Below are 227500 nucleotides of genomic sequence, written 5' to 3'. Positions count from 1 at the left end.
GAGGGGCGCGAGAGAGAGAGGGGCTGCGAGAGAGAGAGGGGCAGCGAGAGAGAGAGAGAGAGAGAGAGAGAGAGAGGGGCTGCGAGAGAGAGAGAGAGAGGAGCTGCGAGAGAGAGAGAGAGAGAGAGAGAGAGAGAGGGGCTGCGAGAGAGAGAGAGAGGGGCTGCGAGAGAGGGGCTGCGAGAGAGAGAGAGGGGCAGCTAGAGAGAGAGAGAGAGGGGCTGCGAGAGAGAGAGAGAGGGGCTGCGAGAGAGAGAGAGGGGGGCTGCAAGAAAGAGAGGGGCTGCAAGTGAGAGAGGGGCAGCGAGAGAGAGAGGGGCTGCGAGAGAGAGAGGGCAGCGAGAGAGAGAGGGGCAGCGAAGAGAGAGAGGGGCAGCGAGAGAGAGAGGGGCAGCGAGAGAGAGAGGGGCAGCGAGAGAGAGAGGGGCAGCGAGAGAGAAAGGGGCAGCGAGAGAGAGAGGGGCAGCGAGAGAGAGAGGGGCAGCGAGAGAGGGGCAGCGAGAGAGAGAGGGGCAGCGAGAGAGAGAGGGGCAGCGAGAGAGAGAGGGGCAGCGAGAGAGAGAGGGGCAGCGAGAGAGAGAGGGGCAGCGAGAGAGAGAGGGGCAGCGAGAGAGAGGGCAGCGAGAGAGGGCAGCGAGAGAGAGAGGGGCAGCGAGAGAGGGGCAGCGAGAGAGAGAGGGGCAGCGAGAGAGAGAGGGGCACGAGAGAGAGAGGGGCAGCGAGAGAGAGAGGGGCAGCGAGAGAGAGAGGGGCAGCGAGAGAGAGAGGGGCAGCGAGAGAGAGAGGGGCAGCGAGAGAGAGAGGGGCAGCGAGAGAGAGAGGGGCAGCGAGAGAGAGAGGGGCAGCGAGAGAGAGAGGGGCAGCGAGAGAGAGAGGGGCAGCGAGAGAGAGAGGGGCAGCGAGAGAGAGAGGGGCAGCGAGAGAGAGAGGGGCAGCGAGAGAGAGAGGGGCAGCGAGAGAGAGAGGGGCAGCGAGAGAGAGAGGGGCAGCGAGAGAGAGAGGGGCAGCGAGAGAGAGAGGGGCAGCGAGAGAGAGAGGGGCAGCGAGAGAGAGAGGGGCAGCGAGAGAGAGAGGGGCAGCGAGAGAGAGAGGGGCAGCGAGAGAGAGAGGGGCAGCGAGAGAGAGAGGGGCAGCGAGAGAGAGAGGGGCAGCGAGAGAGAGAGGGGCAGCGAGAGAGAGAGGGGCAGCGAGAGAGGGGCTGAGAGAGAGAGAGAGAGAGAGAGAGGGAGAGAGAGAGAGAGAGAGAGAGAGAGAGAGAGAGAGAGAGGAAGAGGGGGGCTGCGAGAGAGAGGGGCTGCGAGAGAGAGAGAGAGAGAGAGGGGCTGCGAGAGAGAGAGAGTGGGGCTGCGAGAGAGAGAGAGAGGGGCAGCGAGAGAGAGAGAGGGGCAGCGAGAGAGAGAGAGGGGTTGCGAGAGAGGGGCTGCGAGAGAGAGAGAGAGAGGGGCTGCGAGAGAGAGAGCGGCTGCGAGAGAGAGAGGGGCTGCGAGAGAGAGAGAGAGGGGCTGCGAGAGAGAGAGAGGGGCTGCGAGAGAGAGAGAGAGAGAGGGGCTGCGAGAGAGAGAGAGAGAGAGAGAGAGAGAGAGAGAGGGACTGCGAGAGAGGGGCTGCGAGAGAGAGAGAGAGGGGCTGCGAGAGAGAGAGGGGCTGCGAGAGAGAGAGAGAGGGGCTGCGAGAGAGAGAGAGAGGGGCTGCGAGAGAGAGAGGGGCTGCGAGAGAGAGAGAGGAGCTGCGAGAGAGAGAGAGGGGCAGCGAGAGAGAGAGAGGCTGCGAGAGAGAGATAGGGGCAGCGAGAGAGGGGCTGCGAGAGAGAGAGAGAGGGGCAGCGAGAGAGAGAGAGAGGAGCTGCGAGAGAGAGAGAGAGAGAGAGAGGGGCTGCGAGAGAGAGAGAGAGGGGCTGCGAGAGAGAGAGGGGCTGCGAGAGAGAGAGGGGCTGCAAGAGAGAGAGAGGGGCAGCGAGAGAGAGAGAGAGAGAGAGAGAGAGAGAGAGGGGCTGCGAGAGAGAGAGTGGCTGCGAGAGAGAGAGGGGGGCTGCAAGAGAGAGAGAGGGGCTGCAAGTGAGAGAGAGAGGGGCTGCAAGTGAGAGAGAGAGGGGCAGCGAGAGAGAGAGAGAGGGGCTGCGTGAGAGAGAGAGAGAGAGAGAGAGAGTGGGGCTGCGAGAGAGAGAGAGAAAGAGGGGGGCTGCGAGAGAGAGAGGGGCTGCGAGAGAGAGAGAGAGAGAGAGAGGGGCTGCGAGAGAGAGAGAGAGAGAGACAGAGAGAGAGAGAGAGAGGCTGCGAGAGAGAGAGAGAGAGAGAGTGGCTGCGAGAGAGAGGAAAGAGAGAGACAGAGAGAGAGAGAGAGAGTTGCTGCGCGAGAGAGAGAAAGAGAGAGACAGAGAGAGAGGGGCAGCGCGAGAGAGAGAGAGAGAGGGGCTGCGCGAGAGAGAGAGAGAGAGGGGCTGCGAGAGAGAGAGGAGGGGAGAGAGAGGGGCTGCGAGAGAGGGAGAGGCTGAGAGAGAGAGAGACGGGGTGGGTGCTTGTGCCTTAACCTCAGTGCCAGGCCCTGCCTCACACTACCCAGCAGTGGCTCCAGGCCGCCTCCCGACGTGGGGGAGGCGGTTGCGGGAAAAGGCAATGCAGCTGCCTGCAGGGTCAGTGTGTGCCCGCCTGCCTCTCACTGCTGCAGTTCCCTCCCTGCTCCACTAAAGCCTGTACCTGAGTGGGCTGCACCTGGACTTTGAGCGCACTCCACTTCACCGAGTGACTGGGGTTGAACACAGCCTTCACCAGCACTCGCTCCCCAACCAGGGGCATCCGTCCCTTCACCACACTGCAATACAAACACACGCACAGATCAGAACTCGCTTCCACATGCTGCTTAACCTGCTCATCGCTGCCAGCGCAGGTCACAACCCTCCCTGTGATTAGGGCGGCTGGGCATGGGCCAGAAATCACAGGGGGTGTGGGAATGGGGGGGGGGGGGGGGGGGCCACGGGCACAGGGGAGGGTGGCCCCGCGGGCACAGGGGGTGTGGTAATGGGGGGGCGCGGGCACAGGGGGTGTGGTAATGGGGGCCCCCGCGGGCACAGGGGGTGTGGGCACACTGGCTCCTTACCACAGTGGCTATTCTTCGTGTGAGCTTGTATGTACATTAAGGCCAGCTATTTGATTACTGTGTGCCTCATTGGACACTCATTTGATCATGAGCAGGGTCGCCGGGTAAATGTTCTCCTCGTTGACCCAGAGGCATTGTGGCACAGACCGGTGATCAAACTCACAGCAACTGTGGTCTGTGGCTCAGATCCCAACAGGGCAGGAATAATGGGAATTATTAAAGGGGCCCTGCGCCTTGCCTGCGCCATTAAAGGGGCTCTGCGCCTTGCCTGCGCCATTAAAGGGGCCCTGCGCCTTGCCTGCGCCATTAAAGGGGCCCTGCATTACTACACTCTCTGCTGGCTCGTGCACCACTTACTTCAGATGGAACAATACTTCCTCATCAATGAACCCAAAGTAGTCGTGGAGGCTTGTGACCACACCAGTAAACACCCGCTGCTTCTGCGACTGGCCCGCCTGCTGGTGGCCCTGCCAATAGCAACAGAACCGGCATCATTTAAAGGGACAGCAAATCTCCAGCAGCGCCCCTTAAAGGGACAGGTACACTAGAGCCTTTCCTGTCCAAGCATCCTACCCGGTTCTGAAAAGTGCTGCGACACAATTTCGTGCTCACCCTCCAGTGGAAACCGGCCAGCTGTGTGTCGGGCAGATATTGGACTGCAAGGGCATCGCAACTGAGTCTGATCCTGTCCACCCTGCCAGCCGGCACATGTACATTCCAGCTTTATAATGAACCAGGGACACCACAGAGGCATATACACCCACTAAAATTGCATGGTAGAAACCCTAATTATGCTGGCAATTGTCTACATGGTTGGTAAGCACATAGAATCTTACAGCACAGAAAGAATCCATTCAGCCCATCGAGTCTGTGCCGGCTCCTTCGAAAAGCAATCCAGTTAATCCCATCCCCTGCTCTTCCCCTGCAATCTTTGCTCTAAGTATTTATGCAATTCCCTTTTGAAGGCTACTATTGAATCTGTTTCCCCCACCCCTTCTAAATCTTAACCACTCATTGCGTACAAAAGGTTTTCCTCATGCTGCCAACACTCCTTCCTTACTCTATCAAAACTCTTCTGATTTTGAACACCTCAATCAAATCTCCTCTTAGCCTTCTCTGGTCCAAGGAGAACAATCCCCAGCTTCTCCAGTATTTCCAAACCCTCATCCCTGGAATTATTCTCGGAAATCTCTTCTGTATCCTCGCCAAAGCCTTCATGTCCTTCCTAAAGTGCGGTGCCCAGAATTAGACACAATACTCCAGCTGGGGCCGAACTCGTGTTTTCTAAAGGTTTAGCATAACTTCCCAGCTTTTGTAGTCTGTGCCTCTATTTAGAAAGCCCAGGATGCCGTATGCCTCATTAACTGCTTTGTTAAGCTGTCCTGCCACCTTGGAAGGTTTGTGCACAAGCACTTCCAGGTCTCTCTTCTTGCACCCACTTTAAAATTGTACCGTTCAGTGTGTGTGTGGTCTCTCCTCATTCTTCCTACCCAAATGTATCACCTCACACTGCTCTGCGTTGAATTTCATCTGCCACGCCTGCCCATTCCACCAGCCTGACGTCTATTCCTATCTTTCTGTTTACTACACATCCAGATGTGTAAGGAGGCGATATTTGTGATGGAGAGCATATGGGATCAGAAGCTCAGATATCATAATCTAGCCTGCCTAGTTATTACACTTCGATACAATGACAATTAACTTTGAAAAGAGCTAAAGAGTTATATATGCTTTGTGATTTAAGAATTAGAAGTCGGCCTTTCGGCCTGCTGTGCCATTCAATGGGATTGCTGCCTGATCTTCTAACTGAGCTCCACCTTTATCACACCATTTCCATATCCTCGGTTCCCTTATGATCCAAACATCAGGTATTTACAGGGGTTCGATTGCGCTCTGCCCTCAGCTCGTGCTCGAATGTGACGGCAGCACTTGGCACATTGCTGCCCAAGACACGCAGCCTCAGGAGGGGGAAAACACACAACAGGCCAGCCAGCATCTGCCCAGAGAACAGGCAAGCTGCAGGCACCTTTCATCAAAACGGAAGGCTTAAAGATAGAAAGGCATTTTAGTGAGGCAGGGAGTTAAAAACAAAGGAGGGAAGACAAACAGTAGACATAGCACTGAGAGTAGGATGCAGCAAATGACCGGCAACTACTGAATAGAAAACAGTTAAACGTTAGAAAATATCGGACAATGCAGTGATCAGGTTGCACATAGTCAGAGTGCAATTATACCGGAGCTGGGAGGGCTCGATGCTGAGACTGGGGGCTTGAAATGGGAGAGTTCTACTCCCCAAAACTAGCACCTCGATCAACACACAGATCGACAGGGAACGGCAGTACGGCTGAAGATGAAGATCCGATCTCCTACATCCACCTGGAGATGCCTCCATTTCACCACAAAGGCTCTCGCTACATTTCATTGGTTCCGATGTACACGGGCGGTGCTTTAAGCAGGGGTAACTCAGCAGGATTGCAATTCCACCACCCGATAACCTGCACACGTTCTGGAGCAGGCCCGCGATGCGCAATGTGAATCCAATCCAGAAATACACAGCACTCACCATTCCCCTTCCCCCCCACCCCCCCACACCACGTGATGCCACTCACCATTCCCCCCCCCACACCCACCGAGTGACGGCACTCACCAGTCCCCCCCCCCCACACCCACCGAGTGACGGCACTCACCATTCCCCCCCTCCACTGAGTGACAGCATTTACCATTAACCGCCCCCCCCCCTCCGCCCCCCACACCCACCAAGTGACGGCACTCACCATTAACCACTCCCCCCTCCAAACAGCGAGTGACGGCACTCACCATTAACCTCCACCCCCCCACACACACCGTCTGAGGCACTCACCATGAACCACTCCCCCCTCCAAATAGCGAGTGACGGCACTCACCATTGCCCCCCGCCCACTGAGTGACGGAGCACACCCTTACCCCACTCCCCAGAGTGACGGCTCAATCACCCCAAGTGCCCACTCAGAGAGTAGCTCGGCCGGTGTGTGGTGCGGTTACCTGTAGCAAGGCCTGCTGTATGGATGGTGGCCCGGGTCCCAGCAGCGACTGTTGCTGGCCATGAGCACCTAGGGGAAGAACGCAGACATCAGAACCAGTCAGCATCAGACACCAAGTTTATACACCCACCCATGGGGGAAGAGAGAAAGAGAGTGGGTGGAGGGGGGGGGGGGGGGGGGGTACCTTCAAGCCCATCCTCCTCTCCAGAAAGCACGTGATGCCATCACTTAAGAACATCCGCCAGACAATACCAAGTCAGAGCTTCTCTTTAGATAACCCGCCGCCAGTGTTTGTGTTGTTATTGAATGCCTCAGTGCATGCCAGAAGCCCCTAACGTAACTGGAGGTGACAATACTTGCCAACTGTCCCACCGCACTGTTGTACGGGCACAGCAACACTCGGTTTGCCAGTGAGAATGTGGCAAGAGGTGGGGTGCATTGGACGAGGAATTAAGAGATGGGGTGCTGAGTGTGTGACCAGGAACACATAGGCCCAGGGAGAGCAGACGACTGAGAAGGGAACGGGAGACGAGGAGCCAAGGCCGGAATGGACATGCAGTGAGTGGAGCACTGGGAATGTTTAGAGGTGATGAAGCAAGTACTAGTGTGCACCCTTTGTGTGATTTCTGCTGTTGTGTCCAATACCCACAGTTCAAACAATACCAGTCTCACTCAGTACGCACCTGCCTTGCCGGCAGCCTGAAACTGATTGCCCCACATTGCTCCTTCGGTACTGCTCACCAACCAAGCACAGGATGTCGTCACTCAGAAGGCCGCGTCTGACTCAGCTAAAACTAACCTGAAAAACAGAAGAGATTAAGAGACAGTTCACACACTGGAACCTGGATTGCACTGAGAGCTCGCTCCATAATCACCATCTCCCCAGTCTAAAGCACAGCAGCGATCCACCCAACGGGGCGCCTCCAGTCTGACAACACTGCTGCCTTCGTCTAGCAAGACGACTTAAACAGAACCCTCAAACATTGTCCTATTGTTTATTAAAGACCCATCACGCTCCAATTCTGTTCCTTCCCCTACTGAAGGTAAAGGTCCCTTGACCGGATTCATTCTAGAGCCCAGTCACAGCCGTGCCCCACACTGCTCAGCACTTCCTGATGGTGTGTGCAGCACTGACCAGTGCCAGCACCGTCATTGAGGAGATCGGCCAACTCAGTCATTGTGCCCTTCGCGGTGACAGGGGCCACGGTCTGATCACAACCCCGTCAGGGACACGAGGGTGACAATCCTAGCTTCGGACACAGTGTTAGATAAAACACAGGATAAAATAGGATAGATTGTATCAGTCAGAGAAAATAGGATACATTGTATCACAGGGAGATAAAATAGGATAGATTGTACCAGAGAAAGGGAAAATAGGATAGACTGCGTCAGAGAAAATGAAAATAGGATAGATTGTATCAGCGAGAAAATAGGATTGTCAGCAAAAATAGGATAGATTGTATCAGTGAAAAATTAGGATAAATTATCAGTGAGAAAATAGGTTGGTTTGTATCAGAGAGAAAATAAAATGGATTGTATGAGAGAAAATAGGATAGATTGTATGAGAGAAAATAGGATAGATTGTAAGAGAGAAAATAGGATAGATTGTATCAGAGAGAAAATAAAATGGACAGTATGAGAGAAAATAGGATAGATTGTATCAGAGAGAAAATAAAATAGACTGTATGAGAGAAAATAGGATAGATTGTAAGAGAGAAAATAGGATAGATTGTATCAGAGAGAAAATAAAATGGACTGTATGAGAGAAAATAGGATAGATTGTATCGGCAGAAAATAGGATAGATTGGAAGAGAGAGAAAATAGGATGGATTGTATGAGAGCGCGATAAAATGGGATAGATTGTATCGGAGAGAAAATAGGATAGATTGTATGAGAATGAAAAAATAGAATCGACTGTCAGACAGAGAAGATAGGATTAGATTGTATCAGGGAGAAAATAAGATGGATTGAAACAAAGAGAAAATAGTCTAGAATGCATCGGAGAGAGAGAAAATGGGATAGATTGTTTCGGAGAGACAATAGGATAGATAGATTCAGAGAGAACATAGGATAGATTGTAGCAGAGAGAAAATAGCATTGAGTGTATCAGGGAGAAAATAGGATCGATTGCATCAGAGGGAAAATAGGACAGACTGTCAGACAGAGAAAATAGGATAGATTATAAGACAGAGAAAATAGGATAGACTATATCCGAGAAAATAGAATTGTCAAAGAAAATAGGATAGATTGTATCAGAGAAAATAGGATAGATCGTGTCAGAGGGAAAATAGGATAGATCGTGTCAGAGGGAAAATAGGATAGATTGTATCGGAGGGAAAATAGGATGCATTGTAACAGAGAAAATAGGATAGATAATATCAGAGAAAATAGGATAGATTGCATCAGAGAAAATATAGGATAGATTGTATCGCAGAGAAAATAGGATAGATTGTAACAAGAGAAAATAGGATAGATTGTAACAGAGAATATAGGATAGATTGTAACAGAGGGAATAGGATAGATTGTATCAGAGAGGGAGAAAATAACAGATTGCATCAGAAAATAAGATAGATTGTAGCAGAGAGAGAGAAAATGGGATAGATTGTATCAGGGAGAAAATAGGATGGATTGTATCAAAAAGGATGGATTGTAAGAGAGAAAATACGATAGATTGCATCAGCAAAAATGGCATAGATTGTATCAGAATGAAAATAGGATCGATTGCATCAGAATGATAAAATACAATAGACTGTCAGAGAAAATAGGATAGATTATAAGACAGAGAAAATAGGAGATTGTATCAGAGAAAATAGGATGGATCGTATAAGAGAACATAGGATAGCTGTTTCAGAGAAAATAGGATGGATTGCATCAGTGAGAGAAAATAGGATAGATTGCATCAGAGAAAATAGGATAGATTGTATCAGAATGAAAAAATAGAATAGATTGTCAGAGAGAGAACTTAGGATAGATTGTATCAGAGCGAAAATAGGATGGATTGTATCAGAGCGAAAATAGGATGGATTGTATCAGAGAAAATAGGAGTTTGCATCAGGGAAAATAGGGTAGGTTGTATCAGAGAAAATTAGATGTATCAGCAAGAAAAAATGATCGATTGTATCAGAGAGAAAACAGGATAGATTGTATCAGAGAAAACAGGATAGATTGTATCAGAGAAAACAGGATAGATTGTATCAGAGAAAACAGGATAGATTGTATCAGAGAAAACAGGATAGATTGTATCAGAGAAAACAGGATAGATTGCACCAGAAAGAAAATAGATAAGATTGTATCAGAGAGAACATAGGATAGATTGAAATGGAGAGAAAATTGGATAGATTGTAACAGAGAGAAAAAATATAATAGATTATCAGACAGTGAAAATAGGATAGATTGTATCAGAGAGAAAATAGGAGATATAGTATTGGAGAGAAAATAGGATAGAGAGTATCAGAGAAATTAGGATGGATTGTATCAGAGAAATTAGGATAAATTATATCAGAGAAAATAGGATGGATTGCAACAGAAACAAAATAGGATATTGTATCAGAGAAAATAGGATGGATTGTATCAGAGACAAAATAGGATAGATTGTATCAGAGAGAATATAGGATAGATTGTAACAGAGAAAATAGGAGTTTGCATCAGGGAAAATATGGTAGAGTGTATTCGAGAAAATTAGATTGTATCAGCAAGAAAAAAGGATCGATTGTATGAGAGAGAAAATAGGATAAATTGTATCCGAGAATATAGGTTAGATTGTAACAGAGAGATGGGACAGATTGTATCAGATAGAAAATAGGATAGATTGTATTAGAGAGAAAATAGGATAGATTGTATTAGCGAGAAAATAAGATAGATTGTATCAGAGAAAATAGGATAGATTGTATCAGAGAAAATAGGATAGATTGCATCAGTGAGAACATAGGATAGATTGTAACAGAGAAGATACGATAGATTGTATTCGAATGAAAATAGGATAGATTGCATCAGAGAAAACGGGATAGATTGTAACAGAGAAAACAGGATAGATTGTATCAGAGAAAACAGGATAGATTGCATCAGAGAAAACAGGATAGATTGCATCAGAGAAAACAGGAGAGATTGCATCAGAGAAAACAGGAGAGATTGCATCAGAGAAAACAGGAGAGATTGCATCAGAGAAAACAGGAGAGATTGTATAAGAGTGAAAAAAGGATAGATTGCACCAGAAAGAAAATAGATTGTAACAGAGAGAACATAGGATAGATTGTATCAGAGAAAATAGGATAGACTATAATCAGAGAAAATAGGATAGATTGTATGAGAGCGCGAGAAAATGGGATAGATTGAATCGGAGAGAAAATAGGATGGATTGTATCAGAGAAATAGGATAAATTGTAGCAAAGATAGGATAGATTGTATGGGAGAGAAAATAGGATAGATTGTATCAGAGAAAATAGGATAGACTGTATCAGAGAAAATAGGATGGACCGTATCAGAGAAAATAGGATGGATTGTACGAGAGGGAAAATAGGATAGATTGTATCAGAGGGAAAATAGGATAGATTGTATCAGAGAAAATAGGATAGATTGTATCAGAGAAAATAGGACAGATTGTATCAAAGAAAATAGGATAGATTGTATCAGTGAGAACATAGGATAGATTGTAACAGAGAAGATACGATAGATTGTATTAGAATGAAAATAGGATAGATTGCATCAGAGAAAAGTTGATAGATTGTATCAGAGAAAACAGAATAGATTGCATCAGAGAAAACAGGATAGATTGTCAGAGAAAACAGGACAGATTGTATCAGAGAAAACAGGATAGATTTATCAGAGTGAAAAAAGGATAGATTGCACCAGAAAGAAAATAGATTGTAACAGATAGAACATAGGATAGATTGTATCAGAGAAAATAGGATAGATTGTCAGACAGTGAAAATAGGATAGATTGTATCAGATAAAATAGGATAGACTATAATCAGAGAAAATAGAATAGATTGTATGAGAGAGAAAATGGGATCGATTGAATCGGAGAGAAAATAGGATGGATTGTATCAGAGAAATAGGATAAATTGTAGCAGAGAAGATAGGATAGATTGTATGGGAGAGAAAATAGGATAGATTGTGTCGGCAGAACATAGGATAGATTGTATCAGAGAAAATAGGATAGATTGTATCAGAGAAAATAGGATAGATTGTATCAGAGAAAATAGGATGGATCGTACAAGAGAACATAGGATAGCTGTTTCAGAGAAAATAGCATGGATTGTACGAGAGGGAAAATAGGATAGATTGTATCAGAGGGAAAATAGGATAGATTGTATCAGAGGGAAAATAGGATAGATTGTATCAGAGGGAAAATAGGATAGATTGTATCAGAGGGAAAATAGGATGGATTTTAACAGAGAACAAAGGATGGATTGTATCAGAGAAAATACGATGGATTGTAAGAGAGAGAAAATAGGATAGATTGTAAAAGAGAGAGAAAATAGGATAGATTCTAAAAGAGAGAAAATAGGATTGATTGTAAGAGAGAGAGAGAGAGAGAAAAAATAGGATAGATTGTAAGACAGAGAAAATAGCACAGATTGTATCAGGGAAAATAGGATAGATTGTGTCAACGAACATAGGAAAGACTGAATCGGAGAGAAAATAGGGTGGATTGTTTCGGCAGAAAATAGGATAGATTGTATCGGAGAAAATATGATTGTCAGAGAAAATTGTATCAGAATGAAAAAATAGAATAGATTGTCAAGAAAAATAGGATAGATTGTATCAGAGAGGGAGAAAATAACAAATTGTATCAGAGATAAAATAGGATGGTTGTATTGGAATGAATGGGATAGATTGTATCAGAGAAAATAGGATAGACTATATCAAAGAAAATAGGATTGTCAGAGAAAATAGGATAGATTGTATCGGAGAGAAAATAGGATGGATTGTGTCAAAATGAAAAAATAAAATAGATTTTATTAGAGGGAAAATAGGATGCACTGTAACAGAGAAATAGGATAAATTGTAGCAGAGAAGATAGGATAGATTGTATCGGAGAGCGAGAAAATAAGAGATTGTGTCAGCAAATAAGATAGATTGTATCAGAGAAGATAGGATAGATTGTATCGGCAGAAAATAGGATAGATTGTATCAGAGAGAAAATATGATAGATTGTGTCAGAGAAAATAGGATAGATTGTATCAGAGAGAAAATAGGATGGATTTTAACAGAGAAAATAGGATGGATTTTAACAGCGAAAATAGGATGGATTGTATCAGAGAACATAGGATAGATTGTATGAGAGAGCGAGAAAATGGGATAGATTGTATCGCAGAGAAAATAAGATAGATTGTAACCGAGAGAGAAAATAGGATAGATTGTATCAGAATGAAAATAGGATCGATTGTATCAGAATGAAAATAGGATCGATTGTATCAGAGAACATAGGATAGATTGTATCAGAGAAAATAGATTATATCAAAGAAAATAAGATAGATTGTATTAGAAGGGATGGATTGTAAGAGAAAATAGGATAGATTGCAGAGAGAAAAGAGGAGATATAATATCAGAGAGAAAAGAGGATAGATTGTATCAGAGAAAAGAGGATAGATTGTATCAGAGAACATAGGATGGATTGAAACAAGAGAAAATAGTATATAGATTGCATCAGCAAAAATTGCATAGATTGTATCAGAATGAAAATAGGATCCATTACATCAGAATGATAAAATAGAATAGACTGTCAGACAGAGAAAATCGGATAGATTGTATCAGAGAGAGAGAAAATGGGAAAGATGGTTTCGGAGAGAAAATAGAATAGATTGTATCAGAGACAAATTAGGATGGATTGTATCAGCGAAAACATAGGATATTGTATCAGAGAAAATAGGTTAGATTGTATGAGAGAAAATAGGATAGATTGCATCAGCGAGAACATAGGATAGATTGTATGAGAGAGAAAATAGGATCGATTGTATGAGAGAGAACGTAGGATCGATTGTATCAGAGAGAACGTAGGATAGATTGTATCAGAGAAAATAGGATAGATTGTATCAGAGAAAATAGGATAGATTGTATCAGAGAAAATAGGATAGATTGTATCAGAGAAAATAGGATAGATTGTATCAGAGAAAATAGGATAGATTGTATCAGAGAGAAAATAGGATAGATTGTATCAGAGAGAAAATAGGATAGATTGTATCAGAGAAAATGGGAAAGATGGTTTCGGAGAGAAAATAGGATAGATTGTATCAGAGACAAATTAGGATAGATTGTATCAGAGAGAAAATAGGATAGATTGTATCAGAGAGAAAATAGGATAGATTGTATCAGAGAGAAAATAGGATAGATTGTATCAGAGAGAAAATAGGATAGATTGTATCAGAAAAAATAGGAGAATGTATCAAAGAAAATAGGATAGATTGTAATAGAGAAAATAGGATGGATTGTATCAGAGAAAATAGAAGTTCGTATCAGGGAAAATAAGATAGGTTGTATCAGAGAAAATTAGATTGTATCAGCAAGAAAAAAGGATCGATTGTATCAGAGAGAATAGGATAAATTGTATCCAAGAATATAGGATCGATTGTAAAAGAGATGGGACAGATTGTATCAGAGAGAAAATAGGATGGATCGTATCAGAGAACATAGGATAGATCGTATCAGAGAACATAGGATAGATCGTATCAGAGAACATAGGCTAGGTCGTATCAGAGAACATAGGATAGATCGTATCAGAGAACATAAGATAGATCGTATCAGAGAACATAGGATAGATCGTATCAGAGAACATAGGATAGTTCGTATCAGAGACAAATTAAGATGGATTGTATCAGAGAGAAAATAGGATATTGCATGAGAGAGAAAATAGGATAGATTGTATCAGAGAGAAAATAGGATAGATTGTATGAGAGAGAGAAAATGGGATAGATTGTTTCGGAGAGAAAATAGGATAGATTGTATCAGAGAGAGAGAAAATGGGATAGATTGTTTTGGAGAGAAAATAGGATAGATTGCATCAGAAAAAATAGGAGATTGTATCAAAGAAAATAGGATAGATTGTAATAGAGAAAATAGGATGGATTGTATCAGAGAAAGTAGGATAGATTGTAACAGAGAAAATAGAAGTTCGTAACAGAGAAAATAGAAGTTCGTATCAGGGAAAATAGGATAGGTTGTAAAAGAGAAAATTAGATTGTATTAGCAAGAAAAAAGGATCGATTGTATCAGAGAGAATAGGATAAATTGTATCCGAGAATATAGGATAGATTGTAAAAGAGATAGGATAGATCGTATCAGAGAACATAGGATAGATCGTATCAGAGAACATAGGATAGATCGTATCAGAGAACATAGGATAGATCGTATGAGAACATAGGATAGATCGTATCAGAGAACATAGGATAGATCGTATCAGAGAACATAGGATAGATCGTATCAGAGAACATAGGATAGATCGTATCAGAGAACATAGGATAGATCGTATCAGAGAACATAGGATAGATCGTATCAGAGAACATAGGATAGATCGTATCAGAGAACATAGGATAGATTGTATCAGAGACAAATTAGGATAGATTGTATCAGAGAGAGAGAAAATGGGATAGATTGTTACTGAGAGAAAATAGGATAGATTGCATCAGAAAAAATAGGAGATTGTATCAAAGAAAATAGGATAGATTGTAATAGAGAAAATAGGATGGATTGTATCAGAGAAAGTAGGATAGATTGTAACAGAGAAAATAGAAGTTCGTAACAGAGAAAATAGAAGTTCGTATCAGGGAAAATAGGATAGGTTGTATCAGAGAAAATTAGATTGTATCAGCAAGAAAAAAGGATCGATTGTATCAGAGAGAATAGGATAAATTGTATCCGAGAATATAGGATAGATTGTAAAAGAGATGGGACAGATTGTATCAGAGAAAATAAAATAGATTGTATCAGAGAGAAAATAGGATGGATCGTATCAGAGAGAAAATACGATGGATCGTATCAGAGAACATAGGATAGATCGTATCAGAGAACATAGGATAGATCGTATCAGAGAACATAGGATAGATCGTATCAGAGAACATAGGATAGATCGTATCAGAGAACATAGGATAGATCGTATCAGAGAACATAGGATAGATCGTATCAGAGAACATAGGATAGATCGTATCAGAGAACATAGGATAGATCGTATCAGAGAACATAGGATAGATCGTATCAGAGAACATAGGATAGATCGTATCAGAGACAAATTAGGATGGATTGTATCAGAGAGAAAATAGGATAGATTGTATCAGAGAGAAAATAGGATAGATTGTATCAGAGAGAGAGAAAATGGGATAGATTGTTTCGGAGAGAAAATAGGATAGATTGTATGAGAGAGAGAAAATGGGATAGATTGTTTCTGAGAGAAAATAGGATAGATTGCATCAGAAAAAATAGGAGATTGTATCAAAGAAAATAGGATAGATTGTAATATAGAAAATAGGATGGATTGTATCAGAGAAAGTAGGATAGATTGTAACAGAGAAAATAGAAGTTCGTATCAGGGAAAATAGGATAGGTTGTATCAGAGAAAATTAGATTGTATCAGAGAGAAAAAAGGATCGATTGTATCAAGAGAGAATAGGATAAATTGTATCCGAGGATATAGGATAGATTGTAAAAGAGATGGGACAGATTGTATCAGAGAACATAGGATAGATCTTTTTAAGAGAACATAGGATAGATCGTATCAGAGAACATAGGATAGATCGCATCAGAGAACATAGGATAGATCGTATCAAAGAACATAGGATAGATTGTATCAGAGAAAATAGGAGATTATATCAAAGAAAATAAGATAGATTGTATTAGAAGGGATGGATTGTAAGAGAAAATACGATAGATTGCATCAGAGAGAAAATAGCATAGATTGCAGAGAGAAAAGAGGAGATATAGTATCAGAGAGAAAAGAGGATAGATCGTATGAGAGAAAATAGGATAAATTGTAGCAGAGAAGATAGGATTGATTGTAAGAGAGAGAGAAAATAGGATAGATTGTATTCGAGAGAATTTAGGATAGATTGTGAGAGAGAAAATAGAATAGATTGCACCAGAGAAAATAAGATGGATTGTATCAGAATGAAAAAATAGAATAGATTGTCAAACAGAGAAAATAGGATAAATTGCTTCCGAGAAATTAGGGCAAATTATATCAGATGGAAAATGGGAGATTGTTCCAGAGAGATTGGATAATTTGGGAGCGATTTGTGAGGCGATCTTTGGCGGTGAAGGCCGAGGCCTGGGGCTCAGGGCCCTGATGCGGCGCTTCCCGCGCTCTGTCCCGGGGCCGCGCGGTGGGAGGCCGAGGCTGAGGGAGAGAGGCCCGAAGAGTAGGCCCGATCCGGGCCCCACGCTCCCCGGACCCCATCCCCGCTCCCCGGCCTCCCGCACACAGCTGCGGCCTCGCTGTGCACCCGGGCCCAGACCCCCGACTGTTTTCCGCCTTTTCCCCGGTTTCCCGCTCTCGCTCCCGCTCACCTCCTGGAGCCGATCCGCCGCCCGCTGGAGGACTCCGCCAAGACCAAGAAGTGAGCGCCGCGCCAAGCGGAACCCTGCGCTGCAGCGCCGCCTGTGGGCCGGAGGATCCATAGCAGCCTGGTCCTCCCGCAGCACCGCCACCCCGCGGCACCTGGCCGCACTGCAGCCTGTACAGGAGGGCAGCAGGGCTGGGGGAGATCGCAATGGACTGGTCAGATGGGCAGAACAGGGGCAAATGGAATTCAATCTGGAGAAGTGTGAGCTCATGCATTTGGGGAGGGCTAATAAGGCAAAGGTAATACATTAAATGGTCATCACAGGCGGTCCCTCGAACGAGGATGACTTGCTTCCACCAGAGTTCACAGATGTTTTAATGAAGGACCCGATGTTCTAGTCCTGAACTCCAGTTGAGGGGATGGAAGATGCCTGTGCGTGGATTTTTTTAACGTGTGGTGACCGTTACACATCAGTCACCACATGGGCTTGACAGAGCTAGGCCTTTATTAAATAGTAGAGATGTGTAGATGAACAAAGGGACCTTGGAGTGCAGGTCCACAGATCTCTGAAGGTAGCAGGGCAAATAGATAAGGTGGTTAAGAAGGCATACGGAATACTTGCCTTTATTAGTTGAGGCATAGATTACAAGAGCAAGGAGGTTATGCTCGAACTGTATAAAACACTGGTTAGGCCGCAGCTAGAGTACTGCATTACAGGAAATATGTGATTGCACTAGAGAGGGTACAGAGGAGATTTACGAGGATGTTGCCTGGACTGGAGAATTTTAGTTATTAGGAAAGATTGGATAGGCTGGATTTGTTTTCTTTGAAACAGGAGGCTTATTGAGGTGTATAAAATGATGAAGGGTCCGGATAGAACATAGAAACATAAGAAATAGGAGCAGGATTAGGCCATTTGGCCCCTCGAGCTGATCTGATCCTGACTCCACTTCCCTACCCACTCCCCATAACCCTTCATTCCCTTATCATTCAAAAATCTGTCTATCTCCACCTTAAATATATTCAATGAACAAGCCTCCGCAGCTCTCTGGGGTAGAGAATTCAAAAAATTCACGACCCTCTGAGAGAAGAAATTCCTCCTCATTTCTGTTTTAAATGGGCGACCCCTTATTCTGAAACCATGCTCCCTAGTTCTAGATTCCCCACAAGGGGAAACATCCTCTCTGCACCTACCCTGTCAAGCCTCCTCAGAATCTTATACGTTTCAATAAGATCACCTCTCAGTCTTCTAAACTCCAATGAGTATAAGCCCAACCTACTCAGCCTTTCTTCATATGACAATCCGTTCATCTCAGGAATAGGAAGGGCCTATTGTGCTTGGTAGAGGGGTCAACAACCAGGGGGAATAGGTTTAAAGTAGTTTGTAGAGGGGTGATGGGGAAATATTGTTTCACCCTGAGGATGGTGGGGGTCTGGAACTCACTGCCTGAAAGGGTGGTAGAGGCAGGAACCATCATCATATTTAAAAAGGACTTGGATGTGCACCTGAAGTGCCGTAACCTACAGGGCTACGGACCGAGAGCTGGAAGGTGGGATTAGGCTGGGTAGCACTTTTAAGATTGGCACAGACTCGATGGGCCGAATGGCCTCCTTCTATGATGTAATTTTTCTATGATTCTATGAAGGGGGGGGATAGGGGAGGGAGAGAGAGAGCGGGAGAGAGTGGGATGGGGGAAGGAGGGGGGGCTGCAGGAGGGACAGAGAGGTACTGGGGAGTGGGGGGGCGCTTGGGGAGAGAGGGACAGAGGGGAGTGAGAGAGAGGGGCTGGTCCAGCCATGGGGAGGGGGGAAGGGGTGTGCATTGGAGTGAGGGGAGTGGGTTGGGGAGAGTGGGCTGGGGGGAGGGGAGAGGGTTGGGGGGAGGGGAGAGGGTTGGGGGAGGGGAGTGGGTTTCTCTGGGACTGTTGGGGAGCGACTCTCGCTTTCATTACTTCTTCCCAAACCTTTCAAATCATTTCTCAACAACTTCTGGAATTAAAAGTTTAAATTACAGCAGAACCAGTGACACTGTGCTCCCTGTCCCTCCCTTCCCTCCCTCTCCCTCCCTTTCCTTCCTCCCCTCCCTCTGCCTCTCCCTCCCTCCCTCTCCCTCCCTCCCTCCGCCTCTCCCTCCCTCCACCACCTCTCCTTCTCTCCCCCTCTCCCTCCTTCCTCATGCACTTGCTTAACAATCTGTTACATCTCTAACTTTTTCCAGTGCTGACGAAGTGTCACAGTCCTGAATCGTTAACTCTGTTTCTCTCTCCACCGATGCTGCCTGACCTGCTGAGTATTTCCAGCATTTTCTGCTTTAATTTCAGATTTGCAGCATCCACAGTATTTTGCTTGCATCGGTCAGGCTGGATCTGACCTATTGCACCTCAGTGACATTCAGTGTTCCTCGAAGCACTGCGCTCGCCTCTCCCCAAGATCCACGCTGTGCGGTGCGCACTGCCACAGGCACACTCTCGATCGTTCTCCTCAGCAGCACCCACACACTCAGCACCCACACACTCAGCACCCAGCACCAGAGCTGGCCTGGTCCTCAGTGCCATTTCATCCTCAGGGACACGTGAACAATAAGAGGCCATCCAGCCCCTCGAGCCTGTTTGTGGCCATTGAATTTGATCATGGCTGATCTGTATCTTAACTCCATCTACCCGCCTTGGTTCTGTGACCCAATCCTCACCTAGCAAAAATCGACCAATCTACGATTTGAAATTCTCAATTGACCCCCAGCCTCAACAGCTTTTTGGGGGAGAGAGTTCCAGATTCCCACGGCCCTTTGTGTGAAGAAGTGCTCCCTGACATTACCCCCGAATGGCCGGGCTCTAATGTTAAGGTTTCTGCCCCGCAATGTCTCCTGAAGTTGCGCAGACACTCAGCGCACAGCCGGTGCACGTGCAGAATATCGAATGGCCTGCGCTTCTTGTTCTGGGCTCCCTCCTCGAGAGCAAATAGTTTCTCTCTGTCTACCCTCTCGACTTCTTTAATTATCTTTAACACCTTGATTAGATCTCCCATTTATCATCAGTACTGGAGATAACACAAGCCCAGTCTGGGCAACCTGTCCTCACAATTGAAGCTTTTAGCCCAGTATCATTGCGGAGAATCTGCGCTGTTCCCCCTCCCAGGCCGATACCCCCCACCCCCGACCCCGGCTCTCCCCCCCCCGACCCCGGCTCACCCCACCCCCGACCCCGGCTCACCCCCCCCGACCCCGGCTCACCCCCCCCGACCCCGGCTCAACCCCCCCCCCCGACCCCGGCTCACCCCCCCCCCCCCGACCCCGGCTCACCCGCCCCCCAACCCCGGCTCACCCCCCCCGACCCCGGCTCACCCCCCCGACCTCGGCTCACCGCTCCCCCCGACCCCGGCTCACCCCCTGACCCCGGCTCACCCCCTGACCCTGGCACACCACCCCCCCTTGAATCTGGCTCATCCCCCCTCCGACCCCGTCTCACCCCCCCCCCGACCCCGGCTCACCACCCTCCCTTGACTCTGGCTCATCCCCCCCCCCGACCTCGGCTCACTCCCCTCCCCTGACCCTGGTCCCCCCCTCGACCCCGGCTCACCCCTGACCCCGACCCCGGCTCACCCCCCGACCCCGGCTCACCCCCTGACCCCGGCTCACAGCCCACCCCCCGACCCCGTCTCACCCCCTGACCCCGGCTCACCCCCTGACCCCGGCTCACTTTCCCGAGGGGCGGGGTCCGGATCTGCTCACAGGGCTGCAGATGGCTGACTGCCCAGAGCTGTGTACAGTTGGAGGGTAATGTCGGCCCCTTTGTATGCCGGCCCTCGCAAGATAAAGGCAACATTCCATCAGCCTTTACCTGTCCACTATCGTTAATGGTTTCGGTACTTGCATCCCTAAATCTCTCGCCTCCTCCAAAGTTCCCAGATTCTCACCATTTAGAAAATACTCTGATCTATCTTTCTTGGGTCCAAAGTGCAGAACCGCACACTTCCCCACATTAAACTGCACCTGCCACACTTTTGCCCACTCATATCAATGTCTCTGTGCCACCTACTGTTGTCCTATCAAACTGGCCATTGGAGACGCTGTTCCACCAGAACCTGCGTAGTGAATGTTTACAGACTAGTCATCCTAGAAACATAGAAACTAGGTGCAGGAGTAGGCCATTCGACCCTTCGAGCCTGCACCACCATTCAATAAGATCATGGCTGATCATTCCCTCAGTACCCCTTTACTGCTTTCTCTCCATACCCCTTGATCCCTTTAGCCGTAAGGGCCATATCTAACTCCCTCTTGAATATATCCAATGAACTGGCATCAACAACTCTCTGCGGTAGGAAATTCCACAGGTTAACAACTCTCTGAGTGAAGAAGTTTCTCCTCATCTCAGTCCTAAGTGAACGTCACAGCCCAGCCTGATCCATTCCTCACGCAATGTCGGGAGACGACAGTGATCAGGAGCAGGAACCGCGCCCCAGAATTACTCTCCCGACCTTGACACCGCATGGGATCGGAAGCTGGGATCTTCCTGGCCAGATTCCCAGCTGGTCCCAAACAATGGTGGCGATAGTGTTCAAGGCCACGGGTCAGGCAGCCTGGCAGCCACCAGGAGGCGCTGTGTTTATAGGAAATGACAGCTGGCATTGACCCAACATTTAAATCTCAAACCCTCACCCGACCTCCGCCCCCTGAACCCAACCCTGGCTCACCCTCCTCCACCCCACCCCCACCAGCTCACCCACACCCAGTTCCCCTCCTCCCCCCTGGCTCTCACCTTCCCCCCCCCTCCCCCAGCTCACCCTCACCCCCGACCCCGGCACCCCCCCGCCCCGGCTCACCCACCCCCTCCCCCACGGCTCTCACCTTCCCCCCCCACCCCCTCCCCCAGCTCACCCTCCCCCCCCCCACCCCGGCTCACCCACCCCCTCCCCCACGGCTCTCACCTTCCCCCCCACCCCCTCCCCCAGCTCACCCTCCTCCCCCTCCCCCGGCTCCCCACCCCGCCCCCCCCACCCACCCACGGTTTACCCTCCCACTGTCCCCGACCTCGAGCAGTTTATCGATGACGGAGCATTTTGCAGTGTGTATAAAGTGAGCACCTTTATTGATGAAGCCCATGAATTGAGTACAGAGACAGTCCGACCAATGTCACAATCTGAGCCCATCCCTTAAATATCTGAGCCACAGCCCGCCCGCCACAGACTCTCCCGGCCCTGGCCGCCGCTCCAGCCGGAGTCTCGGGGTTGGGTCGACTGTGTCTGGGGTTGCTCTCCTGGCTCGGGTTGGTGGGGAGACATTCTCCTTCCCCACCTGGAGCGTCCCAGAACTGTGTCCCGTGGATCTCCAAGGCCAGGCAGCCGTGCCTGAGGCTCCGTTAATTCAGCTGGAAAAAAAAAGAGGCTGTTTATTTCCATTCCTGCACGGGCCAGCATGCTGAGATTTATAACCGACCCCCGCCATTCCCCCCCCCACCGTTACACACAGGTCCACAGCTCATGTCCCTGAGGATCGAGGGGTCCGTCCAGGCCCCAAGCATCAGCCCCACCCACATTCTGCCTCAGCCCCGCCTACATTCTGCCTCGGCCCCGCCCACATTCTGCCTCAGCCCCGCCCACATTCTGCCTCGGTCCCGCCTACATTCTGCCTCAGCCCCGTCCACATGCTGCCCCCCCTGCCCCGATGCAAATAGTGGGTGCTCACTGCAGGCTGGGGGTCTAGGCCGAAGCCTGAGGCACAGCTGCAGCCTGAGCGGGTAAAGGATGTTGAGGGCCATGTGATGTGATGAGATTCCTGCCCTTTCTCAGCCCTGACTCATAAGAACATAAGAAATAGGAGCAGGAGTAGGCCATACAGCCCCTCGAGCCTGCTCCACCATTCAATATCGTGGCTGATCCAATCGTGACCTCAACTCCACTTCCCTGCCCGCTCCCCTTAACCCCTTATTCCCTTATTGTTTAAGAAACTGTCTCTCTCTGTCTTAAATGTATTCAATGTTCTGGCTTCCACAGCTCTCTGAGGCAGAGAATTCCACCGGTTTACAACCCTCAGAGAAGAAATTCCTCCTCATCTCAGTTTTAAATGGGCGGCCCCTTATTCTAAGATCGTGCCCCCTAGTTCTAGTCTCCCCCATCAGTGGATACATCCTCTCTGCATCCACCTTGTCAAGCCCCCTCATAATCTTATACGTTTCGATAAGATCACCTCTCATTCTTCTGAATTTCAATGAGTAGAGGCCCAACCTACTCAACCTTTCCTCATAAGTCAACCCCCTCATCCCCAGAATCAACCGAGTGAACCTTCTCTGAACTGCCTCCAAAGCAAGTGTATCCTTTCGTAAATATGGAAACCAAAACTGCACGCAGTATTCCAGGTATGGCCTCATCAATGCCCTGTATAACTGTAGCAAGACTTCTCTGCTTTTATACTCCATTCCCTTTGCAATAAAGATCAAGATACCATTGGCCTTCCTGATCACTTGCTGTACCTGCATACTAACCTTTTGTGTTTCATGCACAAGTATCCCCAGGTCCCCCAGGATTCGTGTCAGGTTCCCATGGACACGCAGTCCCTAACCCAGGGCTCCTGTTGACCATTTGCTTTCTGACGATCTCTGTCTGGGTTTGAAAGTTACCTGTGATTCTGATGAATGGAGACTTTTAACTTGTCCACAAAACTCTGTCCTCTCCCCGACTTCACCCTGAGCCGAGTGACTAGTTGCTTCACCCTGTCCCAGTGAGGCCGATGGTCCTGAAACAGTAATTGGCATTAGGAGAAAGAATTTCTTAACTCAACACAATTTGGCGGCTGGAGTTAACGATGCCGATATGGAGACGAGCGGAAATGATCGAAACCGAGGGATGGGTTTGTTGAATCCAATCGATTTCCCTTTCAGAAATCCCAGTGTGCAGATAAAGAGAGAGTGATGAATATTGTCCACATGTGTATTCAAGAGGCATTTGATTAGGTGCGACACGAGGCACATGGTATTAACAGGAATCCCCGGGGGACCCAGGGCTCAGGCCCAGAAGGCAGAGTAAGGTAAATGGGATTGATGGGATATGGGGATGGCGATATGTCCGAGGGATCTGTGTTGGACAGTGGCACAAGGAACAATATTGAGGTTTGTGATACCAAATTAAGGGGCATGGTAAACTGTGGAGGGCTGCTGGAGAGGCTACATCGAGCAGATAGGTGGCAGATGCAATTCAGTACAGAGGGAGGTGAAGTAGCGCATCTTGGGAAATGCATAGTCAAAGGAACGTGCTCCAAATGGTGAGATTCTAACAGAGAGACAGGGAGGGAGAGAGGGAGGGAGGGAGGGAGCAAGGGAGGGAGAGAGAGAGGGAGGGAGAGAGAGGGAGAGACAGGGAGGGAGAGAGAGGGAGAGAGAGAGAGGGAGAGAGAGACAGGGAGGGAGAGAGGGCTGGAGAGAGAGAAGGAGAGACGGCGGGAGAGAGAGAGGGAGAGAGAGAGACAGGGAGGGAGAGAGAGAGTGAGAGAGAGAGAGAGAGACAGGGAGGGAGAGAGAGAGAGACAGGGAGGGAAAGAGAGAGAGACAGGGAGGGAGAGAGAGGGAGAGAGAGAGGGAGAGAGAGAGGGAGAGAGAGAGAGAGAGAGAGACAGGGAGGGAGAGAGAGAGGGAGAGAGGGAGGGAGAGAGAGAAAGAGAGGGAGAGAGAGAGACAGGGAGGGAGAGAGGAAGAGAAAGAGGGAGAGAGAGAGAGAGAGAGAGACAGGGAGGGAGAGAGAGAGAGAGGGAGAGTCAGGGAGAGAGAGAGGGAGGGCGAGAGAGAGGGAGGGAGAGAGGGAGGGAGAGAGGAAGAGAGCGAAGGAGGGAGAGAGACAGGGAGAAAGAGAGACAAGAAGAGAGGGAGGGAGGGAGGAAGAGAGAGGGAAGGAGAGAGGGAAGGAGGGAGGGAGGAAGAGAGAGCGAGGGAGAGAGAGGGAGAGATACAGGGAGCGAGAGGGAGGGAGGGAGAGAGAGGGAGGGAGAGAGGGAGAGAGAGAGGGAAGGAGGGAGGGAGAGCGAGGGTTAGACAGCTGGATATCTTTAAAGGTGGGAGGGATGTAGAAAAGGCCTAAAAGGGCGAATGGGATTCTGGGTTTTATACACGGATTGAATCATCATAGGCAGTCCCTCGAAACGAGGATGACTTGCTTCCACGCCAAAAAAGGATGAGTTCACAGGTGTTTCAATGAAGGACCCGAAATACATCCTGAAGGGTGGAAGGTGCCTGTGAGTGAATTTTTTTAACATGTGGTGTCCGTTGCACACCAGCCATCACACGGGCTTGACAGAGCTTGACCTTGGTCCAGACGACTGGAGACCAGCTCTGTTGCATGGACCTAGTGTGCACACATATTGCAGTGTGGGCTGGCCCATGCTGCCAAGGACTGAATATAAAAACAAGGAAGTGACGGTGAATCGGGCCCAGGCCTTGCTTAGGCCCCCAGTTGGAGTATTGCAGCCGTTCTGGGCACCCCGTTATAGAGAGGGTGTTGGAGCCAGGGGAAGGGGGCAGTGAAGACTGACAGGAAGGGGAGGCGAGAGGTACGAAGCACAAAGGAACAAAGGAGGATTTCTCTTGGAGCAGAGCAAGTTACGGGCTTCAAAATGAGGAACGATTGAGAGAGGGGAAATAGGGAAGGACTGTTCCCTCCGGTTAGTGGATCAGCGACGATGGTCATTGTCATGTATTCAACCAGCATTGTAACCCATGTATAATCTGACCTAAGTTGTACACTGTGAGAACAATGACCACTAGGTGGGAGACACTCCTAACCTGGACCTTCAGGTACAAAAGGGGAAGCTCCACCCACCTTCATCACTTGAGTGTTATGGAATAAAGGACAGGTCACAGACTGACCTTCTCTCAAGCATGGGCCTCGTATGCATTTATACTGTATAGTAAGGACGTATCAATGGCGACGAGAAACTGGGATTTAAACCACGCGAGCATGGCCACTAGCAGAACAGACGAGAGGTACTGTGTTAAGGAATGGTTGGGACAGAGATTCAACATTGTTAAAGCAGCACACAGTTCTCCAGGTAGACAAGGGCAATCGGGCATGCCCCAACATGTCGTCGAACCCAGAGGGGGAGTTCGACAGAGACAATGGCAAGCTGAACGGCGATTCATGCCATTGCAAGGGACAATGCGGCCAGTAATGGGGCCATCAACACCTGTTAATGGCGCACTCAAGGACAATAACAGGGGCAGTCAGGGACGATTGACTGGCAAGGGACCTTGTTTCCAGTAACAGCTCATGTTGGAGGCGTGGAGGCACACACTCAGCCGGAGTTTGCAGAGATGAGAAAAATACCTGCAGAAATTGCAGAAATGAACGCTGGGAGAAATCGCTGGAAGCTGAAGTTCAGCGAGTTCATGTGGAGCACGTATACAGTTCATACACCAGGACGCCACCGATAATGATGAAAGTGCTCCTCAATGGCATCCCAGTATCAATGGAGTTAGACACGGGGGCCAGCCAGTCCCTGATGGGTATCAAACAGTTCGAAAAGTTGTGGACGTCCAAGTCCAGGAGGCCAAAATTATCGCCGATTGACGCACAGCTACGGACTTACACAAAGCAGATCATTCCGGTGCTAGGCAGCGCCACGGTAGTCGTGACCCACAAAGATTTGGAGAACAGGTTGCCACTCTGGATTGTCCCAGGAGACGGTCCCGCACTACTGGGGAGGAGTTGGCTTGCTTTCATGAACTGGAAATGGGGCGATGTCAATGCAATTTCCTCTGTGGAGTGAGTATCATGCTCACAGATCCTGGACAAATTTAACTCACTATTTCAACCCGGCATCAGCACTTTCATGGAGGCCAAGGTAGTGATTCACATAAACCCGGACGCCAGGCCAGTACACCACAAGGCCAGAGTGGTGCCGTACGTGATGCGGGAAAAGATAGAAGGCGAATTGGACCGCCTGCTGAGGGAAGGCATCATCTCGCCAGTCGAATTCAGTGACTGGGCGAGCCCGATTGTGCCGGTGCTCAAGGCGGATGGGTCGGTCAGGATATGTGGTGATTACAAGGCCACCATCAATCGGGTGTCACTCCAAGACCAATACCCGTTACCGAGAGCGGAGGACCTCTTTGCGACGCTATCCGGTGGCAAACCTTTTTCAAAATTGGACCTGACCTCAGCTTACATGACCCAGGAGCTGGCGAGTGAGTCGAAGAAGCTGACCACCATCACGACACACAAGGGGTTGTTTGAGTATAACAGATGTCCGTTCTGGATTCACTCAGCCGCCGCGATCTTCAAACGAAATATGGAAAGCCTCCTCAAGTCGATTCCAGGGACGGTGGTTTTTCAGGACGACATCCTCATCACGGGTTATGATACTGAAGAACACCTCCACAATCTGGAGGAGGTGCTACGCAGACTGGACCGGGTAGGTCTGCGACTGAAAAAGGCGAAGTGCGTCTTCCTAGCTCCAGAGGTAGAATTCCTGGGGATGAGGGTAGCAGCAGACGGGATCAGCCCTACTGCGTCCAAGACGGAAGCGATCCAGAGAGCACCCAGACCCCGTAACACGACGGAGCTGCGTTCGTTCCTGGGGCTCCTGAACATCCTCTGCCATGGTAGAAAGTCTACGGGCAATGTTCGCCGCCCACAGTCTACCGGACGTCTTGGTCAGCGACAATGGCCCATGCTTCACAAGCACTGAATTCCAGGACTTCATGGCAGGCAATGGAATTAACCATGTCAGAACGGCACCGTTCAAGCCGGCCTCAAACGGCCAGGCAGAACGAGCAGTGCAGATAATCAAACAGGGGATGCTCAGAATCCAAGGAGGTTCCCAACAAAGATGCTTATCATGCTTCCTGTTGGCCTATAGATCCCGACCACACTCGCTCACAGGGGTTCCACCCGCAGAGCTGCGAATGAAAAGGACGCTCAAAACCCGGTTATCCCTTATACACCCCACTATGAAAGAAATTGCCGAGAGCAAGTGCCAGCCACAATATGACTACCATGACAGGAATGCGAGGGTGCGATGTATTGATGTAAATGATCCTGTTTTTGTCCTCAACTACACTGTAGGGCCCAAATGGCTCGCAGGCACTGTGATTGCCAAAGAGGGAAATAGGATTCTGGTAGTTAAACTTACCAATGGACAAATCTGCCGCAAACACGTGGATCAAACAAAAAGGAGGTTCAGCAACCCCATAGAAGAAGCAGAGGAAGAACATGACGTAGAGTTCACTCCACCACAGGTGACCGAACACCGGAACCAAAGGGAGGAGAGCCCAGCCACTGTGGGCAGTCCGGACAGGCCTGAGGCACCGCAAACAGCAAACACTCAGGCCAGCCCCAACTCAGGCGCTCTACAAGAGAGCGTAAACCACCAGAGAGACTCAACCTGTGATCCCAATAAGACTTTGGGGGGGAGGTGATGTCATGTATTCAACCAGCATTGTAACCCATGTATAATCTGACGTAAGTTGTACACCGTGAGAACACTGACCACTAGGTGGGAGACACTCCTAACCTGGGCCTTCAGGTATAAAAGGGGAAGCTCCACCCACCTTCATCACTTGAGTGCTAAGGAATAAAGGACAGGTCACAGACTGACCTTTTCTCAAGCATGGGCCTCGTGTGCATTTATACTGTGTAGTAAGGACCTATCAGTCATGACTGAGGATTGTCACTGTGGAATGAAGGAGTGTTTTCACACAGAGGGGTATCAGAGCAGGGACTGAGTCATCACAAGGGACTGCTGAGGCAGAGAATGGAACAGCAGTTAAATATTTGAAAAGTGAGTATGTAAAAAGTTCCAGGGACAGAGGACGAGAGGAGACAGGGCAGGTGAAGAGCAAACACCTGCACATGGCAGAGGGATCACGTTACCTTTGTCATTGTTGCAGTATCGGGCTGACCCGTTTGTCTGTGAATCCTGGCAGCCAAACGCCCCTCATTCCTAGACAGACTGGAGTCACTTTCACCGCTGTGCAGCACGGTGTCTCCTGTGAAAGAACGATGGCGACAGTGAGTGATCGCGACAAATTCAGCATCCGTACTCCGAGATCTCTGAGCCTCACTCCTGTGGCAACTCCACTTCTCACACCCTCCCTGACAAGATGCAAGGTCACTCACAAACTCTCCCTCACCTCAGTCACCTGAGAGGACAGACAGAGCCTCGGTTTAATGTCCCCTCCGAGACTCTGATAATGACTTCACGAGGCAATGTGTTGTGCTTGAACTGTCGTGACCTTAGTCTATTTAATGTAACTCCAGAGTGAGGATCACACCTGGTGGCCTGCCTTTTATACTAGGCCAGGCACACCTGTACAGGTAACCTACGAGTCTCCCACTGCAGTGTCCTCTGGTGGCACACCTTAGTGACCATACAGCTGGTGTACAAGTTTCCCATAATAGTGCCCTCTGGTGGTACATCATATGTAACATTTCTGGATACATGACATCACTCTCCCCCCAGTCCTTAGTGCAAGTCGCCTTCATGCATTGACTGTGCTCTGGGCTGAGCTCTGTCTGGTTGACCCTTGGAGAGTCGTTTCCATCTTGGGTGAGTAGGTGGTGTTTCGTTGGCAGTGGAGGTGCTGGTGGCTTCTGTTTGTGAGCCCATGACCACTCCACTCCCCCCCCCCCCGGTGGCACATTACATTCATATACATTTGTGGTAATGTGGTGAGGTAAGTATATTTGACTGGTGAGGTATATACTTAGACTCAGTGCTGGGATCAGCACCGGTGTGTGAGGACAAACTAGTGCCAGAACTGCTGGATGGTGTCCCGGTAATCTGGTGCTGGCGCGGTGCCCGGTGCTGGCAGTGGGAACCCGGTTGGCTCAAGTTGCCTGCTCTCGGGGCCTTTGTCGTTGCTCCTAGCGTGGGGCAGGTTCACAGATGCCTGTGACCTCCCTGTCCTCTCCTTGTGCCCCGGGGTCACTGCTGCTCCCTGAGGGGCAGTCATCTAGCAGTGCACAAGGAACTGCTGACTCACTTGCCTGGGCGGTATTTGGTTGGGATCCTGGCTGATCCCAGTCCCATTTGGGAGGACCTTTGTGGGTGACCCTTTGTTCCTGGGTGGTGATAGGGTCTGGGGGCTGCGCCTTAGCGTGGTTTGCTCTTTCAGGCTCGTGGCGGTTGGTGCCATCGGGTACCTGAGAGGTGGAGCCGATCAGGGGCAGGGTATCGATACCGGTGCCATTGCCCTCCTGAGATCGCTTGCCCTGCAGCTCGTGTGGCCACGCTCCGTGGTGCATCACTCTGGTCCCAGGGACACAGGCTACAGCATCGGGTAGCTCGCTGGACGTGTGTGCTTCCAATGGGTGTTTGCCCGCTGCATTATCAGAATACAGTTGAAATCCTATATCGCACAATGTTTCATTACTCATTGTAGATAAACAGTACCTCCGATCGCAATTGCATGAATTTTCTTTGCTTATTACGTATATAAAACTCTGATAATCAATTACAACCTTTACATTTGACTCACAGTTGTTATTACATTGAGTGAGAATGTGGAACTGTCCCTTGGGTTGCTGGCCTCCTATAAGAGAGCCTTGCTGTCTTTACCCCAATCCTCTTCTCCGTTTGGTACCACGTGTTGCTCCATCAGCGCTGCCCCTCGTGGTCTGACCGCCGCATCTTTTTCTTCAGCGCTTCACCTCGTGGTTCGGGCGCCATCTTTCCTTCGCCCACGATGTCGACTGCGGTGATCCTCTTCTCCCCGGGTTCTGCCTCCGAAGCTGGGAAGTCGCCTCTGGATCCGATTTTCTTCCACCTCCGTCCTGCCACTGAAGCCTGGAAGGTGTGTTTGGGTCATCTCAACTGGATCATCTCCACGCAGTCGTGCTGAGCGGTCTGTGCCTCGGGTGCTGTGCTGGTCTGCTCTCTGGTGCCGGGTCCACCCTCAGGTGGGGGTTTGCTTTGCCTCTGAGCGCGGAGGACGTCGATCGTTGGAGGGGTGAAGTCTTCCCAGCTCCAATGGATCTTCTCCAACTACCTTCTCCCGAGTAGCGTTGGTCCATCCCCTGCAACAATCCACAGAGGTAATTTGTTCACCGTGCCATCATGGAGTACCTTTACATTCCCACTACCAACGACTGGGATGATTTCATCAGTGCAGGTGCGCAGCTTTGCCTGAACCGGGACCAACTCGGGTTATTGTCCCATAGCCTCTCAAAGGCTTCTTGATTCATCACTGACTGGCTCGTCCCCGTGTCCACTTCCATAAAGACTGAAACGCCATTTATCTCGACTTCCATCCTCAACGGAGAACATTTGGTGGTGCAGGTAAACATACTATATACCTCATCGTGGGGCTTAACTGCCTCTCTGACTATCGCTTCGTAATCCGCGCTGGATTCATGGCCATCTGCAGACTCTTCATCAACACAGTGAGTCATATTTCTTTTACGCACTCGCTGGAGGTGGCCCTTTGTGCTGCAGCCTTTACACACAGTCCTTAAAATGCCACTGGTGAGCCGAGAGGTTCCCTCTGCACCGCCAGCATGGTGCTAACCGATTAGTCCCCCTCGGCGGACTCTGGGTTAAGGGACTCGGGGGCCTGTTCTCTCTCCCCTGAGGAGATTCACGTTCTACAGTCCAGCCTCTAAAAGGCGCCACTCTGTGCACAGTACCTGCTGGGTGTGAGTCCTGAGCATGAGGCATCCGCCTAGAACCGCAGGTCGAGGTCATGAATGCCTGGCTCACAGAGATGGCCTTCTGCAGTGTGACTGTGGTATCCACCGACAGTAGCTTATGAAGCAGGCCCTTATGGCCGATTCCAATGACAAAAATATCCCGCAGCACTTCGGTGAGGTGGTCGCCGAAATCACACAGTGCTGCCAGCCTCCTGAGGTCTGCAGCTGAGATTTCCTGGCCTTCGGGCCGTTGGTGGCTATAAAACCGGTGTCTGGCTGTGAGGATGCTCTCTTTGGGCTTGAGTTGTTCTTGGATCAGCGTTACAAGCTCCTCGTACGTCTTGGTCGTTGTCTTTGCTGGTGCCAACAAGTCCCTGAAGAGGCCATAGACAGTGGGCCCACAACTGGTTAGCAGGATAGCTCTGCGCTGATCAGCCAGTGAGGCCAGATTGTCACCTGCCACATTGTTTGCTGTGAGGAAATGGTCGCGTCTCTCCACAAAGGCATCCCAATCATCACCATCAGTGAACTGCTGCAATGAGCCAAGGTTAACCATTTTCACGTGAAAGTTCGTAATCTCGTCGCCAATTGCTTTGTCTTTAGATACTCTGATAATAACTCCACGAGGCAATGTGTTGCACTTGAACTGTTGTGACCTTAATCCATTTAATGTAATTCTAGAGTGACGATCACACATGGTGGCCTGCCTTTTATACAAGGCCTGGCACACGTGTATAGGTAACCTACAAGTTTCCCACTGCAGTGCCCTCTGGTGGCACATCATATCTAATAGTACTGGCAGTAACATGTCTCGATACATGACACCGACAGTGTGGCGCTTCCTCAGTACTGCCCCTCCAACAGTGCAGCACTCCCTCAGTACTGCCCCTCCGACAGTGCGGTGCTCCCTCAGTACTGCCCCTCCGATTGTGCAGCGCTCCCTCAGCACTGCCCCTCCGACAGTGCGGCGCTCCCTCAGTACTGCCCCTCCCACAGTGCAGCACTCTCTCAGAACTGCCCTTCCAACAGTGCAGCACTCTCTCAATGCTGCCCCTTGGACAGTGCGGCACCCCCTCAGTACTGCCCCTCCGACAGTGCGTCGCTGCCTCAGTACTGCCCCTCCGACAGTGCGGCACTCCCTCAATACTGCCCCTTGGACACTGCAGCACTCCCTCAGTACTGCCCCTCCGACAGTGCGGCGCTCCCTCAGTACTGCCCCTCCAACAGCGCGGCACTCCCTCAGTACTGTCCCTCCGACAATGCGGCGCTCCCTCATTACTGCCCCTCCAACAGCGCAGCGCTCCCTCAGTACTGTCTCTCCGACAGTGCGGCGCTCCCTCAGTACTGCCCCTCCGACAGTGCGCCGCTCCCTCAGTACTGCCCCTCCAACAGCGCGGCGCTCCCTCAGTACTGCCCCTCTGACAGTGCGGCGCTCCCTCAGTACTGCCCCTCCGACAGTGCGGCACTCCCTCAGTACTGTCCCTCCGACAGTGCGGTGCTCCCTCAGTACTGCCCCTCCGACAGCGCGGCGCTCCCTCAGTACTGCCCCTCTGACAGTGCGGCGCTCCCTTAGTACAGCCCCTCCGACAGTGCGGCGCTCCCTCAATACTGCCCCTCCGACAGTGCGGCGCTCCCTCAGTACTGCCCCTCCGACAGTGCGGCACTCCCTCAGTACTGTGCTTGGAGTGTCAGCCTGGATTATGGGCTCCAGTCCCTGGAGTGGGACTTGAACCCACCACCTCCTGACTCAGAGGTGAGAGTGCTGCCCCTGAGCCTCGACTGACACCTGAGAACCTCTTTCTAGCCTAAGCCCGCCACTCCCCTCCCCCAATTCTTGCGGCCTTTGACCCCGTCATTCCCTGTACCAGAGAATACACATCAATGTCTCTAATTAAAAACTCAAAATCCATTTATCTTAAGAGATCATATCTGATGCTATAACATTGCCAAAGGCCGATACGTTAAATAATATTCCCACGTTGCACATCTCACCTTTCACCTCTTCTGCCTCAGACCATTCCATCGTTGCTTCACCAAAGATGCTGGAATCTGATGCCCATCGCTTCTGGAAGGAGTAGTGGGCCCGGGGCAGGGAGGGCTGGGGTGGGTGGCAGGGCTGTTGTTGGGCAGGGGTTGTGGGATTGTGTAGCGAGTCTTTGTGCCCGTGCTCATGGGGCTGCCCAGATTCCAGGAGGCGTGCTGCCGATCCACAGGAACAGGCTCGGTGATGTGCCTCCTGCGGCAGAGAGAGAGAATCCGCAATCAATGGGGTCGGCCTGCCCCACTCACACACTGAGCAGCACCAGGCAACAGGGCCACCTTCTTCTGTTTAATGGCTGCTGCAGGGGAGACTGGGGGATGTAAGTGTTAGTAAAACAGCCAGCAGGTTGTAGAATTACACTTCAATAGTGACAACACGTTTGGAGGATGGTGAAAGGCAAGTCGCTAATGTTAAATGGGAGTCAGAGACTCAGAGACATGCCGCGACCATTTTATCAACAGATTTTTGTGGAGTAAAGTTATTAAGCGTTGCAGAACCAAGGCACGTAAATGGAGTTAAGGTACAGATTAGTCACGATCTAATTGAATGGTGGAACAGGCTCGAGGGGCTGAATGGACTTCTGTTCCTGTGTAACAGGCTTGAGGGGCTGAATGGCCTCCACCTGTTCCTGTGTAACAGGCTCCAGGGGCTGAATGGGCCTCCTCCTGTTCCTGTATAACAGGCTCGAGGGGCTGAATGGCCTCCTGTTCCTGTGTAACAGGCTCGAGGGGCTGAATGGCCTCCTCTTCCTGTGTAACAGGCTCGAGGTGCTGAATGGCCTCCTGTTCCTGTGTAACAGGCTCGAGGGGCTGAATGGCCTCCTCCTGTTTCTGTGTAACAGGCTCGAGGGGCTGAATGGCCTCCTGTTCCTGTGTAACAGGCTCGAGGGGCTGAATGGCCTCCTCTTCCTGTGTAACAGGCTCGAGGTGCTGAATGGCCTCCTGTTCCTGTGTAACAGGCTCGAGGGGCTGAATGGCCTCCTCCTGTTTCTGTGTAACAGGCTCGAGGGGCTGAATGGCCTCCTGTTCCTGTGTAACAGGCTCGAGGGGCAGAATGGCCTCCTCCTGTTCCTGTGTAACAGGCTCGAGGGGCTGAATGGCCTCCTCTTCCTGTGTAACAGGCTCGAGGGGCTGAATGGGCCTCCTCCTGTTCCTGTGTAACAGCCTCGAGGGGTTGGATGGCCTCCTCCTGTTCCTGTGTAACAGGCTCGAGGGGCTGGATGGCCTCTTATTGTTCACGTGTCCCTGGTGTTGGGTGCTGAGTGTGTGGGTGTTGCTGAGGAGAACAATCGAGAGTGTGCCTGTGGCAGTGCGCACCGCACAGCGTGGATCTCGGGGAGAGGCGAGCGCAGTGCTTCGAGGAACACTGAATGTCACTGAGGTGCAATAGGTCAGATCCAGCCTGACCAGCTGCCTAGGCCCAAGTCCAGCCTGATCGAGAACAGGGAGCTCAAGTAGGTCCAGCTCCCTCTCCCCGCACCCTCCCGGCTCACTTGGAAACAGTCCGATCCCGGGACCCCACGGCTAGTCGATGACCCCATGGATGGTGCCCTCATTGTTGGTCACCTGGGGAGGTATCGTAGGCTAAACTCTTCCCTCTCTCCCTACCTGTTGCCTTTCCTTTTGCCTCAGCCGCTCCTCCATCTCCATCTTGTCTTGTTTCAGCAGAACGTTGCATTCCTGCAGATTAGCAATCCTGTCCAACAGGCGACACACCTGCTGCAGGTACCGGAGCCCCGGAGCACCCGATCGCGAGTCCGCCCATCTTTCCTGAGACAAACACAAGGACAAAGCAATGCAGAAAGTCAGGAGGAGTTTACAGGCAGGCTCTGTTGGTGCAACATGATGAGGGGCGGCGTGGATATCTCTCGGTCAGTCTATCGGGCCAGAACAACCTGTAGCTTCAGACCAGCCGATAGTCTCACGCCCCAAACAACAAATCCAATTTAGACACCCCGCTACAGAAACCAGCCGTCTAAAGCATCCCACACCGAGGCTGGGCCACCCAGGGGCAAGCAGAGGGATCTGGGGATGAGTGGGGGGTTGGGGCAAACCAAGGATAAATTGGTACTGGTACACACACTCTCACACACAGGTACACACACTCACACACAGGTACACACACTCACACATGGGTACACACACACTCACACACAGGTACACACACTCATACACGGGTACACACACACACACAGGTACACACACTCACACGCGGGTACACACACTCACACACAGGTACACATACACTCACACGGGTACACACACTCACACATGGGTACACACACTCACACAGGTACACACACTCACATGGGTACACACACTCACACACAGGTACACACACTCACACAGGTTCACACACGGGTACACACACTCACACAGGTACACACACTCACACATGGGTACACACTCACACATGGGTACACACACACATGGGTACACACACTCTCACACACAGGTACACACACTCACACACGGGTACACACACTCACACATGGGTACACACACTCTCACACTGCTACACACACTCACACATGGGTACACACACTCACTCACACAGGTACACACACTCACACATGGGTACACACACTCACATATGGGTACACACACTCTCACACACAGGTACACACACTCACACATGGGTACACACACTTACACACACGGGTACACACACACTCACACATGGGTACACACATTCTCACACACGGGTACACACACTCACACACAGGTACACACACTCTCACACACGGGTACACACACTCACACACAGGTACACACACTCTCACACACGGGTACACACACACACAGGTACACACACTCACACACGGGTACACACACTCACACACAGGTACACACACTCTCACACACGGGTACACACACTCACACACAGGTACACACACTCTCACACACGGGTAAACACACTCACACACAGGTACACACACTCTTACACACGGGTACACACACTCACACACAGGTACACGCACTCTCACACACGGGTACACACACACACAAGTACACACACTCTCACACACGGGTACACACACTCACACACAGGTACACACACTCTCACACACGGGTACACACACTCACACACAGGTACACACACTCACACACGGGTACACACACTCACACACAGGTACACACACTCTTACACACGGGTACACACACTCACACACGGGTACACACACTCACACATGGGTACACACACTCACACACAGGTACACACACTCTCACACAGGTACACACACTCTCACACATGGGTACACACACTCACACACGGGTACACACACTCACACAGGTACATACACTCTCACACAGGTACACACACTCTCACACACGGGTACACACACTCACACACAGGTACACACACTCACACATGGATACACACATTCACACACAGGTACACACACTCACACACAGGTACACACACTCTCACACACGGGTACACACACTCACACACAGGTACACACACTCTCACACACGGGTACACACACTCACACACAGGTACACACACTCACACACAGGTATACACACTCTCACACACAGGTACACACACACTCACACACCTGTACACACACTCTCACACACCTGTACACCCACTCTCACACACCTGTACACACTCTCAAACATGGGTACACACACGCTCACACACGGGTACATAGACTCTCACGCATGGGTACGCGCACTCTCACACACAGATACACACACTCTCACACACGGGTAAACACACTCTCACACACGGGTACACACACTCTCACACACGGGTACACACACTCTCACACGAGCACCCTCACACATGGGTACACACACTCTCACAAGGGTACACACAGTCTCACACATGGGTACGCACTGACACACAGGTACACACTGACACACACACACTCTCACACACGGGTACACACACTCTCACACAGAGGTACACACTGACACACATACTCTCACACACTGGTACACACAGTCTCACACACAGGTACTCACTGACACACACACACTCTCACACACGGGTACATACACTCTCACACACAGGTACACACTGACACACACACACTCTCACACATGGGTACATACACTCTCACACACAGGTACACACACTCTCACACACTGGTACACACACTCTCACACACTAGTACAAAGTCTCACACACGGGTACGCACTGACACACACGTACTCTCACACACGGGTACATACACTCTCACACAAGAGTACATACACTCTCACACACTGGTACACACAATCTCACATATGGGTACACACACACACACACACTCTCACACACGGGTATGCACTGATACACACACATGAATCCTGCACATACAAACCCAGGCCATGACAGTAGCTGGGGTTAGAGGGTGAAGAGACTGTAATCACTAAGGGTTAAGTAGAGTGATGCGGGAGTCACGCAGACACAAGGTGCTATTCCAAATTCCTGAGATGCCTCCTGGTTGAGGTAATGTCTCTGGAATCAGATCCGTGCCAGGGAGCCCGCCCCAGTCGGGATCAGATAACATTCAGGAATATTCCATTCCGGAGTGCTAGGACATGGGGCATTGCCCCATCCAACGGGGCAGGTCGGTTGGGCATCTGAGAGGGTCAGCCAGCTCCCAGAGTTAGGGGAACAGTCTGTAGCGAAGCTTGACTCCCCGGGGGCTGAGGGGGGGGGCGTGACTCCCGAGGGGCTGGGGGCTGAGGGGGGCGTGACTCCCGAGGGGCTGGGGGGGCTGAGGGGAGCATGGCTCCCGGGGGGCTGGGGGCTGAGGGGGGGGGTGTGACTCCTGGGGGGCTGAGGGCTGATGGGGGGACTCTTGAGATCGGAGGAGGGGGTGATTTAGGGATTGGGGACTGAGGGGGGTCCGATCTATTTTCGAGCTTTTCACATTGTTTGACCATCTCCTTCCTGATTTTGATCCTCTCCCAATTTTGCTTTCCTGTTCTCTCGCAGTGTCAGTAATGCTCAGTGGGCAGCAGCCTCCCCTCTGAGTTTGAAGGCCGTGGGTTCCAGAGACCTTTGCACCTGATCCAGGCCACACTCCCAGTGCAGTACTGAGGGAGCACCGCACTTTCGGAGGGACAGTACTGAGGGAGCACCGCACTGTCAGAGGGGCAGTACTGAGGGAGCACTGCACTGTCAGAGGGGCAGTACTGAGGGAGCGCCGCGCTGTCGGAAGGGCAGTACTGAGGGAGTGCCACACTGTCGGAGGGGCAGTACTGAGGGAGCACCACACTGTCGGAGGGGCAGTACTGAGGGAGCGCCACACTGTCGGAGGGCAGTACTGAGGGAGTGCCGCACTGTTGGAGGGGCAGTACTGAGGGAGCGCCGCACTGTCCGAGAGGCATTACTAAGGGAGAGCTGCACTGTCGGAGGGGCAGTACTGAGGGAGCGCCGCACTGTTGGAGGGCAGTACTGAGGGAGTGCCGCACTGTTGGAGGGCAGTACTGAGGGAGTGCCACACTGTCCGAGGGGCAGTACTGAGGGAGTGCCACACTGTCGGAGGGCAGTACTGAGGGAGTGCCGCACTGTCGGAGGGCAGTACTGAGGGAGTGCCACACTGTCCGAGGGGCAGTACTGAGGGAGTGCCGCACTGTTGGAGGGACAGTACTGAGGGAGCGCGCACTGTTGGAGGGGCAGTACTGAGGGAGCGCCGCACTGTCCGAGAGGCATTACTAAGGGAGAGCTGCACTGTCAGAGGTGCCGTCTTTTTAAATGAGAGGTTAAAACAAGGCTCCTTCTGCCCTTTCTCATGGGACTATTTTCAAGAAGAGATGGGGCGTCCCGTTCTTGTGTCCGGTGTCCTGGCCAATATTTATCCTTCAACCAACACTGGTTGTGGCTGCATTGGCGACATTGCAGCAATGGCTGCACTGTGGGGTTTGGGACAAGCTGAGGTGGTGAAGGCACCGTGGGAATTGAAGATATTTCAGACAATCTGAGAACGGTTACAGCACGGGAGGCCATTCAGCCCATCAAGCCCGTGCCGGCTCTCTGCCGGCCCCCCTCCCCTGCCCTTTCCCCGGAGCCCTGCAAATATCTTTCCATCAGTAACTCCCCTTTGAAAACAGTGATTGAGTCTGCCTCCACCACCACCTCGGGCAGCGCATTCCAGATCCTAACCACTCGCTGCGTAAAAACGTTTTCCCTCGTGTCGCCTTTGGTTCTTCTGCCAATCACATTAAATCTGTGTCCATGGTTACCGACCCTTCCCCCAATGGGAACAGTTTCTCTCTATCTACTCTGTCCAGACCCCTCATGATTTTGAACACCTCGATCAAATCTCCTCTCAACCTTCTCTGCTCCAAGGGGAACATAGAAACATAGAAACATAGAAAATAGGTGCAGGAGCAGGCCATTCAGCCCTTCTAGCCTGCACCGCCATTCAACGAGTTCATGGCTGAACATGAAACTTCAGTACCCACTTCCTGCTTTCACGCCATACCCCTTGATTCCCTGAGTAGTAAGGACTTCATCTAACTCCCTTTTGAATATATTTAGTGAATTGGCCTCAACTACTTCCTGTGGTAGAGAATTCCACAGGTTCACCACTCTCTGGGTGAAGAAGTTTCTCCTTATCTCGGTCCTAAATGGCTTACCCCTTATCCTTAGACTGTGACCCCTGGTTCTGGACTTCCCCAACATTGGGAACATTCTTCCTGCATCCAACCTGTCCAAACCCGTCAGAATTTTAAACGTTTCTATGAGGTCCCCTCTCACTCTTCTGAACTCCAGTGAATACAAGCCCAGTTGATTCAGTCTTTCTTGATAGGTCAGTCCCACCATCCCGGGAATCAGTCTGGTGAATCTTCGCTGCACTCCCTCAACAGCAAGTATGTCCTTCCTCAAGTTAGGAGACCAAAACTGTACACAATACTCCAGGTGTGGCCTCACCAAGGCCCTGTACAACTGTAGCAACACCTCCCTGCCCCTGTACTCAAATCCCCTCGCTATGAAGGCCAACATGCCATTTGCTTTCTTAACCGCCTGCTGTACCTGCATGCCAACCTTCAATGACTGATGTACCATGACACCCAGGTCTCGTTGCACCTTCCCTTTTCCTAATCTGTCACCATTCAGATAATAGTCTGTCTCTCTGTTTTTACCACCAAAGTGGATAACCTCACATTTATCCACATTATACTTCATCTGCCACGCATTTGCCCACTCACCTAACCTATCCAAGTCACTCTGTAGCCTCATAGCATCCTCCTCGCAGCTCACACTGCCACCCAACTTAGTGTTATCCGCAAATTTGGAGATACTACATTTAATCCCCTCGTCTAAATCATTAATGTACAATGTAAACAGCTGGGGCCCCAGCACAGAACCCTGCGGTACCCCACTAGTCACTGCCTGCCATTCCGAAAAGTACCCATTTACTCCTACTCTTTGCTTCCTGTCTGACAACCCCAGCTTCTCCAGTCTCTCCCCGTCACTGACGCCCCTCATCCCTGGAACCATTCTCGTCAATCTCTCTGCTCCCTCTCTAAGGCCTTCACATCCTGCCTAAAGTGTGGTGCCCAGAATTGGACACAATACTGCAGTTAAGGCCGAACCAGTGTTTTATACCGGTTCATCATAATTGTACTCTATGCCTCTATTTACGAAGCCAGGATGCTGTAAGCTTTTTTAACCACTTTCTCAACCTGCCTCGCCAGCTTCAACGATTTGTGCCCATATTCCCCCGACTCTCTCTGTTCATGTTCCCACTTCAGGATTGTACCCGTCAGTTTATATTTCCCCTCCTCATTTTTTCTACCAAAATGTATCACTTCCCACTTTTCTGCATTAAATTCCATCTGCCCTGTGCCCGCCCATGCCCCCAGCCTATCTGTGCAATCCCTCTCCTCCTCACTGTATCATGCCGGAAGAAAGGTAATCCCTGTCCAGGTTCTGATCAAAAGGAATTTAAAGTGCGGGAGAATTAGAACTGATAGAAAACACGGATCGGAGCCAAGAAAGTGAATTTCCTTCTCGCCCATTCTGCGGATTCTCGTCTCTGTGAACAGCACACTTGCTGACATATATCAAGAAAGGCTTGCGACAGGAATCGAACTTCGATTGGTTTTCAAACTGCTTCTGACTGTGACTGGGTTTAAACATCAGCCGTTCACTAAAACCATTCAGAAATATTTCTCTCCGTTCCTCCCTCATATTTCTGAGCAGAGTTTATCTCCTTTCTGTGGTGAACCTTACTCTAAATGTCACTAGGTCGCGGTTCCTCATCCATGGCTTTGTGACCTCCTGACTCGACGATTCCATCGCTCCCCAGACCGGCCTCCCATCCTCCACCCTCCCTAAACTTGAACTCGCCCAAAACTCTGCTGCCCCGTGTCCTAACTTGCACTGCGTCCCACTCACCCATCACTCCCTGTGCCCCGTGTCCTAACTCGCACCGAGTCCCGCTCACCCATCACCCCCTGTGCTCACTGCCCCGTGTCCTAACTCGCACCGATTCCCGCTCACCCATCACCCCCTGTGCCCCGTGTCCTAACTCGCGCCCAGTCCCGCTCACCCATCACCCCCTGTGCTCACTGACCCATGTCCTAACTTGCACCGAGTCCCGCTCACCCATCACCCTCCTGTGCTCACTGCCCCGTGTCCTAACTCGCACCGAGTCCCGCGCACCCATCACCCCCTGTGCTCACTGCCCCGTGTCCTAATTCGCACCGAGTCCCGCTCACCCATCACCCCCTGTGCCCCGTGTCCTAACTCGCACCGAGTCCCACTCACCCATCACCCCCTGTGCTCACTGCCCCATGTCCTAACTCGCACCGAGTCCCGCTCACCCATCACCCCCTGTGCCCGTGTCCTAACTCACACCGAGTCCCGCTCACCCATCACCCCCTGTGCCCCGTGTCCTAACTCGCACCGAGTCCCGCTCACCCATCACCCCCTGTGCTCGCTGCCCCGTGTCCTAACTCGCACCGAGTCCCACTCACCCATCACCCCCTGTGCTCACTGCCCCATGTCCTAACTCACACCGAGTCCCGCTCACCCATCACCCCCTGTGGCCCGTGTCCTAACTCGCACCGAGTCCCACTCACCCATCACCCCCTGTGCCCCGTGTCCTAACTCGCACTAAGTCCCACTCACCCATCACCCCCTGTGCTCACTGCCCCATGTCCTAACTCACACCGAGTCCCGCTCACCCATCACCCCCTGTGCTGACTGCCCCGTGTCCTAACTCGCACCAAGTCCCGCTCACCCATCACCCACTGTGCTCACTGCCCCACACTGGCTGCCGATCCGTCAACACCTCGATTTGAAACATGGTCTCTCCCGCCACGGTGCTTACCTCTGGGTGCTGATTGGTGCTGTTGGGGATGGGGACCCTCCTCAATGGGCACTGAGACCCTCGCCATGCCCCCTCACCACAGCTGCCCAGCACAGGCTGGGACCGAGCAAGGGGCTTCAGTGATACCAGTGACCTTTGGAGATGCAGTCCGTCCGCCGATTGTGGCCCACTCTCCCAGGCGCACATCGCCCCTCCCGGTTTCCGTGACAACGTCCTCTGGAGGGCCTGCTCCAGCTTCTGGTGCACCGGCTCCAGGAGGGGGAAGGGTCCTTCCGCGACCCCCAGCTCGGGGCCTTGGCCCACCTGCTGCTCCGACCGGTGCCGTGACAACGGGGTTGCCACGGAGACCTGCGGGATCTGCCACAGGTTGGCGGTGCAGGGGTACCCAGGGAGACCTGGCTCTGAGCCCGGGTTCAAAGGGCAGCTTGCCATCTCCACTCCGGAATCTTCTGACTCGGACTTGCTGACCATCCACTGCTTGCTGGCACTCAAAGCCTCACCCCTCGATATCGGCAGGCCACTTTGCACCGATCCACTCCGCGACTTCATCTTGCTGAAAATTGTCGAGCTGCTGCTGTCTCGGTGAGAGGGAGGGAAGTGGGCGATTGACGCATGTTTAGTGCAAGGTTCAGTCAGAAGCTGCTGTAACCTTGAGAATGTGGACGCCCAAGGCACCCGAGACAATTCCTTAAAGCCAGGGACTGGGAAGCTATCATTTACTGAACCTCACACACCCACATGAGCTTACACAACTCCCCTCCCAAACATCAATCCCTCCCTCAGACTGGAGGTTGTACAAGAATTTCCGGTTCTGCCACTGCTTCATCAAGCCAAAGAGATTCGAGATAAACTGGACAAGGGGAAGGGGGGGTGGAATGATTGAAAGGAGCTGAGAGTGTAAGCGGGAGAGGGAGGAGAGCAGGGGGGAAGAGAGAGTGAGTGAGAGAGGGAGAGAGAGAGATCAGGCGGGGGGGTGATAGAGGGGGAGAAATACTGAAGGGTGGGGACAAGGCAGAGGCGTGAGGGTTGAGAAGAGCAGAAGTGATCGAGGGCCTGGGAAGAGCGTGCAAGAGACAGAGCAAGGAGAGGCTGGATGAAAAAGAGGGACAGAAAGAGAAAAACACAGTGAGGGAGAGAAATGGAGAGACAGAGGGAAATAGAAACAGGTAAGAAATGACAAAGGGAGAGACAGATGAGAAAAGGAGACAGAACAAAAGAAAGAGAAAGGGGCAGAGGAAGATGGATAAGGAAAAGGGAACAGCCAGAGAGAGAGAGAGGCAGTGAGAAAATAAAAAAAGACACAAATGATGATTGATGGAAATGTGAAATAAGGCCAACATGTTGGGAATGCAGTGTCCCCATCAGCGACAGACTCATGCTTGACATGATCTGATGAAGATTCTATTCCACATGACAACAGTGACTACACCTCAAGTTGGACTTCATTGGCTCGAAAGCACTTTGGGTCATCCAGTGGTCGTGAAAGGTGCAAATCTGCCTTTCTTATACCCGAGATAAGCCTGTATATCCCGTGGAGGGATAGAGTAACAGAGAGAGACAGAGTAACGGCGAGCTAGAGTAACGGAGAGCTAGTGTAACGTAGAGATAGTGTAATGGAGAGCGACAGAGTAACAGAGAGCTAGGGTAACGGAGAGATAGTGTAATGGAGTGCGACAGAGTAACGGAGAGTGACACAGTAACGGAGAGATAGAGTAACGGAGAGCGACAGAGTAACGGAGAGCTAGAGTAACGGAGAGCTAGTGTAATGGAGAGATAGTGTAATGGAGAGTGACAGAGTAACGGAGAGTGAAAGAGTAACGGAGAGATAGAGTAACGGAGAGATAGTGTAATGGAGTGCGACAGAGTAACGGAGAGTGACAGAGTAACGGAGAGATAGAGTAACGGAGAGCGACAGAGTAACGGAGAGCTAGAGTAACGGAGAGCTAGTGTAATGGAGAGATAGTGTAATGGAGAGCGACAGAGTAACGGAGAGTGACAGAGTAATGGAGAGATAGAGTAACGGAGAGATAGGGTAACGGAGAAAGAGGGTAACGGAAAGCTAGAGTAACAGAGAGCGACAGAGTAACAGCGAGCTAGGGTAACGGAGAGATAGGGTAACGGAGAGATAGAGTAACGGAGAGCGACTGAGTAACGGAGAGATAGAGTAACGGAGAGATAGAGTAACGGAGAGCAACAGAGTAACGGAGAGATAGGGTAACGGAGAGATAGGGTAACGGAGAGATAGAGTGACGGAGAGGGACAGATTAACGGAGAGCGACAGAGTAATGGAGAGCTAGAGTAACGGAGAGATAGTGCAAAGGAGATATAGTGCAACGGAGAGATAGAGTAACGGAGAGATAAAGTAACGGAGAGCGACAGAGTAACGGAGAGATAGGGTAACGGAGAGATAGAGTGACGGAGAAGGACAGAGTGACGGAGAGGGACAGAGTGTAACTCGTGCTGTCACCCCTCCGGACTGTTGCCCACTTCACCCACCGATGAGCCAGTTATGACCCCACACACGGAGCAGGAAGCAACGTTTGGGATTACTCAGCCACAAAGAGCGAGGCGTGGAATGTGAAACAGCCTCGGAATGTCGAGGGAGCTGAATCATGCTTGGCGCCACAGAGACACACTCATCACTGAGACATTCAGTTCATTCACACCGTCGCATGGGTCCGATCGGATGATCATTAGGCAATCTCTGGTTGTTACTCCCAGCCGACTCTCGCCACACATGCTGACTGACCTGCCCAGACTGTAGGGCGGATGTAAGGGGTGCATAACCCTCGCCTCCCTCACACCAATGCTCCCAATCCTCCTGGAATTACCCTCGGGTGTAGCGAGGGGGGCTTCTAAAGAAGGGACGGTGTAACGGAGAGAGAGAGAGAATGGATACTAATATTTTCCTCAATCGCGAATGGTCGCTCAATAAACTCCACCAAGCTTCATCCACATCATTCTCACTCTCTCTCGCTCTGTCTCACTCACTCACTCTGTCTCACTCACTCACTGTCTCATTCACTCTCTCTGTCTCACTCACTCACTCTGTCTCACTCACTCACTATGTCACTTTGTCTCTGTCTCTCTGTGTCTGTCTCTCTGTCTCACATGCACTCTGTCTCACTCAGTCTCACTCACTCTGTCTCACTCACTTTCTGTCTCACTCACTCACTATGTCACTCTGTCTCTGTCACTCTCTCTGTCTCACTCACTCTCTGTCTCTCTCTGTCTCACTCTCGGTCTCTGTCTCACTCACCCTCTGTCTGTCTCGGTCCCACTCACTCTCTGTCTCTCTGTGTCTGTCTCTCTGTCTCACACTCACTCTGTCTCATTCACTCTCTTGGTCTCTCTCTGTCTCACTCACTCAGTCTCTCACTCACTCTTGGTCTCACTCTGTCTCACTCACTCACTCTCTGTCTCACTCACTCTCTCTCTCTCTGTCTCACTCATTCTCTCTGTCTCACTCACTCAGTCTCTCACTCACTCTGTCTCTCTCACTCACTCACTCTGTCTCATTCACTCTCTGTCTGTCTCACTCTCTCTCACTCAGACTCACTCTGGGTCTCACTCACTTTCTGTCTCACTCACTCTCTCACTCACTCACTATCTCACTCTGTCTCTGTCACTCTCTCCGTCTCACTCACTCTCGGTCTCTCTCTGTCTCACTCACTCACTCTCAGTCTCACTCACTCACTCTCTCCGTCTCACTCACTCACTGTGTCTGTCTCACTCACTGTGTCTGTCTCTGTCTCATTCACTCTCAGTCTCACTCACTTTCTGTCAGTCTCACTCACTCGGTCTCATTCACTTTCTGTCTCACTCAATGTCTGTCTCACTCACTATCTCACTCTCTATCTCACTCACTCTCAGTCTCTCTCTGTCTCACTCTCAGTCTCTGTCTCACTCACTTTCTGTCTCATTCACTCACTGTCTCACTCTCTGTCTCGGTCTCTCTCTGTCTCACTCACTCACTGTGTCTCTCACTCACTCTCGGTCTCACTCACTCTCGGTCTCACTCATTCACTCACTCTCTCTCACATTCACTCTCTCTGTCTCTACTCAGCAAGTTCTGCAACAAACACCCTTATGTTAGTCCCTGAAGTGCGAGGACTCCTGCAGCCTGTCGAACTTGAATAGGGGTGCAGCAGGGATGGGGGGAGGGGGGCGTGGACAGTAGGCCTCAGCACCTCTGGATCAGGGAGTTTGAGGCGAACCCTTTGCCCCTGAGCTGTGAGGGGCCTCAGGGAACAAGCAGAGGCCTCCCTTGCACCCTCCGAGATCTCTACATTCCTTCAATTCTAGCCTCTTGCCCATCCCTCATTATAATCGCTCCAACATTGGTGGCCTGGGCCCCAAGCTCTGAAACTCCCTCCCTAAACCTCTCTGCCTCTCTATCCTCCTTTAAGACGCTCCTTAAAACCGACCTCTTTGACCAAGCTTATGGTCACCTGCCCAAATGGCTCGGTGATAATTGTAATCTGCTAATGCTCTGGTAAAGCGCCCCGGGATGTGGTTGATGTTAAAATGCCCACGTTCTGTCCCACAGACTCTGCAACTCATTCCTCGCATTCCTTCACAAACTAAAATCACCCGTCGGTCCTCGGGGTTCACTAATGGTGGGGATAGGGGTCAGGGCAAAGGCCAACGCACTTAGAAAATGAGAATGAGGCCAATGCAGGTGTCAGATAGAAATCGAATTAGCAAAACGGGCACAAACTGTACATTAACTGTGAAACGTAAGAAACGTTATCCAATGAGAGGTAGTGTTGCTCCAGGTACGATGAAGCACCCCAGCTGCCCCGGTGCTCACCGGACACGGAAGCCTCGAGCGATCGTGGCCGCGGGAGAGGCAGGCAGTCGGGCTGAACGAGCCCCTTGACCGTCTGGCCAGGCCCAGGAGCAGTCCCACAAGGAGGCCCTCTGACCTGCCCGCTCCCCCCCACACCGGGAGCGTGGGACTGAAGTGCAACCAGAGATTGATAGTGGGAGAGGGTTATAGGGGGCAGGGATAGATCAACAACATTTTATCCCATCTCAAACACCCCAAAGTGTCTGAAGTGGAGGGACTTCCGTAGCCCAGGAGAGGGTGCACGAACTGCAGGGAGGGGTATATGGTTCACCCCGACCAGGGGCCAGGCCGGGACCACGCACTTTAAAACCCAGCAGCGCCCTGCAGTCCCGAGCCTTGCCAGCAGAGGGTGATAGGGCCAGGGCACAGCACCATCTGCTGGCAGGGCCAGCGCACTGCAAGGGACAAAGACGGGCCGAAGGATCCAGCCGGATGGGGAAGGTGCTGATCACAATGAGATATTTGGGGCAATTATGGCCCCCGTCCCAAGTTTGGGCTGCGATCAGGGAACAGTAATGAGGATGAGTAAATGAGGAAATCTTGCTACAATTGTACAGGGATTGGTGAGACCACACCTGGAGTACTGCGCACAGTTTTGGTCTCCGTATCTAAGGATATACTTGCCTTGGAGGCGATGCAACAAAGATTCACCAGACTGATTCCTGGGGTGAGAGGGTTGTCCTATGAGGAGAGATTGTGGAGAATGGGCCAATACTCTCTGGAGTTTAGAAAAATGAGAGGTGATCTCATTGAAACTTATAAAGTTCTTACAGGGCTTGACAGGGTAGATGCAGGGAGAATGTTTCCCCCGGGCTGGGGAGTCGAGAACCAGGGGTCACAGTCTCAGGATAAGGGGTCGGCCATTTAGGACTGAGGTGAGGAGAAATTTCTTCACTCAGAGGGGGGTGAATCTTTGGAATTCTCTGCCCCAGAGGGCTGTGGAGGCTCAGTCTTTGAGTATATTCAAGACAGAGATCGATAGATTTTTGGACTCTCGGGGAATTGAGGGATATGGGGATCGGGCAGGAAATTGGACTGGAGGTTAAAGTTCAGCTGTGATCTTATTGAATGGCGGAGCAGGCTTGAAGGGCCAAATGGCCGACTCCTGCTCCTAAACCTTATGTTGTAACCCTTGCCTGCCCAGGCTGTAGCTCTCAGTGTTGCCCAACCCACAGCCAGGAAGCCAAGGTCGACAATCTTTCCTCATCCATATCTGATGGGTTTATTTGACAGAATGAAACAGACATGGGGTCTGTGGGCTGCTCATCCCATACACTGCGAGCCCCTCAGTCAGCATCTTGGCCTCTGGGATGGCCATCAGACAAGCTGCCAGCAGTAGCTTGGTGGGTAACACTTGCCTAATCCAGAAGGCCGTGAACTCAAGTCCCACCCCAGAAGCTGGAGCACAAAATCCAGGCCGACCCTGATATTGGCTCTAATGAACAAAATGTTGAATTATTGTGGGTGGAGATTAGAGATAGTAAGGGGAAAAAGTCACTGGTCGGCGTAGTTTGTAGGCCCCCAAATAATAACTTCACGGTGGGGTGGGTAATAATCAAGGGAATAATAGAGGCATGTGAAAAAGGAACGGCAGTAGTCGTGGGGGATTTTAACCTACATATCGATTGGTCAAATCAAATCGCACAGGGTAGCCTGGAGGAGGAATTCATAGAATGCATACAGGATTGTTTCTTAGAACAGTATGTAACAGAACCGACAAGGGAGCAAGCCATCTTAGATCTGGTCCTGTGTAATGAGACAGGAAAAATAAACGATCTCCTAGTAAAAGATCCTCTCGGAATGAGTGATCACAATATGGTTGAATTTGTAATACAGATTGAGGATGAGGAAGTTGTGTCAGAAACGAGCGTACTATGCTTAAACAAAGGGGACGATAGTGGGATGAGGGCAGAGTTGGCTAAAGTAGACTGGAAACAAGGACTAACCGGTGGCACAATTGAGGACTTTTAAGGAGCTTTCATAGTGCGCAACAAAAATATATTCCAGTGAAAAAGAAGGGCGGCAAGAGAAGGGATAACCAGCTGTGGATAACCAAAGAAATAATGGAAAGCATCAAATTAAAAACCAATGCATATAAGGTGGCCAAGGTTAGTGGGAAACTAGAGGATTGGGAAAATTTTAAGCAATAGCAAAGAATGACTAAAAAAGCAATAAAGAAAGGGAAGATAGATTACGAAGGTAAACTTGCGCCAAACATAACAGATAGTAAAAGCTTTTACAGATATATAAAAGGGAAAAGAGTGACTAAAGTAAATGTTGGTCCCTTAGAAGATGAAAAGGGGGATTTAATAATGGGAAATGTGGAAATGGCTGAGACCTTAAACAATTATTTTGCTTCCGTCTTCACAGTGGAAGACACAAAAACCATGCCAAAATTTGCAGGCCACAGGAATGTGGGAAGGGAGGACCTTGAGACAATCACTATCACTAGGGGGGGGTAGTGCTGGACAGGCTAATGGGACTCAAGGTAAACAAGTTCCCTGGTCCTGATGAAATGCATCCCAGGGTATTAAAAGAGATGGCGGAAGTTATAGCAGATGCATTCGTTATAATCGACCAAAAGTCTCTGGACTCTGGGGAGGTACCAGCGGATTGGAAAGCAGCTAATGTAACGCCTCTGTTTAAAAAAGGGGGCAGGCAAAAGGCAGGTAACTATAGGCCGGTTAGTTTAACATCTGTAGTGGGGAAAATGCTTGAAACTATCATTAAGGAAGAAATAGTGGGACATCTAGATAGGAATAGTGCAATCAAGCAGACGCAGCATGGATTCATGAAAGGGAAATCATGTTTAACTAACTTACTAGAATTCTTTGAGAATATAACGAGCATGGTGGATAGAGGTGTACCGATGGATGTGGTGTATTTAGATTTCCAAAAGGCATTCGATAAGGTGCCACACAAAAGGTTACTGCAGAAGATAAAGGTACGCGGAGTCAGAGGAAATATATTAGCATGGATAGAGAATTGGCTGGCGAACAGAAAGCAGAGAGTCGGGATAAATGGGTCCTTTTCCGGTTGGAAATCAGTGGTTAATGGTGTGCCACAAGGATCAGTGCTGGGACCACAACTGTTTACAATATACATATATGACCTGGAAGAGGGGACAGAGTGTAGTGCAACAAAATTTGCAGATGACACTAAGATTAGTGGGAAAGCGGGTTGTGTAGAGGACTCAGAGACTGCAAGGAGATTTGGATAGGTTAAGGGAATGGGCTAAGGTTTGGCAGATGGAATACAATGTCGGAAAGTGTGCGGTCATCCACCTTGGGGAAAAAAAAAAAACAGTAAAAGGGAATATTATTTGAATGGGGAGAAATTACAACCTGCTGCAGTGCAGAGGGACCTGGGGGTCCTTGTGCATGAAACCCAAAAAGTTAGTTTGCAGGTGCAGCAGGTAATCAGGAAGGCGAATGGAATGTTGGCCTTCATTGCGAGAGGGATGGAGTACAAAAGCAGGGAGGTCTTGCTGCAACTGTAGAAGGTATTGGTAAGGCCGTACCTGGAGTTCTGCGTGCAGTTTTGGTCACCTTACTTAAGGAAGGATATACTAGCTTTGGAAGGGGTACACAGACGATTTACTAGGCTGATTCCAGAAATGAGGGGGTTACCTTATGATGATAGATTGAGTAGACTGGGTCTTTACTCGGAGTTCAGAAGGATGAGGGGTGATCTTATAGAAACATTTAAAATCATGAAAGAGATAGACAAGATAGAGGCAGAGAGGTTGTTTCCATTGGTCAGGAAGACTAGAACTAGGGGGCACAGCCTCAAAATACGGAGGAGCCAATTTAAAACCGAGTTGAGAAGGAATTTCTTCTCCCGGAGGGTTGTGAATCTGTGGAATTCTCTGCCCAAGGAAGCAGTTGAGGCTAGCTCATTGAATGTTTTCAAATCACAGATAGATAGATTTTTAACCAATAAGGGAATTAAGGGTTACGGGGAGCGGGCGGGTAAGTGGAGCTGAGTCCACGACCAGATCAGCCATGATCTTATTGAATGGCGGAGCAGGCTCGAGGGGCTAGATGGCCTACTCCTGTTCCTAATTCTTATGTTCTTATGACCCTCCCAATACAGGACAGAGGGAGCGCTGCACTGGCGGAGGGGCCGTTTTTCAGGTTAGATAGTGAACAGAGGCCCCAGCTGCTCTCAGGGGGACGTAAAAGATCCCACGGCCACTATTTCGAAGGCGAGCAGGGAAGTTTTGCACAGTGTCTGGGGCCAATATATGGCTGCCGCGTTTCCTACATTACAATACTGACTACACTCCAAAAGTACCTGATTGGCTGTGTTGCACTTTGGGACGGCCCAAGGTGGCGATAGGCGCTACGCAAATGCAAGTCATTCTTTCTAATAAATACTGGCAACGCCCACATCCCAAGAATAATTTTTTTTAAATAAGCTGTTAAAAATAGTGAATATAAAGTGCCCCCAATAATCCAAGCAACACCCAGGCCTCGCCTGTCGCTAGGCCGAGAGATCATGGAATAATCCACAAACTGCCATCATTCCTTTATTAAATCATCTGATATGTTACAAGGGGTTTTCTGTGGTAGTCGGAGGTTCTCGGACCCCAGCGCCGGGGGTAACCGGGGTGGAGGGGGTAACCGGGTCACGAGCTGCCCTCGGCTGCCTGGAACCGCTGCAGTGCGTGCTTCTCGCAGAACATCTGGTCCCGCACCCAGAAGTGACCTCTCATCCCGAGGTTAAGGCCGCAGTCAGCGCAGGCGTAACATTCACGGTGCCGGAAACATCCTTCCCGAATCTTCACCGCATCCACCCTGAGCCAGGAGACAAAACACGGGAGTCAGAGGCTGCCGCAACACCCGGGGGGGGGGGGGGCACTGCCCCAACGCAGGGGCTCGGCTCCCGTAACATGGAGGGGCGCGAGAGAGGCTGCCCCAACGCGAGGGGCTCCCGTAACACGAGGAACCGCCGCTCTCCCCTCCCCCCACCCCTCCCCTCCACTCCCTCCCCACTACATGTGGCTCCCCTCCACCACCGATGGTGGGCTTAGTTTGGGATTGGTCCTTTGCTGAGGTGTTATATAAATAAATACAAGTCTGGATTGGGTATGGTGGGTCCCTGGGGTGGTGACACTGTCCAACACCCTCCCCCTCCCCCTCTCAGCCCGATACTGACCGCTGGTCTGGCTATAAAAGACGAGAATCTGTAAAGGGGACCAATTGTTTGAAAGCTCGGTATGAACCACAACTCAAGCCTCAGATACCGAGATAGCATTGACCCCTGAAAAGGGTTAATGTCCGCCCCGCGCCCCTCTCCCGCCACAAGGTACTTACACAATGTTGCAGCCGCACTTCTCGCACACGTGGTACTTGGGGACCCTGGGGAGGGGGGCCGAGGGGGAGAATCTCCCAGGGAACTGAGCCGCAGCCACTGGGAAAAGAGACCAGAGTCAGTCAGGATCCGCCCCCGCCCGATAGCCCCTCCCCCAGCCTCTCCCCCAGCCGTACCTCCCCCTGCCATAGCCCCTCCCCCAGCTGTACCTCCCCCTCCCCCAGCTGTACCTTCCCATAGCCCTTCCCCCAGCCGTACCTCCCCCTCCCATAGCCCCTCCCCCAGCTGTACCACCCCCTCCCCCAGCTGACCTCCCCCTCCCGACAGCCCCTCCCCCAGCCGTACCTCCCCCTCCCCCAGCCGTACCTCCCCCTGCCATAGCCCCTCCCCCAGCTGTACCTCCCCCTCCCATAGCCCCTCTGCCAACCCTTCCCCCACCTCCAACAGCCCCTCCCACTCCCCTGACCCCGCCCCCCGTTAGCCCATCCCCGCCCGCACCTCCTTCCCCCCGCCCCCCACACCTTCCCTGCCAGCCCCTCTCTCTTCCCCCCCTCAGGCCAGCCCCTCTTTCTCCTCCAGTTAGCCCTCATCCCCCACCCCGCCCTCCAGGCGCCTCTCCCATTAGCCCCTCCAACAGCAACCCAGACCCCGCCTCCTCACCATCCTGGCCGGTGTCCAGCGCCGCCTGCAGGAGGCGGAAGCGGGTGGATTGTCGCGGCGGCTCCCTTGCGGCCCGGTTCTCCTGGATCATCTTGTACACCTCGGAGTCCTTGTCCACACGGTTCAGGGGTCGTCGCTCGGGGGCTCTGGAGACACAGAGAGCGGGTCACTACACCGAGGGGGGGGGGGGCGGGAGGGCAGGTACAGCTCCCAGAGTCAGCAGGAAATAATTGTTACTAAAAGGTGGATCAGTCCCTTCAGCCTGTATTTATGTCGCACCTTTCACCTGCTAAACCGTCCTTCGGCACTTCACAGGAGGGAATATCAAAAAAACCGGACACGGATTTACATGGAGGGATTCGGACAGAGGGCTGAAAGCTTGGTCAGAGGTGGGTTGTAAGGAGGTCCAGGGAGGGAGTTCCAGAGCTTGGGGTCTCAGCAGCTGAAGGCACGACCATCGATGGAGGAGCGATTGGGGGGGGGGGGGGGGGGGGGGGGGGGGGCAATCATACACCGAAGGCGGGGGGGGGGGTGGGGGGTGGGGGAAGAGCACACAGAAGCTACCCATTGCTGTCATTTGGCCATCACATAAGGAATAGGAGCAGGAGTCAGCCATTTGGCCCCTCGAGCCTGCTCCGCCATTCAATCTGATCACGGCTGATCCGAACATGGACTTAGGTCCACTTCCCCACCCGCTCCCCATAACCCTTTACTCCCAATTTTTCTCCATTTAAATTATAATTTGCTTTTCTATTTTTCTGCCAAAGTGGATAACCTCACACTTTCCCGTTTTATACTCCATTTGCCAAATTTTTGCCCACCCAAGCTATGTCCCTTTGCAGATTTTTTGTGTCCTCACAATTTGCTTTCCCGTCCATTTGTATCATCAGCAAACTTGGCTACATTACACTCGGTCCCTTCATCCAAGTCATTAATACAGATTGGCTCCTTGCCCCCTGACCACCTCATTGCTGTTTGTGGGAGCTTGCTGTGCGCAGGTTGACTGCCATGTTTCCTACATTACGACAGTGACTACACTTCAAACAGTACTTCATTGGCTGTGAAGCACCTTGGGACATGCAGAGGTGAAAGGCGCTATGTAAATGCGAGTCTCTAGCGACAGTGTGACGGCTCCATCACCGGCACCTACCCTTGGCTCAGCGCCGCCGAGCTGGGGGAGCAGGACCCTTCGCCGGCACCCTTCACCTCCCAGGGGCTGGAATCGGCCGAGCGGACCACCCGTGGGTCAGGGCGGGAGCTGGAGACAGGCGACAAGCTCCTGCGGCCTCCAACCCCGGCCTCGAGTCCCTGAAAAACAACACAGGCGGGGGTCAGAGAACGTCGCCCACATACTGTTCCCCACCCAACCCCCCCCTCCGCACCCAACCCCCCCCACCTTCGCTCAACGATTCCCCCCGGAACTCACTGGACCAGCCCTCCGCACCCAACGCCCTGCCCCCCTCGCTCACACACTGATCTACCCAACACACTAATACCCCCACCCCACACTCCCTCAACCCCTCCCTCCCCCCACACACTCCACCTCCAAACAGCGGAAGAAGAGAATGGAAGGCCATTCGGCCCCTCACTTGGACACTGCAAGGACGGAAATCCTTCCACAACTTTGTCATCGCGGCGCTCCCCACCATTCACTGGTCCTGTCCCCCTCCGAAAGAAGGTCCCAGCATTGGGAGATGCTTCATAGAAACATAGTAAATAGGTGCAGGAGTAGGCCATTCAGCTCTTCGAGCCTGCACCACCATTCAATAAAATCACGGCTGATCATTCCCTCAGTACCCCTTTCCCGATTTCTCGCCATATCCCTCAATCCCTTTAGCCTTAAGGGCCATATCCAACTCCATCTTGAATATATCCAATGAACTGGCATCAACAACTCTCTGCGGTAGGGAATTCCACAGGTTAACAACTCTCTGAGCGAAGAAGTTTCTCCTCATCTCGGTCCTAAATGGACTACCCCTTATCCTAAGACTGTGTCCCCTGATTCTGGACTTCCCCAACATCGGGAACATTCTTCTCGCATCTAACTTGTCCAGTCCCGTCATGTCAGAATCTTATACGTTTCTATGAGATCCCCTCTCATCCTACTAAACTCCAGTGTATGAAGGCCCAGTTGATCCAGTCTCTCCTCATATGACAGTCCAGCCATCCCTGGAATCAGTCTGGTGAACTTTCGCTGCACTCCCTCAACAGCAAGAATCTCCTTCCTCAGATTAAGAGTCCAAAACTGAACACAATATTCCAGGTGAGACCTCACCAAGTCCCTGTACAACTGCAGTAAGCCCTCCCTGCTCCTATACTCAAATCCCCTAGCTATGAAGGCCAACATACCATTTGCCTTCTTCACCGCCTGCTGTACCTGCATGTTAACTTTCAATAACTGATGAACCATCACAACCAGGTCTTGTTGCACCTCCCTTTTTCCTAATCTGCCGCCATTCAGATAATATTCTGCCTTCGTGTTTTTGCCCCCAAAGTGGATAACCTCACATTTATCCACATTATACTGCATCTGCCATGCATTTGCTCACTCACCTAACCTGTCCAAGTCACCCTGCAGCCTCTTAGCGTCCTCCTCACAGCTCACACCGCCACCCAGTTTAGTGTTATCTGCAAACTTGGATATATTACATTCAATTCCTTCATCCAAATCATTAATGTATATTGTAAAGAGCTGGGGTCCCAGCACTGAGCCCTGCGGCACTCCACTAGTCACCGCTTCCCATTCCGAAAAAGACCCGTTTATCCCGACTCTCTGCTTCCTGTCTGCCAATCAGTTCTCTATCCACGGCAGTACATTACCCCCAATAGAATGTGCTTTGATTTTGCACACCAATCTCTTATGTGGGACTTTGTCAAAGGCCTTTTGAAAGTCCAAATACGCCACATCCACTGGTTCTCCCTTGTCCACTCTACTAGTTACATCATCAAAAAATTCCAGTAGATTCCTCAAGCATGATTTCCCATTCATAAATCCATGCTGACTTGGATCGATCCTGTCACTGCTTTCCAAATGCACTGCCATTTCATCCTTAATAATTGATGCCAACATTTTCCCCACTACTGATGTCAGGCTAACCGGTCTATAATTACACGTTTTCTCTCTCCCTCCTTTTTAAAAAAGTGGTGTTACATTAGCTACCCTCCAGTCCATAGGAACTGATCCACAGTTGATAGACTGTTGGAAAATGATCACCAATGCATCCACTATTTCTAGGGCCACTTCCTTAAGTACTCTGGGATGCAATCAGGCCCCGGGGATTTATCGGCCTTCAATCCCATCAATTTCCCCAACACAATTTCCTGCCTAATAAGGATATCCTTCAGTTCCTCCTTCTCTCTAGACCCTCGGTCCCCCAGTACATCTGGAAGGTTATTTGTGTCTTCCTTCGTGAAGACAGAACCAAAGTATTTGTTCACTTGGTCTGCCATTTCTTTGTTCCCCATTATAAATTCACCTGAGTCCGACTGCAAGGGACCTACGTTTGTCTTCACTAATCTTTTTCTCTTCACATATCTATTGAAGCTTTTGTAGTCAGTTTTTATGTTCCCGGCAAGCTTCCTCTCGTACTCTATTTTCCCCCTCCTAATCAAACACTTTGTCCTCCTCTGCTGAATTTTAAATTTCTCCCAGTCCTCAGGTTTGCTGCTTTTTTGGGACAATTTATATGCCTCTTCCTTGGATTTAACACTATCCTTAGTTTCCCTTGTTAGCCACGGTTGAGCCACCTGCCCTGTTTTATTTTTACTCCAGACAGGGATGTACAATTGTTGAAGTTCATCCATGTGATCTATAAACATTTGCCATTGTCCTTTAAGTATCCTTTGCCAGTCTATTCTAGCCAATTCACGCCTCATGCCTTCGAAGTTACCTTTCCTTAAATTCAGGACCTTAGTTTCGGAATTAACTGTGTCACTCTCCATCTTAATAAAGATATTATGGTCACTCTTCCCCAAGGGGCCTCGCACAACAAGATTGCTAATTAGTCCTTTCTCATTACACATCACCCAGTCTAGGATGGCCAGCTCTCTAGTTGGTTCCTCGACATATTGGTCTAGAAAACCATCCCGAATACACTCCAGGAAACCGTCCTCCACCGCATTGCTACCAGTCTGGTTAGCCCAATCTATATGTAGATTAAAGTCGCCCATGATAACTTCCCGTTGCTTGAACACGCGGACAGGTGTGATGGAACTGACCAAGGCTGGGCAAAATGCCGGTGGGCAGCCCGCGGCCCGTCTGTGTGTGGAGGGGTGGGGCACTTTACTCCTCCCAAGGGTTATGGCCCAGTAACCCAGAACTGTACTCCACCCCCCACCCCAGGTGTTTCACTAACTGGAAGGAATGTGAACATTTTGCAGAAATCCGTCGGACCTGAAAAACCTCCCAGCACGGCGTGTCAGCACCGGCAATCACACCACCCCTACCTCCCCCCACACCGACTGCCGTCCCGCCCCCCCCCCCACAGCCGCCCGCCCCCCCCCCACACACCGACTGCCACCCCGCCCCCCCCCACACACCGACTGCCGCCCTGCCCCACCCCCCCACACACCGACTGCCGCCCTGCCCCACCCCCCCACACAGACTGTCGCCAGCCCTGCCCCACACACCGACTGCCACCCCGCCCCCCCCCCCACACCGACTGCCGCCCGCCCCCCCCCCACACACCGACTGCCACCCCGCCCCCCCCCCCCCCACACACCGACTGCCGCCCTGCCCCACCCCCCCACACAGACTGTCGCCAGCCCTGCCCCACACACCGACTGCCACCCGCCCCCCCCACACACACCGACTGCCGCCCGCCCCCCCCCCCACACACCGACTGCCACCCCGCACCCCCCCCCACACACCGACTGCCACCCGCACCCCCCCCCCACACACCGACTGTCGCCAGCCCTGCCCCACACACCGACTGCCACCCGCCCCCCCCACACACACCGACTGCCACCCGCCGCCCCCCGCCACACACCGACTGCCACCGACCCCCCCCCACACACCGACTGTCGCCCGCCGCCCCCCCCACACCGACTGCCACCCGCCCCTCCCCACACACCGACTGCCACCCGCCCCCCCCCCCCGACACCGACTGCCGCCCCGCCCCCCCCCCACACACCGACTGCCGCCCCCCCCACACACACCGACTGCCGCCCCGCCCCCCCACACACACCGACTGCCGCCCCGCCCCCCCCACACACCGACTGCCGCCCCGCCCCCCCACACACCGACTGCCGCCCCGCCCCCCCCACACACCGACTGCCGCCCCGCCCCCCCCACACACCGACTGCCGCCCCGCCCCCCCCACACACCGACTGCCGCCCCGCCCCCCCCACACACCGACTGCCGCCCCGCCCCCCCCACACACCGACTGCCGCCCCGCCCCCCCCACACACCGACTGCCGCCCCGCCCCCCCCACACACCGACTGCCGCCCCGCCCCCCCCACACACACCGACTGCCGCCCCGCCCCCCCCACACACACCGACTGCCGCCCCGCCCCCCACACACCGACTGCCACCCGCCCCCCCCCCCGACACCGACTGCCGCCCCCCCCACACACACCGACTGCCGCCCCGCCCCCCCCACACACACCGACTGCCGCCCCGCCCCCCCCACACACACCGACTGCCGCCCCGCCCCCCCCACACACACAGACTGCCGCCCCGCCCCCCCCACACACCGACTGCCACCCGCCCCCCCACACACACCAACTGCCGCCCCCAGCGGCTTCACCCTCCTTCCAAACCCTCCGCCCTCTCCAATCACGGAAGGGAAGGGGAGGAGGATTTTGAAGGCTTCTGTCTACAATCGTTTCCCATCATATCTCAAACAGTGCAGGACGTTCGCTGGAGATGATAAGCGTTCTGAGATTTCGCAGAAACGCGGCAACTTGCGCACAGCAAGATCCCACAACAGCAACATGATCAATCAGCAGATCATCTATTTCAGTGATGCTCGTGGAGGGAAAGATATTGGCCCCAGGAAAAAGTGGCCGTGGGATCATTTACATCCATCTGAGGGGGCAGGCGGGGCCTCGGTTTAACGTCTCATCCGAAAGCCAGCACCTCTGACAGTGCAGCACGCCCTCAGTACTGCCCCTCCGACAGTGCGGCGCTCCCTCAGTACTGCCCCTCCGACAGTGCGGCGCTCCCTCAGTACCGCCCCTCCGACAGTGCGGCGCTCCCTCAGTACCACCCCTCCGACAGTGCGGCGCTCCCTCAGTACCGCCCCTCCGACAGTGCGGCGCTCCCTCAGTACCGCCCCTCCGACAGTGCGGCGCTCCCTCAGTACTGCACTGGGAGGATCAGCTCGAGTCTCTGGAGCGGGACTCGAACCCACGACCTCCTGACTCACTGAGGCGAGAGCGCCGCCCACACTGTGGGGGTGTGTGTGGGGGGGCGGGAGTGTGAGGAGGAACAGAAGTTCCCCGGTGTCCTGGGCCAACATTTGTACCACAGGCGATGTCACCACACACAGGTCAGCCCTCCCAGCTGCTCGGAGGAGCTTGCTGTGCCGGAAGGGGTGTCAGTCAGTGACAGCAAAGTAACGGACTGCAGGTGCGATGGAACATTGGACCCAGGCGCAAAATAAATCCAATCCTCGTTTAACACCCCCAGGATCCCAAGTTATTGGTTGCCAAGGTATCAGCCCCTCCCATTTTCTCCAAGATGGAAATCATATCTCCCTCAGATTGCTCACTGACCGCCGTCTGGTCCGATCTCCTGGCGACTGACTACAGCTCCAGTCTGTACTGACCCCTCCCCAGCACCCATCCCGAACCCCCCACCCAGCCCCCCTCCCGAACCCCCCCCTCAACCCAGCATCCCTCCCAAACCCCCCCCCAACCCAGCATCCCTCCCAAACCCCCCCACCACACCAACATCCCCTCCCAAACCCCCTCCACCCAGCACCCCCCCCAACCCAGCACCCCCTTCCCCCCCAACACAGCACCCACCCAGCACCCCCCCCCGCAAACCAGCATTTCCCCCACCCCATCCCCAACCCCGATAAATATTGGTCCCATGACACTGGGGAGAATGGCCCTGCTCTTCTTCCAATAGTAGCCGTGGGATCTTTATGTCCACCTGAGAGCAGACAGGGCCTCAGTTTAACGTCTCATCCCAAGGATGTCCCCTCTGACAATGCGACCAACATTACAATGGATTATCTGGTCATTATCTCATTTGTGGAACTACAGTGACTGACCTTAAAGTAACTCAGTGGCTGTGAAGTGCTTTGGGAGGTCGGGAGGTTGGGAGGAAGGTGCGATAGAGGCACCTTGTTTCTTGCTCCCATTCACACCGCGCGCCCCTCCCTCCCTCCCCCCACGCTCAATGTCGCCCCTCAGGGCCACTCACCTTCACCACCACATCACTTGGTTCCCACCTTTCCTTGTTCTCTTCCCTCGGGCTCCACACTGGGGACACAGACCTGGATACAGCCAATGAGAGTTAACGTTACTGAAACTGGCGGCCAATAGTTGCCATGGTGAGCCCGATTGGGCGGGTGCCACCTGTTTATGGTCCTTGCCGAGGTTCCCTTTCCCAGCTGCAACCAAATCCCTGCTCCGGCCCCGTGGGGAAGGTCACACCGAAGGCAATGCGTAAAGCAGCATCTTCAAAACCAGTATTGACAGACACACAGACACACAGACACACAGGGAATTGCTCATCAGGTCCAGGTCGTTTGGTCGGTCAGTCATGCGATAAACATCAATGAAGGATTTTTGTTACTTTAAAACTGCTATTTTCCCAAACCAAGTCAAGGGAGAATAAATGACATCAGTTTCTGCTTCTGCATAATTTTACCTTTGGATAAAATCGGATTAATAGCCTTTCCCTGCTGGTCCTGTCTCTGGTGTGATCCTAGTGTCGATAATGGAGTGGGTTTGGTTTAGAGAGAGTCTGGGCTTGCCTTTTGGGACCAAATCTGAAGTTGCTTTCAACATTAGGAAGGAGATACCACGGAGCAATCCGTCCAGAACAAGCTCCCCGATTGGCCACGGCAAGGCAGAGGTTAACTTCGGTGTCCTCGACTTGGAGCTCCAAAACTCAATTATTTAGTTTGTTGTCGGAACTCTGACTAACATTACCAGCCGTTAAAGTAGCACTTCCAGGGAAGTGGAAAAATACATTTCTAGTTAAAAAATTAGACTTTACCAGGTCAAAACGGCAGAATTTCCAGAAATCCTGGTCCAAAACTCAGAGGGGGACACAGAGAGAGGGGGGGACACACAGAGAGCAAGCGATTCAGTGTTTGTCTCAGTACCTCCCCTGCCGCCCCCCCCCCCACGTAAAGGCCCTCAAACCATTGAGTGGGGTCACACTAAAAGCCAGTTTCCTGCCACCATCTCCCAGACGGAGTCGCGACACACGGCGGCCATTTATTAGGAGTCACTGAACCTGAGCGAAGGTTTACTCACTTCCTGCCTGTGCTCGGGGAGACGGACTTGGGTTGAGCGGTGGGTGAGAGTGGTCGGAGGGGAGTCAGGCGGAGGGACCCTGGGCTGCTGTTTGTACCCGGGGAGTCCCAGGACCTGTCCATAACATTCTGGTTCTCGTCCCTGTCCGTGTGAAGCACCGTCTGAAACAGAGAAGAGGCAGAAAATGATAAATCAGTCACAATATGCTGTCCCAAAACAGGGCTGTCCCTGGTGAACCATGACCCACAAAGTGACCCATGTGTCCTGGGAAGGTGATGGCCCATCTAACGTGTCCAGCCCATTTACAGCAAGTGGCCAAACAGGAAAGGTCAGGGGTCAATCCCGGGTCAGTACTGTTAGCAATGAAGCATCCATGCTTAAGCCCCAGGGCTTAGAGGTCAGACTTAGTAACAGAGTGAGACAATCTCACCTCGAGCTCCAGTAGGCCAGACGGCGACATGGTATGGGGGGGGTGGGGGCACAGGCGAGCTGTAAACACCCCCCTCACTGTGACCAAACTGGGTTAGCCTGGGGGGGGGGGGGTGGAAAAGAGAGCACATGGGGCGAGTCACATTCCAACCCTGTCTGTATTCCGCCCCCACACCACGTTACCCCGCTGGCTGATGCTCCTGTCACTGACCTGGAACCTCTGCGCTAGGAACGTGTCTGTAGACGGAGACCCATTGAGCAGTCTTGGCGAGCCTGGCTCTGGCCTGCAGCAAAGGAAGGTCGAGATCAGACACTGAGGATCAAAGACTTTGCGGGCGCGCCCCTCAATCCCCCCCCCCCCCCCCCCCCCGGATACACAGACCCCTGCCGCCCCCCCCCCCCCCCTGGATACACAGACCCCTGCCCCCCCCCCCCCGGATACACAGACCCCTTGCCCCCCCCCCCCCACCGGATACACAGACCCCTGCCCCCCCCCCCGGATACACAGACCCCTTGCCCCCCCCCCCCCACCGGATACACAGACCCCTGCCCCCCCCCCCGGATACATAGACCCCTGCCCCCCCCCCCCCCCCCCGGATACATAGACCCCTTCCCCCCCCCCCCCCCCGGATACACAGACCCCTGCCCCCCCCCCAGATACACAGACCCCTGCCTCCCCCCCCCCAGATACACAGACCCCTGCCCCCACCCTCAAGTTACACAGACCCCTGCCCCACCCCCCAGATACACAGACCCCTGCCCCACCCTCCGGATACACAGACCCCTGCCCCCCCGCCCCCCCCCCCCCGGGTATACAGACCCCTGGCACACCCCAGCTCCCTCCACATGGTCCAACTGCTCTGTAGAATCCAGTGGACTCAGGTCTTGCTCCCCAGGGGCTACGGGAGTAGAGCTCATTACTGCACCAATAAACCACACAATAAGTTTAAAGCCAGTCTGTTAAACATATCTGGAAAAGGTCAAAATATAAAACTGACCATGAAACTATCGGACTGAGGGAGTGCCGCACTGTCGGAGGGGCAGTACTGAGGGAGCGCCGCACTGTCGGAGGGGCAGTACTGAGGGAGCACCGCACTGTCGGAGGGGCAGTACTGAGGGAGCGCCGCACTGTCGGAGGGGCCGGTGCAGTTCGGCGAGCTTTAAAGCGGACGATTCGACTGTGGGCAGGGAACCTGTGTAGCCCAAAACAACAAACTCTCAGCCTGGGGCTGAGGTGCAAAGGATCAGAAAGTGGGCAGGTCGCGGAGCAGCTGAAACATGGCCCCACCAGCCGGGGATGTTGTAGTTCGGGACACTGTTTATGCACATCACACAGAGCCACACCTCCTCAGGCTCACGGTCCCCCGCACTGACTCAACTATCCGAGGGGGGCCCCGGGACCCCGCCCCACTCCCACCAACACCTGGCAGGCTGAGCGTATGGATCAGCGAGGGGCAGACCCCGGACCGAAACACAGCCCCCCAGACACAGGGCCCACCTCCACAGGGCCCACTCCCCACCCCACCTCCCCCCAGACTCGCCCCCGCTCCACCTACCTGTCAACAAGGAGCACGAGGTCCCCTCGACACACTTTGATCTTGCTCTGAGCCTCCATGTGGATCATGTCGGAGGTTTCGGTTCCATTGATGTTGCTGATCAGGTCTCCGAGCTGGAGATCCGCCAACTCTGCCTTGCTCCCATTGATCACCTGCGACAGACACCAGCGTCAGAGAGAGCCCGAGATCGCAGGACACGCCAACCCCACCCCCTCATCATACCTTCTCCAGAGACTCAAGCCCATAATCCAGACTGTCGGAGGAGCGGTACTGATGGAGCGCCGCACTGTCGGAGGGGCGGTACTGAGGGAGCGCCGCACTGTCGGAGGGGCGGTACTGAGGGAGCTCCGCACTGTCGGAGGGGCGGTACTGAGGGAGCACCGCACTGTTGGAGGGGCGGTACTGAGGGAGCGCCGCACTGTTGGAGGGGCGGTACTGAGGGAGCGCCGCACTGTCGGAGGGAGCGCCGCACTGTCAGAGGGGGCTATCAAGATCCCATGGTATTATTGGAAGAGCAGGGGAGTTCTCCCTGGTGCCCTGACTAATATTTATCCTTCAACCAACATTATAAGAGTCATTTTCACATTGGTGTGTGTGGGAGCTTGCTGTGTTCCATGTCTCCTACATTACAGCAGTAACTACCTTTCAAAAAAAATGTAATTGGCTTCAAAAGCTTGGTCAAAGAGGTCGGTTTTAAGGAGCGTCTTGAAAGAGACACAGAGACACAGAAATCAGGGGATGGGCAAGAGGCCAGAATTGGAGGGACGCAGAGATCTGGGAGGGTTGTGGGGCTGGAGGAGATTGGAGATCGGGAGGGGCGTGGCCACGGAGGGATTTGAACACGAGAATGAGATCGAGGCATTGCCGGACTGGGAGCTGTTGAGAATTGTGTCGCTGAAACAGGAATTGCGCTGAAGGAGCAGGAGATTGGCCAGAATGGGCCCAGGGACTTGATGTGGACAGACTGCAGAAGCTGGGCATGTTCTCACAGCAGAGATGGTTAAAGGGAGATTTAATACAGATGTTAAAAATCAGGAGGGGTTTTAATAGAGTAGATGGAGAGACCGTTTCCAGGGGCAGGAGGCTTGGTAACCAGGGAACAGATTGACGATAATTAGCAAGGACCAGAGGGGAGATGGGGAGAATGTGTTTATGCAGCGAGTTGTTGTGATCGGGAACACGCTGCCTGAAAAGTCAGGGGAAGCAGATTCAATAGTGACTTTCAAACCGGGAATTGGGTAAATACTGGAAGGGGGGGAAATTGACAGGGCTGTGGGGAAAGAGCGAGGGGCTTGGCAGGGGGGTGGGGGGGGAAAACTGATTGGATCGCTCGGTCACAGAGCCAGCACAGGCTCGATAGGCCCAATGGCCCCCTCCTGCGCCTTGTGATTGAAGGATTAGAGCCCCTGGCCAATGCAGGGGAATATAGTTATGCTCCGGCCTGGAGATCAGCTAATTTATCGATACAACACAACTTGGACAAGGAGAATTAAAGGGAAGCTTGCCGATAACTAAAGTTTAGTTGGCAGGGAGAGGGAGATGTTTAAAGATGGGAGGGGGCATAGGAAAGACAAATGGGATTCTGGGTTTTATACACGGACTGAATTTCAAAACAAGGAGGTGATGGTGAATCGGGCCCAGGGCTTGGTTAGGCCCCAGTTGGAGTATTGCAGCCGTTCTGGGCACCCTGTTATAGAGAGGGTGTTGGAGCCAGGGGAAGGGGGCAGTGAAGATTGACAGGAAGGGGAGAGTTATGAATGCTTAAAAAACTGGAGCTTTTCTCATTGGACCAGATGGGAGGGGAAAAAAAAGAGATTGTTCTGCCTGGTGACATCACACACAGCCAAATCCAGCACATTTACAGCAAAGGATTTATGTTCCATATTTAAAAATAGATTATGGGAGGGTGGGGCGAGATTCTAACCATAAACTGCTCGAGTGCAGAGAGTGTGAGAGAGTGAATGTATTAATGAAATGCCTCTGCTGACAGCCATTACCCAGCCATACGGTCAATGTCTGGTTCTGGGGGGTGGGGGGGGGTGGGGGGCAGGCAGGAGAGAAACCAACAGTTGTGCCGAATTGGAGACACAAACGTTGCCCCGGGGGGAGAGGACTCCCTCGTGCTGCTACTGAGGGTCCAACTCTCCCCAATAGGGGAAATCGCGGTGTCCAGTCACACTCTTTTCTTCCCCCCCCCCCCCGCCCCCTAGCCCTAGAGGGGGCTGGGAACAGAACAAGGGCTGGAGGGTAGGAGAACGCTGGAGGCAGAGAGGCGCACAGGGTTTCAGAGGATGAGCTGTTCGGTCACTGGGCTAGAAATCTGCAGGTCCCAAGTTCAAATCCCACCAGGGCAAGTTGGGAAATTTAAAAAAAAAAAGAGACCATGTGATCGGATTGGTGTAAAATCCGAACTGTTTCCCCAATGCCCTTCACTAAAGGGAATGTTGCCAATCCTGAGCTACACCAGACTTCAGTGCCGCCCCAAGGGAAGGGCGATGCCAGTTACACCCACATTCTGAGAGCGACTTCAAAACAAAGGTTGGGTAAGCAGACCTGTCTGGCTTCACATGGTTGGAGTCAGGGCCCAGAACTGGGGCAAAGTGTGGCCATCAGCATCAGAAGGAGTGAGGGGCCCAGTGAGCCACTACACATCATCTCCCACCCAACTCATCGGATTCTGGCCCTTTCCTTCCGTCGTATGGTTATAGCTACCATCCAACCATGTTCAGTCTGACAGGACCGAGCGACACTCATTCCACACACACGGTGTCAACTGTGGCCTCACCTCACAGTCCGAAGGTCATGGGTTCAACTCCCACTCCAGAGAGGTCAGCCCATAATCCAGGCCAATACTTCATAGAATGGCCATTCGGCCCATCGTGCCCGTGCCGGCTCTGTGACACAGTGATCCAATCAGTCCCACTCTTCCCCCACAGCCCTGGAAATTTTTCCTTTTCAAGTATTGATCCAATTCCCTGTTGATAGGGCGGTGGGAGCAGATTCAATAGTGACTGTCAGGCAGCGCGTTCCCAATCACAACAACTCGCTGCATAAAAGAAATGCGCATCATCTCCCCTCTGCCAGTTCTGGCCAATCCTTTTGCCAATAACCTTAAATCTCTGTGTCCCTCTGGTTACCGACCCTGCTGCCATTGGAAACTGGTTCTCATTTACTCGATAAAACCATTTCATGATTTTAAACATCTTGATTAAATCTCCCAATAAATTTCTCTGCTCTAAGGAGAACAATCTCAGTCTCTCCAGGCCACTGAAGCCCCCCATCGCTGGGAGCAGTCTGGTAAATCTCCTCCATATCCTCTCCAAGGCCTTGGCATCCTGCCTCAAGTGCCGTGCCCAGAATTGGACACAATACACATCCAACAAACGTTTTATAAAAGGTCTAGCACAACGCCTGTGCTTTTGTACTCCATTAATAAAACCCAGGATATCATTTGCCATTTTAAACAGCATTCTCAGCCTGCCCTGCCACCTTCAAAGATTTGTGCATACACCCACAGGTCTGTCCTTGACAATTGTACCATTTTGTTTATATTGTCTCTCCTCAGTCTTCCGACCAAAACATATTGCTTCATACTTACTCTGCGTTTAAATTTTATCTGCCAGGTGCCTGCTCATTTCATTGTCTGTCTCGGTCCCCCTGAAGTCTAACTATCCTCCTCACTGTTTACTACAATTCCAAATTTCGTGTCATCTACAAACTTTGAAATTCTGCCCTGTATCCCCAAGTCCAAGTCATGAATATATCAGAAAGAGCAGCAATCCCCATCATGTATCCTACATGGTTACTGCTTGTACTATCACAAGGTGTGCCACCAGAGGGCACTGCAGAGAGAGACTTGTAGGTTACCTGTACAGGTGTGCCTGGCCTAGTATAAAAGGCAGGCCACCAGCTGTAATCCTCACTCGAGTTACATTAAATGGACTCAGGTCACGACAGTTCAAGCACAACGCACTGTCTCGTAGAGTCATTATTTGAGCATCTGAAGACATAACAATTGGCGACGAGATTACAGACCTTCACACGAAAATGGCTACCCTTGGTACGTTGCAGCAGTTCGCCGATGGTGATGATTGGGACGCCTTTGTGGAGAGGCGCAACCATTTCCTCACAGCAAACAACCTGGCAGGTGACAATCTGGCCACACTGGCTGATCAGCGCAGAGCTATCCTGCTAACCAGTTGTGGGCCCACTGTCTATGGCCTCGTCAGGGACTTGTTGGCACCAGCAAAGACAACGACCAAGACGTACGAGGAGCTTGTAACGCTGATCCAAGAACAACTCAAGCCCAAAGAGAGCATCCTCACAGCCAGACACCGGTTTTATAGCCACCAACAGCCCGAAGGCCAGGAAATCTCAGCTGCAGACCTCAGGAGGCTGGCAGCACTGTGATTTCGGCGACCACCTCACCAAAGCGCTGCGGGATATCTTTGTCATCGGAATTGGCCATGAGGGCCTGCTTCATAAGCTACTGTCAGCAGATACCACAGTCACACTGCAGAAGGCCATCTCTGTGAGCCAGGCATTCATGACCTCGACCTGTGGCTCTAGGCAGATGTCTCATCCTCAGGACTCAAACCCGGCAAGTACTGTACACAGAATGACGCCTTTTAGAGGCTGGACTGTAGAACGTAAATCTCCTCTGGGAAGAGATAGAGATAGAGATAGAGATATAGATAGAGAACAGGCCCCCTCCACCCCCCACCGAGACTATGTGTGTAAAGGCTGCAGCACAAAGGGCCACCTCCAGTAAAAGAAATATGACTCACTGCATCGATGAAGAGTCTGCAGATGGCCATGAATCCAGCGCGGATTATGAAGCGATAGTCAGAGAGGCAGCTCAGCCCCACGATGAGGCATATGGCATGTTTACCTGCACCACCGAGTGTTCCCCGTTGATGATGGAAGTCATGATAAATGGCGTTCCAGTCTTCATGGAGGTGGACACGGGGGCGAGCCAGTCAGTAATGAATCAAGCAGCCTTTGAGAGGCTATGGAACAATCAGGCTGAACAATCAGAGTTGGTCCCGGTTCAGGCAAAGTTGCGCACCTACACTAATGAACTTATCCCAGTCGTGCGGATGTAAAGTACTCCATGATGGCGCGGTGCACAAGTTACCTCTGTGGGTTGTTGCAGGTGATGGACCAACGCTACTCGGAAGAAGGTGGATGGAGAAGATCCATTGGAGCTGGGAAGACTTCACCCCTCCAACGATCGACGTCCTCCGCGCTCAGAGGCAAAGCAAACCGTCACCCGAGGTTGGATCCAGCACCCGAGACACAGACCGCTCAACACGACTGCGTGGAGATGATCCAGCTGAGACAACCCAAACACACCTTCCAGGCTCCAGTGGCAGGACTCCGGAGGAAGAGAATCGGACCCAGAGGCGGCTTCCCAGCTTCGGTGGTGGAAGAAAGATGGCGCCCAAACCACGAGGTGAGGCGCTGAAGAAAAAAAGATAGCCGCGGCTACACCACGAGGGGCAGCGCTGATGGAGCAACACGTGTACCGAGCGAAGAGGAGGATTGAGGTAAAGATAGCAAGGCTCTCTTAAAGGAGGCCTGCAACTCACCACACTTAAAGGGACAGTTCCATACTCAAGCAATGCAATAGCAACTGAGTTAGATGTAAAATGTGTAATTGATGATCAGAGTTGTGTACATGCAATAAGCAAAGAAAAGTCACGCGATTGCGATCGGAGCTACAGGTTATTCACAATAAGTAATGAAACGTTGTGCGATGTAGGATTTCAACTGCACTCAGTAAATGCAGTGGGCAAATACCCATCGGGTGCACACAGGTCCAGCGAGCTACCCAACGCTGTAGCCTGCGTCCCTGGGACCAGAGTGATGCACCACGGAGCGTGGCCACAAGCAGCTAATATAGATAAGCTGCAGAGCAAGCGATCTCAGGAGGGCAACGGCATCGATACCCTGCCCCTGATCAGCTCCACCTCTCGGGCACCAACCGCCACGAGCCTGAAAGGCGCAGCCCCCAGACCCTATCGCCACCAAGGCTACACCCAGGAACAAAGGGTCACCCACAAAGGTCCTCCCAAATGGGACTGGGATCAGCCAGGACCCCAACCCAAATAACGCCCAGGCAAGTGAGTCAGCAGTTCCTTGTGCACTGCTAGATGACTGCCCCTCAGGGAGCAGCAGTGACCCGGGGCACAAGGAGAGGACAGAGAGGTCACAGGCATCTGTGAACCTGCCCCATGCTAGGAGCAACGACAAAGGCCCCGAGAGCAGGCAACTTGAGCCAACCAGGTTCCCACTGCCAGCACCGGGCACCGCGCCAGCACCAGACTATCTGGACACCATCCAGCAGTTCTGGCACTAGTTTGTCCTCACTCACTGCTGCTGACACCATCACTGAGTCCAAGTATATACCTCACCAGTCAAATGTACTTACCTCACCACAGTACCACAAATGCAATACAGTAAATGCACATTTTTTTTTGGACTTGAATGTATATGAATGAAATGATCGAACGGCACAATCTGTATGTGGCCGGGGGGGTGGGGGGGGGGGGTGCAGGTGGTCATGGGCTCACAAACAGAAACCACCAGCATCTCTACAGTTAACGAAACACCACCGACTCACCCAAGATAGAAATGACCCCCCAAGGGTCAACCAGGTTGTGCTCAATGCAGGAAGGCGATTTGCAATAAGGACTTGGCGGGGGGAGGAGTGATGTCATGTATCCTACATGTTTACTGCTTGTACCATCACAAGGTATGCCACTAGAGGGCACCACAGTGGGAGGCTTGTAGGTTACCTGTACAGGTGTGCCTGGCCGAGTATAAAAGGCAAGCCACCAGGTGTGATCCTCACTGTGGAGTTATCAATAAAGGACTAAGGTCACTACAGTTCAAGTACAACACACTGTCTTGTGGAGTCATTATCGAAGCATCTAAAGACATAACAGTCCCAACCCCGACCCCTGGGGAATACCCCTGTACACTTCCCTCCAGCCGCTCACCACCACTCTCTGCTTTCTGTCCTCAGCCAGTTTTGCGCCACACTGTTGGAGGGGCAGTACTGAGGGAGAGCCGCACTGTCGGAGGGGCAGTACTGAGGGAGTACTGAGGGAGCGCCGCACCGTCGGAGGGGCAGTACTGAGGGAGCGCCGCACCGCCGGAGGGGCATCTTTCAGATGAGGGGTTAAACCGAGGCCCCGTCAGTTCCCTCAAGTGGACGTAAAAGATCCCAGGGCCACTATTGGATGGAGAGCAGGGGAGTTCTCCCCTGGGGTCCTGGTCAATATTTATCTCTTAATTATCACGAAAACGGATCTGGTCATTATCACATTGCTGTTTTTGGGAGCTTGCTGTGCGCAAATTGGCTGCCGCGTTTCCCACATTACAACAGTGACTACACTTAAATTATTTTGTTGGCTGTTGTGAGTTTTGGGACATCCAGCAGTGGTGAACGGCGCTATATAAATGCAAGTCTTTCTCATCGGAGTCCATAGCCCCAGCATCGCCATTCCCCCTCCATCCCGCCCAGGGAACATCGTGGTTACATTACTGGTCTGTTTGAAATTTTAATTCCAATTCTGGCGTCAGTAAAAGTGATCATGAAGCTGTGGGATTATCGTGAAGACCCAATGGGCTAACGAATGTCCTTTGGGGAGGGAAAGCTGCCGCCCTTACCTGGTCTGGGCCTACATGTGACTCCAGTCCCACACCCACGGGGTTGATCCTGCGACGTGGCCAAGCAAGTTGCATCCAGGGCAACGAGGGACGGGCACGAAATGCCAGCTTCGCTAGTGACACCCACATCCGGAGAACGAGTTATTTAATTCTCAGCACAGGCCGAGGCCTTATTGGCTACATTCTGCACTCCAGTCATTCCCCAGAGCCTTTCAATATTCCCCATCAACCACCACTGCCCCCCCCCAAATCACCGTGCAGCTCCCAGAACCCCCTCCTGCGACACACGAACTACCAACCTTCAGAATAAGGCCACAACAGCCAGTCAGAAAGGAAAGGAACCAATCACAATCGCCACCTCTGACCCTTGACCTGGATAGGCCACTGAGAGGAGCCAACAGCCCCAGTTCCATCACATACATATACATATATATATATATACACACACACTTGAAACAAAGCAGGTTTGACCAAAGGCAGGCTTGTTGCAAGATCTGTACCCGATAAACCACCAACATTTGCCAGGCCAGACCTGGGGGAGGTGCAGAACAGGGCATCAACCCCATCCTCAGCCCCAGCCAATCAGGGAGGTGCAAAACAGCAAGGGGCTCAGAGCCCAGTGTCGAGGGACCGGGGGTCTTCGGCAGGAGAAACAGTCTCACCGAGGGAGCAGCTTCATCTCGGAGGACAGAGTAACTGCCCTGTCCGATCAGCAGCAGCAGGAGAGCGCATTACATTAAACATTAATCTGATCAGGAAATCGCAGCGATCATAGCGACAGGAAACAGGAAGGAGCGAGAAACCAACTGTGCACAAACTTCACAAACCAGTCATCCTCCGAGCTGCTCACTGACGTGGTGACTGACCTAAACCCCAGCTCTACCCAGAATACCGGCACTGGGGGGAAGATTTCACCGTCACCCCTCCCCAGGGGACCGAGACAACCGATCACTGAGCCACGACTGACTGGCCAGGCTATCCCGCAGAACTCTTCCTGCTGTACGCTGACCTCTGCCCCTCACTAACCCCCAAATCACTCCTCCCGCCCATGCCCCCCTCCGTCAACAATCCAACAGCAACTGTTGAGAAAGCTACACACGGACTAAAAAGATAGAGAGAGGATGTGATGGTGCAGTTGGGTTTGGCCTTGGTTAGGCCAAAGATGGAGCACAGGAGCAGTTCTGGGCACTCCGTTATAGGAAGGGTGTTAGAGCCACCGGAAATTAGAGTGATGAATAGCCTGGAAAATTGGGGCCTATTCACCGGAGGAGGAGGATGTAATGGAGGATCGTGACTGCAGAATCTCACTGGGGACATGAGGGAAGGCTCAAACCATAAGGGGCGATTGAGGCAGAGACTGGGAATTGGGGAAGATAACAAAAGGATGCTGGCTCATGATTCTAGAACGTTCTGGACTCCACTCCCCAGAAGGAGGCCCAATCCACATGGATCACAGGTTGTACGTCTCGTCTCTCCCTCACTTCATTGGCTCCAAACCCAGGTCTCCACTGGCCCACAGAGAACGGTCTCTGAAATTCTTCACTCTCTCTCTCTCGAGCTCTCCGCCAAATCTCACACACCCAGGGCGTACTCAATAGGTTGCAGGATTCCATGAATGTTTGACTGAATGGCATTGAACGTCACACCCTCCGGGAAGGGGCAGAGTCAGCAGGCAATCGACATTGCACACAGAGGGCACCAGCATGGGCTTCGCCAATACTCCAGGACAGGCAACAGGCCTATCCCGTACCACAGGGCGAAGAGGTTTGTCCCTAGTCACACACAACCGACTGCTCAGATACGCAGGAATGGCCCGGGAACGGCGTCGGCATCAATAACTTCCGGGGCATCGTGACTTCGACTCCCCCCACCAGAGGTCGCACTTCCACTAATATTAATGATCGGGAAACAAGTTCAAATCCCAGCACGGCAGCTGGGGAACCCAAATTCAGTTTATGATCTACATCCCAGAGTACTAAGAGGTAGCCATGGAAATAGTGGATGCATTGGTTGTCATCTTCCAAAGTTCTACAGATTATGAAACAGTTCCTGCAGATTGGAGCTTGGCAAATATAACCCCACTATTTAAAAAAAGGAGAGAGAGAGAAAACAGGGAACTACAGATCCATTAGCCTGACATCAGTAGTAGAGAAAATGCTGGAGTCTATTATAAAAAGAGTGTGATAACGGCACAATTAGATAATACCAATGGGATTAAACAAAGTCAACATGGATTTATAAAAGGAAAATCATGTTTATGACAAACTTACTGGAGTTTATTGAGGATGTAACTGATAGAATAGATAAGGGAGAACCAGTGGATGTAGTGTATTTGGATTTTCAGAAGGCCTTTGATAAAGTCCAATATAAGAGGTTAGTGTGTAAAATTAAAGCACATAGGATTGGGAGTAATGTATTGGCATGGATTGAAAATTGGTTAACTGACAGGAAACAGAGTAGGAATAAACGGGTCTTTTTCAGGGTGGCAGGCAGTGACTAGTGGGGTACCACAGGGACCAGTGCTTGAGCGACACAAAACTAGGTGGGATTGTGAGTTGTGAGGAGGATGCAAAGACGCTGCAAGGCGATTTAGATCGGTTGAGTGAGTGGGCAAACACATGGCAGATGCAGTATAACGTAGATAAATGTGAAGTTATCCACTTTGGTAGGAAAAACATAAGGACAAAGTATTATTTAAATGGTGATGGCTTGGGAAGTGTCGATGTAGAGAGGGACCTGGGTGTCCTTGTACACCAGTCATTGAAAGCAAACATGCAGGTGCAGCAAGCAGTTAGGAAGGCAAATGGTATGTTGACCTTCATTGCAAGAGGATTTGAGTACAGGAGCAAGGATGTCTTACTCCAGTTATACAGTGCCTTGGTGAGACCGCACCTGGAGTATTGTGTGCTGTTTTGGTCTCCTTACCGAAGGAAGGATAGACTTTCCATAGAGGGAGTGCAGCGAAGGTTCACCAGACTGATTCCTGGGATGGCAGGACTGTCGTATGAGGAGAGATTGAGTCGACTAGGCCTATATTCACGAGAGTTCAGAAGAATGAGAGGGGATCTCATTGAAACGTATAAAATTCTGACGGGGTTGGACAGACTGGATGTGGGGAGGATGTTTCCCTGGCTGGGAAGTCGAGAACAAGCGGTCACAGTCTCAGGATACGGGGTAGGAAATTTAGGACCGAGATGAGGAGAAAATTTTTCACTCAGAGGGTGGTGAGCCTGTGAAATTCTCTACCACAGAAGGCTGTGGAGGCCAAGTCACTGAATATATTTAAGAGGGCGATAGATAGATTGCTAGACACAAAAGGCATCAAGGGGTATGGGGAGAAAGCGGAAATATTGTGTTGAGGTAGAGGATCGGCCGTGATCATACTGAATGGCGGTGCAGACTCATAAGAACATAAGAATTAGGAACAGGAGTCGGCCATCTAGCCCCTCGAGCCTGCTCCGCCATTCAACAAGATCATGGCTGATCTAGCCGTGGACTCAGCTCCACTTACCCGCCCGCTCCCCATAACCCTTAATTCCCTTATTGGTTAAAAAATAAGGGGCCGAATGGCCTATTACTGCTCCTATTTTCTATGTTACCAAACCACAACAAACACACCACACGGAATGCCGCAGTTCAATAAATGCCAGCCTTGCCAGCGACATCTAAAACAAAATTCATTCCCGGGATGTAAAGTCAGTCCCAACAAGTGGTGCAGAGTGAGGCGATACTTAGCTGCTCCAGAAACCGAGTCAGGCACCTAACCCCCACCCCAATAGCAGGAATGGGGTACTGAAGTTGCATGTTCAGCCATGAACTCATTGAATGGCGGTGCAGGCTCAAAGGGCTGAATGGCCTACTCCTGCACCTACTTTCTATGTTTTCTAACCCGGCACCAACCACCCCTACCCAACAACCCCCACCCCACCCCTAGCTCCCACACACGAGCCACAGGTACCTGGACATGACCCAACCCTGGCTCGGTCTGACCCTTCAACTTCACCCAATCCACACCAACCATCACCCTTCATGCTATAATCCACGCCCCAGTCTAGCATCCTTCCCAAAGGTGCTGATTGTCCAAATCCCTGGATGGTGGGCCGGCATTCCACACAACACCCCCCGCAACCTAAACACCTCCAAACCACCCCCAGCCAGGATCTCCAGAACCCCCAAATCAACTCTATCCGGTCTAACCCCCCAACCCAAACTAAACCTACCACCCCAACCAGCCCTCCCCACACCCGCCCGGCGCAGCCCGTGCTCCGCCAGTCCGCCCCGGACTCCACCACCACTCCGCCAGTCCGCCCCGGACTCCGCCACCACTCCGCCCCGGACACTCACCTTGGACACGGCGATGGGTTTGTTGAAGTCACGACCGCCACTAATGCGGAAGCCCCAGGGTCCGGGACCCGCCAGCCTCACACAGCGAGCCATGTCCCGACACAGCGGCGCAGACTGCTCGCTCCCTCCCTCCGCCCACACGCCCCTTTTAACCGGGCCCCACCCAGCTCTTAAACACGTCCCGCCCTGCTCACCTGCGGCGCCGGGTACACCACAACATCTCCCTGCTGGCAGCCAGCTCAACTCACCCCGCCCCCATCATTAACCCGTGCATTGCCCAGTCATTGCCCCACTGTCGGAGTGCTGCAGTGTCCAAGGGGCAGCACTGAGGGAGTGCCGCACAGTCGGAGGTGCAGTACTGAGGGAGTGTCCCACTATCGGAGGGGCAGTACTGAGGGAGTGCTGCAGTGTCCAAGGGGCAGTACTGAGGGAGTGCCGCACAGTCGGAGGTGCAGTACTGAGGGAGTGTCCCACTGTTGGAGGGGCAGTACTGAGGGAGTGCTGCAGTGTCCAAGGGGCAGTACTGAGGGAGTGCTACACTGTCGGAGGTGCAGTACTGAGGGAGTGCCGCACAGTCGGAGGGGCAGTACTGAGGGAGTGCCGCACTGTCGGAGGTGCAGTACTGAGGGAGTGTCCCACTGTCGGAGGGGCAGTACTGAGGGAGTGCTGCAGTGTCGGAGCGGCAGTACTGAGGGAGCACCGCACTGTTGGAGGGGCAGTACTGAGGGAGTGCTGCACTGTCGGAGGGGCAGTACTGAGGGAGCGCAGCACTGTCGGAGGGGCAGTACTGAGGGAGCGCCGCATAGTTGGAGGGGCAGTACTGAGGGAGTGTTGCACTGTCGGAGGGCCAGTACTGAGGGAGTGCCGTACTGTCGGAGGGCAGTACTGAGGGAGTGCCCCACTGTCGGAGGGGCAGTACTGAGGGAGCCCCGCACTGTCAGAGGGACAGTACTGAGAGAGTGCTGCACTGTCGGAGGGGCAGTACTGAGGGAGCCCCGCACTGTCAGAGGGACAGTACTGAGGGAATGCCGTACTGTCGGAGGGGCAGTACTGAGGGAGCCCCGCACTGTCAGAGGGACAGTACTGAGAGAGCGCTGCACTGTCGGAGGGGCAGTACTGAGGGAATGCCGCACTGTCGGAGGGGCAGTACTGAGGGAGCCCCGCACTGTCAGAGGGGCAGTACTGAGGGAGCACCACACTGTCGAAGCGGCAGTACTGAGGGAGCGCCGCACTGTCGGAGGGCAGTACTGAGAGAGTGCTGCACTGTCGGAGGGGCAGGACTGAGGGAGCCCCGTACTGTCAGAGGGACAGTACTGAGAGAGTGCTGCACTGTCGGAGGGGCAGTACTGAGGGAGCCCCGCACTGTCAGAGGGACAGTACTGAGAGAGCGCTGCACTGTCGGAGGGGCAGTACTGAGGGAATGCCGCACTGTCGGAGGGGCAGTACTGAGGGAGCCCCGCACTGTCAGAGGGGCAGTACTGAGGGAGCACCACACTGTCGGAGCGGCAGTACTGAGGGAGCGCCGCACTGTCGGAGGGCAGTACTGAGAGAGTGCTGCACTGTCGGAGGGGCAGTACTGAGGGAGCCCCGCACTGTCAGAGGGATAGTACTGAGGGAATGCCGCACTGTCGGAGGGGCAGTACTGAGGGAGCCCCGCACTGTCAGAGGGACAGTACTGAGGGAGCGCTGCACTGTCGGAGGGGCAGTACTGAGGGAGCCCCGCACTGTCGGAGGGGCAGTACTGAGGGAGCGCCGCACTGTCGGAGGGGCAGTACTGATGGAGCCCCGCACTGTCAGAAGGCAGCAGAGAATCCGCCGCTCGGGGTCCTTGCTCCCGCTGGAAAGGGATAGGACTGCCCTCAGCTGTGACGCTCCCCACAGTCATTCGGAGGGATGGTCCTTGTAAGGTTTGCGAGGGGATTCGAATTCAGTGGGAATTGTGCAGCACTCGGGTTAGCCTGGCCTGACACAAGGGAACCTCCAGAAGGTGAATGGGACGTTGCAAGTTAGGAGTCCAGCTTCTATGCTGGAGGCATCGACGGGACTGGCATTAATCAGGTCTCGAGATCGGATCACAAGCTCAAGGACAGGGAGCTACTGGGTATCGATTGCAGGCACAGCTTCGACCAACACACACAGCCCCTGAATGTTTCATGAATCACTTTAAAAATTGAAGCAGGTTTCTTGTCTTGTGTGCTGTGATCAGTCATGTGGTGGAATGTCTGTCTTGTCCCTCTGCACCTCGTTGCTTCCCTACATCTAACTGTCCAAGGGGAGACCCCTAATGGTGAGGGTCTTTCAGTGTCTAAATCCACGGAGACTTGATGGAGCAGGTTCCCCAGGGGGAGTGTGGGTTCCCTAGGGAGAGGGGAGGTTCCCCAGGGGGAGTGTGTGTTCCCCACGGGGAGTGGGGGTTCCCCAGGGAGAGTGGGGGGGTGTAGGGGTTCCCCAAGGGGAGTGGGGATTCCCCAGGGGGAGTGAGGGGGAGTGGGGGTTCCCCAGGGGGAATGGGGTGTGTGGGGGTTCCCCAGAGGGGGTTCCCCAGGGGGAATGGGGCATGTGGGGGTTCCCCAGAGGGAAAGGGGGTTCCCCAGGGGGAGTAAGGGGGAGTGGGGGTTCCCCAGGGGGAATGGGGTGTGTTGGTGTTCCCCAGAGGGAGTGGGTTGTGTGGGGGTTTCCCAGAGGGAGAGGGGGTTCCCCGGGGGGTGTGGGGGTTCCCCAGAGGGAGTGGGGGTTCCCCAGGGGGTGTGGGGGTTCCCCAGGGAGAGTGGGGGTTCCCCAGGGGGAAACCAGAGGTGGGAAGGATTTGAAGCAGATAAAAGATATGGGGAGAGCGCGGGGCAGTGGGAATCAGAAAACCCTACTGCCCGTGTCCTAACTCGCACTGAGTCCTGCTCACCCACACTGTGCTCGTCGACCTACATTGGCTCCTGGTCCAGCAATGCCTCGATTTTAAAATTCTCATCCTCATGTTAAAATCCCTCCATGGCCCTCGCCCCTCACTATCTCTGTAACCTCCTCCCTCCACCCCAGGAGCTCTCTGTTCCTTGTTCTCTGTGTATCCCCCATTCGCCCCACCAATAGCGGCCGTGCTTTCAGCCTGGGTCCCAGACTCTGGAATTCCCTCCCTAAAACCCTCCACCTCCCTCTCCTCCATCCTTAAAACTCACCTCTCTGACCCAGCATTTGGTCACGTCCTCCTAATATCTCCATCTTTGGCTCAGCGTCCATTTGTTCTGTGATTAATCCGCTGTGAAGACACTTGGGACGTTTCTTTGTTAAAGGCAGCAGTGTCACTACAAGCTGTGCCCAGGCAGTAAGAGACCTACCCACCTTCTGCTGCTCCCCATTCCGTCACCGAGCGGCTCCAAGTGTCTCTTGCCCCACCCCCTCGAGTATGCCTCAGCCCCCCTCCCCTCCCCAACACCCTTCCCTTCCTGCCCATACCCTTGGAGATTACTCCGGTAACCTCGTGCTTGCGGTACTAGATGGGCAGTGGTCTCAGTTCAAACACCAGCGGGGCAAGTTGAGAATTTCAAATGGGCAATTGTGGGCTAGCTCCAGATAATATTATTGTAAAAACCCAATTGGTTGCCCTTCAACAGAGGGAGGTTGGGCAGCTGTGGGCCGAATGTGACTCGAGTCCCACACTAGATGGCTGACGTCGTGATGATGCCCTCAGGGCGAGGGATGGGCGATCGGGCGATGAATGCTGCTCTGCCAGTTACACCCACATTCCCAGAGTGAATTCAAAATAAACACCAGGAAAGCCTCGCCTCAAAACTAAAAACACAACATGCCACAAGTACTTGATGGGTCGGGCAGTATCTGTGGGGAGAGAAACAGAGTCAATCACCTCTCATCACAAATAACAGGTTTTTCAGCAAATGCAGGGGTGCAGAGGGGGGAGGGGAGGGATGAACAAGGGAAGGTCTGTGATTGGGTGGAGGGCAGGAGAGATTACATGCCAAAAGGGACCATGGTGCAAGGCAAAAGGAGATGGTAATGGGACAAGTAAAGAAACTAAAGATGGGTCTAGAGAGGGTGTAAATGGCAGGTTGATTCCGGCACCCGCTCCCCCAAACAATAGGGGCCGAGGTTATGCTCTGAAATTGTTGAACTCGATGTTGAGTCCAGAAGGTTGTAAAGTGCCGAATCGAAACATCTTTCTCGAGCTTACGTTGAGCTTCATTGGAACAGTGCAGGAGGCCGAGGACAGAGGTCAGAGTGAGAGTGGAGCGGGGAATTAAAGTGACAGGCGACCGGAAGCTCAGGGTCACACTCGCGGACTGAACGGAGGGGCTCCGCAAAGCGGTCACCCAATCTGCGTTTGGTCTCCCCAATGTAGAGGAGACCACATCGTGAGCAGCGAATACAGTATATTACATTGAATGAAGAACAAGTAAATTGCTGTTTTACCTGGAAGGAGTGTTTGAGGCCCTGTACAGTGGGAAGGCAGGAGCTCAAAGGGCAAGTGTTGCACGGGAAGGTGCTGTGAGAAGTGGGGGGTGGGGGGGTGTTGGGGGTGATTGAGGAGTGGACCAGGGTGCTGCAGAGGGAATACTGAAAGGAGAGCGTTGGGAAGATGTGATGTCATCATAGAAACATAGTAAATAGGTGCAGGAGTAGGCCATTCGGCCCTTCAAGCCTGCACCACCATTCAATAAGATCATGGCTGATCATTCCCTCAGTACCCCTTTCCTGCTTTCTCTCCATACCCCTCGATCCATTTAGCCGTAAGGGCCATATCTAACTCCCTCTTGAATACATTCAATGAACTGGCATCAACAACTCTCTGCGGCAGGGAATTCCACAGGTTAACAACTCTCTGAGTGAAGAAGTTTCTCCTCATCTCAGTCCTAAATGGCCTACCCCTTATCCTAAGACTGTGTCCCCTGGTTCTGGACTTCCCCAACATCGGGAACATTCTTCCCGCATCTAACCTGTCCCGTCCCGTCTTATACGTTTCTATGAGATCCCCTCTCATCCTTCTAAACTCTAGTGAATACAGGCCCAGTTGATCCAGTCTCTCCTCATACGTCAGTCAGTCCTGCCATCCCTGGAATCAGTCTGGTGAACCTTCGCTGCACTCCCTCAATAGCAAGAACGTCCTTCCTCAGATTAGGAGACCAAAACTGAACACAATATTCCAGGTGAGGCCTCACCAAGGCACTGTACAACTGCAGTAAGACCTCCCTGCTCCTATACTCAAATCCCCTAGCGATGAAGGCCAACATACCATTTGCCTTCTTCACCGCCTGCTGTACCTGCATGTTAACTTTCAATGACTGATGAACCATGACACCCAGGTCTCGTTGCACCTCCCCTTTTCCTAATCTGCCGCCATTCAGATAATATTCTGCCTTCGTGTTATTGCCTCCAAAGTGGATAACCTCACATTTATCCACATTACACTGCATCTGCCATGCATTTGCCCACTCACCTAACCTGTCCAAATCACCCTGCAGCCTCTTAGCGTCCTCCTCACAGCTCACACTGCCACCCAGTTTAGTGTCACCTGCAAACTTGGAGATATTACATTCAATTCCTTCATCCAAATCATTAATGTATATTGTAAAGAGCTGAGTTCCCAGCACTGAGCTCTGCGACACTCCACTAGTCACTGCCTCCCATTTCGAAAAGGACCCGTTTATCCGACTCTCTGCTTCCTGTCTGCCAACCAATTCACTATCCACGCCAGTACATTACCCCCAATACAATGTGCTTTGATTTTGCACACCAATCTCTTATGTGGGACTTTGTCAAAAGCCTTTTGAAAGTCCAAATACACCACATCCACTGGTTCTCCCTTGTCCACTCTACTAGTTACATCCTCAAAAAATTCCAGAAGATTCGTCAAGCATGATTTCCCCTTCATAATCCATGCTGACTTGGATCGATCCTGTCACTGCTTTCCAAATGTGCTGCTATTTCATCCTTAATAATTGATTCCAACATTTTCCCCACTACTGATGTCAGGCTAACCGGTCTTTAATTACCTGTTTTCTCTCTCCCTCCTTTTTTAAAAAGTGGTGTTACATTAGCTACCCTCCAGTCCATAGGAACTGATCCAGAGTCGATAGACTGTTGGAAAATGATCACCAATGCATCCACTATTTCTAGGGCCACTTCCTTAAGTACTCTGGGATGCAGACAATCTGGCCCCAGGGATTTATCGGCCTTCAATCCCATCAATTTCCCCAACACAATTTCCCGCCTAATAAGGATATCCTTCAGTTCCTCCTTCTCTCTAGACCCTCGGTCCCCCAGTACATCTGGAAGGTTATTTGTGTCTTCCTTCGTGAAGACAGAACCAAAGTATTTGTTCAATTGGTCTGCCATTTCTTTGTTCCCCATTATAAATTCACCCGAGTCCGACTGCAAGGGACCTACGTTTGTCTTCACTAATCTTTTTCTCTTCACATATCGATAGAAGCTTTTGCAGTCAGTTTTTATGTTCCCTGCAAGCTTCCTCTCGTACTCTATTTTCCCCCTCCTAATCAAACCCTTTGTCCTCCTCTGCTGAATTCTAAAGTTTTCCCAGTCCTCAGGTTTGCTGCTTTTTTGGGCCAATTTATATGCCTCTTCCTTGGATTTAACACTATCCTTAATTTCCCTTGTTAGCCACGGTTGAGCCACCTTCCCTGTTTTATTTTTACTCCAGACAGGGATGTACAATTGTTGAAGTTCATCCATGTGACCTATAAACATTTGTCATTGCCTATCCACCGTCAATCCTTTAAGTATCATTCTAGCCAATTCACGCCTCATGCCGTCGAAGTTAGCTTTCCTTAAGTTCAGGACCCTAGTTTCTGAATTAACTGTCACTCTCCATCTTAATAAAGAATTCTACCATATTATGGTCACTCTTCCCCAAGGGGCCTCGCACAACAAGATTGCTAATTAGTCCCTTCTCATTACACATCACCCAGTCTAGGATGGCCAGCTCTCTAGTTGGTTCCTCAACATATTGGTCAAGAAAACCATCCCTAATATACTCCAGGAAATCCTCCTCCACTGCATTGCTACCAGTTTGGTTAGCCCAATCTATATGTAAATTAAAGTCGCCCATGATAACTGCTGTACCTTTATTGCACATATGCCTTATTTCTTGTTTGATGCTGTCCCCAACCTCACTACTACTGTTTGGTGGTCTGTACACAACTCACACCAGCGTTTTCTGCCCTTTGGTATTCTGCAGCTCCACCCATACCGATTTCACATCATCCAGGCTAATGTCCCTCCTTACTATTGCATTAATTTCCTCTTTAACCAGCAACGCCACCCCGCCTCCTTTTCCTTTCTGTCATACTGGAGATGGCGGGAATGGCGGAGGATGATCCATTGAACGTGGAGGCTGGCGGGGTGAAAGATGAGGACAAGGAGGGAAGGGGTGAGAGCAGAGGTGTGGGAACTGGAACGGACACGGTCGAGGGCCATGTTAACCATGGCGGAGGGCAATCCTCGGTTGAGGAAAAAGGAAGACATGTCAGAAACACTAGTGTGGCGTCGTCAGAGCAGATGCGACAGAGACGGAGAATCTGGGAAAATGGAATATAGCCCTTACAGGGGTGGGAGGAAGTGTAGTCCAGGTAGCTGTGGGAATCAGTGGGCTTATAGTAGATGCTTGTCGATCCTCAGAAATGGAGATGGAAAAGTCAAGGAAGGGAAGGGAAGAGCCGGAGATGGACCATGTAAAGGTGACGGAGGGGTGGAGATTGGAGACAAAGTTGATGACATTTTTCAGTTCGGGGTGAGAGCAGTCATTGGCGCCGATACAGTCATCAATGTTCCGGAAAAAGAGGTGAGGGAGGGGACCTGAGCAGGACTGGAACAAAGAATGTTCCCAGGAAAAGGCAGGCTTAGCTCGGACCCATATGGACTCCAATTGCAACACCTTTTTTTTTCAGGAAGTGAGTGGAGCAAAGGAGTAGTTGCTCAATGTCTCCGAACCCTGGCCAGCTTCAGGTGCTTGGACTCAACGCAGGAACCAGAACTGGGCAAAGTGTCGACAGACTGGAGATGTTGGGACTGCTCCCCTTGGAGCAGAAAAGGTTAAAGTGAGATTTAATCGAGGTGTTGATGGAGTACTCCAGTGGCAGGAGAGTCAGTAACCAGAGGACACAGGTTTAAGGTGATTGGCAAAAGAACAAGGGGGAGATGAGGAGAATGTTTTGTGCAGTGCATTGTGATCTGGGATGTGCTGCCTGAAAGGGCGGTGGGAGCAGATTCAATAACAACTTTCAACCTCCGCCTCTGTAACATCACCCACCTCCACCCCTGCCTCAGCCCATTGGTTGCTGAAGCCCCCATCCTGCCTCTGTTACCTCCAGACTTGATTACTCCAACACACTCCTGACTGGCCTCCCACATTCTACCCGACGTAAACCAGAGGTGATCCAAAACCCAGCTGCCCATGTCCTAACTCACACCAAGTCCCACTCACCCATCACCCCCTGTGCTCACTGCCCCATGTCCTAACTCACACCAAGTCCCACTCACCCATCACCCCCTGTGCTCGCTGCCCTGTGTCCTACTCGTACCAAGTCCCGCTCACCCATCACCCCCTGTGCTCACTATCCCGTGTCCTAACTCACACCAAGTCCCACTCACCCATCACCCCCTGTGCTCACTGCCCCATGTCCTAACTCACACCAAGTCCCACTCACCCATCACCCCCTGTGCTCGCTGCCCCGTGTCCTACTCGTACCAAGTCCCACTCACCCATCACCCCCTGTGCTCACTATCCCGTGTCCTAACTTGCACCAAGTCCCACTCACCCATCACCCCCTGTGCTCGCTGCCCCGTGTCCTACTCGTACCAAGTCCTGCTCACCCATCACCCCCTGTGCTCACTACCCCGTGTCCTAACTTGCACCAAGTCCCGCTCACCCATCACCCACTGTGCTCGCTGCCCCATGTCCTAACTTGCACCGAGTCCCGCTCACCCAGCACCCCCTGTGCTCGCTGCCCTGTGTCCTAACTTGCACCAAGTCCCGCTCACCCATCACCCTCTGTGCTCACTACCCCGTGTCCTAACTCGCACCGAGTCCCACTCACCCATCACTCCCTGTGCTCGCTGCCCCGTGTCCTAACTCGCACCGGGTCCCACTCACCCATCACCCCGTGCTTGCTGACCTACATTGGCCTCATTAAGCAATGCCTCGATTTTAGAACTCTCAACCTTGTTTTCAAATCCCTCCATGGCCTTGCCCCTCCCTATCTCTCTAATCTCCTCCAGCCCGCACCCCCCCCCCCCGAGATGTCTGCGCTCCTCTAATTCTGCCCTCTTGAGCATCCCTGATTATAATCGCCCCACCATTGGTGGCCGTGCCTTCAACTGCCTGGGCCCCAAGCTCTGGAACTCCCTCCCTAAACCTCTCTACCTCTCTTTCCTCCTTCAAGATGCTCCTTAAAACCTACCTCTGTGACCAAGCTTTTGGTCACCTGCCCTAATTTCTCCTTATGTGGCTCGGTGTCACATTTTATATTTGATAACACAGGAGTCGGGACGTTTAACTACGTTAAAGGCACTGTATAAATACAAGGTGGTGTTGTGGGAAAGAGACTACTGGGATCGCTCGTTCAAAGAGCTGGCACAGGCACGAGGGGCTGAATGGCCTGCTATCTATAAATAAATGCTCTGCTTTGTCAAGAATGCTGTATAAGATGTGAGCTGAGGTTATGATGGGGAACCTCTGTTGGGAGGTGAGGGAAAATCCCTCTTATACAAACGGACAGAGCATCCCTCAATCAGCATCTCTAAAACAGGTTATCTGGTCATTATCACATTGCTGTTTGTAGGAGCTTGCTGTGCACACATTGGCTGCTGTGCTTCCCACATTACATCAGTGACTGTACTTCACAAGTCCTTCATTGGCTGTAAAGCGCTTTGGGAGGTCCCGAGGCTGTGAAAGGTGAGAGTTAGTTCTGCTCCTCCCTCCCACTCCAGCGCTGGGGTCAAGAATCATGAACCTGCGGGGAGGGTGGGGAGACGGGGATGTTTATAGAATCGAAGATGAAGGAAGGTATAGGCTGCCACGCTGTGTCTTCAGAGGAAGTTGAGTCTCTTCGCCGTCGACACAACAAAACCGCTCTCTGTCATTACAGCTTAACCACATCCTCTCGCCAGCACACAGCACCTTCCCATTGCTCATCCCTGCTCACAAACTGTGACCTGTGACCTGTGGCACCAAAGCTCTCTCAGCTGCTGCTGTTTCATGTCTCCATTCCAGGCACGTTAATCCTGACAGAACAGCGGGGGTTTATCGTAACTTCACTACTTTTCAATTCTATACCCCTTGATATAAGTCCCAGTGCTTTGTGAGCATTTCTGTTGCTTTACTGACCTGCGATGATGCTTTTAATGATTTGCTCACCTCGATCTTTAGATCCCTCTGCTCTTCTACCCCATTCAGCTTCTTATTTTCTAAGGTATGTGACTTTTCTGTTTTTCCTTCCAAAGTGCATCATCTCACATTTATTGATGTTAAACTTCATTTGCCACTTTAACTGCCCAGTCGGCAAGTTTTCTCATTATAGCACTAAAGATTACATCAAAATAAGGGCAGATTTTAAAATGGGGACTGAATGGTGTTTGCTTTCCCCGGCTCTACATTCTAACCCCACTATACCTGAAGATGTCCCTTGCTCTACAATCCCTGTACGCCTTGCCACAGGAGGCCGTCCGCCAGCTAGTTACTGAGTTTTTAATTTGTAATGAATTTTCTCCAGCAGCAAAACAAACTTAGACTCCAGTCCTGGCCCCTGATCCTGACCCACATCCTGGACGTTGGGAAGTGGCCGGCATTTATTGCCCATCCCTAATTGCCCCTCGAGAAGCTGGTGGTGAGCCGTCTTCTTGAAACGCTGCAGTCCGTGTGGTGAAGGTGCTCCCACAGTGCTGTTAGGGAGGGAGTTCCAGGATTGTGACCCAGCGACGATGAAGGAACGGCCGATATATTTCCAAGTCAGGATGGTGTGTGACTTGGAGGGGAACGTGGAGGTGGTGGTGTTCCCATGCGCCTGATGCCGTTGTCCTGCTAGGTGGTAGAGGTCGCGGGTTTGGGAGGTGCTGCCGTTTCCTGAGGGGTGTGCACCATGGTCTTCATTGAAAGTGCGGAGGTTGTGCTGGTGGGGTGAGTACCAAGGCAGGGGCTCACTGTTCCAGTGTGTGAGTGGGTGGGAGTTGTTCGTTGTACACAGACAGTGCTCCTCACTGGGGCTTGGACTATCGAGGCTGCCTGGCTCAGCTCAGTATCACACCTTCTGGGTGGACCATGGGCAGAGACCCTGCACGGAAGCTGCGATTGGTCAGAGGCTGTACACCGTGGAAACCCCCCCCCCCCAACCACCTCCGCTAGTCCCACTGGCCAAATGGCGCGTTGGTAGCCGTTTACCCAGGGGCCTTGGAGGGAGTCTCCTGACGCCTCACGGGTTTGCGGTTATAACCACAGGGAGCACATCCACAATTCTGCAACCAGTGTCCTAACTCGCATCCAGTCCCGCTCACCCATCACCCTCTGTGCCCTGTGTCCTAACTCGCGGTCAGTCCCGCTCACCCATCACCCCCTGTGCTCGATGCCCCATGTCGTAACTCACACCGAGTCCCGCTCACCCATTACCCCCTGTGCCCCGTATCCTAACTCGCGCCTAGTCCCGCTCACCCATCACCCCCTGTGCCCCGTATCCTAACTCGCGCCCAGTCCCGCTCACCCATCACCCCCTGTGCCCCGTATCCTAACTCGCGCCCAGTCCCGCTCACCCATCACCACCTGTGCCCTGTGTCCTAACTCGCGGTCAGTCCCGCTCACCCATCATCCCCTGTGCTCGCTGCCCCATGTCGTAACTCTCACCGAGTCCCGCTCACCCATCACCCCCTGTGCCCCGTATCCTAACTCGCGCCCAGTCCCGCTCACCCATCCACCCCCTGTGCCCTGTGTCCTAACTCGCGGTCAGTCCCGTTTACCCATCACCCCCTGTGCTCACTGCCCCGTGTCCTAACTCGCACCGAGTCCCACTCACCTATCACGCCCTGTGCTCGCTGACCCGTGTCCTAACTCGCGTCCAGTCCCGCTCACCCATCACCCCCTGTGTCCCGTATCCTAACTCGCGCCCAGTCCCGCTCACCCATCACCCCCTGTGCCCCGTATCCTAACTCGCGCCCAGTCCCGCTCACCCATCACCCCCTGTGCCCCGTATCCTAACTCGCGCCCAGTCCCGCTCACCCATCACCCGTGCCCCGTATCCTAACTCGCGCCCAGTCCCGCTCACCCATCACTCCCTGTGCCCCGTATCCTAACTCGCGCCCAGTCCCGCTCACCCATCACCCCGTGTCCTAACTCGCGGTCAGTCCCGCTCACCCATCACCCCCTGTGCTCGCTGCCCCATGTCGTAACTCACACCGAGTCCCGCTCACCCATCACTCCCTGTGCCCCGTCCCGCTCACCCATCACCCCCTGTGCCCCATGTTGTAACTCACACCGAGTCCCGCTCCCCCATCACCCCCTGTGCCCTGTGTCCTAACTCGCGGTCAGTCCCGTTCACCCATCACCCCCTGTGCTCGCTGACCTACATTGACTCCTAGTCTGGCAACATCTCCATTTCAAAATTCTCATCCACGTGTTCAATTCCCTCCATGGCCCTCCCCCCTCCCTACCTCTGTAATCTCCTCCAGCCCCACATCACCGCCCCCCGCCATCCTCGAGATCTCTGATCTCCTCCAATTCTGCCCTCTTGCTCATCCCCCGATTTCCATCGCTCCACCATCGGTGGCCGTGCCTTCAGCTGCCTGGGCCCCAAGCTCGGGAACTCCCTCCCTAAACCTCTCCACCTCTCCACCTCTCTCCTCCTTTAAGACGCTCCTTAAAACCCACCTCCTTGACCCAGCCTTTGGTCACCTGCCCCTAATGTCTCCTTATGTGCCTCGATGACAAGTTTTGTTTGATAATCGCTCCTGTGAAGCGCCTTGGGATGTTTTACGACTTTAAAGGCGCTGTATAAATGCAAGTTGTTGTTATTGTTGTTGGTGAGGCAGTGATCGCACAGAGTGTCAGTCACAGTCTGACTGTTTCCACAGGAAGCACCCAGCCCGGTGGTCATGCTGTAAAAGGAAAGGCTCTCTGTGTTTGTGACATGTTTTTATTCGAAAGAAATGGAGATTTACACAAATGTTTGGTTGGTTAACAGTGACACAGGCAACCGGCTGATTTAACCGTGTTCGTCTCTGGTACTGGGACGCGGGCCAGGGTCGCAGGGCCAGGGTCGCAGGGTCGCAAGGCCAGGGTCAGAGTCGCAGGGTCAGGGTCGCAGGGCCAGGGTCGCAGGGTCGCAGGGTCGCAGGGTCAGGATCGCAGGGCCAGGGTCGCAGGGTCGCAGGGTCGCAGGGCCAGGGTCGCAGGGCCAGGGTCGCAGGGCCAGGGTCGCAGGGTCAGGGTCGCAGGGTCAGGGTCGCAGGGCCAGGGTCGCAGGGCCAGGGTCGCAGGGTCAGGGTCGCAGGGTCAGGGTCGCAGGGCCAGGGTCGCAGGGCCAGGGTCGCAGGGCCAGGGTCGCAGGGCCAGGGTCGCAGGGTCAGGGTCGCAGGGTCAGGGTCGCAGGGTCAGGGTCGCAGGGCCAGGGTCGCAGGGCCAGGGTCGCAGGGTCAGGATCGCAGGGCCAGGGTCGCAGGGTCAGGGTCGCAGGGTCAGGGTCGCAGGGTCAGGTCCATAATGCAAAAACACAGCTGAAAATCCCTCACTGAATCCCGCGTACTCCAACTGGCTGGGATCATCCTGTGCTTCCCCACACTCCTGGTACATGCTCAGTGTGATGGTGTTCCGCTCTGTCCTGAGTCACTGGCTCTCACTGACCCCCACCCCCGCACTGACCCTCCCCTCCCCCCAGGCAGACCCCCCCCCCCCCCCCCCACCTGTCAGCATCCCCTCCCTCATCGGCCCAGAAATCCTGCCCCGCTCCCAGCACGTTTAAACATACCGCAACACTCGGTCGATGAGCTGGTCTCGCCCGTACTGAGCCTGGACAGGAAGTGGCTGAGCCTGGACAGGAAGTGGCTGGACTCGGTGCTACGGATCTCCGCCCGCGAGCATGTCGCCAATCGCTGCCCCGGAATGTCAGGAATGCCGAGCCCCGCCCCGGACTCTCTCCAGCAGAGGGGCTGTGCTGCCAATTGGGAGGGTCCCCATACCCCCACCCACCCCTCCCCATACCCCCTGGCACTGAGGCTCACTGTAGCCCCACCCCCCACTCAGCACCGATTTACAGTTGGATTTCGGGGTCCCACTGGGTGATCCGGTCCGTGTTGCTCCGGTCCGGGTTTGAGTTCACACCTTGGCGCGCGGCGCAGGTGGAGGTCACAGGCCACCGCGATGGGAGATCTCGCTGCTCGGGAAAGGAAAGACGGAGAGAGGGACAGACGGAGAGCGAGGGAGTTGGAGACGGACGGAGAGAGACAGACGGAGAGCGAGTGAGGACTCAGGCCTGTGGCACGGCGATCGAGGCTGTCCAGGCCGGCAGTGGAAGGTTACGCCGGCCGCACGTAGTTCCCGGGGAACGTTCCGAAGCTGTTGGTCCGTCGAGATGTACCTGAGGGACAAAGCGGGCGGGGGCGAGTCAACAAAGCAAGAACTAATATTCTACACTGTCCTGCGTTCCGTGCTCTGTCTCCCGCGCTCTGTCTCGGTCCCGCGCTCTGTGTCCGTGCTCTGTGTCCCGCGCTCTGTGCCCCGCGCTCTGTGTCCCGCGCTCTGTGTCCCGTGCTCTGTGTCCCGCACACTATGTCCGCGCTCTGTGTCCCGCGCTCTGTGTCCCGCACACTGTGTCCGCGCTCTGTGTCCCGCGCTCTGTGTCCCGCGCTCTGTGTCCACGCTCTGTGTCCCGTGCTCTGTGTCCCGTGCTCTGTGTCCGCGCTCTGTGTCCCGCGCTCTGTGTCCCGCGCTCTGTGTCCCGCGCTCTGTGTCTGTGCTCTCGGTCCCGCGCTCTGTCTCGGTCCCGCGCTCTGTCTCGGTCCCGCGCTCTGTCTCGGTCCCGCGCTCTGTCTCGGTCCCGCGCTCTGTCTCGGTCCCGCGCTCTGTCTCGGTCCCGCGCTCTGTCTCGGTCCCGCGCTCTGTGTCCCGCGCTCTGTCTCGGTCCCGCGCTCTGTGTCCCGCGCTCTGTGTCCCGTGCTCTGTGTCCCGTGCTCTGTCCTGTGTCCTGGGGCTTAATACTATGAACACAGACTGTGAGGGCTTCGCTCCCTGATGGGAGACAGCACAACACTTACCCACAAACCAGCCATCGTCGCACTTCTCCATTACATCCACCAGGTCGCCTTCCCTCAGCTCCAACTCATCGCCATTCATAGGATGGTAGTTATACAGTGCTCGGAACCTGCAACAGGGAGTGAACTCAGCAGGTCTGCACCACACACACCTCACGGGAAATTCTAAACCATTCCTCCCCGACCCCGCGACCTCCTCCTCCCCGACCCCGCCCATGCTCCCGACCCCGCGCCCTGCTCCCCCCGACCCCGCGCCTCCCCCTGGCCTCGCCCGCCTCCCCCGACCCTCCCCCCGACCCCGCAACCTCCTCCCCCCTGACCCCGCGCCCTCCTCCTCCCCGACCCCGCCCATGCCCCCGACCCGTGCCGTGCTCCCCCCGACCCCGCGCCTCCCTCTGGCCTCGCCCGCCTCCCCCGACCCCGACCCTCCCCCCGACCCCGTGCCCTCCTCCCCCTGACCCTGCCCCCCCCCGAATGCATTGCGAATGGGAGGTCAGTGAATGAAACTTTTACTCACAGACTCCAACCGGCACCAATCGTAGTTCCTGAAGCCGCCAACTGGGATCCCATTGGCTCGGTGTAAACGATGCGTGACTGCAGGCTGAGGTTAGAGGGCACCCGGCACTGACCAATGGGCAGAGGAGAAAGAAAGAGTTTAGTTACAGCAGCAGGGAGTATGAGCGGTAACAGCATGATCGCACTCAGGCCCGATGCCCACTCGGCGCGGAGAGAGTCCGCCTGCACCAGATCCCGAGCGCCAGGCCACGGCACTTCACAACTTCCGGAAACCCCCTGCGTGCCATTCTGCTCTGCGCGGAGGGAGAGGTTTCCTGAATGGGCTGCCCCTGCTTCTTCACTGTGTCGCCCTCGCCTGCAGTCCGGATACGCCCTGGCGCACTACCTTGCCATCCGGAGGGCTCTCTCTGTGGGAGTCCTCCCCTTTCCCAGCAGCGAGTTGGCACAGAGCAGTCCCGGGTTATATGTTTTTAAATCGGTTCAAGGACTCCCAGGCTGCTCGTGGCTCGGCGTTCCACGTCCGCACAGAGTGTGAGAGGTTGCAAACCCTCTCCCACTATCAATCTCTGGCTTCACTTCAGTCCCACGCTCCTGATCTTTGGGCAGATTGGGGAACCGCCTCGTGGGACTGCTCCTGGGCCTGGCCAAGGTGGCCATCGACAGGACAGGCAGTGGGCAGTCGAGGGGGTCGTTCAGCCCGACTGCCTGCCTCTCTACTGCGGCTACGTTCGTGCCAGGGTGTCCCTGGAAATGGAGCACGCGGTGTCCACCGGTACGCTCGCGGCCTTCCGTTACCGGAGGGACTGGGGTGCATCATCAGTCCCGGGGTTCAGATATTAATTTAATTTGTTAAGGTTCCTTTGAAAGTATTGGTTTAATTTACAAGTTTATTGGTTGTTCCCCTTTAAAAAGGGGACACTTGCTGCCTCCGAATAGGTGATGACATGTCAGCATTTAAAGTAATTAACAAACAGTACCAACATTCCCTGTAACCCTAGCAACCGGGCCCATTTCCTGTAACCCTAGCAATAGGGGCCATCCCTGTACCCCTAGCGACCGGACCTATTCCCTGTAACCCTAGCGACAGGGGCCATCCCTGTTGTCATGTATTCAACTGTCATTGTAACCCATAAACTGACCTAAGTTGTACACCTTGAGAAAACTGACCACTAGGTGGTGAACTTGTGGGAGACGTTCCTAACCTGGACTTTCAGGTATAAAAGAGGAAGCTCCACCCACCTTCTGCACTTGAGGTCTTGGTAATAAAGGTAACTGGTCACAGAGTGACCTTCTCTCAAGTATGGGCCTCGTGTGCATTTATACTGTATAGTAAGGACATATTATTGGCGACGAGAAACTGGGATTTAAACCACGCGAGCATGGCCACTAGCAGCACAGAAGAGAGGTACTATGTTGGTGATGATTGGGACGACTTTATTGAGAGACTACAGCAAAGTTTTGTCACTAAGGAATGGTTGGGACAGGATTCGGCCGACAAACGCAGGGCTCATCTCCTGACGGTTTGTGGGTCCAGGACGTACTCCCTGATGAAGGACCTTCTAGCGCCAGAGAAGCCGGCGGACAAGACGTTCGAAGAGCTCAGTAAGTTGATCGGGGAACACCTTAAACCGGCGAGCAGCATACGCATGGCGAGACACCGGTTTTACAAGCACCTGCGGCAAGAAGGGCAAAGCGTTCCTGACTTCGTGGCAGATCTCCGGCGACTGGCGAGCCTATGTAAGTTCACAGATGCATGCAGAGCGGAGATGCTGCGAGACTTTTTTATTGAGGGCATCGGGCACGTTGGGGTTTTCAGGAAACTGATTGAGACCAAAGACTTGACCTTGGAAGCGGCGGCTATGATAGCCCAGACATTTTTCTCAGGGGAGGAAGAGACCAGAATGATGTACGACAAAAATCTTGGCTCAAGTACGGCAAACGACCAGGGAGTCAACATTGTTAACGCGGCACACAGTTCTCTAGGCAGACAAGGGCAATCGGACATGCCCCAGCATGCAGTCGAACCCAAAGGAGAAATTCAACAGAGACAATGGCTAGCCGAATGGCAATTCATGCCATCGCAATGGACAATGTGGCCAGTAATGGGGCCATCAACACCTGTTAATGGTGCGCTTAAGGACAGTTACAGAGACAGTCAGAGACGATCGACTGGTAATGAACCTCTTGTTTCCAACAACGGGGCCTCCAGCTCATGCTGGAGGTGTGGAGGCAAACACCCAGCCAGAGCTTGCAGGTATCAGCAATATACCTGCAGAAACTGCAACATCAGCAGTCACTTGGCGCATATGTGCAGGAAGCCTGCAGCCAGGTTGATGTACGAGGAGGACGGGCCCGATGTAAGCCATACGAGGCCAAATGAATACTGGGGGAAATCGCTGGAAGCTGAAGTTCAGCGAGTTCATGTGGAGCACATATACAGTTCATATACCAGGATGCCACCGATAATGATGAAAGTGCTCCTCAATGGCATCCCAGTATTAATGGAGCTAGACACAGGGGCCAGCCAGTCCCTGATGAGTATCAAACAGTTTGAAAGGTTGTGGGTGTCCAAGGCCAGGAGGCCAACATTATCGCCGATTGACGCACAGCTACGGACATATAAAAAAGGAGATCATTCAGGTGCTAGGCAATGCCACGGTAGTCGTGACCCACAAAGATTCGGAGAACAGGTTGCCACTCTGGGTTGTCCCGGGGGACGGTCCCGCACTACTGGGGAGGAGTTGGCTGGCTGTCATGAACTGGAAATGGGGCGATGTCAATGCAATTTCTTCTGTGGAGCGAGTATCATGCTCACAGGTCCTGGACAAACTTGACTCATTATTTCGACCCGGCATTGGCACTTTCATGGGGACCAAGGTAGTGATTCACATAAACCCGGATACCAGGCCAGTACACCACAAGGCCAGAGCGGTGCCGTACGTGATGCGGGAAAAGATAGAATGCGAATTGGACCGCCTGCTGAGGGAAGGCATCATCTCGCCAGTCGAATTCAGTGACTGGGCAAGCCCGATCGTGCCGGTGCTCAAGGCGGATGGGTCAGTCAGGATATGTGGCGATTACAAGGCCACCATCAATCGGGTGTCACTCCAAGACCAGTACCTGCTACCGAGAGTGGAGGAGCTCTTTGCGACGCTATCCGGTGGGAAACTTTTTTCAAAATTGGACCTGACCTCAGCTTACATGACCCAGGAGCTGGCGAGTGAGTCGAAGAAGCTGACCACCATCACGACACACAAGGGGTTGTTTGAGTACAACAGATGTCCGTTCGGGATTCGTTCGGCCGCCGCGATCTTTCAACGAAATATGGAAAGCCTCCTCAAGTCGATTCCAAGGACAGTGGTTTTTCAGGACGACATCCTCATCACGGGTTACGATACTGAAGAACACCTCCACAACCTTGAGGAGGTGCTACGCAGACTGGACCGGGTAGGGCTGCGACTGAAAAAGGCGAAGTGCGTCTTCTTAGCTTCAGAGGTAGAATTTCTGGGGAGGGGGGTAGCAGTAGAAGGAATCAGACCCACTGCGTCCAAAACGGAAGCGATCCAGAGAGCACCCGGACCCCGTAACACGACGGAGCTGCGTTTGTTCCTGGGGCTCCTGAACTATTTTGGTAACTTTCTTCCCAAATTGATCACGCTGTTAGAGCCGCTACACGTGCTCCTACGCAAAGGTCACGATTGGGTCTGGGGGGACAGCCAGGAAAGGGCTTTTGATAGAGCACGCAATTTGTTATGCTCCAACAAACTGTTAACGTTATATGACCCATGTAAGAAACTTGTTTCAACGTGTGATGCATCGTCCTATGGTGTCGGGTGTGTGTTGCAGCATGTGAATGCCCATGGTCAGTTACAGCTGGTAGCTTATGCCTCCAGAAGTCTGTCCCAGGCAGAAAGGGGCTACGGGATGGTAGAAAAGGAGGCTCTCGCATGTGTATATGCTGTAAAAAAAATGCACCAGTACCTGTTTGGCAGGAAATTTGAGCTGGAGACAGATCACAAATCCCTCACGTCCCTTTTGGCCGACAGCAAGGCTATAAATGTGAATGCATCGGCCCGCATACAGAGGTGGGCACTCACGTTAGCCGCCTATGACGACACAATTCGGCACAGACCGGGCACCGAAAACAGCGCTGATGCACTCAGCAGGCTCCCACTAGCCACCACTGAGGGGGCTACCGAGCATGCTGCTGAGATGGTCATGGCTGTTGAAGCTTTCAAAGTGAAGGCTCAACTGTGAAAGCCCGTCAGATTAAAGTCTAGACAAATAGAGACCCGCTATTGTCTCTAGTCAAGAAATGTGTCCTGAATGGGGACTGGGCAGCCATGTACGGGGCATGCCCTGAGGAATTTAAACCGTTTCATAGGCGCAAGGATGAACTCTCGATTCAGGCCGATTGTCTACTGTGGGGAAACCGAGTAGTCATGCCCCAGATGGGCAGAGAGGTGTTGATCAGAGAACTTCACAATGAACACCTGGGCATTGTCATGATGAAGGCAATTGCCAGGTCATATGTTTGGTAGCCAGGGATAGATGCAGACCTGGAACTTTGTGTTCACAGGTGCAACACGTGTGCTCAGCTGGGCAACGCATCCGGGGAAGCCCCCCTTAGCCCCTGGCCCGCCAAGCCATGGTCATGCATCCATGTGGACTACGCAGGTTCTATTATGGGAAAAATGTTTTTGGTTGTAGTAGACACCTACTCCAAATGGATTGAGTGTGCCATTTTAAATTCAAGCACATCCTCTGCCACGGTAGAAAGTCTACGGGCAATGTTCGCCGCCCACGGTCTACCAGACACCTTGGTCAGTGACAATGGCCCGTGCTTCACAAGTACTGAATTCCAGGACTTCATGGCAGGCAATGGAATTAACCATGTCAGAACGGCATTGTTCAAGCCGGCCTCAAACGGCCAGGCAGAACGAGCAGTGCAGATAATCAAACAGGGGATGCTCAGAATCCAAGGGGGTTCCCTACAAAGCCACTTATCACGCCTCCTGTTGGCCAATAGATCCCGACCACACTCGCTCACAGGGGTTCCACCCGCAGAGCTGCTAATGAAAAGGACGCTCAAAACCAGGTTATCCCTTATACACCCCACCATGAAAGAAATTGTTGAGAGCAGGCGTCAGTCACAATGTGACTACCATGACAGGAATGCGAGGGCGCGATGTATTGATGTAAATGACCCTGTTTTTGTCCTTAATTACACTGCAGGGCCCAAATGGCTTGCAGGCACTGTGATTGCCGAAGAGGGGAATAGGATTCTGGTAGTTAAACTTACCAATGGACAAATCTGCCGCAAACACATGGATCAAACTAAAAGGAGGTTCAGCAACCCCATAGAAGAAGCAGAGGAAGAACACGATATAGAGTTTACTCCACCACAGGTGATCGAACACCGGAACCAAGTGGAGGAGAGCCCAGTCACTGTGGGCAGTTTGGATAGTCCTGAGGCACCGCAAACAGCAGACACTCAGGCCAGCGCCCAACAACCGGAGCCCCAACTCAGGCGCTCTACAAGGGAGCGTAAACCACCAGAGAGACTTCACCTGTGATCCCAATAAGACTTTGGGGTGGAGGTGATGTCATGTATTCAACTATCATTGTAACCCATGTATAAGCTGACCTAAGTTGCACACATTGAGAACATTGACCACAAGGGGGCGAACTTGTGGGAGACACTCCTAACCGGGACTTTCAGGTATAAAAGGGGAAGCTCCACCCACCTTCTGCACTTGAGGTCTTGGTAATAAAGGTAACTGGTCACAGGGTGACATTTTTTCAAGTATGGGCCTCATGTGCATTTATACTGTATAGTAAGGACATATCACCTGTAACCATAGCAACTGAGCCCATTCCCTGTAACCCTCACGATTGGACCTGTTCCCTGTAACCCTAGCAACTGGGTCCATTCCCTGTAAACCTAGCAACCGGCCTTATCCCTGTAACCCAAGCGACCGGGCCCATCCCTGTAACCCTAGCGACCGGGCCCATCCCTGTAACCCTAGCGACCGAGCCCAACCCTGTAACCCTAGCAACCGGGCCTATCCCTGTAACCCTAGCGACCGGGCCCATCCCTGTAACCCTAGCGACCGGGCCCATCCCTGTAACCCTAGCGACCGGGCCCATTCCCTGTAACCCTAGCTTCTTTCCTAATGGGCAGGGTGGAAGGGAACTATCCCGCTCGCTGTGCTCCCTGAGTGCAGGCTCATCTCGAACCTCCTTTCACCGCATTTCCTGCTAGCTGTAGACACCTGGGAATATTCTAGAGTGAATTCAGCGATTGGATGTTTTTTTGTATTCATTCTCGGGATGTGGGCATCGCTGACATTGCCGGCATTTATTGCCCATCCCTAGCTGCCCTGAGAAAGTAATACATATAATTTTCCTTTAATTCCAGTCGAAGGCCTTACCTGGGAGGGCAGTGCTGGCTGCTGGGCTGAGGATGCAGTTGCCATGGTTACTGGGCCTAGGCCGGGCTGAGGAGTTGGTGACGACTGCAGGAGCCAGGTGCGAGGGGCAGGTGAATCATTTCTGTCCTGATTGGTCAACAAAGCTGGTACTGAATGCTGATAGGTGGGTGGCATTGGTACTGTGTGGTTAATGGTGGATGGCATTGGTAATAAGTGCTGATTGGTGAATGATACAGGAACTGAGTGCTGAGTGGTGAATGATGCAGGAACTGAGTGCTGATTGGTGAATGATACAGGAACTGAGTGCTGATTGGCTGGTAGTTGAGTCAATGAATCTGAGGACTCTCTTTTTGAGGAGGTTGGTGAACTGTTGGGATAGTTGGGATTTGGGGAGGTTGGAACTGAGCCAATGGCGAATTCGCTGGAGTTTTTGACCTTTGGCCTTTTCACCACCTGCACGTAATTGGCTGGAAAGATCCCTTGCCGATTGGTGCCCGTTATTCTCCCCTCGAACCAGTTGTCGTCGACTCTTCGGATCAGTGAGATAGTTTCACCCTGAGCCACAAACACAGAATTAGCTGAGGTAACTTTGGTGTTGTATTTGACCCCAAGGTGAGTTTCTGACCACAGATCTGTCCCATCACTATTTCCTCCTCTGTAACATCGCCCGTCTCCGCCCTTGCCTCAGCTCATCCGCTGCTGAAACCCTCATCCTTGCCTTTGTTACCTCTAGACTTGACAGTTCCAACGCTCTCCTGGCCGGTGCCTCATCTTCCACCCTCCATAAACCTGAGCTGATCCAAAACTCTACTGCCCGTGTCCTAAGTCCGAGTCCCGTGCCCCCATCACCCCCTGTGCTCGCTGACCTACATTGGCTCCCATTCTGACAACATCTCAATTTTAAATCCTCATCCTTGTTTTCAAATTCCTCCATAGCCCTCACCCCCCCCCCCCACCCCTCCCTATCTCTGTAACCTCCTCCAGCCCCACAACCCCCTAAGATCACTGCGTCCCTCCAATTCTGCCCTCTTGAGCATCCCCGATTTTAATCGCTCCACTATTGGTGGCCGTGCCTTCAGCTGCCTGGGCCCCAGGCTCTGGAACCTGGAACTCCCTCCCTAAACCTCTCCGCCTCTCTCTCTTCCTTTAAGATGCTCCTTAAAACCGACCTCTTTGACCAAGCTTTTATTCACCTGAAAGGGCAGGAATAGCAGTTCAACATTCCTGGTCACAGGGTTTTCAGACGAGATAGCGAGGGGGATAAAAAAGGAGGGGGGGTTTGCAGTATTGATTAAAGAAACTATTACAGCAATGAGAAGGAATGGTATGTTGGAGGGATCATCAAATGAGGCCACATGGGTTGAACTGAAAAACAAAAAAGGGGCGATCACATTGCTGGGAGTGCACTATAGACCTCCAAACAGTCAGAGGGAGATAGACGAGCAAAAAGTAGGCACATTTCTGAGAAGTACAAAAACAATAGGGCAGTAATAGTAGGGGATTTCAACTACCCGAATATTAACTGGGATAGAATTAATGTGAAAGGTATAGAGGGAGCAGAATTCTTAAAATACATTCAGGAAAACTTTTTTAGCCGGTACGTAGCAAGCCCAACAAGAGAGGGGGCAGTTCTGGAGTTAGTTTTAGAAAATGAAGCTGGGCAGGTGAAAGGGGTATCAGTGGGAGAGCATTTTGGTGGTAGTGATCTTAATTCAGTTAGATTTAGGGAAGTTATGGAAAGGGACAAAGATAGACCAGGAATAAAAGTTCTCAATTGGGGAATAAACAATTTTACTAAGCTGAGATGGGATTTAGCCAAAGTGGACTGGAAACAGTTACTTGTGGGTAAATCAGTGTCAGAGCAATGGGAGGCATTCAAGGAGGAGATCCGGAGGGTTCAGAGCAAGTATGTTCCCTTAAAGAAAAGGGTGGGACGAACAAATCTAGAGCCCCTGGGAACTTATGTCAGATACCGAGGGCTCAATTCTGCAGAATCTCGAGGAGTATAGGAAGTGCAGGGGTGGAATTGAAAAGGCAATTAGGAAAGCAAAGAGAGGGTATGGAAAATTCGTGGCAAGTAACATCAAGGAAAACACAAAGATATTTATAAATACATTAAGAGCGAGAGGATAACTAAAGAAAGAGTATATATTAGAGACCATAAAGGTAACCTGTGTGTGGAGGAGGAAGATGTGGGTATGGTTCTTAATGAATACTTTGCATCTGTTTTCACAAAAGAGAGGGGCGATGCAGACATTGCAATCAGGGAGGAGGAGTATGAAATATTAGAAGAAATAGTCATAGTGTGAGAGGAAGTATTAAGGGGTTTAGCATTTATGAATGTGGTTAAATCGCCGTTCTGGATGGAATACATCCTAGGCTGTTAAGAAAAGCAAGAGAGGAAATAGCAGAGGCTCTGACCATCATTTTCAAGTCCTCTCTGGCTACAGGTGTGGTGCCGGAGGACTGGAAGACTGCGAACGTTGTACTATTGTTTAAAAAGGGAGTAAGGGGTAGACCGAGTAATTATAGGCCAGTCAGTCTAACCTCGGTGGTGGGAAAATTATTGTAAAAAATTCTGAGGGGCAATATTAATCATTATTTGGAAAGGCATGGATGAATCAGGGACAGTCAGCACGGATTGGTTAAGGGAAGGTGGTGTCTGACTAACTTGGTTGAATTTTTTGAGCAGGTAACAAGGAAGGTCAATGAGGGCAGTGTGTTTGATGTAATCTATATGGATTTTAGCAAGGCCCCACATGGCAGACTTGTGAGAAAAGTAAAACCCATGGGATCCAGGGCAAAGTGGCAAGTTGGATCCAAAATTGTGGCAAAAAGCAAAGGGTAATGGTGGATGGGTGTTTTTGTGACAGGAAGGCTGTTTCCAGTGTGGTTCCGCAGGGCTCAGTGCTGGAACCCTTGCTTTTTGTGGTATATATCAACGATTTATATTTTAGTATTGAATGGGTTAACATGACAATGCGGAAGATGAGAATGTAGTAAAGGAATTTTGCTTTGGAATCAACTGAAGACTGGCCCGCCCACTCACTGAATCTGTCAATGCCCCTTTGTAAATCTGTGCTCCCAGCGATGCAAGTTCCTTAGAGTTTCCACAAGATGGCGGTGAAACTCAGTCCCACACCGCCCAGGATAGAGTGCAGGCGACACAAGAGGCATAGAAAGTAGGACAGAGTGAGAGAGAGAGAGAGAGAGAGAGAGAGAGTGGGAAAGTGTGTGAGAGAGAGAGGGAGAGAGAGAGAGACGGAGTGGGAGTGTGTGGGAAAGTGTGACACAGAGAGAGAGAGAGAGAAAGTGGGACAGAGTGAGAGAGAGAGAGAGAGAGAAAGAGAAAGTGGGACAGAGTGTGTGAGAGAGAGAGAGAGAGTGGGACAGAGTGAGAGAGAGAGAGAAAGAGAGCGAGAGAGAGAGTGGGAAAGTGTGAGACAGAGAGAGGGAGAGAGAGAGAGAGAGAGAGAGACGGAGGGAGAGTGTGTGGGAAAGTGTGTGAGAGAGAGAGAGAGAGAGAGAAAGTGGGATAGAGTGAGAGAGTGGGACAGAGTGTGAGACAGAGAGAAAGTGGGACAGAGTGAGAGAGAGAGAGAGAGAGAGAGAGAAAGTGGACAGAGTGAGAGAGAGAGAAAGTGGGATAGAGTGAGAGAGTGGGACAGAGTGTGAGACAGAGAGAAAGTGGGACAGAGTGAGAGAGAGAGAGAGAGAGAGAGAGAAAGTGGACAGAGTGAGAGACAGAGAGAGAGAAAGTGGGACAGAGTGAGAGAGAGAGAAAGTGGGACAGAGTGAGAGACAGAGAGAGAAAGAGTGGGAAAGTGTGAGACAGAGAGAGGGAGAAAGAGAGAGACAGAGAGAGAGAGACGGAGGGAGAGTGTGTGGGAAAGTGTGTGAGAGAGAGAGAGAAAGTGGGACAGAGTGAGAGAGAGAGAGAAAGTGGGATAGAGTGAGAGAGTGGGACAGAGTGTGAGACAGAGAGAAAGTGGGACAGAGTGAGAGAGAGAGAGAGAGAGAAAGTGGACAGAGTGAGAGACAGAGAGAGAGAAAGTGGGACAGAGTGAGAGAGAGAGAAAGTGGGACAGAGTGAGAGACAGAGAGAGAGAGAGTGGGAAAGTGTGAGACAGCGAGAGGGAGAGAGAGAGAGACAGAGAGAGAGAGGAAAATGTGAGACAGAGGGAAAGGCAGAGAAAGAATGACAGAGAGAGAGAGAGAGAGAAAGACAGAGAGACAGAGAGAGAGAGAAAGACAGAGAGAGGGAGGGAGGGAGAGACAGAGAGGGAGAAACAGAGACAGAGAGAGAGAGAGAGAGAGAGAGAGAGATACAGAATTAGAGATACACACATTAAATTAAATTAGAATTAAAGAATCACAGCACAGAAGAAGGCCATTGGGCCCATTGAGCCCGTACCGACTCTGTGACAGAGCCCCGCATTTTTCCCGTTTGAAATTTACTATTGAATCTGCTCCCACCGCTTTCAGGCAGTGCGTTCCCGATAATAACAACTCACTGCATAAAATAAATTATCCTCATCACACCTCTGGTTCTTCTGTCAATCACCTTAAATCTGTGTCCATGGTTACCGACCCTTCCACCAATAGGAACAGTTTCTCTCTATCTACTCTGTCCAGACCCCTCATGACTTTGAACACCTCGATCAAATCTCCTCTCAACCTTCTCTGCTCCAAGGAGAACAACCCCAGCTTCTCCAGTCTATCCACGTCACTGAAGTCCCTCATCCCTGGAACCATTCTCGTAAATCTCTCTGCTACCTCTCTAAGGCCTTCACATCCTTCCGAAAGTGCGGTGCCCATAATTGGACACAATACTCCAGCTGGGGCCTAACCAGTGTTTTATAAAGGTTTAGCATCATTTCCTCTATTACATAAGAACATAAGAATTAGGAACAGGAGTAGGCCATCTAGCCCCTCGAGCCTGCTCCGCCACTCAACAAGATCATGGCTGATCTGGCCGTGGACTCAGCTCCACTTACCCGCCCGCTCCCCGTAACCCTTAATTCCCTTATTGGTTAAAAATCTATCTATCTGTGATTTGAATACATTCAATGAGCTAGCCTCAACTGCTTCCTTGGGCAGAGAATTCCACAGATTCACAACCCTCTGGGAGAAGAAATTCCTTCTCAACTCGGTTTTAAATTGGCTCCCCCGTATTTTGATGCTGTGCCCCCTAGTTCTAGTCTCCCCGACCAGTGGAAACAACCTCTCTGCCTCTATCTTGTCTATCTCTTTCATTATTTTAAATGTTTCTATAAGATCACCCCTCATCCTTCTGAACTCCAACGAGTAAAGACCCCCCAGTCTACTCAATCTATCATCATAACATAACCCCCCCATCTCCGGAATCAGCCGAGTGAATCGTCTCTGTACCCCCTCCAAGGCTAGTATATCCTTCCTTAAGTAAGGTGACCAAAACTGCACGCAGTACTCCAGGTGCGGCCTCACCAATACCCTGTACAGTTGCAGCAGGACCTCCCTGCTTTTGTACTCCATCCCTCTCGCAATGAAGGCCAACATTCCATTCGCCTTCCTGATTACCTGCTGCACCCGCAAACTAACTTTTTGGGATTCATGCACAAGGACCCCCAGGTCCCTCTGCACTGCAGCAGGTTGTAATTTCTCCCCATTCAAATAATATTCCCTTTTACTGTTTTTTTTCCCCAAGGTGGATGACCTCACATTTTCCGACATTGTATTCCATCTGCCAAACCTTAACCTATCTAAATCTCTTTGCAGCCTCTCTGTGTCCTCTACACAACCCGCTTTCCCATTAATCTTTGTGTCATCTGCAAATTTTGTTTCACTACACTCTGTCCCCTCTTCCAGGTCATCTATGTATATTGTAAACAGTTGTGGTCCCAGCACCGATCCCTGTGGCACACCACTAACCACCGATTCCAACCCGAAAAGGACCCATTTATCCCGACTCTCTGCTTTCTGTTCGCCAGCCAATTCTCTATCCATGCTAATACATTTCCTCTGACTCTGCGTACCTTTATCTTCTGCAGTAATCTTTTGTGTGGCACCTTATCGAATGCCTTTTGGAAATCTAAATACACCACATCCATCGGTACACCTCTATCCACCATGCTCGTTATATCCTCAAAGAATTCCAGTAAATTAGTTAAACATGATTTCCCCTTCATGAATCCATGTTGCGTCTGCTTGATTGCACCATTCCTATATAGATGTCCCGCTATTTCTTCCTTAATGATAGTTTCAAGCATTTTCCCCACTACAGATGTTAAACTAACCGGCCTATAGTTACCAGCCTTTTGTCAGCCCCCTTTTTTAAACAGAAGCGTTACATTAGCTGCTTTCCAATCCGCTGGTACCTCCCCAGAGTCCAGAGAATTTTGGTAGATTATAACGAATGCATCTGCTATAACTTCCGCCATCTCTTTTAATACCCTGGGATGCATTTCATCAGGACCAGGGGACTTGTCTACCTCGAGTCCCATTAACCTGTCCAGCACTACCCCCCTAGTGATAGTGATTATCTCAAGGTCCTCCCTTCCCACATTCCCATGACCAGCAATTTATGGCATGGTTTTTGTGTCTTCCACTGTGAAGACCGAAGCAAAATAATTGTTTAAGGTCTCAGCCATTTCCACATTTCCCATTATTAAATCCCCCTTCTCATCTTCTAAGGGAACAACATTTACTTTAGTCACTCTTTTCCGTTTTATATATCGGTAAAAGCTTTTACTATCTGTTTTTATGTTTTGCGCAAGTTTACTTTCGTAATCTATCTTCCTTTCTTTATTGCTTTCTTAGTCATTCTTTGCTGTCGTTTAAAATTTTCCCAATCTTCTAGTTTCCCACTAACCTTGGCCACCTTATACGCATTGGTTTTTAATTTGATACTCTCCTTTATTTCCTTGGTTATCCACGGCTGGTTATCCCTTCTCTTACCGCCCTTCTTTTTCACTGGAATATATTTTTGTTGAGCACTATGAAAGAGCTCCTTAAAAGTCCTCCACTGTTCCTCAATTGTGCTACCGTTTAGTCTGTGTTCCCAGTCTACTTTAGCCAACTCTGCCCTCATCCCACTGTAGTCCCCTTTGTTTAAGCATAGTACGCTCGTTTGAGACACTACTACCTCACCCTCAATCTGTATTACAAATTCAACCATACTGTGATCACTCATTCCGAGAGGATCTTTTACGAGGAGATTGTTTATTATTCCTGTCTCATTACACAGGACCAGATCTAAGATAGCTTGCTCCCTTGTAGGTTCTGTAACATACTGTTCTAAGAAACAATCCCGTATGCATTCTATGAATTCCTCCTCAAGGCTACCCTGTGCGATTTGATTTGACCAATCGATATGTAGGTTAAAATCCCCCATGATTACTAACGTTTCTTTTTCACATGCCTCCATTATACCCTTGATTATTGTCCGCCCCACCGTGAAGTTATTATTTGGGGGCCTATAAACTACGCCCACCAGTGACTTTTTCCCCTTAATTTCTCTAATCTCCACCCACAATGAATCAACATTTTGTTCATTAGAGCCAATATCGTCTCTCACAACTGCCCTGATATCATCCTTTATTAACAGAGCTACCCCACCTCCTTTCCCTTCTTGTCTATCTTTCCGAATTGTCAGATACCCCTGTATGTTTAATTCCCAGTCTTGGCCACCCTGCAACCACGTTTCTGTAATGGCCACCAAATCATACCCATTTGTAATGATTTGTGCCGTCAACTCATTTACTTTATTTCGAATGCTGCGTGCGTTTAGGTAGAATGTTTTAATACTAGTTTTTAAACATGATTTTTAGTTTTGACTCCTCCTGCAGCCCATTTATATTCATACATATTGTCCCTTCCTATCACCTTGTGGTTTACACTTACCCCAGTGCTACTCTGCTCTGTTGCCTCCCGCCTTTTGCATTCTTTCTTGGGGTCCTGTTCATCTGAGCTCTCACCCACTCTAACTAGCTCAGAGCCCTCTCCTGGGTTCCGAATACTCCTCGCATTGAGGCACCGAGCTTTCAGGCTTGTCTTTTTATTACACTTTGACCCTTTAGAATTTTGCTATACAGTGGGCCTTTTTGTTTTTTGCCTTGGGTTTCTCTGCCCTCCACTTTTACTCATCTCCTTTCTGTCTTTTTCTTCTGTCTCCATTTTGTTTCCCTCTGTCTCCCTGTATTGGTTCCCATCCCCCTGCCATATTAGTTTAACCCCTCCCCAACAGCACTAGCAAACACTCCCCCTAGGACATTGGTTCCGGTCCTGCCTAGGTGCAGACCGTCCGGTTTGTTCTGGTCCCACCTCCCCCAGAACCGGTTCCAATGCCCCAGGAATTTGAATCCCTCCCTGCTGCACCACTGCTCAAGCCACATATTCATCTCGGCTATCCTGCGATTCCTACTCTGACTAGCTCGTGGCACTGGTAGCAATCCCGAGATTACTACTTTTGAGGTCCTACTTTTTAATTTAGCTCCTTGCTCCTTAAATTCGTCTCGTAGGACCTGATCCCTTTTTTTTAACCTTTTAATAAAGCCCAGGATCCCATAACCTTTTTAACAGCTTTCTCAACTTGTCCTGCACCATTTAGTTTACATTGTCTCTCCTCATTCCTCCTTCCAAATGTATCACTTCACACGTTAACTTCCATCTGCCGTGTGTCAGCCCATTTCACCCTTCTGTTACGGTCCTCATTGTTTACCACATTTCTGAGCTTCGTATCTCTGCAAACTTTGAAATTCTGCCCTGTATCCCCAAGTCCAGGTATATATATCAGAAAGAGCAGCGATCCCCACCCTGGCCCGGCCCGGGGAACTCCCCTGTACACTTCCCTCCAGCCGTTCACCACCACTCCCTGCTTTGTGCCCACGCTGTCTCTGTCCCTTCAATCCCAGGAGCTTCAAGCTTGCTGACTAATTCCATTTGTTCACTATGCTGAGCTGTGGTTATAAATTGAACCTGGTCACACACACCTTGCGGAAGGACAGCTCCACACTTAAATCCCCTTTGAAGCTGAATATGGCGACGGCTTCTCCGTGCTCCAGGAGCTGGACGGGCGGGCTTTTAATCGGAGTCGGTTTCTCAGTCGCGGGAATAATCTGAAATGAGAAAACAACAGATGGGAATGGCAGTCGGTCGGGCGGGGGGTTCTCCAGAGGCCGGTCTGTCAGGGGCAATACACCTCTCTCCCACGGCTTACTATCGCAACACACCAAGAGCCCAGTACTCTCCTGGCATTCCCAGCCATCTCCAGATCACAGACACTGAAAACTTGGGAAAGTGAGGATGAAGGATTCGTACCTCGACATAAGATGTGGGGAAGATCCCGAGCCTCCCATGGTGCTCGCCTTTCAGCCAGTTCTGGTCCAGCTCTTTGTGGATATAAATGACATCTCCCTTCTGGAGGGTGAGCTCCCTGGAGGGCAAAGCAGAGGCCAAACATAACAGGAACGGTCAACAGTCAGAGAATACTCCTTGCTGCCAATAGGAATGGCTGTAGCACGTGGCATTGAGCGGCAAACATCCTGAGGTCCTCTCCATGGAGCAGGTTGTTAATACACAAAGTATCTTCCACATATGTCCTTCGGGCAGGTGACAGAGTCCTCAGAACAGGGTCCTCAGTGTGGGGTCTTCATAGAGAGAGAGAGAGGGTCCTCAGAGAGAGTGGGGTCTTCAGAGAGAGTGGGGTCTTGAGAGAGAGAGAGGGTCCTCAGAGAGAGTGGGATCTTCAGAGAGAGAGGGTCCTCAGAGAGAGTGGGGTCTTCATAGAGAGAGAGAGAGAGGGTCCTCAGAGAGAGTGGGGTCTTCAGAGAGAGTGGGGTCTTCAGAGAGAGTGGGGTCCTCAGAGAGAGTGGGGTCTTCAGAGAGAGTGGGGTCTTCAGAAGGAGAGGGGACTTCAGAGAGAGTGGGGTCTTCAGAGAGAGAGGCGATCCTCAGAGAGAGAGAGAGAGAGAGAGAGGGGGGGGGGTCTGCAGACAGTGAGGGTCTTCAGAGAGTGATGTCTTCAGAGAGAGAGGGGTCTTCAGAGAGAGTGAGGTCCTCAGACAGTGAGAGGATCCTCAGAGAGAGGGGGTCTTCAGAAGGAGAGGATTCTTCATTGAGAGAGGGGGTTCCTGAGACAGATTTTTAAAATCAATCTCACTCCCCCTCCCCCCACACCAACCTCTCTCAGTGGGTACAATGGCACAGATTTTGTGTGCCCTCCAGTACGCGACCTGTGACCCATTCCACAAACGTCAGCCACACTATTCACTCGGTTACCCGACACGTGCGCAGGCCGGGAGGGGGGGCGCTGCAGGGCCTGGGGGAGGGCTATGGGGGGGGGCACTGCTGGGGCAGTGGCGGAGGGGGGGGGGCGCCGGGGGGAGGCCCAGGGGAGGGGGTGGCCTGGGGGAGGGGGGGGGTATCCCGACGGGAGTAGGAACCCTGGTTCACTCCCCCTCCCTGACCCAGGGCGCTGAGCCCGGACTAATCCCGGTCTGTGCCGGGACAGCAGATGTCCAACCATTCCACTGACTGAGCGAACTCTGGGGCAGCCTGGGAATCGATTCACCGTCTGCGGAGGCCTGATACTCCGGCCATCGTGGTGTGGACTGGGTTGGATGGAGCCCCCCGCCATCTCCCCACCCCGCCCCTCGGTTGGCAGATCCACCCTCCCCCCTGCCCCTTGGCCCATGCCCCCTGCCCCGGCAGTTCCCGCCCCTCTACTTACTTAGGGGACTGGGCCTGGAAATCAAACTTTGCCCGTGCAGCCTTCATCTGTGGAAAGAATAAAGACAACTCGTCAGGAGAGCAGGAGACTCCTTGGGGATAACAATCCTAATAACAGGAGCTGTTCCCGTCAGCACGCGTTAGATACAGAGTAAAGCTCCCCCGACACTGGTCCTACTCTTCTTCCAAAGCTGCCGTCGGTTCTTTTACATCCACCTGAGAGGGCAGGCAGAGCCTCGGTTTAACGTCTCATCCAAAAGATGGCCCCTCCGACAGTGAAGCACTCCCTCAGTACTGCCCCTCCGACAGTGAAGCACTCCCTCAGTACTGCCCCTCCGACAGTGCAGTGCTCCCTCAGTACTGCCCCTCTGACAGTGCAACACTCCCTCAGTACTGCCCCTCCGACAGTGCGGTGCTCCCTCAGTACTGCGCCTCCGACAGTGCAGCACTCCCTCAGTACTGCACTGGGAGTGTCGGTCTGGATTATGAGCTCGAGTTCCTGGAGTGGGACTTGACCCCACGACCTTGTGACTCAGAGGCAGGAATGGTGCCCCCTGAGCCAGAGCTGCTAAAGATTAACTGTGAGCGATTTAGGGCAGAGAATGGGAGCAAGAGTTCATACACAGCAGGGGATGGGTGTGACGGGTCCCTGGGACTGGGGCCGGCCTGTGTGGGGGAGAAACAGCCGCATGGACTGGATGTGTTTTTATTTGTTGTGTGTCTGCAGTCGGGACTATTTATTGCTCAGTGACCTTGACATTTAGGGACAGCCGTGTCGGCTGGAACTAGAGCCATCTCAGCGGTCGGGTGGCAGGTTCCCTCCCTGAGGCATCGGTGAATCAGTTTGCCGATTCCTTTACCTGCTGCCAGCCAATGGTTGACCAGAATTCAATTTCCTAACGTGCCCTGGCAGGATGTCAACTCAGGAGCTCAGTGCTGCTGGTTCCTCTCCTCACCGCTCGCTACTGTCCCCACCGACCCAGACCCCCAGGGACCCTCTCCCAGAGACCGAGCCCGAGGGACCCTCTCCCAGGGCCCCTCCCCCAGGGACCCTCCCCCAGGGCTCTTCCCGCAGGGACCCTCCCCCAGGGACCCTACCCCAGGACCCCTCCCCCAGGGACCGAGCCCGAGGGACCCTCCCCCAGAGACCCTCCCCCAGAGACCCTCCCTCAGGGCTCCTTCCCCAGGGACCCTCCCCCAGGGACCAAGCCCCAGGGACCCTCCCTCAGGGCCCCTCCCCCAGGGACCCTCCCGAGAGACCCTCCCCCAGGGACCGAGCCTGAGGGACCCTCCCCCCGAGACCCTCCCTCAGAGACCCTCCCCCAGGGCCCCTCCCCCAGGGACCGAGCCCGAGGGACCCTCCCCCAGAGACACTCCCCCAGAGACCCTCCCTCAGGGCCCCTCCCCCAGGGACCGAGCCCAGGAACCCTCCCCCAGGGCCCGAGCCCGAGGGACCCTCCCCCAGGGCCCCTCCCTCAGGACCCCTCCCTCAGGGACCGAGCCCCAGGGACCCTCCCTCAGAGACCCTCCCCCAGGGCCCCTCCCCCAGGGACCGAACCCGAGGGACCCTCCCCCAGAGACATTCCCCCAGAGACCCTCCCTCAGGGCCCCTCCCCCAGGGCCCCTCCCCCAGGGACCGAGCCCCAGGGACCGAGCCCCAGGGACCCTCCCCCAGGGACCGAGCCCGAGGGCCCCTCCCCCAGGGCCCCTCCCTCAGGGACCGAGCCCCAGGGACCCTCCCCCAGTGACCCTCCCCCAGGGACCGAGCCCGAGGGACCCTCCCCCAGAGACCCTCCTCCAGGGCCCCTCCCTCAGGGTCCCTCCCCCAGGGACCGAGCCCCAGGGCCACTCCCCCAGGGCCCCTCCCCCATGGACCCTCCCCCAGGGACCGAGTCCGAGGGCCCCTCCCCCAGGGACCGAGCCCCAGGGCAGGGGCCGAGGGTCAGAGGTCGAGGGTCAGGGGTCAGTGGCCGTGCGCCATGTCGGGGTAAAATCCAACAGAACGACGCAGTCGCGGTGCTCGCCGATCTGCCCGCCCGTTACTGTGGTTACCTTCGTCATTTCCGAGTTGTGTGGCCGATCCATCAGTCTGTCCCGGCTCCCAGCGGGACCGCTCCCGTTATTCCCAGCATTCCCAGGGTCTATAAACAAAGAAAAAGAAAGAGAGACTGCATTTAGAGATTTGCTTTTGCCTTCCGGACGAGGCGTTAAACCGAGGCCCCGTCTGCCCTCTCAGCTGGGCGTAAAAGATCCCACGGCCACTATTGGAAGAAAAGCAGGAGAGTTCTCCCCGGTGTCCTGGGGCCAATATTTATCCCTCAATCAACGTCACAGATTATCTGGGTCATTATCGCATTGCTGTTTGTGGGAGCTTGCTGTGCGCAAATTGGCTGCCACGTTTCCCATATTACGACAGTGACTACACTCCAGAATGATACCCGGACTTCGAGGGTTATGTTGCAAGGAGAGATTACACAATCTCTGGTTGTGTTCCCTGGAATTTAGACGGTTAAGGGGAGATCTGATGGAAGTTTTCAGGATATTACGGGGAACTGAGAGAGAGACAATGTTCCCCCTGGTTGGGGAGTCTAGGATCAGCGGGCAGAGACTAAACATTAGAGCCAGACCTTTCTGGAGTGAAATTAGGAAACACTTCTACACACACAGGGCGGTGAAAGTTTGGAATCCAGTTCCACAAACGGCAATTAATGCTGGGGGTCAATTTTTAATTTCAAATCGGAGATTGATAGCTTTCTGTTAACCAAAAGTATTAAGGGATATAGGCCAAAGGCGGGTCTTTGGAGATAGATTGCAGATCAGCCATGATCTCGTTGAATGGCAGACCAGGTTCGAGGGGCTCAATGGCCTCCTCCTGTTCCGATGTCACTAGGACCCACTTGTGTGTAGAAGTGTATCCTCATTTCACTCCTGAAAGATCTGGCTCTAATTTTTTTTTTTTTTTAAGAGAGCAGGAGTAGGCCATTCGGCCCCTCGAGTGTGTGCTCCGCCATTTAATAAGATCATGGCTGATCTGATCGTGGGCTCAGCTCCATTCCCTGGCCGTTCCCCAGAACCCTTTATTCCCTTATCGCTCAAAAATCTGTCTATCTTCGTCTTAAATATATTCAGTGACCCAGCCTCCACAGCTCTCTGGGGCAGAGAATTCCACAGATTTACAACCCTCTGAGAGAAGAAATTCCTTCTCATCTCAGTTTTAAATGGGCGGCCCCTTATTCTAAGATCATGCCCCCTAGTTCTAGTCTCCCCATCAGTGGAAACATCCTCTCTGCATCCACCTTGTCGATCCCCCTCAGTATCTTATATGTTTCAATAAAATCACATCTCAGTCTTCTAAACTCCAATGAGTATAGGCCCAACCTGCTCAACCTTTCCTCATAAGTCAACCCCCTTATTTCAGGAATCATTCCAGTGAACCTTCTCTGAACTGCCTCCAAAGCAAGTATATCCTTCCTTAAATACGGAGACCAAAACAGTACGCAGTATTCCAGGTGTGGCCTCACCAATACCCTGTACAGTTGTAGCAGGACTTCTCTGCTTTTATACTCTATCCCCCTTGCAATAAAGGCCAACATTCCATTTACCTTCCTGATCACTTGCTGTACCTACAGACTAACTGTTTGTGTTTCATGCACAAGGACCCCCAGGTCCCTCTGTACTGCAGCATTTTGTAGTCACTCACCATTTAAATAATAATTAGCTTTTTTATTCTTCCTACCAAAGTGGATAACCTCACACTTTCCCACATTATACTCCATCTGCCAAATGTTTGCCCACTCACTGAGCCCGTCTATATCCCTTTGCAGATTTATTGTGTCCTCCTCACAATTTGCTTTCCCATCCATCTTTGTATCATCAGCAAACTTGGCTACATTACACTCAGTCCCTTCATCCAAGTCATTAATATAGGTTGTAAATAGTGAAGCCCCAGGGGGAGTAGTTTCTCTCTATCTACCCCATCAGTTCACCTTACTATCAGACTTGGCTATCGATGGCTGTAAAGCACTTCGGGACCTGAGCCTGTGAGCTGCCCTATAGAAATGCAAGTTCTTTATTTCTTACCTCTCAGGGCTTCAGGATGGTCCATCCCGCTCCCATGGACACTCCTGTTGCTAGGCAACTCACTGCGCTGGCCATTGGGTTGGTGATTGACAGGTGACCTCTCCCACCCGGGAGGGGAGGTCATTGCACTGAAGGAAAGCGAGAGAAAGAGAGTTTTAAAAACATCAATTCATTTAAATTTCACTATAAAGTTCAGAATTCATTCTGTTGACGCCCAGCACCACGCTCCAGCCACAGGCCCTAACCTCGTAAATATCCCCTTCAATCCGGGGTCTCACAGGCAAGGGAAGGCTGGACTAACCGGCACCTCCCCAAACAGTGACAACTCGGGCAAATGACGGACTTGGTTATCAATGGGGTACAGGTGCTTGGACAAGAGTCCCGCGGGGTTTATCCCAGAGCGCCGAGAGAGATGCGGGAGGAGATTTGTGAATCCCTGACATTTACCGCCAAGACGTCACTAGACACCGCGGAGGTGCCACTTGAGTGGACACAGGTTTCTGCGGCACCCACAGTCAGAAAGGACAACAAAACAAACCAAATATGAGCCTTCACCTCAATCCTGTGTCTAATAATGGCACTGATCACCAGGAGTAAACCGCAGGATTATCAGTATAACAATAACCGAGTGAATGGCAGTCGGCATCGATCCAGAACAGGGATGACCAGACCGACCATAGGCCTCAACTCCTTGCAGGAAGTGACACCCAGTGGATTGTGGGAGACCACATGACGCAGCACGTCTCGATTTCCAGAAAGCTTTTGGCAAAGTTCCACATGAAAGGCTCTTTAAGGGTCAAAGGATCAGGAGCAAACCTGGTGGCTGAAGGCAGGAAGCAGGGGCTCCTGTCTGAGGGGTTATGTTAGGCTACTGGAGAAACACTGACTGCAATGCCCCAGGGATAAGTGCTTGGTCAATGACTGTTTCTAAATTCATTCAACAAACTGTTTCCAGAAACTCAATGCACGGCAGCCAAACTCGGAGGGGCAATGGAATCAGAAACTACAGAATGAGTTGGACAAAATGTGTAAATAGGCAGAACAATTCGTATTTGCCCAGCATCCCAGTCAGTCCGTGCCATACCCACTCAGTCACCTGATCAGCCCAAGCTCTGCACCATCTCCTTCCGAGGCTTCACACATTCACCCTTACATCGCCACCCAGACTGTGGGCATCCCACACCATGCCCCACTCTGGCTGCCCGCAGTTTATCGCTCACAGACTAACACTGCAATGCTATCCTCTCACTAAAGGGATGTCGCTAACCAGCCTCACCCATCCTGGCTGCAAACCTCTCCTGCATACTAATGAGCCCGTCCTGCATACTAATGAGCCCGTCCTACATACTAATGAGCCCGTCCTACATACTAATGAGCCCGGCCTGCATACTAATGAGCCCGGCCTGCATACTAATGAGTCCGGCCTGCATACTAATGAGTCCGTCCTGCATTCCAATGCCTGACCTGCATATTAAAGGTTCTAAACTGTATACTAATAAGCTTTCCTATCTCTCTCCTTTCTCTCTGTCTGTTTTTTTAATTCTGTCTCTCTTTCTCTCCCCCTCTCTGTCTCTCTATCAACCTCTCTCCCATCCTTTCTCTGTCTCGCTCTTTCTGTCTCTGTCTCTCTCTGATGCCTGTCCAATGTGTATTTGGCATTTGGCCATGGTTCTGATGTGTTTGGGTCCTGAACACAAAACCTTGCATAATTCAGGAAGAATTGTCAGTGTAACTGAGGGCGGCTGAGGGCAGATTAGTTATTCTGAGGCCAGGACTAGTGATCCAGAGAATAGGGGTTCAATTCTCAGTCTGGTAGTTTGGGAATCAGTAAAAGTGATTGTCATAAAAACCCAACGGGTTCACGAATGCCCTTTAGGGAATGAAACCTGCCATCCTTACCCGGTCTGGCCTATCTGTGACTCTAGTCCCACACCACCCCTAACTGCCCTGCGGAGGGGCCCAGAGAGACACCCAGTTGTATTAAAACGCTACAGAAGGCCCATCAAGGCCCCTCAGAATGGTCAATAAACGTTGGCCTCGCTAGTGCTGCCACACACCGAGAATTACATCGAATTACAGAAACAGGCCGTTTGGCCCAACCGCTCCGTGCCGGTGTTTATGCCCCACCCGAGCCCCTCCCACCCGAGCCCCCTCCACCCGAGCCCCCCCACCCACTCCATCCCACCCGAGCCGAGCCCCTCCCACCCTCTCCATCCCACCCGAGCCCCTCCCACACCAGCCCCCTCCCACTCTCTCCATCTCACCCTATCACCAGATCCCTCTATTCCCTTCTCCCTCATGTGTTTATCCAGCTTCCCCTTAAATGTATCGATACTATTCGCCTCAACACCGCCCTGTGGCAGCGAGTTCCACATTCTCACCCCTCTCTGGGTGAATTCCCCATTGGGTTTATTGCTGACTGTTTTGTATTGATAGTCCCTGGTTATTCTCTCCCCCACAACTGGAAATATCTTCTCCATGTCAACCCTATCGAACCCCTTTCATCATTTTAAAGACCTCGAGCAGATCACCCCACAGCATTCTCTGTTGCAGGGTAAAAAGGCCAGCCTGTTCAATCTTCGCCTCTCAGTTACGTTATCAATCTCCTGAATCAGAATGATTGTTTTAAATACATGGTGTTGACGTCTGGGGGCGGGGTTAGCATAAAGTGGGACAAAGGTAAATGATTTTAGAATAAGTGTCAGGTTGGGTCAACAAGACGTCCTGCCTGGTCTCGGCATGACGGGGGCCACTGTGGGGGTGGGAGGGGTGGGCTGCACTGGCCCCTACTCCCTGGTCTGCCTCAAGGAGCGACTGCGAGTGACAGAGTTTGGTGTCTGTGTGTTTCATTGCCACACTCGCTCAGGGTGCAGCAGTTGAATATTAACATTGGCGAGCGCCCTGCCCAACACAGACCAGTAAACTCCTCCCCATTAACTCAACTTTACCTCATTTGTTGCCGGGAAGGGTTCATCTGCAGGTCTGTGACACTCACTGTCCCAACTTCATCCACACAACTTAACCCCGAGAGTTAAACTTTGTCCCTCTGCACCAACTCAGGCAGGAGTCCAACCGACAGAGACTCAGTCCCCTGGGTGCTCAATAACCCTGCACCAGTCAGTAATATCCCCACCCCTCTGTAACACTGATATACCACACCCCTCTGCAACACTGATATACCCCACACCCTTCACTGTAACACCGATATACACCACACCCCTCACTGTAACACCGATATACACCACACCCCTCACTGTAACACCGATATACCCCACACCCTTCACTGTAACACCGATATACACCACACCCCTCACTGTAACACTGATATACCCCACCCCCCTCTGTAACACTGATATACCTCACCCCTCACTGCAACACTGATATACCCCACCCCTCTCTGTAACACTGATATAACCCACACCCTCTCTGTAACACTGATATACCCCACACCCCTCTGCAACACTGATATACCCCACACCCCTCTCTGCAACACTGATATACACCACACCCCTCTCTGTAATACTGATATACCCCACACCCCTCTGTAACACTGATATACCCCACACCCCTCTCTGTAACACTGATATATCCCACACCCCTCACTGTAACACTGATATATCACACACCCCTCACTGTAAAACTGATGTACCCCACCCCTCTCTGTAACACTGATATACCCCACCCCTCTCTGCAACACTGATAGACCACACACCCCTCACTGTAATACTGATATACCCCACACCCCTCACTGTAAAACTGATATACCCCACACCCTTCACTGTAACACCGATATACACCACACCCCTCACTGTAACACTGATATACACCACACCCCTCACTGTAACACTGATATACCACACACCTCTCACTGCAACACTGAGATAACCCACACCCCTCACTGTAATATACCCCACACCCCTCTGTAACACTGATAAACCCTACACCCCTCACTGTAACACTGATAAACCTCACACCCCTCACTGTAACACTGATATACTCCACACCCCTCACTGTAACACTGATATACCACACCCCTCTCTGTAACACTGATATACTCCACACCCTCACTGTAACACTGATATACCTCACCACTCACTGTAACACTGATATACCCCACATCCCTCTCTGTAACACTGATATACCCCACCCCTCTCTGTAACACTGATATACCCCACCCCTCTCTGTAACACTGATATACCCCACACCCCTCACTGTAAAACTGATGTACCCCATCCCTCTCTGTAACACTGATATACCCCACCCCTCTCTGCAACACTGATATACCACACACCCCTCACTGTAACACTGATATATCCCACACCCCTCACTGTAACACTGATATACCCCACACCCTTCACTGTAACACCGATATACACCACACCCCTCACTGTAACACCGATATACACCACACCCCTCACTGTAACACCGATATACCCCACACCCTTCACTGTAACACCGATATACACCACACCCCTCACTGTAACACTGATATACCCCAACCCTCTCTGTAATACCGATATACCACACACCCCTCACTGTAACACTGATATACCCCACCCCCCTCTGTAACACTGATATACCTCACCCCTCACTGCAACACTGATATACCCCACCCCTCTCTGTAACACTGATATACCCCACACCCTCTCTGTAACACTGATATACCCCACACCCCTCTGTAACACTGATATACCCCACACCCCTCTCTGCAACACTGATATACACCACACCCCTCTCAGTAATACTGATATACCCCACACCCCTCTGCAACACTGATATACCCCACACCCTTCACTGTAACACCGATATACACCACACCCCTCACTGTAACACTGATATACACCACACCCCTCACTGTAACACTGATATACTCCACACCCCTCACTGTAACACTGATATACCCCATACCCCTCACTGTAACACTGATATACCACACACCCCTCACTGTAACACTGATATACCCCACACCCCTCACTGTAACAATGATATACCCCACAACCCTCTCTGTAACACTGATATACCCAACACCCCTCTGTAACACTGATATACACCACCCCTCTGTAACACGGATATACCCCACCCCTCTCTGTAAAACTGATATACTCCACACCCCTCAGTGGAACGCTAATATATCTCACACCCTTCTCTGTAACACTGATATACCCCACCCCTCTGTAACACTGATATATCCCACACCCCTCACTGTAACACTGATATACCCCACCCCTCAGTGTAACACTGATATACCCCAGACACCTCACTGTAACACTGATATACCCCACACCCCTCACTGTAACACTGATATACCCCACAACCCTCACTGCAACACTGATATATCCCACACCTCTCACTGTAACACTGATATACCCCACCCCTCTCTGTAACACTGATATACCCCACACCCCTCACTGTAACACTGATATATCCCACACCTCTCACTGTAACACTGATATACCCCATCTCTCTCTGTAACATTGATATACCCCACACCTCTCAGTGTAACACAGATATACCCCACACCCCTCACTGTAACACTGATATACCACACACCTCTCACTACAACACTGAGATAACCGACACCCCTCACTGTAATATACCCCACACCCCTCTGTAACACTGATAAACCCTACACCCCTCACTGTAACACTGATAAACCTCACACCCCTCACTGTAACACTGATATACTCCACACCCCTCACTGTAACACTGATATACCACACCCCTCTCTGTAACACTGATATACTCCACACCCTCACTGTAACACTGATATACCTCACCACTCACTGTAACACTGATATACCACACCCCTCTCTGTAACACAGATATACCCCACCCCTCTCCGTAACACTGATATACCCCACCCCTCTCTGTAACACTGATATACCCCACACCCCTCACTGTAACACTGATATACCACACACCTCTCACTGCAACACTGAGATAACCCACATCCCTCACTGTAATATACCCCACACCCCTCTGTAACACTGATAAACCCTACACCCCTCACTGTAACACTGATAAACCTCACACCCCTCACTGTAACACTGATATACTCCACACCCCTCACTGTAACACTGATATACCACACCCCTCTCTGTAACACTGATATACTCCACACCCTCACTGTAACACTGATATACCTCACCACTCACTGTAACACTGATATACCACACCCCTCTCTGTAACACTGATATACCCCACCCCTCTCTGTAACACAGATATACCCCACCCCTCTCCGTAACACTGATATACCCCACCCCTCTCTGTAACACTGATATACCCCACACCCCTCACTGTAACACTGATATACCACACACCCCTCACTGTAACACTGATATACACCACACCCCTCACTGTAACACTGATATACCCCACACCTCTCAGTGTAACACAGATATACCCCACACCGCTCACTGTAACACTGATATACCACACACCCCTCACTGTAACACTGATGTACCCCACACCCCTCACTGTAACACTGATATACTCTACACTCCTCTCTGTAACACTGATAAACCCTACACCCCTCACTGTAACACTGATAAACCCCACACCCCTCACTGTAACACTGATACACCACACACCCCTCACTGTCACACTGATATACCCCACATCCCTCTCTGTAACATTGAAATACCACACACCCCTCACTGTAACACTGATATACCCCACCCCCCTCTGTAACACTGATATACCCTACATCCCTCTCTGGAACACTAATATACCCCACGCCTCTCAGTGTAACACTGACATACCCCACCCCTCTCTGTAACACTGATATACCCCACCCCTCTCTGTAACACTGATATACCACACACCCCTCACTGTAATACTGATATACCCCACACCCCTCACTGTAACACCGATATGCCCCACACCCTTCACTGTAACACCGATATACACCACACCCCTCACTGTAACACTGATATACCCCACACCCCTCACTGTAAAACTGATATACCCCACACCCTTCACTGTAACACCGATATACACCACACCCCTCACTGTAACACTGATATACACCACACCCCTCACTGTAACACTGATATACCACACACCTCTCACTGCAACACTGAGATAACCCACACCCCTCACTGTAATATACCCCACACCCCTCTGTAACACTGATAAACCCTACACCCCTCACTGTAACACTGATAAACCTCACACCCCTCACTGTAACACTGATATACTCCACACCCCTCACTGTAACACTGATATACCACACCCCTCTCTGTAACACTGATATACTCCACACCCTCACTGTAACACTGATATACCTCACCACTCACTGTAACACTGATATACCCCACATCCCTCTCTGTAACACTGATATACCCCACCCCTCTCTGTAACACTGATATACCCCACCCCTCACTGCAACACTGATATACCCTACCCCTCTCTGTAACACTGATATACCCCACACCCTCTCTGTAACACTGATATACCCCACACCCCTCTGTAACACTGATATACCCCACACCCCTCTCTGCAACACTGATATACACCACACCCCTCTCTGTAATACTGATATACCCCACACCCCTCTGCAACACTGATATACCCCACACCCTTCACTGTAACACCGATATACACCACACCCCTCACTGTAACACTGATATACACCACACCCCTCACTGTAACACTGATATACTCCACACCCCTCACTGTAACACTGATATACCCCATACCCCTCACTGTAACACTGATATACCACACACCCCTCACTGTAACACTGATATACCCCACACCCCTCACTGTAACAATGATATACCCCACAACCCTCTCTGTAACACTGATATACCCAACACCCCTCTGTAACACTGATATACACCACCCCTCTGTAACACGGATATACCCCACCCCTCTCAGTAAAACTGATATACTCCACACCCCTCAGTGGAACGCTAATATATCTCACACCCTTCTCTGTAACACTGATATACCCCACCCCTCTGTAACACTGATATATCCCACACCCCTCACTGTAACACTGATATACCCCACCCCTCAGTGTAACACTGATATACCCCACACACCTCACTGTAACACTGATATACCCCACACCCCTCACTGTAACACTGATATACCCCACAACCCTCACTGTAACACTGATATATCCCACACCTCTCACTGTAACACTGATATACCCCACCCCTCTCTGTAACACTGATATACCCCACACCCCTCACTGTAACACTGATATATCCCACACCTCTCACTGTAACACTGATATACCCCATCTCTCTCTGTAACATTGATATACCCCACACCTCTCAGTGTAACACAGATATACCCCACACCCCTCACTGTAACACTGATATACCACACACCCCTCACTGTAACACTGATATACCCCAAACCCCTCACTGCAACACTGATATACACCACACCCCTCACTATAACACTGATATACCCCACACCTCTCAGTGTAACACAGATATACCCCACACCCCTCACTGTAACACTGATATACCACACACCCCTCACTGTAACACTGATGTACCCCACACCCCTCACTGTAACACTGATATACTCTACACTCCTCACTGTAACACTGATATACCCCACCCCTCTCTGTAACACTGATATACTCCACACCCCTCACTGTAACAGATATACGACACACCTCTCACTGCAACACTGAGATAACCCACACCCCTCACTGTAATATACCCCACACCCCTCTGTAACACTGATAAACCCTACACCCCTCACTGTAACACTGATAAACCTCACACCCCTCACTGTAACACTGATATACTCCACACCCCTCACTGTAACACTGATATACCACACCCCTCTCTGTAACACTGATATACCCCACCCCTCTCTGTAACACAGATATACCCCACACCACTCTCTGTAACACTGATATACCCCATACCCCTCTGTAACACTGATATACCACACACCCCTCACTGTAACACTGATATACCCCACATCCCTCTCTGTAACACTGATATACCCCACCCCTCTCCGTAACACTGATATACCCCACCCCTCTCTGTAACACTGATATATCCCACACCCCTCACTGTAACACTGATATACCACACACCCCTCACTGTAACACTGATATACACCACACCCCTCACTGTAACACTGATATACCCCACACCTCTCAGTGTAACACAGATATACCCCACACCGCTCACTGTAACACTGATATACCACACACCCCTCACTGTAACACTGATGTACCCCACACCCCTCACTGTAACACTGATATACTCTACACTCCTCTCTGTAACACTGATAAACCCTACACCCCTCACTGTAACACTGATAAACCCCACACCCCTCACTGTAACACTGATACACCACACACCCCTCACTGTCACACTGATATACCCCACATCCCTCTCTGTAACACTGATATACCCCACCCCTCTCTGTAACACTGATATACCCCACCCCTCTCTGTAACACTGATATACCCCACACCCCTCACTGTAACACTTATATTCCCCACACACCTCACTGTAAAACTGATGTACCCCACCCCTCTCTGTAACACTGATGTACCCCACCCCTCTCTGTAACACTGATATACCACACACCCCTCACTGTAACACTGATATACCACACACCCCTCACTGTAACACTGATATACCCCACACCCTTCACTGTAACACCGATATACACCACACCCCTCACTGGTAACACTGATATACCCCACCCCTCTCTGTAACATTGAAATACCACACACCCCTCACTGTAACACTGATATACCCCACCCCCCTCTGTAACACTGATATACCTCACGCCTCAATGTAACACTGATATACCCCACCCCTCTCTGTAACACTGATATATCCCACACCCCTCACTGTAACACTGATATACCACACACCCCTCACTGCAACACTGATATACCCCTCACCCCTCTGTAATACTGATATACCCCACACCCCTCTGTAACACTGATAAAGCCCACACCCCTCACTGTAACACTGATATACCACACACCCCTCAATGTAACACTGATATACCCCACACCCCACACTGTAACACTGATATACCACACACCCCTCACTGTAACACTGATATACCCTACATCCCTCTCTGGAACACTAATATACCCCACACCTCTCAGTGTAACACTGACATACCCCACCCCTCTCTGTAACACTGATATACCCCACCCCTCTCTGTAACACTGATATACCACACACCCCTCACTGTAATACTGATATACCCCACACCCCTCACTGTAACACTGATATGCCCCACACCCTTCACTGTAACACCGATATACACCACACCCCTCACTGTAACACTGATATACACCACACCCCTCACTGTAACACTGATATACTCCACACCCCTCACTGTAACACTGATATACCCCACACCCCTCACTGTAACACTGATATACCCCACACCCGTCACTGTAACACTGATATATCCCACCCCTCACTGTAACACTGATATACCCCACACCCCTCTCTTGAACACTGATATACCCAACACACCTCTGTAACACTGATATACCCCACCCCTCTGTAACACTGATATATCCCACACCCCTCACTGTAACACTGATATACCCCACCCCTCACTGTAACACTGATATACCCCACACCCCTCATTGTAACACTGATATATCCCACACCTCTCACTGTAACATTGATATTCCCCACACCTCTCAGTGTAACACAGATATACCCCACACCCCTCACTGTAACACTGATATACCACACACCCCTCACTGTAACACTGATGTACCCCACACCTCTCAGTCTAACACAGATATACCCCACACTCCTCACTGTAACACTGATATACCACACACCCCTCACTGTAACACTGATGTACCACACACCCCTCACTGTAACACTGATATACTCTACACTCCTCACTGTAACACTGATATACCCCACCCCTCTCTGTAACACTGATATACACCAAACCCCTCACTGTAACACTGATATACCACAAACCTCTCACTGTAACACAGAGATAACCCACACCCCTCACTGTAATATACCCCACACCCCTCTGTAACACTGATAAACCCTACACCCCTCACTGTAACACTGATATACTCCACACCCCTCACTGTAACACTGATATACTCCACACCCCTCACTGTAACACTGATAGACTCCACACCCCTCACTGTAACACTGATATATCCCACCCCTCACTGTAACACTGATATACCCCACACCCCTCTCTTGAACACTGATATACCCAACACACCTCTGTAACACTGATATACCCCACCCCTCTGTAACACTGATATATCCCACACCCCTCACTGTAACACTGATATACCCCACCCCTCACTGTAACACTGATATACCCCACACCCCTCATTGTAACACTGATATATCCCACACCTCTCACTGTAACATTGATATTCCCCACACCTCTCAGTGTAACACAGATATACCCCACACCCCTCACTGTAACACTGATATACACCACACCCCTCACTGTAACACTGATATACCCCACCCCTCTCTGTAACACTGATATACCCAACCCCTCTCTGTAACACTGATATACCCCACCCCTCTGCAACACTGCTATACCCCACCCCTCACTGTAACACTGATATACCCCACACCTCTCACTTAACACTGATATTCCCCACACACTTTAATGCACAATGAGAAACCCCACACCCATCACTGTAACACTGTAACACTGTTATACCCCACACACCTCAATGTAACACTGATATACTCCACACCCCTCCCTGTAACACAGATATACCCCACACCTCTCACTTTAACACTAATATACCACACACCCCTCACTGTAACACTGATATACCCCACACCCTTCACTGTAGCAATGATATACCACGCACTCCTCACTGCCACACTCTGATATACACCACACCCCTCACTGTAAAACTGATATACCCCACACCCTTCACTGCAACACCGATATACACCACACCATTCAATGTAACACTGATATACACCACACTCTCTCACTTTAACACTGATATTCCCCACACCCTTTAATGCACAATGAGAAACCCCACACCCATCACTGTAACACTGTTATACCCCACACACCTCAATGTAACACTGATATACTCCACACCCCTCCCTGTAACACTGATATACCCCACACCTCTCACTTTAACACTGATATACCACACACGTCTCACTGTAACACTGATATACCCCACACCCCTCAAGGTAACACTGATATACCCCACACCCCTCACTGTAACACTGATATACCCCACACCCTTCACTGTAACACTGATATACCCCACCCCTCTCTGTAACACTGATATACCACACACCCCTCACTGTAACACTGATATACCCCACACCCCTCACTGTAGCACTGATATACCCCACACCCTTCACTGTAACACTGAGATACCCCACCCCCTCATTGTAACACTGATATACCCCATCCCTCTCTGTAACACTGATGTACCCCACCCCTCACTGTAACAGATATACCCCACCCGCCTCTGTAACACTGATATACCTCACCCCTCTGTAACACTGATATACACCACCCCTCTGCAACACGGATATACCCCACCCCTCTCTGTAACACTGATATACTCCACACCCCTCAGTGGAACGCTAATATATCTCACACCCTTCTCTGTAACACTGATATACCCCACCCCTCACTGTAACACTGATATATCCAACCCACCTCACTGTAACACTGATATAATCCACACCCCTCACAGCAACACTGATATATCCCACACCCGTCACTGTAACACTGATATACCCCACCCCTCACTGTAACACTGATATACCCCACACCCCTCTCTGTAACACTGATATACGACACACACCTCACTGTAACACTGATATACCCAACACCCCTCACTGTAACACTGATATACCCCACACCCCCTCACTGTAACACTGATATATCCCACACCTCCCACTGTAACACTGATATACCCCACACCCCTCACTGTAACACTGATATACCACACATCCCTCACTGTAACATTGATATACTCTACACTCCTCACTGAAACACTGATATACCCCACCCTTCTCTATAACACTAATATACTCCATACCCCTCACTGTAACACTGATATACCACACACCTCTCACTGTAACACTGAGATAACCCACACCCCTCACTGTAACACTGATATACTCCACACCCCTCACTGTAACACTGATATACTCCACACGCCTCACTGTAACACTGATCTACCCTACTCCCCTCACTGCAACAATGATATATCCCACACCCCTCACTGTAACACTGATATACCCCACACGCGTCACTGTAACACTGATATACCCCACCCCTCTCTGTAACACTGATATACCCGACCCCTCTCTGTAACACTGATATACCCCACCCCTCTGTAACACTGATATACCCCACCCCTCTGTAACACTGATATACCCCACCCCTCACTGTAACACTGATATACCCCACCCCTCACTGTAACAATGATATATCCAATACCCCTCACTGTAACACTGATATAATCCACACCCCTCACTGCAACACTGATATATCCCACACCCGTCACTGTAACACTGATATATCCCACCCCTCACTGTAACACTGATATACCCCACACCCCTCTCTGTAACACTGATATACCCCACACACCTCACTGTAACACTGATATACCCAACACCCCTCACTGTAACACTGATATACCCCACACGCCGTCACTGTAACACTGATATATCCCACACCTCCCACTGTAACACTGATATACCCCACCCCTCTCTGTAACACTGATATACAACACACCCCTCACTGTAACACTGATATATCCCACACCTCTCACTGTAACACTGATATACCCCACCCCTCTCTGTAACACAGATATACCCCACCCCTCTCCGTAACACTGATATACCCCACCCCTCTCTGTAACACTGATATACCCCACACCCCTCACTGTAACACTGATATACCACACACCCCTCACTGTAACACTGATATACACCACACCCCTCACTGTAACACTGATATACCCCACACCTCTCAGTGTAACACAGATATACCCCACACCGCTCACTGTAACACTGATATACCACACACCCCTCACTGTAACACTGATGTACCCCACACCCCTCACTGTAACACTGATATACTCTACACTCCTCTCTGTAACACTGATAAACCCTACACCCCTCACTGTAACACTGATAAACCCCACACCACTCACTGTAACACTGATACACCACACACCCCTCACTGTCACACTGATATACCCCACATCCCTCTCTGTAACACTGATATACCCCACCCCTCTCTGTAACACTGATATACCCCACCCCTCTCTGTAACACTGATATACCCCACACCCCTCATTGTAACACTTATATTCCCCACACACCTCACTGTAAAACTGATGTACCCCACCCCTCTCTGTAACACAGATATACCCCACACCACTCTCTGTAACACTGATATACCCCACACCCCTCACTGTAACACTGATATACCACACACCCCTCACTGTAACACTGATATACCACACACCCCTCACTGTAACACTGATGTACCCCACACCCCTCACTGTAACACTGATATACTCTACACTCCTCTCTGTAACACTGATAAACCCTACACCCCTCACTGTAACACTGATAAACCCCACACCCCTCACTGTAACACTGATACACCACACACCCCTCACTGTCACACTGATATACCCCACATCCCTCTCTGTAACACTGATATACCCCACCCCTCTCTGTAACACTGATATACCCCACCCCTCTCTGTAACACTGATATACCCCACACCCCTCTCTTGAACACTGATATACCCAACACACCTCTGTAACACTGATATACCCCACCCCTCTGTAACACTGATATATCCCACACCCCTCACTGTAACACTGATATACCCCACCCCTCACTGTAACACTGATATACCCCACACCCCTCATTGTAACACTGATATATCCCACACCTCTCACTGTAACATTGATATTCCCCACACCTCTCAGTGTAACACAGATATACCCCACACCCCTCACTGTAACACTGATATACACCACACCCCTCACTGTAACACTGATATACCCCACCCCTCTCTGTAACACTGATATACCCAACCCCTCTCTGTAACACTGATATACCCCACCCCTCTGCAACACTGCTATACCCCACCCCTCACTGTAACACTGATATACCCCACACCTCTCACTTAACACTGATATTCCCCACACACTTTAATGCACAATGAGAAACCCCACACCCATCACTGTAACACTGTAACACTGTTATACCCCACACACCTCAATGTAACACTGATATACTCCACACCCCTCCCTGTAACACAGATATACCCCACACCTCTCACTTTAACACTAATATACCACACACCCCTCACTGTAACACTGATATACCCCACACCCTTCACTGTAGCAATGATATACCACGCACTCCTCACTGCCACACTCTGATATACACCACACCCCTCACTGTAAAACTGATATACCCCACACCCTTCACTGCAACACCGATATACACCACACCATTCAATGTAACACTGATATACACCACACTCTCTCACTTTAACACTGATATTCCCCACACCCTTTAATGCACAATGAGAAACCCCACACCCATCACTGTAACACTGTTATACCCCACACACCTCAATGTAACACTGATATACTCCACACCCCTCCCTGTAACACTGATATACCCCACACCTCTCACTTTAACACTGATATACCACACACGTCTCACTGTAACACTGATATACCCCACACCCCTCAAGGTAACACTGATATACCCCACACCCCTCACTGTAACACTGATATACCCCACACCCTTCACTGTAACACTGATATACCCCACCCCTCTCTGTAACACTGATATACCACACACCCCTCACTGTAACACTGATATACCCCACACCCCTCACTGTAGCACTGATATACCCCACACCCTTCACTGTAACACTGAGATACCCCACCCCCTCATTGTAACACTGATATACCCCATCCCTCTCTGTAACACTGATGTACCCCACCCCTCACTGTAACAGATATACCCCACCCGCCTCTGTAACACTGATATACCTCACCCCTCTGTAACACTGATATACACCACCCCTCTGCAACACGGATATACCCCACCCCTCTCTGTAACACTGATATACTCCACACCCCTCAGTGGAACGCTAATATATCTCACACCCTTCTCTGTAACACTGATATACCCCACCCCTCACTGTAACACTGATATATCCAACCCACCTCACTGTAACACTGATATAATCCACACCCCTCACAGCAACACTGATATATCCCACACCCGTCACTGTAACACTGATATACCCCACCCCTCACTGTAACACTGATATACCCCACACCCCTCTCTGTAACACTGATATACGACACACACCTCACTGTAACACTGATATACCCAACACCCCTCACTGTAACACTGATATACCCCACACCCCCTCACTGTAACACTGATATATCCCACACCTCCCACTGTAACACTGATATACCCCACACCCCTCACTGTAACACTGATATACCACACATCCCTCACTGTAACATTGATATACTCTACACTCCTCACTGAAACACTGATATACCCCACCCTTCTCTATAACACTAATATACTCCATACCCCTCACTGTAACACTGATATACCACACACCTCTCACTGTAACACTGAGATAACCCACACCCCTCACTGTAACACTGATATACTCCACACCCCTCACTGTAACACTGATATACTCCACACGCCTCACTGTAACACTGATCTACCCTACTCCCCTCACTGCAACAATGATATATCCCACACCCCTCACTGTAACACTGATATACCCCACACGCGTCACTGTAACACTGATATACCCCACCCCTCTCTGTAACACTGATATACCCGACCCCTCTCTGTAACACTGATATACCCCACCCCTCTGTAACACTGATATACCCCACCCCTCTGTAACACTGATATACCCCACCCCTCACTGTAACACTGATATACCCCACCCCTCACTGTAACAATGATATATCCAATACCCCTCACTGTAACACTGATATAATCCACACCCCTCACTGCAACACTGATATATCCCACACCCGTCACTGTAACACTGATATATCCCACCCCTCACTGTAACACTGATATACCCCACACCCCTCTCTGTAACACTGATATACCCCACACACCTCACTGTAACACTGATATACCCAACACCCCTCACTGTAACACTGATATACCCCACACGCCGTCACTGTAACACTGATATATCCCACACCTCCCACTGTAACACTGATATACCCCACCCCTCTCTGTAACACTGATATACAACACACCCCTCACTGTAACACTGATATATCCCACACCTCTCACTGTAACACTGATATACCCCACCCCTCTCTGTAACACAGATATACCCCACCCCTCTCCGTAACACTGATATACCCCACCCCTCTCTGTAACACTGATATACCCCACACCCCTCACTGTAACACTGATATACCACACACCCCTCACTGTAACACTGATATACACCACACCCCTCACTGTAACACTGATATACCCCACACCTCTCAGTGTAACACAGATATACCCCACACCGCTCACTGTAACACTGATATACCACACACCCCTCACTGTAACACTGATGTACCCCACACCCCTCACTGTAACACTGATATACTCTACACTCCTCTCTGTAACACTGATAAACCCTACACCCCTCACTGTAACACTGATAAACCCCACACCACTCACTGTAACACTGATACACCACACACCCCTCACTGTCACACTGATATACCCCACATCCCTCTCTGTAACACTGATATACCCCACCCCTCTCTGTAACACTGATATACCCCACCCCTCTCTGTAACACTGATATACCCCACACCCCTCATTGTAACACTTATATTCCCCACACACCTCACTGTAAAACTGATGTACCCCACCCCTCTCTGTAACACAGATATACCCCACACCACTCTCTGTAACACTGATATACCCCACACCCCTCACTGTAACACTGATATACCACACACCCCTCACTGTAACACTGATATACCACACACCCCTCACTGTAACACTGATGTACCCCACACCCCTCACTGTAACACTGATATACTCTACACTCCTCTCTGTAACACTGATAAACCCTACACCCCTCACTGTAACACTGATAAACCCCACACCCCTCACTGTAACACTGATACACCACACACCCCTCACTGTCACACTGATATACCCCACATCCCTCTCTGTAACACTGATATACCCCACCCCTCTCTGTAACACTGATATACCCCACCCCTCTCTGTAACACTGATATACCCCACACCCCTCTCTTGAACACTGATATACCCAACACACCTCTGTAACACTGATATACCCCACCCCTCTGTAACACTGATATATCCCACACCCCTCACTGTAACACTGATATACCCCACCCCTCACTGTAACACTGATATACCCCACACCCCTCATTGTAACACTGATATATCCCACACCTCTCACTGTAACATTGATATTCCCCACACCTCTCAGTGTAACACAGATATACCCCACACCCCTCACTGTAACACTGATATACACCACACCCCTCACTGTAACACTGATATACCCCACCCCTCTCTGTAACACTGATATACCCAACCCCTCTCTGTAACACTGATATACCCCACCCCTCTGCAACACTGCTATACCCCACCCCTCACTGTAACACTGATATACCCCACACCTCTCACTTAACACTGATATTCCCCACACACTTTAATGCACAATGAGAAACCCCACACCCATCACTGTAACACTGTAACACTGTTATACCCCACACACCTCAATGTAACACTGATATACTCCACACCCCTCCCTGTAACACAGATATACCCCACACCTCTCACTTTAACACTAATATACCACACACCCCTCACTGTAACACTGATATACCCCACACCCTTCACTGTAGCAATGATATACCACGCACTCCTCACTGCCACACTCTGATATACACCACACCCCTCACTGTAAAACTGATATACCCCACACCCTTCACTGCAACACCGATATACACCACACCATTCAATGTAACACTGATATACACCACACTCTCTCACTTTAACACTGATATTCCCCACACCCTTTAATGCACAATGAGAAACCCCACACCCATCACTGTAACACTGTTATACCCCACACACCTCAATGTAACACTGATATACTCCACACCCCTCCCTGTAACACTGATATACCCCACACCTCTCACTTTAACACTGATATACCACACACGTCTCACTGTAACACTGATATACCCCACACCCCTCAAGGTAACACTGATATACCCCACACCCCTCACTGTAACACTGATATACCCCACACCCTTCACTGTAACACTGATATACCCCACCCCTCTCTGTAACACTGATATACCACACACCCCTCACTGTAACACTGATATACCCCACACCCCTCACTGTAGCACTGATATACCCCACACCCTTCACTGTAACACTGAGATACCCCACCCCCTCATTGTAACACTGATATACCCCATCCCTCTCTGTAACACTGATGTACCCCACCCCTCACTGTAACAGATATACCCCACCCGCCTCTGTAACACTGATATACCTCACCCCTCTGTAACACTGATATACACCACCCCTCTGCAACACGGATATACCCCACCCCTCTCTGTAACACTGATATACTCCACACCCCTCAGTGGAACGCTAATATATCTCACACCCTTCTCTGTAACACTGATATACCCCACCCCTCACTGTAACACTGATATATCCAACCCACCTCACTGTAACACTGATATAATCCACACCCCTCACAGCAACACTGATATATCCCACACCCGTCACTGTAACACTGATATACCCCACCCCTCACTGTAACACTGATATACCCCACACCCCTCTCTGTAACACTGATATACGACACACACCTCACTGTAACACTGATATACCCAACACCCCTCACTGTAACACTGATATACCCCACACCCCCTCACTGTAACACTGATATATCCCACACCTCCCACTGTAACACTGATATACCCCACACCCCTCACTGTAACACTGATATACCACACATCCCTCACTGTAACATTGATATACTCTACACTCCTCACTGAAACACTGATATACCCCACCCTTCTCTATAACACTAATATACTCCATACCCCTCACTGTAACACTGATATACCACACACCTCTCACTGTAACACTGAGATAACCCACACCCCTCACTGTAACACTGATATACTCCACACCCCTCACTGTAACACTGATATACTCCACACGCCTCACTGTAACACTGATCTACCCTACTCCCCTCACTGCAACAATGATATATCCCACACCCCTCACTGTAACACTGATATACCCCACACGCGTCACTGTAACACTGATATACCCCACCCCTCTCTGTAACACTGATATACCCGACCCCTCTCTGTAACACTGATATACCCCACCCCTCTGTAACACTGATATACCCCACCCCTCTGTAACACTGATATACCCCACCCCTCACTGTAACACTGATATACCCCACCCCTCACTGTAACAATGATATATCCAATACCCCTCACTGTAACACTGATATAATCCACACCCCTCACTGCAACACTGATATATCCCACACCCGTCACTGTAACACTGATATATCCCACCCCTCACTGTAACACTGATATACCCCACACCCCTCTCTGTAACACTGATATACCCCACACACCTCACTGTAACACTGATATACCCAACACCCCTCACTGTAACACTGATATACCCCACACGCCGTCACTGTAACACTGATATATCCCACACCTCCCACTGTAACACTGATATACCCCACCCCTCTCTGTAACACTGATATACAACACACCCCTCACTGTAACACTGATATATCCCACACCTCTCACTGTAACACTGATATACCCCACCCCTCTCTGTAACACAGATATACCCCACCCCTCTCCGTAACACTGATATACCCCACCCCTCTCTGTAACACTGATATACCCCACACCCCTCACTGTAACACTGATATACCACACACCCCTCACTGTAACACTGATATACACCACACCCCTCACTGTAACACTGATATACCCCACACCTCTCAGTGTAACACAGATATACCCCACACCGCTCACTGTAACACTGATATACCACACACCCCTCACTGTAACACTGATGTACCCCACACCCCTCACTGTAACACTGATATACTCTACACTCCTCTCTGTAACACTGATAAACCCTACACCCCTCACTGTAACACTGATAAACCCCACACCACTCACTGTAACACTGATACACCACACACCCCTCACTGTCACACTGATATACCCCACATCCCTCTCTGTAACACTGATATACCCCACCCCTCTCTGTAACACTGATATACCCCACCCCTCTCTGTAACACTGATATACCCCACACCCCTCATTGTAACACTTATATTCCCCACACACCTCACTGTAAAACTGATGTACCCCACCCCTCTCTGTAACACAGATATACCCCACACCACTCTCTGTAACACTGATATACCCCACACCCCTCACTGTAACACTGATATACCACACACCCCTCACTGTAACACTGATATACCACACACCCCTCACTGTAACACTGATGTACCCCACACCCCTCACTGTAACACTGATATACTCTACACTCCTCTCTGTAACACTGATAAACCCTACACCCCTCACTGTAACACTGATAAACCCCACACCCCTCACTGTAACACTGATACACCACACACCCCTCACTGTCACACTGATATACCCCACATCCCTCTCTGTAACACTGATATACCCCACCCCTCTCTGTAACACTGATATACCCCACCCCTCTCTGTAACACAGATATACCCCACCCCTCTCCGTAACACTGATATACCCCACCCCCCTCTGTAACACTGATATACCTCACGCCTCAATGTAACACTGATATACCCCACCCCTCTCTGTAACACTGATATATCCCACACCCCTCACTGTAACACTGATATACCACACACCCCTCACTGCAACACTGATATACCCCTCACCCCTCTGTAATACTGATATACCCCACACCCCTCTGTAACACTGATATATCCCACACCCCTCACTGTAACACTGATATACCACACACCCCTCAATGTAACACTGATATACCCCACACCCCACACTGTAACACTGATATACCACACACCCCTCACTGTAACACTGATATACCCTACATCCCTCTCTGGAACACTAATATACCCCACACCTCTCAGTGTAACACTGACATACCCCACCCCTCTCTGTAACACTGATATACCCCACCCCTCTCTGTAACACTGATATACCACACACCCCTCACTGTAATACTGATATACCCCACACCCCTCACTGTAACACTGATATGCCCCACACCCTTCACTGTAACACCGATATACACCACACCCCTCACTGTAACACTGATATACACCACACCCCTCACTGTAACACTGATATACTCCACACCCCTCACTGTAACACTGATATACCCCACACCCCTCACTGTAACACTGATATACCCCACACCCGTCACTGTAACACTGATATATCCCACCCCTCACTGTAACACTGATATTCCCCACACCCCTCTCTTGAACACTGATATACCCAACACACCTCTGTAACACTGATATACCCCACCCCTCTGTAACACTGATATATCCCACACCCCTCACTGTAACACTGATATACCCCACCCCTCACTGTAACACTGATATACCCCACACCCCTCATTGTAACACTGATATATCCCACACCTCTCACTGTAACATTGATATTCCCCACACCTCTCAGTGTAACACAGATATACCCCACACCCCTCACTGTAACACTGATATACCACACACCCCTCACTGTAACACTGATGTACCCCACACCTCTCAGTCTAACACAGATATACCCCACACTCCTCACTGTAACACTGATATACCACACACCCCTCACTGTAACACTGATGTACCACACACCCCTCACTGTAACACTGATATTCTCTACACTCCTCACTGTAACACTGATATACCCCACCCCTCTCTGTAACACTGATATACACCAAACCCCTCACTGTAACACTGATATACCACAAACCTCTCACTGTAACACAGAGATAACCCACACCCCTCACTGTAATATACCCCACACCCCTCTGTAACACTGATAAACCCTACACCCCTCACTGTAACACTGATATACTCCACACCCCTCACTGTAACACTGATATACTCCACACCCCTCACTGTAACACTGATAGACTCCACACCCCTCACTGTAACACTGATATACCACACACCCCTCACTGTAACACTGATATACCCCACACCCCTCACTGTAACACTGATATACCCCACACCCCTCACTGTAACACTGATATACCCCACACCCCTCACTGTAAAACTGATGTACCCCACCCCTCTCTGTAACACTGATATACCCCACCCCTCTCTGTAACACTGATATACCACACACCCCTCACTGTAACACTGATATACACCATACCCCTCACTGTAACACTGATATACTCTACACTCCTCACTGTAACACTGATATACCCCACCCCTCTCTGTAACGCTGATATACTCCACACCCGTCACTGTAACACTGATATACCACACACCTCTCACTGTAACACTGAGATAACCCACACCCCTCACTGTAATATACCCCACACCTCTCTGTAACACTGATAAACCCTACACGCTTCACTGTAACACTGATAAACCTCACACCCCTCACCGTAACACTGATATACCCCACCCCTCTCTGTAACACTGATATACTCCACACCCTCACTGTAACACTGATATACCTCACCACTCACTATAACACTGATATACCCCACCCCTCTCTGTAACACTGATATACCCCACCCCTCTCTGTAACACTGATATACCCCACACCACTCTCTGTAACACTGATATACACCACATCCATCTGTAACACTGATATACCCCACACCCCTCAATGTAACACTGATATACCCCACACCCCTCACTGTAACACTGATATACCCCACCCCTCTCTGTAACACTGATATACACCAAACTCCTCACTGTAACACTGATATACCACAAACCTCTCACTGTAACACAGAGATAACCCACACCCCTCACTGTAATATACCACACACCCCTCTGTAACACTGATAAACCCTACACCCCTCACTGTAACACTGATAAACCTCACACCCCTCACTGTAACACTGATATACTCCACACCCCTCACTGTAACACTGATATACTCCACACCCCTCACTGTAACACTGATATACTCCACACCCTTCACTGTAACACTGATATACTCCACACCCCTCACTGTAACACTGATATACCCCACACCCCTCACTGTAACACTGATATACCCCACCCCTCTCTGTAACACTGATATACCCGACCCCTCTCTGTAACACTGATATACCCCACCCCTCTGCAACACTGATATACCCCACCCCTCACTGTAACACTGATATACCCCACACCTCTCACTTTAACACTGATATTCCCCACACACTTTAATGCACAATGAGAAACCCCACACCCATCACTGTAACACTGTAACACTGTTATACCCCACACACCTCAATGTAACACTGATATACTCCACACCCCTCCCTGTAACACAGATATACCCCACACCTCTCACTTTAACACTAATATACCACACACCCCTCACTGTAACACTGATATACCCCACACCCTTCACTGTAGCAATGATATACCACGCACTCCTCACTGCCACACTCTGATATACACCACACCCCTCACTGTAAAACTGATATACCCCACACCCTTCACTGCAACACCGATATACACCACACCATTCAATGTAACACTGATATACACCACACTCTCTCACTTTAACACTGATATTCCCCACACCCTTTAATGCACAATGAGAAACCCCACACCCATCACTGTAACACTGTTATACCCCACACACCTCAATGTAACACTGATATACTCCACACCCCTCCCTGTAACACTGATATACCCCACACCTCTCACTTTAACACTGATATACCACACACGTCTCACTGTAACACTGATATACCCCACACCCCTCAAGGTAACACTGATATACCCCACACCCCTCACTGTAACACTGATATACCCCACACCCTTCACTGTAACACTGATATACCCCACCCCTCTCTGTAACACTGATATACCACACACCCCTCACTGTAACACTGATATACCCCACACCCCTCACTGTAGCACTGATATACCCCACACCCTTCACTGTAACACTGAGATACCCCACCCCCTCATTGTAACACTGATATACCCCATCCCTCTCTGTAACACTGATGTACCCCACCCCTCACTGTAACAGATATACCCCACCCGCCTCTGTAACACTGATATACCTCACCCCTCTGTAACACTGATATACACCACCCCTCTGCAACACGGATATACCCCACCCCTCTCTGTAACACTGATATACTCCACACCCCTCAGTGGAACACTAATATATCTCACACCCTTCTCTGTAACACTGATATACCCCACCCCTCACTGTAACACTGATATATCCAACCCACCTCACTGTAACACTGATATAATCCACACCCCTCACAGCAACACTGATATATCCCACACCCGTCACTGTAACACTGATATACCCCACCCCTCACTGTAACACTGATATACCCCACACCCCTCTCTGTAACACTGATATACGACACACACCTCACTGTAACACTGATATACCCAACACCCCTCACTGTAACACTGATATACCCCACACCCCCTCACTGTAACACTGATATATCCCACACCTCCCACTGTAACACTGATATACCCCACACCCCTCACTGTAACACTGATATACCACACATCCCTCACTGTAACATTGATATACTCAACACTCCTCACTGAAACACTGATATACTCCACACGCCTCACTGTAACACTGATCTACCCTACTCCCCTCACTGCAACAATGATATATCCCACACCCCTCACTGTAACACTGATATACCCCACACGCGTCACTGTAACACTGATATACCCCACCCCTCTCTGTAACACTGATATACCCGACCCCTCTCTGTAACACTGATATACCCCACCCCTCTGTAACACTGATATACCCCACCCCTCTGTAACACTGATATACCCCACCCCTCACTGTAACACTGATATACCCCACCCCTCACTGTAACAATGATATATCCAATACCCCTCACTGTAACACTGATATAATCCACACCCCTCACTGCAACACTGATATATCCCACACCCGTCACTGTAACACTGATATATCCCACCCCTCACTGTAACACTGATATACCCCACACCCCTCTCTGTAACACTGATATACCCCACACACCTCACTGTAACACTGATATACCCAACACCCCTCACTGTAACACTGATATACCCCACACGCCGTCACTGTAACACTGATATATCCCACACCTCCCACTGTAACACTGATATACCCCACCCCTCTCTGTAACACTGATATACAACACACCCCTCACTGTAACACTGATATATCCCACACCTCTCACTGTAACACTGATATACCCCACCCCTCTCTGTAACACAGATATACCCCACCCCTCTCCGTAACACTGATATACCCCACCCCTCTCTGTAACACTGATATACCCCACACCCCTCACTGTAACACTGATATACCACACACCCCTCACTGTAACACTGATATACACCACACCCCTCACTGTAACACTGATATACCCCACACCTCTCAGTGTAACACAGATATACCCCACACCGCTCACTGTAACACTGATATACCACACACCCCTCACTGTAACACTGATGTACCCCACACCCCTCACTGTAACACTGATATACTCTACACTCCTCTCTGTAACACTGATAAACCCTACACCCCTCACTGTAACACTGATAAACCCCACACCCCTCACTGTAACACTGATACACCACACACCCCTCACTGTCACACTGATATACCCCACATCCCTCTCTGTAACACTGATATACCCCACCCCTCTCTGTAACACTGATATACCCCACACCCTTCACTGTAACACTGATATACCACACAACCCTCACTGTAAAACTGATGTACCCCACCCCTCTCTGTAACACTGATGTACCCCACCCCTCTCTGTAACACCGATATACACCACACCCCTCACTGTAACACCGATATACACCACACCCCTCACTGTAACACCGATATACCCCACACCCTTCACTGTAACACCGATATACACCACACCCCTCACTGTAACACTGATATACCCCACCCCCCTCTGTAACACTGATATACCTCACCCCTCACTGCAACACTGATATACCCCACCCCTCTCTGTAACACTGATATAACCCACACCCTCTCTGTAACACTGATATACCCCACACCCCTCTGCAACACTGATATACCCCACACCCCTCTCTGCAACACTGATATACACCACACCCCTCTCTGTAATACTGATATACCCCACACCCCTCTGTAACACTGATATACCCCACACCCCTCTCTGTAACACTGATATATCCCACACCCCTCACTGTAACACTGATATATCACACACCCCTCACTGTAAAACTGATGTACCCCACCCCTCTCTGTAACACTGATATACCCCACCCCTCTCTGCAACACTGATAGACCACACACCCCTCACTGTAATACTGATATACCCCACACCCCTCACTGTAAAACTGATATACCCCACACCCTTCACTGTAACACTGATATACACCACACCCCTCACTGTAACACTGATATACACCACACCCCTCACTGTAACACTGATGTACCACACACCTCTCACTGCAACACTGAGATAACCCACACCCCTCACTGTAATATACCCCACACCCCTCTGTAACACTGATAAACCCTACACCCCTCACTGTAACACTGATAAACCTCACACCCCTCACTGTAACACTGATATACTCCACACCCCTCACTGTAACACTGATATACCACACCCCTCTCTGTAACACTGATATACTCCACACCCTCACTGTAACACTGATATACCTCACCACTCACTGTAACACTGATATACCCCACATCCCTCTCTGTAACACTGATATACCCCACCCCTCTCTGTAACACTGATATACCCCACCCCTCTCTGTAACACTGATATACCCCACACCCCTCACTGTAAAACTGATGTACCCCACCCCTCTCTGTAACACTGATATACCCCACCCCTCTCTGCAACACTGATATACCACACACCCCTCACTGTAACACTGATATATCCCACACCCCTCACTGTAACACTGATATACCCCACACCCTTCACTGTAACACCGATATACACCACACCCCTCACTGTAACACCAATATACACCACACCCCTCACTGTAACACCGATATACCCCACACCCTTCACTGTAACACCGATATACACCACACCCCTCACTGTAACACTGATATACCCCAACCCTCTCTGTAATACCGATATACCACACACCCCTCACTGTAACACTGATATACCCCACCCCCCTCTGTAACACTGATATACCTCACCCCTCACTGCAACACTGATATACCCCACCCCTCTCTGTAACACTGATATACCCCACACCCTCTCTGTAACACTGATATACCCCACACCCCTCTGTAACACTGATATACCCCACACCCCTCTCTGCAACACTGATATACACCACACCCCTCTCAGTAATACTGATATACCCCACACCCCTCTGCAACACTGATATACCCCACACCCTTCACTGTAACACCGATATACACCACACCCCTCACTGTAACACTGATATACACCACACCCCTCACTGTAACACTGATATACTCCACACCCCTCACTGTAACACTGATATACCCCATACCCCTCACTGTAACACTGATATACCACACACCCCTCACTGTAACACTGATATACCCCACACCCCTCACTGTAACAATGATATACCCCACAACCCTCTCTGTAACACTGATATACCCAACACCCCTCTGTAACACTGATATACACCACCCCTCTGTAACACGGATATACCCCACCCCTCTCTGTAAAACTGATATACTCCACACCCCTCAGTGGAACGCTAATATATCTCACACCCTTCTCTGTAACACTGATATACCCCACCCCTCTGTAACACTGATATATCCCACACCCCTCACTGTAACACTGATATACCCCACCCCTCAGTGTAACACTGATATACCCCAGACACCTCACTGTAACACTGATATACCCCACACCCCTCACTGTAACACTGATATACCCCACAACCCTCACTGCAACACTGATATATCCCACACCTCTCACTGTAACACTGATATACCCCACCCCTCTCTGTAACACTGATATACCCCACACCCCTCACTGTAACACTGATATATCCCACACCTCTCACTGTAACACTGATATACCCCATCTCTCTCTGTAACATTGATATACCCCACACCTCTCAGTGTAACACAGATATACCCCACACCCCTCACTGTAACACTGATATACCACACACCCCTCACTGTAACACTGATATACCCCAAACCCCTCACTGCAACACTGATATACACCACACCCCTCACTATAACACTGATATACCCCACACCTCTCAGTGTAACACAGATATACCCCACACCCCTCACTGTAACACTGATATACCACACACCCCTCACTGTAACACTGATGTATCCCACACCCCTCACTGTAACACTGATATACTCTACACTCCTCACTGTAACACTGATATACCCCACTCCTCTCTGTAACACTGATATACCCCACCCCTCTCTGTAACACTGATATACCACACACCTCTCACTGCAACACTGAGATAACCCACACCCCTCACTGTAATATACCCCACACCCCTCTGTAACACTGATAAACCCTACACCCCTCACTGTAACACTGATAAACCTCACACCCCTCACTGTAACACTGATATACTCCACACCCCTCACTGTAACACTGATATACCACACCCCTCTCTGTAACACTGATATACTCCACACCCTCACTGTAACACTGATATACCTCACCACTCACTGTAACACTGATATACCACACCCCTCTCTGTAACACAGATATACCCCACCCCTCTCCGTAACACTGATATACCCCACCCCTCTCTGTAACACTGATATACCCCACACCCCTCACTGTAACACTGATATACCACACACCTCTCACTGCAACACTGAGATAACCCACATCCCTCACTGTAATATACCCCACACCCCTCTGTAACACTGATAAACCCTACACCCCTCACTGTAACACTGATAAACCTCACACCCCTCACTGTAACACTGATATACTCCACACCCCTCACTGTAACACTGATATACCACACCCCTCTCTGTAACACTGATATACTCCACACCCTCACTGTAACACTGATATACCTCACCACTCACTGTAACACTGATATACCACACCCCTCTCTGTAACACTGATATACCCCACCCCTCTCTGTAACACAGATATACCCCACCCCTCTCCGTAACACTGATATACCCCACCCCTCTCTGTAACACTGATATACCCCACACCCCTCACTGTAACACTGATATACCACACACCCCTCACTGTAACACTGATATACACCACACCCCTCACTGTAACACTGATATACCCCACACCTCTCAGTGTAACACAGATATACCCCACACCGCTCACTGTAACACTGATATACCACACACCCCTCACTGTAACACTGATGTACCCCACACCCCTCACTGTAACACTGATATACTCTACACTCCTCTCTGTAACACTGATAAACCCTACACCCCTCACTGTAACACTGATAAACCCCACACCCCTCACTGTAACACTGATACACCACACACCCCTCACTGTCACACTGATATACCCCACATCCCTCTCTGTAACATTGAAATACCACACACCCCTCACTGTAACACTGATATACCCCACCCCCCTCTGTAACACTGATATACCCTACATCCCTCTCTGGAACACTAATATACCCCACGCCTCTCAGTGTAACACTGACATACCCCACCCCTCTCTGTAACACTGATATACCCCACCCCTCTCTGTAACACTGATATACCACACACCCCTCACTGTAATACTGATATACCCCACACCCCTCACTGTAACACCGATATGCCCCACACCCTTCACTGTAACACCGATATACACCACACCCCTCACTGTAACACTGATATACCCCACACCCCTCACTGTAAAACTGATATACCCCACACCCTTCACTGTAACACCGATATACACCACACCCCTCACTGTAACACTGATATACACCACACCCCTCACTGTAACACTGATATACCACACACCTCTCACTGCAACACTGAGATAACCCACACCCCTCACTGTAATATACCCCACACCCCTCTGTAACACTGATAAACCCTACACCCCTCACTGTAACACTGATAAACCTCACACCCCTCACTGTAACACTGATATACTCCACACCCCTCACTGTAACACTGATATACCACACCCCTCTCTGTAACACTGATATACTCCACACCCTCACTGTAACACTGATATACCTCACCACTCACTGTAACACTGATATACCCCACATCCCTCTCTGTAACACTGATATACCCCACCCCTCTCTGTAACACTGATATACCCCACCCCTCACTGCAACACTGATATACCCTACCCCTCTCTGTAACACTGATATACCCCACACCCTCTCTGTAACACTGATATACCCCACACCCCTCTGTAACACTGATATACCCCACACCCCTCTCTGCAACACTGATATACACCACACCCCTCTCTGTAATACTGATATACCCCACACCCCTCTGCAACACTGATATACCCCACACCCTTCACTGTAACACCGATATACACCACACCCCTCACTGTAACACTGATATACACCACACCCCTCACTGTAACACTGATATACTCCACACCCCTCACTGTAACACTGATATACCCCATACCCCTCACTGTAACACTGATATACCACACACCCCTCACTGTAACACTGATATACCCCACACCCCTCACTGTAACAATGATATACCCCACAACCCTCTCTGTAACACTGATATACCCAACACCCCTCTGTAACACTGATATACACCACCCCTCTGTAACACGGATATACCCCACCCCTCTCAGTAAAACTGATATACTCCACACCCCTCAGTGGAACGCTAATATATCTCACACCCTTCTCTGTAACACTGATATACCCCACCCCTCTGTAACACTGATATATCCCACACCCCTCACTGTAACACTGATATACCCCACCCCTCAGTGTAACACTGATATACCCCACACACCTTACTGTAACACTGATATACCCCACACCCCTCACTGTAACACTGATATACCCCACAACCCTCACTGTAACACTGATATATCCCACACCTCTCACTGTAACACTGATATACCCCACCCCTCTCTGTAACACTGATATACCCCACACCCCTCACTGTAACACTGATATATCCCACACCTCTCACTGTAACACTGATATACCCCATCTCTCTCTGTAACATTGATATACCCCACACCTCTCAGTGTAACACAGATATACCCCACACCCCTCACTGTAACACTGATATACCACACACCCCTCACTGTAACACTGATATACCCCAAACCCCTCACTGCAACACTGATATACACCACACCCCTCACTATAACACTGATATACCCCACACCTCTCAGTGTAACACAGATATACCCCACACCCCTCACTGTAACACTGATATACCACACACCCCTCACTGTAACACTGATGTACCCCACACCCCTCACTGTAACACTGATATACTCTACACTCCTCACTGTAACACTGATATACCCCACCCCTCTCTGTAACACTGATATACTCCACACCCCTCACTGTAACAGATATACGACACACCTCTCACTGCAACACTGAGATAACCCACACCCCTCACTGTAATATACCCCACACCCCTCTGTAACACTGATAAACCCTACACCCCTCACTGTAACACTGATAAACCTCACACCCCTCACTGTAACACTGATATACTCCACACCCCTCACTGTAACACTGATATACCACACCCCTCTCTGTAACACTGATATACCCCACCCCTCTCTGTAACACAGATATACCCCACACCACTCTCTGTAACACTGATATACCCCATACCCCTCTGTAACACTGATATACCACACACCCCTCACTGTAACACTGATATACCCCACATCCCTCTCTGTAACACTGATATACCCCACCCCTCTCCGTAACACTGATATACCCCACCCCTCTCTGTAACACTGATATACCCCACACCCCTCACTGTAACACTGATATACCACACACCCCTCACTGTAACACTGATATACACCACACCCCTCACTGTAACACTGATATACCCCACACCTCTCAGTGTAACACAGATATACCCCACACCGCTCACTGTAACACTGATATACCACACACCCCTCACTGTAACACTGATGTACCCCACACCCCTCACTGTAACACTGATATACTCTACACTCCTCTCTGTAACACTGATAAACCCTACACCCCTCACTGTAACACTGATAAACCCCACACCCCTCACTGTAACACTGATACACCACACACCCCTCACTGTCACACTGATATACCCCACATCCCTCTCTGTAACACTGATATACCCCACCCCTCTCTGTAACACTGATATACCCCACCCCTCTCTGTAACACTGATATACCCCACACCCCTCACTGTAACACTTATATTCCCCACACACCTCAGTGTAAAACTGATGTACCCCACCCCTCTCTGTAACACTGATGTACCCCACCCCTCTCTGTAACACTGATATACCACACACCCCTCACTGTAACACTGATATACCACACACCCCTCACTGTAACACTGATATACCCCACACCCTTCACTGTAACACCGATATACACCACACCCCTCACTGGTAACACTGATATACCCCACCCCTCTCTGTAACATTGAAATACCACACACCCCTCACTGTAACACTGATATACCCCACCCCCCTCTGTAACACTGATATACCTCACGCCTCAATGTAACACTGATATACCCCACCCCTCTCTGTAACACTGATATATCCCACACCCCTCACTGTAACACTGATATACCACACACCCCTCACTGCAACACTGATATACCCCTCACCCCTCTGTAATACTGATATACCCCACACCCCTCTGTAACACTGATAAAGCCCACACCCCTCACTGTAACACTGATATACCACACACCCCTCAATGTAACACTGATATACCCCACACCCCACACTGTAACACTGATATACCACACACCCCTCACTGTAACACTGATATACCCTACATCCCTCTCTGGAACACTAATATACCCCACACCTCTCAGTGTAACACTGACATACCCCACCCCTCTCTGTAACACTGATATACCCCACCCCTCTCTGTAACACTGATATACCACACACCCCTCACTGTAATACTGATATACCCCACACCCCTCACTGTAACACTGATATGCCCCACACCCTTCACTGTAACACCGATATACACCACACCCCTCACTGTAACACTGATATACACCACACCCCTCACTGTAACACTGATATACTCCACACCCCTCACTGTAACACTGATATACCCCACACCCCTCACTGTAACACTGATATACCCCACACCCGTCACTGTAACACTGATATATCCCACCCCTCACTGTAACACTGATATACCCCACACCCCTCTCTTGAACACTGATATACCCAACACACCTCTGTAACACTGATATACCCCACCCCTCTGTAACACTGATATATCCCACACCCCTCACTGTAACACTGATATACCCCACCCCTCACTGTAACACTGATATACCCCACACCCCTCATTGTAACACTGATATATCCCACACCTCTCACTGTAACATTGATATTCCCCACACCTCTCAGTGTAACACAGATATACCCCACACCCCTCACTGTAACACTGATATACCACACACCCCTCACTGTAACACTGATGTACCCCACACCTCTCAGTCTAACACAGATATACCCCACACTCCTCACTGTAACACTGATATACCACACACCCCTCACTGTAACACTGATGTACCACACACCCCTCACTGTAACACTGATATACTCTACACTCCTCACTGTAACACTGATATACCCCACCCCTCTCTGTAACACTGATATACACCAAACCCCTCACTGTAACACTGATATACCACAAACCTCTCACTGTAACACAGAGATAACCCACACCCCTCACTGTAATATACCCCACACCCCTCTGTAACACTGATAAACCCTACACCCCTCACTGTAACACTGATATACTCCACACCCCTCACTGTAACACTGATATACTCCACACCCCTCACTGTAACACTGATAGACTCCACACCCCTCACTGTAACACTGATATATCCCACCCCTCACTGTAACACTGATATACCCCACACCCCTCTCTTGAACACTGATATACCCAACACACCTCTGTAACACTGATATACCCCACCCCTCTGTAACACTGATATATCCCACACCCCTCACTGTAACACTGATATACCCCACCCCTCACTGTAACACTGATATACCCCACACCCCTCATTGTAACACTGATATATCCCACACCTCTCACTGTAACATTGATATTCCCCACACCTCTCAGTGTAACACAGATATACCCCACACCCCTCACTGTAACACTGATATACACCACACCCCTCACTGTAACACTGATATACCCCACCCCTCTCTGTAACACTGATATACCCAACCCCTCTCTGTAACACTGATATACCCCACCCCTCTGCAACACTGATATACCCCACCCCTCACTGTAACACTGATATACCCCACACCTCTCACTTAACACTGATATTCCCCACACACTTTAATGCACAATGAGAAACCCCACACCCATCACTGTAACACTGTAACACTGTTATACCCCACACACCTCAATGTAACACTGATATACTCCACACCCCTCCCTGTAACACAGATATACCCCACACCTCTCACTTTAACACTAATATACCACACACCCCTCACTGTAACACTGATATACCCCACACCCTTCACTGTAGCAATGATATACCACGCACTCCTCACTGCCACACTCTGATATACACCACACCCCTCACTGTAAAACTGATATACCCCACACCCTTCACTGCAACACCGATATACACCACACCATTCAATGTAACACTGATATACACCACACTCTCTCACTTTAACACTGATATTCCCCACACCCTTTAATGCACAATGAGAAACCCCACACCCATCACTGTAACACTGTTATACCCCACACACCTCAATGTAACACTGATATACTCCACACCCCTCCCTGTAACACTGATATACCCCACACCTCTCACTTTAACACTGATATACCACACACGTCTCACTGTAACACTGATATACCCCACACCCCTCAAGGTAACACTGATATACCCCACACCCCTCACTGTAACACTGATATACCCCACACCCTTCACTGTAACACTGATATACCCCACCCCTCTCTGTAACACTGATATACCACACACCCCTCACTGTAACACTGATATACCCCACACCCCTCACTGTAGCACTGATATACCCCACACCCTTCACTGTAACACTGAGATACCCCACCCCCTCATTGTAACACTGATATACCCCATCCCTCTCTGTAACACTGATGTACCCCACCCCTCACTGTAACAGATATACCCCACCCGCCTCTGTAACACTGATATACCTCACCCCTCTGTAACACTGATATACACCACCCCTCTGCAACACGGATATACCCCACCCCTCTCTGTAACACTGATATACTCCACACCCCTCAGTGGAACGCTAATATATCTCACCCCCTTCTCTGTAACACTGATATACCCCACCCCTCACTGTAACACTGATATATCCAACCCACCTCACTGTAACACTGATATAATCCACACCCCTCACAGCAACACTGATATATCCCACACCCGTCACTGTAACACTGATATACCCCACCCCTCACTGTAACACTGATATACCCCACACCCCTCTCTGTAACACTGATATACGACACACACCTCACTGTAACACTGATATACCCAACACCCCTCACTGTAACACTGATATACCCCACACCCCCTCACTGTAACACTGATATATCCCACACCTCCCACTGTAACACTGATATACCCCACACCCCTCACTGTAACACTGATATACCACACATCCCTCACTGTAACATTGATATACTCTACACTCCTCACTGAAACACTGATATACCCCACCCTTCTCTATAACACTAATATACTCCATACCCCTCACTGTAACACTGATATACCACACACCTCTCACTGTAACACTGAGATAACCCACACCCCTCACTGTAACACTGATATACTCCACACCCCTCACTGTAACACTGATATACTCCACACGCCTCACTGTAACACTGATCTACCCTACTCCCCTCACTGCAACAATGATATATCCCACACCCCTCACTGTAACACTGATATACCCCACACGCGTCACTGTAACACTGATATACCCCACCCCTCTCTGTAACACTGATATACCCGACCCCTCTCTGTAACACTGATATACCCCACCCCTCTGTAACACTGATATACCCCACCCCTCTGTAACACTGATATACCCCACCCCTCACTGTAACACTGATATACCCCACCCCTCACTGTAACAATGATATATCCAATACCCCTCACTGTAACACTGATATAATCCACACCCCTCACTGCAACACTGATATATCCCACACCCGTCACTGTAACACTGATATATCCCACCCCTCACTGTAACACTGATATACCCCACACCCCTCTCTGTAACACTGATATACCCCACACACCTCACTGGAACACTGATATACCCAACACCCCTCACTGTAACACTGATATACCCCACACGCCATCACTGTAACACTGATATATCCCACACCTCCCACTGTAACACTGATATACCCCACCCCTCTCTGTAACACTGATATACAACACACCCCTCACTGTAACACTGATATATCCCACACCTCTCACTGTAACACTGATATACCCCACCCCTCTCTGTAACACAGATATACCCCACCCCTCTCCGTAACACTGATATACCCCACCCCTCTCTGTAACACTGATATACCCCACACCCCTCACTGTAACACTGATATACCACACACCCCTCACTGTAACACTGATATACACCACACCCCTCACTGTAACACTGATATACCCCACACCTCTCAGTGTAACACAGATATACCCCACACCGCTCACTGTAACACTGATATACCACACACCCCTCACTGTAACACTGATGTACCCCACACCCCTCACTGTAACACTGATATACTCTACACTCCTCTCTGTAACACTGATAAACCCTACACCCCTCACTGTAACACTGATAAACCCCACACCACTCACTGTAACACTGATACACCACACACCCCTCACTGTCACACTGATATACCCCACATCCCTCTCTGTAACACTGATATACCCCACCCCTCTCTGTAACACTGATATACCCCACCCCTCTCTGTAACACTGATATACCCCACACCCCTCATTGTAACACTTATATTCCCCACACACCTCACTGTAAAACTGATGTACCCCACCCCTCTCTGTAACACAGATATACCCCACACCACTCTCTGTAACACTGATATACCCCACACCCCTCACTGTAACACTGATATACCACACACCCCTCACTGTAACACTGATATACCACACACCCCTCACTGTAACACTGATGTACCCCACACCCCTCACTGTAACACTGATATACTCTACACTCCTCTCTGTAACACTGATAAACCCTACACCCCTCACTGTAACACTGATAAACCCCACACCCCTCACTGTAACACTGATACACCACACACCCCTCACTGTCACACTGATATACCCCACATCCCTCTCTGTAACACTGATATACCCCACCCCTCTCTGTAACACTGATATACCCCACCCCTCTCTGTAACACAGATATACCCCACCCCTCTCCGTAACACTGATATACCCCACCCCTCTCTGTAACACTGATATACCCCACACCCCTCACTGTAACACTGATATACCACACACCCCTCACTGTAACACTGATATACACCACACCCCTCACTGTAACACTGATATACCCCACACCTCTCAGTGTAACACAGATATACCCCACACCGCTCACTGTAACACTGATATACCACACACCCCTCACTGTAACACTGATGTACCCCACACCCCTCACTGTAACACTGATATACTCTACACTCCTCTCTGTAACACTGATAAACCCTACACCCCTCACTGTAACACTGATAAACCCCACACCCCTCACTGTAACACTGATATACCCCACCCCTCTCTGTAACATTGAAATACCACACACCCCTCACTGTAACACTGATATACCCCACCCCCCTCTGTAACACTGATATACCTCACGCCTCAATGTAACACTGATATACCCCACCCCTCTCTGTAACACTGATATATCCCACACCCCTCACTGTAACACTGATATACCACACACCCCTCACTGCAACACTGATATACCCCTCACCCCTCTGTAATACTGATATACCCCACACCCCTCTGTAACACTGATATATCCCACACCCCTCACTGTAACACTGATATACCACACACCCCTCAATGTAACACTGATATACCCCACACCCCACACTGTAACACTGATATACCACACACCCCTCACTGTAACACTGATATACCCTACATCCCTCTCTGGAACACTAATATACCCCACACCTCTCAGTGTAACACTGACATACCCCACCCCTCTCTGTAACACTGATATACCCCACCCCTCTCTGTAACACTGATATACCACACACCCCTCACTGTAATACTGATATACCCTACATCCCTCTCTGGAACACTAATATACCCCACACCTCTCAGTGTAACACTGACATACCCCACCCCTCTCTGTAACACTGATATACCCCACCCCTCTCTGTAACACTGATATACCACACACCCCTCACTGTAATACTGATATACCCCACACCCCTCACTGTAACACTGATATGCCCCACACCCTTCACTGTAACACCGATATACACCACACCCCTCACTGTAACACTGATATACACCACACCCCTCACTGTAACACTGATATACTCCACACCCCTCACTGTAACACTGATATACCCCACACCCCTCACTGTAACACTGATATACCCCACACCCGTCACTGTAACACTGATATATCCCACCCCTCACTGTAACACTGATATTCCCCACACCCCTCTCTTGAACACTGATATACCCAACACACCTCTGTAACACTGATATACCCCACCCCTCTGTAACACTGATATATCCCACACCCCTCACTGTAACACTGATATACCCCACCCCTCACTGTAACACTGATATACCCCACACCCCTCATTGTAACACTGATATATCCCACACCTCTCACTGTAACATTGATATTCCCCACACCTCTCAGTGTAACACTGATAAACCCTACACCCCTCACTGTAACACTGATATACTCCACACCCCTCACTGTAACACTGATATACTCCACACCCCTCACTGTAACACTGATAGACTCCACACCCCTCACTGTAACACTGATATACCACACACCCCTCACTGTAACACTGATATACACCATACCCCTCACTGTAACACTGATATACTCTACACTCCTCACTGTAACACTGATATACCCCACCCCTCTCTGTAACGCTGATATACTCCACACCCGTCACTGTAACACTGATATACCACACACCTCTCACTGTAACACTGAGATAACCCACACCCCTCACTGTAATATACCCCACACCTCTCTGTAACACTGATAAACCCTACACGCTTCACTGTAACACTGATAAACCTCACACCCCTCACCGTAACACTGATATACCCCACCCCTCTCTGTAACACTGATATACTCCACACCCTCACTGTAACACTGATATACCTCACCACTCACTATAACACTGATATACCCCACCCCTCTCTGTAACACTGATATACCCCACCCCTCTCTGTAACACTGATATACCCCACACCACTCTCTGTAACACTGATATACACCACATCCATCTGTAACACTGATATACCCCACACCCCTCAATGTAACACTGATATACCCCACACCCCTCACTGTAACACTGATATACCCCACCCCTCTCTGTAACACTGATATACACCAAACTCCTCACTGTAACACTGATATACCACAAACCTCTCACTGTAACACAGAGATAACCCACACCCCTCACTGTAATATACCACACACCCCTCTGTAACACTGATAAACCCTACACCCCTCACTGTAACACTGATAAACCTCACACCCCTCACTGTAACACTGATATACTCCACACCCCTCACTGTAACACTGATATACTCCACACCCCTCACTGTAACACTGATATACTCCACACCCTTCACTGTAACACTGATATACTCCACACCCCTCACTGTAACACTGATATACCCCACACCCCTCACTGTAACACTGATATACCCCACCCCTCTCTGTAACACTGATATACCCGACCCCTCTCTGTAACACTGATATACCCCACCCCTCTGCAACACTGATATACCCCACCCCTCACTGTAACACTGATATACCCCACACCTCTCACTTTAACACTGATATTCCCCACACACTTTAATGCACAATGAGAAACCCCACACCCATCACTGTAACACTGTAACACTGTTATACCCCACACACCTCAATGTAACACTGATATACTCCACACCCCTCCCTGTAACACAGATATACCCCACACCTCTCACTTTAACACTAATATACCACACACCCCTCACTGTAACACTGATATACCCCACACCCTTCACTGTAGCAATGATATACCACGCACTCCTCACTGCCACACTCTGATATACACCACACCCCTCACTGTAAAACTGATATACCCCACACCCTTCACTGCAACACCGATATACACCACACCATTCAATGTAACACTGATATACACCACACTCTCTCACTTTAACACTGATATTCCCCACACCCTTTAATGCACAATGAGAAACCCCACACCCATCACTGTAACACTGTTATACCCCACACACCTCAATGTAACACTGATATACTCCACACCCCTCCCTGTAACACTGATATACCCCACACCTCTCACTTTAACACTGATATACCACACACGTCTCACTGTAACACTGATATACCCCACACCCCTCAAGGTAACACTGATATACCCCACACCCCTCACTGTAACACTGATATACCCCACACCCTTCACTGTAACACTGATATACCCCACCCCTCTCTGTAACACTGATATACCACACACCCCTCACTGTAACACTGATATACCCCACACCCCTCACTGTAGCACTGATATACCCCACACCCTTCACTGTAACACTGAGATACCCCACCCCCTCATTGTAACACTGATATACCCCATCCCTCTCTGTAACACTGATGTACCCCACCCCTCACTGTAACAGATATACCCCACCCGCCTCTGTAACACTGATATACCTCACCCCTCTGTAACACTGATATACACCACCCCTCTGCAACACGGATATACCCCACCCCTCTCTGTAACACTGATATACTCCACACCCCTCAGTGGAACACTAATATATCTCACACCCTTCTCTGTAACACTGATATACCCCACCCCTCACTGTAACACTGATATATCCAACCCACCTCACTGTAACACTGATATAATCCACACCCCTCACAGCAACACTGATATATCCCACACCCGTCACTGTAACACTGATATACCCCACCCCTCACTGTAACACTGATATACCCCACACCCCTCTCTGTAACACTGATATACGACACACACCTCACTGTAACACTGATATACCCAACACCCCTCACTGTAACACTGATATACCCCACACCCCCTCACTGTAACACTGATATATCCCACACCTCCCACTGTAACACTGATATACCCCACACCCCTCACTGTAACACTGATATACCACACATCCCTCACTGTAACATTGATATACTCAACACTCCTCACTGAAACACTGATATACTCCACACGCCTCACTGTAACACTGATCTACCCTACTCCCCTCACTGCAACAATGATATATCCCACACCCCTCACTGTAACACTGATATACCCCACACGCGTCACTGTAACACTGATATACCCCACCCCTCTCTGTAACACTGATATACCCGACCCCTCTCTGTAACACTGATATACCCCACACCTCTGTAACACTGATATACCCCACCCCTCTGTAACACTGATATACCCCACCCCTCACTGTAACACTGATATACCCCACCCCTCACTGTAACAATGATATATCCAATACCCCTCACTGTAACACTGATATAATCCACACCCCTCACTGCAACACTGATATATCCCACACCCGTCACTGTAACACTGATATATCCCACCCCTCACTGTAACACTGATATACCCCACACCCCTCTCTGTAACACTGATATACCCCACACACCTCACTGTAACACTGATATACCCAACACCCCTCACTGTAACACTGATATACCCCACACGCCGTCACTGTAACACTGATATATCCCACACCTCCCACTGTAACACTGATATACCCCACCCCTCTCTGTAACACTGATATACAACACACCCCTCACTGTAACACTGATATATCCCACACCTCTCACTGTAACACTGATATACCCCACCCCTCTCTGTAACACAGATATACCCCACCCCTCTCCGTAACACTGATATACCCCACCCCTCTCTGTAACACTGATATACCCCACACCCCTCACTGTAACACTGATATACCACACACCCCTCACTGTAACACTGATATACACCACACCCCTCACTGTAACACTGATATACCCCACACCTCTCAGTGTAACACAGATATACCCCACACCGCTCACTGTAACACTGATATACCACACACCCCTCACTGTAACACTGATGTACCCCACACCCCTCACTGTAACACTGATATACTCTACACTCCTCTCTGTAACACTGATAAACCCTACACCCCTCACTGTAACACTGATAAACCCCACACCCCTCACTGTAACACTGATACACCACACACCCCTCACTGTCACACTGATATACCCCACATCCCTCTCTGTAACACTGATATACCCCACCCCTCTCTGTAACACTGATATACCCCACACCCTTCACTGTAACACTGATATACCACACAACCCTCACTGTAAAACTGATGTACCCCACCCCTCTCTGTAACACTGATGTACCCCACCCCTCTCTGTAACACTGATATACCACACACCCCTCACTGTAACACTGATATACCACACACCCCTCACTGTAACACTGATATACCCCACACCCTTCACTGTAACACCGATATACACCACACCCCTCACTGGTAACACTGATATACCCCACCCCTCTCTGTAACATTGAAATACCACACACCCCTCACTGTAACACTGATATACCCGACCCCCCTCTGTAACACTGATATACCCTACATCCCTCTCTGGAACACTAATATACCCCACACCTCTCAGTGTAACACTGACATACCCCACCCCTCTCTGTAACACTGATATACCCCACCCCTCTCTGTAACACTGATATACCACACACCCCTCACTGTAATACTGATATACCCCACACCCCTCACTGTAACACTGATATGCCCCACACCCTTCACTGTAACACCGATATACACCACACCCCTCACTGTAACACTGATATACCCCACACCCCTCACTGTAAAACTGATATACCCCACACCCCTCACTGTAATATACCCCACACCCCTCTTTAACACTGATAAACCCTACACCCCTCACTGTAACACTGATATACCCCACCCCTCTCTGTAACACTGATATACCCCACCCCTCTCTGTAACACTGATATACCCCACACCCCTCATTGTAACACTTATATTCCCCACACACCTCACTGTAAAACTGATGTACCCCACCCCTCTCTGTAACACAGATATACCCCACACCACTCTCTGTAACACTGATATACCCCACACCCCTCACTGTAACACTGATATACCACACACCCCTCACTGTAACACTGATATACCACACACCCCTCACTGTAACACTGATGTACCCCACACCCCTCACTGTAACACTGATATACTCTACACTCCTCTCTGTAACACTGATAAACCCTACACCCCTCACTGTAACACTGATAAACCCCACACCCCTCACTGTAACACTGATACACCACACACCCCTCACTGTCACACTGATATACCCCACATCCCTCTCTGTAACACTGATATACCCCACCCCTCTCTGTAACACTGATATACCCCACCCCTCTCTGTAACACAGATATACCCCACCCCTCTCCGTAACACTGATATACCCCACCCCTCTCTGTAACACTGATATACCCCACACCCCTCACTGTAACACTGATATACCACACACCCCTCACTGTAACACTGATATACACCACACCCCTCACTGTAACACTGATATACCCCACACCTCTCAGTGTAACACAGATATACCCCACACCGCTCACTGTAACACTGATATACCACACACCCCTCACTGTAACACTGATGTACCCCACACCCCTCACTGTAACACTGATATACTCTACACTCCTCTCTGTAACACTGATAAACCCTACACCCCTCACTGTAACACTGATAAACCCCACACCCCTCACTGTAACACTGATATACCCCACCCCTCTCTGTAACATTGAAATACCACACACCCCTCACTGTAACACTGATATACCCCACCCCCCTCTGTAACACTGATATACCTCACGCCTCAATGTAACACTGATATACCCCACCCCTCTCTGTAACACTGATATATCCCACACCCCTCACTGTAACACTGATATACCACACACCCCTCACTGCAACACTGATATACCCCTCACCCCTCTGTAATACTGATATACCCCACACCCCTCTGTAACACTGATATATCCCACACCCCTCACTGTAACACTGATATACCACACACCCCTCAATGTAACACTGATATACCCCACACCCCACACTGTAACACTGATATACCACACACCCCTCACTGTAACACTGATATACCCTACATCCCTCTCTGGAACACTAATATACCCCACACCTCTCAGTGTAACACTGACATACCCCACCCCTCTCTGTAACACTGATATACCCCACCCCTCTCTGTAACACTGATATACCACACACCCCTCACTGTAATACTGATATACCCTACATCCCTCTCTGGAACACTAATATACCCCACACCTCTCAGTGTAACACTGACATACCCCACCCCTCTCTGTAACACTGATATACCCCACCCCTCTCTGTAACACTGATATACCACACACCCCTCACTGTAATACTGATATACCCCACACCCCTCACTGTAACACTGATATGCCCCACACCCTTCACTGTAACACCGATATACACCACACCCCTCACTGTAACACTGATATACACCACACCCCTCACTGTAACACTGATATACTCCACACCCCTCACTGTAACACTGATATACCCCACACCCCTCACTGTAACACTGATATACCCCACACCCGTCACTGTAACACTGATATATCCCACCCCTCACTGTAACACTGATATTCCCCACACCCCTCTCTTGAACACTGATATACCCAACACACCTCTGTAACACTGATATACCCCACCCCTCTGTAACACTGATATATCCCACACCCCTCACTGTAACACTGATATACCCCACCCCTCACTGTAACACTGATATACCCCACACCCCTCATTGTAACACTGATATATCCCACACCTCTCACTGTAACATTGATATTCCCCACACCTCTCAGTGTAACACAGATATACCCCACACCCCTCACTGTAACACTGATATACCACACACCCCTCACTGTAACACTGATGTACCCCACACCTCTCAGTCTAACACAGATATACCCCACACTCCTCACTGTAACACTGATATACCCCACCCCTCTCTGTAACACTGATATACACCAAACCCCTCACTGTAACACTGATATACCACAAACCTCTCACTGTAACACAGAGATAACCCACACCCCTCACTGTAATATACCCCACACCCCTCTGTAACACTGATAAACCCTACACCCCTCACTGTAACACTGATATACTCCACACCCCTCACTGTAACACTGATATACTCCACACCCCTCACTGTAACACTGATAGACTCCACACCCCTCACTGTAACACTGATATACCACACACCCCTCACTGTAACACTGATATACACCATACCCCTCACTGTAACACTGATATACTCTACACTCCTCACTGTAACACTGATATACCCCACCCCTCTCTGTAACGCTGATATACTCCACACCCGTCACTGTAACACTGATATACCACACACCTCTCACTGTAACACTGAGATAACCCACACCCCTCACTGTAATATACCCCACACCTCTCTGTAACACTGATAAACCCTACACGCTTCACTGTAACACTGATAAACCTCACACCCCTCACCGTAACACTGATATACCCCACCCCTCTCTGTAACACTGATATACTCCACACCCTCACTGTAACACTGATATACCTCACCACTCACTATAACACTGATATACCCCACCCCTCTCTGTAACACTGATATACCCCACCCCTCTCTGTAACACTGATATACCCCACACCACTCTCTGTAACACTGATATACACCACATCCATCTGTAACACTGATATACCCCACACCCCTCAATGTAACACTGATATACCCCACACCCCTCACTGTAACACTGATATACCCCACCCCTCTCTGTAACACTGATATACACCAAACTCCTCACTGTAACACTGATATACCACAAACCTCTCACTGTAACACAGAGATAACCCACACCCCTCACTGTAATATACCACACACCCCTCTGTAACACTGATAAACCCTACACCCCTCACTGTAACACTGATAAACCTCACACCCCTCACTGTAACACTGATATACTCCACACCCCTCACTGTAACACTGATATACTCCACACCCCTCACTGTAACACTGATATACTCCACACCCTTCACTGTAACACTGATATACTCCACACCCCTCACTGTAACACTGATATACCCCACACCCCTCACTGTAACACTGATATACCCCACCCCTCTCTGTAACACTGATATACCCGACCCCTCTCTGTAACACTGATATACCCCACCCCTCTGCAACACTGATATACCCCACCCCTCACTGTAACACTGATATACCCCACACCTCTCACTTTAACACTGATATTCCCCACACACTTTAATGCACAATGAGAAACCCCACACCCATCACTGTAACACTGTAACACTGTTATACCCCACACACCTCAATGTAACACTGATATACTCCACACCCCTCCCTGTAACACAGATATACCCCACACCTCTCACTTTAACACTAATATACCACACACCCCTCACTGTAACACTGATATACCCCACACCCTTCACTGTAGCAATGATATACCACGCACTCCTCACTGCCACACTCTGATATACACCACACCCCTCACTGTAAAACTGATATACCCCACACCCTTCACTGCAACACCGATATACACCACACCATTCAATATAACACTGATATACACCACACTCTCTCACTTTAACACTGATATTCCCCACACCCTTTAATGCACAATGAGAAACCCCACACCCATCACTGTAACACTGTTATACCCCACACACCTCAATGTAACACTGATATACTCCACACCCCTCCCTGTAACACTGATATACCCCACACCTCTCACTTTAACACTGATATACCACACACGTCTCACTGTAACACTGATATACCCCACACCCCTCAAGGTAACACTGATATACCCCACACCCCTCACTGTAACACTGATATACCCCACACCCTTCACTGTAACACTGATATACCCCACCCCTCTCTGTAACACTGATATACCACACACCCCTCACTGTAACACTGATATACCCCACACCCCTCACTGTAGCACTGATATACCCCACACCCTTCACTGTAACACTGAGATACCCCACCCCCTCATTGTAACACTGATATACCCCATCCCTCTCTGTAACACTGATGTACCCCACCCCTCACTGTAACAGATATACCCCACCCGCCTCTGTAACACTGATATACCTCACCCCTCTGTAACACTGATATACACCACCCCTCTGCAACACGGATATACCCCACCCCTCTCTGTAACACTGATATACTCCACACCCCTCAGTGGAACACTAATATATCTCACACCCTTCTCTGTAACACTGATATACCCCACCCCTCACTGTAACACTGATATATCCAACCCACCTCACTGTAACACTGATATAATCCACACCCCTCACAGCAACACTGATATATCCCACACCCGTCACTGTAACACTGATATACCCCACCCCTCACTGTAACACTGATATACCCCACACCCCTCTCTGTAACACTGATATACGACACACACCTCACTGTAACACTGATATACCCAACACCCCTCACTGTAACACTGATATACCCCACACCCCCTCACTGTAACACTGATATATCCCACACCTCCCACTGTAACACTGATATACCCCACACCCCTCACTGTAACACTGATATACCACACATCCCTCACTGTAACATTGATATACTCAACACTCCTCACTGAAACACTGATATACTCCACACGCCTCACTGTAACACTGATCTACCCTACTCCCCTCACTGCAACAATGATATATCCCACACCCCTCACTGTAACACTGATATACCCCACACGCGTCACTGTAACACTGATATACCCCACCCCTCTCTGTAACACTGATATACCCGACCCCTCTCTGTAACACTGATATACCCCACCCCTCTGTAACACTGATATACCCCACCCCTCTGTAACACTGATATACCCCACCCCTCACTGTAACACTGATATACCCCACCCCTCACTGTAACAATGATATATCCAATACCCCTCACTGTAACACTGATATAATCCACACCCCTCACTGCAACACTGATATATCCCACACCCGTCACTGTAACACTGATATATCCCACCCCTCACTGTAACACTGATATACCCCACACCCCTCTCTGTAACACTGATATACCCCACACACCTCACTGTAACACTGATATACCCAACACCCCTCACTGTAACACTGATATACCCCACACGCCGTCACTGTAACACTGATATATCCCACACCTCCCACTGTAACACTGATATACCCCACCCCTCTCTGTAACACTGATATACAACACACCCCTCACTGTAACACTGATATATCCCACACCTCTCACTGTAACACTGATATACCCCACCCCTCTCTGTAACACAGATATACCCCACCCCTCTCCGTAACACTGATATACCCCACCCCTCTCTGTAACACTGATATACCCCACACCCCTCACTGTAACACTGATATACCACACACCCCTCACTGTAACACTGATATACACCACACCCCTCACTGTAACACTGATATACCCCACACCTCTCAGTGTAACACAGATATACCCCACACCGCTCACTGTAACACTGATATACCACACACCCCTCACTGTAACACTGATGTACCCCACACCCCTCACTGTAACACTGATATACTCTACACTCCTCTCTGTAACACTGATAAACCCTACACCCCTCACTGTAACACTGATAAACCCCACACCCCTCACTGTAACACTGATACACCACACACCCCTCACTGTCACACTGATATACCCCACATCCCTCTCTGTAACACTGATATACCCCACCCCTCTCTGTAACACTGATATACCCCACACCCTTCACTGTAACACTGATATACCACACAACCCTCACTGTAAAACTGATGTACCCCACCCCTCTCTGTAACACTGATGTACCCCACCCCTCTCTGTAACACTGATATACCACACACCCCTCACTGTAACACTGATATACCACACACCCCTCACTGTAACACTGATATACCCCACACCCTTCACTGTAACACCGATATACACCACACCCCTCACTGGTAACACTGATATACCCCACCCCTCTCTGTAACATTGAAATACCACACACCCCTCACTGTAACACTGATATACCCGACCCCCCTCTGTAACACTGATATACCCTACATCCCTCTCTGGAACACTAATATACCCCACACCTCTCAGTGTAACACTGACATACCCCACCCCTCTCTGTAACACTGATATACCCCACCCCTCTCTGTAACACTGATATACCACACACCCCTCACTGTAATACTGATATACCCCACACCCCTCACTGTAACACTGATATGCCCCACACCCTTCACTGTAACACCGATATACACCACACCCCTCACTGTAACACTGATATACCCCACACCCCTCACTGTAAAACTGATATACCCCACACCCTTCACTGTAACACCGATATACACCACACCCCTCACTGTAACACTGATATACACCACACCCCTCACTGTAACACTGATATACCACACACCTCTCACTGCAACACTGAGATAACCCACACCCCTCACTGTAATATACCCCACACCCCTCTTTAACACTGATAAACCCTACACCCCTCACTGTAACACTGATAAACCTCACACCCCTCACTGTAACACTGATATACTCCACACCCCTCACTGTAACACTGATATACCACACCCCTCTCTGTAACACTGATATACTCCACACCCTCACTGTAACACTGATATACCTCACCACTCACTGTAACACTGATATACCCCACATCCCTCTCTGTAACACTGATATACCCCACCCCTCTCTGTAACACTGATATACCCCACCCCTCACTGCAACACTGATATACCCCACCCCTCTCTGTAACACTGATATACCCCACACCCTCTCTGTAACACTGATATACCCCACACCCCTCTGTAACACTGATATACCCCACACCCCTCTCTGCAACACTGATATACACCACACCCCTCTCTGTAATACTGATATACCCCACACCCCTCTGCAACACTGATATACCCCACACCCTTCACTGTAACACCGATATACACCACACCCCTCACTGTAACACTGATATACACCACACCCCTCACTGTAACACTGATATACTCCACACCCCTCACTGTAACACTGATATACCCCATACCCGTCACTGTAACACTGATATACCACACACCCCTCACTGTAACACTGATATACCCCACACCCCTCACTGTAACAATGATATACCCCACAACCCTCTCTGTAACACTGATATACCCAACACCCCTCTGTAACACTGATATACACCACCCCTCTGTAACACGGATATACCCCACCCCTCTCTGTAAAACTGATATACTCCACACCCCTCAGTGGAACGCTAATATATCTCACACCCTTCTCTGTAACACTGATATACCCCACCCCTCTGTAACACTGATATATCCCACACCCCTCACTGTAACACTGATATACCCCACCCCTCAGTGTAACACTGATATACCCCACACACCTCACTGTAACACTGATATACCCCACACCCCTCACTGTAACACTGATATACCCCACAACCCTCACTGTAACACTGATATATCCCACACCTCTCACTGTAACACTGATATACCCCACCCCTCTCTGTAACACTGATATACCCCACACACCTCACTGTAACACTGATATACCACACACCTCTCACTGCAACACTGAGATAACCCACACCCCTCACTGTAATATACCCAACACCCCTCTGTAACACTGATAAACCCTACACCCCTCACTGTAACACTGATAAACCTCACACCCCTCACTGTAACACTGATATACTCCACACCCCTCACTGTAACACTGATATACCACACCCCTCTCTGTAACACTGATATACTCCACACCCTCACTGTAACACTGATATACCTCACCACTCACTGTAACACTGATATACCACACCCCTCTCTGTAACACTGATATACCCCACCCCTCTCTGTAACACAGATATACCCCACCCCTCTCCGTAACACTGATATACCCCACCCCTCTCTGTAACACTGATATACCCCACACCCCTCACTGTAACACTGATATACCACACACCCTTCACTGTAACACTGATATACACCACACCCCTCACTGTAACACTGATATACCCCACACCTCTCAGTGTAACACAGATATACCCCACACCGCTCACTGTAACACTGATATACCACACACCCCTCACTGTAACACTGATGTACCCCACACCCCTCACTGTAACACTGATATACTCTACACTCCTCTCTGTAACACTGATAAACCCTACACCCCTCACTGTAACACTGATAAACCCCACACCCCTCACTGTAACACTGATATACCCCACCCCTCTCTGTAACATTGAAATACCACACACCCCTCACTGTAACACTGATATACCCCACCCCCCTCTGTAACACTGATATACCTCACGCCTCAATGTAACACTGATATACCCCACCCCTCTCTGTAACACTGATATATCCCACACCCCTCACTGTAACACTGATATACCACACACCCCTCACTGCAACACTGATATACCCCTCACCACTCTGTAATACTGATATACCCCACACCCCTCTGTAACACTGATATATCCCACACCCCTCACTGTAACACTGATATACCACACACCCCTCACTGCAACACTGATATACCCCTCACCCCTCTGTAATACTGATATACCCCACACCCCTCTGTAACACTGATAAAGCCCACACCCCTCACTGTAACACTGATATACCACACACCCCTCAATGTAACACTGATATACCCTACATCCCTCTCTGGAACACTAATATACCCCACACCTCTCAGTGTAACACTGACATACCCCACCCCTCTCTGTAACACTGATATACCCCACCCCTCTCTGTAACACTGATATACCACACACCCCTCACTGTAATACTGATATACCCCACACCCCTCACTGTAACACTGATATGCCCCACACCCTTCACTGTAACACCGATATACACCACACCCCTCACTGTAACACTGATATACACCACACCCCTCACTGTAACACTGATATACTCCACACCCCTCACTGTAACACTGATATACCCCACACCCCTCACTGTAACACTGATATACCCCACACCCGTCACTGTAACACTGATATATCCCACCCCTCACTGTAACACTGATATACCCCACACCCCTCTCTTGAACACTGATATACCCAACACACCTCTGTAACACTGATATACCCCACCCCTCTGTAACACTGATATATCCCACACCCCTCACTGTAACACTGATATACCCCACCCCTCACTGTAACACTGATATACCCCACACCCCTCATTGTAACACTGATATATCCCACACCTCTCACTGTAACATTGATATTCCCCACACCTCTCAGTGTAACACAGATATACCCCACACCCCTCACTGTAACACTGATATACCACACACCCCTCACTGTAACACTGATGTACCCCACACCTCTCAGTCTAACACAGATATACCCCACACTCCTCACTGTAACACTGATATACCACACACCCCTCACTGTAACACTGATGTACCACACACCCCTCACTGTAACACTGATATACTCTACACTCCTCACTGTAACACTGATATACCCCACCCCTCTCTGTAACACTGATATACACCAAACCCCTCACTGTAACACTGATATACCACAAACCTCTCACTGTAACACAGAGATAACCCACACCCCTCACTGTAATATACCCCACACCCCTCTGTAACACTGATAAACCCTACACCCCTCACTGTAACACTGATATACTCCACACCCCTCACTGTAACACTGATATACTCCACACCCCTCACTGTAACACTGATAGACTCCACACCCCTCACTGTAACACTGATATACCACACACCCCTCACTGTAACACTGATATACCCCACACCCCTCACTGTAACACTGATATACCCCACACCCCTCACTGTAACACTGATATACCCCACACCCTTCACTGTAACACCGATATACACCACACCCCTCACTGGTAACACTGATATACCCCACCCCTCTCTGTAATACTGATATACCACACATCCCTCTCTGTAACACTGATATACCCCACCCCTCTCTGTAACACTGATATACCCCACCCCTCTCTGTAACACTGATATACCCCACACCCCTCACTGTAACACTGATATACCCCACACCCCTCACTGTAAAACTGATGTACCCCACCCCTCTCTGTAACACTGATATACCCCACCCCTCTCTGTAACACTGATATACCACACACCCCTCACTGTAACACTGATATACACCATACCCCTCACTGTAACACTGATATACTCTACACTCCTCACTGTAACACTGATATACCCCACCCCTCTCTGTAACGCTGATATACTCCACACCCGTCACTGTAACACTGATATACCACACACCTCTCACTGTAACACTGAGATAACCCACACCCCTCACTGTAATATACCCCACACCTCTCTGTAACACTGATAAACCCTACACCCCTCACTGTAACACTGATAAACCTCACACCCCTCACCGTAACACTGATATACCCCACCCCTCTCTGTAACACTGATATACTCCACACCCTCACTGTAACACTGATATACCTCACCACTCACTATAACACTGATATACCCCACCCCTCTCTGTAACACTGATATACCCCACCCCTCTCTGTAACACTGATATATCCCACACCACTCTCTGTAACACTGATATACACCACATCCATCTGTAACACTGATATACCCCACACCCCTCAATGTAACACTGATATACCCCACACCCCTCACTGTAACACTGATATACCCCACCCCTCTCTGTAACACTGATATACACCAAACTCCTCACTGTAACACTGATATACCACAAACCTCTCACTGTAACACAGAGATAACCCACACCCCTCACTGTAATATACCACACACCCCTCTGTAACACTGATAAACCCTACACCCCTCACTGTAACACTGATAAACCTCACACCCCTCACTGTAACACTGATATACTCCACACCCCTCACTGTAACACTGATATACTCCACACCCCTCACTGTAACACTGATATACTCCACACCCTTCACTGTAACACTGATATACTCCACACCCCTCACTGTAACACTGATATACCCCACACCCCTCACTGTAACACTGATATACCCCACCCCTCTCTGTAACACTGATATACCCGACCCCTCTCTGTAACACTGATATACCCACCCCTCTGCAACACTGATATACCCCACCCCTCACTGTAACACTGATATACCCCACACCTCTCACTTTAACACTGATATTCCCCACACACTTTAATGCACAATGAGAAACCCCACACCCATCACTGTAACACTGTAACACTGTTATACCCCACACACCTCAATGTAACACTGATATACTCCACACCCCTCCCTGTAACACAGATATACCCCACACCTCTCACTTTAACACTAATATACCACACACCCCTCACTGTAACACTGATATACCCCACACCCTTCACTGTAGCAATGATATACCACGCACTCCTCACTGCCACACTCTGATATACACCACACCCCTCACTGTAAAACTGATATACCCCACACCCTTCACTGCAACACCGATATATACCACACCATTCAATGTAACACTGATATACACCACACTCTCTCACTTTAACACTGATATTCCCCACACCCTTTAATGCACAATGAGAAACCCCACACCCATCACTGTAACACTGTTATACCCCACACACCTCAATGTAACACTGATATACTCCACACCCCTCCCTGTAACACTGATATACCCCACACCTCTCACTTTAACACTGATATACCACACACATCTCACTGTAACACTGATATACCCCACACCCCTCAAGGTAACACTGATATACCCCACACCCCTCACTGTAACACTGATATACCCCACACCCTTCACTGTAACACTGATATACCCCACCCCTCTCTGTAACACTGATATACCACACACCCCTCACTGTAACACTGATATACCCCACACCCCTCACTGTAGCACTGATATACCCCACACCCTTCACTGTAACACTGAGATACCCCACCCCCTCATTGTAACACTGATATACCCCATCCCTCTCTGTAACACTGATGTACCCCACCCCTCACTGTAACAGATATACCCCACCCGCCTCTGTAACACTGATATACCTCACCCCTCTGTAACACTGATATACACCACCCCTCTGCAACACGGATATACCCCACCCCTCTCTGTAACACTGATATACTCCACACCCCTCAGTGGAACGCTAATATATCTCACACCCTTCTCTGTAACACTGATATACCCCACCCCTCACTGTAACACTGATATATCCAACCCACCTCACTGTAACACTGATATAATCCACACCCCTCACAGCAACACTGATATATCCCACACCCGTCACTGTAACACTGATATACCCCACCCCTCACTGTAACACTGATATACCCCACACCCCTCTCTGTAACACTGATATACGACACACACCTCACTGTAACACTGATATACCCAACACCCCTCACTGTAACACTGATATACCCCACACCCCCTCACTGTAACACTGATATATCCCACACCTCCCACTGTAACACTGATATACCCCACACCCCTCACTGTAACACTGATATACCACACATCCCTCACTGTAACATTGATATACTCTACACTCCTCACTGAAACACTGATATACCCCACCCTTCTCTATAACACTAATATACTCCATACCCCTCACTGTAACACTGATATACCACACACCTCTCACTGTAACACTGAGATAACCCACACCCCTCACTGTAACACTGATATACTCCACACCCCTCACTGTAACACTGATATACTCCACACGCCTCACTGTAACACTGATCTACCCTACTCCCCTCACTGCAACAATGATATATCCCACACCCCTCACTGTAACACTGATATACCCCACACGCGTCACTGTAACACTGATATACCCCACCCCTCTCTGTAACACTGATATACCCGACCCCTCTCTGTAACACTGATATACCCCACCCCTCTGTAACACTGATATACCCCACCCCTCTGTAACACTGATATACCCCACCCCTCACTGTAACACTGATATACCCCACCCCTCACTGTAACAATGATATATCCAATACCCCTCACTGTAACACTGATATAATCCACACCCCTCACTGCAACACTGATATATCCCACACCCGTCACTGTAACACTGATATATCCCACCCCTCACTGTAACACTGATATACCCCACACCCCTCTCTGTAACACTGATATACCCCACACACCTCACTGTAACACTGATATACCCAACACCCCTCACTGTAACACTGATATACCCCACACGCCGTCACTGTAACACTGATATATCCCACACCTCCCACTGTAACACTGATATACCCCACCCCTCTCTGTAACACTGATATACAACACACCCCTCACTGTAACACTGATATATCCCACACCTCTCACTGTAACACTGATATACCCCACCCCTCTCTGTAACACAGATATACCCCACCCCTCTCCGTAACACTGATATACCCCACCCCTCTCTGTAACACTGATATACCCCACACCCCTCACTGTAACACTGATATACCACACACCCCTCACTGTAACACTGATATACACCACACCCCTCACTGTAACACTGATATACCCCACACCTCTCAGTGTAACACAGATATACCCCACACCGCTCACTGTAACACTGATATACCACACACCCCTCACTGTAACACTGATGTACCCCACACCCCTCACTGTAACACTGATATACTCTACACTCCTCTCTGTAACACTGATAAACCCTACACCCCTCACTGTAACACTGATAAACCCCACACCCCTCACTGTAACACTGATACACCACACACCCCTCACTGTCACACTGATATACCCCACATCCCTCTCTGTAACACTGATATACCCCACCCCTCTCTGTAACACTGATATACCCCACCCCTCTCTGTAACACTGATATACCCCACACCCCTCACTGTAACACTTATATTCCCCACACACCTCACTGTAAAACTGATGTACCCCACCCCTCTCTGTAACACTGATATACCCCACCCCTCACTGTAACACTGATATACCCCACACCCTTCACTGTAACACCGATATACACCACACCCCTCACTGTAACACTGATATGCCCCACACCCTTCACTGTAACACCGATATACACCACACCCCTCACTGTAACACTGATATACCCCACACCCCTCACTGTAAAACTGATATACCCCACACCCTTCACTGTAACACCGATATACACCACACCCCTCACTGTAACACTGATATACACCACACCCCTCACTGTAACACTGATATACCACACACCTCTCACTGCAACACTGAGATAACCCACACCCCTCACTGTAATATACCCCACACCCCTCTGTAACACTGATAAACCCTACACCCCTCACTGTAACACTGATAAACCTCACACCCCTCACTGTAACACTGATATACTCCACACCCCTCACTGTAACACTGATATACCACACCCCTCTCTGTAACACTGATATACTCCACACCCTCACTGTAACACTGATATACCTCACCACTCACTGTAACACTGATATACCCCACATCCCTCTCTGTAACACTGATATACCCCACCCCTCTCTGTAACACTGATATACCCCACCCCTCACTGCAACACTGATATACCCCACCCCTCTCTGCAACACTGATATACACCACACCCCTCTCTGTAATACTGATATACCCCACACCCCTCTGCAACACTGATATACCCCACACCCTTCACTGTAACACCGATATACACCACACCCCTCACTGTAACACTGATATACACCACACCCCTCACTGTAACACTGATATACTCCACACCCCTCACTGTAACACTGATATACCCCATACCCCTCACTGTAACACTGATATACCACACACCCCTCACTGTAACACTGATATACCCCACACCCCTCACTGTAACAATGATATACCCCACAACCCTCTCTGTAACACTGATATACCCAACACCCCTCTGTAACACTGATATACACCACCCCTCTGTAACACGGATATACCCCACCCCTCTCTGTAAAACTGATATACTCCACACCCCTCAGTGGAACGCTAATATATCTCACACCCTTCTCTGTAACACTGATATACCCCACCCCTCTGTAACACTGATATATCCCACACCCCTCACTGTAACACTGATATACCCCACCCCTCAGTGTAACACTGATATACCCCACACACCTCACTGTAACACTGATATACCCCACACCCCTCACTGTAACACTGATATACCCCACAACCCTCACTGTAACACTGATATATCCCACACCTCTCACTGTAACACTGATATACCCCACCCCTCTCTGTAACACTGATATACCCCACACCCCTCACTGTAACACTGATATATCCCACACCTCTCACTGTAACACTGATATACCCCATCTCTCTCTGTAACATTGATATACCCCACACCTCTCAGTGTAACACAGATATACCCCACACCCCTCACTGTAACACTGATATACCACACACCCCTCACTGTAACACTGATGTACCCCACACCCCTCACTGTAACACTGATATACTCTACACTCCTCACTGTAACACTGACATACCCCACCCCTCTCTGTAGCACTGATATACTCCACACCCCTCACTGTAACACTGATATACCCCACACCTCTCAGTGTAACACAGATATACCCCACACCGCTCACTGTAACACTGATATACCACACACCCCTCACTGTAACACTGATGTACCCCACACCCCTCACTGTAACACTGATATACTCTACACTCCTCTCTGTAATACTGATAAACCCTACACCCCTCACTGTAACACTGATAAACCCCACACCCCTCACTGTAACACTGATACACCACACACCCCTCACTGTCACACTGATATACCCCACATCCCTCTCTGTAACACTGATATACCCCACCCCTCTCTGTAACACTGATATACCCCACCCCTCTCTGTAACACTGATATACCCCACACCCCTCACTGTAACACTTATATTCCCCACACACCTCACTGTAAAACTGATGTACCCCACCCCTCTCTGTAACACTGATATACCCCACCCCTCTCTGTAACACTGATATACCCCACACCCTTCACTGTAACACTGATATACCACACAACCCTCACTGTAAAACTGATGTACCCCACCCCTCTCTGTAACACTGATGTACCCCACCCCTCTCTGTAACACTGATATACCACACACCCCTCACTGTAACACTGATATACCACACACCCCTCACTGTAACACTGATATACCCCACACCCTTCACTGTAACACCGATATACACCACACCCCTCACTGGTAACACTGATATACCCCACCCCTCTCTGTAACATTGAAATACCACACACCCCTCACTGTAACACTGATATACCCCACCCCCCTCTGTAACACTGATATACCTCACGCCTCAATGTAACACTGATATACCCCACCCCTCTCTGTAACACTGATATATCCCACACCCCTCACTGTAACACTGATATACCACACACCCCTCACTGCAACACTGATATACCCCTCACCCCTCTGTAATACTGATATACCCCACACCCCTCTGTAACACTGATATATCCCACACCCCTCACTGTAACACTGATATACCACACACCCCTCACTGTAACACTGATATACCCCAAACACCTCACTGCAACACTGATATACACCACACCCCTCACTATAACACTGATATACCCCACACCTCTCAGTGTAACACAGATATACCCCACACCCCTCACTGTAACACTGATATACCACACACCCCTCACTGTAACACTGATGTACCCCACACCCCTCACTGTAACACTGATATACTCTACACTCCTCACTGTAACACTGATATACCCCACCCCTCTCTGTAGCACTGATATACTCCACACCCCTCACTGTAACACTGATATACCCCACACCTCTCAGTGTAACACAGATATACCCCACACCGCTCACTGTAACACTGATATACCACACACCCCTCACTGTAACACTGATGTACCCCACACCCCTCACTGTAACACTGATATACTCTACACTCCTCTCTGTAATACTGATAAACCCTACACCCCTCACTGTAATACTGATAAACCCCACACCCCTCACTGTAACACTGATACACCACACACCCCTCACTGTCACACTGATATACCCCACATCCCTCTCTGTAACACTGATATACCCCACCCCTCTCTGTAACACTGATATACCCCACCCCTCTCTGTAACACTGATATACCCCACACCCCTCACTGTAACACTTATATTCCCCACACACCTCACTGTAAAACTGATGTACCCCACCCCTCTCTGTAACACTAATATACCCCACCCCTCTCTGTAACACTGATATACCCCACACCCTTCACTGTAACACTGATATACCACACAACCCTCACTGTAAAACTGATGTACCCCACCCCTCTCTGTAACACTGATGTACCCCACCCCTCTCTGTAACACTGATATACCACACACCCCTCACTGTAACACTGATATACCACACACCCCTCACTGTAACACTGATATACCCCACACCCTTCACTGTAACACCGATATACACCACACCCCTCACTGGTAACACTGATATACCCCACCCCTCTCTGTAACATTGAAATACCACACACCCCTCACTGTAACACTGATATACCCCACCCCCCTCTGTAACACTGATATACCTCACGCCTCAATGTAACACTGATATACCACACACCCCTCACTGCAACACTGATATACCCCTCACCCCTCTGTAATACTGATATACCCCACACCCCTCTGTAACACTGATAAAGCCCACACCCCTCACTGTAACACTGATATACCACACACCCCTCAATGTAACACTGATATACCCCACACCCCACACTGTAACACTGATATACCACACACCCCTCACTGTAACACTGATATACCCTACATCCCTCTCTGGAACACTAATATACCCCACACCTCTCAGTGTAACACTGACATACCCCACCCCTCTCTGTAACACTGATATACCCCACCCCTCTCTGTAACACTGATATACCACACACCCCTCACTGTAATACTGATATACCCCACACCCCTCACTGTAACACTGATATGCCCCACACCCTTCACTGTAACACCGATATACACCACACCCCTCACTGTAACACTGATATACACCACACCCCTCACTGTAACACTGATATACTCCACACCCCTCACTGTAACACTGATATACCCCACACCCCTCACTGTAACACTGATATACCCCACACCCGTCACTGTAACACTGATATATCCCACCCCTCACTGTAACACTGATATACCCCACACCCCTCTCTTGAACACTGATATACCCAACACACCTCTGTAACACTGATATACCCCACCCCTCTGTAACACTGATATATCCCACACCCCTCACTGTAACACTGATATACCCCACCCCTCACTGTAACACTGATATACCCCACACCCCTCATTGTAACACTGATATATCCCACACCTCTCACTGTAACATTGATATTCCCCACACCTCTCAGTGTAACACAGATATACCCCACACCCCTCACTGTAACACTGATATACCACACACCCCTCACTGTAACACTGATGTACCCCACACCTCTCAGTCTAACACAGATATACCCCACACTCCTCACTGTAACACTGATATACCACACACCCCTCACTGTAACACTGATGTACCACACACCCCTCACTGTAACACTGATATACTCTACACTCCTCACTGTAACACTGATATACCCCACCCCTCTCTGTAACACTGATATACACCAAACCCCTCACTGTAACACTGATATACCACAAACCTCTCACTGTAACACAGAGATAACCCACACCCCTCACTGTAATATACCCCACACCCCTCTGTAACACTGATAAACCCTACACCCCTCACTGTAACACTGATATACTCCACACCCCTCACTGTAACACTGATATACTCCACACCCCTCACTGTAACACTGATAGACTCCACACCCCTCACTGTAACACTGATATACCACACACCCCTCACTGTAACACTGATATACCCCACATCCCTCACTGTAACACTGATATACCCCACACCCCTCACTGTAACACTGATATACCCCACACCCTTCACTGTAACACCGATATACACCACACCCCTCACTGGTAACACTGATATACCCCACCCCTCTCTGTAATACTGATATACCACACATCCCTCTCTGTAACACTGATATACCCCACCCCTCTCTGTAACACTGATATACCCCACCCCTCTCTGTAACACTGATATACCCCACACCCCTCACTGTAACACTGATATACCCCACACCCCTCACTGTAAAACTGATGTACCCCACCCCTCTCTGTAACACTGATATACCCCACCCCTCTCTGTAACACTGATATACCACACACCCCTCACTGTAACACTGATATACACCATACCCCTCACTGTAACACTGATATACTCTACACTCCTCACTGTAACACTGATATACCCCACCCCTCTCTGTAACGCTGATATACTCCACACCCGTCACTGTAACACTGATATACCACACACCTCTCACTGTAACACTGAGATAACCCACACCCCTCACTGTAATATACCCCACACCTCTCTGTAACACTGATAAACCCTACACCCCTCACTGTAACACTGATAAACCTCACACCCCTCACCTTAACACTGATATACCCCACCCCTCTCTGTAACACTGATATACTCCACACCCTCACTGTAACACTGATATACCTCACCACTCACTATAACACTGATATACCCCACCCCTCTCTGTAACACTGATATACCCCACCCCTCTCTGTAACACTGATATACCCCACACCACTCTCTGTAACACTGATATACACCACATCCATCTGTAACACTGATATACCCCACACCCCTCAATGTAACACTGATATACCCCACACCCCTCACTGTAACACTGATATACCCCACCCCTCTCTGTAACACTGATATACACCAAACTCCTCACTGTAACACTGATATACCACAAACCTCTCACTGTAACACAGAGATAACCCACACCCCTCACTGTAATATACCACACACCCCTCTGTAACACTGATAAACCCTACACCCCTCACTGTAACACTGATAAACCTCACACCCCTCACTGTAACACTGATATACTCCACACCCCTCACTGTAACACTGATATACTCCACACCCCTCACTGTAACACTGATATACTCCACACCCTTCACTGTAACACTGATATACTCCACACCCCTCACTGTAACACTGATATACCCCACACCCCTCACTGTAACACTGATATACCCCACCCCTCTCTGTAACACTGATATACCCGACCCCTCTCTGTAACACTGATATACCCCACCCCTCTGCAACACTGATATACCCCACCCCTCACTGTAACACTGATATACCCCACACCTCTCACTTTAACACTGATATTCCCCACACACTTTAATGCACAATGAGAAACCCCACACCCATCACTGTAACACTGTAACACTGTTATACCCCACACACCTCAATGTAACACTGATATACTCCACACCCCTCCCTGTAACACAGATATACCCCACACCTCTCACTTTAACACTAATATACCACACACCCCTCACTGTAACACTGATATACCCCACACCCTTCACTGTAGCAATGATATACCACGCACTCCTCACTGCCACACTCTGATATACACCACACCCCTCACTGTAAAACTGATATACCCCACACCCTCCACTGCAACACCGATATACACCACACCATTCAATGTAACACTGATATACACCACACTCTCTCACTTTAACACTGATATTCCCCACACCCTTTAATGCACAATGAGAAACCCCACACCCATCACTGTAACACTGTTATACCCCACACACCTCAATGTAACACTGATATACTCCACACCCCTCCCTGTAACACTGATATACCCCACACCTCTCACTTTAACACTGATATACCACACACGTCTCACTGTAACACTGATATACCCCACACCCCTCAAGGTAACACTGATATACCCCACACCCCTCACTGTAACACTGATATACCCCACACCCTTCACTGTAACACTGATATACCCCACCCCTCTCTGTAACACTGATATACCACACACCCCTCACTGTAACACTGATATACCCCACACCCCTCACTGTAGCACTGATATACCCCACACCCTTCACTGTAACACTGAGATACCCCACCCCCTCATTGTAACACTGATATACCCCATCCCTCTCTGTAACACTGATGTACCCCACCCCTCACTGTAACAGATATACCCCACCCGCCTCTGTAACACTGATATACCTCACCCCTCTGTAACACTGATATACACCACCCCTCTGCAACACGGATATATCCCACCCCTCTCTGTAACACTGATATACTCCACACCCCTCAGTGGAACGCTAATATATCTCACACCCTTCTCTGTAACACTGATATACCCCACCCCTCACTGTAACACTGATATATCCAACCCACCTCACTGTAACACTGATATAATCCACACCCCTCACAGCAACACTGATATATCCCACACCCGTCACTGTAACACTGATATACCCCACCCCTCACTGTAACACTGATATACCCCACACCCCTCTCTGTAACACTGATATACGACACACACCTCACTGTAACACTGATATACCCAACACCCCTCACTGTAACACTGATATACCCCACACCCCCTCACTGTAACACTGATATATCCCACACCTCCCACTGTAACACTGATATACCCCACACCCCTCACTGTAACACTGATATACCACACATCCCTCACTGTAACATTGATATACTCTACACTCCTCACTGAAACACTGATATACCCCACCCTTCTCTATAACACTAATATACTCCATACCCCTCACTGTAACACTGATATACCACACACCTCTCACTGTAACACTGAGATAACCCACACCCCTCACTGTAACACTGATATACTCCACACCCCTCACTGTAACACTGATATACTCCACACGCCTCACTGTAACACTGATCTACCCTACTCCCCTCACTGCAACAATGATATATCCCACACCCCTCATTGTAACACTGATATACCCCACACGCGTCACTGTAACACTGATATACCCCACCCCTCTCTGTAACACTGATATACCCGACCCCTCTCTGTAACACTGATATACCCCACCCCTCTGTAACACTGATATACCCCACCCCTCTGTAACACTGATATACCCCAGCCCTCACTGTAACACTGATATACCCCACCCCTCACTGTAACAATGATATATCCAATACCCCTCACTGTAACACTGATATAATCCACACCCCTCACTGCAACACTGATATATCCCACACCCGTCACTGTAACACTGATATATCCCACCCCTCACTGTAACACTGATATATCCCACCCCTCACTGTAACACTGATATACCCCACACCCCTCTCTGTAACACTGATATACCCCACACACCTCACTGTAACACTGATATACCCAACACCCCTCACTGTAACACTGATATACCCCACACGCCGTCACTGTAACACTGATATATCCCACACCTCCCACTGTAACACTGATATACCCCACCCCTCTCTGTAACACTGATATACAACACACCCCTCACTGTAACACTGATATATCCCACACCTCTCACTGTAACACTGATATACCCCACCCCTCTCTGTAACACAGATATACCCCACCCCTCTCCGTAACACTGATATACCCCACCCCTCTCTGTAACACTGATATACCCCACACCCCTCACTGTAACACTGATATACCACACACCCCTCACTGTAACACTGATATACACCAAAACCCTCACTGTAACACTGATATACCCCACACCTCTCAGTGTAACACAGATATACCCCACACCGCTCACTGTAACACTGATATACCACACACCCCTCACTGTAACACTGATGTACCCCACACCCCTCACTGTAACACTGATATACTCTACACTCCTCTCTGTAACACTGATAAACCCTACACCCCTCACTGTAACACTGATAAACCCCACACCCCTCACTGTAACACTGATACACCACACACCCCTCACTGTCACACTGATATACCCCACATCCCTCTCTGTAACACTGATATACCCCACCCCTCTCTGTAACACTGATATACCCCACCCCTCTCTGTAACACTGATATACCCCACACCCCTCACTGTAACACTTATATTCCCCACACACCTCACTGTAAAACTGATGTACCCCACCCCTCTCTGTAACACTGATATACCCCACCCCTCTCTGTAACACTGATATACCACACACCCCTCACTGTAATACTGATATACCCCACACCCCTCACTGTAACACTGATATGCCCCACACCCTTCTCTGTAACACCGATATACACCACACCCCTCACTGTAACACTGATATACCCCACACCCCTCACTGTAAAACTGATATACCCCACACCCTTCACTGTAACACCGATATACCCCACACCCCTCACTGTAACACCGATATACACCACACCCCTCACTGTAACACTGATATAACACACACCTCTCACTGCAACACTGAGATAACCCACACCCCTCACTGTAATATACCCCACACCCCTCTGTAACACTGATAAACCCTACACCCCTCACTGTAACACTGATAAACCTCACACCCCTCACTGTAACACTGATATACTCCACACCCCTCACTGTAACACTGATATACCACACCCCTCTCTGTAACACTGATATACTCCACACCCTCACTGTAACACTGATATACCTCACCACTCACTGTAACACTGATATACCCCACATCCCTCTCTGTTACACTGATATACCCCAACCCTCTCTGTAACACTGATATACCCCACCCCTCACTGCAACACTGATATACCCCACCCCTCTCTGTAACACTGATATACCCCACACCCTCTCTGTAACACTGATATACCCCACACCCCTCTGTAACACTGATATACCCCACACCCCTCTCTGCAACACTGATATACACCACACCCCTCTCTGTAATACTGATATACCCCACACCCCTCTGCAACACTGATATACCCCACACCCTTCACTGTAACACCGATATACACCACACCCCTCACTGTAACACTGATATACACCACACCCCTCACTGTAACACTGATATACTCCACACCCCTCACTGTAACACTGATATACCCCATACCCCTCACTGTAACACTGATATACCACACACCCCTCACTGTAACACTGATATACCCCACACCCCTCACTGTAACAATGATATACCCCACAACCCTCTCTGTAACACTGATATACCCAACACCCCTCTGTAACACTGATATACACCACCCCTCTGTAACACGGATATACCCCACCCCTCTCTGTAAAACTGATATACTCCACACCCCTCAGTGGAACGCTAATATATCTCACACCCTTCTCTGTAACACTGATATACCCCACCCCTCTGTAACACTGATATATCCCACACCCCTCACTGTAACACTGATATACCCCACCCCTCAGTGTAACACTGATATACCCCACACACCTCACTGTAACACTGATATACCCCACACCCCTCACTGTAACACTGATATACCCCACAACCCTCACTGTAACACTGATATATCCCACACCTCTCACTGTAACACTGATATACCCCACCCCTCTCTGTAACACTGATATACCCCACACCCCTCACTGTAACACTGATATATCCCACACCTCTCACTGTAACACTGATATACCCCATCTCTCTCTGTAACATTGATATACCCCACACCTCTCAGTGTAACACAGATATACCCCACACCCCTCACTGTAACACTGATATACCACACACCCCTCACTGTAACACTGATATACCCCAAACCCCTCACTGCAACACTGATATACACCACACCCCTCACTATAACACTGATATACCACACACCCCTCACTGTAACACTGATGTACCCCACACCCCTCACTGTAACACTGATATACTCTACACTCCTCACTGTAACACTGATATACCCCACCCCTCTCTGTAGCACTGATATACTCCACACCCCTCACTGTAACAGATATACGACACACCTCTCACTGCAACACTGAGATAACCCACACCCCTCACTGTAATATACCCCACACCCCTCTGTAACACTGATAAACCCTACACCCCTCACTGTAACACTGATAAACCTCACACCCCTCACTGTAACACTGATATACTCCACACCCCTCACTGTAACACTGATATACCACACCCCTCTCTGTAACACTGATATACTCCACACCCTCACTGTAACACTGATATACCTCACCACTCACTGTAACACTGATATACCACACCCCTCTCTGTAACACTGATATACCCCACCCCTCTCTGTAACACAGATATACCCCACACCACTCTCTGTAACACTGATATACCCCATACCCCTCTGTAACACTGATATACCACACACCCCTCACTGTAACACTGATATACCCCACATCCCTCTCTGTAACACTGATATACCCCACCCCTCTCCGTAACACTGATATACCCCACCCCTCTCTGTAACACTGATATAACCCACACCCCTCACTGTAACACTGATATACCACACACTCCTCACTGTAACACTGATATACACCACACCCCTCACTGTAACACTGATATACCCCACACCTCTCAGTGTAACACAGATATACCCCACACCGCTCACTGTAACACTGATATACCACACACCCCTCACTGTAACACTGATGTACCCCACACCCCTCACTGTAACACTGATATACTCTACACTCCTCTCTGTAACACTGATAAACCCTACACCCCTCACTGTAACACTGATAAACCCCACACCCCTCACTGTAACACTGATACACCACACACCCCTCACTGTCACACTGATATACCCCACATCCCTCTCTGTAACACTGATATACCCCACCCCTCTCTGTAACACTGATATACCCCACCCCTCTCTGTAACACTGATATACCCCACACCCCTCACTGTAACACTTATATTCCCCACACACCTCACTGTAAAACTGATGTACCCCACCCCTCTCTGTAACACTGATATACCCCACCCCTCTCTGTAACACTGATATACCCCACACCCTTCACTGTAACACTGATATACCACACAACCCTCACTGTAAAACTGATGTACCCCACCCCTCTCTGTAACACTGATGTACCCCACCCCTCTCTGTAACACTGATATACCACACACCCCTCACTGTAACACTGATATACCACACACCCCTCACTGTAACACTGATATACCCCACAACCTTCACTGTAACACCGATATACACCACACCCCTCACTGGTAACACTGATATACCCCACCCCTCTCTGTAACATTGAAATACCACACACCCCTCACTGTAACACTGATATACCCCACCCCCCTCTGTAACACTGATATACCTCACGCCTCAATGTAACACTGATATACCCCACCCCTCTCTGTAACACTGATATATCCCACACCCCTCACTGTAACACTGATATACCACACACCCCTCACTGCAACACTGATATACCCCTCACCCCTCTGTAATACTGATATACCCCACACCCCTCTGTAACACTGATAAAGCCCACACCCCTCACTGTAACACTGATATACCACACACCCCTCAATGTAACACTGATATACCCCACACCCCACACTGTAACACTGATATACCACACACCCCTCACTGTAACACTGATATACCCTACATCCCTCTCTGGAACACTAATATACCCCACACCTCTCAGTGTAACACTGACATACCCCACCCCTCTCTGTAACACTGATATACCCCACCCCTCTCTGTAACACTGATATACCACACACCCCTCACTGTAATACTGATATACCCCACACCCCTCACTGTAACACTGATATGCCCCACACCCTTCACTGTAACACCGATATACACCACACCCCTCACTGTAACACTGATATACACCACACCCCTCACTGTAACACTGATATACTCCACACCCCTCACTGTAACACTGATATACCCCACACCCCTCACTGTAACACTGATATACCCCACACCCGTCACTGTAACACTGATATATCCCACCCCTCACTGTAACACTGATATACCCCACACCCCTCTCTTGAACACTGATATACCCAACACACCTCTGTAACACTGATATACCCCACCCCTCTGTAACACTGATATATCCCACACCCCTCACTGTAACACTGATATACCCCACCCCTCACTGTAACACTGATATACCCCACACCCCTCATTGTAACACTGATATATCCCACACCTCTCACTGTAACATTGATATTCCCCACACCTCTCAGTGTAACACAGATATACCCCACACCCCTCACTGTAACACTGATATACCACACACCCCTCACTGTAACACTGATGTACCCCACACCTCTCAGTCTAACACAGATATACCCCACACTCCTCACTGTAACACTGATATACCACACACCCCTCACTGTAACACTGATATACCACAAACCTCTCACTGTAACACAGAGATAACCCACACCCCTCACTGTAATATACCCCACACCCCTCTGTAACACTGATAAACCCTACACCCCTCACTGTAACACTGATATACTCCACACCCCTCACTGTAACACTGATATACCCCACCCCTCTCTGTAACACTGATATACCCCACCCCTCTCTGTAACACTGATATACCCCACACCCCTCACTGTAACACTGATATACCCCACACCCCTCACTGTAAAACTGATGTACCCCACCCCTCTCTGTAACACTGATATACCCCACCCCTCTCTGTAACACTGATATACCACACACCCCTCACTGTAACACTGATATACACCATACCCCTCACTGTAACACTGATATACTCTACACTCCTCACTGTAACACTGATATACCCCACCCCTCTCTGTAACGCTGATATACTCCACACCCGTCACTGTAACACTGATATACCACACACCTCTCACTGTAACACTGAGATAACCCACACCCCTCACTGTAATATACCCCACACCTCTCTGTAACACTGATAAACCCTACACCCCTCACTGTAACACTGATAAACCTCACACCCCTCACCTTAACACTGATATACCCCACCCCTCTCTGTAACACTGATATACTCCACACCCTCACTGTAACACTGATATACCTCACCACTCACTATAACACTGATATACCCCACCCCTCTCTGTAACACTGATATACCCCACCCCTCTCTGTAACACTGATATACCCCACACCACTCTCTGTAACACTGATATACACCACATCCATCTGTAACACTGATATACCCCACACCCCTCAATGTAACACTGATATACCCCACACCCCTCACTGTAACACTGATATACCCCACCCCTCTCTGTAACACTGATATACACCAAACTCCTCACTGTAACACTGATATACCACAAACCTCTCACTGTAACACAGAGATAACCCACACCCCTCACTGTAATATACCACACACCCCTCTGTAACACTGATAAACCCTACACCCCTCACTGTAACACTGATAAACCTCACACCCCTCACTGTAACACTGATATACTCCACACCCCTCACTGTAACACTGATATACTCCACACCCCTCACTGTAACACTGATATACTCCACACCCTTCACTGTAACACTGATATACTCCACACCCCTCACTGTAACACTGATATACCCCACACCCCTCACTGTAACACTGATATACCCCACCCCTCTCTGTAACACTGATATACCCGACCCCTCTCTGTAACACTGATATACCCCACCCCTCTGCAACACTGATATACCCCACCCCTCACTGTAACACTGATATACCCCACACCTCTCACTTTAACACTGATATTCCCCACACACTTTAATGCACAATGAGAAACCCCACACCCATCACTGTAACACTGTAACACTGTTATACCCCACACACCTCAATGTAACACTGATATACTCCACACCCCTCCCTGTAACACAGATATACCCCACACCTCTCACTTTAACACTAATATACCACACACCCCTCACTGTAACACTGATATACCCCACACCCTTCACTGTAGCAATGATATACCACGCACTCCTCACTGCCACACTCTGATATACACCACACCCCTCACTGTAAAACTGATATACCCCACACCCTTCACTGCAACACCGATATACACCACACCATTCAATGTAACACTGATATACACCACACTCTCTCACTTTAACACTGATATTCCCCACACCCTTTAATGCACAATGAGAAACCCCACACCCATCACTGTAACACTGTTATACCCCACACACCTCAATGTAACACTGATATACTCCACACCCCTCCCTGTAACACTGATATACCCCACACCTCTCACTTTAACACTGATATACCACACACGTCTCACTGTAACACTGATATACCCCACACCCCTCAAGGTAACACTGATATACCCCACACCCCTCACTGTAACACTGATATACCCCACACCCTTCACTGTAACACTGATATACCCCACCCCTCTCTGTAACACTGATATACCACACACCCCTCACTGTAACACTGATATACCCCACACCCCTCACTGTAGCACTGATATACCCCACACCCTTCACTGTAACACTGAGATACCCCACCCCCTCATTGTAACACTGATATACCCCATCCCTCTCTGTAACACTGATGTACCCCACCCCTCACTGTAACAGATATACCCCACCCGCCTCTGTAACACTGATATACCTCACCCCTCTGTAACACTGATATACACCACCCCTCTGCAACACGGATATATCCCACCCCTCTCTGTAACACTGATATACTCCACACCCCTCAGTGGAACGCTAATATATCTCACACCCTTCTCTGTAACACTGATATACCCCACCCCTCACTGTAACACTGATATATCCAACCCACCTCACTGTAACACTGATATAATCCACACCCCTCACAGCAACACTGATATATCCCACACCCGTCACTGTAACACTGATATACCCCACCCCTCACTGTAACACTGATATACCCCACACCCCTCTCTGTAACACTGATATACGACACACACCTCACTGTAACACTGATATACCCAACACCCCTCACTGTAACACTGATATACCCCACACCCCCTCACTGTAACACTGATATATCCCACACCTCCCACTGTAACACTGATATACCCCACACCCCTCACTGTAACACTGATATACCACACATCCCTCACTGTAACATTGATATACTCTACACTCCTCACTGAAACACTGATATACCCCACCCTTCTCTATAACACTAATATACTCCATACCCCTCACTGTAACACTGATATACCACACACCTCTCACTGTAACACTGAGATAACCCACACCCCTCACTGTAACACTGATATACTCCACACCCCTCACTGTAACACTGATATACTCCACACGCCTCACTGTAACACTGATCTACCCTACTCCCCTCACTGCAACAATGATATATCCCACACCCCTCATTGTAACACTGATATACCCCACACGCGTCACTGTAACACTGATATACCCCACCCCTCTCTGTAACACTGATATACCCGACCCCTCTCTGTAACACTGATATACCCCACCCCTCTGTAACACTGATATACCCCACCCCTCTGTAACACTGATATACCCCACCCCTCACTGTAACACTGATATACCCCACCCCTCACTGTAACAATGATATATCCAATACCCCTCACTGTAACACTGATATAATCCACACCCCTCACTGCAACACTGATATATCCCACACCCGTCACTGTAACACTGATATATCCCACCCCTCACTGTAACACTGATATATCCCACCCCTCACTGTAACACTGATATACCCCACACCCCTCTCTGTAACACTGATATACCCCACACGCAGTCACTGTAACACTGATATATCCCACACCTCCCACTGTAACACTGATATACCCCACCCCTCTCTGTAACACTGATATACAACACACCCCTCACTGTAACACTGATATATCCCACACCTCTCACTGTAACACTGATATACCCCACCCCTCTCTGTAACACAGATATACCCCACCCCTCTCCGTAACACTGATATACCCCACCCCTCTCTGTAACACTGATATACCCCACACCCCTCACTGTAACACTGATATACCACACACCCCTCACTGTAACACTGATATACACCAAAACCCTCACTGTAACACTGATATACCCCACACCTCTCAGTGTAACACAGATATACCCCACACCGCTCACTGTAACACTGATATACCACACACCCCTCACTGTAACACTGATGTACCCCACACCCCTCACTGTAACACTGATATACTCTACACTCCTCTCTGTAACACTGATAAACCCTACACCCCTCACTGTAACACTGATAAACCCCACACCCCTCACTGTAACACTGATACACCACACACCCCTCACTGTCACACTGATATACCCCACATCCCTCTCTGCAACACTGATATACCCCACCCCTCTCTGTAACACTGATATACCCCACCCCTCTCTGTAACACTGATATACCCCACACCCCTCACTGTAACACTTATATTCCCCACACACCTCACTGTAAAACTGATGTACCCCACCCCTCTCTGTAACACTGATATATATACCCCACCCCTCTCTGTAACACAGATATACCACACACCCCTCACTGTAATACTGATATACCCCACACCCCTCACTGTAACACTGATATGCCCCACACCCTTCTCTGTAACACCGATATACACCACACCCCTCACTGTAACACTGATATACCCCACACCCCTCACTGTAAAACTGATATACCCCACACCCTTCACTGTAACACCGATATACCCCACACCCCTCACTGTAACACCGATATACACCACACCCCTCACTGTAACACTGATATAACACACACCTCTCACTGCAACACTGAGATAACCCACACCCCTCACTGTAATATACCCCACACCCCTCTGTAACACTGATAAACCCTACACCCCTCACTGTAACACTGATAAACCTCACACCCCTCACTGTAACACTGATATACTCCACACCCCTCACTGTAACACTGATATACCACACCCCTCTCTGTAACACTGATATACTCCACACCCTCACTGTAACACTGATATACCTCACCACTCACTGTAACACTGATATACCCCACATCCCTCTCTGTTACACTGATATACCCCACCCCTCTCTGTAACACTGATATACCCCACCCCTCACTGCAACACTGATATACCCCACCCCTCTCTGTAACACTGATATACCCCACACCCTCTCTGTAACACTGATATACCCCACACCCCTCTGTAACACTGATATACCCCACACCCCTCTCTGCAACACTGATATACACCACACCCCTCTCTGTAATACTGATATACCCCACACCCCTCTGCAACACTGATATACCCCACACCCTTCACTGTAACACCGATATACACCACACCCCTCACTGTAACACTGATATACACCACACCCCTCACTGTAACACTGATATACTCCACACCCCTCACTGTAACACTGATATACCCCATACCCCTCACTGTAACACTGATATACCACACACCCCTCACTGTAACACTGATATACCCCACACCCCTCACTGTAACAATGATATACCCCACAACCCTCTCTGTAACACTGATATACCCAACACCCCTCTGTAACACTGATATACACCACCCCTCTGTAACACGGATATACCCCACCCCTCTCTGTAAAACTGATATACTCCACACCCCTCAGTGGAACGCTAATATATCTCACACCCTTCTCTGTAACACTGATATACCCCACCCCTCTGTAACACTGATATATCCCACACCCCTCACTGTAACACTGATATACCCCACCCCTCAGTGTAACACTGATATACCCCACACACCTCACTGTAACACTGATATACCCCACACCCCTCACTGTAACACTGATATACCCCACAACCCTCACTGTAACACTGATATATCCCACACCTCTCACTGTAACACTGATATACCCCACCCCTCTCTGTAACACTGATATACCCCACACCCCTCACTGTAACACTGATATATCCCACACCTCTCACTGTAACACTGATATACCCCATCTCTCTCTGTAACATTGATATACCCCACACCTCTCAGTGTAACACAGATATACCCCACACCCCTCACTGTAACACTGATATACCACACACCCCTCACTGTAACACTGATGTACCCCACACCCCTCACTGTAACACTGATATACTCTACACTCCTCACTGTAACACTGACATACCCCACCCCTCTCTGTAGCACTGATATACTCCACACCCCTCACTGTAACACTGATATACCCCACACCTCTCAGTGTAACACAGATATACCCCACACCGCTCACTGTAACACTGATATACCACACACCCCTCACTGTAACACTGATGTACCCCACACCCCTCACTGTAACACTGATATACTCTACACTCCTCTCTGTAATACTGATAAACCCTACACCCCTCACTGTAACACTGATAAACCCCACACCCCTCACTGTAACACTGATACACCACACACCCCTCACTGTCACACTGATATACCCCACATCCCTCTCTGTAACACTGATATACTCCACACCCCTCACTGTAACACTGATATACCCCATACCCCTCACTGTAACACTGATATACCACACACCCCTCACTGTAACACTGATATACCCCACACCCCTCACTGTAACACTGATATACCCCAAACCCCTCACTGCAACACTGATATACACCACACCCCTCACTATAACACTGATATACCACACACCCCTCACTGTAACACTGATGTACCCCACACCCCTCACTGTAACACTGATATACTCTACACTCCTCACTGTAACACTGATATACCCCACCCCTCTCTGTAGCACTGATATACTCCACACCCCTCACTGTAACAGATATACGACACACCTCTCACTGCAACACTGAGATAACCCACACCCCTCACTGTAATATACCCCACACCCCTCTGTAACACTGATAAACCCTACACCCCTCACTGTAACACTGATAAACCTCACACCCCTCACTGTAACACTGATATACTCCACACCCCTCACTGTAACACTGATATACCACACCCCTCTCTGTAACACTGATATACTCCACACCCTCACTGTAACACTGATATACCTCACCACTCACTGTAACACTGATATACCACACCCCTCTCTGTAACACTGATATACCCCACCCCTCTCTGTAACACAGATATACCCCACACCACTCTCTGTAACACTGATATACCCCATACCCCTCTGTAACACTGATATACCACACACCCCTCACTGTAACACTGATATACCCCACATCCCTCTCTGTAACACTGATATACCCCACCCCTCTCCGTAACACTGATATACCCCACCCCTCTCTGTAACACTGATATAACCCACACCCCTCACTGTAACACTGATATACCACACACCCCTCACTGTAACACTGATATACACCACACCCCTCACTGTAACACTGATATACCCCACACCTCTCAGTGTAATACAGATATACCCCACACCGCTCACTGTAACACTGATATACCACACACCCCTCACTGTAACACTGATGTACCCCACACCCCTCACTGTAACACTGATATACTCTACACTCCTCTCTGTAACACTGATAAACCCTACACCCCTCACTGTAACACTGATAAACCCCACACCCCTCACTGTAACACTGATACACCACACACCCCTCACTGTCACACTGATATACCCCACATCCCTCTCTGTAACACTGATATACCCCACCCCTCTCTGTAACACTGATATACCCCACCCCTCTCTGTAACACTGATATACCCCACACCCCTCACTGTAACACTTATATTCCCCACACACCTCACTGTAAAACTGATGTACCCCACCCCTCTCTGTAACACTGATATACCCCACCCCTCTCTGTAACACTGATATACCCCACACCCTTCACTGTAACACTGATATACCACACAACCCTCACTGTAAAACTGATGTACCCCACCCCTCTCTGTAACACTGATGTACCCCACCCCTCTCTGTAACACTGATATACCACACACCCCTCACTGTAACACTGATATACCACACACCCCTCACTGTAACACTGATATACCCCACACCCTTCACTGTAACACCGATATACACCACACCCCTCACTGGTAACACTGATATACCCCACCCCTCTCTGTAACATTGAAATACCACACACCCCTCACTGTAACACTGATATACCCCACCCCCCTCTGTAACACTGATATACCTCACGCCTCAATGTAACACTGATATACCCCACCCCTCTCTGTAACACTGATATATCCCACACCCCTCACTGTAACACTGATATACCACACACCCCTCACTGCAACACTGATATACCCCTCACCCCTCTGTAATACTGATATACCCCACACCCCTCTGTAACACTGATAAAGCCCACACCCCTCACTGTAACACTGATATACCACACACCCCTCAATGTAACACTGATATACCCCACACCCCACACTGTAACACTGATATACCACACACCCCTCACTGTAACACTGATATACCCTACATCCCTCTCTGGAACACTAATATACCCCACACCTCTCAGTGTAACACTGACATACCCCACCCCTCTCTGTAACACTGATATACCCCACCCCTCTCTGTAACACTGATATACCACACACCCCTCACTGTAATACTGATATACCCCACACCCCTCACTGTAACACTGATATGCCCCACACCCTTCACTGTAACACCGATATACACCACACCCCTCACTGTAACACTGATATGCCCCACACCCTTCACTGTAACACCGATATACACCACACCCCTCACTGTAACACTGATATACACCACACCCCTCACTGTAACACTGATATACTCCACACCCCTCACTGTAACACTGATATACCCCACACCCCTCACTGTAACACTGATATACCCCACACCCGTCACTGTAACACTGATATATCCCACCCCTCACTGTAACACTGATATACCCCACACCCCTCTCTTGAACACTGATATACCCAACACACCTCTGTAAAACTGATATACCCCACCCCTCTGTAACACTGATATATCCCACACCCCTCACTGTAACACTGATATACCCCACCCCTCACTGTAACACTGATATACCCCACACCCCTCATTGTAACACTGATATATCCCACACCTCTCACTGTAACATTGATATTCCCCACACCTCTCAGTGTAACACAGATATACCCCACACCCCTCACTGTAACACTGATATACCACACACCCCTCACTGTAACACTGATGTACCCCACACCTCTCAGTCTAACACAGATATACCCCACACTCCTCACTGTAACACTGATATACCACACACCCCTCACTGTAACACTGATATACCACAAACCTCTCACTGTAACACAGAGATAACCCACACCCCTCACTGTAATATACCCCACACCCCTCTGTAACACTGATAAACCCTACACCCCTCACTGTAACACTGATATACTCCACACCCCTCACTGTAACACTGATATACCCCACCCCTCTCTGTAACACTGATATACCCCACCCCTCTCTGTAACACTGATATACCACACACCCCTCACTGTAACACTGATATACCCCACACCCCTCACTGTAAAACTGATGTACCCCACCCCTCTCTGTAACACTGATATACCCCACCCCTCTCTGTAACACTGATATACCACACACCCCTCACTGTAACACTGATATACACCATACCCCTCACTGTAACACTGATATACTCTACACCCTTCACTGTAACACCGATATACACCACACCCCTCACTGTAACACTGATATACACCACACCCCTCACTGTAACACTGATATACTCCACACCCCTCACTGTAACACTGATATACCCCACACCCCTCACTGTAACACTGATATACCCCACACCCGTCACTGTAACACTGATATATCCCACCCCTCACTGTAACACTGATATACCCCACACCCCTCTCTTGAACACTGATATACCCAACACACCTCTGTAACACTGATATACCCCACCCCTCTGTAACACTGATATATCCCACACCCCTCACTGTAACACTGATATACCCCACCCCTCACTGTAACACTGATATACCCCACACCCCTCATTGTAACACTGATATATCCCACACCTCTCACTGTAACATTGATATTCCCCACACCTCTCAGTGTAACACAGATATACCCCACACCCCTCACTGTAACACTGATATACCACACACCCCTCACTGTAACACTGATGTACCCCACACCTCTCAGTCTAACACAGATATACCCCACACTCCTCACTGTAACACTGATATACCACACACCCCTCACTGTAACACTGATGTACCACACACCCCTCACTGTAACACTGATATACTCTACACTCCTCACTGTAACACTGATATACCCCACCCCTCTCTGTAACACTGATATACACCAAACCCCTCACTGTAACACTGATATACCACAAACCTCTCACTGTAACACAGAGATAACCCACACCCCTCACTGTAATATACCCCACACCCCTCTGTAACACTGATAAACCCTACACCCCTCACTGTAACACTGATATACTCCACACCCCTCACTGTAACACTGATATACTCCACACCCCTCACTGTAACACTGATAGACTCCACACCCCTCACTGTAACACTGATATACCACACACCCCTCACTGTAACACTGATATACCCCACACCCCTCACTGTAACACTGATATACCCCACACCCCTCACTGTAACACTGATATACCCCACACCCTTCACTGTAACACCGATATACACCACACCCCTCACTGGTAACACTGATATACCCCACCCCTCTCTGTAATACTGATATACCACACATCCCTCTCTGTAACACTGATATACCCCACCCCTCTCTGTAACACTGATATACCCCACCCCTCTCTGTAACACTGATATACCCCACACCCCTCACTGTAACACTGATATACCCCACACCCCTCACTGTAAAACTGATGTACCCCACCCCTCTCTGTAACACTGATATACCCCACCCCTCTCTGTAACACTGATATACCACACACCCCTCACTGTAACACTGATATACACCATACCCCTCACTGTAACACTGATATACTCTACACTCCTCACTGTAACACTGATATACCCCACCCCTCTCTGTAACGCTGATATACTCCACACCCGTCACTGTAACACTGATATACCACACACCTCTCACTGTAACACTGAGATAACCCACACCCCTCACTGTAATATACCCCACACCTCTCTGTAACACTGATAAACCCTACACCCCTCACTGTAACACTGATAAACCTCACACCCCTCACCTTAACACTGATATACCCCACCCCTCTCTGTAACACTGATATACTCCACACCCTCACTGTAACACTGATATACCTCACCACTCACTATAACACTGATATACCCCACCCCTCTCTGTAACACTGATATACCCCACCCCTCTCTGTAACACTGATATACCCCACACCACTCTCTGTAACACTGATATACACCACATCCATCTGTAACACTGATATACCCCACACCCCTCAATGTAACACTGATATACCCCACACCCCTCACTGTAACACTGATATACCCCACCCCTCTCTGTAACACTGATATACACCAAACTCCTCACTGTAACACTGATATACCACAAACCTCTCACTGTAACACAGAGATAACCCACACCCCTCACTGTAATATACCACACACCCCTCTGTAACACTGATAAACCCTACACCCCTCACTGTAACACTGATAAACCTCACACCCCTCACTGTAACACTGATATACTCCACACCCCTCACTGTAACACTGATATACTCCACACCCCTCACTGTAACACTGATATACTCCACACCCTTCACTGTAACACTGATATACTCCACACCCCTCACTGTAACACTGATATACCCCACACCCCTCACTGTAACACTGATATACCCCACCCCTCTCTGTAACACTGATATACCCGACCCCTCTCTGTAACACTGATATACCCCACCCCTCTGCAACACTGATATACCCCACCCCTCACTGTAACACTGATATACCCCACACCTCTCACTTTAACACTGATATTCCCCACACACTTTAATGCACAATGAGAAACCCCACACCCATCACTGTAACACTGTAACACTGTTATACCCCACACACCTCAATGTAACACTGATATACTCCACACCCCTCCCTGTAACACAGATATACCCCACACCTCTCACTTTAACACTAATATACCACACACCCCTCACTGTAACACTGATATACCCCACACCCTTCACTGTAGCAATGATATACCACGCACTCCTCACTGCCACACTCTGATATACACCACACCCCTCACTGTAAAACTGATATACCCCACACCCTCCACTGCAACACCGATATACACCACACCATTCAATGTAACACTGATATACACCACACTCTCTCACTTTAACACTGATATTCCCCACACCCTTTAATGCACAATGAGAAACCCCACACCCATCACTGTAACACTGTTATACCCCACACACCTCAATGTAACACTGATATACTCCACACCCCTCCCTGTAACACTGATATACCCCACACCTCTCACTTTAACACTGATATACCACACACGTCTCACTGTAACACTGATATACCCCACACCCCTCAAGGTAACACTGATATACCCCACACCCCTCACTGTAACACTGATATACCCCACACCCTTCACTGTAACACTGATATACCCCACCCCTCTCTGTAACACTGATATACCACACACCCCTCACTGTAACACTGATATACCCCACACCCCTCACTGTAGCACTGATATACCCCACACCCTTCACTGTAACACTGAGATACCCCACCCCCTCATTGTAACACTGATATACCCCATCCCTCTCTGTAACACTGATGTACCCCACCCCTCACTGTAACAGATATACCCCACCCGCCTCTGTAACACTGATATACCTCACCCCTCTGTAACACTGATATACACCACCCCTCTGCAACACGGATATATCCCACCCCTCTCTGTAACACTGATATACTCCACACCCCTCAGTGGAACGCTAATATATCTCACACCCTTCTCTGTAACACTGATATACCCCACCCCTCACTGTAACACTGATATATCCAACCCACCTCACTGTAACACTGATATAATCCACACCCCTCACAGCAACACTGATATATCCCACACCCGTCACTGTAACACTGATATACCCCACCCCTCACTGTAACACTGATATACCCCACACCCCTCTCTGTAACACTGATATACGACACACACCTCACTGTAACACTGATATACCCAACACCCCTCACTGTAACACTGATATACCCCACACCCCCTCACTGTAACACTGATATATCCCACACCTCCCACTGTAACACTGATATACCCCACACCCCTCACTGTAACACTGATATACCACACATCCCTCACTGTAACATTGATATACTCTACACTCCTCACTGAAACACTGATATACCCCACCCTTCTCTATAACACTAATATACTCCATACCCCTCACTGTAACACTGATATACCACACACCTCTCACTGTAACACTGAGATAACCCACACCCCTCACTGTAACACTGATATACTCCACACCCCTCACTGTAACACTGATATACTCCACACGCCTCACTGTAACACTGATCTACCCTACTCCCCTCACTGCAACAATGATATATCCCACACCCCTCATTGTAACACTGATATACCCCACACGCGTCACTGTAACACTGATATACCCCACCCCTCTCTGTAACACTGATATACCCGACCCCTCTCTGTAACACTGATATACCCCACCCCTCTGTAACACTGATATACCCCACCCCTCTGTAACACTGATATACCCCAGCCCTCACTGTAACACTGATATACCCCACCCCTCACTGTAACAATGATATATCCAATACCCCTCACTGTAACACTGATATAATCCACACCCCTCACTGCAACACTGATATATCCCACACCCGTCACTGTAACACTGATATATCCCACCCCTCACTGTAACACTGATATATCCCACCCCTCACTGTAACACTGATATACCCCACACCCCTCTCTGTAACACTGATATACCCCACACACCTCACTGTAACACTGATATACCCAACACCCCTCACTGTAACACTGATATACCCCACACGCCGTCACTGTAACACTGATATATCCCACACCTCCCACTGTAACACTGATATACCCCACCCCTCTCTGTAACACTGATATACAACACACCCCTCACTGTAACACTGATATATCCCACACCTCTCACTGTAACACTGATATACCCCACCCCTCTCTGTAACACAGATATACCCCACCCCTCTCCGTAACACTGATATACCCCACCCCTCTCTGTAACACTGATATACCCCACACCCCTCACTGTAACACTGATATACCACACACCCCTCACTGTAACACTGATATACACCAAAACCCTCACTGTAACACTGATATACCCCACACCTCTCAGTGTAACACAGATATACCCCACACCGCTCACTGTAACACTGATATACCACACACCCCTCACTGTAACACTGATGTACCCCACACCCCTCACTGTAACACTGATATACTCTACACTCCTCTCTGTAACACTGATAAACCCTACACCCCTCACTGTAACACTGATAAACCCCACACCCCTCACTGTAACACTGATACACCACACACCCCTCACTGTCACACTGATATACCCCACATCCCTCTCTGTAACACTGATATACCCCACCCCTCTCTGTAACACTGATATACCACACACCCCTCACTGTAATACTGATATACCCCACACCCCTCACTGTAACACTGATATGCCCCACACCCTTCTCTGTAACACCGATATACACCACACCCCTCACTGTAACACTGATATACCCCACACCCCTCACTGTAAAACTGATATACCCCACACCCTTCACTGTAACACCGATATACCCCACACCCCTCACTGTAACACCGATATACACCACACCCCTCACTGTAACACTGATATAACACACACCTCTCACTGCAACACTGAGATAACCCACACCCCTCACTGTAATATACCCCACACCCCTCTGTAACACTGATAAACCCTACACCCCTCACTGTAACACTGATAAACCTCACACCCCTCACTGTAACACTGATATACTCCACACCCCTCACTGTAACACTGATATACTCCACACCCCTCTCTGTAACACTGATATACTCCACACCCTCACTGTAACACTGATATACCTCACCACTCACTGTAACACTGATATACCCCACATCCCTCTCTGTTACACTGATATACCCCAACCCTCTCTGTAACACTGATATACCCCACCCCTCACTGCAACACTGATATACCCCACCCCTCTCTGTAACACTGATATACCCCACACCCTCTCTGTAACACTGATATACCCCACACCCCTCTGTAACACTGATATACCCCACACCCCTCTCTGCAACACTGATATACACCACACCCCTCTCTGTAATACTGATATACCCCACACCCCTCTGCAACACTGATATACCCCACACCCTTCACTGTAACACCGATATACACCACACCCCTCACTGTAACACTGATATACACCACACCCCTCACTGTAACACTGATATACTCCACACCCCTCACTGTAACACTGATATACCCCATACCCCTCACTGTAACACTGATATACCACACACCCCTCACTGTAACACTGATATACCCCACACCCCTCACTGTAACAATGATATACCCCACAACCCTCTCTGTAACACTGATATACCCAACACCCCTCTGTAACACTGATATACACCACCCCTCTGTAACACGGATATACCCCACCCCTCTCTGTAAAACTGATATACTCCACACCCCTCAGTGGAACGCTAATATATCTCACACCCTTCTCTGTAACACTGATATACCCCACCCCTCTGTAACACTGATATATCCCACACCCCTCACTGTAACACTGATATACCCCACCCCTCAGTGTAACACTGATATACCCCACACACCTCACTGTAACACTGATATACCCCACACCCCTCACTGTAACACTGATATACCCCACAACCCTCACTGTAACACTGATATATCCCACACCTCTCACTGTAACACTGATATACCCCACCCCTCTCTGTAACACTGATATACCCCACACCCCTCACTGTAACACTGATATATCCCACACCTCTCACTGTAACACTGATATACCCCATCTCTCTCTGTAACATTGATATACCCCACACCTCTCAGTGTAACACAGATATACCCCACACCCCTCACTGTAACACTGATATACCACACACCCCTCACTGTAACACTGATATACCCCAAACCCCTCACTGCAACACTGATATACACCACACCCCTCACTATAACACTGATATACCACACACCCCTCACTGTAACACTGATGTACCCCACACCCCTCACTGTAACACTGATATACTCTACACTCCTCACTGTAACACTGATATACCCCACCCCTCTCTGTAGCACTGATATACTCCACACCCCTCACTGTAACAGATATACGACACACCTCTCACTGCAACACTGAGATAACCCACACCCCTCACTGTAATATACCCCACACCCCTCTGTAACACTGATAAACCCTACACCCCTCACTGTAACACTGATAAACCTCACACCCCTCACTGTAACACTGATATACTCCACACCCCTCACTGTAACACTGATATACCACACCCCTCTCTGTAACACTGATATACTCCACACCCTCACTGTAACACTGATATACCTCACCACTCACTGTAACACTGATATACCACACCCCTCTCTGTAACACTGATATACCCCACCCCTCTCTGTAACACAGATATACCCCACACCACTCTCTGTAACACTGATATACCCCATACCCCTCTGTAACACTGATATACCACACACCCCTCACTGTAACACTGATATACCCCACATCCCTCTCTGTAACACTGATATACCCCACCCCTCTCCGTAACACTGATATACCCCACCCCTCTCTGTAACACTGATATAACCCACACCCCTCACTGTAACACTGATATACCACACACCCCTCACTGTAACACTGATATACACCACACCCCTCACTGTAACACTGATATACCCCACACCTCTCAGTGTAACACAGATATACCCCACACCGCTCACTGTAACACTGATATACCACACACCCCTCACTGTAACACTGATGTACCCCACACCCCTCACTGTAACACTGATATACTCTACACTCCTCTCTGTAACACTGATAAACCCTACACCCCTCACTGTAACACTGATAAACCCCACACCCCTCACTGTAACACTGATACACCACACACCCCTCACTGTCACACTGATATACCCCACATCCCTCTCTGTAACACTGATATACCCCACCCCTCTCTGTAACACTGATATACCCCACCCCTCTCTGTAACACTGATATACCCCACACCCCTCACTGTAACACTTATATTCCCCACACACCTCACTGTAAAACTGATGTACCCCACCCCTCTCTGTAACACTGATATACCCCACCCCTCTCTGTAACACTGATATACCCCACACCCTTCACTGTAACACTGATATACCACACAACCCTCACTGTAAAACTGATGTACCCCACCCCTCTCTGTAACACTGATGTACCCCACCCCTCTCTGTAACACTGATATACCACACACCCCTCACTGTAACACTGATATACCACACACCCCTCACTGTAACACTGATATACCCCACAACCTTCACTGTAACACCGATATACACCACACCCCTCACTGGTAACACTGATATACCCCACCCCTCTCTGTAACATTGAAATACCACACACCCCTCACTGTAACACTGATATACCCCACCCCCCTCTGTAACACTGATATACCTCACGCCTCAATGTAACACTGATATACCCCACCCCTCTCTGTAACACTGATATATCCCACACCCCTCACTGTAACACTGATATACCACACACCCCTCACTGCAACACTGATATACCCCTCACCCCTCTGTAATACTGATATACCCCACACCCCTCTGTAACACTGATAAAGCCCACACCCCTCACTGTAACACTGATATACCACACACCCCTCAATGTAACACTGATATACCCCACACCCCACACTGTAACACTGATATACCACACACCCCTCACTGTAACACTGATATACCCTACATCCCTCTCTGGAACACTAATATACCCCACACCTCTCAGTGTAACACTGACATACCCCACCCCTCTCTGTAACACTGATATACCCCACCCCTCTCTGTAACACTGATATACCACACACCCCTCACTGTAATACTGATATACCCCACACCCCTCACTGTAACACTGATATGCCCCACACCCTTCACTGTAACACCGATATACACCACACCCCTCACTGTAACACTGATATACACCACACCCCTCACTGTAACACTGATATACTCCACACCCCTCACTGTAACACTGATATACCCCACACCCCTCACTGTAACACTGATATACCCCACACCCGTCACTGTAACACTGATATATCCCACCCCTCACTGTAACACTGATATACCCCACACCCCTCTCTTGAACACTGATATACCCAACACACCTCTGTAACACTGATATACCCCACCCCTCTGTAACACTGATATATCCCACACCCCTCACTGTAACACTGATATACCCCACCCCTCACTGTAACACTGATATACCCCACACCCCTCATTGTAACACTGATATATCCCACACCTCTCACTGTAACATTGATATTCCCCACACCTCTCAGTGTAACACAGATATACCCCACACCCCTCACTGTAACACTGATATACCACACACCCCTCACTGTAACACTGATGTACCCCACACCTCTCAGTCTAACACAGATATACCCCACACTCCTCACTGTAACACTGATATACCACACACCCCTCACTGTAACACTGATATACCACAAACCTCTCACTGTAACACAGAGATAACCCACACCCCTCACTGTAATATACCCCACACCCCTCTGTAACACTGATAAACCCTACACCCCTCACTGTAACACTGATATACTCCACACCCCTCACTGTAACACTGATATACCCCACCCCTCTCTGTAACACTGATATACCCCACCCCTCTCTGTAACACTGATATACCCCACACCCCTCACTGTAACACTGATATACCCCACACCCCTCACTGTAAAACTGATGTACCCCACCCCTCTCTGTAACACTGATATACCCCACCCCTCTCTGTAACACTGATATACCACACACCCCTCACTGTAACACTGATATACACCATACCCCTCACTGTAACACTGATATACTCTACACTCCTCACTGTAACACTGATATACCCCACCCCTCTCTGTAACGCTGATATACTCCACACCCGTCACTGTAACACTGATATACCACACACCTCTCACTGTAACACTGAGATAACCCACACCCCTCACTGTAATATACCCCACACCTCTCTGTAACACTGATAAACCCTACACCCCTCACTGTAACACTGATAAACCTCACACCCCTCACCTTAACACTGATATACCCCACCCCTCTCTGTAACACTGATATACTCCACACCCTCACTGTAACACTGATATACCTCACCACTCACTATAACACTGATATACCCCACCCCTCTCTGTAACACTGATATACCCCACCCCTCTCTGTAACACTGATATACCCCACACCACTCTCTGTAACACTGATATACACCACATCCATCTGTAACACTGATATACCCCACACCCCTCAATGTAACACTGATATACCCCACACCCCTCACTGTAACACTGATATACCCCACCCCTCTCTGTAACACTGATATACACCAAACTCCTCACTGTAACACTGATATACCACAAACCTCTCACTGTAACACAGAGATAACCCACACCCCTCACTGTAATATACCACACACCCCTCTGTAACACTGATAAACCCTACACCCCTCACTGTAACACTGATAAACCTCACACCCCTCACTGTAACACTGATATACTCCACACCCCTCACTGTAACACTGATATACTCCACACCCCTCACTGTAACACTGATATACTCCACACCCTTCACTGTAACACTGATATACTCCACACCCCTCACTGTAACACTGATATACCCCACACCCCTCACTGTAACACTGATATACCCCACCCCTCTCTGTAACACTGATATACCCGACCCCTCTCTGTAACACTGATATACCCCACCCCTCTGCAACACTGATATACCCCACCCCTCACTGTAACACTGATATACCCCACACCTCTCACTTTAACACTGATATTCCCCACACACTTTAATGCACAATGAGAAACCCCACACCCATCACTGTAACACTGTAACACTGTTATACCCCACACACCTCAATGTAACACTGATATACTCCACACCCCTCCCTGTAACACAGATATACCCCACACCTCTCACTTTAACACTAATATACCACACACCCCTCACTGTAACACTGATATACCCCACACCCTTCACTGTAGCAATGATATACCACGCACTCCTCACTGCCACACTCTGATATACACCACACCCCTCACTGTAAAACTGATATACCCCACACCCTTCACTGCAACACCGATATACACCACACCATTCAATGTAACACTGATATACACCACACTCTCTCACTTTAACACTGATATTCCCCACACCCTTTAATGCACAATGAGAAACCCCACACCCATCACTGTAACACTGTTATACCCCACACACCTCAATGTAACACTGATATACTCCACACCCCTCCCTGTAACACTGATATACCCCACACCTCTCACTTTAACACTGATATACCACACACGTCTCACTGTAACACTGATATACCCCACACCCCTCAAGGTAACACTGATATACCCCACACCCCTCACTGTAACACTGATATACCCCACACCCTTCACTGTAACACTGATATACCCCACCCCTCTCTGTAACACTGATATACCACACACCCCTCACTGTAACACTGATATACCCCACACCCCTCACTGTAGCACTGATATACCCCACACCCTTCACTGTAACACTGAGATACCCCACCCCCTCATTGTAACACTGATATACCCCATCCCTCTCTGTAACACTGATGTACCCCACCCCTCACTGTAACAGATATACCCCACCCGCCTCTGTAACACTGATATACCTCACCCCTCTGTAACACTGATATACACCACCCCTCTGCAACACGGATATATCCCACCCCTCTCTGTAACACTGATATACTCCACACCCCTCAGTGGAACGCTAATATATCTCACACCCTTCTCTGTAACACTGATATACCCCACCCCTCACTGTAACACTGATATATCCAACCCACCTCACTGTAACACTGATATAATCCACACCCCTCACAGCAACACTGATATATCCCACACCCGTCACTGTAACACTGATATACCCCACCCCTCACTGTAACACTGATATACCCCACACCCCTCTCTGTAACACTGATATACGACACACACCTCACTGTAACACTGATATACCCAACACCCCTCACTGTAACACTGATATACCCCACACCCCCTCACTGTAACACTGATATATCCCACACCTCCCACTGTAACACTGATATACCCCACACCCCTCACTGTAACACTGATATACCACACATCCCTCACTGTAACATTGATATACTCTACACTCCTCACTGAAACACTGATATACCCCACCCTTCTCTATAACACTAATATACTCCATACCCCTCACTGTAACACTGATATACCACACACCTCTCACTGTAACACTGAGATAACCCACACCCCTCACTGTAACACTGATATACTCCACACCCCTCACTGTAACACTGATATACTCCACACGCCTCACTGTAACACTGATCTACCCTACTCCCCTCACTGCAACAATGATATATCCCACACCCCTCATTGTAACACTGATATACCCCACACGCGTCACTGTAACACTGATATACCCCACCCCTCTCTGTAACACTGATATACCCGACCCCTCTCTGTAACACTGATATACCCCACCCCTCTGTAACACTGATATACCCCACCCCTCTGTAACACTGATATACCCCACCCCTCACTGTAACACTGATATACCCCACCCCTCACTGTAACAATGATATATCCAATACCCCTCACTGTAACACTGATATAATCCACACCCCTCACTGCAACACTGATATATCCCACACCCGTCACTGTAACACTGATATATCCCACCCCTCACTGTAACACTGATATACCCCACACCCCTCTCTGTAACACTGATATACCCCACACACCTCACTGTAACACTGATATACCCAACACCCCTCACTGTAACACTGATATACCCCACACGCCGTCACTGTAACACTGATATATCCCACACCTCCCACTGTAACACTGATATACCCCACCCCTCTCTGTAACACTGATATACAACACACCCCTCACTGTAACACTGATATATCCCACACCTCTCACTGTAACACTGATATACCCCACACGCCTCACTGTAACACTGATATACCCCACCCCTCTCTGTAACACTGATATACCCGAACCCTCTCTGTAACACTGATATACCCCACCCCTCTGTAACACTGATATTCCACACACCCTTTAATGCACAATGAGAAACCCCACACCCATCACTGTAACACTGTTATACCCCACACACTTCAATGTAACACTGATATACTCCACACCCCTCCCTGTAACACTGATAGACCCCACACCTCTCACTTTAACACTGATATACCACACACCCCTCACTGTAACACTGATATACCCCACACCCTTCACTGTAGCAATGATATACCACGCACTCCTCACTGCCACACTCTGATATACCCCACACCTCTTACTGTAACACTGATATACCCCACACCACTCACTGTAACACCGATATACACCACACCCCTCACTGTAACACTGATATACCCCACCCCTCTCTGTAACACTGATATACCCCACCCCTCTCTGGAACACTGATATACCACACACCCCTCACTGTAATACTGATAGACCCCACACCCCTCACTGTAACACTGATATGCCCCACACCCTTCACTGTAACACCGATATACACCACACCCCTCACTGTAACACTGATATACACCACACCCCTCACTGTAACACTGATATACTCCACACCCCTCACTGTAACACTGATATACCCCACACCCCTCACTGTAACACTGATATACCACACACCCCTCTCTGGAACACTGATATACCCAACACCCCTCACTGTAACACTGATATATCCCACACCCCTCATTGTAACACTGATATATTCCACACCTCTCACTGTAACACTGTTATACCCCATCCCTCTCTGTAACATTGATATACCCCACACCTCTCAGTGTAACACAGATATACCCCACACCCTTCACTGTAACACTGATATACCACACACCCCTCACTGTAACACTGATATACCCCACCCCTCACTGTAACACTGATATACACCAAACCCCTCACTGTAACACTGATACACCACAAACCTCTCACTGTAACACTGAGATAACCCACACCCCTCACTGTAATATACCCCACACCCCTCTGTAACACTGATAAACCCTACACCCCTCACTGCAACACTGATAAACCTCACACCCCTCACTGTAACACTGATATACTCCACACCCCTCACTGTAAAACTGATATACCCCACACCCTTCACTGCAACACCGATATACACCACACCATTCAATGTAACACTGATATACACCACACTCTCTCACTTTAACACTGATATTCCCCACACCCTTTAATGCACAATGAGAAACCCCACACCCATCACTGTAACACTGTTATACCCCACACACCTCAATGTAACACTGATATACTCCACACCCCTCCCTGTAACACTGATATACCCCACACCTCTCACTTTAACACTGATATACCACACACCCCTCACTGTAACACTGATATACCCCACACCCCTCACTGTAACACTGATATACCCCACACCCCTCACTGTAACACTGATATACCCCACACCCTTCACTGTAACACTGATATACACCACACCCCTCACTGTAAAACTGATGTACCCCACCCCTCACTGTAACACTGATATACCCCACCCCTCTCTGTAACACTGATATACCACACACCCCTCACTGTAATAGATATACCCCACCCCCCTCACTGTAACACTGATATACCACACACCCCTCACTGTCACACTGATATACCCCACACCCCTCACTGTAACACCGATATATCCCACCCCTCACTGTAACAATGATATACCCCACACCCCTCTCGGTAACACTGATATACCCAACACCCCTCTGTAACACTGATTTATCCAACCCCTCTCTGTAACACTGATATACTCCACACCCCTCAGTGGAACGCTAATATATCTCACACCCTTCTCTGTAACACTGATATACCCCACCCCTCACTGTAACACTGATATATCCAACACCCCTCACTATAACACTGATATAATCCACACCCCTCACTGCAACACTGATATATCCCACACCCGTCACTGTAACACTGATATACCCCACCCCTCACTGTAACACTGATATACCCCACACCCCTCACTGTAACACTGATATATCCCACACCTCCCACTGTAACACTGATATACCCCACCCCTCTCTGTAACACTAATATACCCCACACCCCTCACTGTAACACTGATTTATCCCACACCTCTCACTGTAACACTGATATATCCCATCCCTCTCTGTAACATTGATATACCCCACACCTCTCAGTGTAACACAGATATACCCCACACCCCTCACTGGAACACTGATATACCACACACCCCTCACTGTAACACTGATATACTCTACACTCCTCACTGAAACACTGATATACCCCACCCTTCTCTGTAACACTGATATACTCCATACCCCTCACTGTAACACTGATATACCACACACCTCTCACTGTAACACTGATATACTCCACACCCCTCACTGTAACAGTGATATACCCCACACCCCTCACTGTAACACTGATATACCCCACCCCTCTCTGTAACACTGATATACCCGACCCCTCTCTGTAACACTGATATACCCCACACCTCTCACTTTAACGCTGATATTCCCCACACCCTTTAATGCACAATGAGAAACCCCACACCCGTCTCTGTAACACTGTTATACCCCACACACCTCAATGTAACACTGATATACTCCACACCCCTCCCTGTAACACTAATATACCCCACACCTCTCACTTTAACACTGATATACCACACACCCCTCACTGTAACACTGATATACCCCACACCCTTCACTGTAGCAATGATATACCACGCACTCCTCACTGCCACACTCTGATATACACCACACCCCTCACTGTAAAACTGATATACCCCACACCCTTCACTGCAACACCGATATACACCACACCATTCAATGTAACACTGATATACACCACACTCTCTCACTTTAACACTGATATTCCCCACACCCTTTAATGCACAATGAGAAACCCCACACCCATCACTGTAACACTGTTATACCCCACACACCTCAATGTAACACTGATATGCTCCACACCCCTCCCTGTAACACTGATATACCCCACACCTCTCACTTTAACACTGATATACCACACACCCCTCACTGTAACACTGATATACCCCACACCCCTCACTGTAACACTGAAATACCCCACACCCCTCACTGTAACACTGATATACCCCACACCCTTCACTGTAACACCGATATACACCACACCCCTCACTGTAAAACTGATGTACCCCACCCCTCACTGTAACACTGATATACCCCACCCCTCTCTGTAACACTGATATACCACACACCCCTCACTGTAATAGATATACCCCACCCCCCTCACTGTAACACTGATATACCACACACCCCTCACTGTAACACTGATATACCCCACACCCCTCACTGTAACACCGATATATCCCACCCCTCACTGTAACAATGATATACCCCACACCCCTCTCGGTAACACTGATATACCCAACACCCCTCTGTAACACTGATTTACCCCACCCTTCTCTGTAATACTGATATACTCCACACCCCTCAGTGGAACGCTAATATATCTCACACCCTTCTCTGTAACACTGATATACCCCACCCCTCACTGTAACACTGATATATCCAACACCCCTCACTGTAACACTGATATAATCCACACCCCTCACTGCAACACTGATATATCCCACACCCGTCACTGTAACACTGATATACCCCACCCCTCACTGTAACACTGATATACCCCACACCCCTCTCTGTAACACTGATATACCCCACACACCTCACTGTAACACTGATATAACCAACACCCCTCCCTGTAACACTGATATATCCCACACCTCCCACTGTAACACTGATATACCCCACCCTTCTCTGTAACACTGATATACTCCATACCCCTCACTGTAACACTGATATACCACACACCTCTCACTGTAACACTGAGATAACCCACACCCCTCACTGTAACACTGATATACTCCACACCCCTCACTGTAACACTGATATACCCCACACGCCTCACTGTAACACTGATATACCCCACCCCTCTCTGTAACACTGATATACCCGAACCCTCTCTGTAACACTGATATACCCCACCCCTCTGTAACACTGATATACCCCACACCTCTCACTTTAACACTGATATTCCACACACCCTTTAATGCACAATGAGAAACCCCACACCCATCACTGTAACACTGTTATACCCCACACACCTCAATGTAACACTGATATACTCCACACCCCTCACTGTAACACTGATATACCCCACACCCCTCACTGTAACACTGATATACACCACACCCCTCACTGTAACACTGATATACCCCACACCCCTCACTGTAACAGATATACCCCACCCCTCTCTGTAACACTGATATACCCCACACCTCTCAGTGTAACACAGATATACCCCACACCCCTCACTGTAGCACTGATATACCCAACACCCCTCACTGTAACACTGATATACCCCACACCTCTGTGTAACACAGATATACCCCACACCCCTCACTGTAACACTGACATACCCCACACCCCTCACTGTAACACTGATATACTCTTCACTCCTCACTGTAACACTGATATACCCCACCCCTCTCTGTAACACTGATATACTCCACACCCCTCAATGTAACACTGATATACTCCACACCCCTCAATGTAACACTGATATACCACACACCTCTTACTGTAACACTGAGATAACCCACACCCTTACTGTAATATACCCCACACCCCTCTGTAACACTGATAAACCCCACACCCCTCACTGTAACACTGATAAACCTCACACCCCTCACTGTAACACTGATATACTCCACAGCCCTCACTGTAACACTGATATACTCCACACCCTCCCTGTAACACTGATATACACCACACCCCTCACTGCAACACTGATATATCCTATTTCCCTCACTGTAAAACTGATATACCCCACACCCCTCACTGTAACACTGATATACCCCACACCCCTCACTGTAACACTGATATATCCCACACCTCTCACTGTAACACTGATATACCCCACACCCTTCACTGTAACACCGATATACACCACACCCCTCACTGTAAAACTGATGTACCCCACCCCTCACTGTAACACTGATATACCCCACCCCTCTCTGTAACACTGATATACCCCACCCCTCTCTGTAACACTGATATACCCCACCCCTCTGTAACACTGATATATCCCACACCTCTCTCTGTAACACTGATATACCCTACTCCCCTCACTGCAACAATGATATACCCCACACCTCTCACTGTAACACTGATATACCCCACCCCTCTGTAACACTGATATACCCCACACCTCTCTCTGTAACACTGATATACCCTACTCCCCTCACTGCAACAATGATATATCCCACACCCCTCACTGTAACACTGATATACCCCACACCTCTCTCTGTAACACTGATATACCCTACTCCCCTCACTGCAACACTGATATTCCCCACACCCTTTAATGCACAATGAGAAACCCCACACCCATCACTGTAACACTGTTATACCCCACACACCTCAATGTAACACTGATATACTCCACACCCCTCCCTGTAACACTGATATACCCTACTCCCCTCACTGCAACAATGATATATCCCACACCCCTCACTGTAACACTGATATACCCCACACCTCTCTCTGTAACACTGATATACCCTACTCCCCTCACTGCAACACTGATATTCCCCATACCCTTTAATGCACAATGAGAAACCCCACACCCATCACTGTAACACTGTTATACCCCACACACCTCAATGTAACACTGATATACTCCACACCCCTCACTGTAATACTGATATACTCCACACCCCTCACTATAACACTGATATACCCCACACCCCTCACTGTAACACTGATATACCCCACACCCCTCACTGTAACACTGATATACATCACACCCCTCACTGTAACACTGATATACCCCACACCCTTCACTGTAACACTGAGATACCCCACCCCCTCATTGTAACACTGATATACCCCATCCCTCTCTGTAACACTGATATACCCCACACCCCTCACTGTAACACTGATATACCCTACTCCCCTCACTGTAGCACTGATATACCACGCACTCCTCACTGCCACACTCTGATATACACCACACCCCTCACTGTAACACTGATATACCCCACACCTCTCACTGTAACACTGATATAACCCACACCCCTCACTGTAACACTTATATCCCCCACACCCTTCACTGTAACACCGATATATCCCACACCACTCACTGTAACACTGATATATCTCACACCCCTCACTGCAACACTGATATACCCCACACCCCTCACTGTAACACTGATATACCCCACACCCTTCACTGTAACACTGATATACCCCACCCCTCTGTAACACTGATATACCCCACCCCTCACTAACACTGATATACTCCACAACCCTCACTGGAATGCTAATATATCTCACACCCCTCTCTGTAACACTGATATACCCCACCCCTCACTGTAACACTGATATACCTCACCCCTCACTGTAACACTGATATATCCCACACCCCTCACTGTAACACTGATATACCCCACACCCCTCACTGTAACACTGATATACCCCACACCTCTCTGAAACACCGATAAACCCAACACCCCTCACTGTTACACTGATATACTTCACATCCCTCATTGTAACACTGATATACCGCACACCCCTCACTGTAACACTGATATACCTCACACCCCTCACTGTAACACTGATATATCCCACACCCCTCACTGTAACACTGATATACAACACACCCCTCACTGTAACACTGATATACCCCACACACCTCACTGTAACACCGATCTACCCCACACCCCTCACTGTAAAACTGATATACCCCACACCCCTCACTGTAACACTGATATACTCCACACCCCTCTCTGTAACACCGATATTCCCTCCACCCCTCAATGTAACACTGATATACTCCACACCCCTCACTGTAACACTGATATACCCTACACCCCTCACTGTAACACCGATATACCACACATCCCTCATTGTAACACTGATATACCCCACACCTCTCACTGTAACACTGATATACCCCACACCCCTCACTGTAACACTGATATACCCCACACCCCTCTGTAACACCGATATACATCACACTCTCGTTGTAACACTGATATACCCCACACCCCTCACTGTAATACTGATATACCCCACACCCCTCTCTGTAACACTGATATACTCCACACCCCTCACTGTAACACTGATATACCCTCGTTACCCAGTGTGCCGATCCTGGAATCCTGTTTGTAACCAATCCACGCCCAGTATTTGTGCTGTGTTTCTGACTAACCCAGAGATAGTGAGTTAATGGCTGGTTATGTTGCGACACACAATCTCTCACTCGATCTCCCCGGCAGTCTCGCACGGGACTGCTGTAAACTTTAGCAGGCATCTAGCAGTGAGGCAGTGAAAGCTGTGTCTCCGCCCGAGCCTGGCCTGGATCCTCTCCTCACCCACACCGTGCCCGTCTCCACTCACCTGACCCTCGCAGGCTGCCCGCTCACCTGCCCGCTTCCCGAGCTGTCCTGAAACAAACCAGACGGAGAGGAGTTGAAAGATCTGAGCCTGGAACCCAGGAGGAGACGGGATGGAATGATCGGAATGGGGAATTCTTGGAAGCTGTCAGTAAGTGACACTCAGTCAGCAGGTCGACTCTGGGTCCTAAGCTCCACCCAGTTTCAACTCATCTTCTAAAGCATCAGAATCGGTAAATAAAACACAGTCACTTCCCTCAATCCCCGCACAGTCAGTGCTGTATACCCCGCACACCCAACCCATGCTGTACCTGCCCCGGGAGTGTATACCCCGCACCCCCAACCCATGCTGTACCTGCCCTGGGAGTGTTTGATGGGACAGTGTCGAGGGAGCTTTACTCTCTATCTAACCCCCTGTACCTGCCCTGGGAGTGTTTGATAGGACAGTGTAGAGGGAGCTTTACTCTGTATCTAACCCCGTGCTGTACCTGCTCTGGGAGTGTTTGATGGGACATTGTAGAGGGAGCTTTACTCTGTATCTAACACCCTGTACCTGCCCCGGGAGTGTTTGATGGGACAGTGTAGAGGGAGCTTTACTCTGTATCTAACCCGTGCTGTACCTGCTCTGGGAGTGTTTGATGGGACAGTGTAGAGGGAGCTTTACTCTGTATCTAACCCGTGCTGTAGATGCCCTGGGAGTGTGTGATGGGACAGTGTAGAGGGAGCTTTACTCTGTATCGAACCCCCTGTACCTGCCCTGGGAGTGTTTGATGGGACAGTGCAGAGGGAGCTTTACTCTGTATCTAACCCCCTGTACCTGGCCTGAAATCCCCTCTAGATAGTAATTTGAAACCCAGCCATCTTTGACCCAGTGTTGAACTATTGAGCGAATTGGAAGCAGCGTAATCGCAGACGAGCAAGAACCAGCCAATAGTGAGCTGCAGAGAATGATACCAGCAATGTATGTTGTGGCCTAGCCTGACGTTGGGGGGCTGTACAGGCCATAGTGAGTGTGGACCATTACACGTTGGGATCACGAGCAGAGGAGATTTATCGAGAGCTAGCGGGAGGGGCGTGGAGACAGGGCACACGGACAACATTGAGCAGCCAATCCCGACAGATTTGGCGCATGACAGCAGGGATATGAGCAACAACTTCCATTTATATAGCGCCTTTAACTTAGTGAAATGTCCCAAGGCGCTTCACAGGAGCAATTATCGAACAAATTTGACACCAAGTTGCATAAGGAGATATTGGGACAGGTGACCAAAAGCTGGGTCAAGGAGGTCAGTTTTAAGGAGCGTTTTAAAGGGGGAGAGAGAGGCGGAGAGGTTTAGGGAGGGTGTTCCAGAGCTTGGGGCCCAGGCAACAGAAGGCACGGCCACTGATGGTGGAGCGATGGGAATCAGGGGATGGGCAAGAGGTCGGAATTGGAGGAGCCCAGAGATCGCGCGGGGTTGTAGGGCTGGAAGGGATTAGAAAGATAGGAAGGGACGAGGGCCACGGAGAGATTTGAACACAAGGATGAGAATTTTAAAACCGAGGCATTGCCGGACTGGGAGCCAATGTCGGTCAGCAAGCATAGGGGGTGAGCGGGACTGGGTGTGAGTTAGGTCATGGTCAGCGAGCACAGGAGTGAGGGGTGAGTAGGACACGGTCCGAGAGGGATGGAGTACAAAAGCAGGGAGGTCCTGCTGCAACTGTATAGGGTATTGGTGAGGCCGCACCTGGAGTACTGCGTGCAGTTTTGGTCACCTTACTTAAGGAAGGATATACTAGCCTTGGAGGGGGTACAGAGACGATTCACTCGGCTGATTCCGGAGATGAGGGGGTTACCTTATGATGATAGATTGAGTAGACTGGGTCTTTACTCGTTGGAGTTCAGAAGGATGAGGGGTGATCTTATAGAAACATTTAAAATAATGAAAGGGATAGACAAGATAGAGGCGGAGAGGTTGTTTCCACTGGTCGGGGAGACTAGAACTAGGGGGCACAGCCTCAAAATACGGGGGAGCCAATTTAAAACCGAGTTGAGAAGGAATTTCTTCTCCCAGAGGGTTGTGAATCTGTGGAATTCTCTGCCCAAGGAAGCAGTTGAGGCTCATTGAATGTATTCAAGTCACAGATAGATAGATTTTTAACCAATAAGGGAATTAAGGGTTACGGGGAGCGTGCGGGTAAGTGGAGCTGAGTCCACGGCCAGATCAGCCATGATCTTGTTGAATGGCGGAGCAGGCTCGAGGGGCTAGATGGCCTACTCCTGTTCCTAATTCTTATGTTCTTATGAGTTAGGACACAGTCAGCGAGCACGGGGTGATGGGTGAGCGGGATTCGGTGCGAGTTCAGACACGGGCAGTAGAGTTTATGAGCCGAAGTAGACAGAGGTTGCATGATGCGAGGCTGGCCAGGGGAGCGTTGGAAGCAGCAAGCGGATCATCCTGCAGTGACGGTGCTGATTGGCAGTGACCGTTGGTGAGGAATCCGGTACCTGCAGTCTGCCGTCTCTCTGTGCCAGGCGAAGCTTGATGTTCTGGAGATCGGATTCCAGCTCAGCCTCCAACTGACTCAGCTCTTGCTCGAGGGAGGCCTGGACCAAGAGGGCACCAAGAGGGAGAGGTGTGGTTAGGAGGGCTGAGGTCTGGGGAAACCAAGGCCTTCAGTGGTAGTAGTGGCTTAGACACAGGCACTGGCCTGAGACACGGGCACTGCCCTCAGACACGGGCACTGCCCTCAGACACGGGCACTGCCCTCAGACACGGGCACTGGGCCCAGACACGGGCACTGCCCTCAGACACGGGCACTGCCCTCAGACACGGGCACTGGGCCCAGACACGGGCACTGCCCTCAGACACGGGCACTGGCCTCAGACACGGGCACTGCCCTCAGGCACGGGCACTGCCCTCAGACACGGGCACTGGGCCCAGACACGGGCACTGCCCTCAAACACGGGCACTGGGCCCAGACACGGGCACTGCCCTCAGGCACATGCACTGCCCTCAGACATGGGCACTGCCCTCAGACACGGGCACTGGGCCCAGACACGGGCTCTGGGCCCAGACACGGGCACTGCCCTCAGACACGGGCACTGCCCTCAGACACGGGCACTGCTCTCAGACACGGGCGCTGCCCTCAGACACGGGCGCTGCCCTCAGACACGGGCGCTGGGCTCAGACACGGGCACTAAGCTCAGACACGGGCGCTGGCCTGAGACACGGGCGCTGGGTTCAGACACGGGCGCTGGGCTCAGACACGGGCGCTGGGCTCAGACACGGGCGCTGGCCTGAGACACGGGCGCTGGGCTCAGACACGGGCGCTGGGCTCAGACACGGGCGCTGCCCTCAGGCACGGGCGCTGGGCTCAGACACGGGCGCTGGGCTCTGACACGGGCGCTGGGCTCAGACACGGGCGCTGCCCTCAGGCACGGGCGCTGGGCTCTGACACGGGCGCTGGGCTCTGACACGGGCGCTGGGCTCTGACACGGGCGCTGGGCTCAGACACGGGCGCTGGGCTCAGACACGGGCGCTGGGCTCAGACACGGGCGCTGGCCTGAGACACGGGTGCTGGCCTGAGACACGGGCGCTGGGCTCTGACACGGGCGCTGGGCTCTGACACGGGCGCTGGGCTCAGACACGGGCGCTGGGCTCAGACACGGGCGCTGGCCTGAGACACGGGCGCTGGCCTGAGACACGGGCGCTGGGCTCTGACACGGGCGCTGGGCTCAGACACGGGCACTGGGCTCAGACACGGGCGCTACCCTCAGACACGGGCGCTGCGCTCAGACACGGGCGCTGGGCTCAGACACGGGCGCTGGGCTCAGACACGGGCGCTGGGCTCAGACACGGGCGCTGACCTCAGACACGGGCACTGCCCTCAGGCACGGGCGCTGGGCTCAGGCACGGGCGCTGACCTCAGACACGGGCGCTGACCTCAGACACGGGCGCTGCCCTCAGACACGGGCGCTGGGCTCAGACACGGGCGCTGGCCTGAGACACGGGCGCTGGGCTCAGACACGGGCGCTGGGCTCAGACACGGGCGCTGGGCTCAGACACGGGCGCTGGCCTGAGACACGGGCGCTGGGCTCAGACACGGGCGCTGGGCTCAGACACGGGCGCTGGGCTCAGACACGGGCGCTGGGCTCAGACACGGGCGCTGCCCTCAGACACGGGCGCTGGGCTCAGACACGGGCGCTGGGCTCAGACACGGGCGCTGGGCTCAGACACGGGCGCTGGGCTCAGACACGGGCGCTGGGCTCTGACACGGGCGCTGGGCTCTGACACGGGCGCTGCCCTCAGACACGGGCGCTGGGCTCAGACACGGGCGCTGGGCTCAGACACGGGCACTGGGCTCAGACACGGGCACTGGGCTCAGACACTGGCGCTGCCCTCAGACACGGGCGCTGGACTCAGACACGGGCACTGCCCTCAGACACGGGCACTGCCCTCAGACACGGGAACTGCCCTCAGACACGGGAACTGCCCTCAGACACGGGCGCTGGGCTCAGACACGGGCGCTGGGCTCAGACACGGGCACTGCCCTCAGACACGGTCACTGGCCTGAGACACGGGCACTGGGCTCATACACAGGCGCTGCCCTCAGACACGGGCGCTGGGCTCAGACACGGGCGCTGGGCTCAGACACGGGCGCTGGGCTCAGACACGGGCGCTGGCCTGAGACACGGGCACTGGGCTCATACACAGGCACTGCCCTCAGACACAGGCACTGCCCTCAGACACGGGCACTGGGCCCAGACACGGGCACTGGGCCCAGACACGGGCACTGCCCTCAGACACGGGCACTGGGCCCAGACACGGGCTCTGGGCTCAGACACGGGCACTGCCCTCAGACACGGGCACTGCCCTCAGACACGGGCACTGCTCTCAGACACGGGCACTGCTCTCAGACACGGGCACTGGGCTCTGACACGGGCGCTGCCCTCAGACACGGGCGCTGCCCTCAGACACGGGCGCTGCCCTCAGACACGGGCGCTGCCCTCAGACACGGGCGCTGGGTTCAGACACAGGCGCTGGGCTCAGACACGGGCGCTGGCCTGAGACACGGGCGCTGGGCTCGGACGCGGATGCTGGGCTCAGACACGGACGCTGGGCTCAGACACGGGCGCTGGGCTCAGACACGGGCACTGCCCTCAGACACGGTCACTGGCCTGAGACACGGGCACTGGGCTCATACACGGGCACTGCCCTCAGACACAGGCGCTGGGCTCAGACACGGGCGCTGGGCTCAGACACGGGCGCTGGCCTGAGACACGGGCACTGGGCTCATACACCGGCACTGCCCTCAGACACGGGCACTGCCCTCAGACACGGGCACTGGGCCCAGACACGGGCACTGCCCTCAGACACGGGCACTGCCCTCAGACACGGGCACTGCCCTCAGACACGGGCGCTGCTCTCAGACACGGGCACTGCCCTCAGACACGGGCGCTGGGCTCAGACACGGGCGCTGGCCCAGACACGGGCGCTGGGCTCAGACACGGGCGCTGGGCTCAGACACGGGCACTGAGCTCAGACACGGGCGCTGCCCTCAGACACGGGCGCTGCCCTCAGACACGGGCACTGCCCTCAGACACGGGAACTGCCCTCAGACACGGGAACTGCCCTCAGACACGGGAACTGCCCTCAGACACGGGAACTGCCCTCAGACACAGGCACTGCTCTCAGACACGGGCACTGCCTTCAGACACGGGCACTGCCCTCAGACACGGGCACTGCCCTCAGAGACGGACACTGCCCTCAGAGACGGGCACTGCCCTCAGAGACGGACACTGCCCTCAGAGACGGGCACTGCCTTCAGACACGGGCACTGCCCTCAGAGACGGACACTGCCCTCAGAGACGGGCACTGCCCTCAGAGACGGGCACTGCCCTCAGACACGGGCACTAAGCTCAGACACGGGCACTAAGCTCAGACACGGGCACTAAGCTCAGACACGGGCGCTGGCCTGAGACACGGGCGCTGGGCTCGGACACGGACGCTGGGCTCGGACACGGGCGCTGGGCTCAGATACGGGCACTGCCCTCAGACACGGTCACTGGCCTGAGACACGGGCACTGGGCTCATACACAGGCACTGCCCTCAGACACGGGCGCTGGGCTCAGACACGGGAGCTGGGCTCAGACACGGGCGCTGGGCTCAGACACGGGCGCTGGGCTCAGACACGGGCGCTGGGCTCAGACACGGGCACTGCCCTCAGACACGGGCGCTGGGCTCAGTCACGGGCGCTGGGCTCAGACACGTGAACTGCCCTCAGACACGTGCGCTGCCCTCAGACACAGGCGCTGCCCTCAGACACAGGCGCTGCCCTCAGACACGGACGCTGGGCTCAGACACGGGCACTGCCCTCAGACACAGGCACTGCCCTCAGACACGGGCACTGGGCTCAGACACGGGCACTGGGCTCAGACACGGGCACTGCCCTCAGACACGGGCACTGCCCTCAGACACGGGCGCTGGGCTCTGTCGACCGTCCCCTGCCCATTTCCCCAGCGATGTACCTCCAGCCTGGCTACAGGTGTTCAATCTCACCCCCGGGACTGGCACAAATATTGCCCGCACCGCTGGCAATCCCACTAGCCCTGAGATACCCTGGGGGTCGATTCTCTCTCCCCCTCCCTCTCTCTTTCCCCCCACCCACTGTCTCCCCCCCTCGCTCCGTGCACACACCCACCCCTCCCTCCAGATTTGTTGTGCTGGGCTCGCGAGGTGAATTTGGGCCGGGCGGGGGAAGGGGGATAGGGGGGGCAGGGGGTGGGGGGAGGGGGAGGGGGGAGCAGCAGGGGAGGAAGACGACGGCCCCTTCAGAGACTCCAGGCATTGAGGGCGGGTGGTGAGGGCCCCCAATGCTTGTACCTGGCCCAGTGAGCCAAGGCCCTGAGGCCCAGAGGCTGCATGGCCAACCAGCGAGTTTTCCCAGACCGGCCCTCCTCTTCCCGAGCCCATTGCAACCGGTCCCCTCCTGGTCCCCCCACCCCCCTCCGCCTCACCAAAGCCCCTCCACCGAGTCTGGCCGACTGTCGGCCCACAGCGCCGGTCTGATCAGAAGATTCTAGATTGAGGGAAATGGAAGGAAGCTAAAACATTCAGCACCGATCCTTACCTCAATCGAGGGAGAGAGTCGAGTCGAAGAGGTCACCACTGAGATCTCGGCCTAAATACACAGAGCAAAGGAACACAGTTAGTGCAGGGCTTAGGGAGTGGTAAACGGCAACGCACCACCCCCAACGTCCCTCCCACTCTCCTCCCCCTCAACACCCCCCTCCTTCCTCCCCTCTCCCCCTCCTCCCACCCTTCCCTCGCCCCCTCCCCCCTCCTCCCCTCCCCCCGTCCCTCTCTCCCTCCTCCCACCTTCCCTCCCCTCCTCTCCCGCTCAACACCCCCCTCCTCCCACCCTTCCTCCTTCCCTCCCCCCTCCTCCCCCCCGTCCCTCCCCCCCTCCCACATCGACACCACCGCCTCCCCCCTCTCCTCCTCAATACATCCTCCTCCCACCCCGTCCCTCCCCCCCACTCCCTCCCCAGCCCCCTCCCCTCCGACTTCAACACCCCATCCCCTTCTCTCCCCCTATATCAACACCCCCTCCCCACCCCTTTCCCTCCTTCCCACCCCCTCCCTCCTTCCCCCAACCTCTGCCCCCCTTCCCTCGCTCCTTCCACCTCCCCTCCTCCCCCCTCCCACCTCTGCCCCAGTCATGTATGTACATGCTGTTTGTAGCCACCAGATGGCGTCATTGTTGGAGGCCACTGAGCAGCACGCACATGGTGCTGCTCTGGTATAAAAGGCCAGCCATTTTGTGAGTCAGGCACTTTGGGCCTAAATAAAGCAGAGCCAAGGATGTACCTTGTTCAGTTAAACAGTACTCAGTTTGTACCTTTATTGCATACTGTAATATCTGTAAGCTTGTAATGTTTGTAGCTCCACACTGTGGATGTGGATGTATTGTGTATTGCAAGTGCAGGGTTAATAATAAACAGAACTAGGCAGATTTCCGGAGACTTCCGAGAGCTGCCTGCCCTGTTAGGAAGCTGTGAGTGCTGTGCTCTGTGAATATATCACATTTGGCGATTGAGATGGGATTTTTTGGATGATTTAAAGCTGAAATTTTGTTGGTGAAGGATTCAGCCAGCCGACAAAAGACTTTGGAAGTTTCTGTCTTTGAAAAAAGCTACAAAATCCGAGGTAAAATACAGCACACGGTGTGAACAGCTAGAGATTAAAATGGCAGGTGTATTGGGATATTTGGGAGAATATAGACACGACCGGGAACATTTTAAAGCGTATGTGGATCAGCTAGAATTGTATTTCATTGCAAATAACTTAATCGAAGTTCCAGACAATGCAGTCCAGAACTGGGCTGTGTTGGAACGTAAGAAAGCGATCTTCTTATCGGAGGCAGGTCCGACATTATATGACACTCTTGTAAATCTGCTTGTGCCTGACGAGCCAAGGGACACAATGCTTAAAGAGATTTTAACGAAGCTGGAGCAGCACTATAACCCCAAACCGTTAGAAATTGCTGAAAGCTATCATTTCGGGATTCGGAATCAAAAAGCTGATGAATGTATCATTGATTACATCGTAGCATTAAAAAAGCTATCGATGCACTGTAATTTTGGAAACTTTCAAAACCGAGCATTACGGGATCGTTTTGTTTGTGGGGTGAAAAATGATACGATCAGAAGGAAGTTATTGATGACGGATGACTTGACTATTGAGATTGCTTGTCAGACAGTGAGGTCGATGAGCACGGCCGAACAATATTCCTGAGAATTAAATAATGATTACGGTCAGTCAACCAAGGTAAATCACCTGCAGGTTCAAAGTAAAAGACGGGCATGGCCGAAAGTCCCAGAAACTGGAAACTCTACCAGAGCGTCGAAGTCGTGCTATAGGTGCCTGGGACAACACATTGCTCAAAGTTGTCCATACGTGAAGGCAGACTTCTGCAGGAAGACTGGGCATCATGCGAAGGCAAGCCGACTGAAGGGTAAATTAGCTTTTAAAGCTGAGTCCAGTGTTCAAAGCTATGAGTAGAAATCCCAAGAGACTATATAGCATGGAAGAACAACAACAGGACGAGGAGATGTTAGAGTTACACGTCATCAGTAGCACGAGGTTAATGGACAGCGATTCGGAAAGCATCAAAATCCACATAGATGTTGCGGGATTCAAGATACCAATGGAAATCGACACGGGTGCATCCGTGAGTGTAGTACCGGAGTCGCTGTACCTCGACAAATTGTGTGATTTCTAACTGGAGAAATCCAAGATAGACTGCGAGGCTACTCGGGAGAAAACATTCCTGTGGTAGGTCGTATCACCGTACCGGTGAAATATAAAGATCAATTTCAGAACTTGCCTCTAATAGTAGTGAAAGGAGACAAGCCTGCCTTACTAGGAAGAAATTGGTTGGGATCACTGAAGCTGGATTGGACTAAGATTTTCTGTGTTGAAACGAGATTTTCATCAACGGATGAGGTTATCAAGCAGTATCCGAAGGTGTTCTGCGAAATAGGCAGTCCGATCCAAGGCTTCAAGGTGAGTGTCAGGGTACAGAAGGATGCTAAATCGGTTTACTACAAGCCACATTCCGTACCATATGCACTCAAGGAGAAAGTTGAACAAGAACTCAAAAGACTAGAGACTGAGAACATTATTTGTAAGATAGATCGATGTAATTGGGCTACACCCATTGTTGTTGTACCCAAGTCCGATGGTAAGGTAAGATTGTGTGGTGATTATAAAGTAACCGTAAACCAGGTTCTAGAGGGTAATGTCCCCAATACATTGCCGAATATAGAAGATTTGTTCACAACACTGACAGGTGGTCAGATCTTCTCAAAACGGATCTTACGAATGCCTACTTACAGCTTGAACTAGATGAGGAGTCCAAGTCATGCTTGACTATAAATACTCATCTAGGCCTGTATCAATTTAATAGGCTACCGTTTGGAGTGTCTTCCGCCCCTGCCATATTCCAAGGGGTGATGAACCAGATTTTGCAAGGTATTGAAGGGGTAGTATGTTATTTGGATGACATACTAATTTCAGCACCAAATAGGCAAATTCATAATAACATATTGAATGAAGTCCTCAAACAGCTAGAGAAGCACAGAGTACGAGTGTCTGCTCGTAAGTATGAGTTATTTCAAAACTCAGTGGAGTACTTAGGGTACAGAGTAGACAAAGATGGTTTACACCCAACCATGGAAAAATTGGATGCAATTAGAAATGCACCCACTCCCAGGAATGTCACTGAACTTTGTTCATTCTTGGGTCTTTTGAACTATTATGGGAAGTTCCTACCAAATTTGGCTATAGTATTACATCCACTGAATGAACTATTGAAAAAACAGGTCCATTGGAAGGGGTCAAAAGAATGCGATACAGCATTTAAGGAGTGTAAAAACAAATTGGTAGCGAGCACCATGTTAGTTCACTATGACATATCTAAGGAGATTAAGCTAGCATATGATGCCTCTCTGTATGGAGTTGGGGCAGTGATCTCTCATGTACTACATAGTGGGGAGGAGAGACAATTGCTTTTGCCTCACGCACTCTCAGTGCCAGTGAGAGTAATTATGCGCAAATTGAAAGGGAAGCTTTGGCATTAATTTTTGGGGTCAAGAAGTTTCACAAATACTTGTATGGTCGTAAGTTTACCATCGTTACGGACCATAAGCTCCTAACAGCAATCCTCCATCCAAAGTCCCCAGTTCCAACATTAGCTGCAGCCCAAATGCAGAGATGGGCTTTGATTTTGTCAGCATATACATATGATATTGAATACAGACGATCAGCTGATCACAGTAATGCTGATGCTATGTCTAGATTGCCTTCCCCATCACAAGTTACACCCAATAGGGAAGAAGTGTTCTATTTTTCATACATTGATGAACTGCCAGTCACAGCTGAAGTGATTGGTCGAGCAACCAAATGTGACCCAGTGATGTCAAAGGTGAATGAGTATATTGCAAATGGATGGCCAAACCTAGGAACAGACAAAGATACACATCCATTCTTCATTCGTAGGAATGAATTATCAGTCGAGAAAGATTGAATCATCATGTGGGGTGCAAGAGTGGTTATACCAAACAATTCCAGGAGAGAATCAGAATGAAAGTCTGAGTCCGAGTCAGGAAAACAAAGAGCCTGAAGTTAGAGTGAGTTCAAATGAAAATCATGGAAATTTCGTGGAGGAAAACGTTCCTCAGGATGAGCCTCAAATGATTTTAGATTCGAGACCAGGTTTGGAAGGTTCTGATCAAGAGCGAAGGTATCCTCTTCGAAACAGAAAACAAGTGGTAAAGTTAAATTTGTAAATATGGAAAAAAAATAAGTTTATATCCTGTGTTATGTATAAACAGGAAAGTTATGTATGATGTTTGTTATGATGGCTTCTTCATTAAGGAGGGGAAAGTGTAATGTCTGTAAGCTTGTAATGTTTGTAGCTCCACACTGTGGATGTGGACGTATTGTGTACTGCAATTGCAGGCTTAATAATAAACAGAACCAGGCAGATTTCCGGAGACTTCCGAGAGAGCTGCCTGCCATGTTAGGAAGCTGTGTGTGCTGTGCTCTGTGAATATATCACACATACATAACAGCCCCTCCCCCCCCTCCCACTTCCCCTTGTCCTTCCTCCCCAGCCCCTCCCCCACATCTCTCCTTCTCACCCCCTCCGTCAGTCCCTCCACCACACTGTGGCTCAGTAACCCCTCCCGCAGCGCCCTGAATGGGTGGGTTTTACAGTCTGAAAGCCCCTCAGAGCCGTTGACTGGTTCATGTTGTGTAAAGTACTGAGTTTGTGAACCTACATGAGGTGCACGGTGACACAGACTGAGCTAGAGCAGAACGTGAGCCTGAGTCTGCCTCCCACCATCACTGTGCTCACTCCATCCACCCTCTGACACACGCCAAGGGGCAGGGCCCGAGATCCAACCCACTGCCTCACATACTGCTCCTGTCCCCTCAGCATCGAGCATAGAGTGCCCACAGAGAGAGAGAGAGAGAGAGAGAGGGGGAGAGAGGTGGGGGGGGGGTGCAGAGAGAGAGAGAGAGAGAGAGGGGTGGGAGAGAGAGAGAGAGAGGGGTGGGAGAGAAAGAGAGAGAGGGGTGGGAGAGAGGAGAGAGAGAGGGGAGAGAGAGAGAGAGAGAGAGAGAGGGGTGGGAGAGAGAGAGAGGGGGGGAGAGAGAGAGAGGGGGGGGAGAGAGAGAGAGAGAGGGGGGAGAGAGAGAGAGAGAGAGGGGGAGAGAGAGAGAGGGGGGGGGAGAGAGAGAGGTGGGGGATAGAGAGAGGTGGGGGAGAGAGAGAGGTGGGGGAGAGAGAGAGAGGGAGGGGGAAGAGAGAGAGGGCGGGGGAAGAGAGAGAGGGAGGGGGGAGAGAGAGAGGGAGGGGGGAGAGAGAGAGGGAGGGGGGAGAGAGAGAGGGAGGGGGGAGAGAGAGAGGGAGGGGGAGAGAGAGAGGGAGGGGGGAGAGAGAGAGGGAGGGGGGAGAGAGAGAGGGAGGGGGGAGAGAGAGAGGGAGGGGGGAGAGAGAGAGGGAGGGGAGAGAGAGAGAGAGGGGTCACAGAGAGAGAGAGGGGGGGGGGAGAGAGAGAGGGGGGGAGAGAGAGGGAGGGGGGAGAGAGAGAGGGAGGGGGAGAGAGAGAGGGAGGGGGGAGAGAGAGAGGGAGGGGGGAGAGAGAGAGGGAGGGGGGAGAGAGAGAGGGAGGGGGAGAGAGAGAGAGAGGGGTCACAGAGAGAGAGAGGGGGGGGAGAGAGAGAGAGGGGGCGGAGAGAGAGAGGGAGGGGAGAGAGAGAGAGAGGGGTCACAGAGAGAGAGAGAGAGGGGGAGAGAGAGAGGGGGAGAGAGAGAGAGAGGGGGGGGGGAGAGAAGGGGGGAAAGAGAGAGAGGTGGGGGAGAGAGAGAGAGGTGGGGGAGAGAGAGAGGGAGGTGGGAGAGAAAGGGAGGGGGGAGAG

At 50.3% G+C, this 227500-nt stretch overlaps 4 protein-coding genes across 6 annotated transcripts; all 4 read right to left on the bottom strand.

The window, feature by feature from the left end:
• Positions 1-2630: 2630 nt before the first annotated feature.
• On the bottom strand, positions 2631-16679 carry LOC139234662 (cell cycle and apoptosis regulator protein 2-like). Its single transcript, XM_070865344.1, has 5 exons — positions 16608-16679; positions 6797-6912; positions 6115-6182; positions 3451-3560; positions 2631-2808 (listed from the first exon to the last, which is right to left on the bottom strand). The coding sequence occupies exons 2-5, from the start codon at positions 6831-6833 to the stop codon at positions 2631-2633; spliced, it is 393 nt and encodes a 130-aa protein (XP_070721445.1). The 5' UTR covers positions 6834-6912; positions 16608-16679.
• A 4990-nt stretch (positions 16680-21669) lies between these two features.
• Positions 21670-43176, bottom strand: LOC139234806 (uncharacterized). The gene is made up of 6 exons (XM_070865501.1): positions 42535-43176; positions 34859-35020; positions 33203-33446; positions 28454-28569; positions 23215-23330; positions 21670-21966 (listed from the first exon to the last, which is right to left on the bottom strand). The coding sequence occupies exons 1-6, from the start codon at positions 43081-43083 to the stop codon at positions 21963-21965; spliced, it is 1191 nt and encodes a 396-aa protein (XP_070721602.1). The 5' UTR covers positions 43084-43176; the 3' UTR covers positions 21670-21962.
• Positions 43177-51910: 8734 nt separating this feature from the next.
• On the bottom strand, positions 51911-79160 carry pdlim2 (PDZ and LIM domain 2 (mystique)). 3 transcript variants are annotated; one of them, XM_070865500.1, is made up of 9 exons: positions 78976-79160; positions 63785-63936; positions 62440-62512; positions 61800-61960; positions 60736-60808; positions 54513-54670; positions 53363-53508; positions 52705-52801; positions 51911-52185 (listed from the first exon to the last, which is right to left on the bottom strand). In XM_070865500.1, the coding sequence occupies exons 2-9, from the start codon at positions 63850-63852 to the stop codon at positions 52017-52019; spliced, it is 945 nt and encodes a 314-aa protein (XP_070721601.1). In that variant the 5' UTR covers positions 63853-63936; positions 78976-79160; the 3' UTR covers positions 51911-52016. The 3 variants fall into 3 exon arrangements, with proteins under 3 accessions (XP_070721601.1, XP_070721599.1, XP_070721600.1); XM_070865498.1 differs by lacking the exon at positions 78976-79160 and adding an exon at positions 75806-75929; XM_070865499.1 differs by lacking the exon at positions 78976-79160 and adding an exon at positions 66570-66700.
• A 10858-nt stretch (positions 79161-90018) lies between these two features.
• On the bottom strand, positions 90019-223501 carry LOC139234661 (vinexin-like). The gene is made up of 13 exons (XM_070865343.1): positions 223469-223501; positions 221640-221690; positions 217015-217113; positions 214531-214577; positions 112795-112922; positions 110767-110855; positions 108716-108762; positions 107305-107419; positions 106977-107102; positions 98008-98562; positions 91575-91681; positions 91061-91167; positions 90019-90384 (listed from the first exon to the last, which is right to left on the bottom strand). Exons 1-13 carry the CDS (start codon positions 223499-223501, stop codon positions 90323-90325), a joined length of 1566 nt encoding a protein of 521 aa, XP_070721444.1. The 3' UTR covers positions 90019-90322.
• Between the last annotated feature and the right edge of the window lie 3999 nt (positions 223502-227500).

The sequence above is a fragment of the Pristiophorus japonicus genome, chromosome 22 (assembly GCF_044704955.1).
Source record: "Pristiophorus japonicus isolate sPriJap1 chromosome 22, sPriJap1.hap1, whole genome shotgun sequence".
NCBI classification, from domain to species: domain Eukaryota; kingdom Metazoa; phylum Chordata; class Chondrichthyes; family Pristiophoridae; genus Pristiophorus; species Pristiophorus japonicus.
The sequence above is the reverse complement of the archived record's forward strand: the minus strand, read 5'-3'. Positions and strand labels throughout refer to the sequence as shown.

Excerpts from the sequence above, each read along its gene's own strand:
- LOC139234662 (XM_070865344.1), bottom strand. The coding sequence starts at position 6,833 with ATGTGGGGCAATCAGTTTCAGGCTGCCGGCAAGGCAG. Across the intron at positions 3,561-6,114 it reads TACAGCAGGCCTTGCTACAG|GGCCACCAGCAGGCGGGCCA; the intron begins GTAACCGCACCA and ends TGCTATTGGCAG. Across the intron at positions 2,809-3,450 it reads GAAGTATTGTTCCATCTGAA|TGTGGTGAAGGGACGGATGC; the intron begins GTAAGTGGTGCA and ends TTTGTATTGCAG.
- LOC139234806 (XM_070865501.1), bottom strand. The coding sequence starts at position 43,083 with ATGAAGTCGCGGAGTGGATCGGTGCAAAGTGGCCTGCCGATATCGAGG. Across the intron at positions 33,447-34,858 it reads GGCAAAAGGAAAGGCAACAG|GAGGCACATCACCGAGCCTG; the intron begins GTAGGGAGAGAG and ends TCTCTGCCGCAG. Across the intron at positions 28,570-33,202 it reads TGAGGCAGAAGAGGTGAAAG|GAGACACCGTGCTGCACAGC; the intron begins GTGAGATGTGCA and ends GTTCTTTCACAG.
- pdlim2 (XM_070865498.1), bottom strand. The coding sequence starts at position 75,898 with ATGGCTCGCTGTGTGAGGCTGGCGGGTCCCGGACCCTGGGGCTTCCGC. Across the intron at positions 53,509-54,512 it reads TCGGCGGCGCTGAGCCAAGG|AGCCCCCGAGCGACGACCCC; the intron begins GTAGGTGCCGGT and ends CTGTGTCTCCAG. Across the intron at positions 52,186-52,704 it reads AAGTGCGGCTGCAACATTGT|GGTGGATGCGGTGAAGATTC; the intron begins GTAAGTACCTTG and ends CTCCTGGCTCAG.
- LOC139234661 (XM_070865343.1), bottom strand. The coding sequence starts at position 223,501 with ATGCCCAGTCTTCCTGCAGAAGTCTGCCTTCAC. Across the intron at positions 221,691-223,468 it reads CTGCAGAAGTCTGCCTTCAC|GCCGAGATCTCAGTGGTGAC; the intron begins GTATGGACAACT and ends CTGTGTATTTAG. Across the intron at positions 214,578-217,014 it reads AGAGAGACGGCAGACTGCAG|GACAGCTCGGGAAGCGGGCA; the intron begins GTACCGGATTCC and ends GGTTTGTTTCAG.